This window comes from Equus caballus, chromosome 6, assembly GCF_041296265.1.
Source record: "Equus caballus isolate H_3958 breed thoroughbred chromosome 6, TB-T2T, whole genome shotgun sequence".
NCBI lineage: Eukaryota > Metazoa > Chordata > Mammalia > Perissodactyla > Equidae > Equus > Equus caballus.
The window spans coordinates 83840885-84120642 of NC_091689.1; the positions used below are offsets into that span (position 1 = coordinate 83840885).

At 51.1% G+C, this 279758-nt stretch overlaps 9 protein-coding genes, 9 long non-coding RNA genes and 1 other non-coding gene across 29 annotated transcripts; 11 read left to right on the top strand and 8 right to left on the bottom strand.

Moving 5' to 3' along the window:
• Nucleotides 1–58171: 58171 nt before the first annotated feature.
• HOXC13 (homeobox C13) lies at nucleotides 58172–70077 on the top strand. Its single transcript, XM_001916812.6, has 2 exons — nucleotides 58172–62674; nucleotides 68412–70077. Exons 1-2 carry the CDS (start codon nucleotides 61942–61944, stop codon nucleotides 68666–68668), a joined length of 990 nt encoding a protein of 329 aa, XP_001916847.3. The 5' UTR covers nucleotides 58172–61941; the 3' UTR covers nucleotides 68669–70077.
• LOC138924690 (uncharacterized) lies at nucleotides 64669–69138 on the bottom strand. Its single transcript, XR_011439769.1, has 3 exons — nucleotides 68227–69138; nucleotides 65660–65864; nucleotides 64669–65012 (listed from the first exon to the last, which is right to left on the bottom strand). It is a non-coding gene; the product is annotated as an uncharacterized lncRNA (long non-coding RNA).
• Nucleotides 70078–70529: 452 nt separating the features above from the next.
• Nucleotides 70530–72759, bottom strand: LOC138924691 (uncharacterized). Its single transcript, XR_011439770.1, has 3 exons — nucleotides 72624–72759; nucleotides 71497–71602; nucleotides 70530–70682 (listed from the first exon to the last, which is right to left on the bottom strand). It is a non-coding gene; the product is annotated as an uncharacterized lncRNA (long non-coding RNA).
• Nucleotides 72760–76407: 3648 nt separating this feature from the next.
• Nucleotides 76408–82173, top strand: HOXC12 (homeobox C12). 3 transcript variants are annotated; one of them, XR_011439766.1, is made up of 3 exons: nucleotides 76408–78800; nucleotides 79574–80471; nucleotides 80571–82173. XR_011439766.1 is itself a non-coding variant. In XM_070270264.1 (3 exons), the coding sequence occupies exons 1-3, from the start codon at nucleotides 78191–78193 to the stop codon at nucleotides 80643–80645; spliced, it is 846 nt and encodes a 281-aa protein (XP_070126365.1). In that variant the 5' UTR covers nucleotides 78084–78190; the 3' UTR covers nucleotides 80646–82173. The 3 variants fall into 3 exon arrangements, 2 of the variants coding, with proteins under 2 accessions (XP_070126365.1, XP_001916837.1); XM_070270264.1 differs by having other exon boundaries at nucleotides 78084–78800; nucleotides 79574–79734; XM_001916802.4 differs by having other exon boundaries at nucleotides 78084–78800; nucleotides 79574–82173.
• A 7490-nt stretch (nucleotides 82174–89663) lies between these two features.
• On the bottom strand, nucleotides 89664–96482 carry LOC138924689 (uncharacterized). 2 transcript variants are annotated; one of them, XR_011439768.1, is made up of 7 exons: nucleotides 96261–96482; nucleotides 95742–95891; nucleotides 94698–95124; nucleotides 91880–92024; nucleotides 91655–91781; nucleotides 90529–90661; nucleotides 89664–90208 (listed from the first exon to the last, which is right to left on the bottom strand). It is a non-coding gene; the product is annotated as an uncharacterized lncRNA (long non-coding RNA). The 2 variants fall into 2 exon arrangements; XR_011439767.1 differs by lacking the exon at nucleotides 90529–90661.
• Nucleotides 96324–99634, top strand: HOXC11 (homeobox C11). Its single transcript, XM_003365248.5, has 2 exons — nucleotides 96324–97133; nucleotides 98385–99634. The coding sequence occupies exons 1-2, from the start codon at nucleotides 96446–96448 to the stop codon at nucleotides 98615–98617; spliced, it is 921 nt and encodes a 306-aa protein (XP_003365296.3). The 5' UTR covers nucleotides 96324–96445; the 3' UTR covers nucleotides 98618–99634.
• Nucleotides 99635–108316: 8682 nt separating this feature from the next.
• On the top strand, nucleotides 108317–113559 carry HOXC10 (homeobox C10). The gene is made up of 2 exons (XM_005614754.4): nucleotides 108317–109254; nucleotides 112436–113559. Exons 1-2 carry the CDS (start codon nucleotides 108504–108506, stop codon nucleotides 112711–112713), a joined length of 1029 nt encoding a protein of 342 aa, XP_005614811.2. The 5' UTR covers nucleotides 108317–108503; the 3' UTR covers nucleotides 112714–113559.
• Nucleotides 113560–117152: 3593 nt separating this feature from the next.
• On the bottom strand, nucleotides 117153–119643 carry LOC138924692 (uncharacterized). Its single transcript, XR_011439772.1, has 2 exons — nucleotides 119176–119643; nucleotides 117153–118362 (listed from the first exon to the last, which is right to left on the bottom strand). It is a non-coding gene; the product is annotated as an uncharacterized lncRNA (long non-coding RNA).
• On the top strand, nucleotides 118199–178476 carry HOXC4 (homeobox C4). 6 transcript variants are annotated; one of them, XM_070270269.1, is made up of 4 exons: nucleotides 118199–118378; nucleotides 175605–175723; nucleotides 176367–176811; nucleotides 177305–178476. In XM_070270269.1, exons 3-4 carry the CDS (start codon nucleotides 176373–176375, stop codon nucleotides 177658–177660), a joined length of 795 nt encoding a protein of 264 aa, XP_070126370.1. In that variant the 5' UTR covers nucleotides 118199–118378; nucleotides 175605–175723; nucleotides 176367–176372; the 3' UTR covers nucleotides 177661–178476. The 6 variants fall into 6 exon arrangements, with proteins under 6 accessions (XP_070126370.1, XP_070126366.1, XP_070126367.1 ...); XM_070270265.1 differs by lacking the exon at nucleotides 118199–118378 and adding an exon at nucleotides 140036–140584 and having other exon boundaries at nucleotides 175868–176811; XM_070270266.1 differs by lacking the exon at nucleotides 118199–118378 and adding an exon at nucleotides 140227–140584.
• LOC106783334 (uncharacterized) lies at nucleotides 122374–123185 on the bottom strand. The gene is made up of 2 exons (XR_011439771.1): nucleotides 123046–123185; nucleotides 122374–122615 (listed from the first exon to the last, which is right to left on the bottom strand). It is a non-coding gene; the product is annotated as an uncharacterized lncRNA (long non-coding RNA).
• Nucleotides 122611–126720, top strand: HOXC9 (homeobox C9). Its single transcript, XM_014740788.3, has 2 exons — nucleotides 122611–124068; nucleotides 125810–126720. The coding sequence occupies exons 1-2, from the start codon at nucleotides 123531–123533 to the stop codon at nucleotides 126052–126054; spliced, it is 783 nt and encodes a 260-aa protein (XP_014596274.2). The 5' UTR covers nucleotides 122611–123530; the 3' UTR covers nucleotides 126055–126720.
• Nucleotides 132681–135734, top strand: HOXC8 (homeobox C8). Its single transcript, XM_023643709.2, has 2 exons — nucleotides 132681–133159; nucleotides 134523–135734. Exons 1-2 carry the CDS (start codon nucleotides 132724–132726, stop codon nucleotides 134813–134815), a joined length of 729 nt encoding a protein of 242 aa, XP_023499477.1. The 5' UTR covers nucleotides 132681–132723; the 3' UTR covers nucleotides 134816–135734.
• HOXC6 (homeobox C6) lies at nucleotides 148753–153834 on the top strand. The gene is made up of 2 exons (XM_003365250.5): nucleotides 148753–151941; nucleotides 152675–153834. The coding sequence occupies exons 1-2, from the start codon at nucleotides 151542–151544 to the stop codon at nucleotides 152980–152982; spliced, it is 708 nt and encodes a 235-aa protein (XP_003365298.1). The 5' UTR covers nucleotides 148753–151541; the 3' UTR covers nucleotides 152983–153834.
• Nucleotides 154103–158418, top strand: HOXC5 (homeobox C5). Its single transcript, XM_001504555.5, has 2 exons — nucleotides 154103–156614; nucleotides 157310–158418. Exons 1-2 carry the CDS (start codon nucleotides 156161–156163, stop codon nucleotides 157522–157524), a joined length of 669 nt encoding a protein of 222 aa, XP_001504605.1. The 5' UTR covers nucleotides 154103–156160; the 3' UTR covers nucleotides 157525–158418.
• On the top strand, nucleotides 156987–157083 carry MIR615 (microRNA mir-615). The gene has a single exon (NR_032858.1). It is a non-coding gene; the product is annotated as a microRNA mir-615 (primary transcript).
• A 20645-nt stretch (nucleotides 178477–199121) lies between the features above and the next one.
• On the bottom strand, nucleotides 199122–201417 carry LOC111773995 (uncharacterized). The gene is made up of 2 exons (XR_011439776.1): nucleotides 201332–201417; nucleotides 199122–199543 (listed from the first exon to the last, which is right to left on the bottom strand). It is a non-coding gene; the product is annotated as an uncharacterized lncRNA (long non-coding RNA).
• On the top strand, nucleotides 201162–215857 carry LOC102147488 (uncharacterized). Of its 3 annotated transcripts, XR_011439773.1 has the most exons (5): nucleotides 201162–201366; nucleotides 213246–213299; nucleotides 213810–213864; nucleotides 214919–214985; nucleotides 215108–215857. It is a non-coding gene; the product is annotated as an uncharacterized lncRNA (long non-coding RNA). The 3 variants fall into 3 exon arrangements; XR_011439774.1 differs by lacking the exon at nucleotides 213810–213864; XR_011439775.1 differs by lacking the exons at nucleotides 214919–214985; nucleotides 215108–215857 and adding an exon at nucleotides 214314–214419 and having other exon boundaries at nucleotides 201234–201366.
• Nucleotides 215858–237106: 21249 nt separating this feature from the next.
• On the bottom strand, nucleotides 237107–241770 carry LOC138924828 (uncharacterized). Its single transcript, XR_011440119.1, has 2 exons — nucleotides 241557–241770; nucleotides 237107–237422 (listed from the first exon to the last, which is right to left on the bottom strand). It is a non-coding gene; the product is annotated as an uncharacterized lncRNA (long non-coding RNA).
• Nucleotides 241771–267084: 25314 nt separating this feature from the next.
• Nucleotides 267085–270108, bottom strand: LOC106783308 (uncharacterized). The gene is made up of 5 exons (XR_011440120.1): nucleotides 269901–270108; nucleotides 269188–269314; nucleotides 268857–269081; nucleotides 267753–267956; nucleotides 267085–267437 (listed from the first exon to the last, which is right to left on the bottom strand). It is a non-coding gene; the product is annotated as an uncharacterized lncRNA (long non-coding RNA).
• Nucleotides 270109–279758: the final 9650 nt, after the last annotated feature.

A 279758-nucleotide genomic window follows, 5' to 3' on the forward strand; every position in this document is an offset into this window, starting at 1 on the left:
GAGAGGCAGCTGAATATTAGAAGAAACTGATTTCTGGGAATGGGATCAGTGTAAGGATTTTGTATGTCAGCAAAAAGGGCAGTGCATTTGCTCAGAGGTATTCATTTCACTCTTGGCACCAAGCTTGTTTCTTTATGCTACAATAATGTCGCTGACAGCACTTTTCCTGTCAGGTTCCTGAGGAAGGGCCGACAGCGCTGCTCCCATTTGCTTGCTGGTAGGAGGTGAAGAATGGCATGTTTTCTGGCTGCTTATGTTCAATATTCTTAAGAAAAGACAGATCTAAACCTCCCAGGTCAATTCCTCGCATCAACCACTCACTCCATCACCATCTCAGTTCTGACTTCCAACATGGCTTTCTTATTCTGAGATAAAGTGTTAAACTCTTTCTCTTGTTACCTTCTCTCATTTCTGATGGTCCACATGGGAAATTTCATCAGCCCTACTCATCTGTGCTCAATTCTGTAGCTTCCTTCTTGCCAAACTTTGGTTTATTATCTCCTCTTCCTTCTCCAGGAAGTCTTCTCTGACTATCTTCCAGGTATGTCTTTAACCTTTCCTCATCCTCCTTGGCATAGATGGCTAGACCTCAGCCCAGATCTTTTAGTGATGTTCCTGTTTCTCTGTATCTTGTTTTCTATCATACAGGAACTTCTCCATACTAATATCGCTTTTCTTATTAACACTGTACCCACCCCCATGGCCTCTAGCTTCTCTAGTCGGAGAAGTCATAGACTAGCTTCCTCTTGCTTAGAAAATCAACCCCCCTAACAGGTGGCAATAAAGAGAGATTTAGAACCTGTTGACGTTCTTGATCCCTTTCTTCCTCTCTCAGCCCTTCCTTTTCTTCCTCTCCTTCCTTCCACAAATGCTGACTGACCATCTCTATGTACTAGGCACTGTTTACATTACCTTGCGTCTCCCCTGTATATGCACCTTGTACTCAATGCTCTTTCTAAGTACGGGTTTAGATATTGGTCTGATATGGGAAATTACTTAATCAAATGTTCCCAAACAATGTTGAAAGTGTGGATGTCTCTGATGGAGTACAGAATTAGGATTTCTTTTCTTTGTTAGCCATTCTCCCCATCCTTGGTATTGCTATGCATCTCTCAGAACTTGATACAGAAAAGTTGTTTTGTGTCTCATTCTGTGACAAGCATTTAGTCCATATCAACCATAATTTTAACATTTACTGAAGAACTCTAAGGATTGGAGTGGGGAGATTAGATATTCCAGGAAATGGAAACCATAGTCCCTACCCCTAAGGAACTTACAATATAGCAAATGAGACAGAAAACATCATTTCTCCCACTATCCTATAAAAACACACACACATGCTGGTTTATGCAATTAAATACTGTTGAAACTAAATGGTTAGATGAAATTGGAGCAAAGAAGTTATCTCGATTAGTTGGAGTTAATGAAGAAAGTCTTTTTGGAGGACAAGGTTTCGAGCTGGGTTTTGGTGGGAGACTGGGAAGACAAGATTCTAGAGGCTAGAAGGCAATGTCCAATCACAGGCTTAGATGTGAGAATAATAGGGATGTGGAGGTTGATCATTAGGTTATCTTGGCTGAAGCATAGGGTCTCAGTAGGAAGAAAATCAAAAGAAATGAGTGCAGTGAGAGATTAAGGTGGAATTGGTAGAGGACCCAGATGATCAACCTAGGATAATGTGTCTTCCTAGCTGGAGGCAGGAGAATAAATAAAATAACTTTAGGAGAGGTAAAATTTTTATTCTTCTCCTTAGCTTTTGAGAGAAAGGGATTAAGGTTTTGGGGACTCTGACTACTATCTGACTAAGCTGCGCTACTAACACGTGGTAAAGAACAAAGACCAATTACAGTATAAGCCAAAGGTCTAGTTTTTTCAAAATATTGCTTACATTTCAGCTATATTTATCCAAATGAACTCTGTACTTTGTTTTGCTTGGTTCTATTCTAGAATCATAGAACGACCCTACAGAAGTTAATTTACCCTGGCACATTCTTCTTGCTTCTTTCAGTCTACCCATTTTCCTATATAACACAACTTCGTGATAAAGTAAAGAAACGTTCACCTGGTATCTGTCTAGTGACCTTCACCTTTCCAGATTGACCATGCTTATGGGGAGAAAATATGTTAAGAAACTGTCTCTGGATTTTCCCAGCCTATTAGAGGTCTTCCAAATCTGTGTTATACTAACTGACCACAGAGAAGGAGAATGCCAGCTCCAGCTTCCCAGACTTCTATGATATTTCCACTTTGGACCTCTGCTGGGAATTCTTCTGAAGCAGAAGGAAGGGGTGGTCACTTTCCATATGATGCTTAAATATGAATGAGGAGGAAAAGATATTGTAACATGTCCACCTCTTCCCTTTGGTATATTTAAATTTAAAAGACAAAAATACTAAGAAAGAAATTAAATTTTGTAGAGAAGGAAAGAATAGAATTAACAAAGAAAGAACTTCCCAAAAGAGTGGGTTATTGAGATGATTGAAGGAAATTGTGTAGTCCCTTTATCTGAGGAGCTAGAAGAATTGGGTCAACTACCAACTGTCTGCATGATTTTGGAGGCAATGGAATGGATGAGAAGACCTCCAAAGTTCTGTCTTCAGGCCTAAGACTCAGTGACTTCAGAGTAGGACATAGAGAGAGGAAGCTAGAGTGACCTGAACACATCTTTTCAGGCCTCTCTTCCTATGGCTGCATGCCCCTCTGGTTCCTCAAAATGTTTTTTTTGCCCTTCCACTTCAGAGATGGAAGTAGATATGGCATCAATTCTTTACTCCTGATTTGTGGATTATCCATTAAGTGGATTTTTGCAGACTCCATACTTCTACTGCCTTGGGTTTGGCAGAAACACTTTGTGAGAAAGAGCGTCAGGGATAGACACAGATGGCTTGTTTTCACGTGTGTGTGTATGAGTGACTTTGTGTAGGTAATGTGAATTTATTTCACTTTTATTTCCTTTTTTTGGTAACACTAATTACATCTTGAGCTTATACATTTATTTGTGAATCTGTTTAATGGTGGCCTCCACCTCTAGACAGTACGCTACATGCAAGGCTTAGTTCTACTTTGTGCACCATTGTGTACTCACCACTTAGTGTAAGACTTCACACCTGGTAGGCACTCAACAAATGAAAAAATTGTGTATGCTTCTGCTCTTGTCCACTGACTTGAATAATGAGAAGTGCCTACTTCCCAGAGACTGAGAGGGTTCTGTACTATGACAAGTGGAGGAATCAGAGATGAGCCACAGAGACTGTGATCAGATCTCTCCAGGGGAGGCTGGCAGCCCTGGGGTAGATCCCGTTTTGACTGGCCTCTGCCCATCACAGGCTGCATCTTATCATAATACCTGGGGCACAGGCCAGGGAGTGATCCAGGGCTAGGGATGGAAGGAGGGAAGTCCTGGCTATCAGAATAGACATCTTATTCCAGTTGCAGTTGTTCCAGATGTGGCAAGCCTCCCAGCCCACTGACCTGCAGGGCACAGTGGGGAGGGGCGTGGGTGGGGGGGTGGGGGTTGGTTGGCGGCATGAGTCAGAGAGGAATGTGGGGCTGGTTGTTCGGGAGTTTCACTGTGTGAGGAGAAGCCAGTTCCCCATGCCTGTCAGTTCTCTAATGGCATCTCCAGGGGCAGAACGTAGAAACAATTAGTTGAAGAAGACAGACTAAGCAGCCACATTCCTTTGAATCCCCCAGGATGTTGGCAGGAGAAGAATTAAATGAATTTTAATGGACAGAGGACAACGCATAGACCAGAAAGTGTCATAGAATGTTTCAATTGAAAGGAAGTTTGAGAGGTCATCTTATCCATACTTCTGCCTTCATTTCAGATAAGTAAAAATCTCTCCTCTTGAAGATTTTCTGGCCTATACCATGGAGGCCATACCAGGGCAGTGGAGGCTCAGCGTAAATTCCTCTTAAGCTCCCATTTCTTCATTCCCCTGGTGTGAGTGAGTGGATATCAGAGAGACCCTCACCTCAGCCTCCCTCAGTGCTCTGCTTCTTCACACGGAGCAGTGGTGGGCCGTGGCTGCAGGTGCAGAGAGGTGCTCATTCTTGGGGCTTACAGAAGAAGGGACCAATGATCTTGTAAATGTGATGACATCGGCAATGACAGACTCTTCAGCCGCCTGGTAGTCTGTAATTGAAGCCAGGAATTCAGCACACGCTCTGACACACCCAGCCTTCACTGTGGGTTCCCAGAAGCGGGTTCTTGCATTGCCACTAGGCTGGGAGGACCCTCACTTCACCAGCCCTCCCTGACAGGAGCCAAGGCCTCAGAGCTGAATCCTAAATTCCCAAACCAAGCAATAATTCTATCCCTCTCTCTGTTTCCATTCCCAATTGTGCCTAAACTGTTCTGGTAAGTTATTCCCAGTTGCTGAACTCCCCAGTAAGTGAGATCCAAGCTCCATGGCAATATCATGGGGGAATTCTTTCATTTTGGTTTAACCGAAGTCTTTTTTGTTATAATTGGAACCTAAAATTGATCAAGCCAGAAAGCTTCTACACTGCTTTGAAGCCCCAGGCAAATAGGTTGGGGATTTTTCATGCTGTTCTCCACCTCTCTCCATAATGAGATGCTTTGTTTCCATGAATCGGCCCTGATCCAGACTTCTAGACTCTGTGACAGGACGTTTCATCCCTCCTGTTGCCTCCAGGCAGGACTGAACTTAACTCATCCCAGACTGAAGGGTGTCTCCTCTAGACCTTGTTTTAAGATTTCCAAAGTCTTCAGCATCTTTCAATTAAACGTGCACAGGTGCTGGCATTTGTCTAATCTTAATTTCCTGTGGCAATTCCAGCACATTACTTCTTATTGTGGAAAGGAATATCCATTTCCCTCTTACATCTTTCCAACTAAAATTTTAATTTTTATAATTTTAATATTTTATAATTCTCAAATGTTACTTTGGTCTCATATCTTCCTTATGCCAGAAGAGGAAAGTTAGTGTTATAGAAATTTGCCTCATTATTTGAGCATTGTTGACCTGAGCTGGTATTCCATGTTTTTGTCACTATTGTTATTGTGCCACACCCCCAACATATCTCATCCTTTCTTTGGACCGAGACTTCAAATATCAGTTTTCTCCTCCTGGGATGCCTTTCCCTCTCTCATCAATCCTGACCTTCCATTACTTCAAAATCCTGTTCCATTCTCTCTCTCTAGACTACCTTTCCTAACTCTGAGTTCCCTCTATATTCTCAGTCCTTCCAATTCCCCTAGCACAATGTAAAGAACTTTACTCAGCTGGCCTCAAGGTCTGCCCTCACCTCACTGTCTCCATATATGAAGTCCAGATGAGGAAAACCCCCAGGCGCAAACAAGAAGCCTGTAGCATAGTGCAGAGGATGTGTAATAGTGTGGAAGTCAAGACCCCAAGGTTCTGGTGTGGGTCTGTAACCTTGGGCAGTTTGTAACCTCTCTGGCCTTTCAGTTTCATTATTTGAACAAGGAAGTATCGAATTAGGCCATCCCTAAGAATTCTTCAAACTTGAAAAATGTTATGAATTTGTGTTTTTCTCTCTTTCTTGATCTCTTCCAATATCATGAACAGAACTCTACAAGCGGGAAATCACAGAATAAGAGAAGAACAATGAATTAAGACATAATTGGAACTCACAGAGGAAGGAGCACGTGAAGACACAGGGAGAAGACGGCCATCTGCAAGCCAAGGACAGAGGCCTCGGGAGAAACCAGACCTGCCGACACCTTGTTCTTGGATTCGTAAGCCTCCAGAACTAGAGGAATAAATTTCTGTCTAAGCCAAAAAAAAAAAAAAAGAGAGACGTAATTGATAGGGAAAAAAAAGCCATTTTGATGTGTAGCTGGTGCTGGTGGTAACGATGGGGAGTCTGGGGTCGGGGAGGGCTTCTGCACATCTTTATCCTCTTGCAATCTTACAAAAATTGCTGTGATATATTTTAGAGGGTAGGGAAGTGGCTATGGCCTAAGCCTTCCATCCTCTACACAGTGGCCTGTATCCTTACACGTAGGCTCATTCTACTGTGGAAGGGCCGGCCCTCCCTCACTAGAGTCACCAAGGAAGACACTACATTAAGTTCTTACTCATTTCTTTCTCAGAAGAAGAAGACTATTTCTTAGACGACTATTTTTGTCTGGAAACAAAAAAAACCTTCATTTTGTAAATGAACTCAAGTTTCTTCTATAATATATTGGTCGTTATGCTTCATAACAATCCCTGTAAAATAAAAGGCCATAGCAACTAGTAATTTATAAGGTTATGTGGCTGTGTGCGTGTGTATGTGTATGTGAGTGATTCATGTGATTACAACTGTAGACTAGAAGAGACTTGGAGAAATGTCATGCTGACCGTGTCCCTTACCCTAAGCAGGGAGAGACTCACATTATTTTAAACAACTGGATCACTTAAAATTTTTAAAAAGAGGAGTCCCAGAAGAGCCACAGGAGAGAGAGGCAGAAAAGATTAATATTTGTTAAATACCTACTCTGTGCTAGATATCGTGATAGACTCTTTATATATCATATCTGCCTAAATATAAAATGAAGTTTTATCTTCCTCCAATAATTTCTTAGAAAAGAGGCAGTAGCTTTATACTTAAATCCTTACAAAGTCTTATATTATAGAATACATTCTCAAAATATTTTATTTTGAAAAATTATGTTCTTTTTGGGGAAGACACATTAGCTGGCAAAACAACAAACTAACAAACAACCCCCCCCCCCAAAAGCCCCAAATCAATGCTAGTTTTGGATTGCTTATAGAGGCTATTTGATGGAATCTGTTTTTTAAAAAAAAAAATGAAACACCACTTCAGTTTCTGGGAACATGACAGGCTAGGTTATTTGAATCAACTTTCCTGTTGAAAATGACTAAAAATGCTAAATAAAATATTTAAAGCATCTTAAAAGCATCAAAAGGCTGACAAGATAGCAAGGAAATACCAGTCCAAATCTAATGGAAAGTGAAAACTCAAAGTGGTAAGTGGAAAAAAGAGGCCTCTTTTGACCAGAAGGTATTTGCTGATCAAGGCAAACTTGAGCTCTGGTCTTAATGGCGGATTGTAGTAGTCAAAACTCAGAGCTGGCTCAAAGTGGTGAGTCTAATAGGAGACCCTCCCCACATTAAACTGAAGAGTCAAACGGTTATACCCTTAAGGTGGGGGTGAAACAGAAGTAAACTTAACTCTTCCACTACCTTCCCAAGGAGTACAAGAAAGTTTCCTTCAAGGAAAATGTTCAGGTTCTCAAGGAATTTTAGTTTAAAATGATGCCAGACAAGTATTTCCCCTAGGCACCTGGCAAAGGCAAATGCAAATCTTCTCTCAGTGAAAGCACCTTCATCCTAAGCTTCAAAAATTGCAAGTAATTCTTCAAAGGCAATGAATAAACAAGCACACAGGGAGAGAAGGCACCATGCATCGAGAATTAGCAAAAAATAGAGACAGCAGAAGTAGATTCACAAAGACTTTATACATCAGAATCGTCAGACGTATACTATAAAACAAGCTTGAAAATGTTGCAAGGAGCAAGAAAATATAAAAAGTGACCTAGTGGATTTGAAACAGAACCAAGTAGAATGAATCTAACAGCAGATTGGATCCAGCTAAAGAGAGAATTAGCAAACTAGAAGATAAGTCATAAGGAATCCAGAATGCAGCATAGAGAGACAAACATATGAAAACATGGAAGAAGGTTGAGAGATATAGAGGATAGAGTGAGAAGACCTATCACAAATTAATTAAAGTTCCAACCAAAAGGAGAGAAAGAATAAGGCAGAATTAACATCTGAAGAGATGATGACAGAATTTTCTAAAACTGATTAAAGTCACTAAGAAGACCAATGAACCCAAAGAAAAATAAATAAAAAGAAATCCACACATAACATGTGATACTGAGACTGCAAAACATTAAAAAAATGAAGAGAAAAAGAAAATCAGGAGCCAGGTAAGAGACTTATGCTTCTGGCCACAAAGAAGTAACTGATATGGAACTTGTCCTCCCACTATAAACAACTAGAAAACATATATGAAAAGCTGTTTTCAGACATTGAGAGTAGAGACAATGCAGGACTGTGATCCCTGAGAGAGGGGAAACAAACAAGATGAACCCTATAATTATCCTGGATTCCAACCTGGAGGCAATTTTCAAATAGCAGCAGCAAAGAAAGAGGCCATCAAGCAGAATATGGTGGTCATTCCAAGTTGAGGAGAAAGAAATTGGAGTCCAGGAAAGCTGAGGCAGCTAGAACTGGTGGGTCAGAATTCTTGAGAGGAGGGAGCTATGCAGAAAAAGAGCTCCAGAAGTCTGCCCACAGTCTCCTGAAATCTTTGGCTGAATACTAATCCGTGCGTGGGTAAGGTGAAACTCCATGATGGTGAGCAAATAAAACAGCAGTAAGTGTAAATTGAACAATTCCTAGAGTGTACACAGTGCTGGAAAACATTTAGATTTCACCCACCCAGAGTAGAGACATCATTGAACATCTGGTGTCATCAATAGAGACTCCAGATAGGTGATGCCTTAGTATTAAAGGCTAAACCAGCCCAGGCTCATCTCTAATGAAACTAAAAACAAGCTGCCAAAACATAAAGCTTGTCTGCAAGTAACTTAATGTTTGTCAAGACAAACCTCAACACTTTTTAAAGGAGGAAGCAAAATCGAAATATTCAGCAATGTAATATTCACAGATCAGAATCCAAAAAAATGTTACTAGACACACAAAAAAGACAGCAAATTTAAATCAAAAAGCAAAAGGAAAATCAGTCAACAGAAACAGACTTAGAAATGACAAAGATGATGGGATTAGTAGACAATGACCTTAAAACAGTGATTGTAAATACGCACAAGGGTTTAAAGGAAGACATGAACAAAAAGAAGACAGAAGTAGAAGATGTTTTTTGAAATGGAATTTCTCTTGCTGAAAATATAATATCTAAAATGGAAAGTTTACTGGATGGGTTTAACAGCAGATTAGACACAGCAGAAGAAAAGATCAGTGAGCCTTGAAAACATGGCAACCATAAAAACCAAAGCACAGAGGAAAAAAAATACTGAAAAACAAGAAGAAACAGCCTCAATGACCTCTGGGGCAATATAAAATAATTTAACATCCAAGTAATGGGACAGAAAAAAATATTTAAAGATATAATGGCCAATTTGCCCCCCCAATTTGATAAAAATTATAAACCTACACATTCAAGAAGATTGGTGAGCCTCAAGCTGGCTAAACATAAAGACAACCACACCAAGGCACATCCTTATCAAATTGCTGGAAATTTAAACATAGCCAGAGGAAAAAAGAAATCTTAAATATAAGGGAACAAAGATAAGAATTGTTAAAGGTATTTTTCCAGAAAAAAATGTAAGCCAGGAGACATCAGAAGAACATTTTGAAAATGTTGAAAGCAGAGTATGTGGCAACGTAGAGTTCTATATCCTGTGAAAATGTCTTTCAAAATGAAGGTGTAATAAAGACTTTTTCCCTCCCTGACAAATAGAAGCTGAGTGAATTCTGAGTGTTAAAGGAAGTTTTCCAGGCTGAAGGAAAATGATACTAGACAGAAACTTGGACCTACAAGAGTTTCAGAAGTGGTAAATATGTGAGTAAAGATGAAAAGACTTTTTCTTGTTTTAAAAATTTCTTTAAAAGGTAACTGGCTGTTTAGACCAAAAATAATAACAATGTATTGTGGAGCTTATAACATGCATAGAAGTAAAATGTATGACAGCAATCACACAAAGGAAATGGACATAAACTGTTGTAAAGTTCTTACATTATAAATGGTATATTATTTGAATATAGACTTTGACTGTTAAAGATGCATGTTGTAAACATTGAGTAACCAATAAAAAAATAAAATGAAAGAGTATAGCTGTTAAGCCAATAGTGAAGGTAAAAATGGAATCCTAAAACTTGCTTAATTCAAAAGAGGAAAGAGGAATCAAAGAACAGATGGGAAGAACAGAAAACTTCAATTACATCAATAGTTATATTAAATATAAATGGCCTAAATATTCTAATTAAAAGGTAGGAATTATCTGATGGAATTAAAAAAATGACCAAACAATATGCTGTCTACAGGAAATGCATTTTAAATATAGAGACAGAGATAGGTTAAAAGTAAAAAAGTGGGAGAAGATGTGGCATGCAAGTGCAAATCATAAGAAAGCTAAAGGTACTATATTTATCTCAGGCAAAGTAGACTTCATTATGTAGAATAGTACCAGAGAAAAAAAAGGGGATATTTCATAGTGATAAAAGGTTCAGGTCGTCAAAAGGACATAATAATAATAAATAGTTGGTTGGCAAATTACAGCATATCAAAATACATGAAGCAAAAACTACCATAACTGTAAGGAGAAGTAGACAAATCCACAATTATTTGAGGATTTTAACTCTCATCTTTTAGGAATCAACAGAACAAAGAATCAGAATATTAACAAGGATATAGAAAGCTTGAATAACATTACTAACCAATTTGACCTAGTTCTTTATAAAATATTACCTGCAGTGACAGCAGAATATATGTTATTATTAAGTACACATGGAATATTCACCAAGATAGAGCATTTGCTGGATCATAAGACAAGTCTTACTGGATTTAAAAGGATCTAAATCATGCAGAGTATACTCTCTGACCACAATCAAATCAGATTAAAAGCCTAACAAAAAGTACTTCTGGAAAATCCCTATATTTTAGAAAATTAAATATAATGTTTCTAAATAGTCTGGGAAGCAAAGAGAAACCACAAAGTAAAATAGATAATACTTTGACTGTAAGAAGGTGAAAACAAATATGTTAAAATTTGTGGGAGGTAGTTAACACAGTGCCTAAAGGGAAATTAATAACTGTAAATCTTTATATTAGAAATGAAGAAAAATCTCAAATCAATGATCTAAGATCTCATTTTAAGGAGCTATGAAAGAAGAGTAAAATAAACCTAAAGTAGAAGGATTAAATAATAGATTAGAGTGGAAATCAATGTAATAGAAAACAAATGATAGAGAAAATCAATGATACTAAAAGTAGATTCTTTGAACAAATTAATAAAATTGAGAAACCTCTAGTTAGATTGATTAAGAAAAACAGAGAGAAGACACAAATTACAAGTATCAAGAATAAAACAGGAGATATAACTACAGATTCAACAGTCTTTAAAAGGCTAATAATGAAAAATTATGAACAACTTTATATCAATGAATTTGACAACTTAGATGAAATGGACAAATTCCTGAAAGATGCAAGTTACCAAAACCAACACATGAGTAGAAAATATGAGTAACCCTCACTCAATTAAAGAAACAGAATTTATAATTAAAAACTTTCCCTTAAAGAGAACACCAAGCCCAGATAGCTTCGTTGGTGAATTCTATCAAACACTGAATGAAAAAGTTATACCAATCCTACAAATTTCAGAAAATAGAGGACGAGGAAATGCTTCCTAACTCATTTCATGAGGCCAGGTTTACCCTGACATCAAAACCATACAAGGACATTATAAGAAAAAAACAGACCAATATGCCTCGTAAACATAAATATAAAAATTCTTAACAAAATATTGACAAATTGAATCTACCAAAGTTGGTTTAGCATTTGAAAATCAATCAACATGTTTTATCACATAAGCAAAAATAAGTAGAAAAACTATTTGATCATCTCAGCAGATTCAGAATAAGCCTTTGACAAAATTCAACACCAATAATTCTCAACAAGCTAGAAATAGAAGGGAATTTTGTCCATCTGACGTAGAGCATCTATAGAAACCTACAGCTAACACCATATTTAATAGTGAATGCATTCCCTCTAAGATGAGGAACAGGCAAGTAGGTCTGCTTTTACCAGTTCTGTTCATCATATTGGAGATCCTAGCCTCTGCACCAAGGCAAGAAAAAGGAATAAAAAGCAAGCACACCAGAAAGTAAAAAGTAAAACTGTCTTTATTTGCAGACATGATTGTGTATATAGAAAATCCTAAGGAATCTAGAAAAACTATTAGAACTAATAAATGAATTTAGACATGTTGCAGGATATAAGGTCAATGTGTGAAAAAAATCAATTATACAATCCTATATATTAACTATGAATAATTAGAAAACAAAAAGTTTAAAAATACTATCTGTAATAGCATTAAAAAAAAACATGAAATACTTAAGGACAAATTTGACAAAATACATGCAGGACTTGAACCCTACAAAACATCACTGAAGAAATTAAAGAAGATCTAAATAAATGGAGAGATATAAAGTATTTATGAATTAGAAGATTCTGTGTTGTTAAAATGCTAATTCTCCCCAATTTGATTGCTAAAGAAACTGAATTCAGAAAATTCAGTGCAATCTCAATCAAAATCTCACCAGACTTTTTTTTGTAGAAATCTACAAAAAAGCTGATTCTAAAATTTATATGGAAATGCAAATGACCTAGAATAGCCAAAGAAAAATTTTGAAAAACAACAACTAGAGGACTTACCTGAATTTAAGGTTTATTCTAAAGCTGTAGTCATCAAAAAAGTGTAGTACTGATATAAGGATGGACAAAGGAACAGAGCAGAGAGCTCAGAAATAGACCTACACATTTGGTCAATTAATTTTTGATAAAGATGCCAAAGTGATTCAATGTGGGAAAGGATACTCTTCCAACCAGTTGTGCTGAAACAGCAGGATATCCATTGCGGAAAAAAGAACTTTGACCCTTACCTCACATCATATACAAAGATTAATTTGAGATGGAGTCAAGACTTTTTCAGAAGAAACCATAAGAAAATCTTCATAACATTGAGGTAGGTAAAAAATTTCTCAGGTAAGTTACAAAAAGCACAATCCATAAATTTTTTTTATTTTTGTTTTTTTGCTAAGGAAGATTTTGCACTGAACATGTATGTGCTCCACAAGGACTTGTACACAAATATTCATAGCAGCTTTATTCATAATAGCCCAAGAGTGGAAACAACCCAAATGTCCATCAGCTAGTGAATGGGTATACAAATTATAGCATGTACACACAATGCAATGCCTCTCAGTCACAAAAAGGAATGAACTACCAATACGTGCAACTTCAGAATACCGGGGAGCACGTATTCATATTTGAGTTTCCTCACATCCCCTATTAAAGTTATTATCTTTTTCTTATTTATTCAGAGTAGTCTCTTGCACAGTCTGGACATTTGCTACTCAACGTGTGGCTCAGGACCAGCAGTACCGGCATTACCGGGAGCTTGTACGAAATGCGGAATGTCAGTTCTGCCCCGGACCTACTGAATCAGGATCCACATTTTAACAAGATCCTCAAGTGTTTCTTCTTACATGTTTCAAAATGTGCCCCTCTTGACCCATTATTTCAGGATTAGACAAATATCGTATTCACCCACAATCATATCCTTCTTGACTTAGAAGGTTTTCATCATATCCTACCCTCCAGATTTTATCTTTGTGCATAAATATCACTATTGTCAAAGGCAGCCTCTCATCTCTTCCCTGAGTCTTCTCTAACTTCATTATGTCTTAAGGAGAAGCATCTAGGAGAGGGTTCTTCTCCTCTGTGTGGCCACACCGTTGTTTTATATAAAATCACTTCTGAGCGCTCTGTCAGCATTCTAGCATTCTTGTGCTCCCAGTGCCAAGGAGCAGAGCCCTGCCCTCTAATGACAGAAATATAAAAGAAATAAAAATCAGTCCCTGCCTTTTGGGATCTCCCAATCTAGAGCCTAGTTTGGGAAAGCTCAACCCCTCCCCGAAACAGCAACAACAGAAGACGGACGTAAGATCTCTTAATAAAATAATGTTTCAAAGTGTCAAAGCAGCACGACAAAACTACATTTGTAACTGCTGAGCAGTCGCAGAGCAATAGAGTTGTCACTAACGGGTTGAGTTAACAAGGGAAGTCTTCCTACAAATAGGGAGTTTTATGTGAGTTTAGACAAATGAAAGTTTAAGCCATTACTGTGCAATTTATTAGCTATATAATCTTGGGCAAAATGCCTAATCTTTCCAAATACCAGTTAACTCTTTCGTAAAACGTAGATAATAATAGTACTTACCTTAAAGATTTGTTTTAAATGTTAACTGAGATGATATGTGCAAAAGCTTTAGCATAATGCCTGGCATGTAATAAGTATTCGAGAAGTTTTAGCTATTATTATATTTATAAGGAGAGAAATTTGAGTTACTGGAGAGGAGAGCATTTTTTATATGAAAGCCTAAGGTTTTGCATGAGTATGTCATGTATGAAAGAGAAGAAGTGCACTTGAACCAGAGAAGACGTTCCATTTAGAAAGCCATTGGATGGGGGGGGGGGGGGGGGGGTGGGGGAAGCAGCACGACAGGTGAGATAAGGCCAAACTGAGGAGCTCGGATTTATGTGATGAACAACAGCAGCTATTGCATAACAAAGGGACCCTATGAAAACAGCCTTTAAGGGTTATTGATTTCTTACCAGTGACGGGTTAATTTAAAGAAGACTGGAGGCATGGAAGCTGGTTAGGTGTCTGTTGAGATGATCCGGACATAATCAATTTGGTTCTAGATGAGGTTTAGGACTATAAAAATGGTAAAGAAGGTATGCCAGATTCAGTTGCTGGGCCACGCCAGCCAGATCCATGTCTTCCCGTGCCTTCTGGCTGAAGTGCCCGTTGCTGGGACATCCCAGGAGCTCAGTTACAGCTGAACAAGATCCCGCCTGTGACTTGTGGGCACGCACAGACTGAGACCTCACCTCATACCTATGCTGTGCATCTTTTGTCCCCCAGCCTGGGGCTTCCCTGTTACCACTGATGCTTAAGGAGCTTGTGCACAGGATGTATGCACACAAGACCCAGAAGTACAGGGGAGTTAATACCTCAAGGGACAAAACTTAGCAGTGAAATCTTTTCCCTTCCTTCCCTTAGACAGACTGGGGATGCCATTGCTTCACACGGTCCCTTGGAAGACAGCCTTCTGTGTGACACAACTGACTCTTCAAGGAGCCATGGCCAGATATGTGACACATTCCTTTTGATTTGCTCTTTCTTTTTTCCCGCTTTGCTTTCCTTACCCTTCACCCTTGCCTCCACGGGATTGCACTCCTCAGTAAAGTAGCGTCACATAAACCTCTGCTTCAGGCTGTGATTTCTAGAGCCAAGAAATCAGAAGAGAGAAGAATAGAATCCGAGAGAAATAAGATGGAGGAATGAGAAGAACTTGGTAGTGGCTTGACTGTCTATGGCAAAGATTAGGGGGCGTCTAGAAATTAGCTCCAGGTTTGTAGACCTGAGGGCCTGGGGATGGAGCTGGATACTCTTCACAGCAGTGAGGAACTGGAGAAACAAGGGTCAACCCTGGTCCTTAACCGGGGGTGGGGGTGGGGGGGCTTAAGGGTCTGTGTCACAAACAGATGGTCCAAAAGTCTCTGCTCTCCTGAGTCAGAGTCCTCTCCCTGTGTCCTCTCATCACATTTTGATATGGATACATTTGCAATTGGGTTGGGAATAGTTAGGTTTGGCTCTCAATCCATTCTATGGCATAAAGTTTAATGAAAAGAATGCAGTCATGATGATAGACGTATGAAGTCATTTTCCCTAACTTTGGTTCAATATATAGTTTAACAACTTAAAAAAATGTAATGAATGAATAGGCACACCAGTACCATTTTAAAAAAGAAAAAAGGAGAGCAGACTGAAGCAGCAAAAGCTTTTGTCTCAACTGGGCTATACTGGGTCCAAAGAAACACGGTCCCCCTAAACAAACAAGAAAGGCGTGGGGCTGTCTGTGAGGGAGGAGGTTTCCCTTGAAGATCATTCAAATATCTTTTTCCCCAACCTATTAATCAAGAAGAAGTATTAGCTCGACTTGTGAGTGGATCCCATATGAAACCTTAGACATCAGACTTATCCTCCGAGGACATGAAATACAATAAGAGGTAAAGGCCACATGAGAATGAAATAAACCAGGGCACATACGCAGAGTGAGCAAGTCGAGTACAGACTGAAGTGTCCAGCTGCTGTCCAAGCCCAAGGAGCTCAAATTTATTATGCTCAAAAGAAGAACTCATCTACTTCCTCTGAACCTGGTCTTTCTCTTATAGTCTCTACTTTGGATGGGGGCATCCAATTTCCTGTACCAGAAGCCTGGTTGTCATTCTTGACTCCTTCCTCTCTTTGCTCTCCCTCTCCACCATTATTTAAATTACCAAATCCTCTCGGTTTTAACTCTTAAATATTTCTCAAATCTACCTCTAGGAGAGGCAGCCTGTATTGACAGGAGTCTAGACTAACAGTCTTCTGTGGTGAGGAGTCCTTTCAAACTCACCTTCCTTTTCTAGGTGAGCAACATACAGTGACTTCCAAACCTAACAGTAACAACAACAAAAACCAGGAGCTTGTCTGCACCCTTCCATCTACAGGCAATTGATGTAGGCTCCTGAAGACTGCTATGTATGTCAAACCAAATGGCAGAGAGAAAAGGTGGTTGAGGGACCCAAGGGACCCTAGCCAAGATTGACACAGCCACATTTTAGTGTGCATTAAGTTCTCCAAGAGTTGGTGCTGCTTGTACCCGTCCCAGGATGATCAGCCACCAGGACCTTGGGAAGCAGAAAATTGGATGGATGGGCTTGATTACTGAAATAAAGTAGTTTGACACCTAAGTTATCTGGATAATTACCTCTTTGTGGTCTAGGACAACCAGATAGGCTCTTCAGTAGCTATTTCCTCTTTTCCTTTCCTTTGCATTTTACAACTCTGTTCATTTGATATTGTCTCATAAAAATCTTCATGTAACTTCTTAATACCTTTATCCACACATTGCCCTCTTTCTGCTATTAACTACAAGTATGAAAGCTAGGCTACACGTGCAGTCAGGGTGTAGCACATGTGCTGTTAGGTTTTGGCTTTGCAGATGATCTGGTCTAAGACAACATCTCTAGGAAGTCTTTGCATCTAAAAGCTGGTCCCTTGTGCATCCTCTGTGTCATTGCCACCATGCACAATAAACTGAGCCCCTTTCTGTTGCCACAGAACAGCATGGACTTTGCCTACTCTGCTTGGAAACCCCTTTCCCCTTCTGTGCTTGGTAAGTGAGGAGGAACTCATGCTTCAAACCCCAGCTCATCTCCCACCCCGTCTGCCCCCTAGCACTTTTAGCAAACCTTTACACCCATGCCCATTTTATAATGATTGTCTGTTTTTATGTTGGTCTTTACCAAAATGCCTACCTCAAGACACAGCTTGTTCACCTTTATAACTACACTACCAAATACAGAATCCTCCACACAGTGGATACTCATAAATGTTAGGGAATAGAAGCTCAGTGGATAACTTCCTGCATAGAATGTTGACAGTTCTTTATTCTACATTTCTATCCTCCAAGGACATGCCTGGATTAATTCTTCCAGCTTCATTCTTCATATGCCTCCTCTTCCTCAAGTACCAGTGTCCATCTGGTCCTAGTCTGTCCTTGCCATCATCCCAACTACCCCATTAATTGGCAGGGCCAGAATGGGCCCAGCAGTGGTTTAAATAAATCACTTATTCATTTATGAGATATTTATTCTAATATTTATCTCGCGTCTACTATGTGCCAAGTAATTTTGTTCTAGGTGCTGAGGATACATCAGTGAACAAGACAGTCAAAATCCCTGCCCTCGTGATTTTAGTGGTTTAGTCTGAAGATTAGGCTGCGAGACAGATCAAGAAGGGAAAAGTGAGATTTTTGTCTAAATTGTCTAATAAATTCAATTCAAAGATACATATATGATATATATATATATATCTTTGTTTTTCTACTTTATTTTGGTAATTGAATTCTATCTGGATGTGGCTTTCTGTCATCATATTTCCCAGTAATGAACACCAGTGTACACAATACGCATGCTTGTCCCCAGCACCCATGCCATGCTAGATAGACACTGGCACCTGTATACATAACCCACACTTCAACAGTTACCCAGTGTATACACTCACTAATCATACCTTCACCCAAATATGAACCCTCCCAAAATATGGATCCGCCACCTTCCCCTCTGCTAATACATATCCATTCAGATGCATTTCCTAGTGTGTGCACACGTGGCTGCACATGGAACACACCTGCAAACCTTGGCTTTCCCTCCACTCTCCTTCCTTCTTTCCCTGGCGAGGAGTGGGTATGGAAACAAGCTCTGTTTGATCAGGAGCAGGATCTCTTTGAAAACTATCACGTACTTATATTGGACCAATTTTTGAAATGAGCTGGGCAAGCGCTGGGTGAAAGTAAGTTCTTTTAACTGGCAGTACTCTTTCCCCATTCTCCTGGACAAAGCAAGTCCTAGAGGCTAATTTGAGGCTGGAAACCATGTTATGGGGCACAGCCTCTTTATTAGGGGAAAAAATGAAGGTTCTCCATTGGGGAAGGACACAAAACAGAAGAACAGAGTAGGGAAAAGATGACCATTCTGTGCAAAGTGCACAGAGCTCTTGGGCGTTCTCTGTCATTCTCCCACTTCTTTAGACATTGCTCCAAATCCAAAACTTTTAGAGATCAATGTGTTCACTCTCCTGTCTCCAAGCAAAACCCTGACCTGTAATAGGATGCAGTGCATCTCCTGTGAGGCGGAAGGAGAAAGGAAACTCATACTTAAAGACCATCCACAATAGGCCAGGCCTTTCATATATTTTATTTTATTAAAACCTTAAAACCATCCAAGTGGTAGATAGAACTTGTCTCCACTTTGTGAATGTGAAAACCAAGGTTCAAAGATATTAAGTAACAGTCGTGTCAGGACACGAACTCAGGCCTGACTGACTCCCAGCTTATGATCTTCCTTCTCACATGCTAGGACTGACCCACCATCAGGGAAGTTTGAGTTTTTAGGGTTTTTTTTTTTCCAACAATGCAGGGAGTTTGTTCTGAGCTCGTGGCAAGGGTTATGGATATAGCCTACATTCATGAAACAGACGCTGACCTGTAATAAAAGGGGTTGCATATATTGGCACCTGGTGGAACACTTTTGCAGAGACTCTAATAATAGCATGTACCTTTGTCTGAGTGGTTTACAATTTCTAAATGTTTCCCATCCATTGAACCCCTTTCATCTTTACACTACACCCTCTGAAGGATGCGGTCCATATGATTTTATATTTAAGAAAACTGAGGGGGCGCAAAAAACAAGGATCAGTATTTACTGAGGAAATGATTACACACACACACACACACACACACACTACTACCTACTAGGGGCTTCTCATGGGGCTATGCATTTTCTCACATATCATCTCTGTGAAATATTATTATTTTACCCATTTTTACAGATGAGGAAGTCTTTGCACCGTATCACGAAACACTGCATTTAGCACTATTTTCTAACAAGCTCAACTAATTGGCATCTAAGTGATCCTGATGGATGGATATAGTAAAAACTGCCCTAAAGGCCACCAAAGAGAAGGGATTGTTTCACCCAGGAAATGTTTCCTCTACCTCAATCCCTACTTCCGCAGCTTCATTCTATTTCCTTGTGGTTTTTATTTCCTCAGAAAGAATGAGGAACAGCTGCCGGTGGTCCTGTGAATAATAACTCCTCAGAGAGTTGATGGCCATTATGCTGTTGAAGGCAGGGATCTCCCAGTCCCCATCATTTCACATTAGATTGGACTTAACCCTACGTGTCCCTCAGTAGAGGCTCAGAGCTGTCATGTGAGTCCATGCTTTTTCACACTCTGGACCCTGAAGACGTATTTCACATGGGTCAAATAGCTTTGCAAACAGCCACTGGCCTGCCCACCAGTGGTGAGTGTGGATTAAAATAGACAGTCAAGGAGACAGAAGGCTGTGACCTAGTTTTCACCATCCTTCATGACATGCCTCCCTGTCTTTCACCCCCTAGACATAAGACCCTTCCTTTCTTTTTCTCCGCAGATCTAAGTTCACTCCTATTTCACCACCCTTTCCTGCCAATCCCTGCAAAATACACATACTTAGATACACACATGGAATCTTGTGTATATCTCTTCATTTTAATCCTTTATTCCCTGACTTGGTTTCTCTGCATTTAGTTTCTTTACAACTTTCCAGCACTTACCTCTGGAGCTCTGTAAAGTGCCTCCTGGTCTGTCCTTGTCTTTCTTCAACTTAGTCCTTGTGCCTTGAGTGGCATCCCACCTCAGTCCACGGGACTAGACTCTCCCTGTGGGAAAGGACCATATCTCCTCCTGCTTCTGGATTTCCCTCTACTCCCTGAACACAAGGTAGTCACCTTGGAAGTGATGATGATCCTCCCAGTCAGTGAATTATTTCTTACATTCCCATTTAAGGTCTTGCTCTAACTTTGGAGATGAATCCAGCATTTGTTAAGAATAATTGTTCTTCCTTATGACATTAGCTCAGGGTGACAAGGGAAGTGTGAGAGAGAAAAAAATATGATTCTGGGGTGAACACAATTTCTTGAGCCAATTAACTGAGAGAGTGCACCTGTTTATTATGTTTAAACTACTGGGTGATTAATTTAGGGAGTTTTATAGACAGTTTAATAATCTACCAGCATAAAGAATAAACCAGTTTATATAAAAGAAGAGAGAAACAACCCTGAGATATATCTACATCTGATGATGAATACAACAAATGAAAGATAGGGATTTTAGAAAAATTTCCATAAATTATATAGTTCAGAATGTGGGTACAAATAGTCAACTCTTAAATACTGATATGTAAATTACCTTCAGGAAATTTAAAATCCTATCTTGACTGTTCCGTACTCATCAGCATGCCTCTTGGCTGTCCTACCTCAGTCATTCCCAAATTGGCATTGCAAACCCTATCCAATGAATGATTACATAAATCATAATTGCTAAGGTATAACTCCTTGTGCAAAACCAAATTTAGAAATCAATCTGACAAGCTCTAGTATTTCATTGTCTATGTCACTTTACTAGCACAGTTGATCAGGAGTTGCCTGAGGTTAAACCAAGACTGTTTATTGAGTGCCTGGGATAGGTATGGAAGGGTATGTCAAGGTGAGGTCAGTTCAAGGCCACAAAAGACCTAAATTGTGTTACTTGAAGTGGATATGGCTCTCTGGACGGATCCCAGACCTTCTCTATCTCCTGCCTGAAATGCCCATTCTGTCCCATACCCTTTTCTCTGACATGTAGTTGGGTCAGTCTTCTTGACTTCACCTTGCCAGTCTCTGCTTTTCCCATCTTGGCCTTTTTGGGACTGTTATACGTATGTACTCACACAGAAAAAGCTCCCGCCCTCCTCCCTTCTTTGTTCTTCTCCTTTAGTCCCTAGATGAGTGTGTATAATGCTAAAAGTGCCCTTCCAGTGTTGTCAACTCTGTCATGTAATCGGTGACTTAAGGGGTGTGGGGGGGGGGGGGGAGTTGGAACTGCTTTCTTGAAAAGGCCACTTGATTCAAGTAGCCCAACATAGATGTGCCGTCAGCCTGCCCTCTCTAGATGCCTTTGCCCCTATTGTTTTGTCTCTCTGTAATCTTCCATTTATTCAACAAATCTCTATTAGGTGCTTAATATGTGCCAAGAATTATACTATACTTGTGGTTCAACAGTGACATGATATTGCTGTTTCTCTCTAAGTACCAGATATTTTAAAAGCCTAATGAAGAAAGCCATGTTAGGAAAAGAGCTATAAGAGGAAGTCGATATTTTTTCCTTGTCCCTGGAGGCTTTACTATTTCGGGTGAAGGCGGTGGTGAGAGGGCCAATATCACCAGTCAGAAACTTCTTCCTCACCTTAGCTCCTCCCTGGGTAATGGGGGTGGAGGAGTACCTGCACTCATAGCCGCCCCCCAATACCTTCTCACCCTATTTTCTTGCCCCAGGCCCCCCCAGACAAGAGTGAGTCTGTCACTGTAATTAAGCAGTCTGTAATCAACGAAGTCCCATTAAGAAATAATGAGACCAGTAATGCAGTGGGTGCTATTGATGGAGGATTAGTGAAACTCATGTGGTTTCCTACAGCTCCCCCACTTTCTGAGGAAGTGGGGGTGGAGAAACTGTTGACTCATCTCTCTTAGCATTAATCCCCATGCTCCCCCTCACTCTCCCGAGTTAAACCCCTCGCTGAAGTCGGATGTGTTGGAGGGGACATGGATCCCCACTGTGTATGTGAGGGGTGTAGTGAGCGCCATGCTGGCAGGGTCATATCAGTCATCTCTGTATTCCCACTGCTTGCACAGCATAAGTGCCCAATGAATGTCCCATGAATGCTGGGAAAGGAGGCTAGAAGCACAAATTGAGCATAGGGCCTAAATGTTCTGCCTTCTTCCTCAAGACTTTCTTAAATAGATTGTGGCTCCATAGGCATCTGAATAAATATCATTGACTGAAGGGGCTGTTGGTACTAAGGACCATAGGCTCTTTTCGTACTCCTCTCATGTTGAATCCTGACTTTATCATAATTACTGTATATGATGGTCTAAGTTCTTGGAAGACAATGACCATTTTACATAGTTTTATATCCCGCAGAGTGTATGTCGATTGTTCCTTGGCCCCAGCAAAGCACTCACACTTCTCTTGTAGCAGCAAGGATTGAGGCTAGACATATAGGAGAACTGCTGTGCCAGAAGGTCAATGGAGAGATCCCCAGACAGTCCCTTTCTGTTAATTTCACTGAGTCCAGTGAAACGACGAAAGCTGCGTTGAGGTTTAATCCCTCTAAAGGTTCATGAAATGCTTTATGTGATCTTCTATGTCAAGGGGGCTTGCTCTGTATTAAGATGTATTTCATCCACTTTCCTAAAGTGAATTCCGTGGAGTCTAAAGAGCCTTCTATGTGGAAGCGGGAGAATGACCTCTCAAAGTGCGTTTGACCCAAGGCCCCTGGAAGCCAGTGCAACCTTAGCATCTCTTGAGCTTGTAGGGTTTTTTCGTTTGTTTGTTTTCCTCTCAGCCTGGGGATTAGAGCTGGGAGGGCCAGACAGGCAACTGAAGGATAGACGTTCACGTAATTCATTCTTCTACTTTCACAATACCGCCTCTAAATTATACAACCTCTTCTCAAACAAAGAGCAAGTTTATAACTTCTTTCGAAGTAGAAGGTCCTTCTGAAGAAGGAGGCAATATGGCGTAGTGGTTAAAGGCACAAGTTTCCAGTCACGTAGATCTGGGCTTCAATCCAGGAGAATTCCAATTTACCTTCCTGCCTCCTAGGGCAAAGGACTTAATCTTATCTCTGAAATAGGGGTAGCAGTACCTACCACAAATGTTTGTGAGGATTGAAAGAAAAGAAGGATGCAATGTACCTGCTAGCACTGGGCGTCGCTGACAGTGAATGCTCAAAAATGGAAGTTAAGAAGAATAGAGCTAAATCTAGCTTCAATTCCTCCTTTTTCAGTATGTGCTATGTACTTTTGCCTAGATTTATGTGAGCTTTGCAATTGTTCTCATGTGTCTTTGTGTTTTGTTTCCCCACTTAGACTGGAAGCTCCTCTGGGCAGGGCCTGGTATTCTTTGATATTGTTCTTTGGTATTATTGAATTCCACAGAAGGTTTGAGGGCAGGTATCAAACAATTATGATTGCCTCCTCTGCCATTTCAAGTTCATGAAAAGTATTATCTGGTCCTCTATGTTGGAGAAGCTTGCTCTGTGCTAAGATACAGTTCTTCTGCTTTCCTCAAGTGTATCCAGTGGAGTCCAAAAGGCCTTATATGCAGTTTGAAGAAAGGAGATCGGGAACATAGGTACACCCTGTAGGTGATGGGAAGAAGAGAAATCCTGCAGAGTAGAATAGGGCTAGATAAGAAAATTGGGCCTATGAGACCTGGCTGAACCCACATATTGAATGAAACCTTCTCCTCCAGGGCTGCAGGCATGAGCTTTGCAAGTTTGTGGATGCGAACCCCTGGCCTGACACCACAGCTTCAGGTTGGTCCTGGCACAAGGGCTCATCTCCATAATCTCCTTCCCTGCCCCAAATAGGGCTCCTTTTTCCTTGTTTCTTCTCTGATGAGCATATAATCCTGGCAAGAGGTGATCATTTCCCACTTATTATCTGTTCATTTGTCCCATTATCTGTGTGTGTTATCCATTTTTGGAATCATTTGCAGCAAATGTTTTGTCTTGGCCCGGCTCCTTCTTGTTGCCCTGCCTCCTTGGGCTTGGCCATCTTCTTACTCCATCATTTGGAGAGGGCTAGGATGAAACAAACCCCTCCTGAGATCCATTAGTCCTAGAGAAACCCTTCTTGTTAGATCAGACCCCTCAGAGAACACCTTCCCATGGTGCATTGCATTAGAAATCTCCTGTTTTGGCTATAAGTGTCATAGTTTGCGACCAGAAGTGTGGACAGTTGAGACAGCAGAGAGCTTTTCCTAAAGTTATGAAAGGCCTTGGGAGCCTTTGGCCTAAGGATGTGGAACTTACTCCACGAGCTTCAGATGACCTGCTTAAAAGCAGGCTATATTTAAAAGACACCAAAGACTGAGGCTTTTGTAACATAAGTGATGAGTATTAAAGCTGAAAGGCCCCTGCTTTCAAACAGAGAGGTTCCTAACCCTACCAAGCAAAGGAGAATCCACAACATCTCTTGTGGCAGGAAGTTCTTCTGAAGTTTACCTGTGAAGTTACCTCCAGTGCTGTTTTATTTGCCTGTATTAAGGTGCTACTTTGTAATTGTTCTTAGGTTGCTTTTACTGTGTGTGTTTTGCTTTCACAAGTAAACTTGGTGTTAAGGACCTGACTCTTCAGAAGAATTTTTCAAGCCCCCCCAAGAGGTGCCCACGTCAAGGCTGTGCTGGAGAGCAGAAGCTCAAGTGCAATAGTAACTAACCACAGTTGAAAGCCCAGAAAATACAACAATCAACATCCTGCATCTCAGGACTTTGCTCCAGACTAGGATATAATCCAACCACTTCCTTTTCACAAGACTAGTGTTATCTGAAGGGGTCTGCATGTGATTTTGAGGGGAAAAGGCAGACGGAGCTGCAGAACTCAGTTACCACTTTGCCTTGTATCTGAGCCTGTGAGGAGGGAAAGAAATGAACTCCTCTCTCAGATGGCTGAGCAAGCAGTGGAGAAAGGGCTTTAAGCTTTATAGTGGAAAGGGGCTTCTTGGAGCCTTCTATGGAGCAACTCAACTGTCCTGGTTTTAGCCTATTCCCGTTCCTTGCCATTCCCACCTGTAATTCCGTCGTGGCAAGAACCTCACAATGAACCTTCTCAAAGTACTTTGTAGACTTTAATTAGTTCCATGGGAAGTAAGGGCAAACTCAGCCTTCATTGCGCCAACAGAGACGATGGCGGTAGGGTTGGGGGTGGAGGGAAAGGCAAGGAGAAGAGGAGCAAGCAGAGCAGTTGTGCAACTTACTGAAGGCCGTGTGGTACAGGTGAAGTTGGGGTTAAAGCCCTTGAGTCCTGAGCCTTCAAAAATTTCTCAGACTCCCAGATTCTAGAACAGGTAGTGGGCCCATCCTACTAACCTACTTTGCTAGAGTGTTGTTGATGAATGCTTATAAACCCCATCCTAGATGATAGGTTTGGGAGATTGTTAAGGAAAGCATGTTATTAAGTCCCTACTCACCCCCTCCTCGACAAATAGCCCTGGAGGGAAGTGGGCGTTCGCCACAGCTGGAGGGCCTCCACTTCAGTGGGATGGACTGAGACTCAACAACACGAGGAATTTTCCAGCAGTGAGGGGAATCAAGGGCATGCGTTGTGCACGATGAGTGTCCAGAAAAGATCATCAAGAAGTTATTGAATCCCACTAAAATCATTGTGGATGGTTGCTTTCCTAAGATTCAGGACACAATTTTGGTAGAAGTTTCCTTTCCTTCCTTTCTAAGAGCAGGAAACCTCTCCAAGGTCTCTCATGAGGGAATTGGGTGTTTGCAAATTAGAGACACGGTTTGAACCTGGGATTTCTCTGTGCTTCTCCAAAAGAAGTAAAGAGTTTGAATTCTGAAGTCAGAAACCCAGGTTTGAATCCTTCTTTGCTACTTCCATCTGCCTGAACTTAAGTTACTTCATCTCCATAAGCCTTGATTTCCTCTTCTATAAAATGGAGCCAACAATAGTGCTTAACTCCAAGATTTGTTGTGAGGGGTAAATGTAACAATTCAGGCAGAGCCTTAGCACAGAGCCTGGCACGTAGTGAGCTTGGGATTCATTTTAGCGCCATCATTACCTCATTCTTTTCTCTGTTTGGCTTATCCACTTTAGAGTTTGTCCATGGTCATCTCTTTGGTCCATTCCTGATCTTCTCCCTGGCCTCTTTCTTGGCTGTCTTCTCCCACCCTTAATCAATGAGATGTCAAGGAACACTAATAGCAAATTCTTTTTCATGTCAGTTAGGACAAAGCAGAATTAGGAAGGTCAACCTGCTGCTGTAAAAAAATATTACATAGATTAACACAACTCTACACACTAGATATGTTCTCATAAAGGCTGTTAAGTGGCTATTTTTCTGTTGAGTAATTTTTGGATGACTTTCTTTACGATTCTGAAGTAATAATCTCATAGAAACAGAACCACTGTTAAGGGAAGAGGAACTAATATTTGAATGTGAGACACTTTCCATATTCAAGTCTAATTGAATCCTCCCAGTAACCCAATAAAGAAGTCTTTACTATTCCCATTTTATGGATTAAACAACTGAAACTCAGAGAGGTTAAATAATTCACTCAAAGTCACTCCTCTATGGATGGTGGAGCCTAAATGTGAATGTAGTTTCTGCTCCCAAACCTGTCCATTTCCTACTACATCACACTCAAGAGACTATTCTGCTTTTGTCAATGGTCCATCTATGTGCATCCAAATTTTCCACACAAATTCCAGAAGAACCTGGTCAATCAATTCACATAACCTTGAGTAATAATTTATTTTTTTAAAATTTCCTCTCATGAATTTTCTTTTTTTAAGTCCACTTTAAGAAATTATCCACATTTCCTTCCATTAGTATGGTCTGTCAAAAGATGACTGTTGCCAGATAATAAAGAGAACATATTGCATGATACTGTTTATATAAAACTCTAGAAAATGCAAGCTATTCTATAGTGAGAGAAGTCAGATCAATGGTTGCCTGGGCAGGGGTGAGGGCTAGAGAGAGAGATGGCAAAGAGGCAAGAAGAATCTTCTGTAGGTGATGAATATGTTTATTATCTTGAATGTAATGACGGTCTTACAAATGTATACTGATGTCAAAATTTATGAAATTTTTAAAATGCTGGCTGTATATTAATAATCTATACACAGAAGAAGTAATGCTGCATTAAAAGTAAAAACAGAGTACTAATTTCCCTAAATCTCATTATATATAAAAACATATTGTCTTCTACACACCAGAGAAAAGTGGTCCACGAGTCTGTGAGCTGTCCCAGGGTGAAAGCCATGTCTTATTGGTCCCTAATCCCTAGTGTCTAGTGCAGTGCCTGGACATAAGTTCTCAAAAAATGGTGAATGGAGCTTGGTATTGCTTTAGGAATTTACACTAATTCCGTAGAATTCAAATGCTTTAGCACCTTGCTAAATAATCATCAGATTGCCTGAACTGAAAAAGCCATGTCAAGAAGCTTTTACAAGATATTTCAGTTCTCAGTGGTCCCAGTTTTGCACTTGACCATAAACATAAGAAGTGACACTGATCTGCCAACTGAAGTTGTTCTGGCATCAGTCAACTTTGTGTGTCCATGTCTACTCGGAAGAAAGAGCTTCTAAGAGAACTGAGTACTGAGAAGAAGAACATTTGTGAGAACAGCAGGCGTTTACGTTTCTGATTATCTGAGGGCTTAAAATTGCAATCTCGTTAATATACACAGATGGGAAAGTACATGTAATACATGTGTTTTCTCACATCTCACATCTCACATCTCCTATTCATCCTCAGCAGATGAGCTTCCCCTCCAGCTGCACTCCTCCCCACAATTAAAACCATCTAATGCTAACTCTCATAACTTCTCTCCCCTCCGCCTCTAAACTTTATCATAACCACACAGCCTTTCCGCCAAGTCTCTTATATTAATTAGAGGAATATATGGCCTTACGACTTTTAGATCAACCTCTCCACTTCTGTTTTCCCTCTATCTCCTTCCTCTTTCACCTGTCCTTGACCTGTGTCCTCATCTTTCTCACCCAAATTAAACTTTTCCTTGAATCTCTTTCCCCTAAAATTTCTTCAATTCCATTTCACTCCTCAACCCATCATCTTTCCAAAGCTTCCTTCTCCAGTATTCCCTACCTCAGTTTATGGAGTCACCATTCACACGGGATCTCAAGCTAAAAACTTTGCAATTATCCTCAACTCTTTCTTCCGTATCACATTGATCCCCTAGGCTTGTGACCCAACTGAATTGCTTTCCAGAGCCATCTCTCGAATACATTTCTCTTCTTTGCCCTGTTTTGGCTCTGACTCTCATCACCACTACCCTGAACTATTGCAGCAGCCACCATGCACTTCTTTCTACCACGTATCTTCGTTTCTCCAGCCTACCACCATCGGAACTGTCTTTCTAAAATATGAATCTGACTGGGTCACTCTTCTCTTCAAACCTTGGCCTTGCATTGCCTGTGAGACAAAGGCCAAACGTTTAGGTGTAGCACTAATTGCCCATCAATCAAACCCCCCATCGTTCACCCTAGGCTGCTGCCACATTGAGCTTTCTATGCCCACTGCTCTTGAGGCCACATGCTTCTTTCATATGGAAAATTCCTACTTGTCTTTCAAGCTGCCTAAATATTACCACTTCTGAGAAGACTACATGGATACATTCCCCTCCCAAGAGTTAGATGCTCTCTCTGTACATCCATAGCATTTTGTTTATATTTCCATTTTAACATTTATAGTGTTGTTTTCAAGTTTCTTTTGAAAAGTATCTCTTTCTATACCACCTCTCTATAAGCAAAGCTCATTCAGGACAGGAATCAAATTTTACTTGTCTTTGTATCTTCTGAACCCACAGTAATAATTGACAACTAGTTAGTAGAGGCCAGTAAACATTTGTTGGGTGAGTGACTGAACCCGCAGCAGTTTTCTACTGGGCAGTCCTGGACAGTTGAGGTGAAGTTAACAACACTACTTTTTAAAATATGCGAGAGAAAAGCATGAAGTGCATATGCTACAGTTGTGGGTACTACACCCCAAAGACAAGTGTAAATGATATCTGCTCTCGTTTGATTATTTGGATTAACTGATGTTTTAGATTAGCTACTATTTCAGATGAACTCCTCTTCTACCTCCTCCCTGTAATATTGATCTAGCTGAGTATATAAATCCTTCTCTTAGATTATCCACATCATTGTACCCCCTGCCCAGTTTAAATAATTGGGAGTTAGTCATAAACGCTGCCTGCGGTATTGTGACCTATAAGAAATACATATGTGTGGTCATTCAGATGGATGAAATATATTTCTCAGACGTATTTGGTCTTTGTCCATGTTCCTGACTCACAGCTCTCAAAACTTTTGGAATTTCTTGAGCAATAAGAGCGATGGGAGCATCTTTTGTTGTAATATTTGTCTCTTTTTTTTTTTTTTTGTAATATTTGTCTCTTGTCCTTAGTTCCTGAAAGCACTTCAGGGCCATGAAGGTAAAATAGGCGTCTTGTTTACGTTAGTGAAGGTGACTTTTGGACCCCTTGCCAGGAGAACCAGCCATGAGATGAGAGGATTGGAACTTCAGTCCCAACTATGACTATGCAATGAAGCGTCCATAAAAACCCAAAAAAGACAGCTTGGTGATCTTCTTTTTCCCTAAGAGCGTCCATGTTGGGGAACCAGAGGCTTCCACGTGTCACTGTGCTGGGCCCCAAGCTTCACGAGGACGGATGTTCCTTTGTTCAAGACCGTGCCCTACATGTCTCCTCATCTGGCTGTTGATTCATGCCCTTTGTCGTTAATTGGTAATCTAGTGAGTGAACAGGTTTTCTTGAGTTCTGTGAGCTGTTCTAGTAAATTAATCGAATTCGAGAAGTGGGTAGTGGGAACCTTTGATTTATAGCCAGTCGGTCAGAAGCACAGGTAACAACCTGGGCTTGTGACTGGCCTCTGAACTGGAGGTGGTCTCGTGGGACCCAGCCCTTTACCTGTGGAATCTGATTCTTTCTCCGGGTAGATAGTGGCAGAACTGAGCTGAATGCTCAGACGCCCTGCTGGTATCGGAGAACTGCTTGTGGTGTGGGGAGGCCTCCACACACACACCTTGGAATTGGGGCCAGGAACCCTTTGCACTGCCTCACTCTGGGAGAGCAGACACAGAAACTCTCTCCTGGCCCATTGTCAGTCATAATTAACCGAATTTGGCATGGATTTTCTGAAGTTTTCCCTGGCTGAAAGACTTATTTTAAATGTTTGCTGTTTTCACCTTCTAACTTCAAAATCCTTTTTTTTCTTTTCTGTTTTGTTCACTCCTATATCTCAAGAACTTGGAACAGTGGCTGGCACATAGCAGATGTTTGATAAATATTTGTTGAATGAGTGAATGTATTTTTATTATTCTCAGACGTTTCATACACATAAAAGAATATATTTAACTTAAATATAACATTAAATAAGTAAAACAGATACCCTTGTGCCTCCCATCTAGCTAAGAAATAGATTCTTATTAAGAGTAGTGAAGCCTCATTCGTGTCTCTATCTAATTACATCCTTTTTCTCTCCCTCTGGAGGAAACCTCTATTCCAAATTTTGTGCTTATCATTCCTTGCATTTCATTATGTTTTACTACACGTAAATCTTTTGACAATATATTATTTAGATTTTAATGTGTTTGAACTTTTGTAAAAATTCTGTCATGATGTATGAATTCTTCGGTGACTTGCTTTTTTTCTTTCGACATGAGTTTGAGATTCATCGCCATTGCAGCATATAACTTTGGTTCATTTTAACTGCTGTATTACAGTTAAATAAATGAATATACCATAGTTTATTTAGCCATTCTCCTGTCAATAGATAGCTGAGTTGTTTTCAGGTCTTTGTTTTTTACAAACAATACTGTTATAAACATTGTGGTATACGTCTCCAGGAATGCATGTGGAGAATTTTCTCCAGGATATATATTTAAGAATAGAACTGCTGGTAACAGATAATATCATACTCAGTGGTAAAAAACTGAAAGCTTTCTCTCCAAGGTCAGGAAGAAGACAAGGATGCCCATCTTACAACTTCTCTTCAACACAGTCCTGGAAGTCCTAGCCAGAGCAATTAGACAAGAAAAAGACAGACAAAGTGATTCTCCAGTTCTCTGTGAACCTAAATATATCACTAACAGGCTGCAAGGCACAAACTAAAAATAAATGTGTACAGCTTTCTCTGTCTCTACTTCCATATTTACCTACTATCCTGCACCTGGAACTTTCTATCTAGCAGAAATAAAACAATCTCAAGAGAATACGCCAAAACCACAGTGGAAAGGATAAAAGGTAAAGTATTAAGAGTTAGAAATACTGTACTCGAGGACCCACAGTAGTGTGGACTCACCTTCCCTGGAGCCTTTGAAAGTCAGGCTGAAATGGCTTTGAGTGGAGGAAAGAGACCTCTGGGGTTGCTTGGATCTCTGCAGAGGACTTTTATGAGCCTCATGATTGGGTCAGCTGAAAAGTCCTTCTCATTCTACTTAATCCAGGGTGGCTGCACCAATGAGGAGGACATTTCAGAAGGAGTCAGTGGAAAAGATTTGGGGAAGAAGAGGAGAAAACTGTGGAGCAGAGCAGAAGGAGTGGAGTGAGAAGAAATGCTGTAGAGGGATAGACTGACAGAGTGGGGATGAACGACACTCGTGGCTCCTCCAAAGGGACATCACTATCAATCTTTAGTTTTTCATCCTAGGCAAGTGAAAGGGAGCAAGAGAGGAAGGACAATGCAGTGTAAATTATTACACAGCCCTTGGCTTTCAGAGTACAGCCAGTAAAAGAGATTTACGAAGTGAAACTTCAAGCATAGAGTCCTAGAAAATGCTCACACCACCTCAGGTACACTTAACTACATTTGTGTACTCGTGCATGGGCTCCGCTCCACCCTATGTGCATGCACCTACATTCACACCCATAGAAAGAGCATGCGTGCAATAGTGTGCAATGTAGTTTCACTACGCTTTTCAGAAATAACCCCGTCCATTCTTCTGTTTCCACACAGGCTCCGGGCTAGATCCAGTCACTGGTGTGGGTTTTGTTCAGGTTGACGTGGTATCAGAGGGGCACCTGTAAAAGTAACGAGGAGTTGCAGAAGTCCAGGCTAAGGATTTTGAAGTGAATATGGTAAATGATTGTTCTTGAGGAAGGATGTGAGGAAAGCAATGTTTCAGGCAGGTTATTCTGTTAACCATATATAAGGACTTAAGTTTTGATCACGGAGACAGACTCAGAAGGAGACTATGCCATTGAACAGATGCAAAAGATGACTCTTGGAAGCTTCAGCTGAAAAATTACAAGTGGAACTGAAAAGACTAGGCAGATTGAACCTGGGGTAATGTGTATCTGTCTCCCATCTCCTTTCTGTTTCCAGTTTCCTGGGAGTCGGGGTACAGACAGGAGCTGTGGGAGAGGGACCTTCGATCTCACGCTCTTGGGTGCTCTCACGAGGAAGACTGCCTCTCTGTCTGAGTTTCTCAGGAGCTCACTCAAAGGCTTGCAAACAAGGACTTCTGAGCCAAATCCATGGCTAAATCCTGGCTGGTTTGAAGCAGCCTCTCAGACACGCTGAGAGAGGCAAAGGGGAAGGGATACGGGCTACTAAGGGGCCGCTCAGCCGCCCCCGCCGAGGCTGCCTCTTACACCAGCATACACTGATCATGATCACTCTTTCCTAAAAAGCCTCTCTTTCTTCACTTGATGTCAATATTAACGGCTGGGAAGTTACTTTTGGCATTTAGCTTTACTCCCTCCGGTGTCAGTGGTAACAACATCTGAGACGTGTGCAGAAGACTTTAATGTGTTTAAAAGTAATCCCAGAGTCATCACAGAGCCCTGTGATATTATCATTTCAATGTTATTTCCTTTTATTGGCCATTTGTTAGGTTGAGCCGTATGTAATTCCTGACATATTTGATCATTTGGCCTCCTAAAATGAAAATCTTGTAAGTTTCAAAATAATAATATGAAGCTACTGTAGGCTTAATAAGATTATGAGGAAATTTTGGGTAATGGTTAAAAATCAGAGCCAAACTGCTTTTTCTCCCCCAAGATCACCTCCATCATCTAGTCCTGAGCAAGTTTGAGTTGAGTTGAGTAGTCTTGAGTAACTTTTCTACGTCTCTGTTTCCTCATCCTTAGAATGGAGATGATAATAGTACTTATCTCACAGGGTTGTTGTGAGCATTTAAATGAGCTTAGAACTTAGAACTTAGAACTTAGGACAGTGCCTAACCCAAACCAAGCTCTATATAAATATTGACCATTATTACATACTAACCACTATCTCATTTAATTTCATTATTAAATATTTCAAGCATACAAAAAGGTATAGATCATAAGAAAATTAGCATGCATGTGCCCACCTTTCAGCTTAGAAATAACACATCACAGATATAACGGAAACCCCACGGGTACCCCTCCCCTATCATTTTGCTGTCCCTCTGTTCTGAGAGGTAGCCTTTGTTCTGAATTTGATGCTTATCATTACCACCAAATTTTTATGCTTTTACTATGTATGTGTGTGAAATAAGCTATATACAGTAACGTTTTATACGTTTCTCCGTTTTTATAAGTGGTATCATACCACACTTATCCTTCAATTTGCCTTTGTTGTTCAGTATCATGTTTTTGATATTTATCTATATGGATACATGAAGCTCTCATTTATTCATTTTAACTGCTATATAGTATTCCATTGTAGAGAATGTGTCACACTTTATATAGCCATGCTCCTTTGGGAGAATATAAAGGTCGCTTCCAGATCTTTGCTATTACAAACTCATTATTGAATTTAGTCAATCAATTTTTATCGAGTGCCTACTACTTCCAGGTACTCTTTTAGGCACTGGGAATTCAGTGAACAAAAGACAAAAATCTATGTCCTCAGGGAACTTTCAGAGTAGTGGAGGGAAAATGGTTAATAAACATAATGAACATATTAAAAACTATATAGTATGTTGGAAGTGCTATGAGACAGAAGCAAGATAAAAGAGATGGGGAGTGCTTAGGTGGTTTGCAATTTTAACAGAGTGGTCAAGGAGGGCCTTCCTGGCAAGGTGACATTTTAGCAAAGACCTGAAGGCGGTCAGAGAGTGAGCCATGCAGGTATCTGGGAGGAGTTTCAGGCAGAAGGAATGGTTAGTGAAAGGTCCAGGGTTGGAGAAATGCTACAGTGAATATTCTAGTACATTTATCCTGTGACCATGAGCAAGCACTTCCCCAGGCTATACATTTGGGAGTGGAATTGCTGGGTTGTAGAGTATAGATATTTTCAACAATACTTGATATTGCCAAATTGCTCTCCAAAGAGGTTACACTAATTTGTGCCAGCACCACAAGTATGAAAGTTCCAATTGTTTCCGATGCTTGCCAACACCTGGTATTGTCAAACTTTTTCATTTTGCCACTGTGATGGTATGAAATGATTTCTCATTGTTGTTTTAATGTGTACTTTTCCTGATCACTAGAGAGCTGAACATCTTTTCATATTTTTATTGACCATTCAGGTTTCCTCTTCTGTGACTTTCCTGTTCATATCCTTTGCTAATTTTTCTATTGAGTGGTCTCTTTATTATTGGTTTTAAAGAGTCCTTTATATACCTGAATATTAATCCTCTGTTCACTGTCTGCATTGTAAATATCTTCTCCTAGCCTGCAGCTTATATATCCATGATATTTATGATGTTTTAAATATTGTAAATATCATGATATTTTTATGATGTTTTAAAATGCATTTACACAATACTTAATCTTAATTTCATCAAATATTTCCTTATGGTTTTGTGCTTTTTGTATCTCGTTTTAGAAATTCTTTCCTATTCTAAGGTCATAAAGAATTTTCATTCATTCACTCACATATTTATTTGACAAATATATTAAATGTTTACTATGTGCTAGGAACTGTTCTTGACTTGGGGAACACAATTGTGGATAAGACAGATAACTTTATGGGCTTAGGTTCTAGTGTGAGAGAGAGATAGTAAATAATAGATAAAATAAACCATGAGAAGAAATTAACCATGATGAGGAGATAAAGAGAAATCAACAGGCTGCTATTTTAGATCAAGTGGTCAGTCAACGCCTCCCTGAGAAAGTGACATTCAGCAGAGAACTGAAGATGGGAGAAAGAAAGAAATGATAATATCCAAGGAGAAGTGCATTCCAGGTAGGGGAAATAGCAAGTGCAAAGGCCCTGAGATACCCAACCTGCTTGATGGGTTACAGAATGGCTGAGAAAATGGCCAGAGTGGCTAAGTAGAATGAATGAGAGGAAGAGTGGTAAGTGGTTACTTCAGTGAAGTAGCCAAGGATTTTATTCTATCATGGCAAGCCACCGGGGGATGTTGAGCACTGGGAAGTGATTTATTTTTATTTTATTATTTTTTTTTTTGAGTAAGATTAGCCCTGAGCTAACATCTGCTGCCAATCCTCCTCTTTTTGCTGAGGAAGACTGGCCATGAGCTAACATCTGTGCCCATCTTCCTCTATTTTATATGTGGGACACCTGCCACAGCATGGCTTGGTAAGGGGTGCATATGTCTGCACCCAGGATCCAAACGGGCGAACCCCGGGCTGTCAAAGTGGAATGTGAGAACTTAACCAATGCGCCACCCAGCCAGCTCCATGATTTATTTTTTAAAAGATCGTCATGGTTACTATCATAATATCTAGGAGGTAAAAACGGAAGCAAGAAGACTGGTTGTGTCGTCTAAATGAGAGGTGGTGGTCACTTAAACCAGGGTAGTAGCTGAAACAATCATGAGAAGTGGTCAGAATCAGAACGCATTTTGAAGTTAGACCTAATAAGACTTTTCACTGGGTTTGATGAGGATCATATGAAAGAGAAGTCAAGGAGAACTCCAAGTTTTTTGCCTGAGAAAATGGATGAATGACGGTGCTATTTTCTTAAATGGCAAACCTTGCAGGAGGAAGAGGTTTGGGGGGAAATGAAAACTTTGGTTTTTTATTTTGTTTTTGTTTTTGTTTTCAGGGAAAGTTTCATCCTGAGGTAACATCTGTTGCCAATCTCCCTCTTTTTTTTTTTTTCCTCCCCAAAGCCCCAGTGCACGGTTGTATATCCCAGTTGTAAGTCCTTCTAGTCCTTCTATGTGAGCCACCACCACAGCATGGCAACTGACAGACAAACGGTGTGGTTCCGAGACTGGGAGAGGAACCTGGGCCACCAAAGCCGTGAGAGTGCCGAACTTTAACCACTAGGCCATCAGGGCTGGCTCAAAACTTTGTTTTCTGAACATGTTAATTTTGAGATGCCTATTAGACATGCAAGTGGGAATTTTGAATTGGAAGTTGGATATATGAATGTGGTGTTTGGGGGACAGATAAAAACCAGATATGTCAATTTAAAAGTTATTAGCATAATAATGCTTCTTGCCCTGAATTCTCTTATATTTTCCTCTAAAGGTGTTGTACTTTTGCTTTTCACATTTAAATCTTTAACCAGTTGAAATTAATTGTTTTGTGCAGTGGGAGCAAAGGATTTAATTTCCCTCCCCAAGGCTGGTGGCCCATTGTCTCCAGCAGCATTTATCACATAGTCCAGCCTTTTTTCCACTGGTTTGAAATGTCAGATATCAGATTTAAATAGCACAGGTCTGTTTCTGGGTTCTCTGTTCTTTTAAATTGGTCAGTTTGACTATCCCTATGCAAATACCACGCTACCTTAATTGTTATGTGATTTAATCAGGGCTTAGTGCAAGAATAGAAACAACTCTAGATATGCCAAACAGAAAGGAATTTACTACATTGAATTAGAGGCATTCGATGCTTACAACATTGTTGGAAGTTGCTGAAAGAACAGGAGTCAGGAGGCGCCACTAAACTCGTTAGCTGAAGAACATACCACTATGGTTGTGATCAAGAGGCCAGGAAGCTGGTGCTCTCACCCTCACAGGGGCCAGCACCGCCCATACATGCCCCAAAGCTTCTGAGAACAAGGCTGGAGTTGCTATTTATAACTTCCTTAGTCAACTATCCATTCCATGTTCCTTTCGTCCCCAGTCAGCGCCTAGCTGGTTCAGGGTCCTAGTGGAGAGACCCAAACCTTTACTCCTGAAGGAGCTAGACTTAGTGGTCCTGCCCACACTGGGGGGCTCTAATCTTCCATTAATGATACCCTGGTCATAGAGTTACTGTGAAGCACCCTAGACGGTCCTCTGAGTTTTAAGCATATTCCTCCCTGCTCTCATTGTGCGGCAACTACTCTGTTTCACCACAGCTGGTGCAGAAACACCTTTGCCTGTTGGTTCACTGGCATGAAGAATACGAAATGGCCAGAAGGCTGTAAATGTCTCCTGGGAATTAATAACTCTAAACCAGCAGAATCCAAAGTTAAAGGTATGGGAGGAAAGAAAAATGTTCAAGTAGGTCATCATGTGTAACAGTGAGAGAAATCCGCCCTACGTACACTCCTTGGTACCTAGATGCATATTTTCTGGCTATGGGAGAAATATCTTCAAATATGGCTCACCCAATCAGTCTTGTAAGATAGCACCCCAACCTCACAAGGTGTTGTCTCCTGGCTGGCTCTGAAATAGAGTCTTCATTACGCCATTCCACCATTCCGTAAAGTCATCCACCTGTGGAAGATGGGAGTGCGTGATAAGACTACTGAATCCTGGGAGCATGCGCCCACTGCCTTGCTCCTTTCTCTGTGAACCTCGGATTGAGAAGACATAGCATGGGATATCATGATGATGAATAAGGCGTTAGTAAGTTTATGAAAGATGGTGCTGACAGAAACACTGTGGGCAGAGAAGGAAATTCCATATCCAGAAAAAGTATCTATTCCACTGAGAACAAAACACTGCCTCTTCCGTGATGGAAGGGATCCACTACAATCAACCTGCTTTAGCTGATTCCCTTAGGTACAGAACCATGTGGCCCATTATTGGTCTGTGCCATTGGTAGATTATCCTTAGGAGATGTATAGTAGCCAGCTCTACCTTGGTGAGAGAAAATCTGTTTTGTTGCATAATTTCCAACCTTGTCCTTATAGGTACTGTATTAGTGAGCACTTTCAGCGAGCCCTCGGTGGCTCAGTAAAGAGGCTGACTGACATTTAGAGATCCAGGTCATCTGTCCACCTGATTATTGAGACCTGTCAGTGCCCTTTGCTGAGTAAGCACTTGCCAGTTTGTAGTTTTGTGATGATTCCTATTGTACCTTTGTTTTCCAATTTTTACTTGTACATTTATTATTTCTTTCCATCTGCTTTTGTTGGGGGGGACATTGTTTTGACTCTCTTTTTGTAACTTCTTGAGTTGGGAACTTAGCTCTTTGTTTTTCTTTTCTAATGTATTAAGGCTATAAATCTCTCCTTAATGCTACTTTAGCTGTATCTCACGTATTTTGATTGTTTATATTCTTTATTGTTCAGTCTAAACATTATCCTATTTCCATTATTAGTTATGCTTTGAAATTTGTTCTTAAATTTCCTACTATATGGGAATTTTATCTTTTTGTTATGGCTGTGTAAATTAATTGCTTGGGTTCAGAGAAAAGTGGTCTGTATAATACTAATTCTTTCTATTTGTTGAGATTTATTTTACGACCCAGTGTATATAGTCAATTTTTGAAATGTTCTGTATGCTCTTAAAACAAATGTATATTCCATAATTGTTGCATAAAGAGTTCTACTTATATCCATTAGGGTGTGCTTGTTAATTGTGTTATTCAAATCTCCTTTCTTTAAATCAAATCAAATCTCAATGTCTTTACTAATTTTTGCCTGCCAATTTATCAATTGCTAGAGAGTTATGACTTTTTAAATCTCCTACTATTGTGGTGAATTTATCAATTTCCTTTTCTTGCTTTGTTTTATGTATTTGAAGTGATTAAATGAAAGTAAAGAATTGCTATATCTTCCTGGTGAACTGTCACTTTTATGATTATGTAGTGACTACATCTTTTAATCTTAAATTATTCTTGTATTGTGGTACAATATACATAACATAAAATTTAACGTTTTAACCATTTTTAAGTGTATAGTTCAGTGGCATTTCGCACATTCACACTGTTGTACAATCATCATCACTATCCATCTCCAAAACTTTTTCATCACCCTAAACTGAAACTCTGTACCTATTAACCAATACCTCCCCATTATCTTCTCCCCCAGCCCTTATAACCCCTATCTTATGTATCTGAAAGTCTGTTTTGTCTCATATGAATATAGCAACACCAGCTTATTTGATTAATTTTTCTACTCTTTTACTCTCAAGCATTCTATGTCATTATGACATATAACAATACATAATTAAAATTTTAAATCCAGTTTAACAATCTCAATCTTTTTAGTGATGAGTTTAGTCCACTTACATTTCTTGTTTACTGACAATTTTTGTTTTATATGTACCATCTTATTTTGTGCTTATGTTTTTTTCCATGCATCTCTCTTCCTGCTTTCTATTACATTGAAGAAAATTGTTTTTAAATTCCTTTTCTGCTTTACTGATTTGGAAGGTCTATATTCTATTTCTATTCTTTTCATGATTACTCTAATTTAAAAAAAAATAACCTTACTGGCTAATCAATATCCCTACTATCCTCCCAAATAATGCAAGAGCCATAGAATACTTTAACTCTGACCATAGCTCTCTCAGTTTATATCTTACTGTTGTCCAGTACTATAACACCACCTTATTTTTATATCCCCAAATTAGTCAGTTGTTATTGCTTGCATAGTCAGTGCTTGTCTAGAAATACCCACATATTTCCAGTATCTTTATTCACCTTAACTATTCTCACAATTCTTATTTTTTTATTTTTATTTATTTTTGGCTGATGAAGATTAGCCCTGAGCTAACATCTGTCTACTTTATATGTGGGTCACCACCACAGCATGGCTGATGGGTGGTGTAGGTCCACACCCAGGATCTGAACCAGTGAACCTGGGCTGCAGAAGTGGAACATGCCAAGCTTAACCACTGTGCCATGGGCCAGCCCCCTCACAATTCTTATTTTAATCTTCCTCCTTCTGGGTTGAAATTTTTGGGAAGTTCCCTGAAGGAAATGTCTTTGGTGGGAGGCCTATTTGTGGTAAGAAACCTGTTTTTATTGGTCTGGAAATCTATTTCACCCTTATTCTGAAATGATAGTATAGCTGAGTAAAGAAATCTTGATGAAATCTTTTAAAACTCAGCACTTTGAATACATTATTCATTGTCATCTATTCTCTGTTGTTGCTTTCAGAAAGTCTGCTATGAATATAATTATTGTTACTTTGAAGGTAATGTGCTTTTCTTTCTATTTGCTTTTAAGCTTTTTGCATTGAACTTGAAATTGTTCAGTTCACAGCAATGTATATGGGTATGGATTTAGTTTAATTGATCCTGCTGAGGACTTGTGCAATCTAAATCTGAGGATTCATGTCTTCTATTAATTCTAGTAAATTCTCAGCGATGATCTCTTCAAATGTTGCCCCCTCCAATTCTCTTTATTCTCTCCCTGCAGAACAAGCAGTATATGTATGTTGGACCTTCTCATTCTCCAACACATCTTTTAGTCTCTAACATTTTCTCTTTAGCTTCTGAACAATTTCCTCACATCTCTCCTCTAGCTCTGTAATTCTGTCTTTACTTTGATTTCTTTTTATTTGTCCTTTTAGTTTCTTTTTAAACTTTTAAAAATTTGAAGTATAACACTCATATATTGAAGTACACAAAAAAGAAATATATTCTTGAATTAATTACTTTGACTACAGTTACAGATCAAGAAATAGAATGTAACCAGAGTCCAGATGCCTTCCATGTGCTCCTTCCTGATCACAACTGTCTTCCTCTCCCCTGGAGGTAACTACAATCCTGACTTTTATGGTAATCACTTCCCTGCTTTTTGAAAAAATAGTTCTACCACCTAAGTATGCAGTCTTAAACCATACAGGTTAGTTTCATCTGTTTTTGAACTTTATAAAATAAATACTGTAGGTAATTTTTTGTGTCCTGATCTTTAGACCAATATTATAAATATTTGCCTGTATTATTGTGTTTATCTATAGCTCATTCATTTTTGTGTGTGTGTTTACATAGTCCACTGTCTAACATGCCAAATATTTAGCCGTTCTACTGCTATGAACATGTTGTTCTTTCCAATTTAGTGTTGCTATGAATATTGTGGTACATGTATAATAGCACATACAGATATGCATTTTTGTAGGATATATATTTATAGAATTGTTGGGTCATAAGGTGTGCCTACATACAATCTTATCAGATAATGCCAAATTATTCTTCAAAATGTATGAAATTACACTCCTATCAGTGGTGTACAAGCATCCTCATTGGTCAACAACCTCATCAATACTTGGGATTATAAGAATAATTTTTTTTATTTGAGCCAATCTGATGGGTATATAATAGTATCTCATTGTGGCCTTAGTGTCTAACTAGTAATGTCACTAGTTACTAATTAACTGACATACTTCTATTCATTTGGTTTTTATATTTAGTGACCCTCCCAGATACGGTCTCTTGGCACTGAACATCCGTTCCTCTTCCTTTCTATTTACCTTTTCTTATAAGAGAATCCAGAAAGCAAAACAAATGAACACCTACCTACATTTCCCAGCTTCTGGATACAAATTAGTTTCCACCAAAAAGATGTACGTGTGAAAGATTTAAAAGGCAGAAGCAAGGTGGAGCCACCTTTCTGATACTTTAACTGCTGCATCTATCTTTGTCAGTCTGAAAGGCAAGTGTGATAAAGATGATGCATTGACTCTGACTTCCAATCCTCCAGCCCATTCATTGATTAGTAAACACCTAGTTCCTGATTTCTTCCTTTTAAAAATACCTAGAGAGATTCATTTTCAATCCTGAATGCTAACTGAAAACAATGGCTTTGTACTTCACATAATCTATCAAAGATAACAAGCACCATTATTTTACTGACACTAAGAAAACATTGCTGTAATTAAACTAAAGCAAGTGCGTTGTTGACACTTAGAATTTTTCCCTACTTTATTTAAAGAGCCACTTTAGACTTTGGACATAGGTTTTATAATTTATTACTCTTGTGTATCTATAAGAAAAGAAAACATAAGGGAAATAAGTGAGTTAGGGTACTCCTAAAACTTCTTCACATTCACATTCAGAATCCATCTCTTCTGAATGTCTTGCAAATTTTTCGCTTTTCTACACAATGGCATCCTCTGTGACATCAAGAGCATTACTGATGTAGCATTTCACAGCAGTGTTCCATATTGTCTCCAGGATTTGTTCAAAGTCACTGTCATCTATTCTGCAAATTCTGATGCATTTGAGCAGGCAGTGGTGACTACATCAAATCTGCCTGGCCAACAATTATTGTAGGAAATATCCTGATTTCAGAGATGCTAAAATGTGAACAAAGCACATCTTAAAATGGATGAAATATAGTATATTTTTCATATCTAAAAATTCTACTGGTTCTTCCTCAAATTTGTCTGATTTTTTTAATAGTATTTTACTTTAGAAATCTTCTTCCTTTGTACCTTTAATCATATAGGCATACTTATTTTATTATCTGGATTTACTAATGTATTATCTTAAGTTCTTGGAAGTCTAATCTCCTATTTGATGTGTCCACTGACATTTGTTCTTTTGGATGGCTTCTTTATACCTTTGTAATTTTGATTTATTAGCTTATCTTGAGGAAGACTTTATCAGTGGAGATACACTGTAGCCTGGTTGAAGACGTCTTCCTTCAGAGAGGTTTTATATGTTTGCTTCTGCCAGCCAATTGGGATTACTTTTAATATTAATTTCTCAGTTAAAGAATTCCTGTACCATGCAGATGCTATAAATTTGAACCCCAAACTGGCATGAAGGGAGACAAAAAAAATCTCATAGAAGAATGCATTTTGATATGTTGGAATTCTTTTCCAGAACCCAGATCAAGATAAACTTTTTTATCCTCTCTGTTTACTAGTGGGCAAATATTTTTCCTACACTTCCTGTATAGTTAGGCTGAATTTTTATTCCTATTTCTACATGACCACTAAAACTCAATCTCTACAAAATTAAAGGACATATTGACTGGAGACAGAATGGAATACAAATTACCTACTCTGGTTTAAATACATCAAATTGGAAGGAATAAATAAACCAATCTAAAATTTTTATTCATGAAATCGTAATATTTAAAAATAAATATTCTGATTAGTGTTTAACCTTGAAACAAAACAAAAAACTCAATCCCTTTGGTTACGAAGCAACTACCCCCAAACACACTGCAGGGAAGATCTAGGACAAGCTCTCCCATTTGCTACTCAGGTTTTCAGTTCTTTTCTTATTCTTGGTCCCTTCAGAGATTTTTCTTTCTTTCTAGCAAACTCAGCTATGCATTTAAAGGAATATTTTATATTTTATCCAGTATTTCTAGGTGCTTTATAGTAAAACATTCTTATTTGCTATAATGCTGGAAACAGAAGTCTATCTCATTAATATGTACTACAAAATTTCTGTTTAACGAATGAGAAAATTAAGGCTCAGAGGGGTTAAACCATTTTCCCAAGGTCACACAGGTATCAAGTGGTGGGTGGAAACAAGTTTCAAACTGAGGTCTCTTGTCTCTAAACCCTGTTGTTAGCCTTGGTCCACAGCTAGGCAGCCTTGCTGGTTTTTGTTTGTTTTTTTAAAGATTGGCACCTAAGCTATCAACTATTGCCAGTCTTCTTTTCTTCTTCTTCTTCTTCTTCGTCTTCTTCGTCTTCGTCTTCGTCTTCGTCTTCTGCTTCTGCTTCTCCTTCTCCTTCTTCTCCTCGCCCCCAACCCCCCCCCCAGCACATAGTTGTATATTCTAGTTGTGAGTGCCTCTGGTTGTGCTATATGGGACGGCGCCGTGTCCACATCCAGGACCCAAACGAGTGAAACACTGGGCCGGCGAAGCGGAGCGCACAAACTTAACCACTTGGCCACAGGGCAGGCCCCAGCCTTGCTGTTTTTAATTTCCTGATACTACAGTCATCATTTGCATATTTCCAGCTAATGGAATGATTGCATATCTATTATGACAGAGGATTTGAGTTAATTTTTACTTTATAAAAGTGCCACAATGAAATTTTGATGAATTTTGGGTTATTCTATTTTTCGAAATAGACTTCTGGGCTTGGAATCCACTTTAAAAGGGCATCTTGTCCATCCCTTTGCCTCCATACAGAACCACCCTCTAACCAATACTCACAATCTTTGCTAGATAATTTCCCTGGGATGTAAGGTGCTATAGAAGACAAACTATAAGTTCTTTTAGCCAAACTCTTACACTTAGTGAGTCTCACTGGCAGGGTTTTTCTTCCCTGTCTGAACTCATTCTCTCCTTCTGCACCTTCAGTCACTTCTGTTCACAGGAGAGAGACAAAAGAGCTTTCCTTGTGCTCTTTAAATAGCAACTTTGCCTTCTCCCCATTACTGAGTAACCACAAGCCCCTATGGAATCACTCAGATCCTTTAAGCTTTCCTTTCTTTCTTCCTTTTTGGTCATGAATTTTTTTCTTGGCTGTAACTCCTGGTGAGTTATCTCCCATTAATGATGCTGACACACAGGACCCAGATAAAGTGCTATATAAATGCTAAGTAATCACAGCCAGGCTTGGCTTTGTGATGCAGGTTATCTCAGGCTGTTGTGTTATGGGATCAGCCCCTGTTGACTTTCAGGATGAAGTTTATGAGCTGCAGACTTTTTTTTTCTTGCAGTGGAATACTGTGGCAAGTACCAGTGTTTTACTAGGAACCTTCAAAAGAGAGCATGCTATTTTTTGACGGTCTGTCTGTTCTTCAATATGCACACATATGTGGAGCTTTAAGGTGTATTCGTATACTGATAGGCTTTCGGAATGTGGCGGCTCCAGGAGACTGGAGCAAATCCTCTGTGGGAGGCATTGGGGGTGAGAGTAGGGAGAGATCCAGAGAAGAGGCCCCAAGCACTAATTTTGCTGTAGATGGGCACAGACCCATAACACAAACAAAGAATGGATCTGCTTAAAATGTCAAAAAAAATTATTTTGATTATCCAATGCCAAATGCCGAACGTAACTGATTTTTTTCACTGACTTATCTAAATCATCCCATTGTTTTGACATTGTGTAACTACCGTCATAATCAAAGGACTCATTTCCTACGTTTGTGTAGAACAGGTGACTATAGACGTGTTAATGTTCAGGTTCATTGTGTGCCACCAACTCAGGTCTTGAAAGATGAAACTCTGGAATTTTGTCATTAGAAAATGGAACTGGAAAGTTGTTTGGGCATTTTGTAGATGACTATGTTCATCTTCTAATTTTCTTTCCTATCAAACACCCCTGGGCACTTGGATAACATTGTGTGTGTATGTAATTATATATATATATATATATATATATATATATATATATATATATATAAATTCTAAGCCTATAGCCAGAAGGAAACAGATTTTTGTAAACAAGTTTCACGTATAATAGATGAAGAAACAGAGTCAGAGAGAAAATGACTTATCAAGGTTTACTCTGCTATTAGGTGACAGAGGTGGACTAATAACCCATAACTTGACTACTGTAGGATTCAGTGCACTTTCCTCGACAGCACACATATTAGTGGGGGTTAGAGATTGGACTAATTTCCTGTAGTTCTTTCAGAAAAATGACATTATGTTGTTTGAAGTAGTTAGTTAGCTGGTATTCTTTCTTATAGACAAAAGAATAGTTTAGATAGTGTAAACATCATTTTTTCTACTATTCTCTTAGTCTTTTCTATAGTATGTAAACCTGTGAAATGGATAACAGTTACTCGCTAGCACTCGTGTCTTTATCATATCTGAAATGGTGTATCTTTGTATATGTGCACTTCTAACATACACACAAATGTTATTGAACATCTGCGCATGTGTGTGTGTGTGTGGTGTAGAGGGGTTAGTATTATACTTTCCTCCATGGAGTGTATACTATTCAAACCCTGTCATCAACCTACCTACTAATTAAATGTACTAGTCTATTGTTGGTGCATCTTTTGCATACTTTCCTAAAATGTTCAAGAAGGAACACAACAAGAACATAAGAAGACATGTGTTTGCAGCCTTAAACACACACACACACATACACCAACACACAGAGGCATAGACAGGCACATGCTAGCACTGTGGTTCTGCCCTGGCTACCCCTACTATAGCTGGCTGATGTTATTGCCACTTCAGGCTGGAACTGATGAAGCAGCCTGTGTTTTCCATTTGTCGTATGTAAGTCACAAATTCCTTTACCCAGAAGTTCATGTTTGGTTCATCTTATCCTGACAGCTTTATAATTCATCAGCTTCCCAGCCTCTTCTGCCATGATCCCTGATGCAGAATTTCTGCTCAACCAGATTCCTGCGCTCTCTCCACCAACACTTACCTTGTCCTGTCCAGTCTATAAACTGCACAAGCCATTGTCCAACCTGGGGCTCGTGTCTTTTCCCTCTTCTGTCCTCAACCCCGTTTCAGCTCTTCTCCCCAACTCTGAGCCATCTCCCCTCCTTGGGGATCTCTCCCTTGTCTAATTCCTCCAGTCTCTCTGCAGCTCCCGATCCTCCTCCTCCCCCAGCACTGATGTCCCTCACCTCTCTTGTGCCTCAGCCTTCTCATCTTTCTTTCTGAGTCCTGGGTCTGTGCTCCATCACCCTGCACAGTTGAGATGAAGCTCCCCATGTACAGGGATTGGCTTCATCTCTTGTTTTGTGGCAGTCCCCTCCCCCAGTGCAAGCAGTGCCTTGTTCCTGATAAAGTGTTGATTGACAGACTCTCTGGAGTAGAAGCTCAGCCTTAATACTTCTCCTATCTCGTAATTAATTTGATGTGTTTGGCATCAGCTCTGCTGCTAAAGGGGTATTTTCTAGAAGGCAGAGGAGTGTCGGAGGCCTTGCTCCTTTTCTTTCCCTTCCCAAATAGACTAGTATTTCAACCTGACAGCTCCCAGCCGGTCCTCTGACTATGGAGCATTGAGTGTTTATTTCCCTGATGTTTTTATTCCAAAGTCTTTGCCGGGGTCATGTTGTTGAAGTCCGCCAAGTGACAGCAGCCCCTGACCCTGCTACTGAATCTGACGCATTTTACAGGTACAGCTGTTGTCAGAAAATTATAGAAGCCAAAGGCAAAGAAAAAGAGGCTTTGAGAGGTCATCTTGGACATGCCCCTGTCTCCAGTCTCATACCCATCCATTTCTGCTCAGGTGAATTAGAAAAGATCTAGTATTCAAAGTACTACACAAGGGGGACGGATGTCATACTCTTCAATTCCCATTCCTTTATCTAACGGCCTCCACTGCCAGAGCAATGTTTCATTATATGGACCCACAACCTTTTCTTTTCAATCTCAGGCCCTTTCTACTTTTATGGTTCTCAGAAAGTGGATGATGGTGCATATAACCTATTATACTCTTGAAAAAGTGAATTGGAAGATTGGACATAACCCAGAGAAAGTGGGCTAAGTGGTCATCTGTGATGGATAATTCAATCTGTGACCCAATCTGCATTCTTTCCAAAGACTAGAGTAATTTCCAAATTTATTAGCTGTTAACTGTGGACAATGAAAATCCCTCCTGGCTCACAATGGTAAGCAGGTTTGCAAGTTTAGATTGGTCTCACCTACAGATTTCAATTCTTTTTGTCTATCCGCACTCCCACTCTACAGCTCATCTCCCAGCTCAGGCTCAGAGAATGCTGGTGCCACTCAATAGCATGCACACTTAATAAGGATCTATGCAAAGCCAAGCAACTGGTTGTAAGCAGGAGGATAATGTCACCCAATTAATCCATCCACTCACTAGTATATTTCTAGATATAGCAGGAAATTGGAAATAACCCAATGAAAGATTAAAGTTTTCTTTGTCAGCACATAGACAGCCCTAAAAATCTTGTGGTCAAGCAGTGGCCATGGACAAATTTAACAGCATCATTCACTCTTCTTTTCTCCACTTTGCTTGCTGTGTCTGGCCATGCTTTCTCCCCACCTGATAACCACAAGTCCAGCATGAGTGGCTTGAAACTGGTTATAAAGAGAGATGCCAGTGTCTCAAAAGTGCCAAAGAGTCTGGTAGGCATCCTGACTATCAGACAGCTGCTTTGATTTCCGTGAGAAGAAGCAGAATGCAAAACAGAACTCCAGGAAGGAGACTGCTCAGTTCCCAGTGTTGGAAGGGGCCAAAAAATAGGAACTTCTTTCCTGAGAGTGAGTCTAGTTTATATATCCAGGGAAGACAATGGGGAAAATTTGGGTGAACCCAATTCAAAGCAATGTATCCTCATTATCTTTGGAGAAAATGCTTTCATACCAGCCACCTTTGCAAGGGACCAATTGGAGCTGTTCATACACACTTGAGTGAAATGAATGGTGACTCTTATATCTGAAAATACATAATTTGGAAAATCTACTTAAAATAAAAAATTGTCTGGATTTACACTCTCTTGTCTGTCAAATTAAGTAACCAATCACCAAAGTTCTGCTTCACTTGGTGATATGTATTTTCCGCTACAGTAGCTCTGATCTATTTGGCTTATCTTCACAACTCAAAATTACTAAAACGTTGTTTGACCTAATCCTCCACTCTCTACATCTCTTGAGCCACTAGTGGGACTGAAACTGTAGCTGAGGAGAGAGAGAGGAAGAGCAACACCAGGGTAAGAAATAAAGAAGCCAAAAGCACACCCTCTTTCCCTCTACAGGCATCTAGCTGAAGCAATCCTGAGCTGGGGAGGGGAGAAGATTTCACATTAAATCAAACTCAGAATCTTGAAGATATGTTGGACTGGACACTGTAACTACAGATAGGAATTTGTGTATATGACTTGAAGTTGTTACGGGACTGTTATCTAAGAGCAGGCAGAAGAGTCTTGGGGCCTCCTAGAGTTTTAATCCAAGCCCAAGAAGGATTACCTGACATCTATTGACATTTATAAGGGGCGATGGAAGACAAAAATCAAGTTGCATTTTGTCTGTTAAAGAATGTGTTAAGAATGGACTGGACAGCAATAATAAAATCCAAACGATAGAGTGGCCCAAACACAATAGAAGGTTATTTCTCCCTCAGATAAGGTCCTAGGCAAAGGATTATTATCAGTGAGTAGCTCTCCTCTATGCGTGATTTAGGGATCCAGGCTCTTCCATTTGATTCTCCACTATTCCATAAGGCCTCAAGGTCAGCATCCAAACAGGAAGGGAACATAAAGCATGGGAAAGGGGAATGGGGACACAGCTACTTGTTAAAAGCTTTGGCCAGGAAATGGCATATACATTCCATCCACTAAAACACATTCACTGGCTGCATCATACTGCAAAGGAAGCTGGGGAAGGTAGTCCGGCTTTGGGCCCAGGAGAAGAGCAAGCAGATTTGAGGAGCATTTGCTATGGAGACCAACCTGGAAGATCCTCACCCAGAACCGATGGTTCAACCACTATAGACAGCATACTTGTGAGAGTACTTCTTTCTTCAAAAGGAAGATCATCACTCTCCAAAGAGACTTCTCCAGAATGTGTGTGTTAAAGAATGGGGACAGTAAATATCGAACGGGGGAGAAAAGAGAGGATTCTTGTAAAAGAACAGAGGTGACCACAATCAAGTGGCCATGAAGATGGACAAGGCTCCTGTAGCTTGAGTACTGAGATCTTCCACCTGCAAGAGATTGGTTCCTTCCCCCACGGAACTCCTAGCCACTTGTGTAATGAAGATATACCTGAAACCCCTAGGTCTTGGGGAGCCCAGAAATGGACATGATCCTAAAAAACCTTTTCACTACTGAAAAGAATCTAGCAAAATTTGCCATTGGACACAGAAGCCAGTAAAATCCAGTCAAGGAGGAGAATTGCCTGGCCTTTCAACCCTCAACAAATCATATTTTACATTAGATCAGCTCCAAAACTGGATTTAATTTTTTTTAAGTGCCTCGTTCTTCTAGGATCAGAAGACACATCTGGCAGGGATGAGGTTATCACAAGAAGAGTTTGAATATTTACAATTAAAAACACCCGTCTCTCTTGGAATTTCACTCCTGGTGGTAACAAACAGCTTTTAAGGACCAGTGACCAAAGGCCAAGTGTCCGGTAACTCAGTCCCCACTGTTAGCTACATTCGGGGTCTCTGGCTCGATATTAAAAATAAGAATGTCTCCATTCCGCCCCAGATGTGCGGTTCCGCAGCGACACTCGCGATCTTATTCATTTACTTGTGAAGTGGGCATTTTCTTGTTCTCCTAGTTTCACTCGACTTTTGCATTAAGCTCCCTCCCCTGCTGATTTCTTGACGAGAGCTGGAACAAACGCTAGAGAAATGAAACGGGAAGGGGGAAGGTCTGTCAAATCCCAAAGCAGAGAGCAGCCAAGTCTTCCTAAGCAAATGAAGAGGACTCTGGGAAGAAATAATCCCAGAAAGAAAGTGGAAGAAATTAGTATAGACAGAGGTTGAAATTACTCCCTCTCCCTCCAATGCCATAATCAAGAAGGACCAGCAGGCGCCTTTTGGCTTGAGCAGCTCTGAGGGTTACAAAGCTGCAAAGTGCGGCTTTTGGAGGCTTCTGGATTGAGCAATCCCTCCATTCACTCCCGCCGCTCCTCGCCCATCCACGCGACAGCTGGGTCCGAAAGCTTCGAAGATCTGGGGGACCCGTGCGGCGCCCCGGCGGCGGGCGGCGGGAAATGAGCGGGCTCGGCTGCGGGGCCGCATCCCCTACTGCCACCCGCGGCGGCCGCATCTCCCGCGCTGCCTGGAGAGGGAGCCGCCCCTCTGGGAAAGCTGCTTTGGGGAGCGATTGGTCCCGGGAGGGCAAATGCGGGAAAATGAGTGGGTCCCCTAAAGCAGAGACTTTGCAGCGGGCCCAGCTCCTGGGAAAGGCGGGGAGGCGCTGGGAGAACGCCCGGCCCTAATGCGGCGCCAACCACACAAGTTCCGCTAGGAATGGTTGAAAATGCAAGTTTCTCCTTAATCGGCTTTAAAAGAAAAAAAAATCTATTCCCTTCAAGAAAACAAAGACGTGGACGAGCAAGCGCCACCCGGTCAGGGAACTGAGGTTCTGACTGGTGCAATTTCGTTCGGTTCAGGTAGAGAAAATAAGAGTCGCTGGGTCCCCGGCTGGGAGCTGGGACCCTCTGTCCTCAAACCGTGCACACCGTCTGGTTGCCTAGGGGATGGGCGCGCTCTCCCAGCTGCCCGAAGCCTCAGAAGGTTCCGTGGAGGCCGTGTCTGGCCCGCTGTATCCCAGATCACAGTGGGGCGGGACAGAAAAAAAGCACTGAGGCCGCAGTCCGCGCCTCTCGAAGTCGCGGCCCCGCCGCCCGAAAGTGCGGATCGAAAGCACACGGCCGCCAGGCGACAAGGAGCTGCCGCTCAGCTGCTCCACGCCCTCCGCCTAATTTCGGCCGGAGGAGGTCATCAGTTTTCGAGGGCAGAATCCGAAGCTGCTGCGTAATTAGATAGGAAGGCAATACTCCCGAGCTCTCTGGACGGCCCTTGGGAGAGAAGAAAAGTTAATAGTGGACAGATCTCTAAAATAAAGATCTGGAGCGAGATTATGGCCCCACTGGCTTTTCCGCTGAGGCTCCTCCGCGATGAGCATGCACCGTCTGTCCGAGCTGGCTCTGTCCCGGAGCGCGCTAAAAGGCGCCTTTTGGACCCTAAGAGGGGGGACTTCCCCCACCCCGACCCCCCAGCTTTAGATACTTACAACTGAAGCTGCCAAATAAAGGTGGACGAAATGGCAGTGCCCGGGGCGTTTCTTCACTGTCCCGGGTGTTTGTAACCAAGGCAGATTTTGAAGTTATTACAGGTATGCTCCCTGCTCGAATAGCGGGGACTTCATTCTCCAGGTCCGCTATGTGGGGCGGGTCACAGCGCGAGGTTCTCCACGGGAGTCGGGGCGCAATATTCCAACGTTCTAACAAACATCACAGCGAAATCGTCGGAAAATTCGGACTCTTCCTCTCACTCACGTTTTGATTATTTGAGTAATTCAGGAAAAGGAGAATTCTGATTGCTTGTGGAGACTCATCATCGCCGGAAGAAAAAAAAGAAAAAAAAGAAGAAGAAACTCTAATAGAGACGCGTGCAATGTGATCTGCGGTGGTGGTACGGGTCCTCTGAGCGTTTTTCCTGGTGTAAAAGGACAGATTCTGCCTTTCTGTGGCATTAGTCATGGAAGGATACTGCTTCTGCTGTGATAAAAGGCATAGAGCTGGATAAAGTTATCAAAATGCATGTAGACAGAGAGAGAAAGAAAGACAGAGACAGAGAGAGAGAGGGAAACATGGATTTTCTACTTAAGTCGATGGAAAACATATTTCCTGGTGGGCATAATACCTGGGATACAATTTTGCTCCAGGTGATTGAAGCCGGATGGGACCAGTCTCCTCCACATAATCCTCAGGCTGAGTATGCACTTGCAGAGTGAATTTGAGGTGTCACCCCACTCGACTTGAACCAGCAGATTCAGATGTATATTCCAAGCTGGATAGAGCATCCCAGAAATCCCTGCCAGTTCAGAACCTAAAGGGTGAGCCAAGAGACCAGCCTGAACACCAAGGGGTATCTCTGGACCTAGCAAGGAGCACCTCTCTAAGGGCTGCACCCAGAGGGCCAGAACCCCAAGGCCAAGTGAGCAGTCATCCTGGGGGGAGAAGTGTTGGGAATGGGCTTGCTTCTTTCCGGGATAAATTACACTTGGGAAACTTTTTTTCAGGGTTGGGGCTAAGCTGTGAAAGGCAGCCAGCCCCCTGTTCTTACTGGCAATGTTTGGAAAGAGAAATTCACCACCGTTTTTGATCCTGTCCCTACTATTTAAAGTATGAAGTATTCTAAAGAAAAGATGTAGTATAGGAAGTTTGTAGACCCACAGTGCACCAGGTTCAGAAGTACATTGGAAACGTGTTCAACTGTATGAGGAATCCTGTCATCAGGGATTTCTACACAAAACATGATGCGGCTGCTTCATATGTATTATATGCAGCAAATGGCAGCAAATATATAGACGCACAGAAATTAATACTGAGAGTCCTAACATCTGAATAATTTGCCTTCCTCCCTTACCCTGATGCCAGCTAAAATTTACCGGGTTTTGCAGAAGTCTGTTCTCAAGGCTTCTCCGCATTTGGCCTCCAGCCCTTCCTGCCCACCCACCCCCTCAGCTTCTCTTTTCTTTTCTTTTCTTTTCTTTCTTTCTTTCTTTTTTTTTTTTAGCCAAGGATTCTCTCAGCCTTTTTTGAGAAATCTTTGTAGGTGTATGATTTTCTTTCCCAAGACTGGGCATAAGGAATAGAAAATAGGGATTTTTTTTTTCTTTCCCCATTTGGGAGATGCCCTTTCCACAGGAACAGGCAGACAGACAGAGAAAAGGAAGGGGAAGCAGGCTGATTCGGTGGTTGCCAGCAGAATCTGCAGTCAGGGTGTGTCCCTGTAGATAAGCACAGGGACCTAACTCTCCAAACCCCACTGCTGTTCACACACGGTGCCAGGAATGCGCAGGCACTCGGGTAAGCCGGCGCCTCGCCCGCACACCCAGAGCTCTCAGGAATCTTGTTAGAGTCTGCTCGACCCCACAAATAAATGTGTCCACCAGTGTGTTCAGCTATAGGTGGCCATAGAATGCATGCAAGTGCGTCAGTCAGGACCACGGGTGTGACTGTGCCTGGCTGCCTGGCTCACTCGATCAGCTCTGGCGCCGTGGGGAGTGGAGCGGGCGCTTCCCAATATGGGCGTTCATCCCGCGGTCCGGTCCTCCCCTGTCGGTCATTTACTGTCCTGGGTGGAAGCGGCTTTCGTCCAGCTTAAGCTTGATCGGAGCTAGTGAAATCAAACACTAAGTAATTAGTACACGTAAAAACCAAAAAAAATAGCCTATTAAAATAAACGAATTCTCAAAGTCTTGGGAGAAACCCAAAGAGAAAAGAGAAAGGAATTAGATGCTGGCGCCCCGTTCCTAGCGGAGCCAGGTGGCGGTGACTGCCCTGGCTGAGGGGACTCGCCATCCAGGCTCCAGAAGTGACCCGAATCTCCTAAAATCCGTGCAGAGAAAAAAAACTGTGCTGAAAAGCAGTGCCAAAGCCAGGATTCTGCCAAGTTTGGTGAGAGGGTAACTTGGTTTCCGGGAGGCGCATAATTCCGCTAAGTGATGGCCGGGGCCAAATGGATCTGAGAATTACATTCTGCAATGTTGCTCTGGGATGTCCGAAGACCTGGTGTCTTTGTCCTCTCTTAAAAATAAAACTATAAAAAGCATTTCTGCCTTCAATATGCCTGAATGCCATTTCCACTTAAAATCTAACTGCATCAGAGAAAACAGTAGTGGAGGTGGATTAACAAACATAATTAATAAACATATCTGTACAAACATATACATAAACATGTATCTTTACCCATGAAACTATAAGTCCGCTAACCCTCCCCCCATACACACCCACATCTCAGCATGAGCAGAAAGACGATTAAAGGCTTTAAAATTTTAAATTAAACATGAGTGTGTTGTCATATTCAAGGGAAATATTTTTTTTTAATTTTTACAAAGATTACCTAATTATATGGATATGGGTATCTGAGGGCACATATCTTATGTTAAAATTTATCTAAAGTTCCCTTAACACCTAACAAAACATATATTATATACTTATTTGTCTAAAGATGATAGGTCTATAATAGATGAGAGAGAAATAAATCTGTATTACTTCTTTGGAAGGAAGTTCATTAATAAGCCAAGCACTGGAAAGAGAATTATAAGCGCTTTAAATCACAAATGCAGATTCTAGCAGAAAAGGATTTTCCTAAGGCCTCAGAGGAAAAGAGGAATTGCACAAAGTGCCCCCCCCAACAATGCCTTAAGAATAACATCTCTGTAGTACTTGAGGATGGTCTTTTCTCCCATCCACTTGCCAAAGGAGAGAAGGCTGCCTCTAGAGAGTGCTGGAGTTGGTGGATTCACCAGGTCTTCTTCAAGCTTACATTTCAACAATGTTTCCTTTCACCCCTACCCCATCAGCTTGCCCCAATCAGCACTGCTGTCACAGCCGACTTGAAAATATCTCCATGCTATACAAGCACAATGCACACCCATCACAACACACGTTCTCCAGCATATGCACTATCCAGTTGTGTCCAAAAACCAAGACTCAACAATCATGCCACCCAGAAATGCTGAAGGCCATGGAGAGTGAGGATCCTGGGGTGATATCTATGCCTTGAAAGCTATCTCAGTTAAATTTTCTGTGACTATGCAAGTGAGTGCGGTAATCTTTGGGGAGAGAGAAAATGACTTTCTAGTACTTTAGATTTCATCAACTTTGCTGCATACACAAAGCAATGTCACAGCTAAGAGAAAAAATTATGTCTAAATACTCCCGAGAGAAGGTGAAATTTGGTGAGAGGGAGGAGGCAGTGAAGAAAGGAAAGTCTAACAGTCCCTTCCCCAAGAATATCATAGGAATAGTTTCCTTCCAGTCACTACAACTGCACCAAATTAAACCTTTTAAGAGATATTGAATTAATCACCACCAGCTGGAATCCTGTCCCAAGTCCCCAGACACACAAGCTCCCTCCTGCCTTTTTGCTCCTTAGATCTCAAGCAAGGTTGGCCATTTAAGCAAAGAGAGATTTCTTTTTCCTTCTTTATTTGGGTCTTCTGTTTTCATTTCCCTCTTTTTGGAGATGAAGAAATTAAATTTTCTTTCTTTTGATAAGGCATCTTCTGAAGGCCCTTTAATTTCTTGTGTTCTGCTCAATGATTTTCAAATTAGAATGATTAGAGTATATTTTCTGCTGTGACTTCTGAGAGTGTCTGCTGATGGGGAGAACTAGGCTTTGATCCATTTAGAGTGTAAGTTTCCCTCTTCCCCATGAGGAAATATGCATACTTCCTCCACCATCAGCCTCTTAGGACCCCACCAAACTCCGGTTCCCAGCATCATGGTGGCATTAAGGGGTCTTTCACCTAGTTAGAGATGAAACGTCCAGCCCTTCAGCTATGAACAGTCCACTTTGACCCAGAAAAATGCAATGTTAGAGTCCACACCCCGCCTTGCCCTGAGGAAAATGTTATTTTCTACATCTTTTTGAAAAGCAACTGCAAATCTTAAAGGGGGGTGGGGGCTGGTCTCCCTCCTTTCTAGGAAAAGCTTAGATCTAAACTTTAAAAGATGGAGGAAATGATCAAAAGCGATAAATACCTTTTCCAAGCATTCAGTTTGCTGGCTTTCTGACCAAAAGGGGCCTTTGTTAGATCTCTGCGAAGAAGCCAAATCCAGACCCCAGCGAACCCTCCTCCACCTCTTCCCCAACCCCCCTCAGCTCCCTTGTCTAACTTGAAAATGAACTTGGACTTCCCTCTCAGACAGGCCCTAAAACCAGGAGAGATTTTATTTGTCTGTTTCTGAAGGGCTTCCTAAAAGGGGGAGGTATTTTGGGAGGAGAGGAGGGGGCCAGAGGACCCTCTCCCATAGCAGAGGATGGGGTGGGGCTAGGGGCTCTGAGAGGCAAGAAGGGGGAGGAGATACTTTGCTAATTTCTTAGCTCTGTGTTTATTCCCTGAACTTCTTTTGTCAATGGGAGTGAGAGGAAGGCAAGTGACAGGCTGAGCTGCTCCTCCAAAAGAAAAGGGAGTATAAGAGATGAGGATTAGGAAAGGTATGGGGCTGTGGGAGGAGAGGATGAGGAGGGTTGGGACGGGGCTTGTGTTGAGCTTGGTGGGGCTGGGAGGGCAGAGTGGGAAGCCTTGGAAGAAAGAGGGCTGGAGTAGGGACCCTGGAGGCCGCTGGAGGAGACTTCCTGAGAGTTCCCCACAGAAGAGGCCACCTAGTCTCCCTGCCTAAACCAAGGGCACCACCAGGCAGGGTCTGCAATTGGGGGCAGGCTGGAGGAGGATCCAGGAAAAGACCGGTGATAACACCCTAAACCCAGAGCCCCATGCATGGAGCCCTTCAGAACCAGAGAGGAAAGCCTGGGGCGGCTCCCCAAACCCTCAGCCAGCACTGCAAATTGGCAGCAGAAGGGAGTGGATATCTCTGATGTCTAAAAGAGGGAAGTGAATTGGGCCTGGCCGATGGCAAGTTTCGGTTTGAGAGTGGAAAACTCTGAAACTAGGAGCAAAGTGATGCCTCAGCCATCTTGGTCCCATCTTTCCTCAAGTTGGGGGCCCAGGGAAGGAGAACAATAAAGGTTGAAGATGCCAGGTTGGCAGCTGCTGTCCAGGAGGTGAGTTCTCAGGCTGAGAGGAGAGGCTCTCCTCTGAGGTCAGGCTGTGGGGGTGGAGAGATTAAGGTAGAGCATGTTCCAGACGGATCCAGGAGCCTGGGAGGTGGTACTTGAATCTGCATGCTCCTTGGGCTGCCCTCCTGAGCTTCCAGAGCCCAGAGAGGAAGAGGGAAAGAGGCGAGGAGGGGACTGAGCAGGGCCAGGGAACCCCAGGATCAGCCACTGTTCTTTCCCTCCCCACTATATCACCCTTTGCAACCCACCAGGAATTTCTTCGGAGAGTGTGGGAGGCTCACCCCATGCAGGCACACTCTCAGGGGAGCCCTCCCATAGGCTCTCCCTGAACCCCAACCCCTTCCTGTAAGTGGCGTCTGCATCTCAAACATCCCTTTCTTTCCTGGGTAGTTCAAGTCCTATGTCCTCTGGCCCCCACAAATCTCCTCTTCCACCCTGTATCCCAGATCCTGGACAGGAGAGGGCCCCCCAAACTTTATGCCTGCCCACCAAGGCCCCAAGTCAGGGCCAGAATCCAGCCCCCATGGTGGTGAGGCTCTTTGTTCTCCTGCAGCCTCAACACACCCCCCTCCCTTTTTTAAACTGGAATTTCCCCCATAAAAAAAGGAGGCTGGAGCTTCAGAGCTTCAAGCTCTTTTTTTTCTGGACAACAAGGGGTAAAGGGGGGGGGGTGGGGATCCACGAATGCTTAATTTCCAGAAAAGGCAATCTGGGCATCAAATAAGGGCAATCACATTTCTGTCATCCTTGTCCCTAGTCTGGCATTGAAGCTACCCCCAGCCCTCAAGTGTGTGCATCAGGCTCTCACCCTCCTGCTGCCAAAGGTGCTACCTTACACCTCTGACTCGGTCTTTAACACAGTGGGCCGGGAATTCCATCCCTCAGCTTCAGATGGACACAGACATCTGCCTCTTCGTTTTCCTGGGGGATGTCTAAGGAGAGAGCAGAATGAGCATGTAAAGTAAATGTATACACACGGAGAGAAATAGGCCAGTAGACATCTTTATTTGCATATAAAGGATTTACGCGGAGGGCTGGGTATCTTCATGAACACGTTTGTGTTGAGTCCACCAAGGCATCTGCTGGAACAGTGCATGGAACCTGCACACAGTCCCAAATCCACAGGTTAGGCATGCATACGTACACCACACACACACACACATACACTCACACTTTCAGTGAGAAGGCACACTGAAAATCTCCTTTATATGTTGGAGCCTTTGAAAAGCAGGATTTCACAGTTGAACTTAGCCTGGAACTCAGTCCGTAGAGGAAGCTGAAGGCAGAGTGGCTCTGGGAGTCTCGCCATTACAACCGTCCCTTTGAAAACAGAGTCCCAAGCGGAGCCCTGGCTTCCGACCGGGCTGAGGGGCCATTTTCCATTTTCCTTTGGTATAATGAAGTGCTCCGTCTTTTTCCCCACATCAGCGGCACAGCTAGAGACCGAGGAGCCATAGTCCTTTTCATTTCTCTTGATTTTCTCTAAACTTCATCCGTAGTCAAGCCCCATCGCCGCATCAGCGAAGCCCGGTGGGGCGAGGTGTGGCCGTGTGGCGGGGAGGGAGCGCGAAGCCGAGGGTTTCAGCGCCTGGTTTTCTGGGGCGGCATCACCTCGGAGATGTAATTACCACGTTTCTGGTGGCGCGTATTCTCCTGGAGTGTTTAATTTGGTTTTATTTGTGTCTCAGTGAGAACCACATTTTTTTCGGGGGAGGAGGGAGAAGCGACCCCAGGCTTAAAGTTAATTAACCGACAAGGCTTTACTTTCCGCCTCCTGCCCGCAGGCTCTTGCTTGGCCGCCTCCCTCCCTGCTCCGGGCGCGCCCCAGTCGGAAAGCCAGCAGTTTCAGGCGAGGCAGGTCTTGGGGAAGCCAGCGAAAGAGTGGGGAATCGTCAGAGGATGTCCAGCCGCTTTTAACGCCCTTAGCCCTGAACTTTCCCCTCCAGCCTTCTCACTTCTGGAGTCTCTTAGGGGGGCCTACATCTTCTTCGGCTGGTCTTGACGAAGGGGACTTTGGTTTCCTCTCGTCGCTAAATTTTGGCTGCAGAATGCCCCCAGTAAACAGAATTGTAAAATTGCCTGGTTAATTAAATCTATATCTCATTGCAATAGGAAAAGTTATTGTCCTTATATAAACCTGGAAAAGAACATACTATTAATTTTATTTATTGCTGGGCTGCCTTGCACCCAGATCCTTCCCGACGTTCTGCCCCCTCCTCCCAAAAGCTGGAGGACGTGTCTTTGGGTTCTGGCCCGCGGAAAACGCGTCCGGCGTCGGGCTAGAGTGTTCCCGGACCCGGAAAGGAGCCCCAGGAACGGCGCGGGCGTTTCAGGTCCTTTGTTTTTCCTGCCGGCCCCACGGAACCGGATGCACTCCGCCCGGGGTTCGCCACGCGGACCCCACGTCACAGGAGGGCAAGCTGGGGCCTTCGCGCCGTGTCTACACCTGTGACTGGAAAACGGCAGGCCTCTCCACCCACCTTCCCTCACCAGCCAGGCTACAGGCAGACGTGGGGGCCAAGGTCACACGACCCCAGTCTAGACTGGCCAGGCCGTGTTTACTCTCCTCTTTTTACCTTGACCTTGGACTCCGGAAGGAGGGAAGCCAGTTTCCCAGCCAAGAGCTGGCTGCCAGCAAGACCCCACCTTCCCCTCCGCTCATCTCTCCACCCTCCACCGTTCCCCTCAACACACACTCCAGCTAGCCTGCTTACGTTTCAAACATTTCTGTTGTATTTTGCGTCCTACTGCCAGGCCAACCTGAAGTTTGCTTTACCCCAACTCTGAGGTGACTCTTCCGGATGCAGACAGACCACACGGATAAAGATTATGTTTCTTATCCTAATTTACCGACGCCAGGGCACTCTCCATCGTCAAACGCCACCTCCCCACTACAGGGAAAAAGTACCGGCTGGTGGACCAGAGCCCAGTACAGACCTGGCCGTTTGCTCTCGGGTTCGAGGGGTCCAGTGGGTCCGGCTTAGTCCGAGGCTACTGCGTGGCCATGGCCTGTGCGCTGCCTGGACAGAAGCACCCAGCATTTAAAATCCGTGACAGAGGCAGGGAAGAGGGACACGCTGCAGCCCCTCGCCCCTCTTCTTTCTCTCTCTTTATTGCCTCTTCTCCTCAGGGAGGCCCTGTGCTGAAAGGGAATTTGGTTCAATTCCGCGGAGATGCGCCCTGGAAAGGGATGATTCTACTGAGGTGCCAAATCCGACATAGGAAGCCCCACAAGTAGGGAGATTGGGAGGGAAGAAGAGCGGGACTTTTTGAAAAAGTTGATGTTAATTTTTTCTTGGAAATATGGGGCAATTTTGAAGCATGAAAATACTCCACACTAAAAGGGACTGACTCCAAGAAAGCCGCGCAAATGAAAACTGGGGTTGTCCTGATAGATACTGCTAGATCCTGCCCCGGCTCTGCCGGCCCCTCGGACCTCATCAGGCTCAGCCCAGGCAGCCAAGGGCGGAGGCGGGCCTCGCCGCCGGGGTGAGGTCGCGCCTGCTGGGATCTCCTAGAGCCGTGCCTGGGACAGGGCTTTCCAAAGGGGCAACGCCACCGGCTCTCCCTCTTTCCACGTTTCCTTTTGTACACGGATCTGAGACCGCGTACTCTTGTTCGCGTCTAGGGCTTTTTATCTTTCCTGGACCGAATCCTCTCCCCCTTTTCTTTGAAAAATCTCGCTGCAAGGCTTATTTCTATTGTATATTGAAGTACCAGCCTACTCTATTGCCCGTATCTCCCTGCTTGTATTCTTCTCCATTTTTCACTGAGCACATCCCCTTCTGTGTGATGGTGTGTTTGTTGGGGCTATCACATCCTCCCAGCTCTCTCTGTTTCGCTGGAGGAAGACCTGCGGGGGCGAGGAGCCCAGAGGGTCCCTCTTAGACAACTGGGGCTTTGGGAAGAGTGAAAAGTCTGAAATGGAAACACAATCCCAGGCATCAAAGTCTCTCTCGCTGCGGGGTGTCGGGTTTTCAGCGGTGAGCTCCAGGAGAGTCTGCCAGGGCCAGAGCCACGCTCCCCACGCTCTGCCGCGCGCTTCCGCCTGCTATCCAGTTTATTTATCAAGACGAAAACGTTTTCTCCCCCACCCTTTGCTGCAAGCCCCAATCCAGTCACAGCGATTGTTTTGGGGTACTGATCTGTCTCCCCCATACACATCCTAAGCCTAGGGGTAGGCGCCCAGGAACTGTCTTGGTCTCTCCAGACCCCTTTGCGTCGGCGAAATTCAGCCACCCCCTCCCCAGTCTCCCCCTGCCCCTCCCCGGGCCCGCCAGGGGGCGTTGCCCTGTCCCTTTAAATCTCCCAGCTCCCTCCTCATTGCCCCTCCTGAGAGCCAATCAGCAGAGACCTCTTCCCTTTCGCCCCGCCCCACCTTGAGGGGTGGCAACCCCCGGAGACCCGGCCTGGGCATCACGTGCGGGCGGGCGGTGTCACGTGGGCGCCAGAGGGGTGCCGTGGGGAGGAGGGCGGGAGCTGGCGGATTTCTTAATGAAGTGTCCCGCATGCGTAGAGGGGAGATGGGGAGGGAGGTGGAGGCATCAGGAGGAGAAGGGGAGGGGAGCGATGAGGAGGGGAGGAGTGAGGAGGGGAGGAGTGAGGAGGGGAGGGAGGAGGGATGGAGAGGGAGGAGGGATGGAGAGGGAGGAGGGATGGAGAGGGAGGAGGGATGGGGAGGGGAGAAGGGAGCGAGGTGTCTCCTTAGCTCGCTGCCTGTGGCAAGTGGAGTTTTTAAAAAGCTCCAGCAGATCATGTCATGACGACTTCGCTGCTCCTGCATCCGCGCTGGCCGGAGAGCCTTATGTACGTCTATGAGGACAGCGCGGCGGAGAGCGGCAGCGGCGGCGTCGGCGGGGGAGGCGGCGGCGCGGGCGGAGCTGGGGGCGGCTGCAGCGGAGCGAGCCCCGGCAAAGCCCCGAGCATGGACGGGCTGGGCAGCAGCTGCCCGGCCAGCCACTGCCGCGACCTGCTTCCGCACCCCGTGCTGGGCCGCCCGCCGGCTCCCCTGGGCGCCCCTCAAGGCTCCGTCTACACGGACATCCCAACCCCGGAGGCAGCACGCCAGTGCGCCCCGCCGCCGGCTCCCCCCACCTCGTCCAGCGCCACCCTGGGCTATGGCTATCCGTTCGGTGGCAGCTATTACGGCTGCCGCCTGTCGCACAACGTGAACCTGCAGCAAAAGCCTTGCGCCTACCACCCCGGCGATAAGTACCCGGAGCCGTCTGGCGCCCTGCCAGGTGACGACCTGTCTTCCAGGGCCAAGGAGTTCGCCTTCTATCCCAGCTTCGCCAGCTCCTACCAGGCGATGCCCGGCTACCTGGACGTGTCGGTGGTGCCTGGGATCAGCGGGCACCCAGAGCCGCGTCACGACGCGCTCATCCCCGTCGAAGGCTACCAGCACTGGGCTCTCTCCAACGGCTGGGACAGTCAGGTGTACTGCTCCAAGGAGCAGTCGCAGTCCGCCCACCTCTGGAAGTCTCCCTTTCCAGGTAAGGAAGAGACCGAGCGCCGCCGCCGCCGCCGCCGGGGACCCCTCCCCGCCCTGCCTGCCCCGGGGCTCCGCGCCCCAGCCACCCCCGCCGTCTGGCCCCGGCGCGCCGGCTCTGCTGGGCTGCCGATGGAGCCGGCCGGGCGAGCTGCGCTGAGGAATGCGCCGGGGAAGAAATCTGCTCCGACACGTTCCCCGGAGCTGCCGGCCGAAAATGAAGCAATCACAGGCGCCCGAACGCCGGGGGCCGCTGGCTTGGAGCTCGCCTCCTCCTTCCCCAGCGGCTCCAATGTCCCGCGCGGCGCTTGGCCCCCCGAAGCCCGCTTCCGGCCAGGAGTGGGGGTGGGGTGGGCCTCGGGTGCCTTGGAATCCACAACCACCAGGACGGAAACCCTCAACCCACAGAATAACTAGAGGGAAAAATAAGAACCCCTAAACATTTTCTTTGCCTGGATTTCCAAAGTTGTTGAGTCACTAAACAGTTTTTTAAAAAAAATAGAGATCTAATTTGGCGGCGTCTACAGAAATGTAGGATGTTTCTTTCCTTGGTTTATTTTAAAAATTCGGCGACAAATTTCCTGATTATTAGAACTAAAGTCTCTCCAGAGGGTGTGGAAGGAAGGGAGTTTGCACCCCTCTCCTGGGATATAAAATTATCTTTGCCTCTGGTATACTGAGCTCAAAGACTAAGGATGTTTCCACTGCCAAATTCCCCAAATGTGTGTGTGTGTGGGGGGGGCAATTATCTGTGCCTGACACAGAAAAAGGGGGGTGAGGGTGAGAGGCAAGGGGAGGAAGACCTGTTCTGGAGGGATCTGGGGTCCAGGCCCAGGCTGGGGACCCCTTGGTGCGATCCGGCTGTGTATGGGGGCGGAATTCACTGATTCCTGCTCCCTCTCCAGTTGAGGCTATCTTTGAACAGGAGGGGACCCTGCAACCTGCCACTCTCCAGGGTGGGGGAAGACCAGCCCCTGGTTTCTCAAAACCCCACCAGAAGCTTTGGATTCATCACTGTGCTGAGAAATCAGGATTCTGGGTCTAGCGAATGTGGAGCTTGAGTCTGCTCTGACTGAAAGCACAGCTCAGTGGGAGAGGGCTGACTGGCTCCCTTCTGTTGCCTACAGGGATCCTGGGGGGCCCAGAGCAGCCATAGATGTCTCCCTATACTGCCCAGAGGTTCCCCAAGCTCTACATGAGGGCCCAAGGACGTGTTCATTGGGAAGTACAGGCCTGAAGACCTCCCAAGGATGGGCCTGAAATTCCTCTGCATCCGGGATTGGGACAAGGGAGGATGGAGAAAAATCACTGAATGATGTTAGAAGGTGTAGCAAATACCATTCTTGTGATTATTCTGAGATTACTTCCTATAACACAACTGAATACCAGGGTGGGATCCACACTAGGCACCCCATTTCTGACTGACGGAAGACTTAAGGATGATAGAATTTTAGTGCTTGGCATCATGCATTACCTATTCTGCTGGCTTTCATATTTTTATATAATATTATTTCTCTTATTAACTAACTAATATGAAACATATAATACTGCATTTCTAGAAGACAGGCAATTCACATGTAGGTATACAATAATGTACTGTAGAGAGATGGCCCTTTGATTGTCGATCTCAGCCAAATGGAAAGCTCCTTAGGAGATGCGGGACCAGCAGGAATTCCGGGAGCAGAGGGAGCCTGATAAGCCATGCCAAGGGGCCAAAGAGCAGGGGGGCAGATGCTCACCAGGCCCACTGTGGGCAAGGGCACAGGTCTAGAGCAATGGGCAACGGGTTTAGTGTGAAAAAAGGAAGACAGGGAGCTACTCTGGCATCGGTGTGTATGCATGTGGAGTAGGTGGGGGGGAGAGATTGGCTAGCGAGAAGCTCAGCAAGATCTTTGAGCAAAATAAACATCTTAAAGATTTCCAGAAAAAAACTAGCTAAAAATAAACACTTTTTGATCATAGCCTCCTAGAGAAAAATACCTTTGAAATAAAAAAAAGTACAGTCCAACAGAGATTTAATACATTTGCAAATTACAGCATGGAAATGGATATAAATCCAGTGTGTCTCAGCAGCTATGTGCTCACACACTCCTGGCATGGAAATAGAATCGGGCTGGTGTATCTCAGTGAGTGCAGAAGTCCAGGCAAAAGGCAGAAGAAAAAGAAATTATCTTCAGACAGCCTTCATCTTTCTACCCACACTGAGATCTTTTAGAAGCAGTGAGATTTCCAGATAACTCTGTCTATGCAATTGTGGTTTGTTCAGCAGCATCTAGGCATAAACACCACTGTCTCTCTTCAGTGCCTCTGGCTCTGAGAAACCTCATCTGTGGTAGTCTGGGCTGGTGTGAGAGATGGAGGCAATTGTTCAGAAAGATCCAGATAATTAGGACCAAGGTGTGCTGTGGCTTCTTCCTTCCCCTAATTATACAGACCCTTGGTTCGTTGCTCTGTTTTGTTTTTTTTTTCTTCCTATGGTGAATGTAGACACATTTTTTTTTGACAGAGAGAGGCAGAAATTCCAAGAGAGAATCAGAGAGACCGTAGAGGGGTGTGGAGACAGAGAGAGACAGAGAGAAACAGAGATAGACAGACAGAGACAGATAGGATTGGAGGAAAGAGCAATAGAGAGAAAGAAATAGTAGATTCTTTGGGCCAAACTGGAAGTCCCTAGTAACAAGCCTTTGGATTGTTTTCGAGAAGAGCAACTAGAATTTCTAGCTGGCTGAGGTCCTCTTCAGGGCCCAGCGCCTTGTTGTGGCAGTAGGTGGTCAAGAGCAAGTGGGTAGTAGGAACCTGTACACAGAACCCCAGGAGAAAGCTATGGCGGAGCATTCATCTGACGTGTATCTGCTCCTCAAAGGTGTCTACTAGGTTCCCAGGTATGAAGTGGTTTGTGTGTGTGTGCACACCGGTGTGTGTGTGCATGCGTGGGAGGGAAATTAGGGAAGGGCTGACTGTAAAATTAATAGCCAAGTCCCTTACTTACTTTAAGGGGTATAGACACAACTCATGGTCTATGCTTCCAGATGTTTCCACATCAGTAGATCCCACTTCCTTTCCAGATGAGACAGCAGACAATGAAAGGGATCTTCTTTAAAAAGGCGAGACTAAAGGCATTTCCTCAGGAGGCCGAAGCAACGAACAGTTTGGTCTGATCCATGAAAAACTTGGCCAAATCAATCCGTGGCATCCTATAGAGAAAAATTACCAGTTTAGACCAGTTATCTTTTTTTTAACCAATTTTTTAGGGTTGTGTTGATTAAACCTCATTGGAAATTTAGACTTGGGGTCTAGGGGACACAAACTTGGGTAGATGATTGTGAGCATTTCCAGAAAATGAGGTAAAAATCAGGGACAATTATCTGGTTGATTCAGGAACCAAAACCTAATTTTATCGCATCCCACTCTCCAGAAGAAAGGAGAGATTTTAAAGCTGGATTGTACCAGGTGGCCTATTTCCATTTTAGAACTTACTGTGTCATTATGTTGAGTCAGAAAATCTAGGTTTAAAATGTGGCTGTGTTGCTTAAGTTATTTTACCCATTCTGAGCCTCCGATTCCTCGTCTTGTGAAGTCAGTTTACTAAAATAAGCCTGAAAAAATGTTCTGAGCATTAAAAAAAAAAAAAGTCTCACAGTATCCAAAAAAACCCCTCTCTGTTTCACTCTTGTGCCAGAATCATCAATTTCCCAAATCCTAGTTACATCTTTTTTTTTTTTTTAAACAAGATTTTATTTTTCCTTTTTCTCCCAAGGCCCCCCCCCCCCCCCCGTACATAGCTGTGTATTTTTAGTTGTGAGTCCCTCCAGCTGTGGCATGTGGGACGCCGCCCCAGCGTGGCCTGATGAGCGGTGTCATGTCCGCATCCAGGATTCGAACTGGTGAAACCCTGGGCTACCGAAGCGGAGCACACGAACTTAACCATTCAGCCATGGGGCCGGCCCCCCTAGTTACATCTTTAAGAATAAAACAAATTCGAGAACTGAAAGATTTTTTAAAAATTATCTTGTACAAACAAATCCTTTTTAACCTAAAGGATCTGCTGTGTTAAAGTGAAGTTGTTTTGTTTTTCAGATTTTTAAAAACCTTGGCCTACTCCTACATAGGCAGAGAAAAGTGACAAATGCAACAATTTTGCCGAGAAATTGTCCTCATGAAGACAGCCAAACCAGGCTTTTGGAATCCTGTCTCTCCCATGTTGCTCCCGAACACATTATTTCCCTCCGCACTTGGTTGTGCCCATGTCTCCCCACCCTGTGTGGGCAAGGGACCCTGGGAGAGAGCAGACTCATGGGGATGGGTGTATGGAAGGTTTTATGATGGTGGCATGAGAACAAGCATTTCAGGACAAGCTTTGTGTCTTCATTCCTCACTGTGTCTACACTTCCAAAGGACAGTAAGCGCGAACAGGAAACCCCAAATATTCAGTCCTCCTCCTTGGCTTCTGCCTGAAAAAGTCGAGCAGTTACATTTAAAAAATTGAGAGGTGAATTATTATTCAGATGATCTTCCCTGTCCCCCACTCCCACTTGAAAGCGTTGCAATGAGCTTTTTATTGACAGAGGTGAGGATGGAGTAGAAAGGGGGACATAAGTGAAATATATTGTTTTTAGTTCCTGTGACATTCTCAGAGTGTAAAGAAATGGAACTAGTGGTGGTGGGGATGACAAGGTATTTTAAGGGTTTAGGATTAGGGTTCCTGCATGGAATGGGGACAGTTTCCTTCAGCCTTGGAGGAATGGAGAGGAGAGGATCCTGGAGCAGAATTTGCTCTGTTTTGGTGAGTGAACATTTGTGGGAGCCAGGGGTGGGTATCGAGTTCTTTTTATAGAAGACTTATGTGTACAGCTGGTTTTAACCCAGGAAGGGCTCTTCTGGTGACTTCTCTCGGCAGACCCTGGGGCACGGACCCTCTACTTCCAGGGACCAATTGTCTGTATCTCAGGGCCAGGACCTCCCATCTTGGATGTAGTTAAGCGGCTCACAACATCGGACTCCTAGAGTGATTGGCTCCCAAGCAGGCTGGCTTCACCTGGACCCTTTTCTTCTTTCTGTTGGTGCATGCCTCAGATTCCTAGTGCAGAGCAGGTCACCAAAGGCACTTGGTGGTCTGCACCCACCAAAGCTGTCTCCTTGCCTGCCATCCCCTCCCTCAAACGTACAAAAGAACAGCTTCCTCTGATAATGGGGACAAAGTAAAGCTGATGGTTGCTCAAATGATCCAGCGGCAGGAAGGAGGGATTTTCCCGAATGCCTGCAATCCTGCAGGCCCACAGACCAGAGTGAAATTTGGAGGGACCCTTCTAAGGGTACAAGAATTCTAATAAGGAGTGCTGGGCAGAGCCGTATGGGAGCCTGTGCAAAAGGAAAAATCAGTAATACTGGTCCCATCGTTCATCTTTATTTATGTTTTTGATATTTTGTTCATCGTGGCTTTTTTGCACTCATTTTGATTTTTTTTAAGTTGCATTAAAATATTATTTATCTTAATTCCTGAGTTTTGGCGCCCCCTCCTTCAAAGTCTGCGCCAGAGGCAATACACCATGGCCTCACCTTAGCCGTGGCCTCGTTAATAACAGAGGTGCAAGGGACTTGGGGCCTATCCGCCCCGCCGCCTTTGAGACTCTGCCGGAACCTGGCGCCTCCGCAGCAGCCGCGTAGCCTCGGGCCCGCCAGCCCAGTCCAGGGTCCAGCCGCTCGACTCACTTGCTCCCGTCTTGCCTTTTCTCTTCCCCTAGACGTGGTTCCCCTCCAGCCCGAGGTGAGCAGCTACCGGCGCGGGCGCAAGAAACGCGTGCCCTACACCAAGGTGCAGCTGAAGGAGCTAGAGAAGGAGTACGCGGCCAGCAAGTTCATCACCAAAGAGAAGCGCCGGCGCATCTCGGCCACCACGAACCTCTCGGAGCGCCAGGTCACCATCTGGTTCCAGAACCGGCGGGTCAAAGAGAAGAAGGTGGTCAGCAAATCGAAAGCTCCCCATCTCCACTCCACCTGACCGCTTACTCGGCCACCCGCCCCGTCTATTTATGTTGCCGCTTTGTACCATAACCGAACCCACTGAAGGACGCTTCGCCGGTGCAGACGAATATTTAAAGTTAACAAGAGAAAGGAACCGCGCAGCCGCCGGGAGGCAGAGAGGATCCGAGAGCGCGCTCTGCCTCCCCTACTCCCCACCGCATCTTCACTCCCGCTCCCATGCAGATGGGACCTACCCGGCCTCAAGGACTTTGGAAATGCGTCCGGGTGGGCTGCGCGGGAGGAAGGCTGCCGGCCTCCACTCCCCCTCGCCGTCACCCCTCACCTTGCCAGGAAGCCGAGTGGCAACGAAGAGCCCAGTCATTCCGACAGAAGCAGGGTTGGGGAACCCCAGATGACCCCATACTTGCCTCTTCCTTTGCCCAGGCAGGTTGACGACCCTCCTGAGGGTGCGGCCTCAGCGCAGGACCTGGCTAGCTCAGACTTTCCTTCCAGTTCCTCCTCCTGTTCCCTTTCCCTCCCGCACTCCTTTGTTAGGCAAAATTTCCCAGTTAAGATTTTCTGTGCATATTTTAAAAGTCGCATTAATATTAATGATAATTATTAGGGATCTGGCATCTTGACTGGAGTACAGACAGCGCAAAGGTCTTCTTTTTTTCCTATCTGTTTCAACAAAAGCTGGAATTGGCCCAGGAGCCATCTACCCCCCACCACTTAACGAAGAAACTAAATTTCTTGGGAGCCGTCTTTGCCCCCACTGCCTCCTCTGTCCTGCTCTCTAAGTCAACATGTGGAAATCCAAGGAGGATGCAAACTCCAACCCAACGCCTCTCCTAAATATGTCCTCTCTCTCTCTCTCTCTCAATCCCTCTGCCCCCCCCCCCCCAGTCTGTCTGTCTGTCTGTCTGTCTCTGTTTCTGTCTCTCTCTCTCTGTCTGCGGTAAGGTTGGAGATCAGGCCAGGTACAGAAGCAGAACTTTTTTCTAAGAAGACAAACTTCTCTTCAACGGGATGGAGAGTGGGACACCCCCAGAGTCCCTCTCCAGGCGCTTCTCCGTGGCGGCAATAGTGAAGGAGAGAGACCTCAAGCTCTCGCTTTTAGCTTTTACTGAATGTCCAGAGGAAAGCAGTTTTCCTCCAGGAGGCCAACAGAACCGCCCCCAATTAGCCAGCTCATGTAGGTGCTGCCTACCACTTCCTCCGAGGCCCACTTGGTGCTGGGGCAGGTGGGCTCACCTTCTCCCCTCTCACAGGCGCATTACAAAACAGTGTTCTTTTGAAATGTTCATCAGAAATAGGCTTTTTAAAAATGTTGTGTATCTGTATATAGTATTGTGATGTCTGAATGACAATGTACTGAATGCAAAAAGAAAAAAATCTCATAAATCTGTTTTTAAAATAAAGTCTTTTTTTTTTTTTTTGCCTTGATTTTCTTGTTCAGTTTCCTTCTGAAATCCCTTCTGCCCTCTGGCTCTTCAGGGCAGTCTGACGCCCTGATTCAGCCAGAATAGCCTGGTTGAAAAGTATAAATAACGCCCCCAGCTGGGTAGACCCCAAACTAATATTTTGCTCCACTTAAGTTTTTTAAAGTGTTGTTTGGGTTGTTGATACTATCTAGACAAGAGAAAACTCCTTCCCATCCTGATGCCCAAAATAGATGAGTGTATGTTGGGGAGAGAAGGATGTAATCAGTGACTGGAAAGGCCTAGGAGCAGGTGAGTGAGAAAAATACATTGCTGTTCCCTTCAGTTAATATTTGGGGCTCAGATCTGGATCTGAGTGCTCAGAAGGCAGCATCCCGCCTGGGAGCTGGATGTGGTGGTGATATGGTGGTGTGGTGGTGGCAGTGGTGGTGGCGGCAGCAGCAGTGGGGAACTAACCTTAGGCTCCTGGGGCCCTACTGCCCCCAGAGGGTCCCAAGTCCCTCCAGCCAGTTCAGGGCTGGGCCCAGGGAGGGGTCCGCACAGGCTCCCATGCTGGGGAGCAGCTGCAAGCTTAGCATCCCAGGCTGTACTCTTTTCTTCTCCATCAACCTACACAGAGAAATTGGGCTGCTGGGGACCGTTGGCCCCAGTTCATGAAGCCAATCCCACTTTCATTCTCCAGCATTCCCAGGAACCCATCTTCCAGGCAAGCAAGAGCCATGTAGACTCTGCTCCTGATTTGTTTTCTCATCGCTTCCGTCTGTGCCTATCTCCCTATCTGGCGGAGTTAATGAGATCGTTAAGTTGTCAGGTTAAGAGACTTTTAAAAAGCAATATAGTCTAAAACAATGTTATCTCCGATAAAATCTTTACTGCAGCAATTTTTATTTATATATAATATTTTTCCTCTCCTGAGACACAGAAAGACTGGAGGCACTAGGTTGGAAATCAGAGCTCTCCAATCTCTCTTTGCCCGATGGCTGAAGTTCTGAAAGTTTTATTTAAATAAATGTTTCTGGGAGTGAAACACACACACACAGACACACACACACACACACACACACACACACACACACACAGAGTCTGAGAGACAAAGAGCCCGCAGAGTTCACCCTCTGTGGAGGCTCTGCTGAGGTGGCTGCCGTCCTGTTCTGCTCCATTTCAGTTCTGGGTTAACTACCAAAGAGTCACACGGTGGGCAGTGGGATTTAGGAGGGAATAGGTGAATCTCTCAGGAATAAGGCTCATTCTTAATCCCCATCTCCCCTTTCTCTCCCCACCCACCACCCTAACCTCTCTCCACAACTCGAGTCTTTCCTGAGATGGAAAGAGTTGAAGATGAAACGCGTATTTGGCCAGAAAAAGGAACTGGGTAGAAAAGAGGCCTGGGGATCCCTGGATATGGACCCCCACCCCTCCTGACCTGAGGGTGCATTGGGTAGTCCCATGACATGGCTGTAGACACAGTAGAAGTTGGAGACTCAGTGGGGAAAGAGAAGTCTCAAGTTCTCCAAGGGATCCGTCCACTTCTGCAGGCAAACCCACACATAACCAAATGAGTGAGTCTTCCCACACGGAGGGACCCATCCTACGGCTCCAGAAGGGGGCGATGGAAAAGAGAAGAAAGCTTGTGCAGGCTTGTTGGGGCTGCACTGGGGCACGAGTAACCCAGGCAAGGACTGTAGTCCCTCTGAGTCCCTGTGAGCCCTGGTGTACCAGGGTGTTTAGGACCCTCTAATGAACTGGATTAAATATGCCTGGAGGGCTTTCATGCCTGGACCGACTTTGGAGATGCCTCTCCCATGAGAGTCAGCAAGCATGAGAATGGAAACCCCCGTGTGGGACAGGGGTTGTGTGAGTGTGTGCTCTGGGGAGACAAAGTTGGGAAAACCTATGATTCTTTCCCTGATTGTGTTGGTCCTTATCTTGTCTTCCTCTAGGAGCTGGCCTTCTCACTGAGGATTCTGTGAGATATTCCTGTGAGGGTGTGTGTGTGGGTATGCACATGCGTGTGTGCATGTGTAGAGTCTTTGACCAGTGGAGAATTTCCAGTCTGTGTGTGTGAAAGTGTTTAAGTAAGAGTGTTGTCAGCCGTCACTCATCTCAGGGGGTAGAGTGTGCTTTTTCTTCTTTATTTATATCTGTAAAAAGCCTGTCTTTCCAAGGCCTGCCTCCCAGTGTTTGTGTGAGAGTGAGGCTGTGGTGGATAGGGGGCTGCAGGGGATAGAAGAGGTCTGAAGGGCTGTGCCCACAGAGGCTTCCCCTGGAAACACCGCCCTTCTCCTCTGGGACTGCCACTCCTGTTATCTCTCATAATGCAGTGGCACTCTCCACTCGCCACACTCCCCCCCAGGCCAGGACTGGGGGACCTGTCTGGGATGGAGCCCCATTACACTCTCCATCTAGAGGTCACTCTACCAGGCTGCCAGGGTGGGCTCAGTTAGATCCTTTCCTGAGCTTGGGGGAAAAACCCTTCCCCACCCATATCTTCGTCCCCAGACCTGGGGCCAAAAGACCTTTCCGCCTTTAGTCTCATGGCCAGGAACCCACCTGAGGGAGCAAGGCCAGCAGTTCTCAGTAGATCCCTCCACGACTGTCTCCACACCATCTGTTCCTGAGGCTGATTCACAGGCGGCTGGGTCAGCGGGCCACTGTGGGTGTAAGACAGGGGCAGCCCCTGGGACATTCTCTGTCTCTCTGAGAATTGGAGCTGGGGACCCTGCTGCAGCCCCCTCTGTTCAAAACAGAACTCCCCACCCTAGGATCCACCTGAGTCCAACTTGGATGGTGTCGGGAGCCCAGCCCTCAAAAAACTCCAAGTGCTGGTTCAGGCACATGTCTATCCAGACCTGCGCTGGTGGAGGATTGAGGGGCCCTGGGGAGCGAGAGGCTTCTGGGAGGAGGAGGGGGCCAGAGCCTTTTCGCAACCAACCAGGCTCTTCCTCTTTTAGCCTTGACCGTGACTAGGTCTTTCTGACCTTGACATCACAGGGAGCACAGGGAATCGGGGAGGGTGGAAAAGGCCTTGATCTTCCGGTGGCCAGAGTAGGGGAGGGCTGCTGGCCCACTTGACGCGCCATCCCCCTTCCCGCCAGAGCCCGCCGCTTCTGTTTACACACAGAGGAGGTGTCGTCTCCAGTCTAGACAGGGGCGCTAATAACGCCCATAAAAGGCGGCCTCTCCAGAGATGCTCTCCAACTCGGCTCCCGCGCGCCTACCGCTGGCTGCTCCCTCCGCCTCCTCCGCCCCGCCCTCCTCAGATACCTTCGCTTGGCCTGCGGGCGGCCGTGGGAGGGGGGACCCAGAGGGTTTCTAGAGGCTGAGAACCCCTGCCCCGCATCCTTCTGAACCTCTTCTGCCTCCAAAGGTAAGTGGACCCCCGTTCTCCCAGCCCAGCAAGCCCCGGGGTTAGCAGCATATCCTCCCACCCTAACCAGCCTCCTGGGCGGGTAGCCTCCATTCCAATCGCCGCCGCACCTCCCCCACCCCCCAACTCCCCCGGACTAGGGGCTTGGATTTGGGAAGCAGTTGTGTATCTGGACAAAGCAGACCCAAAGCAGATCTCAGCCCCTCCCCAAAGCTAGGCCTGGCCAGAGGCCATGGTCACAGCCAGCCTCTGGCTGTGGGGCGGAAGCCACCGGAGTAGTCCTCACCCCATACCGAGCATTGAGGTCCTCGGAGACCAAACGCCCCGGCTCCCGGATACTTTGCAGGCGGCTGTGGGTGTGGCCTTTGGTGAAAGTGGTTTGTGTTTTTTTTTGACTTGGCCCCCACACCTTTCCTGACACTAAGTAATTCACTAGGCGGAGGAGATCCTCTGCTGGCAGAAGGGGAAAATGTCAGAACTGCGAAACTATTTAACTATTAGCGCGCCGAAAGCACAGAGAAAAAGGAGGAAGATGGCCCATTTAGGGATGCTCTGGTGAGAAGTGGAGAGGTGGCGTATCAGATATTCCCACTTGGAATTTCCAACCCCTTCCCCATTTCCCGAATGGCAAACAGGCGGGGGTCTTGTGGTGGGAGGGGGCCCATTGGAGCCCCAGAAAGATTGGAGGAGGTAAGGACACTGCTGACCCCAGGCCGCTTGTGTGAGCCTGAAAGCTTGATTGGGCCCGCTCACCCAACGTTCCTCTAACCCCTCGCCTCCAGGCTGCAGATCCCTGGAAGGCAACACCTGGGGAAGTGGTCTCCCAATCTTCTCCTTAAGTCCTGGGCACCCTAGAGAGACCTGGGAGCCAGGAGGGCACTGACTCCTGGAGAAGCTAGTGAAGAGAAGAAAGAGGAGACTGAGCCCCCCGCCTCCACCTCTCAGCCTTGTCTGAACCCGACAAAAACCTGTCCCAAGACTAAAGCGAAATGAGGGGTGGGGGGGCAGGCTTTCCCCATTTGCCACTTTTCATCTCCCCTCCACCGCCAGCCCAGCTCCCACTCACCTCCCTTCAGGGGTCCCGGCCCTGCCTTATTTGCATACACGGCAGAACCTCTTTCTACAAGCTAGACAGTGACCTTGAACCAAGCCACCGCGGCCTCTCCACTGACCAGGGCGAGGGCAGAATCGTGCCGAATAATCCTGACCTCGGGTTAGCCGGGTAAACCGAACCCGCCGCACACAGCCGCGCCGCGGTGACCTAAGCCTCCCGCAGCGGCTTTGCCCCTGCCACCGGAGCCGCGTGGATTTGATAATTAACTCTTTTCTCCTGGCTCGGCGGTGGCGGGGCCTCAAGGCCAAGCGGAGGGGCCGCGGTGATGAGGAAGGGATGGAGGTTCAGTCAGACAAGGAGCGGGAGAGGCGGCCGGGTATCCAGCTGGCGGATGCGCGGAAGCACGAGAGCTGCCCGGTCTTCAAGGAAAGCCTTAACCACATCCTTGCCTTCAATTTTAATTAGCCCCCAAGTTAATGAGCGGGACATGGTTGAGCCAGGCCAGCTGCAGCAGGAGGCCACCTTTTCTAATCTTGTGATTTGACGAAGGTGCTGCAGAGGGGAGTAACAGATGGCTCCGCCGTTCCAGGGCCTGGGTCTGGCCGGTACAGTTTTGCATGCGGGCTGTGAAGCGCCGGCGGGTTAAACCCCCTAGACGCGGCTGCCCAGCACCTTGGGCTGCGAGTCAATCCCGGTCTCCTCACCCAGCCCCAGTAGACTACTGGCGAGCTGAGCAGCTCTGGTCCAGGCTGGATTTAGATTTGAAGCTTTACACCCGAGCCTCCCGCCGGCCCCGGGGACCCAGGCTGGTAGCGGCGCTCGGGGAGAGGGTGGCTGTTTGTCCTGACCCGGGTAACGAAGGAGTTCCTGAGCTGCGTGTGCGGCGGGGTGCCTTAAAGGCAGACAGAACGGCGGTGGTGCGCGGGGAGGCTGGGCACTTAGATTGTCTGGATCCTCGCGGGGGACCTGAAAACCCCAAGGTTCACAGTGGACCTCGAGGAACAGGACGCTGGGGATGCGAATTTTGCTGATGGTTCTAGGCAGCTCTCCCTGAGAGGAATCAGAGTCGGCTGCACGGAAGGAAGAGGGGTTTGTGCTTGTGCGTGTGCCAGTGCCTGCTGCAGGGTACAAAACCTGGGGCAAACGGTCTTTTTTTGATGGGGCCAAAGCGACTGGGAGAAACTGCACGAATGAAAGAAGGAAGCCCTCCTCCATCCTCATTTGCCCGGCGTTGCATCCGCCGCCCTGTGGCCGCTGCTCTGCGTGCTCAGCGGCCTGGCTGCGAGGGCAGCAAGCAGAGCTCTGGGCCTGAGATTTTCGAGCTAGAAAATGATGGGTAGAGACTGAGACCGTCCTCCTGGGGTCCACCTTCTAGGAAATTGGAGTCATCTGGGAGGGAAAAAGAATGGGGAGAAGCCTAAACCCCACAAGAACCAGTGATTACTCGACAAAGCTCAGCTGGCCATCTCTCACACCAACAATAGCGCTGAGGCCTGGAGGCCTGGAGACCTGGCCGCCGGCTCAGTGTTCCGATTGAAAACAGCAACCATATTAACGTCACACCTTGTTTATCCACATGACAAAAATAATCCCGAATAAATTTTTTAAAAATTAAGTTTTCAGTGACGCTCATTAATACATCTTGAAAAGGGGGCAAAAATAAGATGTTGGAGGTGCTGCGACACGGAATTTGCAGCTGAGGGATGCTCCCTTCTGCAGCCGCGCAGCCCTTTAATCAATTAGGCACAAAAAGTCCAATCCAGAAGGTCTCCTGCCTGCTCCTTGGCGCCTGGGCTCTCGCGGTTCCAACTGGAGGTGATTGCGTGGGCCTGGCATCCTACCGCTTGGCCTCGGTTCCAGTTCCAGCAAGTGAGCCCAGTGGGCGTGGGGCGGGCTCCTGGGGCTGGAGGGACAGGCCAGGCAGCCTGGCAGGCCAGGGCGGAGAAGGGGAAGCGGAGCAAGGGGCGGGCGCCGCCGATCTGTGAGCTGTGGCCCCGCGCGGACACATTTCTGTCCGAGCGAGCAGCTGTGGTTTGGGATATGAAATCGCCCCGCGAGCTGTGGAATTAGAAGAATCTACGTTTTTCTCTCTTGCGTCCCGCAGAAGAGAGAGAAAAAGAGAGAGAGGAGAACCTTCTGCTTCGGTCTGCTTTTGTAGCCTCAGCTCATTCTCAGATATTTAACTTTCACCTACATGGGTTTCTTTTTCCCGTATTCTCTCGGACTCTCTCGGTCTCTCTAATTTTCTCTAAATCTTCTGGTGTTTTCTTGTGTTTAGATGTTTGCTAACCTATTTATCTCACCTTGTATTACTTAAAGCCGTGCTTTGGATAGGAGGCCGAAATAATCACATAGAAATCTGAGTATTTTGTCTACTAGGCCCCAATAGAATACATCTAGTTTTGAAGGTTTTTGTTTTGTTTTTCATTTTAATCCGCTTGACTGTGTTCTGTGGACTTGGTTGAGAGAGGATTGTGGTTTCCAGATGTCGATTAATCTCGCCAGTGGGCAGCGTTGGGTTCTTACCCTTCTGTGGAAGGAGCTGTTGAGGTTAGCACCATAAATATAATTTTAAACCCCCAACAAGAGAATTCTCCGGAGTTCTTTCCCTCACTCCCAGCACACCTACTGGCCTCGGCGCTGCTATCTGCTGGTCCCAGCAGCAGGCTGGGCCGGTTCTGGAGCGAGCTCGGTGTCTGCTCCGCTGCAGTGTGAACCAGGAGCCTCTCCCGACAGCCAGGCGAATCTGGGCCTCTCTGCGATGGGCCCAGAGTCTCCTGCTGCAAAAACTTTGGGAGACCCTCAGAAGCCCCTCTGATCCACGGGAGTCAGAGGGAAGAGTAGGGCGAGCCCCCAGCTTTTCAAGAGCCGGAAGGCAACTCCACATCCAGCTGGAAGCCTCCTTTTTCTGCTTTTTCTGCCTGCCCCCTGCATCCCATCTCAAAAGGTGAGTGGAGGTGTGAGGTCGGGGTGGCTACCAACGGGGCGGGGGGAGACCCTGCATTAACAATTCTCCCTGTGTCCTTCCTGGTGGAGAGGACCCCAAATATCTCCCCCAAATTTCTGAGGAGAAAGAGCTGAGGAAGAGGAGGCAATGGCCGCAGGGCTGGAAGGGGTAGAGCAAGGAAACTTGTCCTTACCCCCGCTTCGCCTCTACTGTAAATAAACCCCGAGCCAAAGGGCTCATCCGTCTCCTTAAACAGCCAGTAAACTTTATATGACACAATATCTAATAGTAATTTATTGGGGAGATATTGTAAATTCCAACGGTTTTAGTTAATAAAGGAGCTAATTAAAGAGGGACGAGCTATGCTTGGCCAGCTGTTGGTGAGACGATAATACATCTGGGTGGGGGGTGCAGGGTGCAGAAGTGTGTGTGTGTGGGTATTTTTGGTGTGGCTTTTTTCCTTTTGCCCCGTGTCGGGCGATTGCCTCGTTCTCTGCGCAGGTTTTATATGATTTTTAAAAAAATCAGAATGCAGTGAATAAATCTGCCCCCGCGTTTCGCCCCCCCCCCAAGATTGGGGAAGGGGGAAGTTGGAGTTAGTGCATGGTGGGGGGATTCGCTGTCCCCACCCATCCCCTTGGCGGCAGCGCCCACGTGAGCTGGACGGCCAATGGGTGGCCGGTGCAGGTTTAACTATGTTTAATGTCAGATAGCAATAAAGTAGAAGCTGCCGGTCGGGCCCCGCGGAAATGGGCGAGCATAATCTCCTGAATCCCGGGTTTGTGGGGCCGCTGGTGAACATCCACACGGGAGACACCTTCTACTTCCCCAACTTCCGTGCGTCCGGGGCGCAGCTGCCCGGGCTGCCTTCGCTGTCCTACCCGCGTCGCGACAACGTGTGCTCGCTGCCCTGGCCGTCGGCGGAGCCGTGCAATGGCTACCCGCAGCCCTATCTCGGCAGCCCAGTGTCGCTCAACCCACCCTTTGGGCGCACGTGCGAGCTGGCGCGTGTGGAGGACAGCAAGGGTTACTACCGTGAGCCCTGCGCCGAGAGCGGCGGCGGGGGTCTGAAGCGTGAGGAGCGGGGGCGAGACCCTGGCGCGGGAGTCGGACCAGGGGCAGCGTTGCTGCCGCTGGAGCCGTCGGGGCCGCCCGCGCTCGGTTTCAAGTACGACTACGCGGCAGGCGGCGGCGGTAGCGACGGTGGCGCGGGACCCCCGCATGACCCGCCCTCGTGCCAGTCGCTGGAATCCGACTCCAGTTCGTCCCTTCTCAACGAAGGCAACAAGGGCGCCGGCGGGGGCGACCCTGGCAGCTTGGTATCGCCTTTGAACCCCGGCGGCGGGCTCTCCGCCAGCGGTAAGGACCCCAGTCCGCTCGTGAGGCGGACTCAGGACGGGACATCTTACCAGCGCGGGGAGTGTAGGACCGAGCTAGGGCCGCCTGGGGTGACAATGTACGTTGAGGAAGCGCTTCTTTTAAAAAGAAGTGCGGGGTGGGGGTAGGGGAGCACTATAAACATGTAAATAATGCCATGAAAGAACTGGAGAGATTCTCATTTTCCACTGCCTGAGGCTGGAGGGGTGGGGAGCACCAGAGAGGGGGGATTCTGACAGAGGCTTCCCCTGGCCTGGGGCGTGGGGGATGAGGACGGAGATCCTGGTCCCTGCTTTCCCAGGGCCTCTCCCTCCGCCTTGCCGCAAGCCCCATTACCTACATTTTTTTCTTTTAAGAATTGCCAGTGGTTAAGGCTTACTCTCACCACTTGCTCATGTCTGTTCTAACTGATCAGGGACCAATCCTGGAGGATGTGAGTGGAAGGGGCCAGGATACCCAGGAGAAGGAGAGGTTTGGGGAGAAGTGAGGAGTAGAAACATAGAAGGGTCAGGGATACTGCATACATAGTGGGAGGTAGGGTTGGGGAGGTAAGGGGAAGGAGTGAAGGGGAAAAAGAGAATGATGCAGGTGGAGGGGTGGGGATGGGGCTCTGGGTAGGAGAGAGGAGGTGGGAGAGGAAGAGCTGGGGTCTGCCTTTAGGCCAAGGTGAAGGGCTGGGGAAGGACCTGGCTGAGGGCAATGGGCTTGTCACCTCTTGGTCCTCTGGCCAACCCTACTGGTTCATCTCCACCCAGGCGCGCCCTGGTACCCGATCCACAGCCGTTCACGGAAGAAGCGCAAGCCCTATTCGAAGTTGCAGCTGGCGGAGCTGGAGGGCGAGTTTCTGGTGAACGAGTTCATCACAAGGCAGCGCCGGAGGGAACTCTCAGACCGCTTGAATCTTAGTGACCAGCAGGTCAAGATCTGGTTTCAGAACCGGAGAATGAAAAAGAAAAGACTTCTGTTGAGGGAGCAAGCTCTCTCCTTCTTTTAGGGGGCAAGACATGGGCGCCAGCCCCAGACTGAGCCTGTCTCTGGCAGAGAGGGAGAGGATGCACTGCCTAGGACACAGTCCCCGCTTAGAACGCCAGGCATCTCTGGCAGGCCCTCCCTGGGCATCTTCTTGTCTGTTTTGTCTGTGGTTCCCTCCCACACACCCCCAGCAGGCCCTGCCAGGTCCCAGAGAGAAGGGAAGAACCCAGCCAGTGAGAGAGGAAGCCAACAGCTGCAGGCAGGGAGTAGGGGCATGGAAGGCTGCAGCGCTGGGAGGGGCTGGTTTGAGACAGGACTAAGGCATTGGGCCTCCAGCTGAGGATCTGGTGGAGAGGTGACCCAGGCACCACCTCCCACCACTTTCCTTCTGTAGTCCTAAGTTTGTCTGCCTGCAGGAGTAGGTGCGGGTGGGGACAATGGAGCCAAGCTCCCAAAACTCGAAGTTGTTAGTGTTAGGAGAGGCTGAGATGGGGGAGCAAGAGTGGAGGATCCAAAGAGAGAGTAGAGGGGGTCAGGGTAGCTCCAGGAGGGCGGGAGGAAGCGTGGTTCCAGAGAACAGAATGATCAGCAGTGCCCAAGTCCGCTGGTGTCTGGGTCCTCTAGGCCTGCACGCAGAGCAGGCTGAGGCATAGACGTTTGGCAGACCCGGCTGCAGACAAGGTGATCATCAGTTTCATGTCCCCTCTAGGGCAAGCAACCCGAATGATCTCCTGGTCCCCAGCCCTCTCCTGAGCCCCCTCCCCTCCCATTCGCTCACAGGTGTGCTGCCATCCACTCTTCCAGCCACCTAGGCGGCTGTGGACCGGAAGCTACAAGCGGGTAATTGAGAGCTGAGCAGACGCAGCCTCAGGTTCAGTAGCCACCCTAGGGACGACCATCTTGCCCTCCGGGAAGCCCAAGAGGCTGTGAAAGGGGCTGCAGAGCGCGGCGTCTATTGACCAGGAGAGTTTCTGTCAGCTGCGACGGCCCGATCCTCCCTTCCCCGCTGGCGTTCACGGTCACGGCCGGCCGGAGGCTGGACCGGCGTAATTTACGAGGCGGGAGGAGAATCCGCCCCTAAAGGGGCTACCGGCGCGGAGGCCTCGCTCAGCCTGGGTTTCCCAGGCTGGTGACAATGAAGGAGGGGGTCGCTGCAGCCCCCTACCCAACTCCTTTCTCTCCTTTACCCACTCCCACTCCACCCGCCCCCCAACGTTGCCCTTTGTCTCAGGATCCTCTGCCTCCGCCTCATCAGGCGGAGAGCCCCTGAGTACAAGGACCAGAGCAGAGGGAGGGAGGGGCACATCCCCAGAACCGGTTGGAGGCCAGATAGTGGCTTCATTCATAGACCTCTTCAGGCCCCAGTCCCAGCCCCAGAGATCCTAGGCTGGCTTAGGAGAGAGAAGAAGTGAAGGAGCCTGCCTCCCTTCCTGTGCTCTGTTTTTATCCTTCTCTGTGAGAGCTCCCCAACCTCCCATCTGCTGACCCACCCTTGCCAGGAACAAGAGGATGAGAAGCAGGGGACTGATGGGAGTTGAGCCCAGCCTGGACAGTGGGAAACTGGCCTGCCAGTTTGAAGTTCTTCCTGCCTGGGGAGTCTCCCCCTAAAACATCCTCAAAAGGCAATCCACAGAGCCCCCCCACTCTCCCACCAGCACAAGGCTTCAAGCCTCTGTACAGGCTTGTGCAGAGGCATGGGCAAACACAGGCACAGCTGAGCCCAGCACACCACTGGGCCCACCCCACTCTCTGGACTGTACTTGCAAGCTGCCAGCCTCATATCTCCAAAAGCAACCTTGGAGAACGGCTGTTCTCCACACACCCCATCCCCCACTGGGCACCTGACTCGTGACACACTTCCTCCCCCGTATAAATTTGCTTCACCTAGGTGAAAGTTCCCGGAGATCACCGCCATTCTGGCTGTCTGCATATTCCCCTGTGGGCAGCCCTAAGTATGAGGCACTCCCCCTTTTGCCTGGTCACCCATGTACCCCTTCATGCAGCCCCTCCTGTGACCTCATGGGCTGGAGGGTGCTGGATTCAAGCTCTATCACTCCAGCTTAACTCCCACAGCATAATAAAGAAGAGAGACCAGAATATTCCAAAAGGGGTGGAGAGACAAAGATATGCAATATTCTATTCCCGTTGCTTTAAACTTGACTTCTGTGAGCTTCTCTGTCAACTTATGTCCTGTCCTCTGTGTCTATAGCTAGTACCTAGTGTAGCCCCTGTAGGTAGATACCCTCCCCCTCCTCCCTCCCCAGCTCTGAATGTGCCCTCCTAGTCAACTGTCTGTCTTTGGCACGTTTTCCCTTTATATAGTCCTTGTACAGAGTTGCTTCATCATATTAATATTAATAATAATAATTAAAACATGACTGTATGATGATGTGATGTTTTTTGAGAAAAAATTTAAAACTGGTTCCCCACACATTGTGTCCTCTGCCCAGAAAGAATGGGATCCCCAGCCTCCTAGCTGCTCCCCACTTTATTTTCTCCAGCTCAAGTGAATAATAAAAATAATACACATATAATAATAAAGGAAGAGCAGTTTCAGGGATGACAAAAATATATGAGCAACCAAGACCTGCTGACAAGCTGCCTTCTCCAGTCCCAAGAAATTACTAGCAAAGAGAAAACTAGGGGACGGTAGATTGGGGGGAAAGAGAGGGAGATCTGAGGAGTCATGGGGCCATAAAAATAATGTGGACAGCCCTGAGGGGGCTGAAACCACCTTCAGGGCCAGAAAAAGGAAGTCTGAGCTGCAGGAACTCCAGGGCACAAGCAGGTTGGAGCCTGGGTGGCGAGAGTGCCCTGGCATTTAGGGCAAGAGTTGGTGGGTCCACACTTCAACTCCATGGTCCTAACCCCATGGCTTCTCTCTGAGAGCACATTTTGTGCACTGCCAGACCCCTTGAAGCTGGGGAAACAGTCTCCATTACTCTCAGCCAGCGAACCCCTCCAGACCATGCCAGAAAGAGGCCAGGTCCAGGCCAGAGTCTAGGTCTCAGCTGCATCCATGAGCCCTCTGCACCTCCACTTCACCGCTTCCTTCTGAGTGGGACACCCTCCCTCTGCCTCCCCCCTTGAGCCTGGGGTCCCTGAGTGTCCCTTTCTCACATCCTGGCCCCAACTGTGGAGTCTTCTCCAAATTCCACCTCCACCCTTCCGAGGCTGCTCTGGAATAGCAGGGACCCCCACTGAGCCCAGCATCCTAGCCAAGCCTCCTGCCCTGAAATCTTTCTTTCTCTCCCTCCCTTCCTTTCCTTACTCCTGCGGCTAGAAAAACTAGCAAATTTAGACCAAATCCCATCCTTCCTTTGCCCCTAATCCCCAGCTGTCTTGTACAGCTGACGGGTTCAGGCAGGAAGGAGATCTCAAGCTTTGTGGGTACTCATACAAAGGCCCCACAGAGTGCAGGCGAGGCTGGGGACCAGACAGCTTCTGGCAGCCATAAGCTGGGGGAGGGACTGGGTGGCTGCACCTGGGTCTGAATAAGGGGGTGGGGGATTGAATCCCAGTGAATCCAGGTCAGAGACTACCCTCTTCTTAAAATACATCTATACAGGGACAGTTAACAGTGAAGGCATTTCTGGTTAAAAAGGCAAGAGAGAATTTCAGGAGATCAGGAATAACTGGCCCTTAATTTATTCCTTTGATTTATTCCCAGAGACACTGCAGATCTGAGAGAGAAGGTACTTTGTTGGGTCCTGTCTATGCAGGACCCAAAACTCAATAACTGGGGAAGTTGTCAGAGAAGAAACTACACTATAACCTCCTCCCATTGGCTGAAAATCAAGTCCTTGGGTCTCCTCCCCAAAGAGAAGGTCATGGTTGGAGCAGCCATCCAAATGCTCAGGGCACAGCCGAACTCTAGATGGGGCAAAGGTTGCATCTATTTTGCAGCTATTTGTGTGGTTTAAGCCCTCAAATTACAGTTTACTCCAGTGACTTTAAGAGAGAGCACTCTGTCTCTAAGTGGGTCTTGAGGAGCAAGAAAAGGGGAGAATTATCTGGATAATTCAGGTAGAAAATATTTCAGCTGTTGTGTGTTTGTAAGCTTATACCATCCAAATGAGTTGTGTATTTGGCCCTATCCTCACCCAGTTCTACTCCATTCTGACCCTTATAGATGCAGCTAGGGTATCTAAAGCCACCATCTGTCGAGCGGGCGGGAGATGGCCCGGCAGCCCAGGTTCTGTGGATGCTAATGCAGCCGGAAACTTGGCGCGATCGATGGTTCAGACCCAGAGCAAAGCAGGGACCGCCGCCCGGATCTGAGAACAAAGCAAACCCCGGGGACCTTGGGTTCCAGACAGGCCGGAGCCCCCGCCCATCCTCCCCGCCATTACCAGGAAAATACGAGCGGTTTTTAGGCCCCGGGCCCGCGCGGAAAACGCACCCAGGAGCCCCCAGCCCTCTGCGCTGCGGGCGCATGGAGGCGCCGCAGGTTCCGGTGCAACTCTGCGCAAGGTGGGCTGCAGGCCCCGGCTGCTGCGGCCGCGCGTATGCCGAGCCTTAGGCCCCAGAGGCCGCCTTCCCGCGTCTGGCTCGGTGCAGGCCGAGCTGCCGGTTTTCCGTGGAGAAGCGAGTGGCCGGCGCCCACCGCTGCAGCCGGCGCCGGCTCTCGGTCGCCGCTCAAGGGGAGGCCCCGAGACAAAGGCGCCTCGGCCGCTGAGGGATGACGCGGACGCCTGGGCCGCGCGCTCCCCGACCCACGCCTGTAGCTCTCGGTGCCCTGGCCCGGGAGAGAGGGCTCTGCGGCCTCGGTCCAACTCCCCGCCCACCCGGCCCCGGCCCCGGGACGCTCCAGGGGAAAGGAGCCCGGCACACCCCACAGCCTCGGCTGATCCGCGTAGCTCCCGGCCCGAGAGCGCCGGCAGCGCCGGTCGCCGCCCGAGGGCCGCCGGGGCCCCGCGAAGGAGGGGATGACCCCTGCTGGCCGGAGCCGTGGAGGCGGCCGAGACCCAGACCCGCCTGGGCGCTCGGCCCTGAGCACCCCGGGCCTGGGGGACGCCCCATGAGTTCTTGGGAGCCCTCGAAGAACAGCCTGAGTCCGAGGCGCTGCCGGGCTGCAGGAACGGGCCTTTCTCCTCAGTGCCCTCCCTGTGCCGGGTACGCGGCATCCCCGCAGCGGCGGCCGCCCTCCCGCCGGGCTGCCCACCGCAAGCGGCTCTGCCCCGGAGGCTCCTAAAGCCTGCGCTGCCCGAAGGAGCGTGGCACAGGAGCCGAGAAGCTGGGCTGAACGAGACCAGACACAGCCGGACCTTTAGTCAGCGTGACCCAGCCGGTTGCCCGTGGGTGATTTCTCCTGGCCTAGCCGGAGCCACTTCCTGGGGACTCAGAAACCAGCCTTGCAGTTGTCAGTTTCCCGGACCCGGAGTGAAGAACTTCCTTCAAGGCTAGGTCTGCGCGGATGGAACTCACCTGCAGTTCTCGCCAAGAAAGCTCCCCGTGAAAGACGCTGGTCCACATGCAGAGCATGGCAAAGATGGTCCATAAAATGCACACTCGGCCATACTGCTGACATAACCAATATAGGGAAACAGTCTAAAATGCACAGATATCTATATTACACATACATTCTGGACATGGAAAATACACTTCTCTAGAAAATATGCACACAGAGGCACTTTTATCTATTGTATGGGAAGCAACCTCCTGAGAAAAGATTACATACAGCATGAATATCCACCACACGTAAAAGTAAAAATTTATTTACATATATAAACAGTACACTGGCACATGTCTACACAGTGAATGTACAGTCCTGCGTCTATTTAGCTACATGGGTGTATACATTCCATAGGACATATAAAATCAGTGCATGGAAAATGCATCCAGATATCAATATATCCACATTAAACATTACATGGAAAATACATCATATTATTACATATATACAAAATGCATATCTACCCAGTGTATGAAAAATATCTTCCTTAAATTACGTTTGCATATGTGGTGTGCATGTCCCAAACACACTGAAGTACATTCTTTGGGTTCACATATTATGGCACTTGTAATACACATTTCTCTGGAGATCTTAAAAACAGTAGCAGGAGGAAGCTCAGGCACTGGCATGACAATCTCCATCGGCTGAGCCTCTTTTCTGTTCTTCTGTGTTTCTGTCTTTTAAAAACTCCTTCTGCGTCTACATGGATTGTTTTCATAAGTGGTCCCCCATCTCTATTTCCCTATTGTATCTCTTGTCTGAAGTCAGAGTCTACATTTAGAGCGCTAAGTCCCATTTGCAGCAGGGTCTGACTGCATAATCACGCCTATATAGAATTAGCATTATATAATTAGGTTACCCCCCCCCCAACCCTGTGTCTCAGGACATGTTCTTCTAGACCTAATATAAATATATTATAGAGTTGCTCTGGGCTGCCAGTTAGGAAAGGAGACAAGGGGGGAGCGCTGCGGCCCAGTGAGGTGTGAACCCTGCAGGTTGAGGTAACAGGCAGGTTCTGGGTTTGTGCTGAGCACTCAAGGGCTCCTGGAAGCTAAGGTTTGTCTAAATTTTTTAAAATTTATTTTTAAATCTCGAGTCTAGGGAGCAGCGTGACGCAAAGGCTGGACCTCCTCTCTAGTGCCCCTCTCAAATCCCAGAGCAGCCCCACTCCGTCCCAGCCAGCCAGGGAGAAGATTCTGCCCCACCCAGCCCCCTGCTCTAAGGCCCATCCTTAAACTCAGCCAGGTCTACACAAGCAGCAGGGAAAGGTTATCCCATAATCCACGCTATTCTCAACAAAACCCGTTCCCAATGCCTTTCGAGAGGCAGTAAAGCATTTTCTGGCACCGAGCGAACTCTGTCTTGGCCCCCTAAAAATTAGTCCCACTTAGCTCTTTCTTCAGCAGCTGAAAATGCGGGACTACCTGACACAAGCCTATGGAAAAATCTTTTGAGAGACAGTGCACTTACACCGAGCAGAGATAATGTTTATGAGTAGTTGGGTTCCGTGTAGACGCGGCCATATTTTACTGTTCAAAGGAATCAATTAATTACTGCCTCGCCAGTCCCCCCAGCCTGCCGCTGCTTGGCTAAGTGTGAGCGGCTGAGATAGATGTGCGTGGCCAGCTCGCTGGTCTTGTTAACAAGCCTCGTCATAAAGATGGAGATGATAAGGAGAGAGGGGAAGCCCTGGCGGCCGCGAGGGGGGGCCTCGAGGGCCCAGCCCAGCAGTCTGTGGGGCAGCGGCTGACTGAGCCGAGGAAGTGGGTGCGCCCCGGTGCCCGCTCGGGTTCATCCAGCGTTCTCCCCTTCTGGGGCGTTCGTGCTGGATAATTCCCTCTCCTCTCCCCTTCTCTGAATTTTCCCTTTTCTTCGTTGAGTCCTAAATTTTGAAGAACATTTTTTTAAAAAATAAAAATACATAAACCTTGGTCCGTGAGTGCCTGTCTCTCCCTCTGCCACATTTGTTGGGGACCTGCTGCTGCCTCCTGTCTCTGCATGGTTCCGTTTCATCTCTGTCTGGTGCTCTCTTCCCTCCTTTCGCTCTCCCTCTGGCTTCACTGTTGCTTTTTCTACCAGGTTGGTGCTGGCTCAGGCCCCAATGAGCTTGTAAAAAATAATAATATAAATACCCCCTGGTTATCTCGCAGCAGAGTGAACACCCCCAGATAAGCCAGACTCAATGGAAAAAAAGAACAACTAAAACCTTGGATGTAATTGCTGGTTTGGGCTGCAGCACTTAATTCTGTTTATTCTCACCAATGTGCACACTTAACAGAGAGATATTGATATTAAAAGGCAGAGGGGAATTAATTTTACTTTTATAGTTATCTATTAAGAGCAGAAGATGATCTGAGTCTGCTTTAAAGGGACCAAAAAAGGGGGGAGGGAGAGAGAGAAAGGGAGGGGGAAGGGAGAAATATGACTGAGGGTGAACAAAGATCTTTGCCTGAAGAAACAATGTAACACTAGACAGAACTATAAAGTCTGGGAATGTACCAAGGCAGGACTCTCTCAGCTGCCCCCATTTGCAATCCGGTCCCCTGCACTTCCTGCTGAAATCCCAACCCTGACTACACAGCAGTATTCCAGGAAGAATCCATGCAATTATCCGAATAATTGTTGGGGGAGAGAGAGAAAGCATTTCCCTTTTATTATCTGATCCTCTCTGGTGTCTGTGTGGAGGAGGAGGGGGTCGAGTATGGGATACAGAGGAAAAAAAGGTGGTTGGGTCTCCCAATAGCAGCCTAGCCCCTACAGGATGGCTACTCCTAAACCAAGGAGGCCCTAGGCAGGAGCGGACAGATTCTGGAACATACTCAAGAAAGGACAAGAGATTTTGAAGGCCTCAGTGATTCACTTTCATTTTCCAGGATATTTGCTAGGCTTTGCTTTGTCTGCATAGACCTGCCTCATCTAGTATTGTAATTATCACAAGTAAGTGAATAATAGATAATTATAGGGGTGTCAATAATATCATTTATTTTATAGCTGCACAAGATATGATTAGAGTTAATGTTGGAGGCTCTGTTGGAGCCTGGGAGGCAGCAAGAGGCAAGGTAGAGAGGTCCCGAAAGTCTTTTTCTTTCCTATTTTTGTATGTGAATCTCCAGAAATCCCTAATTCTATAAATTCCCTCCCCAAATGTCTTAAGGGAAATCTCTAGGATTTTAGGGGCTGAGAGCTTACAAAAGGGGAAACAACAATTTGGTAGTTAAATCTCTCCCTTCATCTCAGGAGCAGTGGTCTCTGCTCTCCTCATGCCCCCCACAAACAAGGGCTTCATCTCAGTTCAAGACTACTAGGGTCACAGAGACTTAGCAGGTGAGGCCAGTGAGAGGAAAACCAAGGTGAGGGTCTTACCAAAACCAAGTTCATTGCCATCCCCAAGTGGGCACTGGGCCCAGAGTGAAGCCCCCTTGATCCCAAATTGGCCTTCTTTCCTGGACCCTCTTCCTCAGGGACACCTGGATGGGTCAGAAGCCAGGCTAGGGCTGTGGAAGTCAGCTGGGGTAGTAATGGGGAGAATATTAAAAATACTTTTTCTTGTTCCTGGGATTCAAAAAACCAGAAGGCTGCAGGAGAGAGAGAGAAAGAGATTGCGATAGAGTCACCCCAGTGAGACAGACCCAGGGAAACCATGAAACCGGCAGGCCAGAATAAAAGGAATGAGTGAAAGAAAAGGGGCAGAAAGAGGAACAGCAGGGGAAAAAGACGGAAATAAACAGGAGAAGGTAGGAAAAAGGAAGAAAAAGAAGGAAAAAGGAGAGAAATGGAAAAAAGGAAAGAAGAAAGAGATTTGACAGAGAAAGAGAGGAAGAAGGGAGGCAGAAGCCGGGTCGCTCTGCCTAGCGGCCTCTAGCAGTCTGGGTGGGCGGGGGGCGCCATGACAAAGTGAAGGTCAAGTTAGCAACGTACCTTATAAGGAAGACGTCGGGTCCTCCATTTCAGCCTTTCTTTCTGCCAGGACGCGGCCGTGGCATTTCTGGTCTTGTAAACACTGGACTCTTCGGGGCCTTAAAAATAAAAGACCCCTCTCTTCCTTTATTAGGAGTGAGCTCGACTGACTGGGGGAAGAAGCATCGGACAGAGAAGTCAACTAATGAAGACTCCCGGAAACTTTTCTCTCCTTTTCTCTCTCTCTGGCTCCGCTCCCGCCAGCTGGGGCCCCCTCCCTTCCTCCCACCTTCCTTCTCTCTCCCTCCCTCCCTCTCTCTCCCTCCTCTCTCTCCTCTCCCCTTGCCGACGCCTCTTTTCTCTCTCTATCTCTCGATCTTGCGTCTCTCTCGCCACTGCCTGTAACCCTGAGCTCCCCACTCCCCTCCTCCTCTACAGCAGACTTCTAACTCCCTGCTATTTCACCACGAAACGGAGCAGGGTGTAAATTTGAGAGAAAATTAGCCGTCACAAAGAAAAAGTTCATTTACAGCTTAAATGTCTATTAAGATTTCCTTCTGAAAACAAGGCGGTACATTCGGTAAGGAGGACAAGTGAGGCAGCACGAGTGGGGAGGGTTGATGGGGTAGGAGGCTTGGATTAATTTATTTCTCACATCCAGAGGCGGAAAGAAAGGGGGAGAGGCAGGAAAGCGAGAGAGAAGCATTTTAACCCGGCAACGAGTAAAGGAAGAGCCTGCCGCCGGCAGGAGTGGGAGCGAAGGGCGCCCGCGCAAGGACCCGGGGATCCGGCAGCGATCCCAGAGCGCTGAGCCGGCTCAGCCGAGGCCTTGGGTGCGGAGAAACAAGTATACTAGATATTTGTTGGTCTGAGAGCTGGGGCAGCGGTAGGATGGAGGGAGGCAGGGAGACGGCGAGAGTGAGGCGGCGCGCTGGAGGGAAAGGGAGTTCCGGAGCAGCGGCGGCGGCGGCCTGGGCTCTGGGCAGCCGGCAGGCTCGCCAAACCAAAGACGCCCGGAGAGAGGAGCCTGAAGTGGAATCCTTGATCCTTTTCCTCCAGGGTAGCACTAGGGATGAGAGAGAGAGAGAGAGAGAGAGAGAGAGAGAGAGAGAGAGTGAATATTGTGTCGGGGTGTCTGCAAAGGGCTCACCTCTTTTTTCCCCTGGACCTCACAGCTTGTTTTTGCCTGCTCTGCGCCATGGAGCCTTTTTTAGTCCTAATCATCGCTTTTAAAATGGGAAGTCTATGGCAAGGAAAAGGACTGATGCTCAGAAAGCAACGATGGGGGCTTCTGGTTAAAGCTGATTCTGCCTAGTTTGTTTTCACCTCCACCTTTCTCGACTGGAAAACCAGCCTCTGGGGTCAGTCCCCTCCCCCTTTTCCTACCTGGCTGAGGGTGCCTAAGGGCTCTCGGGGACCTGAAGTGGCGCCTGGGGCCCAGAGGGGATCAGTCAGGAGCAGTAGGGGTGGTCAGTGGAGCTCCCAGGCCTCTTTGCCGGGAGCCCTCCCAGCCTGTGTTCTGATAATGAAAAACAAAGGGGGAGGATTTGATTCTTCCTGCTGGTGTCTAAGGACCCTGGCTTTCAAAACCAGCATGTGCCCCCCGAGATCTAAGGTGATAAGCGTCTCTCCCACAGACATTTAATCTGGGCAAATGACCTACTGCCTGGGCTCAAGGGCTGAGAGGGTGGTCAGGGTGAGGACATGTCCTGCCAGGAAGCCCCAGAGAGAGAGCAGCAGGCCCTCTTTGGCGTTTTCTAGAGTTCTGTGGAGAGCATTTCTAAAGGTCAGATGGACTGGGGAGGCCCTTTCTGATGTCCCCTTCAGCTCTTGGAAGGGGGAGCCCCGGGATGTGAGGACGTTTGCGAGCTGGGACATTTCCCCCTAGTGTGGGAAGGACAGAGATAGCCAGACCTCATCCTGCAAAAATGTGTTTTGTGTCTGCGACAGAAAATTGGGAGCCACTTGGGAGATTTGGAGACTTGCAGGGAGTGGAGCAGGGCCAGATGCTCTGGAGAGGGCAGAGGTTGAGGTTGACTGCAGGTGGGTGGAGGAATCTGAGGGAGCAGGACTGGAAAGGTATGGCCCAAGCCCACGTCTTCAGAGAAGCCAAACACACACACAATGGGCCCCAATATTGAAAAACACCAGATGATCTTCTTCGGAGGGACATAAACAGGCCAAGCGGATGCAGGTTAATAAAACCCGCAAAAGCCCAGACAGGAACACTTAAAATGCCCCAGAAACAAAGCATACCGTGACAAATTCTCACCCAATGCACAAGTACATGCACCAGAATGTTCCCAGGCACAGAGGGACCTTCGTATCCCGAGCCTCCACCCGTGGACACTCAGGTGTACCTGCCCAGCACCAGGAGCACACACACATTGCTGTGCCCTCCTAGACCTACCCACAGAAACCCTCGGGGGAGGGGGACCAAGCACTTGGCTGTGCACACACCCCACAGAGCCAGGCCCGTGTCTCCTGAGCCTCAGTAATGCACGATCCATACCCGGAGATAAAAGTCTAGACAATAGACGGCTGTTTATGACAACGAGGCTCTCCAAGTTTGGGGCCAGGCGATAAATCTCTGGTGAATCTTCCTATAACTCAACTTCTGGCTGTAGTGACCAGAGAGCCTGCAGACAGGAAAGCAGCAAAATGGGAGAGACTTTTAAATCCTGAGCAGAAGGCGACTTCCCCAATGGGGCAAGGGAATGCAGGCGGCCACACTCACCCCATGTACAGTGTCACACTGTGGAAGGTTTTGGATCAAGCTTCAGAACACAGGCGAGTCAGGTTCCTGGCTCCGGGAAATTGTGGGAAATGTGCAGGCAGACGGCAGGGCCTGGAGGCTGGGACAGACCTACAAACCATTCTTGCTGCAGGCAAAGGATCTTTTTTGTTAGTGACCAGAATCTTGCTATGTGTCACCTGAATTTTTTCACTCCACATCTCTCTCTTTCTCTCTCTCTCTCTCCTTTTCCTTTTTGGATTGATGGGCTGTTCCCTTTTGCATTTTCGACCCAGGCGTCTGATTACAAGTAAAGAGGCACTGAAGTTGATCTCATAAAAATGCCACGAGCTCACTTTGATCTGCACGGACTGGGTCCGAGCCTAAGTAGGCGCTAAAGCCAGGGAATGGCGGCTTCAGCCAACCCAGCATCCTCCCGGCGGCCAGGCCAGAGATCCGGGTGGCCCAGGAGGGCCATCTTGCCCAGAAAAGGCATTTTCTATGCTGCTGCAACTGAGTTTGGAAAACAAGGTCCAATGGTAGCGGCTCCATTTCCAGACTGCTTTTAAGACATTTCCTTCATTTTAGAGCATTTGTGAGGGGGCCAGTGAAACTGGCTCGTAAAATGGGACTTTTATGGGGAGAAATGGGGTCGACTCGCTAGCCTCCTGGGACAATCCCTCTACAGAGGAAAGTGGGTGGGGCTGCGGGGGCGGAAGAGCTGCCCTTCTCCCTCCCCCCATCCAGTCCGGGGGCCTGGGGAACCACGGAGCAGCGTCCACCAGCTTGCGTGGCCTGACTTGGGGCCTTGGGCTTGAGGTGATGGCCGGGGCTAAGGAGAAATGGGGGCCGAGAACTGGCAGTCCTACCGCCTCTTAGTTCCCTGGCTGGGGGTGGGAGGTGTACCTGGTGCAGTATAAACCGCTGGCCTGAAAATCCCCAAGCACACTAGAGGGATTATTAAACGCAGCGGTATTACTCTAAGGGAGAGAAATGTGCAAAATGTGCAAGCCGACTTCTCAGGAGGGCTCACCGTTGCCTGCTCAGCCTCGGAACCGATGAGGGTGTCCACGCGCTTGTTGCTTATCGTTTTAGGGACTCCACTCGCAACTGAACTTCCAGTCCAAGTCCACCAGAATTCTAAAGGCCCCCTTCCTCCTCCCTGGCTTTGCCTCCCAGTTCAAGGTCTGTAGGGTGGGCTCCTTTCCCCACCACACACAATCTGCTCTCTAGAGTCCAGAGCAGCTGCAGAAGGTGGACCCGCGGCAAGGTGGCCCAGGGCTGTGTTGGGGTGCTGCACTGGAGTCTCCTGAGCCACATTCAGGAGTTACTGACCCCTTCTGGAGCTGCCTGTGGTGTCCCAGTGGGGACGGGAAGGGTGCTGTAGTCTGTCGTGGCCCTGGCCAGAGTACGTGGCAGCTGCTCAGACCCCAGCTGCCTGCTAGCAGCTAGGCAGGCAGGCGATGCTGACTGAAGTCACCAAGAGCCAGTGGGACAGGCAGGATAGCCGCGCGGGGCAGAGAATTCCGGGTGAAAGCTGAGACTCCAGGACAGCAGAGGGGCCACAGGCACCCAGGAGACAAGAGAAAAAAGCCGCCTCCACCCCAGGGAGTGCAGCATGCCAGGGTTCTTGGGAACCAATCTGGGGCCATGATGAATTTTATGTCTAGGGAGGCACTGATGCCCTGGGGGGCAGCCTGGAGCAGGCAGCTCAGTCTATACTGCAGAGCCCCTTGAATCTAGAGTCAGGCAGGGGCCACTAGCCCATCCCATGCACATTTTTTTTTGCCAATCAATGCTTCGCTGACCTCAACGGCTGGGGCCTTCTCTCCCTGACCCCAGTAGCAATCTCCAGTTGCTGGGATTTTTAAAAGTTGTTGAAAAGTTCAAAGTCAGACCAAAACTAGAAAAAAAAAAAATTGAACTTTGTGCCTTGCTTTCAGGGGGAAGAATATTAATTCTCAGAAGCCTCTGTTGGGTGACCCTAGTGTTGCCTGGACATCAACTCCTTTGACATTCTTTCTTACCTTTCTTTTTTGTTTCAAGGAAATAGAGCCGCCAGCAGCTTCTTGCAGCCGCCTGGCTCACTTTTATGGTGGCCCTGGAATAAACTTTGGTGGTCAAATTCAAGTGCTTAGGCCCACAGCTGTCTCCTCACAGGAAGCGCACCCCCTCCCCACTGGCAGCCCTGGCGGTACAGAATTCGCCTTGGGGGCTTGGGCCCCACATCGCCCTAGAGGCCAGGATCGGGAAGGAGGCTGGGCCCTGAAGGGAAGTGGGGAAAGCCACAGCTGAGATTCAGCCCCTCCACACATCTGCAAGGGATGTGGGTGCCTCTTGCTGGTTCCTATCACTGTTTGGGGAGCATTTTGCCTCCAATAAACTCAAGCTTAATGATGTCAGCACGAACCCCATAAAAGCCATAGTCCATAGTTCCCCATCATTATAATTAAAAATTCTGGCCCCAGCTCACTCTATAAAAAGGGGTAAAGGAAGGAGGAAAAGCAACAGATTTTTCTTCTTGCAACCCCTTACCGACAGAGAAGTCTCACACTTTAGCGAAGCCCCAATCTAGTTCTTCTCTGCCCTCAGTTAAGATCTGACTAGGACTAAGGAAGGGCTCAGGAAGCAGTGCCCAGCAAAGAATGGGTAGGGGGTGCCAGCGGCCTGTCCCTGGGTATTCCAGAGCCACCCGAAGACTGGGATGCATGGCCGAGGTGGCTTCACCTCAGGTGTTGCTCTAAAGCCTGAGGTAATTTGGGGGGAACCCAGAGGGTTGTGAAGAAATGGATTTGGGGGGCTGTATTTAGGGACAAGTTACCATTTTTTGTGGCTTCCCCATCTGGTTTTTTGGGGTCTCAGTACCTCATCAAGTTCAGCAAGGAAAATCAAATTCAAATAATATTTTTAAAGTGGAAACCAACTTTAACCAAGAGTTATGGATGTAAAGAGGTTTTGGGCCATTTCTGGCTTTCCCTGAGAGCACAATGGACTGAATCCTTGAGGGCTTCAGTTCCTCCCCTCCTACCCAAACAAATCAAACAAATGGTGCCCTGGCAGCTCCTCCTTGGATCCAAGGTTGCTTTCTGCTCCTGGCGGTTGCTCTGGCACCGAGTCCAGAACCTTTCAATAGAGTGATTTTCAGCTGGCCAGATGTGTCCTGCGGCATCTGGAGGGATGTGAGGCAAGCGAGGGCAGAACCACTGAGTCCACTCCTTGGGCTGCAGCCATCCAGGAGGCTGGCAGACCTGAGGGAGGGCAGGGGAGGGCTGAGAAACAGGAAAGAGGCACCAGGCCTGGCTGCAGCCCCTGGAAGCAGGGCCAGTGGGGACTTCCCCTAGGGAGTGGGGAAGGTTCCTCAGCTCCCTTCCATTGCCCTCCTGGTCTGTCCTGAAGAGTCATACCTGGCCCCACCACCCTCCTCACAGCCCCCAAATCATTCAAGGATAGGAGCCTCAAACTCAGACCCCTCACTGTATCCTTCCGTGACCCTGACACCGGGCTTCTTTTTAGCCCCCAAGCTGAGGCTGACCCCCCAACCCAAAGGGCCCCAATAGAGCAGATACATGGCTCTCATTCCAACCTTTTTCTTTGGAGTTTGAGACTTAAAAATCCACAGTGAATGTAGCTTTCTGTGCATTGATTGACAATAAAGGCAGGCATGAAATATTCACCCAGGGCCACTCTCTCATACTAAATATTTAACACAACATTAGAGAAGGTTTTTCCCAGACTTCACCAGGCACCGGCTGGGCGGCTGGCTCACTGCTTACCACTGGTTTATGACTAATCTGAGTCCCTAGCCGCCGGCAGCACAGCGAGCCAGACAAAGTTGGGACACTAGCTTGCTGCTGGGCTGCCTCACCTTTGGGAAACTTCAGTTGCTCTTCTGGGGAGTCTCTCCAAAGGGAAAAGGGAGTCTCGATGACACCCAGCCTTGGTCAGGAAGAGAAGCCACTTCTTCAAACTCTTCTATACTGGCGCTGGCCCTCTGCGGGTTGGCGGGTAAGAGTTCCTGAGAGGTGGGGGTAGGATTCACATCTCTGTCGGAATCAGGCAGTGGGGGAAGAGTCCTCATCCCCACCCTAGTCTCAGGCTGATCACGGGGAGGAGGCAAGACCCCCCATACGTGAGAGCCCTCCTCCTTCCCCCAATCCTGGGGAAAAGAGAGCAGCAGCTAGAAAAAAATACAATTACCCCCTCCCAGCCACCGCCCCCGCCCATCCCACCGCCCACCCCACCCCAACTCTCTCTCCTCCTTTGCTCGCTCTGTGGAATGGAGAGGAGGGGAGTGAGGAGAGAAAAACGAATACAAATCTGCAATTGATTTTCATAATGTTTCTGCGGTGTTTGCAAACCAATCGCCTGAAGGTCCCCATCTTACCTAAGAGAGAACCCCTCCTACGTCTGCGAAGTGCTCGGAACTGATATATGACAATATCTACTTTGGATCACGTGCTCCAGGAGAGAGACTAAGACGGATAACGCGTCATCTCGCCTTCCCAAATTTTCCCCCCTCGCTAGACTGGGTCCAAAACCTCCATCTGGAGCCGGCAGGAGAAGAGAACGATGTTTAACTCGGTCAACCTGGGCAACTTCTGCTCGCCGTCGCGCAAGGAGAGGGGCGCTGATTTCGGCGAGCGAGGCAGCTGCGCCTCCAACCTCTATCTCCCCAGTTGCACTTACTACGTGCCCGAGTTCTCCACGGTCTCCTCCTTCCTGCCCCAGGCCCCCTCTCGTCAGATCTCCTATCCCTACTCGGCCCAAGTGCCCCCGGTCCGGGAGGTCTCCTACGGCCTGGAGCCATCCGGCAAGTGGCATCACCGGAACAGCTACTCCTCCTGCTATGCGGCGGCCGACGAGCTTATGCACCGGGAGTGCCTGCCTCCTTCCACCGTCACCGAGATCCTCATGAAAAACGAAGGCTCCTACGGCGGCCACCACCACCCCAGCGCCCCGCACGCAGCCCCCGCCGGCTTCTACTCCTCAGTCAACAAGAACAGCGTCCTGCCTCAAGCCTTCGACCGCTTCTTCGACAACGCCTACTGCGGCGGCGGCGGCGGCGACGCGCCTGCCGAGCCCCCCTGCCCGGGCAAGGGCGAGGCCAAGGGGGAGCCCGAGGCGCCCCCGGCCTCGGGACTGGCGTCCCGGGCTGAGGCCGGTGCAGAGGCCGAGGCCGAGGAGGAAAACACGAATCCCAGCTCGTCTGGTTCAGCCCACTCGGCGGCCAAGGAGCCGGCCAAGGGAGCCGCCCCCAGTAGGTAGCAGCGGCCGGGCGGACAGGCGGGCAGCGAGGGAGGGAGCGCGAGAGGGAGGGCGAGGGTAGGGGGGAGGCGAGGGGAGCGGGGACGGCCTCGTGTTTTGGGTCAGTCCGATTTTATGTGGAGTTTTATAAGCATTCAAAGGATTTTATTATAACCTACAAAGCCCTCTCTCCCAACGACTCGACTTTTTACGATGGAGAAGGGGTGGGGAGGGAGGGAAAAGGGCTCTTTGGAAAAGCCGGGTGAACCCCTCTCCCGGTTATCTCCCTCGGTCTGTGAAATTTTTAAAAGCGCCACCATCGCGGGCGATATTAACTTTGATCGTGAACTTAGAGGAGCATTTAAGGAAGGATGGGGAGCCGGGCCGCCGGGGGGTGGGAGGGAGGGGAGGGGTGGAGGGGGAGAAAGGGGAGGGCGAGGGAAAGACAGGGAGAAACTCAGAGAGGGGGAGAGGTGGGGGAGAGAGGCGACGGAGCAGAACCTCAGTCCGGAGAGGCCAGCCAGGGCTGCTCTGCTTCTTTTAAAAACTATTTTTGAAATGTTCAAACTATGTGTTGGCGGGTCCTCGAGCAGAACCGCGAGCAGCCCGGGGTCAGCGGCGACAGGGGGTTGAGGAGAGGCAGCTCGGGGCTCCCCTCCGCTCCAGGCCGGGGTCTCAGCGTTTCTGTGCGGTCCGCGGCCTCAGCGCCGGCCTAGCGGGGATGGCGCGGCCCGCCGCGCGTCCCGGGGCGCCAGGGCCCCCGGAAGCGGTCTGGGCTCTCCGGTGTCCCTGGTGCCTGCTCGCTCGCTTCCTCCCCGCCTCCCCACTGCTCCCGCCTGATCTCACTTCTTGGCGCCTGTTCTCCGCGGTTGCCCTAGATTTCTGAGGGAGGGGTGGTGGGCTCGCAGAGCCACCGGGAGGCAGCGCAGGAAGGGGCAGAGGACCGCGGCTGAGCAGGCGGGGGCCACCAGGACGCACTTGGGCCCGACCGCCTCCCTTCTCCCCCAGACTCCGTCCGCCCCGGCGCTCGCCCGAAGGGAGGGGGCGCGGGCCCCGCGGTGGCCCGCGATCGGGTCGAGCTGGACCTGGCAGGGGGGTCGCGGCTCCCCCAGTGCTGCCCCGCGGAGAGCCGGCGGCCTGGCGGGAGGGCGGCTGGCGGTGGGGCTGGGAGAAGGGCCGCCGAGAGCTCAGCGGGCTGGGGTCGCCTGGGTCTCACGTGTCTCTCTCCCCCCTCCTCGCACTTGCCCCCTCCCCTCCCCTCCAGACGCCCCCCGCACCCGCAAGAAGCGCTGCCCTTATTCGAAATTCCAGATCCGGGAACTGGAGCGAGAGTTTTTCTTCAACGTGTATATCAACAAAGAGAAGCGGCTGCAGCTGTCGCGGATGCTGAACCTGACGGACCGACAAGTGAAAATTTGGTTTCAGAACAGAAGGATGAAAGAAAAAAAACTAAGCAGAGACCGGCTGCAGTATTTCTCGGGAAATCCTCTGCTGTAACCGCAGACCGGGCCCTTTTGGGGGAGGGAGGGGAAAGGGGGAAATTATTTTATTTTATTTTTATTTTTTATTTTCTAAATCGCCTTCTTTCTGCGGGTGGAAAACTGGACTGTGGCCAGGGCTGGCCCCCACTGCCGTTGCCCGCACTTCTTTCCGGAACCTCCTTCACCTTCGGGCTGACTCTCGCTAGGGGACAGGACGGGCCTGAAAGGGGGTGAAGGGAAGTGTCTGACCCCTGGCGAGTGGACTCCGTTGGCGCCGAAGCCAAAACGCTTTATTTAAAAGAAAACACACCTCGCGACGCTGTCTTGCCGCTCGGATTGGGTGGGGGAGGGGCGAGAGGAGTGGGCGCTTGAGCGAACAATCCTCGAACTGAAAGCCTTCTTTGCCCAAGTGTAAAGATCTGCTAAGACGCCGTGTCCGCGAGGGGAGGCCTCGCGGGCTTCCCGCCCCTACCCCACCTGGCCCCACTGCTAGGGGGCAGCTAAATGTGGTCCCGCCTTGCTGTGAAATTTCTGTACCTTCGACCTGGTGTTAGGTGTGCAAAGTCCGTGTCCTACCTCCGTCTGCGCCCAGGCCCCGCCCGAGCCTAGCTGTTCTCCCTGTGAACGTGTAGAGACCTTCCTTTGAAATTTCTTAACTGGTGCATTGAGGTTTCCTAACCTTTTTCCAAGCTGTGCCCCACTCCATGGATTTATAGCTATAGTCGATGCAGTTGTTACCTCCTTTTTTTCTTATGAGACAAAAAAAAAAAAGGTGGAGGTAGACAGGCAGGAGGGAGATTGTATTGGGCGCCTCCTCCATGCTGGAGCCTGAATTTTTGTAAATACATTTCACAAGCGTTTCTTTCTACCCAGAGGGGGTGGGGGGAGGACCCGCCTGGAATGAGATTCGAATCACCCATCTCTCTCCATGTGCGTGTGTGCGTCTGTACATGTGCAATCCCCACCCTGCTCCCATCCCAGAGGGATTGCTGTGAATTTTTTTGTGTGGCAAATAAAGATACTTCATTCTGTTCAATATTATGATTTTATTTGACCCTTTTATTAGCCTCTCTCCTCTTAAAACGCTCAATGCTCCCAAGGCGGGGGAGGAGGCAGGCGGGCAGAGCCCGGCCATGAGGACAGGCACGTGAAGGCGAGGTAGGCCGAGCTGGCGAGCCTGCACCCTCTTCTCCACTGGCAGGGGCAGAGCGTGGCGGTAGCTTCCTCCCGCCCTCAAGCTGAGGACATTCCCTGGCTACTCTTATAGCCTTTCTTTCTCACGTGCAGCTGGAGCTGCGTCCAAACGCCCAGAAACGCTTTCCGTTTAAGTACACATTTGTTGTTGAGTTAATTGTAACCATCATCGAATTTAAATTTATAGGAATTTTCTTGGCTCCACCAAGAGCCCTCCCGCCAGATGTCTCCGTCTGTCACAGTTAAATATGTAGGGTTGGTGGTAGGGCTTTCCTTTTTTTTTTTTTTCTCCATGAGAAGACTGTATTGGAATTTTTATATACAGTTTTGAAGGAAGGAGGGGAGGGGAGGAGAAACAAGCCCCCTCCCTTTCCTCACTGCGGGTGCCCCTGAGGGTGGGAAGGTGGGACTGGGCCCCTTCCTCTCAAGCACAAATGGCCAGGCTCCTCCAGACACAACAAGATGACAGGCTGGGGCCACCCTGATGTCTATACATTGGGTCTCCCAGAGTAGAAAGCCCTAGAGATTTGTTTCGTAAGAGGTTGGCATGGGTGGGGCACTAGAGAAGGAGATGACCGTGGGGACAGTCGCCACACCCATCTATGTTTGATGCGTATTTCTGCTGTATAAAGATAACCGTGGTCCCTCCAGTGCTTTCAGTGAGGACAAATCTGGCAGTCTCTGATCCAAATTCGTTATTGAGGGGCAGAGATTTGGAACCAATTCTCTCATCTTTCCCCTCTCTTTGGAACTGTTCTTGTGTAATTCAAAGAAAATGTTTGTGTCAATACAATTCTGTTGAATGAAAGAAAAAGGCAGCATGACTACTGACTGTGCGTCTAGATTCTGTCACTGTTTTCCATGACAGGGATCCTTGCAGCTTAGGTGTCTGGATCTCTAATGTATAAATGTGAGTCTTGAGACAAAACTTGCAAACTGGTGTATATATGCGGCCCCACAATTTCCTCATGTGCCTGCACACGAATATTTTATTTGTCGGTGTGCCTATGGGTGCACGAGAAAGAATATTATCTGTACGCTTTTGCCTGTAGTATGGAGTAAACCTAAGGACATGGACATCTAGGGCTTGTGTCCTCTGTGGTGTGGAACCACAGGCAGTGTTAGTGAGTGTCGGCAGGGATGCAACTGAGCATCCTCTGTGTGTGTGTGCATGTGTGCCTATGAGAAACTTCTGTAGGTATGGTGTTTATCCACTCACATCAAGGAATATTGGGCCGCCAGACATATTTCCAATAAAATAAGATGGAGATAACTCTATAGAAAAGACCTGTTTATAAAGCAAAATATGAATCTCCAAAATCGCTCCTGATTTTGGAGAAAAATATTTAAATCCCGCAGCTACCACTTTCTCTGAAATGTGCAGCCCAGAAAAGGTCCCCAGTTGCAGAAGGGTTTTCTGAAGGGGGGCGGGGGTCATAGTGAAAGAAAAACAAAGGCTTCTGTGACCCAGGCCCAGGAAACTGCCAGTCCTTGGTGACTCTCTGAAAGTGAGGAAAAAGGGGTCTCTGTCCCCCAAACAGACCCACCTTGGGCCCGGGATGTCCAGCCCCCCTAGCCGGTCGGGGGCACTCTAGGCTTAACCTCTCGGGGTAATCCCCTCCAGCCACCGCGCTGCTCGGGAACAAAAGATCCTCGTCTAGACGCCGCCATAAAGCGACCCCCCCGCGCCTCCAAACCCAGTTTCATTTTGGCCTTAACGACCCAGTCTGGCCTGTGTTAGAAAACGCTTCCGCCCTAAATAGTAAACAAATCCGCAGTGGAAGGTCTTGGCACCCCCAACACACCCCAGGCCCCGCTCCATTACCCCCTTGCCCCATGTTTTCCCCCTCTTCTCCTCCAACCTTTCTCAGCTCCCGGCTCCCCAGCCCCCTTGCCCCCCTCCCCCAGTAAATAAACCCGAGGCCGAGTTCAAAGTTTCCTGGAGCTAAGGAGGAATGTTGGTTGTAAAAATCCAAGTTTATAGCGCACGTGGGAGTTTACAAGGGTATTAAGTGGTGTGGGCTGAGAGAGAGAGCACTCTGGGCCCTTCCCCATCCCACCATGGGCTTTGGGGGTGCTGGGGGACTTGAAAGGAGAAATGGATTGGGGCCAGCCTTGGGTTGGGGTTTCTTTGTCCCTCAGACCCCTAGGTTGTTGGGGAAGGTCGATGCTAGGGCCTCTTGGAAGAGGGCTCACACAATCCCCACCAAGCGGGGCTGAGAGAGAGCCCAAGGGTCCTAGGTGTCCCGGATGGAGAGGATGGGGAGCTCCGCCTTGGGGGAGCAAGAAGTTGTAGACCTGGCATCTGAAAGGTGAACAGAGTTGGGGGTACCTGGAGCCAGTTCTCAACCAGAGGGAAACTAGCTGGGGCTAATTTCTCGAGTGGGCTGAAGGCAAGAGGGCTTTTCTCACCAGGGCAAAGAAGAACTTTGAACTTCAAGGGAGTCAAGGGCACCCCCCCTTCCCTCTCCCCGCCCCTCTCAGGAATCTGTAGGGCAATTCTTTCTGGGCCAATATTCCCTCAAGGGGGAAGCCCCTGGGGTTTCCTGGTGCCCCAGGGCTGGATAATGCTGTTTACTGAACCCTTCCTGCTCAGATCTCTGCCAGAACTGTGTGCACGCGACTACACTCTTTATTATTCATATAAACCTTTGGAAAAGGCAACGCCTGGGAAGTTTTTATAACTTTGTTTGGCATAAAAGTTTTACAAGATTTCTCCTCCCTTTTTGAAAAAACTTAAAGTTTTGTTCTTTCCATAGAATGAAATCTCAGGATCTTTGGGAGCTTGGGGAGAGAGAGGCTCTGGGGCCCGGTATGTGTGACAGGAATGTCTGGGGCTGCTTCTTTCCGCCTAAGGCAAAATAAGGCTCAAAGGTTGGGGTCAATCCTTCCTGAGGCCCACTTTGGACTCAGCTTTGGGGAGTCCTTCCAGGCCTCCAGGAGGGTCCTGTCCACTCTGCTCTGGAGACTCACCCTTACAGACCCCGAAAGTCAGTGGGACCAGACCCTCCCCATCACACCCTCTTGTTCTCCTGCAAGCATCATTCTCTCTCTCTCTCTCTCTCTCAAACACACACACACACACACATAGCCCCTCACACACCCTCAACCCACTGCACAAAGTGGAGACCCATAACCTTGACTCAGACCACCGATTTGGGATTTGGGAGGATCTCTGCGCACACAGCCCTGCATCCCTGACTCCTGCAAAGTCCACAATGGGTTTGAAGAAAGACAGATTCAAAACACCAAGGAATTCCTGCCCAGAGGTTGCAGCGGTTGCAGGACTGAAGGAGGGCCGGCTGGGCTGCAGTCTGAGAGCTCAGAGAACAAAGGTGCCCGTGCGTGCACGGGGACATGGCCTTGAGCTGCTAAGCCCACGGTGACCCCTTGGATCTGCCCCCCTCCTGGGACTGACAGATCCCCACTCTTTCATTTCCCCTGACTCCAGCCTTGGGGACACCAATTGAGCTCAAATTGGGGCTATTTTAACGTCCATCTCTGGAGCTCAGGACAGCGATGGTGCGACTCCTCCAAAGACAGGCCTGGTGGACAAGGCTCCTGTGGGGCGGTGGAACTTAAGATACCTGAGCCCTGGAACCGGCACTTCAGGGAGCTATCTGAGTCCGTAGGAACGTCCCAGCGCCCGCTTCTCCTTCCCTCTAATGGCGACTGCCGAGGCCTGGCCGCCGGCTGCTGGCAGCCCTATACTTCGCCTTGTGAGGAACCGAGTTAAGACTGAAGGCAGGAGAAGATCAACTCCAAGCCTGAGCTGCGGGGCTGGGGAGGGGTGCGGCCGAGCCTGGGGCTCTCTCCCCACTGAGCCCAGCGCAAGAGAGAAAAACAAAAAAGGCTTGGGGAAAAGTCAACGGGAAGGAAAGCATTGAGGAGGAAAGAAAAGAGCAAAGAGTAAATTGCATAATAAAGAGAGAAAGAAGGAAAAGGGGAAACGAGGAAGACAACGAATTAAGGAAGAAAGAAAAGATCTGAAAAAGAGAAGGAAAAAATGAATTGAAGAAAAAAAGAGAAAGAAAGAAAAATACAAAGAGAAAGAAGCAAATAAAGAGAAATGAGGAGGACAAAGAAAGAGGAAAAAAGATGGAAAACAGATCTTCGAGAAGAAATTTAGCTGGTAAGGGAGAAGCGGGGCGGGGGGGGGCGGGGGGGGGTTTCTCCGCAGTAAGCCGGCCCAACCACAGCCCTGGTTCCGGCCGGAAACCCGACCTACTGGAGCAACTTGGAAACAAATCATTAAAGTGGGGAGCAAGGCTTTCCCCCCAAGACATCCTCCCATCCTTCTCTTCCTCCCAAAGGTTCTCTCGGACATGTTTGCTGTCTGGTTTCGATTCAGGAGGCAAAGCTAAATAACTGGCCAGCTTAGGCAGGGCAAGAAAGCAGTTGGGCTGGCTCAGGTTAGCAGACTTGGGGAGGCACAGAGGATGTTTCGGGGTAAAATAAATATTTGGGGCTGTGTACACACAACCAAGCTCAATTTAGACACAGGTATAGACAGCAAACTTCATAGCATCTGAGTGCAAATGTGTACAATGTCCAGATGTGAGACTCTGATGGCTGGGCTGCCGGGGTGGCTGTGAGATCTGGCGTAGACCAAAGGCCCCTCCAAGCATCCTTGGCCTCCCATCTCCCTCTTGTACCTGTCTGAAAATATCTTTTTTGGGCTTCTGAGCATTCTGCATTTTTCCTGGGCTTTGCCTGCTCCCAGTTCAGCGGGAACAGAGCCCGGTGTTGGCGAAGAAGAAAAGCAAATGTTTCCTTCAAATTTTGGGAAGAGAGTGATTTATCTGGGCCTCCAAAATGAGAGGAAAAACCCCTGCAATTTTCACTACTGGTGTGATTTTGTTTTCCATTTCCATTGAAGACACTTCAATACACACACTTTATTATTATTACATTTTATTTTACCCCAAAGGGAGAGACAATCCTCCTTTTTCTCTTCACCTTTGGAAATTCTCAGATGACTTTCTTAACCTTTTGAGGAAAGCCCAATAATTTTCCTTGAAGAAATCAGGGTGCTTCTGAGGTGCTTTGAGGGCTAAAGCCCAGGAAACATCCGAGGGCCCTTCCTGTTCATTGAGCACCACACTTTCCTTCTGTTTTCACACGGGGACTCCTGGTGCCCCAGCCCTCCGCCTGCCCTCTGGAACCCGCCGATAGTCCCAGCGTTCGCACAGAGCACCCGCCTCCTCTCCTTCCCTCACAGTCCCACAGGCGGCAGGAAGCCCAGCCCCCCATCAGTGCGGCCCTTCCAGGGTTCGGGCCGGGGAGGAAGGGCATGAGGTGCCAGGGCTCTTGGGCTGGGTGGGATTTGTCAAGATGTAGGCGCAGCCTGAGCCGGGCTCTGGCCTGCAACCCCTGGATTTTCACATCCCCAAGTTGAGGCAAGAGGGAGCCTCCGACTCAGGCAGAGGCACAGGTCTCTCGGCACTCCAGGAAAGTTGGGGAAATGGCTTAACAGGGTGATTCTACCAACGCAGACTTTTCCTGGACCCCAATGCAGTTCCCCAGGGGCGCAGGCTTGAGGGTCTTGGCCCTGTGGGGCCGGGCTGGTGGGCGCCTGGCAGCGGCGGCAGGCGGGATGGCCGTGGCAGCCCGAGTGCCTTTGAACGCCAGGCCCGGACAATAGGACGGAAGCGGCCTTTGCTCGTGGCCTCGGGAAAGACCGAGCCCAAGGGGGCAGGGCTGGGACCCACATCCGACTGAACTTTCCGGGACCCGCACAAATGCTCCCCTCACCCTGTCCTCACTCTCACATCTTCCTTCCTTTCGCCTCCCCTGGGGCAGAATCCCAAAGTCTGCAAAAACCCAACTAGTTATTCCTGTCTGCGTCGGCGCGGGCTCTGGTTTAACAGCCCCGGGTTTGCGTTTATCCTGCGTAATTAGAAGCAAACATTTGTCCCACCGGGGGTCCCACTTAAGCTGATGAATTTGATTTCTTTTTTCATTAATGGGCCGTGTTTATCATACTTCTAATTATTTCAACTTTAAACACTATTCGTTCTTGTGAGGAGGTGGGAGTCGAGGCGGGAGGCTCCTGCTCCCGGGGGGGATTACTTTCCTTAATAATGGCAAGGATTCTGAAGCGACTCCATCCCCTCCCTTGGCCGAGGTAAGGAGTGAGTTTGGGATGGGAGTCGGGCTGGTAGGGGGAGACAGGTCGTGAAGCCGAGCGACTCTGCTCCTCTCCCGCTGGCTCCCCAGGTTAAGCCATGGGGCTTGCTGGTTTTAAGAGGTAATCTGGAATTTGTCTCCTTCACCCTCCGCCGCTGCCTCCCTCGCCCCCTCCCAGGCGGGGCTGAGACCCTTCCTCTGCGAGGCTCCTCGCAACCTTCCGCCGCCCCAGCCGGATCCCCGCCGGGCCTGGGCAGAGGCTCCGGTGGCGGAGTCCCGGCCCCGAGCCACTAACACCGAGAGAAACACTAGGAAAGGCTGAGGTGGCCAGGCCGCACCTGGGCGTGGGGGAGAGGGCCCAGCAGACCCCTAAACGGGAGCGGGGGCAAGGGCAGGGGCCTGTGATGCCAAACTCCAGGGACAGGCACACCAGGCAGGAAAATAAAGGAGATGTGAAAGAGGGGGGAGGGAACCCCCAAAGCCATATAATTCTCAATTGCTTTGGTCTTTAATTTCATCGCCCCATAAATGAGGAAATATCAGTTCCCATACTAAATTTTTATCCCCGGCTGATAAATATGACGGGGAATTTTCGTTGGGTCCTCGTAAAAGCGAACAGTTTCGATCAAACTGGTGGGGAAAGACTTATGCAGATAATACAAACAGAGTGGCCATAAAGTCTCGCCGTTTCCCGCGGGGTGGGCGGTGGGACAAATGGCTCCCTGGATTGACTGCCGCCCGGGCTGTCCCAAGTCTCGTCTGGGGCCTAAACAGCCTAACCTTGCCCGGGCCAACCCCTGTGCCGAGCCCCCGGCCACCCCTGCAAAGAAAACACAAACCATCTCAAACCTCCCCTGGCTGGCCCTGCGAGCAAGTCACACGTTACACGTTTCCTTCCAGTTTTCCCGGGGTTCGGGGACCCCTGCGCCTGCTCTCTCGCCCCCTGGATGAGAGAATTAGGCGGATTTCTTTCCGAAGTCCCCCTCCAGCAGCCGCAGGCTTAGGCCTCCCTAGAAGCGATCCAGCCTCCTCACCCCACCAGCCAGGGCGCCCGGAGCTCCGGCCCCTTCCCAGCTAGGCTCCGGCCCTTCGGAAAGTCGAAACCCGAGGCTTCCTCCAGGGAAAAATGCGGGGCGACCGGAAAGACAAGTTATTCTCCAGATTCCGTTTCCTGAGGAAGGGGTGGGGAGTTTAGTTCGCTTTGGGAGAAAGACGATGGAGAAACGGAAGGAATTATTTGAAACATACCTGTCCTTTATTTCTTGTTTCCCTTTATTAAAAAATAACGACAACAAAAATAGACCGGTCCCTCTTCTCCTCTCAAAAATGTCCCCCGCTCATTCGCTCTGTAAATGTCACTTCTCTGGGTCGGATTTTGTCGCTGTTAGTGTCCTGGTTTCCCGCGTGGTACGCGACTCCCCCAAACCGGCCGAGGTCCCGCGGGTTCCCTCTTTCTCTCTGGGAGTATCCCCTGGTTTAGTGGGGGCAAGGTCAACTGGAAAGCAAGGGCCGCGAGGGCCTGGAGCAAAGCGGCCGAACCCACCGCCTCCAAGGCCAAAGGCTTCCAGCCGCTGAGACGCTGTACCAGGAGCCGCCCACCCAGCCAGGCCCAGGCCGCGCTCCCCGGTGCCTCTGGTGGCCGGCTTCCTCCTCCCCTGACCCCTAGGTCCCCTCGGAACCTTCTTTCCCGGAGCAGCCCTGAAGTGATCGCGACCCCCTCCCTGACCCACTTCGGACACTGCGATTCCCCGTCAACCCCCCCCAGAAAACTTGCAAGTCAACCAACTTCCGTGACGGGGCGGTCCCCGAACTGAACTCCCAGCCCCAAGGGCCAAGCCCGACCAACGACGAACGAGGACGCAGGACAGCAGAAACTTTAGTCCTGTTTGGGATTCCCTAACTTTTTCTCCCTTTCTCTGCCCACTGGAGCCTTCCACCCCAAGCCTCAACCCTACTCCCATTCCATGGGGAGAAGCGCGGGCGGGAGCCGAGGAGAGGAAAGGGGGAGGTGAGGAGAGGGGAAGAAGTACCTGAATCCTGTCTTGACCTTTTAATTTGAATTTGACTGTTTTGAGCCCCGAGTTGCCTCTCTCTCTCCCTCTCTCCCGTGTTTACCCCCCGCCTCCGCCCCCCTCTCCCCAGGAGGTACAGGCTGGCTCCCGAATAAACAAACCGCATCTTCCCTTGGAATGGGAGAACCCCCCCCATTCCCCTCCACCCCCTCCTGCCCCTGCCGCCCCGGGGGCGCTTCCTTTGTTCGCGGGGAAGGGCTCCGGCGCCCCTACCCCGAGGCGGCTGCTAGGTGGCGCTGTTACTCCACGCTGAGCGCTCCGCCTGCCGACAACTTGACCCCGCTGACGTCACGGCCGTCTGAATCATCAAGGCCATTTTCAAATCCCATTGGTCTAGCCGTCACATGGTGAGGACCGAATGCGCGGATAATTATGGAGCTGATATTTCCCCCCCTCCCCTTCTTTTCCCTCCCGCCCCTCCAAGCGCCCCCCCTCCCGGATGGGGAAAAAAAAAGATGTCAGCTCCTCCGCTGTAGTATTGCTCCTTAAAAACCCCTCTCTCTGAAAATGACATGCCCTCGCAATGTAACTCCGAACTCGTACGCGGAGCCCTTGGCTGCGCCCGGCGGAGGAGAGCGCTATAGCCGGAGCGCAGGCATGTATATGCAAGCTGGGAGTGACTTCAACTGCGGGGTGATGAGGGGCTGCGGGCTCGCGCCCTCGCTCTCCAAGAGGGACGAGGGCAGCAGCCCCAACCTCGCCCTCAACACCTACCCGTCCTACCTCTCGCAGCTGGACTCCTGGGGCGACCCCAAAGCCTCCTACCGTCTGGAACAACCTGTTGGCAGGCCGCTGTCCTCCTGCTCCTACCCACCTAGTGTCAAGGAGGAGAATGTCTGCTGCATGTACAGCGCAGAGAAGCGGGCGAAAAGTGGCCCCGAGGCAGCTCTCTACTCCCACCCCCTGCAGGAGTCCTGCCTCGGGGAGCACGAGGTGCCCGTGCCCAGCTACTACCGCGCCAGCCCGAGCTACTCCGCGCTGGACAAGCCGCCCCACTGCGCCGGGGCCAACGACTTCGAAGCCCCTTTCGAGCAGCGGGCCACTCTCAACCCGCGCGCCGAACATCTGGAGTCACCCCAGCTCGGGGGCAAAGTGAGTTTCCCTGAGACTCCCAAGTCCGACAGCCAGGCCCCCAGCCCCAGTGAGATCAAGACCGAGCAGAGCCTGGCGGGCCCAAAAGGCAGCCCCTTGGAGAGCGAAAAGGAGCGGGCCAAAACCGCCGACTCCAGCCCAGACACCTCGGATAACGAAGCGAAAGGTAAGGCCGTCCGGTCCGCGGCCCAGCTGGGAAGCTCGGGCACTTGGTCTTCGGGGCCGGGTCTGGGGCGGGGGCAGGGGGAGGGTTGGGCCGAGGAGGCCCTGGAAGGTCCCGGGAATGCGACTCCGGCTTGCGACTCGTGCCTCCTGAGCGCCAGACTGGTGGCGCGTCATTTGGCAAGGGAAGGTAAGCGGCGAAGTGGAGGTGCCGGGCCGGCAGCGGCTGTGGGCGCCGAGACCGGGGGTGGCGCGCACCGCGGGCAGCCTGCAGGCGCCCGGTGCTGCCCAGGGCGAGTGACTGCTCCCGAGCGCGTGCTGGCTTTGGTTTGCTTGCTCTACGCTGGTGTCCTGGGGGGGCTCATGTCGCCCCCCGCGCCCCCCCTGCTCAGGTCAGAAGCTTGCAAAAAGCTTAAAATGGCGATCTTGGGCCAGGGACTAGGGAAAACGTGGGAGAAGGGGGATTTCGCTTTACTGCGTTTTCCCAGTTGAAAATTGTTTCCTGCGAAGCGCGATTTGTTGTTTGTGGGTCTGGTGGTGTGCCTGTGGTTTGCGCTCCTGCGGTTTTTGGCTCGGCCGGGGGCCTCGGGCAGCGGGGCTGGGGCCGGAAGAGGTGGAGGTGAAGGGCTGTCCGCCACGTTCCTCCCGCCCCAGATGCCTAGCTTGGGGATGGCGTTGGAACAGGGCATTTGGAATGATGTAAGTTTTTTGTCTCCCCTTCTAAATTTTTTCTTTTCCTTTTTTCTAGTTAAATTAAGAAAAAAATCTTTTCGTTGCTTTCCAAAAGCAGCTTACAAATGAATGGTTGGAAAATTTCTGTGTGCGTGGCATGCGATCTTCTGGAAGGGAGTGTGCCTCTAGTTGAATTTCATTGTGATTTTGGTTGGAGAGAGAAAGCCTAGCCAGAGTTCAAGCTCAGGGTTCAAGATTCATTTCTGCTGCAGGAACTGGGGGCCTCCAGGACCTTTCTCTGACATCTGGAGGAAGAATGTGGAGGAAACGGGAGCAGTGAAGGGGGGCTGAGAGGACCGACTTTCCCTAAAAAGTTGGAGCAAAGAGCATCAGAAAAGGCCCAACTGGGAGCGGAGAAATAAACCTGCTCCCCATGGCACTGGCTACTGGAAGCTGTATATAAGAAGGGCGGCTCGCTGAGCACAGAGGCAGATGAAATAGTGAGAGCTGAGCAGGTTGGGGGCAGCCTGGATCTTGTGGCGCTTTGTATATGGATGCGGTGCACACGCATGCCTGGCTGCAACCCGTGTCACACTTATACACACCCCTCTCGCGTGCTCTGCGCACACTCATGGATGCCTGCTCCCACACACACACATATGCATGCACTCTTGGGGCGGGCAAGGGCAGAGCCTTGCCCTCTGGGGTCTCCTCTGCAAAGGTGGCCTTGGCAGATCAGTCCATGGAGACCCTGGCCAGAAGATGAGCATGGGTGTGTTCATGGGGGTGAGGGGAGGGTGAAGCACATGTACCCAGGAAGCCTTCGTTGGGGCACATGAGTAGCATGAAAGTTTAATTTTATACCCTCTCCCCAGACCCTGGGCTTGGTTGGGGTGTAGCTTTAGGGTAGGAAAAGCTGCATTCTAGCCCCATCAAAAGCAAAGTCAAGGTTAGCAAGTCCACCTCCAACCTGGAACTGCCCCCATTCCAGCAGGCTCCCCTTCTCTCCTGCCCTCCCCACAACAACCTAAGCCCTCCCACCCCAGCTAAGCCCTCTCAGTCTGCCCTGTGCCTGTGCCCTTCTTGCCTCCCCCGCTCCCATTTTGGTGTCTCCATCAGGCTAGAGGCAAGAGGGCTTTCAGCCAGACTTCATCATTTATAATTTCCCCCCTACCCTCCCCCAACCCAACAACCCCAATAAGAAAATAAACAGGACATAGTTGGACATGGAGAGCCTTTAAACAATTTGGCAGGAGGTTGCAGGTGCAGAGGTGGGAGCAGAATTAATGACATTTGGATGTTTTAAACTACTGCCTCAAGTTTGCATTTTTCTGGTCCTTCCTGGTTCTGCTAGGGCCCCCACCCCACTCCCCATCAAGGTGAGATCCAGGAACCTGGCAGTTTCACTTGGCATACAGGGGAGATAGAGTGTAGAGTCCTGTGCTGGGTGCCCCTCTCGGGTCTCTGGACTCTGAGTCTTTCCCTAGAAAAGATGGCCAAGGTCTCTTCTGCTGCTTAAGGAGCAAGGCTGGTCTATTTCAGCAAGAATGTGTGCCAGGGAGAGAAGCTATCAATAAGATAAAGGGAAATACAAACTATTCTTATAGTATCTCCTTATATAAAGAGACACATGTGTACATGCCTATGTGTCTGTATATCTGTGTAGGAGTGTGTATGTGCAGGAATACACATGTATGTGCAGGCATACATACCTGCATAGTCTAGGCAGGAGATTTCCAGGAGGCTGCATTTCCTCAGGATATCTCTCTCCCTTGACCTTAGGTCCTACGGCCAGGGCAGTTGTCTGAGGACCCTCAGCATGCCCAGAGCTGTTGCCCCTGACCTCTGCTGCCTGCACAAGCCCCCTGCCTCAGCTACTCACACCTGGGGGAAATGGCCAGGAGAGGAAGAGCTGGCCATGGGAGATCGAATGGAGCAGAGTTGCTCTGTGGCACTTCAGGTGGGAGCAAGGGCTGGGGGTCTGGTGCAGGGACAGCTGCAATGGCCTCTGGCCGCAGAGACTGGGGCGATGTTCCTCCGCTTAGTTGGAAGGGGTCAAAGCTCTCTGGGAATTGCTCTAGGCAGCATGGTGGACTCTGCAACCTGGTGTGGGGCCTGGAAAATGCTTATCCTTCTGGTTGCAGCTTTCCAGAGCTGGAAGGGAACAGAGAGGAGGGAAGGCCTGGTGAGCTTCAGAGCACCCACGAGGGTCAGCAAGCTGAGGGAGAGTGGGAGTACTCAGAATCTGCTAGGTCAAGGTGGATTTGGGTAATTTACATTTAATAAGCACTTTGGAGGCAAGAACCTTCTGTCTTTCTCCCCTGTAAGTCTAGACCCCAAAGACATTCTGAGAGCCCTGAGCCCCAGAGGACTGCACCAGCCGGGCCTGTGGGGCAGAGCAGCTCCCCAGTGCTCCCTCAGCCGCCCCCACAGCAGGCTGGCAAAGGCTGCAGCATGCTGCGAGGGCTTGCCTCTTCGAGGGTTACTTATGTAAATAATGTTATTTTTAACAGAGGAGATAAAGGCAGAAAACACCACAGGAAATTGGCTGACAGCAAAGAGCGGAAGGAAGAAGAGGTGCCCCTATACTAAACACCAGACGCTGGAATTGGAGAAAGAATTTCTGTTCAATATGTATTTGACGCGAGAGCGCCGCCTGGAGATTAGCAAGACCATTAACCTTACAGACAGACAAGTCAAAATCTGGTTTCAAAATCGCAGAATGAAACTCAAGAAAATGAACCGAGAGAATCGGATCCGGGAACTGACCTCCAATTTTAATTTCACCTGAGCGCGCGGCCTCCCCTCCCCCTCCCCTCTCCCCCCCCCCCTTCCTTTCCCCGCCCCTCCTCCCTTTGTGCCTGGTGGTATATTTTTTTTTTCTCCCTGAGTATAAATGCAACGCGCCTGCAAAAAAGGCAAAGACCTCAGACTCTCCTTCCAAGGGACCTATGGTTCGTGCTGCGAAGATGCACCGTCCTAAAGCATGAGAAATGGCGTGCCGGGTGTGGGCTGTGGGGTGCCCGCATAGCCGAGGGTGGGAGTGTGGCTGGTGTGTGTGTCAACCCCTCACTCACCCACGCACTCACGCACAGCATCCTGTTCTCCCTGCAAAGTTAAGGTTGAATCCACCCGATTATAGGGGAAAAAAAGAGGACAAAAATCAACCAGAGAAGGTCTGTAATCTCGCAGAGCACAGTCAGAATTGCTCCTTCCTTGCTGCATTTCCTTCTTAGAATAATAGACGTTTTGGAAAGTTCGGCTAGTGTTTGTGTGTTTGTTGTAGCGCCCAGCGCCTCCGCCAAACCCCTCTCCGTGTCTTTACCTCCCAGTCGCTCTGGAAATCTGCTTGAAGTCTCGTATTTGTACTGCTTTCTGCTTTTCTCCCATCCTCCCAGCACCCCCACATTCCCCATCCACTGACATCTCAGAAATTCCATCCAGAGGAACAAAAAAAATTAAAAATTAAAAATAGAACATAGTGAAGCAAAGACAGAATGTCCCCCCCTCCAATATCCTCCTGTCCCTGTCTGGGAGTTGTGTTATTTAAAGATATTCTGTATGTTGTATCTTTTGCATGTAGCTTCCTTAATGGAGAAAAAAATCCTAATAAATTTCCAGAATCGTAATCCTCAAATGGGTGGTTTTTTGTTTTTAGTGTTTTTCAGTGACACCCCCCCCCCTCCCAAAAGAGGCTGAGTGTGTGGATGTGTGTGTTTTGTGTTTGACTCATCTCCTAGAGCCTTTCTAGAATGTCTCTTGGTGGGTTTAATGTAAGTGAGAGACCATAACGTTGATTTAAATATTATCCAGGTGACCACAATAAGTCAAGGTCATAAAACAGTAATGTCAGGACGGTCTTGGTGCGCGCGAGAGGTGGATTTTATGATCTGCAAATATAATGTGGTGCTGCAGTAAAAGATGCATTTAAAGGTGACTGGAGGAGGGAAAGAGGCAGAGAGCAAACTGCAATCTTGAGGAGCAGACGGATCTGATTGCCTGGGGTGCTGGGCCAGGCGAACCCCACCGCTGCTGGGGGGAACCCCAAGAGCCCCCCACCTATCCAAGGAGAGGAATAAACTTAACCGCCGGAGGGGGACGAGGAGCTCAGCCACCCCCCCTCGACAGCAGCAGTAGAAGCGCGGGCAGCGGCAGGAGGAGGAGGCAGCAGCGACAAGGTAAGAGAAGCGGTTTCTTGTTCTTCTCTTGGCGGCGGAATGGGGACTAGCGGCGTCCCCAGGTGCCCGGCGCGCAGCGGGCAGAGCTGGGAGGAAGGTGTTTCGGGCATCCGTGCTTGCTGAGAGCCCAGGCTTGCCTTGTGGCTGCTCGCAGCGGAGGGCAGTGGCCGTGAGCTCCCTTTCCTCCCCTCCCCGGCCCATTGCTGTGGGGTTCGGCGGTTAAAGGGGTAGATTGGTGGTTTTTGGCTTTTTTCTCTACACGGGCACTTAGGGTCGCCTTGAGGTCGACACATGGGTCTTGATGTCGCTCAGTCTGGTTGTCTGCTGGGGGTAGCAGAGAGGGTGGGCTAGAGAGGGTTGGAGCTTGAAGCTTAGGTTTTCCTGCTTTCTGCTGGCTTGGATGTGAGCCTTGTCCAGGCTCTTGGTCCCCACTCTCCCTGGCTGTGGGGCTTTACGAGGCAAATGGCCTGATTGGAAGAGGCTCTGGAGCACAGGCACCGTGGTTTGGCCACCCATAGACGCAAGGAAGCTGGAGTCTAGCAGAGAGAGGGAGAGGATCAGAGGAAATCTAGAAGGAGAGCTCAGGAGAGGCAGATGGACAAGACAGGGGACCCAGCTCAAGAGTGGAAGGGCACTCCAGCTTCCCCCAGGGCCAGGGCCAGAGCCAGGGGAATAGCTCCACTGCGGTGCTGGGGGCGGGGCGGGGGTTTGGCGGCTGGAGGTCCCATTTCACCAGAGTTTCCCTGAGCAATTTGCTTAGACCAGAAGCTGATGAGGCAGTCAGATCCCCTACCCACTCAGCCACCCAAAGTCTACTCTCTAGTCCTTAGGGAGGTTGTGGGGGCGGAAAGGGGGACGGGGCTGAATTTCTTCCTTCCCCAACCCCCTTCCCTTCTCCTCCCGGTAGATGCAAAGCCGAATCTCCCGCCCTGCTCGCTCAGCTGATCTGTGGCTTAGGTAGTTTCATGTTGTTGGGATTGAGTTTTGAACTCGGCAACAAGAAACTGCCTGAGTTACATCAGTCGGTTTTCGTCGAGGGCCCCAACCCACCTATCCCACTTCTCCCTTCCCCGGTGGGACTGCCCCACAGCCCCCTCCCAGATAGGGTACAGTGGGTACAGACTGAGGAGGGCAAGTTGTGATTGGGGCCACAGGACAGGTCTGGAGAAGCCTGCTTTGTACTGTCCCCCCTCAGCCTGTCCCAATGCCTGTGACTGAGGGAGAGGAGTTTCTCCTGCAGCTATTGTTTCCTGGGCCAAGCTGATGGAGACAGACAAAGAAGGTCTAGCCAATTCCAAGGAAATTCAGGAATTTGAGTAAGAGGTGGCCTGATGGGCCAGCTCAGTTGGGCAGCAGGGTGAGGCAGGAGTGCTAGGAGACTGAGGAACACAGAAAGGCAAAGCAGTCTCTGGAAGGGTTAGCTTCTCTCACCAGCCACCTCCAAGGAAAAAATACGCCTCCAGTCAGCTGGAGCTGGAACTTCCCCTTAGAAAAGTGGGGTGCCTACGGGGGGGGGGGGTGGTGGATCCCAAGAGTTGGAGAACTCTGAGCACCAGCTCAGCCACCTCCCCTTCCCCTTCTACAGCTCTGTTCCCAGGAGAAGAGAATATTTGGGGTGTTAGTTAGTGAGAGGAAAGCCATCAAGTCCAAGTAGAAACCCCTCACACACACCCTAGTGGGGAACGTCAGGGCAGGAACCTGGCTCTGGTCTCTGTCTAGCTGTCTGTGGCCCATAGGCCTTGGTCTGTTGTGTCTGTGGCTGTCAGGCAGCTGCTTGTCCTTGCGCTGTGTGGAAATGTCTGGGTGAGCGGAGGCTGCCAGCGCCCACCATTACCATATTGTTGGGAAGGTTGTTGGCTGATGCCAGGGGGAGGAGGGGTGGATAATGGGGTCAGGGAGAATCTGAGAAATGTGAAACTTTGCAAAGCTTCTTCTCCTCCTTTTCCCTCCTGGTCCCTCAATTCTGGTCCTGGTTGCTAGAGAAAAGGCTCTCAAAAAAGGTTTCTCTGCCTGCAGAGAAAAATGGGGGGGGGGGGGTCAGGAAAATGGGGAGATTTACCCCTGTTCTCAGAGAGACTAGAAAAGAGAAAGCCAAAAGGAGAAGGACAGGTTCTTGGTGTTCTTACTTTGGAATTATTATGATTATTAAAACATTATAAACTTTCAGACAGGGGAACAAAATCATGTCCCGATGTCAAAATATATACATGGAGTTCCATATTCTGGCAATTGTCTGTGTGTGGGGGGATATTTGTAACATTGTATAAGTGTGGGTCTCTGCTTCTGTATCTCTTTCTCCTCCAGGTCTCTCAGATCCCCAGTACGTAGTTACCAGCATACCCATGTATCTTTCTCTCTCTCTGTACAAAGAGATTTCTTTTGACCCCAAGGAGGCTGGAGGAAAAAATGGTAACAGAGTCTTTCTTCTCCCCAGCTGAATTTGTCAGTCTGTCTTTCTGTCTGTCCCTCAGCCCTTTGTAGGGGAAAAAAATCTCTTCCTTTGGAGGCAAGTGCTCAAATCTCTCTATGGCTCCCGGGAACATAGGTTTTCAGAGAGGAAGACCAGCTGGGTCGAGGCAGGCAGGGGCTCCCCTAGTTTGGGAGCCCCCAGCAGTCTCTGAGTTTTCAGGCTGTCAGAGGCACAGGGCCAGTTGGAGTGAGGGGAGTCCCAGGCAGGGGCGGGGGCTCCCGAGTGCCTGGCTTGGAGACAGCATCCCTGATGGGCCGAAATTCACCAATGAACGACTTCTGCGCTTTGGGTCTTTCTACCCCCCCACCCCCACCCCCGTTTCCGTTTCAGAGCCGCTGGGCTTATGGAGGGGGGGTGGCCACAGAGCCATGGGTCTGGGTGTGTCCCCCCCCTCAAATCCTGAGGAATGGGACAAGTTTTCATAGGGCCAAGGTGAGGGCCAGTCTGGTGGCCAGAGTCCACCCCAGGGCCCTGGGGCCGTGGATCATGGCTAAGGCAGTGGTGATTATTTATTCGCTTCGCTGGAAGGGAGTCTTCAGAAGAAACAGCGTGAAGAGGAGGGAAAAAATTATCTCTCTCGTCTGCGGATATTAAGATGGATTTTTATTTCTTAAAGGACCCTCCCCGCCGAGAGCGCATAAGCGTAAACTTAATATATGCTCCGCAGCCCAACTCCAGAAATCGCAATAAAAGTTAAAACCTCCCCTACTGGTTTTTTTTAATTATGATATGGGAAAGAGGAGCAGGATTTATAGAGCTGAACTCTCGGCGTGTGAGTGTTTAAGACTTGCGGGAGAAGGAGGAAAAGGCAAGAGCTTGCCAAGGAGAGCTTTGGTCTCTGAGACACCTCGCCGGCTGCCGCTCGGCTCAGCCTGGCCGATCCCCTGTGGCCTCCCTGGGACCTCGGCTCCCCAGCACACTCTGCCCGGGCCCACGGCCTTGCCTCGCTCGGAGATGCAGCCCTTCCCGAGAACAGGTGAAGGGCAGCGGCGGCCGGGGACGGGGGCTGAGGGTGGGAGCGTCAGGGCACGGGCTTTGTGTGGGTCCCATGGAGGGGAGGATGTTTGCAGTCCGGGGAAGGGCCGCAGCCCGAGTGGCCAGGCGGGTGCCTTGGCTAGGAGGGGTGTCCGGGCCGGGCGCGAAAGCACGGACAAGGTGGATTGTGTGTGGACTTTGGCCGCAGACGGAGCGGAGCGGGCTCCCAGGCAGAGGCCAGCGGCAAGGCAGGCAACCGGATGTTGAGTCTGTAGGAAGGACCTTGAGGTCTGTTTGGTGTTTGGGCTGCCGGGGGGCGGCGGCCGGGAGTGCGGAGCGCGCAGTGCGCGGGGCGCGGCGGTCAGCGTGGGCGAGGCAGCAGGCCCGGCACACCTCTGCAGCTGCAGGGCCGGGTCCAGGGCGGCTGAACTGAGGCCGACCACTGGTCAGGGCATGACAAATAAATGCAGTGAGGGGTCTTTCTTTCTTTCTTTTCCACGTGAGCGGTCCTTTCTTTTTTCTCTTTCGGAGATACCTGGATTTGGTCCAGAACAGGTTGCCCGCGGGAGGGCCCCGCGAGCGGCAGCGCGCAAGGGAGGGAGAGAGGGAGGGAGGGCGAGACAGAGGGAGGGAGGGAAGGAGGGCGGGCAGCGGCGGCTGCGGTGGCCGGGGCTTCCCTCCCCCGGCGGGAGGCGGCTGCCCTGCATCTGTGGCCGTGGGGAGCCGAGGAGCAGGTAACGAAGGCGCTTCCCGAGGCGGGATTGGACCAAGCCAGAGGGACCGAGGGACGGAGTCTTCCGGGTCTCTGCCCAACGCCCTGGAGGGGAGAGAAGGTAGGGAGATCGGCGCCCGCCGGCCTGGCAGAGAGGCCCTGGGCAATGTTGAACCTGTATTTGATTTCAGGCTCACACTCATGTTGTGAGTCTGTCTGCCTCCGGAGATGCGGTTTGCCTGTCTGTCTGTCTGTCTGAGAGGTCCCAAAACCTAGGCTCTCCTTCCAAAGGCTGAAAAAATCGGGAAAATTCGTCGGAGTGTGCACTTTCATTCATTGGATTCTCTGTAACTCAGCCGGGCTGGTTGCTGCGCCCCCAAGTTGGAAGGGAGCTTGCGGGATGCCGGATCCCCTGGTTCCCTCCGCCACGGGCTGAGTTTCCGGCTCCAGGTTCGCGGGTTGCCCTGAGGTTTGAGGCCAGACAGCTCCTAGTCTGGCAGGGAGGGCGGGGGAGAGACTAGCAGCTCTGGCCCCTTAATTGTACTTCGGACCCGTATTGTCTCTCCTTTCGCCACCTCGGCTTCCTCAGTCTGGGCTCCAAAGTCACTGCAAATTTTCTTGCGACACACACGCACCACACCAAGATCAGGTAACAAGGCGCCCAGGGCCATGGGGGCTCCAGGCAGAGAGCACCCCTAGCTCTGAGGCTGCTCCCCCTCCAGCCACTTCCCAGGCTGGGAAACTAGACCGGGTTGGGGGCGCCGGAAATAGCCCCGTTTGCTGCGGGGCGGCAGGGCAGGGGGCCGGCGGGAAGGCAGGCCGTGGCGTTGAGAGGGCCACGTTCACAGGCCCTAGGGGTTTCACTCCTGCTGGGCTTGGGGACCTGACTCCTGGTGTGTAGGGATCCCGGATACCCACCTGGGGTGGGGGCAGGACGCGGGTCTCCTCGCGGCAGGCCAGAAGAATTCAGTCTCTGCTTCCAGCGCAGGCCTTAGCTAGGAGGAGTTGTGTGTGGGTGTGTTTTTCCCAACAAAGAGGGATCAGGAGAGAGAAGGGGGGAAAGTAGAGGGGAACCAGGGAGGGGGCGGGGAGGGGGAGAGGGCAGCGGAGAGGTGAAATGAGCCCATTTCAGGGGGAGAAGGAAAATGAAAGCAAATGGAGCAGGGCCTCCTCCGCGCGCGCAGGCAGACGGGCGGGTGCTGACGAGCCGGGAGCGGGCTCCCTGCCTGCAGAGGCCGGGATGGCCCGCTGGGGGACGGGGAAAAGCCTGTTTTAAATTTAATCCGAACTTGACGGTGTGGATTGAACCGGAGGGAATTTAAATCACTAAAAGGGAGGTGCAGGGCAGGGGGAGGGGATGACTCTAACCTGTCTTTCTGTCTGTTTGTCCTTCCCACGGTGGTGCTAGCTTGGTTGTGGTGGCAGCTGTCCAGGTCTGAGGTGATGGAGTAGGGTGCCCCTCCCCCTTAGGGGGCTCTCCTGTGCCCTGTGAAACCTTTTGGGGTCGAGGAGGCACTCTAAGAACCAGAGTGGATGCAGAGCTGCCAGCTAAACCTGGGGTTCCCCAACCCCCTCCCCAACAGAGACTCCCAGTGGCCTCCAGTCCCTTGGTTTTGCCCCAGCAGTGCTGAGGAAAATTGAAGGGAGAGGTGGGGGTGAGAGGGAGTCTGGGAGTCTGGCAGGAGATTCAGCTGGAGTCACTGAACCTGGGAAGACAAGCCCCTCCTTCTTGGTGCCCCTACACTCTTTGTGCCTCCACACCTACAGGCCTGGATTAGGGGGAGCCTGAATGTCTGCTTCAGAGCCCTGAGCTACCACCCCACCTCCAAATGCAGAGAATGGGGCTACAACCCACGTGCAGTTGTGCAGTTGTGGAACCTGAGGGCCCTCGGCCTGGCCTGGTGAACTCAGGGACTCCCAGCCTCTTCCAGCCCCCTCCTCAAGCCTGCCTCTCTCAGCAAGGCCTAGGCAAAATGGGGCATTGGTGGGGAGGGGGCTGTGGGCGAGGCCTGCTTCCTGATCCACAGCTGTGTCTGTGCCTGAGTGGGGAAGGTCTGAGTTCACGGTCTAAAACGAAGGTGACAATCTCCCCTCAGTTTCTCGGGGAATTTGATGGCAGCAGGGAGCGTGGGCCGAGTGATCCTGGGTGATCCCGCTGCCCTGCTGCTGCTGCCTCTGCTGGGTGGGCAGGCAGGGTGGGCAGGCAGCTCCAGAGTTGAAAAGAAGGCAGTGGCCAAAGTGGGGTAAGAGAGAAAGGGGCATCTGTTTACAGCCACTGTGTCTGAGGGGCTCTCCCAAATAAAAGAGGCCCATAAGAGAGGATCTTTAGGGGCATCTTTCTTCTAGGAAAACCGAGGTTGGGGCGGATGGGCCTGTCGCCTGGCAAAGATGCAAAGGAGGAGCCAGCGTGAAAGCTCCTTCGTCCTGTCTTCTTCGCTCCTGGGTGGATGCCTGGGCCGAGATGGGGTTCTCCATCCCAGAGGCCTAGTGTACCCACCCCAGCAGGTCGCCTGGGAGGGGCAGGAGAGGAGGCCTCTTCCTCCTTTGTGTCCGGACAGAAGTGGCCGCTGCGCCCCGGAGCTGGTCCCGCGGCAAAGGCCCGGCAAGCTAGCGGACTGCACAATGCCACGGCTGCTCCGCCAGCCCGCGCCCTGCCCCGTCCTGCCTGCCTGTCGCCGCCCTTCCTCCGGCTCACTTTCTGCATGCCTTCCTTTCCCTACTCTCCTGTCTCCTTTCATCTTGCCTCCCCTCTTTTCTTTAATTCTCCCCTCTCTCCTTCTTTTTATCCAAATTCTCCGTTTTCTTCTTTCCTTCCCTCCTCCCTTCCTTCCTTCCTCTCCATGGGCCTGGCGCCGTGTTTCAGATGTTCTTTCTCAGGCTGTCTCAGGCTCAGTCTCTCACAGGCTCTGTCCCCTGATGTCCTCTTGGTCGCAGTCTGGCCCCGGGCCTGCTGAAGGCTACATGTCTCTGCTCATCGCTGCCAGCAGCCTCCCAAGAGCTGGGCAGTGTCCCCCAGCCACCCTGGCTGGAGGAGGTGCTGCCGGTGCTGGGGATTTGGAGAAAACCTCGGCAGGGGGAGAGGAACCTCCTGTCTTTTCCTTGAACTAGTGAGGGAGAATTTTTGATTGACAGCTAACCCGACTCCTTCAAGGCCAAAGAGATATTGTGTTTCTTGCTGTAATTTAGATTTCCCAGGCCAGTCCAGTCCGGGGGAGGGGAAGACAACCGGAGCCGAGGGTGAGGAGGCTGAGGCCCCGGGGTCGCCTCTCCCCAGCCAGGCACTTCTCACATCCCCCCCGTGCGTCGAAATCCCAGCCCCGCTTGACCGAAAAGGAAAGAACCAGAGAGGGGGAGGAGCAGGGACTGGGGAGGGGGCCTGGCAAGCTGGGGTCAGTGCTGCAGGCTGCAGATCTACCCTTCCCCCCTCAACTTCCCTCCCCCCCAACACACACACTACACTCTCTGGGACACCTCTTTCTGGCCTTCTCCACCCCAGAGGAGACAGGTCAACAGAGATGCAGGAGAAAACTAGCCTCCGCCCCCACCCCTGGCATTTGGTGCCCTCCTGGGGACAGGAGTGGGAAAGAAGGGCAGGCATCTTGGGTCTGGGAATCCTTGTCCTTCCCTGCTGCCTCAGAGCCTGCAGCTCAGCCTCAGCTCCTGCCTATTTCCGTTAGCGCAAACTGGGGCTCTTCCCTTCTGACTCTGAAATTGCACCCCTCCTCCAAACTCACTGTGCCATGCCTAGGATGCATCTGTCTCTGGGGACCCCACCTGCCCTTCTGCCCCCCAGCCAACCTCCCTGCCCCTCTCTTGCACCCATTCTGAGAATTCCTGCTTGCCTAAAGCCCACCTTTACGAAACCATCATGGGACAGTCTGATGGAAAGCAGAGGGCTGGGCAACGAACCCCAAATTCAAGGAGGAGGGTAGCAGCCAACTTACTGGGGGGAGGAATCGAAGTTGTCTGATCTTTCCTACTATCACACTGCCCCCTCCAGAATTTCTGCATCAGACCCCAAAGAAACCGCTCTCTCCCATCCCTCCGTTGCTTTTTTCCCGTTCCAAAACAGCCTACAATTTTATTTAATGAAAGACACATTTATGAACAATCAAATGATCCTCATAAAAATTTTATTGAAGGACGTAAAAACAAGCTACTTGCCCACGACCGAGGTCGCTCTCTTGCCTTGCCCGCTCTCACCCTGGCTCTCTGCAGACAGAGCCTGGGACTGACTTCTTTGGGGGAGGGGGGCAGGGTGTCGCAGAGACGGAGCTGGGGACAAAGTAGGGCGAGCAGGAAGACGGGATGGGGACGCCTCACTTAAGTTGTGTAGATCTCTCCTCCACTTCTTCAAGCTGGCAAAGAAAGATAAATAGACATAGACAAATTTAAAATAAAGGCGCTTGCACATCTGTGTCAAAGCAAACAGAGGACTTCTGATGATAAAGGTGTATGAGGTCCCGAGGTCCTACCCCTCCCACCCGCGGACCACCTTCCCCAAGCTTCCTCTACCCAAGATTTGGGGGGCTGAGTTGGCCAGTGGCAGAAGGACGTTCCCCTTTCCTTCCTTCCCTCCCTCCACCCCAGCTTCCCCAGTCCCCTCCCACCCTCCCTCCCTCGCTGCTGCTGCTCCTGAAAGAAATACATACATACACACCATTTAAAAACGCATTTTTAAAAGCCACGTTCCGAACTGACAATCGCTGATCTCGGCTCGCGCAGAGACTGCGGGAGCGTCGGGGCCGACAGAGACGGATTACGTCAAGAAATAGTTCCTCCACCTACCTCGGCGGCCTCTCCGCCCCTGCGGGGCTCCCGCGCCCAGCTCGGCCCGGGGGTCCGGGGACCCTGGCTTCGGGGACTGGCATTTTCACCCCATTAAGAAATCCGCCTGGGGGAGGGGCGGGAGGCCATCTGCTTATGGGTGGACATGGGCCAGGGGGCTCCCTGATGAGATACGACTTGTCCTGAGGGGGTGGCCGACGCCTCGGGTCCAGAGTCCCGGACCCCCAGGAAAACGCAGGTCGCGGGGATCAGCAGAGAGAAGGGGGTGGGAGAAGAAAAAAAAAAAAAAGCAAGGAAAAAAAAAGCCCCTGCGCATTGATCCGCGCCGTATTTTTGGGTAAATACGATCACGTGGGGGCCGGGGAACCAATGAGCTGCGGGGAAAAGGCTGGAAAAATAATTACCTGCCTTGATTGTTCTGTGAGCAGATAAAAAGTACATATACAGTTCATACAATAATCTTATGTATGTAAAACCCCGTTACGATGTCGGCGACGGGGCCCATCAGTAACTATTACGTGGACTCGCTCATCTCCCACGACAATGAAGACCTCCTAGCGTCCAGGTTTCCGGCCACGGGGGCTCACCCCGCCGCCGCCAGACCCAGCGGGCTGGTGCCGGACTGTAGCGATTTTCCGTCCTGTAGCTTCGCGCCCAAGCCGGCCGTGTTCAGCACGTCGTGGGCGCCCGTGCCCTCGCAGTCGTCCGTGGTGTACCACCCGTACGGCCCCCAGCCCCACCTCGGCGCCGACACGCGCTACATGCGGACTTGGCTCGAGCCGCTGTCCGGCGCCGTCTCCTTCCCCAGCTTCCCGGCCGGGGGCCGTCACTACGCCCTCAAGCCGGACGCCTACCCCGGGCGCCGCGCCGACTGCGGCCCGGGCGACGGCCGCAGCTACCCGGACTACATGTACGGCTCGCCCGGGGAGCTGCGCGACCGCGCCCCGCAGACACTGCCCTCGCCCGAGGCGGACGCCCTCGCCGGCAGCAAGCACAAAGAGGAGAAGGCCGACCTGGACCCCAGTAAGTTGGGAGCAATTTTCCTTTACAACCAGCGCAGGAGGGGAGGGGAGGCCGGGCGGGGGGAGCCGGATTACAGCCCCTCGGAGCGGCGCAGGGAGCGCGGGAGAGGGGCGAGGGCGAGGGGGCGAGGACTCAATAAAAGCGAATTACCTTGCGGAGCTTTCAGGGGCAGGAAGGTCTGAGAAGGGGGCCCAGGGAGCCAGGTTGGGAGAGGGCTGAGGGGGGCTCCTCTCCCAGGAGCTGGCTTTGATGAGAGACCCCCGCCCCCAACACCCCCAGCCCAGGCTTTTTGGCTCAGTCGCTACTTTCGAAGAAATGCACACAGGGCCAGGGGATGGGGTGGGGGCGAGGTTCATTTTATGGTTGGAAGTGGGATGGGAGAGAGATGAACAGGACACTGGGGGCAAAGAGGAAGTACCCCAGGGAGAGAAATCACCCCTACCTCCCAGCCAGCCTGTGTGGGGGGTCCTCACCCCACTAGAGATTTGTAAGACAGAAGGTCCATGCACTTCTCCCCCAGGAGCATTGGGTGAAGGATCTGGGGGATTTCACAGCCTGGGAACTTGGAGAGATCAGGACTTCCAGAGTTGGGGGAGAGAAGTGGGGTCCCAGTCTCCTTAAACTTGAGAGCCCTCTTCTGAAGGTCTGTAGGAGAGAGGGCTGAGAATGAGGGTCAGGGACGAGGAGTGGGGAGAGGCAGCTCCCCAGATTAGAGAATTATACACATACACACACACACACACACACACACACACACACACACTCCAGTCAGGGAGACAGGAGCCTTCTGAGTATTGCAAAGAAGTGTGTGTGTTGGGGGGGGGGGGGGGCAGGTGGGAGCTGCAGGGCCAGAGAAAGGGGAAAGAAGGGGAAACAGCAGGGGAGGGGGTGCAGCCCCCTGGGTGTGAGGAAGTGTCTGGGGGAGTCCCAGGAGGGGGCTACAGGAAATCCTTTCCTCCAGCCCCATAAGGGGCCAGGGCCTAATTATACCCCTCTGAAGGCTTTCCTCCTTGCCCTCAGCTACTCCCATAAACCTGAAATTGGAGGCTTGGCTCCTGCAGAGCCTGTCCTGAGGCTGGCAGGAGGGGGGCACTGGAAGCCAAAGAGGGAAGCTGAGATATAGGGGAGCCTGTCCTCCAAGGCCAGCAGCTCTCCAGGGAGAGGAGAAAGGCTTTTCCCATCCCAGCATCACCCTGAGAATTCGCCTCAGCAGGGTTGAACTCCGAGAGCGAAGACAGCGGAGACGGGCGCTGGAGAGAGTCATGAGGGGCTTAGGGACTCTCAGGGTCAGGAAGCAGAACTGCTGAAATTTCAGGACTTGGTCGTGGGCTGGGAGGATGGGAGGGGGCAGAGGAGGAGGGAAGTGGGGAGGAGAGAGACCTCGCTATAAAAATAAAAAACAAGAGAGAGAAGCGTTTATGGGCCTATGAAACGGTTGGGAATTTGGACTTTTTATGAGGATATTCTCGAATTACTACTCTTGAAGCTGAGGAGCAGACTGTAGGGGCTTTGATAGCTTCGATTTCCTATAGTTTTAGGTGCTGGAAACTGAGGAGCGGGGAGATGAGGAGGGGGCAGAAGGCAAAAGGAGTAAGGGGGGAAATTCCTAAAAACAAAACGTGTCCAAATTCAGGTTCAATTGATGGGTTTGGGGAGCCTGGTGAAGCCTGGGGGTGGGGGTGGCAGGGGTCCTGGGCTGGAAAGGGGCTCCACTGACCCCTGCCTGTGTTTGCCCCTCCAGGCAACCCTGTGGCCAACTGGATCCACGCCCGCTCCACGAGGAAGAAGCGCTGCCCCTATACCAAGTACCAGACGCTGGAACTGGAGAAAGAGTTTCTCTTCAATATGTATTTAACCAGGGACCGTCGGTATGAGGTGGCCCGGGTTCTCAACCTCACCGAGCGGCAGGTCAAAATCTGGTTTCAGAACCGGAGGATGAAGATGAAAAAGATGAATAAAGAGAAAACCGACAAGGAGCAATCCTAAACCCTGCCCCGGCCTGCTGCCTCGGCACAGCCAAGGGAAAAACAAAAAAAACCCCACAAAAATACCCCAAACCAGGCGGGAGAGAGGATGAAAAAGAAAAGGAAAGAGCAAGATAGAGAAAAGCCAATCAGCTTAAAAAGGAAAAAAAAAAGGAAAGGGAAAAGGAAAACTCTTGCGATTTGGGAGGGTTCAATGTTGAGAAATTGGTGTTTTAGAGTTAGTTCTACCCAGCGAGGAGGAGGAGGCGGGGAGAGAAACCGCGTTCTCTTCTCCCAGCGCAACTGAAATAAATGACACACTCAAATGTGATTTTTTTCTCCTTTCTTCAGAGAAGCCAGTACTTGAATCGCTATATTTCTATTTTTTTTCCTGTATTGTATTTGGTCCGGGTCATCCCTCCCCAGGCCTGGGGTGCTCTGCGTGCAGATTTTGTACAAAAAAGACACACATACATATACAATAACGATTCCCAGCCCAGGCGCTGAGGGTTGAGGGCCGGGGACCGTGCCGCAGGCTGGGTCCGGCGGCTCAGGCCGGCGCCTCGGGCATGTGCATAGCAGTGTCTCCTCTCATTCCCAGCGTCCGTCCTGTAATGTGCTTCTGTTTGTTATGGTAGAACAGCTCTGTGTTAATATATCGAAGTCACTTAAAAACCCAGAAATCCAACTGCATCCAGTTCTCGTTATTTCTCCTCCCTGTGGCTCCCAGGCTGCTGTCCTGGAGGAGGCAAGTGCTCAGATCCTTTGGGGGAGATGGGAGGCAGCAAAGGAGCTCCCTCTACCTTGGAAGGACAAGTGCCTGCCGCTTCTCTCCAGGCAGGGTGGGGTGGGGGTGGGGGCTCCAGAGGTGGTGTGGAGGCTGCTGAGGCCACAGCCCAGCTTGTGTCTGCCCCGGCTGGCTGCCTTCGAGTTTCCTGGTAGCTCAATGGAGTCATGGGTGGGTGGATGGGGGCACGGCTTGAATGGTTTTCCCTAGCTGTAATTAATTGTAATAATTTATGAGTACATGAGATCGGAGGGAAGAGATAGGTGAAGATGAAAGTTGGGTGCTGGGTGAGGGCCCAGGTTGGATTCTTGCCTGCCTGTTTTGGTGCTTCGAGCAATGGCTGCAGGGGGGAGGGAGGGTGTGCGGTGATCGGTGAGGAAAAAGGCTGAGCAGGCCTCAGGGAGCAGAATAGACGCTGAGGATTGTGCTGAGAGTAAAAGAAGGAAGATGCAGAGAGCGAGAGGAAGTAGGGAAGGAAGAAAGAAAGATGGAAAAGGAAGGAAGGAAGGGAGAGAGAGGGGGAGGAAGGGCAGGAGGGAGGAAGAAGGAAGGAAGGAAGATAGGAGGAAAGGAAGGAAGGGAGGGAGGGAGACGGCAAAGTCAATACAATCAGAACTAGATTTAGTTTCTACTTCTCAGTGCATTCTCAGCTTCTCTCTCTCCCCATCTCCTAGTTCTCTCTTTTCTTGTCTATCTCTCTCTGGTGTTTAGTTTGAATGTTGGTTTGGGGGTGACCTGGTTTTGCTGAGCGGCTGCAGCATTTCTGGAGGATGGTGTGGCCAGGGCCCAAGGATTAGCCAGGAGTGGAGTGTGCCCTGGTGGCTGTGGGACCCCAGGTGCAAGAGTGTGGGGATGTGTGTGTAGCAGCCCGATGGGGCTAGTCAGCTGCACCGCACCCCATAGTGCCTCCCCAGAACCGGCAGTTTTCATCTGCTAATCAGAAGCAGACACAAGCTGCTGGGTCTGCTTCGGCCCGGCGCCCCCTTTCTCGGAAATCCCCCAATCTGGAAACTATTAAACTCAGACTGCTTGAAATATAGCCCTTTAATATCTCAGGCTGCCCATTCTGGCGAGGGTACAGGGCGTTGCTCCGAATACTTGGGGAATACCACCATAAAAGAAAATAATTGGGGACCCCAGTCCGTGTGCAGCTCCCCCCATCTGTCACCTTACAGGATTGGTGAGGCACTTACAGGGACCAGCCCCTTCCCCATCATTTGAATCTCCTACCCGCTCCTCCCATTGAACACTCCAATTTCGGGGGCTGGAGGAAGGTGGGAAGGGGTGAACATTTTGTTTCGATCATATTTCGAGGGGGTCCATCAAAAGTCGCAGGAACCGTTTGGTTTTCCTAGTCACTGAAGCACCCTCTCCTCTTTCCCCGTAAGAGACCTCCTCCCCAATTGCAGAAGCGATTGTTTTCTCGGTCATTTTGAAAGGTGCTTTGCCCGTATTTTTCTCTCTGCTCTCGGCCTCACTCCTCCCCTTGGCCATTTTGTCGTCTGGGACCCTGGCCTCAAGTCTGCACCGGCAGAGGCCCAGGCATCCATCTCCCTTGGTCCTGACCACGGGACTCAGGCTTCTCTCCCAGCCCGGGCTCGGCGGCCTTCCGTGCTCCCACCCCGCCCCTGCTCCAAGGCCCTGTCGCCTCCCCTCATCCGTCAGCACGGCCTGCTTCCTGCAGCCCGCCCAGGCCGGCCTTACTCCGGCAGGAAGGAGGGCCACAGGGCTCGGAGGGCCCTGGCGAGAGCGTGGGATCCAGAGCAGACCCACCCGGCCCAGCCCACTGTTCGGAACCAGCTCAGCCTCCAGCCTGCAGGTCAGGATTGGATTCGATTTTTATTTATGACAGTTTGTGAATTTAAACAGCAACACAACACACATCTGGGGAAAGAAACGAAAGCTGGGGGGAAAGAGGGGCTAGCAACCGCCCTCCTGCCCTAATCTTCCCCTCCCACCTCTCCTCTGCTCCTTTGTCAGATTCACAAAACCCTAAAGGTTGTTCCACTTGGGAAGGCAGCGGATAGGTACATTTCCGCAGCCCCGAAATGCCACTTTTATGGCGCTGTTTGTCTCCCCGCGCTGGATTCTGAATGGGGTCGAACAAAACAGCAGCGCGGAGCTGGCTAGACGTCTGGGCTTAATTGTTTTATGGTTTAAATAAGGTGGACACTCTTTCCTTTGAAATCGGATTATAGGAATGTTTTGTCTATGGCCCACGGAGAACAGGACCTCACTGGCTGGGAGGGAGAGGTGGAGAGAGAGCGCGCGTGAGAGAGAGAGGGATGAGCCACAAACCGGGGGGCAAACAGCCGGAGAAGTCAGAGTCCCACCGCAAAGTCCTGCAGGCGGCGGCGGCATAGGCGGTGCGGAGCCAGCAGCAGGGTAAGAGGAGCGAGGAGCTGCGGGTGCGCGCCGTGGGCAGGCGGTAGCGGGAGCTGCTGAGCGTGCATCTGCGTGCGCGGAGGTGTTCCGAGTCCAGAAATGCGCGTGAATGGGGAGAGATCGCTGCAGTTCCTTTGCACAGGGTCTCAGTGCGGGAATGGAGGGTGACAAAAAGAGAAAATAGTGTGAAAGCTTTGACAAGGTTTATTTCGAGAACTTAGAAAACAAAAGGACAGCGGCCCCTGGGGCACTCCCTTCCGGGGACCTCTCTCTCTCTCTGTCTCTCTCTCGCACCCATTTGGAAACTCCTTCCTCCCACTTCAAACCTTTGGGCCAAGCCTGGGACCAGCTTGTTCTCTCTGTTGGCTTTTTCCCGGCCGGACTGCATTGGAGCAAGTGGACGCGAGGTGGCGCTGTTGCTCAATGTTAGAGGCGGCGGCTGTGCCCCGGCCGGCCTGGCCGCACTGACATTTGAGGCCCGGCCCCCGAGGAGCAGCGGCGAGCAGGCCTCGCACCCGGCCCAGCCCGGCCCCACTGGCTGTGAGCGAATCAATCCTCTCACCTGCGAGGTGTAAATAAATCGCGAGTGGCGGAGGGAGATGGGCCCTCGCTCTGGTAGCAGACTCGGGAGGCTCAGGAGGGCGGGCGTCGAAAATAATCGCTTTGCGGAGGAGATAAGCACGAAACGGGCAGCGCGTAATTAACACAAAAAGGCAGCATGACCCGGACAAACGAACATAAATCCGTGGTACCTAGGAGGGCGGTGCAGGCCTCGGGGCGAGGGACAGAGACGCCTCAGCGAGGACGGCTGCTTGCGGTTCCTTTATTTCCAGGCTCCGGGAGCGAGATCAAGCAGATACGTGTAAAAGAAAAAAAAAAAATCAAATGAAAGAAAAAAAAGAAAAGGTGAGGGACCCCCAAAAGGGGAAACCAAGTCCAGCGAGGGATTTGGGGACTGGTGGGCCCTCCGAGCAGGCGGTGATGGCGGCACACTCGGGACAGTCGCATTCCAAGACACAAAGACCGGGAAGAATAGCTCTGTGGCAGGGTTTTCGCTGGACCATAAAATGTCGAGATATTCCCCCCACCTCCTAAAAGATAAGGCGCAGGCCCCAGAGCGGATCCGGCCTGCCGAGCCTCCTCTTTCCAGGTCGGGAAAGGAAAGTATTTATGACGGTCCCCAGTGACCCAGATGCTGGGAGCCTGGAGTCCATCTCGTTCGTTCAGCTCGGTACCCGCAGAGCGGGCTCCGAGAAGGCAGGACTGAACCAAGGCTGGAGCATGCTCTGGTAGTGGAGGAGACCTGTGGTGCCCCCCACTTTCCTGGACCCTAGGGAGGCCTGCAGCCCTGGCATAGTCCTTCTCTGACCCTCCCTCTTGCCACTCTAGGGCCAGAGTTGGGGTATTGCAGAGTTTCAGCAGTCCCTAACTCAGATGGGGGCAGGTTCCTCCAAATTCGGGGGATCATGGAAGCTCTCTTGCTAGGGCACCCATGAATCTCCTTTGGGAATTTGGCTGAGAGTCCTGTTTCCCCAGCAATAATAGAGAGACTGGGGGGGGGGGTGCTCATTCTCTCTATCCCATCCTCCCCTGCACTGCCATTCCTTCCTCCATCACCAGAGCTGGGCTCCGGATGGGGAAGAAAAAGATCTGGTTTTCTAACTGCTTCCTTCCTCATCCAACCCTGAAACCCCAGGATGTGGAAGGAAAATAGCAAATTTTTTCATGATGCAAAGAGCTAAAGATGCCTGTGTGCTTGTCAGATGTTATTTTCATATGTCCCCGGGTGTGCATGTGTGTGCAGGGTCTGTAAGGTGACAGGGTACTTCCAGGCATGCATGACAGTTTAGTGAGCAGCATTTGATGTTTCAGGAGCGAAGGTAGCACATACAGTATGTGTGTATCCTGAGTGTGCCCCAGTGTTGCCCTGTGTGTCACAACCTCACAAACCATGGAGAGGGAGGACAGGGAAAAATCATTCTTATTCCTGTTCATTCCTATGCACACAGCACACACATCCACAGCTCTCTCACTTTCTCCCTTTTCTCTCTGTCTGTGTTAAGCCCACATAACTGTACACACTCATGGCCAAAGAAGCGTGCTGATGGACTAAGGTTCTTTCATCTATTAGAATTAACTTGAATTTACCCAGTCTTGGGAATGGGGGGAACCCCCCAGAGAAAACGTGAGTAAATATTTAAAGAGTGTCTGTTGACAGTTCCCATCCACATCCAGGCCTGGGCAGCCTGCCTGGGAAAGGGGGGTTGCGGTGAAGCCAGAGGGCTCCTCCAGGCTGAGCTGGCATTTCCTATGGGGTTAGGGTATGTGGGGACAAGTGAGGGGCCTGCTCCAATCTCCTCCAACCAAGACACAAGTAGTTTCTCAAGAAGAAACATCCTGGATCAGCCCAGCCAGAAGCCGGGGACCCACCAGCTGCTCTCTCCTTCTCTGTCCCCACAAACAGCTTTGCTCTCAGTGCTCCCAGCCAAGCTCGTGGCCATTGCCTGGGCTTCCTGCCTCAGGCAGGAGCTGGTGTCTGAAGAGGCAATGCAGCCCTGACTGGGTATATGGAGTGCCCCCCACCTCTGGCCCTCTTGTCCCCACAGAAGGCAAGCAAGAGAATCTTAAGGATCTAGGGAAGACAGGCCTGCTTCCCACCTGGGAGGGGCAAGAGACATGGAGGGTTCTGATGCCTGAAATATTGGGGGGTGCCAGGGTGCTTACTCCTCCTCGGAGCCCCCAGACTTAAGGACGCCCCTGGGGAGCCCATCTTTTGGGTTAGAGGACCTGTTCTCTTGCTGCCATTCAACCCCCTGGAGGGTCTTATACCTGTTGAGGTAACCTGAGTTGACCTGCTGGCTCAGGTACCTCTCTCTGAGAGGAAGGAAAAGAGAAGGGGGGGAGAGGCACCTTCAAATCTGAATGCGCACCTTGGAAAAACTGGCCCTAGCCATTAGCTGGGGCTGGCTCACCACCCCCCCACACACATATACACACCACACCCCCATCCCTCCCCCTGCCTCCCCTCCCCTTCCTCCAGGTCCCCCTAGCCCTGAACCCCTCAACCCCCCGCCATCTCTTCCTTCTCTCTCTCCCTCTCTCTCCCTCTCTCTCTCTCTCTCTCTCTCTCTCTCTCTCTCTCTCTCTCTCGCCTGTCTTCATGTCGTGGATTGATGAACGCGAATCGCGTGTAAGCGCCGCCACCGCCGGGAGTCTGAGGAATTCGCCTGGGCTGTTAAAGGAAAGAGCTAAGTGCGGGAGCGCGAGCTCTACCTACCGACAGTGAAGAGCGCCGCCGCCGCCGCCGCCGCCGCCCGCCCGCCGCCCGCGCCCAGCCCGGAGCTGCGCTGAGCCGGCGGCTCGGCACCCAGGCGCCCCCCACCCGCCCACCCAGCCCCAGCCCAGCCCCGGGGAGCCGGCCGGCCCGGGGTTCGCTCCGGGGGGAGGGGAGTTTCGGGGTCCTGGGCGGGGGAGCCGTGAGCCAGCGGGGAGGGGGCCGCGGGTTTTCATGTGCCCAGCATGAGCTCCTACTTCGTCAACCCCCTGTTCTCCAAATACAAAGGCGGCGAGTCCCTGGAGCCGGCCTATTACGACTGCCGGTTCCCCCAGAGCGTGGGCAGGAGCCATGCGCTGGTGTACGGGCCCGGCGGCTCGGCGCCCGGCTTCCAGCACGCCTCGCACCACGTCCAAGACTTCTTCCACCACGGCACCTCGGGCATCTCCAACTCGGGCTACCAGCAGAACCCGTGCTCGCTGAGCTGCCACGGAGACGCCTCCAAATTCTATGGCTACGAGGCGCTCCCCAGACAGTCCCTTTATGGGGCTCAGCAAGAAGCGAGCGTGGTGCAATATCCCGACTGTAAATCCTCCGCCAACACTAACAGTAGCGAAGGACAAGGCCACTTAAATCAAAACTCGTCTCCCAGCCTCATGTTTCCATGGATGAGACCCCACGGTGAGAAGCCTTTTCTCTTTCCCCCTCGGTCTCCCGCGCTCCGGGGTCTCCCCCCTCCCTTGCCTCCTTTTTGTCTGCCCTGGCTTTCCCTCCTGGCTTTGGGGTCTCTCCAGCCCCACCCCCGTGCCTGAGTGGGTTTCTCGAGGTTGGGAGGTTCAGCTGGGGGTGGGGCGCGGGGCTTGCCTGGGTTATTTGGGGGATTAGGGTGAAGGTGGGGGGAAAGGTGGTGGCTGGGTGCAAAGGGTTAAAAATCCTTTTCTCCACCTCTGTCTGTCTGTCTGTCTCTCTGTCTCTCCCCCTCGCTATCTCTAAAGTCAAAGTTGGGGAGGTGGCTGGGAAGGGGCCCGAGGACCCTGAGGTTTCCAGCCTTTGGAGCAAAACGGTTTCTCTATAAGGCAGAGAGCTTCAGTCCAGGACAGTGTCCAGGCTGTCTTGGGGCGAAGGGAGACCCCTGTTTCCCTCCCCTAGCTGGGTCAGAGAGTGGCAAGACCCCAAGGACAGGTGCTCTGACTCTCTGGGGTACCCACTGCCTCCTCCCAGAAAACTAGCCTTAGGGCCACAACCCCAACTTTGCTTTACTTCCCTCAATTGGAGAGAAGAGAGGGAGCCAGAGAGGAGAAAAAAGAGTGCTTGAAAGGAGAGAGGCCGTGCAGATTGGGGGGCTCTGAGGTCCTGGGGACCCTAGCCAAGCTGCCCCCAATCAAAGGCTTGTGGGGTTTCCCTGAGACCCTCAGAGTGGCTCAGGTCATGAGCCCCTCCAAGGGTGGCCCCTCATGGCCCAATTTCGAAGTAAAAGGGGAAGCGAGAAAGCGACAAGTTCCAGCGGAGATGGCCCGTGATTTATTTGCTGGTCTCCAGTTAGCAATCAGGCCAAGCCGTGATACATTCCAGATCAATTATTTTTCTTCCTGGCAAAGCACTAGGCAGAGAGATTCGAGGAGTGGGCAGTGAGCAATGCCCCTCTTCTTTGCCCCCAGACCATTTTTCTCTCTTTTGGAAACAGCCTCTGTCCCAAGCCCTGCTCACCAAATGCCACTCTGCACTTGTAAACAAAGCTGTAAGGGCCAGTTTCCTGGGGCTGCAGGCCTGGGGGGACTCTGCAGTGCTCCCCTGGCCCCTGCCACCCCCTAGTTCTCAGACAGACCCCAGTCCCTGCCCCCACCCCCACTCCACCTCCCAAGGTGAAGCCAAACCCAAGCAGGCCCCCAAACTTTCCTGCCCTTGCCTGCTTCCGCTCTGGCCTTTTCCTCAGGAGGGAGGGGAGCTGGGGAGACCAGAGCGGGGACTTGGGGGGAGGAAGAGTGGCAGGGGAAAGCCGAGCCCCCACCCACACATAACGAGCCTGGGGTTCTGTTCTGTCCAGCTCCGGGGCGGCGCAGCGGAAGGCAGACTTACAGCCGGTATCAGACCTTGGAACTAGAAAAGGAGTTTCTCTTTAATCCTTATTTGACACGAAAGCGCCGGATTGAAGTCTCTCACGCCCTGGGACTGACTGAGAGACAAGTGAAGATCTGGTTCCAGAACCGAAGGATGAAGTGGAAAAAGGAAAACAACAAGGATAAACTGCCCGGAGCCCGAGATGAGGAGAAGGTGGAGGAAGAAGGAAATGAGGAAGAGGAGAAAGAAGAGGAGGAAAAGGAAGAAAACAAGGACTAAGCAAAAAAGAGAGCCCCCCCCCCCCTTTAGCAACTCCCTTGAAGTTTCGTTTTATGGTAGCGGATAAATTGAGAAGTTTACGACTGTCATTTGCTTTTATAGAGAATAGAATGACGCTCACAACTCTACCTACCTGTCAGATACTGCAGCTCTGGTTTTATTACCTTTGGACTTCCCCCATCTTTATTTGTTTGGGGGCTGGAGGGGGGAGACCGAGACGCAGCGGAAAGTTCGGAGTCTCTGTCTCAGTCGTTGCCCCACCACACACACTTGTCCCTACCCCCACCCTCAAAGTCCTGCCTGGATTTTAAGGGCCGAAACCTGGCCTGTTTGCCCCTCTCTCTGCCCCTTCTTGCCACACTCCCACCTCCCTGCCTGTCTGGTATTTATTTTAGAGGGGAGCCCCCTCAACATGCGGAAGAAGACTCATGGCTTTGTTTTTATGCTAGGGTTAGTGTATGAGATTGACTATTTTTCAAAAGAAAGGGAAGAAAAAGTGAAGAAAGGAAGGAAATGAAAGGGAAAATGTTTAAAGAAATTAAAAAATGGTAGCAAGGAATATTCCATCTCCCTGCCTGGGGCTCCCCCCTTAGACAGACTCCCTTGACTTCCTCTAGAAACCTGATGGAAACCTGAAGGGGTTGTGGGTCTCTCCCCTCCCTGTGTTCCATGAGGTAGATGGGAGCCTGCAGTTGCCGAGAAAATGCTACCTAGCCATCCCCTGGTCACTGGGGCCCATGCCTTCCTCCCCTTTGCTGTCTGATTTCTGTCGTTGGGCCCAGCTTCCTCTGAGCTGCATCAGTGCTGTCGCTCAGAACTCACCATAATCATGAAAATAATAATAATAATAATAATAATAATAATAAATCTTTAACATACTACCTAAAGGGAACCTGCAATAATCTTGAAAAAAAATAAAGAAGAGAGAAATTTTTAAAAATCCTAATATGGGAGAAAAAAAGAGAAAAAGCTTAAAATAAAAAAAAAAGAAAGAAACCTCCAACGTATTTTATCACTACCTATAGAAAGAAATCCTGCTTTGAGAGTATTCGTAATGCGGTTTTGTTGTCGTTTGTTGCTGCTTATTTCACTAAGAAAAACCCAACAACTGAGACTGCCTAGCCCGCCGGTCCTGTGCGCTTTTATTGTGCTTCTAACCCCAGTAGAGTAGAACTAAATTGCACTGAATGTATAGTTAACTCTGTCTTGAATTCTCTGTTTATGCAATGTGCTCGAAAGAAAAAAACGTTAAAATATATCTATAATAATAATTTTTGGTCATTTGTCTTTATGTCCAGCTATGAATGTAGATTTTGTGTCCCGGCAGCCCTGTTCCTGGTCCAAGTACTTTGTATTGTATACGTGAGTCATAATAAAAAAGAAAGGAGAAAAAATATTTGAAGCTGGAATGACTTGCTCTTTCTCCAATGCCCTCCCCCCATACTCCTTATCCTTCCCTCCCAACACTCTGGAAAAGGTCTTCTCCTCTGATACCACTTTGGAGTGGGGGGAACTTGTGTAGAGAGGAGCTAGGCTTGAGAGGGCAGGCTGGGCTGGGAGGGCAGGTGAAAGGGAGAGAGGTGAAGAGAAGGAGGAGGAAGAGCAGGATACTCTTGGGAGAATCTTGGCTCCAAACAAAGTGGGTTTCTGGATGCCAGGAATCTCCCACTTATCCACCTTCCTCCTCCTCAGCCCTGGGCTGGGCCCAGAGAGAGACTCTGCCCCCATGCCCCTCCCGCAGCTAGGCCTTTTCCTTCCAGGGCCTGGGGCTGCAGATGAGGCAGTGGGGTTCTTTCTGCTCTCCACATGCCCCTCGTGGCCAACTCTTGGCCCCCAGTGCCCAACACTAGAACAAGCAGCCTGGAGGACTTGGCTGGAAGATGCCTAAGGGTGGGGCCTGAGGAAGCTTAAGCCTGGGAGAAAGGAGCAAAGAGGAAGGTGAGTGAGGTGGTCCACCAAGAGGCCTGGGTCCACATTCTGAAATTCTAATTCGGCCAGCACAGAGCCATCACTGTCACCCAGCCCACTTGCATCTGCTCCAACCTCTCTTCTGGCTGTTTCAAGCTCACTCCTGGCTTCACCTTGGCAATTTGGCAGCCTGCCCTGGCCTCATAGTGCTGGCCATTGACCTGCTGAGTGGACTTGTCCCCACCCCAGCCACAGTAGGGTAAGGAGAGTCTTCACAGGACTCCTCATTCCCCAAAATAAAGGGTGGAAGGCTAAGGGACTCGGGGGCAAAGGGGTCTCTTATTCCCCCCGTAGAGGGTCCTACATTGTTTATGCCAGTAAGATTCTGGTCAAATAATACCAAATTCCAGAGATACAAGTCATCTGACTCAGTCAGGAGAAGGGGAAAGGGGAGGGGAGGAGATCCTCTGGTCTTAGAAACCAGACCAGACCCCCAAAGACTGAAATGTTTTTGAGGCCAGATCTTTCTCTCTCTCCTGGTCACTGATTTTTCCAGACTTAGGCCCAGGCCGACTCTTGTGTAATTTCCTCGGGGCCTGGGTCCCTGGCTCCGACGTAAAGTGGTCCTGAACACAGGACCGGGTCAGGTATCATTGATCGGGGACTCCTGCAGCCCGCGGGAGGCTGCCGATTGGAAGCACAGGCTGCGGGCAGCCGGGAACAGCTTTGAGCAGCTTTGGGGGAAATCTCTCCGAACCTGGGGTCCCTGCTGCGAGCCGAGGCGCCAGCCAGGTAACTCCATCTGCTGCTGGAGACACTGGCTAGCCACCGGGGAGGCCCGAAAAGAGAGAATTTCGCTCCGACCTCAGGCCTTCCCACGGGCGTGCCCTCCAGACTCCGAGGGCCGGCTAAGGGCCGTTTCATTTTTAAACGGAGAATTATGATTGCTATTAATAAGAATCGCTGGCCCAACAGTCGAGTGGGTTGAACCCTACATTAAGTGGCTCCGTAGGACCTCGCTAAATTTTCCCCACATCAAATGTGCCCTTCATCCCTGGCCCTGCTCAGCAATGCCCGTGGCCCCAAGCCCGGCGTCGGAGGGCGGGGTGCGTCTGGCGCCCTGCATGGCTTGAGATGCGAGGCAGCATCGGGTGGGCCAGAGCAAGGGAGCTCCAGCCGCCCCTTCTTGCAGCACCCGCTCCCCCACCCCTTCTGCCCACCGCCTCTGTTTTCTCGTTTGGAGAGAAAAGGAGGTAAAACTCGTTTTATGGGGGAACTTAATTGCGAGCGGGATGCGCTGCCTTCAGAAACGCGTCCTCCCAAATGCTCCTGCCGTCCCATTAGCGGAATGGGGACCATTCGGCTGCGGCAGATAGGACTTTCTCTCATTCTTTACTTTTTTATTAGCCAATCAAAGGGGCTTCCGAAAGCTATTTGTGATTTGTGAAAAATAGTATCTTTCAAAATGCTGAGTTGAAGCATCTCGCTCATTTCGCCTTGAATTTATTATTCTAATCTCAACCGTAGAGACGGGATAATGCAGCTATTAAGTTGGGGGGCAAATTCGTTTCCTGGATTTTTTTTTTTAATCCTCGGCGTCTTCTCTCCCTCCCCACGTCATTGCAGAGGCCAAGGGAGGAGCGGGCCTGCGGGGGCTCCCGGGGTGGAGGAGGTAGTGAGAGCCCTAAAGGGCTCCTTGGGGGGACCCTAGGATGGGAGAGTGGATTGGCGTCCCCAGCCTCACCTTCCCCAAATGAGATGCCCCAGGGCTTCATGATGCTGGAGAAAGTTACCCCACCCCAATTAGAGCGAACTCCGGACAGGTTGTGCCACAGACTAGAAGTAAAATTTCCGGTGAGCTGCCTGCAGCGCTGTCCCATTCTCCCCGAGGCCCATTGTGAAAAGCTGGGCCAGCGTTTCCTTGTCGTAATTTTTAACTACCTGTTATAAAATTTATGGGTGGGTTTGTAAAAGAAACGAGGTCCCTGCATCCGGCTGAGAGAGCTGCTTTGCTTACTGTGGAGGAAGTCTGGGGAGGGGATGAGGGACCCCCTGTTGGTTGGGGTGGGGTACCCAAGCATGGAAGACCCCATGCCAGCTCTGTGTGGGACTTAGGGGAGAGTTTTGGCCCTTCACATCTCCAGTTGGCGGGGAGAGTACCTGAGCTTCGACTGGTTGGCAAAGAGTCTCTATGAGGGAACCTATTCTGGTTTTCCCCACACTGGACTCATCACTAAAATTAGGGGTCTGGAGAAAGGAGGGGGGCGCCTCAGGGACTCGGAACTCAGCACGGAAGGAGGGCTTTAGGGAGGGATAATGTTCTTTTTTCAGGGCCTCCAGGGTGTGTCCCAGCTGCCAGGACACTGGAATTTTTCTGAAAAAGGCAGGCGGGTGTGGGCCACCTGACAAGACAGAAAAGGCTTCAAGGCGCCTTGCACCTAAAAGAAAAAGAAATGGGAACCAAGATCCTGACCTTTAAGTTTATTTTCAATTCTAAAAAGATTGGGAGCCAGCTGCCGTTTGAACCTAGCAGTTGAGGAGAGCTGACACTAGGGATGGTCTTGGGGGAAAGTGTCATTTTCTCTGAGAAAGGAGCTAGGGCGCTTCGAGGGTTCTGGAGCCTGCTCTCTAGTCCCACCCATCCTGCTCCCTCCGCAGCACTGCCCAGGGCCGGGGCAAGCGCTCTCTGCTCTTCAGACCACGGCCAGGTCAGCTTGCTTGAGGCTTCCAGCGGCCTGCCCCTCCCGTTCTGTCTGGGGTGGAGTGGGGGGCTGCTGGGGGCACCCCATTGGGAAAGATGTTCTCTTCCCAGAAAAATAGGTAGGGGTAGGAAGCGCACCCCTTCTCAGTCCCTCCACCCCGCCAGCCGTCACTGCCCCAATGTCACAAACCTTTGCAATGCTTCGTTCCCCCAGATCCAACCTTAATACCCCATTTATTAAGGAAAATATTTAAAATTCGGCATGGCAAAGGGAGGCAGCCGACTCAGCGCCAGAATCCTTCCTTCTCTCTTCTCGCGTCCTCCCTTTGCCCTTTCCGCGCTAGCCTGGAGCTGTCCGGCCCCGTGGGGAGTGGGCGGTGGGTGGGGGTGGGGTGGGGGTCGGGGGATGCTCCCTTTTCGAGAGAATTGGGTAAACATGGCGACCGCGGCGCCCATTTGCACACGCTACACAAATGCATCGCATTCCCGGTTGTTTGCAGAAAATTTACAGCTGAGTAATAAAAGTTTACGATCGACTCACAAGTTGGATTGGCCACAAGAAGTCATGTGGATTCCATCCATGAACGTGAACTTTTTATTGTGGTTTGTCCGTTCGGAGCGCTCCGCAGAACAGTCCTCCCTGTAAGAGCCTAACCATTGCCAGGGAAACCTGCGCTGGGCGCTCCCTTCATTCCCAGTATTTTTTTTTAATTAATCAGATTAATAATTATTTTCTTCCCCTATTTAATTTTTTTCCTCCCAGGTGGAGTTGCCGGAAGCTGGGGGCCACCTGGGGAGGGGGGAGGCGGGGAGAGGCAGGAGTTGAGGGCACCTCTCTCTCCCTTCCCAACCCTTGAGCCCCCCAAGGGGCAGGAGGACAGAGGGAGCAGGAGTTGCGATAGGGAGCCGCAGATGCCTCCGCCCCTCACCTCTCCCAGGCTTTCCCTCCTGCCCCCTTCTTGCAACTCCCCTTAATTTTGTTTGGCTTTTTGATTATTGGGACTATTCTTTTTTATTTTTAAATTTATCTAAAGTATATGTATGTGTGTGGAGCTGAGACAGGCTCGGCAGCGGCACAGAATGAGGGAAGACGAGAAAGAGAGAGAGTGGGAGAGAGAGAGGCAGAGAGAGAGGGAGAGGGCGAGTGACAGCAGCGCCCGGTAAGTGTTTCCTTATTGGTTCAAATATGTAACTAATGGTCCGTAGCTGGGTGGCGGTTTCAAGATAAGAACAGCAGCGGCTTGTCTTGGTTAGAGAGGAGAGGGGGCTGGCGAGAGGGTGGGCGCGTGGGCAATTATGGGGAGGAAAAGTGGGTGGGGGGGCGAAATTGGGTTAAACTGGAATATGGTAGTGGGGGAAGTGTGTTTTCCTGATGTCACTGTACGCCGAAGTTGGGGGTTGGCGGGCAAGAGGACTGCGCCTGTGGGGCTCGAGGCCGGGGTCCAGTGCGCCGATCCGCTGCCTGACGCCCACCGTGTCCTTACCTGTTATAGATCTGCGGCCTCTTGGCTAATGGGACTGGGATCGAGGAGGCCCTGAAGCTCAAACTGCAGGGCAGGAGAGAGAGAACCTGTAGGCTATAACCATTGCCCCTTGAGCAAAGTCAGCCCCCCAACCCCCAAACAAACTTTCCAGCGCCCCCTCCCTGCTCCGCAGCCCACTCCCTCGCGGACTGCGCGACTGCTAGAGCTCACACATGCGCAGTGCCAGCCCAGGGCCGGGCCGCGGAGCAGGAAGAGAGCGCAGCTAGGCGGGCGGCGGGGCCTGTTAATTGGCAATTAGGGGGGAGGCTGGTGGCTGGTGCCAGTCAGCTGAGGGGAGAGCGTCTGCCCACCCCCGGCTCCCGCCCCCACTCGAGCGGATGGGAAGATGGGAGGTGCGCTGCACTGCCGGTGGATGAGTGGGGGTGAGAGTGGGGGTGGGGGACGCGGTACTCAAAAGCCAGCTTGTGCTTGAGGAAAGGGGCCAGTCGCTGTCTCTCCCCTGGCCCGGTGTCCCCACCTCCAACCGCAGCCACGCCACCCAGGATACCCACTGGGCTGCTTCACCCGCCTCGCCTGGCTGCTCTGGGCTAGAATCTGCTGTGTCTGGGGCGGAGGTGGGAATTGGGGAGGCCCCAGGCTGGGTGGAGACAGGCCCAGGCCTCGCTGGCGAGGCCTCCTGCGTGAGTGGAGGCAGTGAAGACTTAAGGCGCGGCTGGCTCCTGGGGTAGGGACATCAGAATTAGGCGGCCCGGAGGGTCCTGGGAGCTCGAGATCTTCCTAATAATTGGTGCTAATGGCGTGTTGTATAGTCTTAACCCGACACATATGGTTTCATAACACAGTGGCTTAATTTCTTCCAAATGTACGTGGCCCTGAATGTGTTGCAGTTTGATATATGACCCCGCCCTGCTCCCTGGCCTGGGTCCGAGGCGGCCCCATACGTGTGAGCTGCTGTTTATAAAGGGCAACGCACACACAAGCGCTTACACACCCAGGTAGACACACCCCAGAGCCGGGGTGGGGGGCGGAGCGCATATTCCTGGAAAGGCCTGAGAGTCTGGGGGCCAGACTCACCTTCAATCCGAGCCCAGAGCCACCCCCCCCCGCCCCATCCTCTCCCACCAGCGCGACTGGGCTTCTCCTCCAAGCCCGAGTGGGGGAGGGGATCGCTCCTTGATTTCCTGTTTAAACCCTGACCCGTCTCCTGGGGGCGTGGGGGGGGGACCTGTTTTTATCAAATTCTTAAAAATATAGTTCGACTGCATTCAAATCACACCCCTTGAGCCCGAGTACACGGTGAATCTTCCCTCCCCTCCCCCTACAACCCCCGTCGCATCCTCTCCTGCCCCCCCCAAAATTCCCCTTTCGCAGCCGACATAAAGGCCTCTGAGGTATTCTCCCGGGGGAAGAAATGGCATTTTCTCTCCCCCTCCCCCCCCCCCCCAACTAGGACTGGTGTGTCGGCAGAGGCGTCTGCCGAGGGGCTAATTTCGCTTTCCTTGTTTACGATCGAGAAAAGCGCTTGGCTCTCCCCAAATGGGCCCAGCCCGCCGCGGCTCCGGCTGCCTCGCGCTCGCCCGCCGCTCCGCGCGGCCCAGGCGCTGACGCCCCGGGGATCCCGGCCGCGGCCGCCGAGCCCGGCCTGCGAAGGGCCAGGGGCATCCGGTGGGCCGGTGGAGGGGCCCCGGAGGCCTGAAAATAGGAGCCTTTCTCCTGGCGTAATGTGGGAACCGCCGACCGGTGAGGCCTCTATTTCTGTCTTTCGCCTGTTGTATTTTGTTTGCCCCCGCTGGCTGCCCTCGCCCCTGCAGATGGCTGCACTGACTTGGGGGGGGGGGGGCACGAGAGTCTCCTTTGTTTGCCCCCAGGAAAACAGTCTCCGGAGAAGGCCAGTGGGGATTCACCTGGGACATCGGAGGGGCCCCCTCCCTTCGGAGAGGTGGGCCCGGCTAGGCTGGGGTGTTTCTCTCGGCCTACGGGGATCTAACCGAATGCGCTGTTGGTGAGATTTCAGGGTGCTGGGGTTCGTGGTGGACGGGTTAACAGAACCATCCTGAGATGTCCTTATATAATATTTTTATCAATTGATTTTCTATCCCTTCCTGGCTAGGGTCCTGCAGACCCCCACACCCTTCACCCCTACACTGCTCCTCGTAGACTGAGAGATGCAGAGAGCATAGCAGCAGTGACCGGCCTCGGTTTCCAGTTTTCTAGTCTGGCCGGGAATAAACCTGGCCCCAGCCGCCAGCCTCCTCCTTCCCTCCTTACTTTCGATTTTCTTTCCCGTCTTTCTCTCCCTCTCTGGGCTCAAACAGAAGCACAAGAGGGGCCGTCAGTGGCAACCCCCAGCCTCCTTGCAGGCCAAGCTCCCTGCTGACGTGGTCCTTCGTGCAGGAGGGCACTGCTGTGATTATCTAATAATAGCCAGAGCGGCTGAGAATAGAATCTGGCTCAAGGACTCTGCACACCCAGGGCTGAGGCTAGGAGGCACTGAATCTGTGGGTCAGGGTCTGGCAACACTCCCTGGAGCCTCTGGCCCCCAGAGTTCCCCTCTGAGTCCACTCTTTGAGCACCTCAGGCCTGCCCCTTATGGGCTTTGTCAACCTAGCCATCAGCTGTATTTCATGTGCCAGTTCCTGGTTAAGGAGAAATTGGCAAAGCAAGCCCTTTCTCTCTCTTGTCTGACAGTTGTGATCCCCAGGAAGAATTCGACCTTGTTTGGAGAAGGCGGTCTTGTTGGGTTGCCTGTTGTGTTCCAAAACCAGGCTTGGTAGCTTAATACATTTATTATATACAGGCTCAAATGTACAGACTCGGACTTATGCATGAATATATACAGACTCATATTTCCCCGGTAGTTAGTTGTGTGTTACCATGCCTTTATTCGCTCGAACACCGTTTTATGTGCATGCAAAATTTTGTTAGCCCTCACTGGATGCGAGTGGGCTCAAGGAGGCACTGGGTGCACCAAGAAGGCCTTCTGTGCGTGCTCTGCTGGAAATGTGTGCGCGTGCTGGAATCGGAGTATGCGGGTTCCAGTAACCAACGGATGCCACAAAGCCTTTCTCAGACCTTATTGCCTTTGCAGTCCAAGCAGCTGGGCTGGGAAAATACTGAATCCCCTCTAGGTTCTCTCTATACCTCCCTGCGAACTTCCCCAACTCAGAGACTGTTTTACCAGGGGGATCCAGTTGTGTTGAAAGTGATCTCTGTGGGAAACTTTGATGGGTGCAGTCGGCCTATGAGCAATTCTGAGCGGTCGCTTGGGCCCTGGTGCCGTAACACCAGGGGCGTGGAGGGAATTGGTCAATAAGGTGGCCTCTGGGCAGTGATCTGGGGCTGCTGCCTGACAGGGTGCTTGAAGGGGCTGGTGGAGAAGGCCAGCCAGAATGGGTAGGGGTGCAGTGAACATCTGTCCCCCACCAATGCTCGTCCTGGCTGCTCACTGGACCCCAGATTTGCCTGCATTTGTGAGGCAGTTTGGGGGCTAAATTCTCCAAACACTCAGATCTGGTTACTGGTGGGACTGCATTTTAATCCTCTCAGCTACCTAAGCCAGGGAGAAGGCTGACGGGCAGTGCCAGAGAAGACGCTCGGTCTAGCCGCCTGTGGGCCTGGAGCACTGAATGTGGGCTGAGGCTGGGAATTAACCAGCGTCCTTTTCTAGCCTTTCTCCCTTCTGGGGCCAGGGAAAGACAGAGCAGGGGGAGATATAAATGTCTGTGAAAAACCCCATGAAAGAAAGGACAGGAGGAGCTGGCGGGTTTTCCTCCACTCCCTAGGCGATCCGGTTCCTCCCAGGACTCTCCTGTCCGGACATGCTGCGGTGCTGAGGCGCACAGCTTTCTTCCACCTTTTCCCTGCCAGCATCAAGCCTCCGGCTTTTGGGCCTCAGCCACCCCGAGGTGCTAGCGTGACATTACCCCCAAATTGCGCCCCTCACCCAGCCCACGGCCTCTGCCACGGCCCCGCAGCCGCCCCTGTTTATTGTGTCTATGAGTTGTTTACTTGTTTTGTCTGCTGCCACCCTGCGTCAGAAACCCGCCAAACCAGCAAACTCACCCCGGAGAACAAAGTGCAGCGCTATCCCGAACTCCCTCCCCTTTCCGGCACCCCGCTCCCGCCATTACCTCCGCCCTCGTTGTCCCTTTCCGAGCGGAGGAAGCAGAAATCGCCTAAAATAGGGCAGCTGTTTATAGGGTTGGGGGAATTATGGGGACACCATAAACCTCCGGGTGTCCTGGTGGTGGAGAGACAGAACAGCCCTCCCCTTGCCTCCGGCTTTTCTTCCTTCCGCCCGGCAACTGCTTGGTTAAGGGGGCCTCAGTCATTGAGAAAGTCGAGCCCCCTCACCCCACTCCCCACTCCTTTCTGCAGGAGTTTTCCCTGAGACACAGGTTGTTGGGTTTAAATCAGGGTAATGTTGGTGGATTCATGAAGCTAGATAAAGCATGTCGCTCTCCCCTCACCCTCCCTTCTCCTCAGCCCCCCAAAATAGCAGTGAATTTAAGCAAATCCTACAAAATTAAATTGCCCCTTCGCTAAAGATCCTATAAATCTGCAGTCCCGCCAGGTGTAGAGTCGGAGAGGCTGGTGTTCGCCTCTAATTTTGCTCCTGGCTATCAAATCTAAAAGAGTATCATCGAAATAAGTAATATTCTCGTTTCTGAAATTAATTCCCCCCTCCCCATCTCTCTCCCTTTTTTCACCAGCGCAGATGAAATGGTTCTTTTAGATCTGCAAACAATAAAGGATAAAATTATTTATAGGGAAATGAGGACGATGTTTCATTGTTGGCTTACTGTTCCAGAACATAATAACAATTTTATTTTCAAGTGGGAGAACTTAGACCAGGAGAAGGGGAAGAGGAAAAAAAGTGAGGGGAGGCAGGGCACCCACGCACAAAACTCCTGCTGTATATAACTTTTGTGACACTTACAGTTTCCTCATGACAATTCACTGTGACGTCATAAATGCCATGTTCTTGAATTTTACAATTCTCATAAACCTCCAAAATGGGTCCAAGAAGTGCTCTGTGTGCAGGGGCATAAGAGAAGCCAGGAAGCTGGGTATCCTTTGGCCCAGCCCAGGGCAGCACACTCACTACTGCCCCTCCTTCCTCATCTGACACCCTCTTGAGGCCTCATTCTGGAGACCAAAAACATTCTGAATATTCTGGATTTTAATTTTTTCTCCTCGGCCAAGGAGGGGCACTTGGTTTGCCTCTCTGAAATGTCACTCAGCATCTGGGTTCCCTCCTCATTCCCCATGGGCTGAGATACTGTGTCTGAAGGTTCTCTGCATGCCCCCTCCTCAGTTGATACTCAGCTGCTTTGGATAGAGGTAGGAGGCCTGGGGGCAAGGCCCCAAAAAGCCAGAAATGATTTCTTCCAGAGGGAGCCACAAGGGGCTCAGGGCTGGGACAGAGGTGCTTGGGACCTATTTTACTTTGACTCTTCAGCCAGAGAAGTGAATTGAGAAGCCAAACAAACGCAGATGTGGGAGTCTGTGTCCGCTGATGGTAGCAGCATTACGTGGCGTGTTGGTAAGGAAGGGTCAGGCAGAAATCTGGAAGGAGAGAGAGAAGGAGGAGAGAAAATATGACAAGAGTTAGCTGAGCCCCTCCATCTACTTTTCTTCTCTGTTTAATTGCAAATAAAGCAAAAGCAGCTCTGGCAGCATCTCAACCTCTTAGCTCAAAAGAGGAGTCGCCAGCCCAGGCCTTGGAGGTGTTTGGGGCAGTTCTCAGGCGCTTGACATGCCCCATCTGGCCTCTTCCTCCTTCCCCCCTCCCTGCTGATCCCCAACTCCATTCAGCTGACCAGCCTGGGCCCTGTCCCCAGAATATCAGCACCCCCAAATGGGATTCATTTCCGGGTTAGGTGTGTCAAATTTCACTTTTATCCAAGTGTCTCCATGCCTGAACTTTGAAAGGAGAGGAGCGTTCTTTTTTGGAATGCAATGTGTGTGTGTGGGGGGGGGGGGGTATGTGCTCAGACAACTTCCCCACCATATCTGTGAGAAACTGGGGGCTCCTTGGGGGAGCTGTGCTTTGGTGTCCCCAGGCAGACCCAGCTCCCCGTGGCCAGGTTCTCTGGCGGTCTGGGAGACTCTCTCTGCAGTCCTTTTACTCCACATTCTCTGGAGATCAAAGGAGCTCGGACACAAAACACTAGGCATTTGAAGCAGGATTCATTTTTGTAATTTTTAAATTAAAAAATCTAATCATAAGCCAGTCAGGGCAACTGAGCCGTTGCTCTAGAGCAGCAAAGCCTTAACCAAACAGTGCAATTGTGAGGTGAGGTGAGCTGAGCAATTATTGAAACTCGGCTTTCTCTGCAAGAGGGATTTCAGCCCTCACCCAGTGGCACAAAAGGGGCTGGTGGGGCAACTGCTCCCCTCTCACTCTGGAAATAGAGAATTGGAGGGTGAGTCGGGGAGCTGCAGTGGCTTCCAGGCAGCCAAGCGCCCAAGCCAAGCGCTGCTGAGTCCTGCGGCTCCAGTTCCGGGGTCCCTGACCAGCCTCCAGAGGCGCCGAGCTGTAGTTGGTGGCGCCGGCAGCCAGCAATAGAGTGTGTGTATCTGTGTGTGAGGCTGGGCAAGTCACAGACATCTGCACAGAGTTGGGGGACCTGGGGAGAGAAGACTGGAAGAGCACAAACTAAGCAGAAGCTCTAAAAAAGACTGTCCCCAAATAAAAATTCCAAATCTTATCCCTCTCACTTCAGATACCCTTCCCCAAGAAACTAATATGTTTTCCAGAGCAGAGTGGAAAGTAAAGGCAGGCAAGGTGAGGCCTGCCCAGGAACCCCTTCAGGGCCAGAGTCTCGTCCCACCCACCCTATCCCCAGTTCAGAGCTGCCCAGGCCACAGCCCCTGGCCTGGAGCGGGCAAAGCTGGCGTAGGAGCGCTTGACTCGCCCTGGGAAACCCCCCAGTGCCCACCCTCCAGTGCAACCCTTAGCCTTGGGGACTCCAGGCCAGTGACTGGCCCCCACTCAGGCCCATAGTGCCTGCAGTAAGTTCCTCTCCTATAATTAGCGCTCATGAAAAGCATGTGTTTTGGGTTGGGGGGACTGGAGCAGGGAGCAGCAACTTTCCTCCCTTTATTCCTTTTCTGTGTTTTTTGCATTCTGTCTTTGAATCCACTAATTACAGCTCTGAAAGCAAAAATCTGCTCTCGCACAGCCAAACCCCCTCGGAATGCCCGATGCCGGAGGCAGGCTGAAGGGGCAGAGCCACTCGGAGACCTGCGGGCCTGATGGGGTGTACTCTGATTTCTCTGGGCTTGTTTTATAGAAACAAAGAACAAGTTCTCCCCCCCTTCCCAGGACTTGTGCATATTTACAGAGCTCAACTGCAGTTTTCATAAAACATCTGTTCTTGCTTCTGCTGATGAGTTCCCATAATTGTTTTCAGACAAATTTAACAGGAAAATAGAAATATATTTAGAAAAACCCAAGTCCCAGCTTTTCCCCTATAGACAGTCATTCTTTCGCCAAAAAAATAAAATTAACATGAAATGAGAAAAGGAAAATATAATCCAATGGAGGGAAGATTGGGCTCATCTGACCAGCTCTCCCCCCTTAGAGCGAATCCTTCCAGCAAATTTCAGCTGCATAATTAAAGATCTAACTGAAGGAAGGCGCTTCTTTCCTCAGGAACGGAAGGTGACGGGGGAGAGTGTGTTGGAAATTAATTTTACCAAAAATCCTTATGCTGTGGGGGAATTTATTTGTATTTCTGCTTCTCTTTCTCTCCCCCCGCCAGCATTTCTGCCTTTCTCCCCCAGCAGCTGGTTTCTGTTCATTATAAATCGGCGAGACCTTTCAGTCTCTGCCCTCTGTTTAGGGACGTAATAAAACACTTAACTTTCCGGGGCTGAGACTTACATTCTGCTCTTCAGGTCACCCACCCCCGTGCCCACCGCCTTTAGGCCCCCAAGGAGTCTCTCCCCAACTTTGGGGCCCCTCTCCCCTCCAGACGTGGTTTAGGAGAGGCTCAGGGAAACCCAGGCATCCTTGCTAGGGGGCTGCAGCACATGGTGCCCCAGAAGCCCCTTCTTTCTTCCAAGTTCCTTCCTTCCCCCACCCACCCATAAAAGAAATTTTAAAATACGTAGAAAATCAACACTCATTGAAAGCGAAACCTCATTAAGACATCCTATCTTCCATCATTCAATTTGTTGTACATTGCAACAATTTAATATCTTGAAGGAAATATCACTGACATGATTTATCCCTCTAGCAATCTCTCTCTGAAATGGGGGGAGGGAATTTACTCTCTCTTCCGGCCTGTGCTGCGTGTTACACCACTACCCTTAGGGCAGGAGGGAGGCTGGGACACTGAGAGTAGCTACTTGTGTCCAGGGGTGCACTGACTTGTTCCTCTGCTCATTCCCCTGGGTCTCCCCACCCCCAGTTCCCTCTCCCTCTCCCCCTCCAGGGGGCCTGGAGCCCCAGCCAGCTGTTGGAAACCTCTGTCCAGGCATGCCATGAATTTGAGGACAGCTGGATTCTAGAGCGGAATGCAATTCACACTGGTGTCTGTGTACCTGCCATATTACCCCAAAATGAGACAAGTCGTCTCAATTTTTTTTTTTCTTAAGAACCCTCTATTCTTCTCCTTCAACTCCTTGGGGAGAAGAAAGTATGGTCCAAGAGGAGGAATCTTTATAATTATAGGGGGCTTTCTCCTACCCTTCTAAATACCAACAAACTTCCCTCCTTTTTGAAGGATTGAGGCTGTATTTTTAAAACCCAACACACACGTTGTCTGGCAGGAAGACTCTTCAATCCCGTAACGAGGTTCATGTATTAACTAATACGTCTCTACCAGCTCCTACACACTGTCTGCTTTTGGGTTCGAAACTTTATTTTTCCCCCCTAGCGACACTCCAGGGAAACCTTAACGCTACAGAAGATGAATAAACGAGTTTTTTCCCAGCGTAGTCCCGTTTATGGCTTTATTGCTACCCATTGATTACTCCGCTTTGTTACACAGAAGGAAAAGATCATAAAATCCGGCGACATCCGGGTTCTTGTTATAGCCGTCCCCCCCCCCCCAAAAAATGGTGAAGGGAAAATAGGAGCCTCCCCTGCTCCCTCTGCTTGCCCCACCGCCCCCTCTTTGTCAACTCAAAGTGTTTTCACCCTATGTCACGATATCAAATTAAGTTTGGATTAATCAGGAGAAAAACCCCGTCTGCACACCTTCCGCTGTTTCCGTTCGCCCACTGCGGCTCGCTTAGGAGCTTCCGACTCAGCTGCCTTTTCCTAACCTTCTCTTCCTTTTCCTTAGCCCCAAGGTGGAAAGAAAATGGAGGTAGAGGCTGCTGAGAGGCCTGGCCCCACCAGGTGTGGCTGGCCCCTGGGCTAGAGCTCTCCAGAAGCCCTTTGCTGGAATCTCCAAGCCCCAGAGCTCAGGTCCAGGGGCGCCTCCCTTGGCAGGGCAGAGAGTCTGGAGGGGGCAGGGGGCTTGTGACCTGGGCAGGGGCTTGAGCCTGCGGGACACTAACTGTCCATCAGAGCCCCACCAGCCTTCTCTTTCTGGCTGGATCCTATGTGAATTGCCCCACCGGCCCTCGCTGGCTCCAAATCATAAATTCTCACCAACATAAACAGGAGTTGATGTGTCTAGAAAGACTCTCAGAGTTCTTTCTTCTTCCTTTCTTCCTTCCTTTCCCCTCCCCTCCCACCTTTTACTTCTTTCTTGCTCTTTTCTATTGTATTTTCATACATTTTCCCTTTTAGGCAAAAATGCTGCAAGAGTTTCCCCAAAAAGGGGGTCCTGAGGAGGAGGCAGAGGGGGGCTGGGAGGAAGAGGGAAGCAGACGCCTGGCCCTTTGCCCCCTTCTGCTCTGCCACTGGACCCTTAAGTCTCACCCTTAGCCCTTTAGACGTAGTGGCTCCCCACATGCCTCCTACACCCCAGACTCTCAACCTCACTCCCCTTCCTCTGAGCACCGTGTTTTATGCAATTTATTTCTACTTTTGATTTTTTTAAAATTACTGGGGATAAAATATGCTGGTTTAGTGATGAGAACTCACTCCATGGAGTGTCAAACCAGGATTTCCTGTAGGATTTCTGGGGCTCCCCTTGAGCTGGGAGGGAACTCCTCCCATGGAGAAATCAGGACGTAATTTTAGAAGGGGGCAGATATAAAAGACGAAATCAGATTGAAAGTACACGGATTTCTCCAGCCCTGGCACTGACCACAGCACAGCAAAGTTAGCTGGGGCTGAGAGATTTTCTGGGAGTGCAACTCTGCCTGGAGTGCAAGGCCTTGCTTGTGGACATTCACCCTTTCTCCACCTCCAAATCAGTCGGCCCCTCCTCATATGTATATACACACATATATATATGTATATATATATGTATATATATTTTAAAAATCCAAGTCTTACTTTCAAAGCACACACTTAGTCTCAACTAGGGAATCAACAGAAGCAGAAGCGATTTTTTTCCCCCTTCTTGACATCTGGCTTGCGATTGGCTGGAAGGGGGTCAGCTGACTTTGTCATTTTGTCTGTCCTGGATTGGAGCCGTCCCTATAACCATCTAGTTCCGAGTACAAACTGGAGACAGAAATAAATATTAAAGAAATCATAGCCCGACCAGGTAAAGGCAAAGGGATGAATTCCTACTTCACTAACCCTTCCTTATCCTGCCACCTCGCCGGGGGCCAGGACGTCCTCCCCAACGTCGCCCTCAATTCCACCGCCTACGATCCAGTGAGGCATTTCTCGACCTATGGAGCGGCCGTTGCCCAGAACCGGATCTACTCGACTCCCTTTTATTCGCCACAGGAGAATGTCGTGTTCAGTTCCAGCCGGGGGCCGTATGACTATGGATCTAATTCCTTTTACCAGGAGAAAGACATGCTCTCAAACTGCAGACAAAACACCTTAGGACATAACACACAGACCTCAATCGCTCAGGATTTTAGTTCTGAGCAGGGCAGGACTGCGCCCCAGGACCAGAAAGCCAGTATCCAGATTTACCCCTGGATGCAGCGAATGAATTCGCACAGTGGTGAGTTTTACAGCTCCGAGATATAAATTAAATAAACTGAACTGGCTTTATGACCGGCTTCCCTAGAAGAACGGGCGGAGAGAGTTTTTTATGGCCCCATAAAAACAATCACGCTCGTCTCCTCGCCGACGCCGAGACAGGGCCCCCTCTTCTGCCCCCTCTGCTCGCCTCCCGCTTGCTCACAGGGGCCTGGCCCCCTCGGCCCCTGACGGATTGGAGGGCTCCTAGGCTCCAAGGCGAGCTGAGGGGGCAGGAACAGGGCAGGGGAGGAGGGGAGGGGTATGGGGTGGAGGAGCCCCCCAAAGTCGAGGAGTCAGTCTGAGGAGAAGGGAGGGGGAGAGGAGGGGGCAGAGAAGTGGGGAGAAGTTTCCAAGGAGCTAGGATGCTTGGGGAGGTGGGGGAGCCCAGTCGTTGAGAAATGGGGCCCTCATCCCCAGTGTTTGGCATTTTTCAAAAACCAGCTTTTAGACTTACAGCTTTCTGCTTGGTTCTCGCCCCCTATCCCCTTTTCTTTGTGACACATACCTACCAACCTATGGAGGAGACTGAAGGAAGTTGGGATCCTGGCTGTACCCCCAGTGGGGGTGGGGCAGGGCAAAGGGGAGAAGGCTGGAGCCCGAGGGGGCCGTGAGCTGCTTGGCCAAGTTGGGAGGGTCAGGACTTTGCTAGGCTAAATGTCTGTGGAGGATGCCTTGCTGATTGTTTTTAGTGTGTTTTGTGCCCGGATCTCTAGGGGTCGGCTACGGAGCGGACCGGAGGCGCGGCCGCCAGATCTACTCGCGGTACCAGACCCTGGAACTGGAGAAGGAATTTCACTTCAACCGCTACCTAACGCGGCGCCGGCGCATCGAGATCGCCAATGCGCTCTGCCTGACCGAGCGACAGATCAAAATCTGGTTCCAGAATCGCCGGATGAAGTGGAAAAAAGAATCTAATCTCACGTCCACGCTCTCGGGGGGCGGCGGAGGGGCCGCGGCCGACAGCCTGGGCGGAAAAGAGGAAAAGCGGGAAGAGACAGAAGAGGAGAAGCAGAAAGAGTGACCAGGACTGTCCCTGCCACCCCTCTCTCTCCTTCTCCCTCGCTCCCCGCAACTCCCTCCTAATCACACACTCTGTATTTATCACTGGCACAATTGATGTGTTTTGACTCCCTAAAACAAAATTAGGAGTCAGATATGGACCTGCAAGTCAACTCTGGACCCTCTCCCTGACCGCACAAACTCTCTCACCACGCGTCTTCTCCTCCCTGCTCCCTGCTAGCTCCTTCTCGGCTCGTCTACAGGCCCCTTCCCCCGCCCAGGCCTTGGGGGCTCCGTCCCTGAACCTCGCTTCAGACTCCAGGGATCTCCCTCCAAATGAGGACTTGGCCCCCCACCCTCTCGGCGCCCCCACCCCGCCCCCGCGCAGAGAGCCGGCTCGGGCCGGGCCTTGGCTCCGGGGCCTCAGGGCCCGACCTGGCAGCGGGGAGGGCGGGAGGCCCAAGGAGGGCGCGTCGTGGCCCCGCAGCAACCCCCAGGGCCTCCCCGCAGCCCCTGCCCGGCCCCTCTGCCCCAGCAAATGCCCAGCCCAGGCGAATTGTATTTAAAGAATCCTGGGGGTCATTATGGCATATTACAAACTGTGACCGTTTCTGTGTGAATATTTTTAGCTGTATTTGTGGTCTCTGTATTTATATTTATGTTTAGCAGCGTCCGTGTTCCAATCCCATCTTAAAAAGGAAAAAAAAAAGAGGGAAAATTACAAAAAGAGAGAAAAAAAGTGAATGACGTTTGTTTAGCCAGTAGGAGAAAAAAAATAAATTAAAAAAATCCCCTCGTGTTACCCTCCTGTATAAATCCGACCTCTGGATCCGTTCTCGAATATTTAATAAAACTGATATTATTTTTAAAAGTTTATCTTGGGGTTTCTGTCAATTCGCTCGCCCGCCGGCCTGGGCTGGCAGCTGGAGCCGGCTCCGCGCTCCGCGCCGCCCGCCGCCTGCCAGCCCCCGGCCCCCGCTCGCCTGCCCCTTCCCGGGAGCCGGCCGAGCCGGCCTCCCCATCCTGCGGGGCGCGCGCTGGGGGCTGGGAGGCCTCTCGGGGCTCCCTACGCGGAGCAACACACTCACCCCGCAAAAAAGGCCGCCAAGGATTTCGGTGGGGGTGGGGAGAGGAGCCCGGGTGAGCGGGTCGGTCTCCACCCCACACAGGCCTTTCTTCCTGCCTGTGGCAGTCTGGGGGCCTCGGCTTCTGAACCCCAGCCCCCAAAGGCCAGGACGGCAGCACCAGCCAGGCCCCAGGGTCGCCCCCGCGCCCGCCCGGAGTGAGGAGGGGGCCCCGCGTGAGCCGCCCAGGCCGCGCCAGGCCGACTCTTGCGAAACGTGGCGGAGGCGGCGCGCCGAGGGGAGAGCAGCCCGGCGGCCGGAGCCCTTCGGGAGGGCCCGAGCGATTCAAGGACATCGCGGGAAGCAAGCCTGGAAACTGAGCTCTCGCCTGCTCTGGGACTCCTGACGTGGCTGGGACAACATTCCTTCTTCCTCTCAGCCCCAGCCCCTGTCTGGTTCCTGACTCTTTCTTCTCCCCTCAAACTCGGCGGGTGAGGAGCACAGCCAGACCCTAAGCCTTCCCCAGCTCAGGCCTTCTCTCCTAAGCCCAGCCAGGGAAACCTGAGTGGACCTAGGAGTGAGGTAGTGAGGGGGTCTCCCGGAGGGAAAAAATCCGCCAGAGTTTTCCAGACCTTCCAGATCCCCGCCAGCGCCCCCTCCAGCGCCTCCGCCTGCGGGGGGTGGGGGTGCAGGAGGGGGGCCTCTCCTGGCAGGGGCGGAGATTTCCTGGGGAGAGGCAGGCAGGAAAGAATAAGACTTGGGGCTAGGGGAGGGGGGTGGGAAAGGGCCTAATGGCTGCGGAGCCCCTGGCCACAGGCTGTGAAGGTTGCCCCGGCGCCTGCCCGGCCCACCTCCTCCATTCCCCAACTCCCAGCCAGGTCCTTTCCGCGCCTCCACATAGCTCAAAAATTGCTCTCCTGTGGACTTTCTGGATCCAGGTCCCTGGAAAGCCCGATCCAGAGAAGCTTTTTCCCCAAAGGGCACAAAACAGGCCTTTTTCTCTGCCCTGCTCATATAATATTTGTAGAGGCTTGAATCTTGCTTCTCTGTGCCGTCAATTGACATGTATTTTCTACCCAAAATATCTGACATAGGTACCACATGAGGGCCATGCACAGGATGCAGAGCAGTCCTCCAGCCCATTGTGTCTGGTTCTTCTCACACACTCGCAGGCACACACACAAAATTGCCTTGTGGCCATTCCGGGGTCCGTGGCATGGTGAGGTGGTCTACTTAACTCCACCTGGCTCCTCCCCTCCAGGCTCATCCCAGAGTTCCCAGCACTCCAAACCTCATGACACCCCCCCCCCCCCAACTAGTTCTGTCCACCCAGGACCCATCCTTCTGGGCATCCTGTCTACCTCTCCAGAGGTTGGGTTCACTTTGCCATGCTGACAGGCACCTCCTCAGCAGTAGCAGGCCCTTGGGGCCTCCGAGGAGAGGGACGTCGTACCTTAGTTTAGAGAACCTGAGATAAGCCCCCTGAGATCTCCAACCTGGGCAGGGGCCCCCCCTGCCTTCCACCGTTTTCGAAGATTGGAAAGCCCTTGGGGTGAGGAAGACAGGACTAGCCGTTACAAAAAAACCCACTCTGTGCATCTTAAATGAGGCCTCCTCTTTCCTTAAAGTTAAACACAATTTCAAAGGCCATTTCGGGAGTTTGTTGCAGCAACAACCAGCTTCTCCTCTACGCGGTGGAAAATCCAGCAGCCTAAAGGCAAACCGGCGCGCCAGGCTGCAATTCCTAAAAGTAGACACCAGGTGTCGCTGTGGGCTCGTTGTCCCGGCTACCCCCCAATTCCAAGAACCTTTTTTTTTTTTCTCCCCCTTCTCTCTCTTTCTCTCTCTCGCTCCCTCTCCCCCTTGGTTGGGCTTTGCCAACATATCAAGATGCGTTTCGCCGGCTTCCATCACTAACCTCCCGGAGGTCATCAAGCCAAATTTATGAGTGGCCGCTGGAGTCACGTGACTCTATTTAAGGCTCCCTTATTTGGGAAGAGCGCATAGGATAAAGAAAGAGATATCTCCACCTATAAATTGTGCACTTTGGAGAACAAAAAACCCCTCAACTTCAAAGAGTCACAAATCACCCTTAATCAAAAAGGGTGCAGAAATTTTTTTTGGGCCCTCCCCGCCATGAGCTCCTACGTAGCCAATTCATTCTATAAGCAGAGCCCCAATATCCCTGCCTATAACATGCAAACTTGTGGGAACTATGGATCGGCCTCAGAGGTGCAGGCATCCAGGTACTGCTACGGTGGATTGGACTTAAGCATCACTTTCCCACCGCCTGCGCCTTCCAACTCTCTCCACGGGGTAGACATGGCTGCCAACCCCCGGGCTCACCCCGACCGCCCCGCCTGCAGCGCCGCAGCCGCTCCGGGACACGCTCTGGGCAGAGATGAAGCGGCTCCTCTGAACCCCGGGATGTACAGTCAGAAGGCGGCTCGCCCAGCGCTGGAGGAGCGAGCTAAGAGCAGTGGGGAGATCAAAGAGGAGCAGGCGCAGACAGGGCAGCCCGCCGGACTGAGCCAGCCACCGGCTCCGCCACAGATTTACCCGTGGATGACCAAACTGCACATGAGCCACGGTAAACTTTAGGACTTCATTTTGCGCGCTCGGGTCCGCCTGGGTTTTATAGGCCATGCGGGGCAAATAAAGAAAAAAAACCTGCGGCCATAAATTTTACGATCCAGGCATCAATGGCTCGTAAAACTGTCCACTAAAAGGCTTAGAGGCTGTGTGCGCCCAAATTTACGACGACATAATTGGATCATAGGAACAAAACGTGTATAAAAGGCAATATTCAATTTTTGGGGGAGAGGGAGGGAGTTAAAAAAATAGAGGGATCTGAAGGGTGAGGAGCGCGGGGCTCCAGAGCGGGGATCCCCCCGCGGCTCCCTCCCTCCCTCCCCTGTGGAGCCGGCTCGGCCGGCGCTCGCTGCTCCGGAGGATTCCAGCGACGCGGGAGGGGCGGGAGGGGGGTCCCCGGTGCTCGGATCTCGAGGGTGCTTATTGTTCGGTCCGAGCCTGGGTCTCCCTCTCCCCCCCTCCTCAGCCCCTCCGGCTGCTGAGTGAAGGCTGCTCCGGAAAGTTTCCTGCCTGGGCGGAGGCGCCTCTCCCGCGGCTGGGCTGGGCCGGGCCCGCCTGCGGCCCGCCGGGCCCGTCCTGCCCTGCTCGCCTCCTCTCCGTCCGGCTGCGGGTGGGGGCCTGGGGCTGGGGTGTGGACGCTGGGGCGCTGCACGCTATTCACCCCTTCCTGGCTTGGGGGGGCTTATATTCCAGAGACGGACGGCAAGCGGTCCCGAACCAGTTACACGCGCTACCAGACTCTGGAACTGGAAAAAGAATTCCACTTTAACCGCTACCTCACTCGCCGCAGGCGCATAGAGATTGCCAACAACTTGTGTCTCAACGAGAGACAGATCAAGATCTGGTTCCAGAACCGCAGGATGAAGTGGAAGAAAGATTCCAAAATGAAAAGCAAAGAGGCTCTTTAGAGGCAGCGAGAGGCCCGCAGAGAGCACCCGAGCCCGCTCTGGTCCTGCGCCTTTCCTTTTCCGTTTTCCTCTCTCTGTATTTTGGGGCAAGGGCGGGGCTGGAGCACAGGCTCCCGGGCCGCACAGACAAAAGCGCTTTCCCTTGACATTCCGCATCTCCCCGACCCCGTCACCCCCAGGTTCCCGCAGGGCTGCGCGCGCTGCCCCGACGCTCCTCAGTTCTGCTCAGCACCCGGGGCCCAGGGCAGGCTCCGCAGGGGCTCCCCAGAGGGCTGTGGCCTACGGGCTGGTGCTGAACGAACCTGGCGTGGGCTGCCTCTCAGGCTCCCAGCCCCAGCGTGGCAGCCAGAATGAAGGTGGGCCCTGCGGGTGCCGCAGGCCCCGCGCCCCGACCCTCCGGCCTCGCCCTCTCCTTTGTTCCCGGGCTGAGGCCGGCCAGGCGGCTGCGGGCTGGCAGAGAGAGAGAAAGTGGGTGCTTGGCGGAGTCCCGGCCAGACTCGGGGTGCTTCGTTGTAGTGACTAAACTCGATGTTCATTTTTAATGATTTGCATATGAAAGGGGGGATGACCGAACGTCGGCCTAGGGCCCCCTCGGTTGCCCTAGCTTTCCAAGCCTTCCCCCTCCACCCCAAAGCCCGCGAACCTCTCCAGCCTGCACCCTCTGCATGCCTGCTCAGGCCCCCGGCCTCAGAACACTAACTAGCTCATCTATTAGGGTTCCCTGCCACTGGACCCCAGCAAATAGTACTAGAGGCTCCCAGCTGCCCAATAGTTCCTGCCACGACTTTCTGTGCCCTCCTGCCCCATCGCTGTTATCCAACTATTTATTACCTCCAGGTCTTTCCTGAAACTATATTTTGTCATATCAAATAAAGACAGAGAACAAGACTAACATACGATGCAGCAGCTCCTCTCTGTTTGGGGCATATATTGGGTTAAAGCGTCTATGTGGGCTTGGGGGGGGCAGGTTGTAGGGGGAGACCTGCAGTCTTTCAGCCTTTCCTTTAAAAGAATTTTTAGGAGCTTCTAAGAGTATTGAGAAGCGGGAGGTGAAACTGAGCTCCTTTCCTGATCCCTGGCTCCAAGAAGGGGCTCTGAGGGAAGGGCAGGGCACGCGGCAGTCTGTACTGGCTTTCCCATGCAGTAGCTGCCCAGGGAATTCAGGCCTCTGCACCCCATTCCCACCTTGGCTGGGCAGGTCTGAGGCTGGCAGCGGCCCCCACTGTGTGTCAGAGCTAATCTGCAGGGACCCGTGGCTCCACGGTGCTCAGACTTAGGCCCTCTGGGCCTCTAAAGATCTCTCCCAGGGCTAGGTGGTCCCTAAGGGGCCTCACTGGACATGGAGGGAGGGCTGAGCCCTCAGCCGAGGGACCCATTTGGTCCTGGAAGTTTCCTCTGAAAGAGTTGGTCCTGCTTGATTGAAGGGGTGCTGGGAAAGTTGGAGGAGGTGTGTGTCTGCTTTCTAAGATATTGGGGGAGGGGGAGCAGGGAGGGCAGTCTGCAGTGTGTACCTGCTTGGCAGGAAAGGTTCAGACTGTCTCCCCCAGCTCCTAGGGCGTAGGGCTATGCAGGACAATTAGCTGGGAAAGGAGCTGCATAGACCAGTGCCTGAGTTGTGTGTCTGTTTGCCATCATTTATCTCAGTCTTGGGGATTTTGTGTGGAGGGGGAGGGTGGGCTAAAGGGAAGGAGAAAAGGCAGATAATTCAGGTGGTGCCTGAGGCTGGCTTGGGCCCACGCTCTGCTCTGCTCCAGGCTCCTGGGATGAGATGGGGGAGGAAGTACTTTCTAGGAGAAACAAATGTGGGAAGGGTCCATAAAACTTTACTGCATTTCCTCTCCCGCCTCCCACCACGGGGTGATTTCCTGGAGCCAAGCCTAGGCCCCCCACACTGGGGGGCGGGGTGGTTCAGGAGCTGGGCTAGAAGGCTGCTCCAGCAGCTATGAGGGAAAGGGAACAGAAAGGCTCTGGGGAGGGGCAAGGGGGATATTTATGATTATTAATGCTGATGCTCCTTGGATTTATTATAAGGACTGACTTCTCTGCATCCCACTGCCTAAGCTACCCGTCTGTCATTTTTTAAAAGATCCAAGAGCCTTTCCTCACCCCATGCCTAGCATGTAGGAGGTCTCAAGAAATGTGTATTGAACTGCCCCCAGCCCATTGATACATCCTTCCCCTTCACCCTGCGCTCGCTCTGGCCAGGTTAGGGCGTAATGCCTCTCCTCCTTGACTCGAGGCAGAGTCAGCCCGCCCTGCACTGACTCATCTCCTCTCTCACACCTCCCCCCCTCAAATAAAATGTGTAGTATTCTTCAGGGAGTTATTTTAATTTTTTCTCCATGCTGAGTAAAACTATTGGGCGAGCGGTGAAGCGTGGAGAAACACTGGCGTCTCCAGTGGGTAACAGTTAACTAAGAAAGAGGCCGTGGTGCCCGTCATCACCGCCCCAGCCTCCCTGGCTGCCAAGTCCCCGCACTTCTTCCCCAGGGGATGCACCACACCCGGAGGAGAACCAAGGGCTTTGCCGGGGTGGGGCAGTGTTGCTCAGACCCACGGGGCAGGGCACACCAGCCCCACCCACTGCCTGCCTCCTCCCTAAAGGGTCTGGGCCTCTCTTTCCCTGGAGGAGCTGGAGACTGACTCAAGTTGGCCAGGTCTGGGTAGACACAGCCATGCCTGCCTGTTTTCCCTGCTCTTGTCACAGTCTGCAGGCTGCACCTAGGCCCCAGCCTCTGTTTCAGTGGCATCGGAGGTGGCCACAACCTAGCCAGAGGCCTACGACCTACTCCCCTGCAGGAGTAGGTACACCCCGACCCTTGCTTTCTTCCTGAGCAGAGGCTTATGCTTTGGAGTCTGGGGTGGTTCCCCCACTGGCCAGTCTCCTCCAACAATCTCCAAGAAGCAGGGTTTGGTATTGCTCTGGGGGAGTTAGTGGGGGGCTTCTGGGTCACAAACAGAGACCACGGAGCCTGCCTCTCCACTTTGCCCTGAGACCCACCCCCTCTGGCATCGAGAAAGAAGGGGAAGAAGAGTGACTTACCTTCCCTTCCCGGGAGATTGGGAAGAGGGGGACACGGCCCACTCTGAGCAATTAGAGGAGAGAGGAGGAAAAAAAATAGGAGGAAAAAAATATCAACACGACCTCGAAGGCGACAAGTCCTTCTGGAAATACTAAGTAAGTAAATAAATAAATAAATGAGGATCCACCCTCTCCCCCCTCCCCACCCTGCAAGGGGAGTGTGGGGGTGGGGCAAAGGAGCAGCACAAGGGCTTTTTAGTGTAACTGAGCATTAGAGAAATACGCACGGCTTCTATGTGAATTTAGGAGTTTGAAACTTTTGGAGGTTATTTATGTGAATGGCCCGAAGGCAAGCCCGTGAGTGGCTCTTGGGGGACCACGTGATGTCATTAAACCAAGTTTTATGGTGTAGGGAGAGCTGACAAACCCACAATATATTTACATCATATATAATCTTAACTGTCCAGCCACGCAGCTGCTGGTGAGGTTTAATGCTAGGACAGAGGGCCTGGCAGTTAGAGGGGATTACGGCGCTGGGGACGATGGTGAGAGAGGTTACATCTTCGCAAATGAATCCCAGGCGGACACTGTAAGTTAATTTTCTCTCTCTCTGACCCCTTCTCCCGTTTACCTAATCCCCCCCTCCATGACAGAAGGCAGTTCCCACTCATTAAAGCGGTGGGGGAGGCCTTCCCAGGCAACCCCAGGCTGGAGTGGGAGAAGAGGAGAAGGAGCCGCTGGGAGGTAGGAGGATGGGGGAGCTTGTCTCCCCAGACCAGCCCTCCCCTCCCTGCCCCTCATTCCCTCCAGCTGCAAGTCAAGTGGGATAGAGAGAGGCCTGGGTTCTTCTTTGCCAGGTCTCCCTGGCCCCTTCTCCCTCCTCAGTTGGGAAGAAAGACAGCGGCAGACACACGGGTGTTTGGTGCTTGCAGGAGTGTGTAGTGTGTAAACTCTAGGCGCAAGCGCAAAGCGCCTCTGGGGCCCCCTGGTCCAGGGAGGGCTCAGTTCAGTCCTTGGCCAGTGAGCCAGAGTCCAGGCAGGGCAGGCAGCTGGGGAGGGAGGAGGGAAGCAAGGCTTTGGGACTTCTGAGCCCACAGGCTGAGACCTGAAATGTCGGAAACATCTTAAAGGTGGACGGTTGAACCCAGGGGGCCCCAAAGCATTCTCTTTCTCCTCATCATCAGGCCTCCACAGTCTGGGGGGTCTTAGTCTCTGTGGGCCAGTATGGTTTCATGCCTCCCTCTCCCTCTAGCTGTTGGGGTCTTTCTTGGCATCTCTAGCCCTTGCCTGAGGTAAAACTAGGCCCAGGAGGCCTAGAGGTTCCTGCTGTGAGTGGCGTGTACGTGGGTGGGAGAGTGGAGGCAACGTCTTCACTAGGCTGGCCAGGAAAGCCCCCCAGCCCTGAGGAGAGAGTGGCCTCTGGGGGATGGAGCCATCAGGGCCCAATATGGGCATGGTACCCGGGGCCAATATCAGGCTAGGGCTCCCTTCAGGTTTCTAGGAAGGAGCAACAGAGGCCTCAGGCAGGTATAGGAGGCAGGTGTCCGCTACACCTGCCAGTGTGTGCCCTTCCCACGGTGTCACCCAGAGCTAAGCCAGGAAAGCGACATCACATGAACTCAAGCTCTTTGAAGGGGCCACCGGATTCCTGAGGGATTCCGAAGCAGGGTGGAAGGCGGTGGTCGTGAAGGGCGACTCTTCTAGGCCACGGGGGGAAGGGGAGGGAGCCGAGGGGCGAGTCAGGTCTGTGCCTTCCTGGAGGGGGAGGGACTGTGTCGGCGCGAGGGGGTCTGGGCATCCGCATTGTGGAGAGGTGCGGTTAGGGGACGGGGAGGGGACGCAGTTAGCTTGCCCCTGCCGCCCAAGGAACGAGGAAGAAGCAGGAATCAAGCAGAGATGGAGAGCCTAGGCAGACTGGGAGGGTGAAAGGGGACAGAGACCCAAAGACACAGGGCGGGTGTCTGAGCCGAGCGCACCCCGCGCTCTAGGTCTGCCGCCTGAGGGAGGAGCGGGACGCAGAGAACCCTCAGATTTCCCTCAGCCCCGCGCCAAGATTCGGCCTCGCCCACCTTCCTCCTCCTCTGCACCAGCGCCCCCCCTCCCCCCATCCTCTCCACTCCTTTCTTTCCCGGGGAAGCCTTAGGATCCCAGAGGATGCTCCCCACAGCCCTTGGAAAAGTTAACTCTCAGTTAACCTCCCTCCCTCATTACCGGCCCTCTTCCACTCTCCCCTCCCCACCAGTCTGCGATTTTGAGGGTTTCTGGAAACTTCCCATCCAAGCAGCAGGGAAATGGGAGTCTCCCTTGGTCTCTAACTTGACTCTTGGCCTCCCCAGGGCCTTAGGGAGCGAGTCTAACAGTTTTTAACCGAGAATTTAGCCCGGCCAAAGTTCCGCACCCAGGCAGGACTCGCTGCCTCCCGGACTCCCGGCCACATCTCAGTCCTATTTCCTTCCGCTCCGTGAAGCCGGGTCTATGAGGCTGTTTCTGCTTTACAGATTGACACAGTGTCTCTTGAGGGTTCTATGTCTTCCTCGTCCCCTCTTCTGTTTCTTACGCTCAAAAGTTCCATTTAATTTTCACCCCCTCTTCCCACCGCAGTAATAATAGGTTATCATCCTATCAAGTAATTTACCCCAGCCAGTTTTTTATTGGGTGTTTTTTGGGGACAAATACAAAGGGAAGTAGAACAAATACAAACGAGGCCCGAGATTGTTGGTTTTCCCACCCCCTCCCCCGCACCCCAATTTGGGGGTCTCGCTGGGGCGGGGGATGGGCTGTCAATCAGGTGCCAAGGTGCCCCAGCCAACCCGGAAAGCTTTTAATTTTGTTCCTAGGTGTTTAACCCTAGAAGAGGTCAAGCAACCAATCAGGAACGCGCTAAGCAGGGTCACATGGCCGCGAGCAACCAATCAGCCAAAAAGTTCTTGAGTCTCTATCTCGTCCTTCCCCTCGACTCCGCTTCGTCCCTCCCTCCCCACCTCCCCCTTTAGCTACTGGGTCCGCCCTATCTCAGTTGTGAAGGGGAGGAGTGATGCTGAGAATATTCTGGCCCCCTCCTTCTGTCCCTGCACCAGCTCTGGGGAGCCTTTGGCTTGTGTCTTCTAGTTCTAACAGAGTTGTACCTCCAGGTCAATCTCAATTGTCCAGGGATCTGAAGTCGTGGGGGCGTCCTCTGGATTATTCTAATTTTTGCTTGTGTGATCCTATCCAATTCTCTGGGCTTTATAGATGCGGACTGTAGACTAGGCTGTCCCGCAGGTGTGGCCGTGAACTCCAACCCTGAATTCAAATTCTGCCTGTGATGATTCCCTATGCACTTACCTCCTAAAGGTTTCCATTCTCTTCTGATCCTTCTGGGCGCAGGTGGGGTGATTAGAAAAGACTTTGATTTATCTTTCTGGAAATGCTCCAGGAGCCATTAGCTTTATCAGACTCCCTTAGGCATGGTTGGGGAAGGCAACAAAAGTGGAAACTTTTTGAAATTTGTGTTTGGTACTTTAGTTTGTTGAATAACTTTGGGCCAGTTTAAAGAAGAGTTCTGGAAAAGGGTGTGAGCACAGAAAAGCAGGACCTCACCCCCAGATTAAGGAGTTGAGGGATTTAAGTCCTTTTCCTTTCTATTTTTTAACAAGATATGATAATGATAATAGTAGTAATAAGTGATGATCCTCTGTCCTGGCCAATTGCTGTCAAAGGACACAGCTGGTGAAGGTGTGGATTTCAGTGTTTGTGTTTACTTGGGTCAGGTCAGAACAAGCAATGGGTGAGAAACTGTTTCTGAGCGAGAGCACCTGATGTCACAGAGTGTGCATGTGTGGTGGAAGTGCTTATGTTTTTTGAACACTTGGGCTGGGCCCTGAGCCGACCCACTGGTAGGTCCAGACTCAGGCATTTCTCCCCCCACCCGCCAGTCTCCAGGGCTTTGTTCCAGGGTTAATTTTCTGGTTGAGTTCTCCTTCCCTTCCCTTCTCCTCCTGATCTCCTGCCCTCCTTGTGCTGACTGAGGGGCAGGAGTTCTGATGGGCTGTACCACCCAGACCTCTAAGCCCTCCTCTGGGGGCATCTAGGGTGCAGGAGTGGGAGGGATAGCCCAGTTTGAGCTGAGCTTTGTCAGCACTCCCTGCTTGTTTGTCTTCTGGGTGGGACTGATTTGGGGACAATTCCACAGGCCAGGTGGGAAGGATTAGGAAGAGAAGCAAGAGGGAGACCGGCTTTTCTCAGAAACTGTTGAGTCCCCACTTCTCAAGTCATCTTCAATCACACTGCTCCATTTACCTCTTTCATGAGTTAGGATTAAAGCACGTACACTTATTTTTCCCTGGTAGATGGTGTGGTACTCTTCTCTGAGACCAACCCCCACCTCCAGCATAGAATTCTCACACCAGAGATTCCAGATCCCACGAAAGGTAGAGAAAGAAAGACAGGGGAGATTGGCTCTGTCTAAGCAGACACTGGGAAGAGAGACCTTATCACCTCAAAAATCTCTCCTAAAATCCACATAAACTTTATCTATCTCTTTGACTTTCCCTCTTTGTGTGTAATTGCTTTGGGCTAAGATTTTGAGCCGAACTATCATCCTGGGCTTCAATTCTGTGTTTTCTTTTGCCCGGGAGACAAGCACCACTGTCAGCCTCCTCCTTGGTGGGACCTGGAGACCCTGGAGCCCTTTGAGGTATAGAAGGGAGGGAGATAATCTGTATTCAGGACCCCAAACTAGGTCTTTTGGGATTAGAGATTCAATTTAAGGAAGAGACCAGTCTGCTAGAAGGCCAAGAAAATCACATCCCCTTTTATTGGATCCTTGTAACTCAGAATGGTATGTCTTTTCTGATAACATCTCCTTTGGCCGCTTTGATGGGGCCCCAGGAGCCCAAGGAGTCTGGACTGAGGAATTGGGGTGATAGAGATCTCTCTGCCTTTGAGTCCTACAGAACTCTGGGATCCTTCTCCCTCTCCCATTCCTAAGGCTCACTGAAGGGCAAAAGGGGAACAGAGCCGCCCAGGAGGACTCACTGTGTGTTGTGTGGTGGTGGTGGTAGGGTGCAGCTTGGGACTTGGGAAAGTTGGGCTACCTTATCCAGGACCTTATTCAGCCTCTGATGGCCAGGCCTTAGAAGCTACAATGAGAGGCTGAATAGAAGGCTCTGGGCATGCTGGGCAGCCAGTGCTGGGAAGAGGCTACTTCTCTACAACTGACATACATACAGAGAAAGTTCCACCATGATCTGCAGCCCCACATGGACTGGGTGGAGTGTGTGGGCTCAATTACCTGCTATCCCTTTGGTACAGAAGGGGCTGCAGCTCCCAGAGGGGTCTAGCAGGCTGGGTTCTGCCCTTGAAGGATCCCTACTTCTCCTAGATCCTAGCCCTGAACATGCAGAAGTATGTATATGTGCCCAAGTGTAGTATGAAAGAGCTCAGAAGCCCAGGTTGGACACAGCAAACCAGGCTTGAACCAACTTCCCAGTCCTTATCCTGCCCTATTTTTCCAGTCCAGCCTGGAGACCATTTGTCCTCCTCTCCCTACCCCTGCCCTCAAGCTCTGGGCCACTGTTGAGTTTCCTCTCTTCTGCCTCCCTGGAAAACCAAAACCCTGGAGCAGCCCCCCCCCCCCCCCCCCCAGATGGTGGCAGTCAGGCTCTTGGTGACTTTTATTGGCCTGTTGGCCTGTTGGGTTGTGGGGGGTTGGAAAGCCATGCAGGACTATGGGGCCAGACCCTTATCTGATCAAATTCCCCTTTACCCGCTATTCCAGACTCAAACTCCAAATCTCTCAGGGCTGCTTCTTTGCCCAGACAGTAGTGAAAAATCTTGTGTAGTAAATACTTCTTTAAAAAGTCAACTTTCTGCCTGGAAAACTCTGTGTGTGTGTGTGTGTGTGTGTGTGTGTGTGTGTGTGTGAATGAAGAGAGTAAGGGTCAGGTCTCTCATTTTAGATGGTGTCTCTCCCCCTCCTCTGGGTGGAGGATGGGGGCGTGGGCCGAGATTTTATTGAGGGTGCCTTTCCTGTTGGGAGTAGAGACAGGTCATAAAAGCCTCGAGGAGGCTGTTTTGATCTGGAGGCTTCTCAGGAAGTAGCATCTAAGGTTTTGCTTTGTAAATCACTCTCTCCCAAGTTGGCCAGCTAGATTGGATTGCACTTTCCTGAGCCCACCTGGGGCCCCTCCTTACCTCCTTTTCCCCAGTAAACCAAAGGAGAAAAATAAAAGGGAGTCCGGGGCTCCCCAAATCTTCTACCTCCTATAAGAAAAGGGCTCATTGGTGATTTTTCCCCCTCTCAAAATCCCAGATTTAAAAATCATGCAAGCTCTCATTTTCTTTTGCCCACACAGACCTTGGTCCCCCAACCCCTCAATTAAACAAGAACTAACACTGAAGGCAATCAGCTTCTGAGCCTGGCAGTGGATACCATGACTCCTGGGGGCTCTATTCTCTTCTGGGGCTGCTGTCTCCCTGTGACCCCTTTCCTGACCCCAAGCCCCTCTTGACAAAGTGGGACTTGAGGTGTATAAGAGAGAGCTCATGAAAAAGGGATGGGAGAGAGGCATATAGAAGACCCCATCTAGGACCGAGTGAATGGAAGACATGCTCTCTGCAACCTGTGCTTGGGTTTTATGTAATTAAGATGGGTACAGGGTGTGTGTGAAAGCCCACAGGCTTCTCACATCTCTCTCTAACCAAGCTGTCTCCAAACAAAATCATATTTTACCTAAATGGCTCCATTTTGTAGTGTTAATGAGCCTTTCCTTCCTAAAGACACCCCAACATCCCAAGGGTCCCTCCCCTGAGCCTTGGGCTAGGGAGTTGAAGAGAAAAGAACTAAAGAGCCCTCTACCTCCGTCTCAGTTCAGGCTACATCAAGTAAGGATGCTCTCAGGCCCAGGCATCTCGGCTCCTATCCATCTATCCATTGCTAGAGAAATGCCCATGTGCTGGAAGTAAGGCCATAGATTATGTGAGTTCCTGGGCCCTCTTAGCACTTGCGCAGGCTCTAGTTTACCCTCATTTATTTCTCAGAGAAGTCTGGGATGGGGCATCCTGAACCCACAAGCACTCAAGAATCTCCCTCATTCCTAGGACTCCATGCAAATATGCATATCTTTATAGAGAGCTGAGCAATCCTATAGTTGTATACGTGAAAATATATTTACAGATGGCTCTATGTCTATACAACAGGATGTATGTTTCATGCCCCTCTCTTCCCCATATTTAAATGCAGATTTATAGATCTTCAGATTTATAGATCCACAGTGAACATAGCATTCCTCTGTCAAATTCCTGTGTGCACATTACCAATCTTTCTATAGTGGTGGGTATATACATTGCGATGCATTGGTACAGCTCTGTCTGAAGATCTAGATGAATATTTGGTGAGGTTTTTTTCTCGGTGGGAAGAAACTGCATGTGTTGCTCAGTCTCTATTTTGAAAATTTTATCCAGATTTATGCAATGGTCCCAACTCATAAAATAGCTACATGTTGAAGCTACACGTTTGGAGATCTTTATAGTCTTTGCAGTTTTGCTGCAAACTTAAATATGTTTAGAGATGGTTCCATAATGTATGTATCTATATGTAGGGGCACAGATCACCCTCTAGAAAGATTTAAATTTACTGCATCCCTCTCTCTCTCTCTCTCTCTCTCTCTCTCTGTGATCAATAAAGACATCAGGTGAGTAAGGATGGGAAACAAATACCTTTTGGATGTTTTGCTAATTAAAGCCAGTGATGCCGTTGCTACCTCCAAGGCTGTCTCTAAATCTAGTCCAACCGAGTTATCTGCCCCCTCAAAGCCCACTCCAGGGACCACAGCCTCTCTCCAGGTTGTCCTTGTCACCTGAAGTTCCAGCCCAGGCTCCCCAACCTGCAGAACCTCCCAAGACAGCTACTAAGAAAGGAGAGTGAAGAAAGGGAGCAGTCCTCCAGACCAGCTCCTCTGGGTTTCCAGGGTGGAGAGGCTGACAGAGGCACGAGAGTCCTCTACCCCAGCTGGGCCTTTGAAATTTAGGGAAAAGGGTGTTCAAGTCTCTGGACTATTTTTGTAGGGTGCCCAAATGGTGCCAGGGTCACTGCCCGCCCCATAGGTGCTCCCTCCGCGACTGTTCTCGGTGCTCAGGGCCCAATTAAGCGGCAGCCTCGCTCCCGGCAGCCGCGCTCTTATCGGCGGCGATTGATGCCTCCGCGGCTCCTGTATATCATTTCCAAGATTTTTTCTGTCCAACTCCTCGGCTCCTTTGGCTTCCGCGGCTTTGACTAATGATTGCTACAGATGCCAACGTCTCCAGAATCCTAATAGCCAGGCAGGCGGACTCTTATTTACCCGGCAACATCGCTGCGGGCGAAGGGGGTTGGGGAAGTAGAGTTTGGGGTGCCGTAGGTTGGGGTACAGGGAGAAGGTTGTGACCAACTCAAGTTTCAGTGAACTTCTTTCCCGGTGAGAAAGACATTCCCAGCTCCCTCCAACCCCTGAGGGAAAAAATAGAATAATAAAATCCTGCTAATGGTAACTCATTGCTTGCCTCATTGGAAAGGATCAAAGAATGAACAGGACTTGGGAGAATAATCAGAGAAGTGTTTATTAGTTGTAAATAGATGAGAGATTAAGCGGAAAACCAGAGGTTTGGGGAGGAATGAGTTTTTTCTTCTGGAGGAGAGAAAGGGAAAGAGATGGGCCCAGGCCACGGTGAGAGAAGGGGCTCCTTTTCCTTATTTCATGTATTCCCCTTCCTCACCCCACCCCAGGTCTACTCTTCTCATAAATTAAAATTCCGCCCTTCTTTCCCTTCCTTGCCTCACCTTCAGTCACTCCGGAGTAGGGCAGCGCTGACCAGCGTGGTCCTGGACGAAGGTGGCCGCAGCACCTCCAGGAGGCTGCTGCCGCGCCTGCCGGGGCTGCCAAGGTGCGGGGCCGCGGAGTAAAAATCACCCCCAATTGCCCACCGCGGGATGGGGCCGCGGCCAGGCCATGGGTCCTGTCGTCCCACTCGCGCTTGGCGGCGGAAAGTTGTGGCCGAATTTGCCTCTTCAAGCGCTTGTGGGCCGCAGGCGCGGGGCCCGGGTCCTGGAGGAAGCGGCTCGAGCTCCCCGCCGAGCTTGGACCAGGCATCGTGCTTCCTCGGGTCTCAGTCCAGACCTAACACACACTTCATTCGAATGAAGAGAAAATACGGAAACGCGGAGCGGTCAGCTCCGAGCCCAGGCGTGGAGTGATAACTCAAACTTGGAACATTTCTCTATCAGAGAATAATGGAGCACAAAATAATTCAGAAAGGCGAATGGGCAGGACCACAGTGTCAGAGCCGGCGCTGCTGCAGCCCGGCAGCGCTGACAGCCGCAGGAGGACCATTTCGTTGGAGTGTAGGACGAGGCAGCAGCCCCGCACCGGACCGAGGCCGCCGAGGGGCGATCTCTAAATTACAGCCCGTCAGGAGGACTCGGAAATACAAAAAGGGAGCCGAAAGATTTAAACAGTCGGAGGCAGAGGCGTCCCGACGCGGCCAAAGCGAAAATCAATCACGTAATTAAAACGGGGAGAGGGCGAGGCCCGAGGCTGGGGGTCCCGGGTTCGGAGGAGGCGGCCAAGGTGCGGGCCCAGGCGGCAAGCAGCCCGGGGATGGGGCCCTCCCGCCGCGGCCAAGCGCGGAGGGGCTGCGGGGCAGTTTACTGCGGATCGCTATTGATTCCCGCTGTCCGGGAAGGGCAGGCTGTGCGTCCTCTCCCAGGCCGGATCCTGGAGCCGTCAACGGCCCCTTCTCGGACTCTCTTATTTCCATGGGGTTGTGGCACGCAGTTAAGGGCTGCTCCCCAGGTCCCAGTGAGACCACAGATGTCTAAACAAATTTGTCTGAGAGCCCAGGTGGCACCAAGAGGTTGCCCCTGGGTTTGAGGGGTCAGAGGGAGGTGGCACCCTAGTTTCAGGCACTTACATATTGCCCTCGGCCTTGATTTCCCCAACCCAGGAATCAAGGCATGTCTTTGGAATGACTCCCACCTATGGGCCGAGGCTTGGAAGAGGAGAAGGAGGCCAGTGAGCTTATTAAATGGGAAACTTGGGGCTGAGCAAACTGGACCCCTTTGGGCCAGGAAGGAGAAGGAATAGTTCCTCAAAGAAGAAAATACGGCACACAGGGAGCTCTGTTTTGTGAGGGGACGATGTTCTTGTTATTATTGAGGTTAATAATGGTAATGATCTGGTATAGCTGGGTCAGCCCCAGGAGACCGAGCTCTACCTGGTCCTTTATCGCAGAGGTTTCTCTGGTGAAGTAAAGGACTCCCCAACTTTGTCTGTGGTTGGGGAGAATGAAATAAAAGTCTTCTCTCCTTTCCTCGGCCCTTTTTTCTCCCGCTCCTTGAGAACTCCAGAAAAAGGGAACCTTGTAAATTCTCCGTCACCCCCATCATTTCCCTCTGCTCTCTCCAGTCCACAAAAATGCAAATCTTTGGGCACTGGGCTTTTGAGGGGTGCCCTGATGAAGTTCAGCACGCTGATCAAGTCTCCGTGAATTCTGTCTCTGACCTTGGAGGAGACCCAGGATTTTCTTGCTTGCTGCATGGAATTCTCCCTCTATCCTTAGCCTTTCCTAGTCTCTGCTTTCCTTGGTCCTGGGTGTCTGATCCTATGGGTCTCTGGCAGCTCAGAGGCCAAAAACAGATTAGGGCATCTTGAGATGCCCTCATCAACCCCCCAAAGGGTTCTCGGCTTCCTACGTCTCTTTAGTTCTGGGAGCATGAGTTCAGGGAGCCGTCTATAAACCACCTTAAAGTCAGCCTAATTCCTGAATCTCTCGAAATCGCATTTAGGCTCCTTTAAAAGTAAAAGTCCTTTCCCTTCAAACAAGAAAAGTTCAGATTACAAATCTCCAGCAGAGCAAACTTCCTGCAGCCGGGAGTCAGAATTTTCAACAACAACAACAACAATATTCATAATAAGAAGAATTAAAGCTTTCATCACAGAGAGAAAGGGACGCCCCGGTCCAAATTTTAAAGGGGATATAATCCAGCAGCCTTGGATGGGAGTGGGGGTCAGTGAGCCCAGGATGAGCAAGGAAGAGGGTGGGGAACCCAACCTCTAACTAACAATTTCTCCAGCATAAAAATGAAACATCAAATTCGTTAGCCCAGGGCCCTCATTTTTCCCCTTCCACATTATAACTAGTTATTGAACTCGCTGGAAGATCTAAAGGCCATTTGCGAAGAGACAAATTTCAATGGAGTTTCCCCATCAATAACCCCATGGCAGTGACCTATTGGAACAAGTCAAACACCCGAGGTGAAATGCAGGTCACTCTGTCTAACCAATATTAAAATGCGGCCACTTTTTAAAAAGCCACTTTAAACGAGATTTGAGGAAAATTGAATTCCAAGGAAGGCAAGGCAAGGAGGGGGAAATCCACAAGAAGACCTTGCCTATGGTCTCGGAACAAACAAGAGAAATTCATCTTTAATATTTTAAAGGGGGGCAAATTAACATTCTATGATTGCTTTTTTTTTTTTTTTTTGAGACTATAAGCGATTCCAGGAGGAAAAAAAAAGGTTGAGTATTTTCTGGTGACACGTCTGGGTTATTAAAATCATTTTAGACCAATTCATTACTTTTACTGACAAGAGATTTAAGAAAAAATCAATTAAGCATTTGCATATTCTTTTGCATACATTAGCCCTGCCTGCTGGCATTAGAAAGGGACAAAAACACACATATATACATACACATACAGGGGAAAAAAAGGGATAAGAGTCTTGCTTTAGTTTGGGGTTTTCAAGTTGCTTGGAGAAAAAATAAAAATGAAATGAATTACTTGATTGTATACCATCTAAAAGTCAATTTATTTAAGGAAGAGGAAAGAGACGTTGCCATTTTTAATCTCTAAAACAACATCAACAAAACCACATACAAAAAAAATCCTGCACTTCTGAGAGTAGGGAAAGACATGACCCTCATATTCCTTCCCTTTGCCCTTCAGATCCTGAGTTGGTTCTCCCATTTATTTTTCTCCTTAGGAAAATCCAGGGAGTCTGAGAAGCGAGATTCTAATGCAGCACAGAATCTGTGGAGCCGCTGAGGTCTCCCAGCCGGCAGCTTGTTACCGGGGAGGGGGGGTATGGGTTAGCCACCGGTCAGTATGGTAATCTGGGCACAATAAGGCCTTGCACACAATGGACACATATTTTTCTTCAGCAGTGTCAGAAGGGAAGCGCTTTGTACTGAAACATGTTTCCGAAAGAGAAACCAGATCCAGATTCAGATTAGAAAGGAGATGGGGAGGGGGCGTTTGGAAGCTGGCGAAAGGTGGTCAGGAAAAATAAAATCGGGGCAGCGAGAGGCAGAGGCAGAGCGGGGATGGAGATCCTTGGGCTGGCAAGGCAGGAGGGCGAAGGACAAAAGGAGAACCTTTTACAGGACCAGATACAAGGATTCATCACAGGCAAGCGCCACGTTAGTGCCGCCCCCCCCCCCCCCATTAAGCCAGTGCAGTGGCCCTCTGAAGGGAGTTTATTTCTGTGCTCACAATAATATCCAAGTGAAAATGTTTGTGTGTATGTGCGTGGTGGAGTCTGGCTTACTATTTTCCCCATGTGATAGGCGACTTCTTTCTATTAAGCTATAGGAGCCCAAAGACAGTTTTTTGGGTAAATGATGTAGATGAGTGTGGGCATATTTGGGAGACTCTCCCAGATTTCACTTTCTGGATGTGCATGTTGAATTAGCTGTGCAAACCTGGAAGGAGAACCCCACATATTTATGGCTGCATAAGGAGGCATCTAATATATCAATAACTATTAATAGTATGTATGCATATATATTTGTTAGCCATAATAACTGAAGACAGACTTGGCATTCATCTCAACTCTCTCTATCTACTTACACATACTGGCCCGAAGTGGGATTCCTGCTCCTGCTCTCTCGACCCACCTGCAGCAGCTCAGAATCCGGAGGAGCAGGGGTTTAGGATGGGCAATGCCTTGGGAAGGACTCCCTAACAAGCCCAAGAGGGTGAAGAGATTGAAGAGAGTTGAAGCAGGGGCAGAGCTGGTAGAAGGAGAGTGTGAGGGCTGGGAGGATGGGAGCCAGGCCGAGACCTCACCTCACCAGGTGGGGAAGAAAATATTCTGGGCCAGGATGGGGTGGGGCAGCCTGATCCCTGTGCAGGCCTGGGGGTGGGGCAGGAAGGCTCTCCCCCTCAGCAACCCTCCCCTCACCCTACCTGAGCTCTCAGGAGCTTTGGCTCTTCCCATGGGGCAGCGTGGGGCTGCGGTTCAGACTTTTTATGTAGGTCAGCATTCAACATTGGTTTTCCTTTGCTCTCTTCCAGCAGCTTATAATTAACTCACCCCTACTACCAATAATGACAAAAAATAAAACCCTCACATACTCCAAACCACTATCAACCTTACAGTCTCAAGTTCCTCTTCCGGCCAGACCAGTCAGTCCTCACAGGAGAGGGTGCTGGACAGGGGTGGGCAGGGGTTTTCAACCAACTTTGGAAATTTTGGAATCTCCTCCAGGAGATGGTCGACTTCCAGGGAATTCCTGTTCCCTCACCCACCTGGTGGCAAGGGGGGCAGGAGGCACTATCCTCATGGAGACAGGGTATCCAGGGAGCCCCAAGCACTGGCTCCTCCCTGGTGAGCCTGGGGAGAGGGTGGGAGCCTGAGCATCTGAGGAGGGAAGGTGGCCAGGGGCCCAGGCAGACCTTCAGCCCCTTTGGGCATCGCTATGGCCCACCGCCTCTCTCCTTCCAGCCCTTAGGGTGAGCCCTCATTTGGAAGGGGGGCCCCCTCTCCTGCATCCCAAAGGTGGTGAGAGATATGTTGGGAATCTCCCGCCTTCAGTCGCTCTCTCACAAGGGCTTTATTTTTTTTCTTTCCCCTCCTCATTCCCTTAATTGCAGATGTTCTAATTAAACCCTCAAATAGTTGTTATGCCGTTTTAAAAGGTACTTATTCAAGTGTCAACCAGGCTGGGCTGGGAGGAGGCAGCGTAGGGCGGCGAATTAAAGGTAGATTGACTAATCACGGCGGCGATCATAATAATAAAATCAGAGGGAAAAAAATCACATTACGACTTTTCGTGGAAAGGAGGGAGCAGGCAGCCAGCGGCCGCCAGCCCTGCCGCCGCCGACACAAAGAGTGCGGGCGATTCCGCGAGACTGATTTATGACGTTTTACAGCCCTATAAAAGCTGTAGCGACGAGGCAAGCGCTCCTACCACCGCTGGCAGATTTAGTCTAATAAATAAAACATAAACAGTTAACTTTATGTGTCACTTTTATTGTTATCAAGTAAAATATAGCTGAGCCCCGGCAAGCTATGATTTTAAACTATAATTGTTATCAAGTACAACAAGGGGACCTGGCTCCCTCCCTGGGCTCTCCCTTCTGCCACCCCCCCCCCCAACTCTGAGTAATGGGATCAGTTAATTGGAATTGGTGGCATGATGTGGCCACACCAGCTTGGGGGGGGGGGCAGTCAGAAAGCAGCCGTTCCTCGCCCCCTCCCTCCTCCATGGCCCTGCCACCCCACCATCAGGGTATTCCTGTGGGTGGGTGGCAGAAAGAGGGGAGGGGGCAGGAATGGACTGGAGATCCCCAAGGCCCGCCCAGCCTCCCCAGTTTGGTAAGCTCACCCCTCAGCCTTTGGAAGGCAGCCTGGAGCTGGCCCTGGGGAATGTGTGTTTACATGTAAACACATGTGTTACATGGATACAATCCCAGGCCGGAAGCAGGCTCTAGCCAGACAGGCCTCCCTCTTAGCTAGGTCTGCCCTCTGTGGGGATGGAGAAAGAAGAACTCCCAGGGCCGTGGCTGGGCCCCATCACTGGGCGCTGACTCCTCGCGGATCGCTCTCCTCCTTGCCCCAGCTACTTAGGAACCAGCCTTAGAGGTAGCAGGAGGTAGCAGTCAGAAAGCAGCAGGCCAGATGAAATGGAGAGTGGAAACAGCAGCCAGCGGTAGAAGAGATCCTCTCCTCTGGGGCTGGAGCAGGGAGGGTCAGTGGGTACTAGGGGAGGGCAAGACTTTTGAACTCTGCTTTTGCCAACCACTTCCTGTCTCTCCTCAGCCGGGGGGCTCAACCCCCAGACCTCCAGAAATGACGCCAGAATCATTTGCATCCCGCTGCCTCTACCTGCCCTGTCCAGCTGGGACCCTGCCTCGCCAGCCCCCTGGCCAGAGGGTTGGGTGAGTGTGTGGGGGGAAGGGGGCTGGACTCTGGTATCCTTGGATGGGGGGCACCCCAGGCACTCCAGTCTCCTGGGCTCAGCCTGGGCCCCTCCCATCCAACCTCCACTCCAGTCCTCATTCAACTTCCTCTTCCTGCGAAAGAGGGGCGCTGCCCGGTGACCTACACAGACTGAGACAGGATCGCCATGAATGGAGACCTCTGGAAAAGCTCAGGAGCCCAGGCCCAAGGGGCCCACCGGAGGCCCAAGCGGAGACCTCGGGAGGGAGCTGAATCACAGCCTCCCGACGGCCCCCCAATGCCCAGGCTTTGGAGGGGAGCTGGGGGCTTCCCATCTCCTCTTGCAGGGGAGGGTTGTCAGTCAGCGGGGTGTGCACTCGGGGCACCCCAACCCCTGCCAGCTAACCCCACATCACCACCACCACCACCACCCCCAACACCAACACCACCACCACCACACACAAAAAAAATTGGATACATTTTGAATAAAGCGATTCGGTTCCTTATCCGGGGACTGGGTTGCTCCGTGTGATTGGCCGGCGGAGTCACATGGTGAAAGTAACTTTACAGGGTCGCTAGCTAGTAGGAGGGCTTTATGGAGCAGAAAAACGACAAAGCGAGAAAAATTATTTTCCACTCCAGAAATTAATGATCATGAGCTCGTATTTGATGGACTCTAACTACATCGATCCGAAATTTCCTCCATGCGAAGAATATTCGCAAAATAGCTACATCCCTGAACACAGTCCGGAATATTACGGCCGGACCAGGGAATCGGGATTCCAGCATCACCACCAGGAGCTGTACCCACCACCGCCTCCGCGCCCTAGCTATCCTGAGCGCCAGTATAGCTGCACCAGTCTCCAGGGGCCGGGCAATTCGCGAGGCCACGGGCCGGCCCAGGCGGGCCACCACCACCCCGAGAAATCACAGCCGCTCTGCGAGCCGGCGCCTCTCTCAGGCGCCTCCGCCTCCCCGTCCCCAGCCCCGCCAGCCTGCAGCCAGCCAGCCCCTGACCATCCCTCCAGCGCCGCCAGCAAGCAACCCATAGTCTACCCATGGATGAAAAAAATCCACGTTAGCACGGGTAGGCAACTTTGCTTTTTGCTCTCCCCCTCCCTCCCCTCTTCCCCTGCGCTCCCCACCCTCCCCGGCCCCCTCCGGCCCCCGTCCTCCTTTCTCTCCTTCCCCCTCTCTCTCCAGGAGCGACTCTGGGTTAGCACAATTGAACTGGATTTACGAGCGAGAATGGGTAATTACATCCCCCATAAATTTTATGGCTTAGCTACTCTGGGCAGTCCGAGCCATGTGCTACGATCTGTTATGTATGTGTGAAAACTATGCTCGCTTTCTAAGGGCGCATAAATAATTCAGTGTCGTTACAATGAGGATTCCCCTCTTATTACACTACAAAGTCTCCAGCTTCCTTCAACTTCTTTATAACCCATTTAGCTTGATGACTTTATTTCCACCACCCCCTCCTCCAGTTCCACAGAGCTGAGGATGGGGTGAGGGTTGGGGGCGGGGAGCCTGCTGCCTCTGAACCCCACTATTTGCTTTTCCCCTCCCCCTCCCCCCAGTGAACCCCAATTATAACGGAGGGGAACCCAAGCGCTCGAGGACAGCCTACACCCGTCAGCAAGTCCTGGAATTAGAGAAAGAGTTTCATTACAATCGCTACCTGACCCGAAGGAGAAGGATCGAGATCGCCCACTCGCTGTGCCTCTCTGAGAGGCAGATCAAAATCTGGTTCCAAAACCGTCGCATGAAATGGAAGAAGGACCACCGACTCCCCAACACCAAAGTCAGGTCAGCGCCCCCGGCCGGCGCTGCGCCCAGCACCCTCTCCGCAGCCACCCCGGGCACTTCTGAAGACCACTCCCAGAGCGCCACGCCGCCGGAGCAGCAGCGGGCAGAGGACATTACCAGGTTATAAAACATAACTCACACCCTGCCCCCACCCCATGCCCCCATCCTCCCCTCACACACAAATTGACTCTTATTTATAGAATTTAATATATATATATTTTTTGGTTCTTTTCTCTCTTCCTCCCACCTTACCCTTGTCAATTCCAAACAGACAAAATGGATAAACAAACAAGCCCCCTGCCCTTCTCTCCCTTCCACTGTTAAGGACCCTTTTAAGCATGTGATGTTGTCTTAGCATGGTACCTGCTGGGGTTTTTTTTTTCAAAGCCATTTTGGGGGGTTATTTATTTTTTAAGGAAAAAAAGCTGCAAAAATTATATATTGCAAGGTGCGACGGTCTGGTTTGGGTGAATTTCAGGGGAAATGAGGAAAAGAAAAAAGGAAAGAGAGATTTTTAAGCCAATTCTCCTCCTTCTTCTCCTCCTCCTCCTTCCCCCCTCTTTCCTTAGGCCTTTTGCATTGAAAATGCACCAGGGGAGGTTAGTGAGGGGGAAGTCATTTTAAGGAGAACAAAGCTATGAAGTTCTTTTGTATTATTGTTGGGGGGGGTGCTGGGAGGAGAGGGAGGAAGACAGCAGACAAAGCTAGATGCATCTGGAGAGCCTCTCAGAGCTGTTCAGTTTGAGGAGCCAAAAGAAAATAGAAATAAACTTTCAGTTCAGAGAGGCAGTGTATAGGTAGACTCTCCCCACCCCCTCATCGTGGTTATTGTGTTTTTGGACTGAATTTACTTGATTATTGTAAAACTTGCAATAAAGAATTTTAGTGTTGATGTGAAATGCCCCGTGATCAATAATAAACCAGTGGATGTGAATTAGTTTTACGTCAATGTCTGATGGTTTCTTTTTATCCCCCTCCTCCTTCTGGCCTGATAACATCCTGCCTTCTCCATAGTTGCCTAAGTTTACTCAAAGCAAACACACAAACCTTAACTCTCCACTCCAGTTTTCCAATGTCCTTAGAGAATCAGCAACGGGGTTGGGGCAGGGGTCCCTCAGAAGAGGGGAAGTGGAAGGTTAGGGCTGACTTCTGTCCCTTCCTTGAGTCTGTGGAGGAGCCAGGCTCTCCTGGGGGCGCTTACAGTGGAGCTGGTGGGGGGGGGGGGGGCGGGAGGTCTCACTTTTCTGTAGTTAGGCACAGTGCTGTCTATTTCTCTATTTCCCTCACCTCTCTTCTCTCTGTTGAGTAGGCCTGTCTAATTTGCAGACAAGAAGGCAAGTTTAGGGAGTGGGAGAGAAGGAGTTTTCATCTTTCAGGGCTCTCTTGGGAGGAGGGATTAAAGAAGATGCCCCCTCAACACGCATGTTCTCCTTAAAAGAAGAAAGAGTTTGAACCGGTGATTTTGAAGCAGCAAAGTGACCTGTCAGGATGGCTTCTCTGTTTGTTTAGACTTGGAAAGAAGGGTGAAGTGGAGGCCAGAGGCCTGGGAGGCCCCCTTGCATGGGTAGGCCTCAAAGCCTGATGCCTGGAGATAAGGAAGAACTTTTATTTTTTTCCGTAACTTTTATCATGGACCTGCCAGGTGTTGAGAAAAGACACTGGGAGAGGCAGGGACCACCCCTCTTCCTACAACCTCCCAGGTCCCAGCAGGGCTTGGGGATAGCCTGGGGATAGCCAGAACAAGGCTCTCTGGCTGTAAAAAAAAAAAAAAAAAAAAAAAAAAAAATTTAATTGTTTCCTTGGGACTAAAAAAAGAAACAACAACAAAAAGAATCCTGGCCTGGATTTGCTTAATAATTAAGCTAAAGGCTCCCAAATAATTCTGGTCCTGAAGACCAGGCCCTACACAAGTCCTGCTCAAATTTTGGCTTTTTTGTCAGGAGAAGCGGGGATTGGGAGCAGTTGGTGAGCTTCAGGGGCAATTTATCCAAATTTCAGCATGGAGGGCTATCAGAAGTAGAAGAGAGAGGGAGAAGGGATCTGGAGTGTGTAGGACAGCCCGGGATTCCCCTTTTCTCTCTCCCCAGATTCCAGCATGAAAGGCCACAACAGGGCCAAGTAGTGAAAATCTGTTGGCTGTGCTTCGGATTTATTTCCTCTTGAACTACTTGCTGGCTGGTACTTGGAGTGGCGTGTGTGTGGGGGGTGTGTGTGTGTGTTGGGGGAATGACTTGTCCTGTAGGTCTACTTTCTCCTCCCTCAATGGTACCCTGGAGACAGAAAAACGCGCTGCCTACAGTGTGAGGAAGCAGGACCAACAATTATCTGGAGTTATTTTATGTAATCGAGTGAATTAGGGGCCAAATCTGACAAAATGATAGCTCCTATCATTTTGGGGCTATTGACTTTGGGGCAGGAAAAGGGGGTCTAGCTGTGCTTGGGAAAAGGGAAGGAAGGTCTGAGGGGTGGACTTGGGTGTCTTTCCAAGCCTGTGAGCAAGCTAAGATGGAAAGAGAGGGGACAGAGAGGGAAATTAAGATTCCTAACTTTGCGCGTTTGGTTTTAGGGGCATTCCTCCCCTCTCCTGCAGAAAGTAGAAGAGATAAGAGCAAGAGGGGAAAAATCACTCTCTTTTATTTCTTAAGCTCCTCCTGGAACTTGCTGAAGGGACACTCTTTAGCTCAGGAAAAGCAGCATAAAGGATCGGCAGTTCCTTCATTTCCCCATCTTTAGGGGCTTCGGGGGAGTTTCTCCATCCTCCTCTCATACATACACACATAGTCCTTCTCTGTGTGTCTCTTTCTGTTCCTTTTGGTCTGAAAAGGGAAAACATCAGAAATCCATAATTCTTGACAACTAAATCCCCTTATATTTGAGTTTTTGAAGATTTTGGCCTCTGGCCTTCCCTCCAGTGGGCTCCATTCTCTCCTCTTTCCCCAGACCTCTTCTTTGCCTTGGACCTGACCATCCAGAATGGGATCCACTGCTGAGAAGGGCTGTGGTGTGGGCAGTGGGGCGTGGGGGGCCCACTTCGGCCAGGGCCCCTACTCCTGCAGTCTTGGTCCCCCGCTGCCGCTGCTCCACCCCTTACTGCTCCAGCCTCCCTGGGAAGCCTAGGCCAGGGCTTTTATTGAAGTTGGGTTGAGCAGTGGGGAAGGCTGGGGGGGCGGGGAGGACGCAGCCCAGGTTCACGGGGAGGACACAGCATTTTCTCTCTCATCGCCTTTATATTGGGCAGCGCCTCTGACCTCTCCCCCACCCCCATCTCCGACCCTCCCAAGCCAGCCCTGGCTCAGCCCCTGGTCTCCAGATAGGATGCCACACTGCTTTTGTAGGGCTGGGGATTTCTTGCCCAGAGTAATGGGAGAGACAAGGCGCTTGAATGCCTGCTAGCGCATTGTATGTCTCTCTCCAATGGCTAAGTAAAAAGAAGACGGGTGAAAACGGCGACACCAATCTTCCAAGGTCCTCCTCTCCAAGCACCAGGAGATCCCCACAGGTCAAAAATCCCCTTGACATGTAAGTAGTTAGCACTCGATCTGCCGGGGGCGAGGAGCACAGCAGTCTCAACTCTATCTCTGTTGCCATTCAATTTTTATCTCACCTCCCGCTCTTGGGGAGAGAAGGCGGGAAATCCGATCAGGAACGGAGAGTTCTGCTTGGGGAAAATGGAGTTTCTGTGCGGACTCGCGTACCTGAGGAGTGAAGCAACTTGGCTCCCAAAGGAGAGAGAGAGAGCCAAGAAAGTGAGCCCTGGGTGGGGGCGGGGGGGGGGGGGAGGGGGAAGGACTGGAGAACTTTGTTTCTCTGAGGGCCTCTGGCTGCTGCTTGTAGGAAGCTTGTTAACAGAGTTTTCTCTGCAATCTGTGCATCAGTTTTTTTCATGTGTGGACTTGGCGGATTGCAATCCAGAGACATCTTCCTGCTGTTAGATGTACGTGTGTGTGTCTTTCAGGGGGTGGTAGGGAAGATAAAACAAAGAGTTCTCTGGAGCGTGGAGCCAGGGTACCCTCTGCTAGGCACGGCTTGTCTGCTCTCCTAAGATGAGGGGAGACTGATTCCACAGGGGGCCTTTGAGACGGAGGGGGCTAGGACAGGGAGGAGCAGCATTCTGGGCAATTCCACCATCTTTTTTCTCTGCTTTTTGCCTAGTCCTGAAGGAGAGTGCCCTCACAAAGCCACTTCTCATGGTTTTCCATAGCTGCTATCAGGCACCTCATCTTTAGAAAGCTAATTCTAATTAAAATATTACCCTTTCAAGAGACCCTTCCCAGGCTTGGGAAAGGGGAAGGAGGCTCCTCCAACTCCAGCGGCCACCAGAGCAGAGGGAATATTTATTACCTTTCTGGATATCATTACCTAAGAATACAATTTTATGAACTTCCTAATCTGTTAGCTTGATTTATCTGGATGGGCAGGGACCCAAAATAAACATTTGGGGTATTTGGTAGAAAAAAAAGTCTTTGCCTCTGACCAGTCTTCCTGATAGAACTGACCACCCCTTTGGCCTGCTTTCAGTGCACCCTGTATCACTTAGCCCCGTTTTAATTTTTCTCCTGCAGCGTGTGGCTGCTTTGGGTATCCGAGTTTTAGCTGCCTCTTGACAGTTAAAAATGGTAGAGTGCCCTGTTTGAACCTGCAAGGATCCCTCAGCCACCGCAAAATCTGTGCAGCTGGAGGAGCTTGGGTCCCCTTTGGATTTGGGGTGCAGAGAGAAACCAAGGTTTGCTCCTTGCCCTCCGGGTCCAGGAGCCCCTTCTCAGACCTGGCTCCCCCTCCACTCAGGATTTTTCTGTTCTTCTCTCTGGTATCAGCTCTGGAGCTTCTCTGAACATAGGGTCCATCCAGAAGCCAAGCCCACATCCATGGAGCAGGGGTGAGGGCCTCTGTGGCTCCGTCTTCCTGTTTGCCAGTCCCTGCAGGCCCAGCTAGCTGATAAATCAGGAGACAGGCAAGACAAGGATGGGTGGAGAGGGTCTCCCAGAATGTTTGAGGATGAACAGGGTTACAGAGCCTAATAATGGAAAAGGAACTATTTTAAATTTCCAGTCACCATCAGCAATTGCCAGATTCCCTAAGATGTAGGGTCCTCCAAGGTCTGCTTTGCCAGCCATTTTAGCAGTGTGGGTCAAGCCCAAAGAAGTGTCACCTCTCCTCACTCCTCCTTTCTGACCCTCTCTTCCCAGCATCACAGATTGGGAGAGAGAAGTATATTTGAACTTCCAGGCGGAGAAACCCTAAAACTGAGCGTGTAGGAGGCACTGCGAAATAGCCCAACCCTAGGTTCCCGCTCTTGGACTCTGGTTTCCCGGGAAGCCAGGCGCCAGAGAATGGGCACAAAGCCGCTGCCTCATGGGCGGTCCCAGGTGCCCTTCTCGGAGCAGCCAGGGTCTTGAGGATCGCGAAATGGGGCCCAACTGGGGAAAGACGAGATGCGAGGGGCCAGCAGCTGCCCGGCTCCTCCTCCGGGTTCCATCCACGCCGCCGCGTCAGCTCCAGGCGCAATGCCGCCTTCAGCTGGGTCACGACCCCGGCTCGGCTCGGACTGCGGACAATAGGGTGCGGGGCGGGGGCCGCGGCTGCGTGGCCGGCCGAGCGGGTTCACAGCGCGGTGAACTCCGCTCCACCTCCCTGCCGGGTCTCGCCCTTTAGAGCCCAAGATCCCTTTTCCTGCTCCTATTCCACCTTCCATTTTTTCGCGGAAAATTGAACAGACTCTCAATTGCCTCTCGACCTACCAGGACCCCACCGGTACCACCACCAAAGAAGGAGATTTCACTTTCTTTAGAAATGAAAGGACAGTTTTCTCCGAGTTACAAGAGTAGGAAATGGGACCCTCTCGAGACTTTGGTGGGGACGGAGAGGGCAGATCTAGTTAGCAGCACAGCATCCCAAAGCCGGACTTGGCGGCTCTGAAGAGTCCCAGGCCATCAAACCAGCAGCCTCCTCCACCCGAGGAATCCGGGCCAAGAACTGGTCCTCCCCCCACCTCCACCCCAAGTCATAAGAAGAATTGCCTCCCTCTTCCCCTGGCCTTTGTCTCTGGATGCCAAGTTAGGATTAGGGCTCTTATAAAAGGGGAAACACGTTCTCAGATCTGATGGGCAGGGACAGGGCTGGGCTATCCGTGGGGGTAGGGGGTGAGTCACCTGGGAGATGTCCCCCAACCAGTTTGTTCTTGTTGGATCTCTGTCCCCACACCAATGATGACCTGGCTCTTGTTTGTGACTCTGTCCCTTTGGGCGGTAGCACAGTGTTTGTAACTTCGTACATGTGGAGTCTTTCCACTTAGCTGGAACAGACTTTGGAAAATAAAGTTACAGAATAGGAGCTGAGTTCTAGCTGGTGGAAAAAAAGGCAGGCAGTCTGGGGAGAGGAGAAAATGGGGGGAGGTATGGGATATTCGCCCTGCACAGTTGCTCCTGCCTTTAGCTGCCTTTCTCCAGCCCCCCACTTCACCCCTATCCTGCCTGACAGGCACAAAGGCATGATGGGGAGATATGGGCCTCCCAGCTGGAAACCTCTCCTCTTGGACTCAGTCTCTCTGATGATTTTGAACCATTTTGGAATGTGACTGCCTCCAGCTCTGTCTGTCTGTCTTTGCTCGGCTGTTTCAAGGTCTCTGCCTAGCATTTCTGCTGCTTTCTGTGCTCCCTGTTTGCTCACATCCTTGCTCCTCGGCCCCTCTCATCCTGCAGTAATCCTCTGGGACAATCCCCAGCCCCAGTGCTCCTCCTTGAACTCCCTCCAACTGAGAAAGCAGAGGAAGAGGAACCAAAAGGTGGGGGCGCCAATCTGGGAGCGACAGCTGAGGTTCAAAGGTTCCTGGCTGAGCCTCTAGTCCAGACAACCTCAGGGGCCCATCTGACTGCTCCAGAGTGGCCCCTGGGCCAGGCGAAAATAGAACAAGGTTTTATAGCCCAGGGCAGATGTTGGCTTAGCTGTCTCACCCAGATTCCCCTTTATCTCTCCTCCACCAAAGAGGGTCCCCACTACACCTTTGTTCTCTTTCCGTTTTCCCCTCCTCCCCCTCCTCTTCCTCTGTTTGATCCTTCCTTTCCCCCTCAAATTATTTCTTTAGATCTGGAAGCATCTGTTCCTTCCTGCCCCTTCTCCTCACACCCTCCTTCCCTCCTTTCCCCCCCTTCCTCTACCTCTAGCAGTCAAAGAAGCCCCCAAATTGAGGGCCTCTGGCCTCTAGCCTGTCTGCTATCCCAGGGCCCAGAGGTCTTTGAGGCCAAATCTTGAGACCCCTCCCCAACCCCCAGTCACTTTTGTTTCATTCTCCCAGCTAGAGAGGGTCCTCGAATTACATGATTTGAGTCTTGGCCCCAGAGGCCAGTCTTTTCTCTCACTGGGACAGTTACCTGTTAAATTCAGGTAAAAGCTAGCACTCTGAGGTGGACGGGTTCAGGGTCGGTGCTAAATTATTTACATAATTTCGCCAGTTCTCTGCTGGGCTCTTTTAGGCTCCAGATTTGGAACGTATCTTCCTGTTCTGACCATAGAGGGGAGGTGGCTTTTTCTAACCTCTCTACCTGGTGGTTCTTTATCACCCTCTCCTGCCCCTTCTCTTGCTTGCAAAGTCATGTTCTGAGCAATTAGAAAGTCCCTCAATCCCTCCCCAAATTCCCAGCCCTAAACTGAGGAGACCAAGGCGATGTCTGCACCGGGCACGTGGGACGGCTGCTCTTCTTTGTCTTCCAAAAAACAAAAAGAAACAAAAAAAAGACTCCCTCACATCCTCCTTCCTCCAGGCATATCTAGGAATATGTGGTCTCCAGAGTTTGAGGGAGAGGGTGGTAAACTCAATCAGGGTAGACAATAGCCTGTCTTTTCCTCTCTTGGCCAATCTCGTTGGGTCTGAGTCCAGATAATTCAGGCCCAAGACTCCTGAACTCTGCCTGGTAGACCTGTCTCTGGCAAGAACCCACCTTACATGCCAGAGTCCCAGACTGGAATAATCCCAAGGTCCTTGCCCTAGTGCCCACAGCTGAAAACTGATAGAAAAGAGTAAATCCTCCTGCCTCCCTCCCCTCCAGCTTCATCCTGAGCTTCAGGCCTGCCTGAGATTCTGCCCCCTCTTCTCTCCTTGAGGACTGGTGGTTGGCCAAGAGCCCCAGATTCACATTTCCCAAGGCTCTGCCACTCAGTTTCCATGGTGATGAGAGGCAACTGAACTACCCCCTCCTTCACCCTCCTTCCCCTGACTGGTTGGACAGACCTAGACCAGCCAGGATGTTCTCTGGGGGAACTTGATCTAAGAAAGATACAGGAGACAGGAGCCTGTATTTTGTTAAAGCATCTCTGTGAATTAGTCAGGATGGAAGAGGGAAGACTGGGGAAAGAGTTCATCCCTCCAATCTACAATTTCATAGTTCTTTCTCTCTGCACACATGTTTACCTAGAGGCACACCCTCAAAACACACATGATACATACTTGCAAGGACCTCAACACATTCATTTCTTTTGTTCATGTATGCATAGGTGGGTGACTTTGCTGAAACCGTGTGTGTGTATGTGTGTGTGTGTAGAGGCAATGAGTGACGTAGAATAACATCTCAACTAGAGTGCCTATGAAGTCGGTTCTTTGACTTACCACTGATGTCACTACTGACAGAGGCTTTTGCTGTCCCTGCTTCTCCATACACTGCTCTAAAAGGCCTGCCCATTTGCTGAAGACCATGTGGCCTGAGGACTCATCCTTGATCCTGCACTTGGTTCCTAGGCCTGGGGTGGTTAAAGAAGGAAGTGCGAGTCAGAGGCCTCTGGAAGATCCGATTCCTCACTTAATACTCTCATTTCTATGTCAAAGTAAATCAAAACCACACATATTTCTCTAACCCTCCAATCCACACCATTGTGCCCATAGGCAGTTCCTAGGAAACCACCACCACCACAACAGCAGCAGCACCTGCAGAGTAACGACCCCCTAGGGTTGTTGACTGCCTTACAGTGCGATTGGAGGATTCACTGGACTGATGTATGGAAAGTGCTTAGATGAGTGCTTGGCATCCAGTAAACTTTTGTAAGTGCTATGTATTGTTATTATTAACAATAGTAAGCATTTTCTTAAGTGCTTACTATGTCCCAGGTACTGTGCTAAATTCATTATCTCATTTGGTCTTTACAATAACACCATAAAGAAGTTGTCATATCCCCATTTTAGACAAGGGCAAGCTGAGTGAGGCCCGGGGACTTAATGACATGCTGCACTGGTAGAGTCAGGACTCCAATCAGACTTGCCTGACCCCAGAGTGAGTGTTCTGAACCACTCCAGTTCTTTGCTCATGATGGACATGGGCACCGGCTGTTAGGATGCGACTGAGTTTGGCAGGAAGCACTGATGAGGATGTGGGGCAGGGCCAGCCTGAGGGCAAGCAGGACTTAAAGGAACCTGCATTTTGGTACTTGGCTTGGTCTTGTTTTGGCAGCTTCTCGTCCTCATCAACAACAAGCTCTGACCCAGTGCTGCTCAAACGTTTTGGTCTCAGGACCCCTTTACACTCTTAAAAATTACTAGAATCTCAAAGAGCTTTATCAATATTCACCTTATTAGATATTAAAACTGAAACCTTTTAAAATCTTTTTAAATAATAATAAATCTATTACATGTTAACATGACTAACATTTTATGGAAAATAACTATATTTTCCAAAACAATTTAGTGAGAAGAATGCCATTGTTCTATATTTAGGCAAATCTCTTTAACGTCTAGCTCAATAGAAGATGAATGGATTCTCATATCTGTTTCTGCATTCAATTTGTTGTGATGTGTTGTTTTGGTTGAAGTATATGAGTACATTGCCTTATGCAGGTATGTAGTTGGGAAAGGAAGGACCTCGAAGAGCTCCTGAAAGGGTTTCAAGGACCCCCAGGGATCCTTGGACCACACTTTGAGAACCACTGATCTAACCAATTGAGATAACCAGCAGAAGGCACTCCACAAAAATTATGTTGGACAACATTTTAGCTCTCTCATGGTGCTTCTAACTCCGAAACCCATCATCACTTCACTATTCCATGATGTATTTGGATTGTGTTATCTTAGGCTAGTTATTCAGTTTTTTAATCCCATAGATAGATAGATATACATACACAAACACATGCTGTACATGTCATAGGTGCATGTTCATTATTTTTAGTATGACTACATAGAGTAAAATATAGATTTATAGATCAAACAGCTTTCCTATGTTTAGCATTATTTGAGATGGGCAACTTAGCCATTAATATCAATCTTGTTTTTCAGAAGGGGAAACTGAGCCAAAGAGGGGTAATGAGACTTGGTGAAGATGATATGCTCAGCAAGTGGTGGACAGTAGACTAGAATTCCTGTCCTCTAACTCCTAGACCTGTGCTCACCCACTCAGAATCTCTCTTTCTAGAGACATGGCTGCATAACATGCATCTGGAAGGTGTGTGTGTGCCTTGCACAAACTGTTTATGAAAGTATATATGATGGTTGCATTTATCTGAACATATCTATGTATGAGAGGAAAAGCCTATCTTGTACCTGCGTGCAAAGTCACAGTTTTGTTGAGAGGCACAAGGTACCACCCTGCCAGTGTTTCTCCTTCCTCACCAAACTCTCTATGCATCTGTGATCTTGGGTTGGTCTGTCCGTTGTCAGGGACATTTCTTCCATCCAGGTCACCCATTGGTACATTCTCACCAAGCGTATGTAAATTGCCCAGATCTTTACTTCTAGCACACAGATCAGGCACACCTGGGGGTAACAATCCGATCCTCCTCTTCTTCTTTTTTTTCTGTACTTCACATCTAACATACCTTTTCAAGACAAGTGATCTACAAGTGTACAACCAAGAAACACATGGCCGTGTGAACGGAGGTGTATATGTGTCTCTGCAGATGCAAATGTGGAACCCTTCGGCGTCTGTATACTTGTCTAGAGAAGCCCAATGCAAATGTATGAGCAACTGGGGTCTCAGTTCTTTCATTAGTGTGATAGGTATTTATTCATAAATTCTATATTTTACGGCTGTCTGAGGCTCATGTTTATGCACCATCCAATGAGAAGAACCATCAGAAGGAAGTCAGGCTGCCTGAATTCTAGTCCGAGCTTTCTGCCCCCAGTTGCCTTAAGCAAATCACTTACCCAGTGAAAGCCTCCACTTCCTCATCCACATAACGGGGGGAAAGAATTACAGTGTCAGCCACGTCTCTGGATGCAGAGTGTAGAGGGAAACAGTAGGAGATGCCTAAGTGAACATGATTCTTTTTCTACTATGAAACAGTGCGAACAAAATAGTAGAGAGAATAATATCAAATGCTCATATACCCATTACCTCACTTTAACAATGGTCAACCCATGGCCAATCTAGTTTCACCCAGATGAACCCAACACTACTCATATATTTTGAAGCAAATCCCAGACATCATAGCATTTCTTCTGTGAACAATTCAATGAATATCTCTAAAAGATATAAACATTTTTTACAACATAACCACAATATGATTATCAAACCTACTTAAAAAAAAGTTAGCAAAATTTTTTAGCTTTTAAGGAGTGGAAAACATCTTAAAAAACACAGAATGGCTGACCCCTGTGTGTCTCACGCACAGTTTGATGAATATCAGTAAGGGAAAATAAGAATGGTGAAGAAAGGATGGAGTTTCCTTTTTTATTTCCATCTTAAAATCCCAGTTCACCTCCAGAAATTCCCCTTTATTCATTAGGTCCATTAAAAATGGGCTGGGAGGGGACCCTGGAGGTCTAAATATGGTGGGGGCAGCCAGGAGGGACCTTTGGAAGATACTGCAGATCTCATCATGGAAGAAAATAGCTGTCGAGCCAGAGGGAATCTGAGCAAAGGGTCTGTCAAACCATTCTTCCGCATCAGATTTCATCCTTGGCTTGCCAGGCACTTGAGAGATATTGGAAGTCTCATTGGAGTTATAGATCTCCAAAGACATGCAGATACATGTAATAGCATCTTCATACACACATCCAAAAGGTGATGTGCACAGAGGCACAGGCAAATCCATCTGCTCATACACAGGTCAGGTACAAACACATGCAAACATTCAGAGGCAGATGCAAATGTACGAGTACACATTAGCAAACTCAGGCATGTGGGAAAACACAGAGACACAAATCCAAACACTCAGACATATGTTAATATGCAGGGATACAAACATGCAAGTCCTGGAACAAAAATATGAAAAGCCAAATACAAAAGCCCAGAGGCCTGCAAATACATGTTGCACCATTTTTACTCATGACCGGTTACTATGGCCAAGCCCCATTCTAGCTGGCTCCTTTCTTATCCCATCACATGGAGTAAGTACCAGCCAATGCTACCATCCGTGTCACATTCATGCAAATGCACCCCTGAGATAAGTCATCTCAAGGTCTTCCTGCTGCCTCTGCCAGCACAAGTTCTCTATCTTCCAGTCCCCTCTCTCCCCAAAAGAGAAGACTGAGAGTAGTGTGGCATGGTACGTATGTGTGCGTGTGTCCACATGAACACATATTTCTTTGTCTTAACAAGTCAGCTTGGTGAGAAGGGGGAAGGACACTGGCCATGTATGGACTTCAAGTCCCCTCAAGCTGACAAGGGAACATTGCTTTGCCTATGCTGTGCTATAGCTGTAGGTTGGACTGACTTTTCACTGAATCGATTGACCCAAGTGAGTGTTTTGGCATCTTATAGACATGACCAGAGAGCTTTCTCTGGACCTGAGTGAGGCTGTCTCATTTGTCTGGGTTTGATTTCTTGAGTAAACTTACCAATCAATTCAAAGAATAAAGGCGATGGAACTGAGTGGGTGAGGGGTGGACTAGGCTTTGCACAGCCACAGAGTGAATCTGAGTCAAAAGGGAGGGACAGAATCTGACAGTTTCCAAACAAGATCCATCAATTAACTGGAGGTAAACGAGTGGGGTTATTTGGCACTATGTTCACCAAAACTAGTCAACTGACTAAAATGTTCTCATTTCAACCAATTTTTGTGAGATGCAGCAACAGCAACAGCATCTGAGTCAGGAGACCCAAGTGTGTTTGCATTGAAAGCTGGGTCTACACTGGCATTTAGAGTAGGGAAAGTGTTGTGTGACTGTATATTTGGAGGGATAAAGTAGTGAGGCATGGCTGTGTATGTGATTACATGAGTACCTAGATCTGGAACTTACAATTAAATCTTTGGCAAGAGAGTAAAAGTTGTGTAGTATAACTGGGTCTTTTCCTTTAATATGAAATCAGAGAATGTTAGATATTGAAGGGACCGTAGAGCACTTGTGGAAACTGAGGCTTGGAGAGTTTTAAATGACTTGTCCAAGGTCACACAGCAAGGAAATGGCAGATACACATTTAGACACCATATTAGTTTGCTAGGGCTGCCATAACAAAGTACCACAGACTAGGCAGCTTAAACAACAGAAATTTATTTTTTCCCAGTTCTGGAGGCTACTGGTCCAAGTCAAGGTGTTGTCAGGGTTGATTTCTTTTGAGGCCTCTCTCTCTGGCCTGTAGATGGTCCTCTTCACATGGCCTTGGCTTCACATGGTCTTCCCTCCGTGTGTGTCTGTGTCCTGATCTCCTCTTCTTATAAGGACACCCTTCCTATTGGATTAGGGCCGCCCATTGACCTCTTTTTACCTTAATTACCTCTTTAAAGACCCTATTTCTAAACACAGTCACAGTCTGCAGTACTGGGGGTTATGACTTTAGCATATGAATTTTAGGAGGAACATACATAATTCAGCCTGTAAGAGACACCAAGGCTCTGGACCCCCAGTCTATTGTGCCCACATCAGCCTGATGAGAGATCTGGTGGATTCTGTTCTTGAACAGGTTCAATTTTGTTTTGTTTCTTAGGGATGGAGAAGTTGTTATTTAGTGCCAACGTAAGATTTAAAAATATTTTCTGGAGTCAAAGTCCAATGGGAAACTGAGTGACTCCTGCCCAAGGAATCTGGGATTAGACAGACCACCAAAGATAGGGTAAAGGAAGTTCCTACCCAGAACCTTTGGAAGCTACCCTGAAAGGTTAACTCGATCGCCTCAGGGGGATGAGAACCTACCTGGTGTTTTCAGAGAACACAGGTGTCCGACTTTCATGGCTGGCAAGTTCTTTCTTATGTATAATCAGCATTTCTCATACTAAGCTCAACCTCCTTCCCTGGCCTTCAGTCCTCAGAATTGGACAATAGCAAGTTTTTTCCTTTGAAGCTTGAAGAAGGCTTGACAACATATTAAGGAAAATTTTCTATTCCAGACAGCCTCTTTCTCGCCTCTTCTGAGGCTGGAGGTGGGGAAGTCAGAGGCAAAAAAGCTATGCTTACCACTCTGCTCTCTGCCCTGAGACCTTCGGCCCCTCTCCAGGCCCTGGCCCGATCTAGGGGGTGGCACAGATACAGGGAGCAGGGAGAGGCTGACTAATTTCACAGAAATCACAGATGGGCTCCAGTGGGGTTATGGAGCATGGCGTGGGTATGATGACACATGTGCCAAAAAGTGGCCACAACCAGGCAGGAAGGCTCACATTATTATGATGGTTGGCGCCTACATTCTCTGCCATGGAAAGCAAGCTTGGATCCTGGGGTTTGGAGGAGCAATTCCAGAAGTATCCAGCTGAAATGCAAAGAGAGCCAGATGCAGCATGGTGTTGGGAAGAGTACTGGTTTGGGGATCCCAACAGCTGGGTTCTGGTCTCTGTCTGAGCCTCAGTTTCCCTTTGTTCACAATGAGGTGGTTCAATTAGGTTATCACTAAGATCCTTCCAGCTCTGAGACTCTAAGCAAAAACTAGAGGATGCTGGGGGGCAGGGAAGGAATACTCTTTGTAGCAAATCAAATGATGGACTATGTGTCTCTGTGAACCAAACCAGGCACAGAAAACTCTCCATCTTCATTCCAGAGTTGGTGGGGGGCGGGAGAGAGGGGGTGTTAGCTGTGGTGTCTCTTCATTTGACAACTCAACCTTTTCCACAGGGTCCCTGCAGACACACCATGGGGAGCTTTTTCCCTTAGGGACCCTGCCCCTGAGGGGAGGGAGACAAAGATAAGATGGGGCAGGATGATGGGAGGGTGTCTGCATGATGCCAGCAGCCAGGTAAAAACAGAGAAATCAGCTCACTATCTGCTTAGTTTCAAATATCAGAATAAAGGGCTACAGTTTTCATCTGAAGTTAATGGATAATGAGATGCAGGATCAGCCTTATGTAGTGATGCAGTTTAAAGCCCCTGGGAAGGCTCTGTTTCCCCCTCCCCAATTATCCTGCCACTGAAATGCCTTAAGTTCCACCATTAGAGCACAAGGTGTTAAGTGTAGTCCTCTGCAGATCGCATCCTTTAAAATACAAAAGCACCACTGGGATACTTTATCAAACAAGGATAGAAACAGAAAAGTAGTGCTTAAGGCGGATGCTCAGGGAGATGAGGGGCTCTAAAGATTAATCTCTAGATACTTCTCAGTCTCACATTGGCTGACCCTGGTGAGAAAGCTAGACTCTGCCTGGGGGAGGGAGTGGGAACTCAATGACTCCTCTATAAACCAGGTACCCTAACTAGAGGTATATTTCTAGTCTTGGGAAAGGGGTGAACTCTAAATGGTATGGGTAGTCATCATGCTGAAAAAATCACAGGGGCTGCCAGTAAAACTGAATTCAGAGAGATGAAAATGCCGATAGTGTACATGCATTTGGATGGGCCACTGTAGAAGCCAGTGTAGAAGTGCCTCATGGAGCCCCCTCCCTATGGGCAGAGGATGTAAAACTATTTCAGAAAAAAAAAACTCAGTTTCATTTCCATGATTATCTGCTGTTTAACCCAGGAGGCATGATTTGGAAGTGTTAAAACCTAGCAGATGGGGAAACACACAGCCAGGGTTCAAACCTGGCTATGTGACCTTGAGCAGGTGACTTAACCTTTCTGAGATTACACTTCCTCATCAAATTCAGTATAAAGCACCTGGCATATAGTAACCCTCTATAAATGGAAGCTATTATAGTTATGGGTATTGACGGGGCTTCAAGACACTATCCATGAATTGGAACTAAGTCATGGAATGAATGACCACTATGTTCAGAACAAATCAGAAGCCCAGACCCTAATAATTCATGAATAATCTTCTTCTTACCTGGATGAATCCAGTTTCTTACTAACTTAATTTTACCTCTCAAGATCTGGTGATAAAAGAAGCAGAAAGAATTCTGGACTGCTCTAAGCAGCCTGGAAACCCTAGGTTTGGGGCAAGGATGGCCTTACCCACGGAAAGGATGGATGTCTGCCTCTATGATATGGTTTAAGAAAAATCAACAGCCACTCTTACACAAATTTATACAGTGCCATCTGCCATGGGTCTGAACTCCCATCATTATAGCTATTTCCTTCCATCTGGGCAATGGCTCCTGAAGACCCCTACCAAAAAGCACACAGTCTCCTGGGAGAATGTACATGTCAAGACACTGGTGGCTTCCTAATATGGTGATGTGGCTGTTACCTAGTAGAGATTGGGCTAGGACTCAGGACAGTGAGCTTTGATAGGACTGGGGATACGAAAGGGCCAGAGGCAGACAGTGGGAAATCTAGTCAGCAGAAAGACATGAGGACTACAGAAAGAGGAAAAGACACGAAATGGGCCATGGGACCCACCAAAATATCAACTATGCCATCTATGGTTTAGAGAGCTTAGAACGGTATTCAATTCTCTTTTCCAGTTCTTCTTGATATTGACTCTACCTAGCTCTTACACCTGCAGTCCAGACTTACTTCTTCCCAGGAGCAGTTGTGTACTTGGGCAGAGAGGTGAAGAGCTGACCTCAGTGTCTGGGTAGTCGAAGCAGCAACACCCAGGATCTCGATGGCAGGCCAGGCAGCTCAGTCTCTGACCAAGACTATCACAACCCCGGCTACAGTTCTCCACCTGGGGCAGGGGCAAGGAAATGAGTAGCTAAGAGTGTGCTCTGCAGATCACTGGGACTCCGGGGGCCTTTTAGGTGGTCCAAGAGTCCACCCAGAATCTGTCACCCAGAAACATGTCTCTGGCTTGTGTTTTAAGAATAATCTCTGAGAAGATAGAATTTCTATTTAAAAGTGCAAAGAAATGAATATTTTAAGAAGTATAACCATTGTCATGGTTATTCACTCAAGAAAAATATGGGTGTGAATATGCATGTATATATAAATTTATATATATACACGCATACACTCATATGTCCTCCTTCCTGCTTTCCTCCCTCCCTCCCTCCCTCCCTTCCTTCCTTCTTCCCTCCCTCCCTCCCTCCTCTCCTTCTCTTTCCCTTGCCAAAGAGGCCAATGAGACATGTGGGGCCTGGCATCTCTGAGGTCTGGACTGAACAATCTGAAGGCCACTGGTGTGGATGCTACCTTTGCAGGACTGGCCATACTCCTCCAGTTGACTCAGATGTCTTGGCATCGTGGTGGCACAAGTCCTCTCTCCAACCTGATCTGCCTCTAAATGCTGTGCAGCAGTTTCTGCCCCACAAAGAGCAATCAGAGAAGGAGGCATTTGTTTCCTACCACACATCCTAAATATTGCTGTGATATCAGGGAAATAATATTAATAGCTACAGATCTCTGGGCCCCAACTACTCTCCTCCCTAACCTTTCCTCTTCTAAATTGTGGGGAAATTTCCTTAACAGGGATGGAAAAAACTGGGAATGAGACAGGAGAATTGGGAGTGGGGAGACTGTGCTAAGCAGGTGTAAACATAGGGAGGGGTTCTGTAAGCCTCCATCTCTGAGAAGGCGACTTCGTGGATGGGAGGAGGAGAAGGAGCTGAAGGGTGGTAATTAGCTTATTATTGTTTCCCCTGGGTGTTGTGAGAATTCCTTAAGAGACACTTGTGGAAAAACAGAGGGAAGACAGTAAATACACATCTAATGATATGCTAAATAAATTATTATTGTTATTATTATGACTATTATAGCAATTGCAACTTGCTCCTTGCATCCAAGTTTCCGCTAGAGATGGGAATTGGTCCCCTTTCAGCCAGGCCTCCACTGCTGCCAATGTGCCCCCAGACTCCCCCACCCTCAGGAATGAGTGGAGTAATTGTGCAGTGTGGACCAGGCTTCAGCTAACAGCCAGTCTCCTGGTTTCCGCTGGAGAGCAGATCGGGAGCTGAGCATCAGCACGCAGGGCCTCTGCCTGGTGCCTGCTCTAGCAAGGGAAAGAAAGAAGAGAGCTTTGCCAGGGCTGGCAGGGCTTATCCCTGGGGAGGAACTTCCTGACTCCCAAGCAAGGAGACTCAGGGAGGGCAAAGGCAAAGGCAGACAACTGGGGACGGGTCACAGAAAGAAAGGGAAAATATACAAATTAGGGATACTCAACCCAGAGAGCCTGGGCTTCTGGGCCCGTGGAATGCCAGGAACTGTCAACAACACTGTCTGTGCATTTTGCTGGGGAGAGGGCAGATTGTTTTTATCGGCTTCTCAAAGGGGTCTGGGACTCAGAAACAGCTAAGAGCCATTCCAGCCCAGGTAAAAGGGCTCAGGACACTCTAGGCTCCACAGTGTATGGCCAGTGTCTCTTCATTTTCTGCCCTATAGCTGCGGACAGGCGTTATCTGAACCCCACAGGTTCGGAGGTTTACAGCCACTGTCCCCTCTACGTCCCGGCCTGAGCCCAGACACCTGCCCTGAGTCCCGCTTAGGCAAACATATGTAAATGCAGGCCCCTGCCTGCCCCCTCCCTGCATTTCTTTAGGGAAAGCATCCACCAGCCCTGTAGGCATTAGGTGTTGGGGGAGGGGAGGGATGGGGGTTTGAGGAGGAAATTCTCAAAAGCTGGGCGACTAGAAATGAGATTCCAGGTTTAACTTAGCCCCTCTCTGGACCTCAGTCCCTCACCCAGACACAGGGCAGACTGCCTCTAAAGATCCTTAGCAGAACAAGGAACCAAATGTGGGGGAGTTCTCCCGGATCCGTCTTGATGGGAGAGGGGAAGGCCGTCCCTTCTCTATAGAACAGGATCCTCACCGGACAGGAAAACTCCGAACCTGCCTGTCTCGCCCTATTCACTGACAGTGACCCGCCTGTCCCCAAGCTCCCGGAAGGAACTATTCTACAGGGACCGAATTGGGGGAACAACGACAACAAAAAAAATAACTATTTGAAATAACCCGATTAGGGGGTGTGACTGGATCAGAAAATTTGGGAGCTTTTTAAAGTTAAAAAAATTTTCTTAAACATTAATTCTGATCCGTTTGGTAGCATCCCTGGGGCAGGGCTGAAGGTTGAAGAGAGGCCTGTCCTTTGGCTGGGTTGGCTGTCTCTCGTTGATTTATTTTTGTTTTATTTGTGTATTTCTTTCTCCTTTTTCTGGTGAGGAAGATTGTCGCTGAGCTAACATCTATGCCAATCTACCTCTATTTTGTACCTGGGACACTGCCACAGCATGGCTTGATGAGTGGTGTGTAGGTCCACTCCAGGGATCCGGACCCGCAAACCCCGGCGCGAGGCAGAGCGATGGAACTTCACCATCACGCCACTGGCTGGCTCCATTTGTGTATTTCTCAATGGACCACCAAGTGGTGGTTCCTCCTCGGGCCCCTCAGGTGGACAGGCAGCTCCTTCCCAGCCCTGGTCTCGGCTCCGGTTTAGTTTTCGTATACTTAGAGGTCTGGCAAGCCAGGGGGCTGAGGTGAGGGGAAGAGGCACAGGGGGAGGCAGAGCCTGCCTTGCCCCCTCCCCCATTTCCTGGCTCCAGATGCCTCATCCCACCCCTCACCTGCCCCCATCCTGGTCTCGAGCTGCTCTACCAGAGCCCGCTGCCATGTGATCTCTCACCTGGCTCCAGCCCGGGTATCCAGGTGCCTGCTAGCCAGTGGTGCCCGAGGAAGGTAAGATTCCCTCTGCCAAAAGCTTTTGGATTGATTGCCATTCAGTTACCTCAACAAGTAGGTATTGGGGCCACCCCTCTGTGCCAGGCAGCAGATAGAGTTCCTGCCCTGGAGAAGCTCCAATCTCATGGGCAGGGGTGGGTGGTGAGTGGCACTGGGCATTTAACCCCAGCCCAGGGGTCTCCACTTCTTTCCAGCATCCTAGAGATCGTGGAAGCTGGGCTGGCTGCTGTGACAGTGCAGGGAAACTTCCTCACACAAACCATTCAGCAAAGATGTCTGTGACTCCCTGATTTAAAACAAACAACAACAAAAAAGGAACTTGGCTTGGGGGTGTCTTTTTCTCCTGGGATGGTTGGTGGCAGGGGAAGAATTGTGGAGCCTGGGCCCAGGGGCTCCGGGTAGGGACTGGTGGGAGAGCCGTGTAGATGTGAGTGGAGAAGTGAGATCTAGACGATCAGATCCATATTCCCTGCTCGTTAAAGTTAAATTCTCCCCGTAAAGGCCCAGGGCAGGGCTGTTCGGGAGCTGGAGGGGCCCCTGTGTACCCAGAGAAGAAGGAACCCCAATTTGGGAAGCAACAGACAAGGAGTGGCCCAAGGGAGCAGAATTAGGTCCCTGAGGCCCAGGCCTCCCAGAAAGATGGCGGGAAAATGTTCCTGAAGCCCCCATCAGAATAGGCCCAACAGTCTAAAATTCACCCCTCAACCCACCAGGCTCCCAGTCCCAACCAAATGGCCCCCCAAGGGCACAGGTGAAAGCAAGCTTTATCTGGCCACATTACCTCGCTTTCCTGGCCATATTACAACAGAGCAGCGCCAGTGAAAGTGTACCCCACTCCCCGCTCTGTCCCTCCTAAATCTCTTCACCTCTGAAGTCCACTCTTTGAGACCCCAAAAGTAGGGTTTAAGAAATGCGCTAGGAATGCGGAAGGGGCTGGGCAGTAGCCGACCTGTCTTGCAGTGCAGAGCACCTCTGGGTTGCAGGACTGTTCTCTGACTCCTCTTCCGAAAGACCCACGCCCCGTCTGCAGCAGCCCCTCACAAAACCAGTTCCCGCCTTTGGGTGGGCACTGGGGGTCCTCCTTTCCTCCCTATCTGCTCCTGAGAACCCTAGTCACCTCCGTGTGCCTCCTCTCCTCAAGGCTTCCTGTGTTCTGTTTACCCTTTAGGTAACTCCATCCCTCCATAAATAAAGAACTCTGCTAGCTGGTTTCCTAGATAGCCAGACACAGCTTTTCAGTGGGCCCTCGACATATTTCCGTGAACAAGTCTCTCTCGGCCCCCACATATAAATAAATATGTCTGTAAAGAGATAGACTGGCCTAAGCCCCAATACACACACATCACGAGATAATTACACCCTTATATACATACAGATATCTCTATAGAGTTATATTCACAAGTGTCCATAACTCTAGAGAGAGCGCACAGCATGTACATATAGGACTATAATTACTTTCGTCTATTTTTATAACTATGTAGTTATAAATAGATATGCCTATATATAGTGATAATAATATAGAAATATCTCCAAAGCCATATATGGCTCTAAGTGAATGCCCTAACTACCCTATATCACAATCAATAAGTGTATATCTCCTGATACATAATTCCAACGATATACATTTATCTATATAGCTGCTAAGAGACATAAATCTGTCAGGATATCAAATGTCCATAAAGCTGGATGGCTATAAGAGAGCCGTATATTTTCCCATATATAAATCTGCTCCTATAACTATTGTATACACACAAATACAATGGAAATAATTATATTTTCCTGAAGCATAAATCTGTGAACACAACCACAGCACATTTAGGTACGGTCAGAGCCAGAGCAATATTTTCTAGACATCAGTCTGTCAATAGACACCAGTGCCTCCAAACAGAGAGAGTTATAGTGGGAGTTATAAATAAACTCTCCAGATGCGAAGGGATCACTAGAACTGGATGGAAACGGCTCTAAGCCGGCTTTTCTTCTTCTTCGTAAGATATTCTTGAAGCGAGCACGGTCACATATGTGAGGACGCAGAGGTGGCTGTGCACTGATATTTTCCCCTAAGGAGGACTGGAGGTCGCTGGACTTTGGGGAACCATGTGGGAGCGGGTGGCGGGCCGCCCAGCAGCCCCTTGCGTGGCGGGCTCCCGGTAGCTGAGAGCTCCCGCGAGCGGAGAGGCCTAGGGAGAAAAATGAAGCGGAGTCGGGCTTGAGTCACTTTGCCCCCTCGGAGGCCCCAGATTCGCGCACCAGGGAAACCCCGACCGACTGGGCATCCGAGCCGAAAGCAGGAGGGGCGCGGAGGCCGGGGAGAAGGGGTCTACAGGCCGGGCTGGGGAGGCCGAGACCGAGCGGCTCGCCAGCCGGTGCCCGGTGGCCCGGCGCCCCATCGCCGGGGGCCGCTGCCTCGCCCGGCGGCCGCCTGGAACGCCGGCCCCGGGCCCTCTCGGCGCGTCCTGCCCTCTGCGCTGCCGCCGGTGTTATTTTATTGTTATTTTATTGTTATTTTGTCCGATTCGTTATCGTGGCGTCCTCCGCCCCGTGTGGTTTTCAAAGGCGAGGGCGCCTGCGGTTCTCTTTCGCCGTGTGCGCTGGTCTTGACGAAGTGACTCAGTGGAGAGTGTCTTTCTCCGTCTCTTTTCAGACCAGATGGGTCACCGGCTGTTGAAAAAGAATCCAAACCTCTGAAAAGGTTTGTGATTTAAATCTTTTAAAAGTTCTCACGCTCATTTGTTAGGGCCATTTTCTTTTAAAAAGTTGGCTAATTTATGTTTTTATATTTCCTCTTTGCTTTTTTTTAGAATACAATTGTTTTGGAAGTGGGGGGGGGGGGAAGGATTTCGTTAGACCCGAAACTGTGGGGCGCCTTCGTCTCCAGCGAGCGTCTTGTCTCTACACCTCTGAGTCCACCTCCCCCAAAGAAATAAATTAAGACGATTCTCAGAAAATTGTACCTGGAGAGAATGAGGCGGACGTGGAAGGATCCGGGACCGTGGTCTTCTCTTCCTTTATGGAAATCCGCTCCGCTCCAAGCCCGCGAAGGAAAATTCTACGTGCCTCGACTCAACCCCTCCCTTCTGTCTTTTTTTTTTTAGAAAAGACCCCAGGAAGGGAACTTTCCCTGGGCCTCCCGGAGCCCCGGCCTCACTCGCCCCTCGTTCGGGCGGCCATAAACGTTTTTTTCTGCTCGCGTCTCTGCCCCGCAGCTCGTCCTCCGGGGCATCTCTGCCGCCAGGCCGGCCGGGCCCGGCTGTGGTCATCGCCTCATTCATCTCTGCCCCTCGGCCTGACTCTGCACGCTTGGCCTCCCCTTTAAAACAGGGGCTCCAGAGCGTCCCCAAAGCTCCTAACTACCTCCGTATGCGGGGTCCTTCCCCTGATCGCACAAAGCAAAAGCAGAAGAAACAGAAGCAGGACCGAGCGGCCTGCTGGCTCTCCCTCTCGTCCTCTGGCCGGAGGACCCTATCTGGGGAGGGGTTCCCAAACTCAGCCCCCAAGGGCATATGAAGAAGCTAACTTCCTTCCTTCCTTTCTTGTCTTCCCCTCAGATGCTGTGATCCTGACTCCTTCCGTGTCCCCGCATCAAAATACCTCCTCCTGCATTTTATTGTTACCCTGCTAGGGAGGGACTGTTAACTACTGTTTTTATTGTTATTTATTTTTTATTGTTATTATGATTGTTGTCAGAGATTTGTTCACCGGGTTCAGGGGACAGCAGCCAGGCCCAGAGGGAGGCCTGCCTGTCACACGTGCACGCACACACTCCCAGGTATATGCCCACAAACGCCTGTTATGTTCAGGCCCCTGCGCAGCAGCTCACAGGAGGCAGGCCTGCGTGCGGCCTCCTGCCCCAGCACCAAACACCACACTGCCAACGCACGCCAGCGTTCAGGCGCAAACACCACCCCCGCACGATACCAAAACCCACGCACACGAGCGTGTAAGGAAAGGAAAACATAAGGACCCACTTGCAGAGATTTCTTCTCTCCCACAACCTGGAGGGGTGAGTCAGGCCTGTGTCTTTTTCCCCGAGTCTCTCTCTTTCTCTTTTTTTTCTCCTTGTTTACAGCTTCAGAGAGCTCAAGGCCCATAAATCTTGAGGGGCCTACAGAGCGCAGAGCACATTTGTATGCATCGTTAGGACTCGCTAATACCTAAGCCCATTAACGAGCGTGTATGCGCGTGGTTTCCGGTGTGTATTAACTTATAGTTAAATTCTGGAGGAAAGGGCATTGTGAATTAACATAGACCAAATCCATCACGCGCTTCTGTCATATCAGATTAGTCAGCCATGGGTTTGGGGGAGCGGGTTACCTGAGTCGGGGTGTACCCACCCTCCAAACTTTCTGGAACAAGCCTGGGGGTCTAGGGGAAGACAGGACACTCGTACCCCAGCCCCGCGTTCAGCTCTCCCAGGCCAGCAGCTGCACACCTGCAGGATGCTGGAGGGGCAGGGGCTCCGGGCCGGGAGGCCCCTCCGGCGGAGGGAGGCGGCGCGGGGAGGCCCCGCGGGCGGCAGGCCGGCGTTGTGCTGGAGCCGCTAGGCCCGTGGCCGCTGGGCCGTCTGGTTTCCGCTTTCCGAGAGAACCGAGAGGAGAGGAAGGGCAAGTGGAGTCGCTGAACTTTAATTAAACCGAAGAGAAGACGGTGGGGGGAGGAATAAACGATCGGAGGAGGAGGAGGCCGCGAGGCCGAGGAAAGGAAGCGAGTCCGGCTCGGGCGGGCGCGGGAAGCCTGGAGATCAGCCCGCGGGCGCGGAGGCCGGCCTGGCGGGAAGGTTTTCCTCTCCGCCCCAGGCGAGGAGGCTATTTCTAGCCTTAAAAATAAATAAATTTTTTTTTAAAAGAAAGAAAAAAAGGAAAAGAAACAAGAGGTAAAGAAAAGCAAAATTCTTTCTAATTATATAGCATGTTTCAGCCAGGTGTTCGTAGTTCCGATGACTCAGGTCCTATTGGAACCCCAAGGATCTGTGTAATTGGGCCTGGACAGACAGAGATGAAGGGGGCCAGTTTTAGAGGAGGAACGGGGGTGGAAGGTCCATCGCTTGGGGTTCCTGTAGAAAATGCCAAAGACAAAACAAGTTAATTATTGTGTCCGTGTAGATCTAGTTGCCTATTTAAACACAGCGGTGGGGGCGAGGGGGGAGAGGACGGACAGGGAATAACCGGGCCTGGTGGGGCGGTGGAGCGGGCCGCTGGGAGAGAAGATGCCCCTCTTCCCTTGCGAGAGCAGCTTCGGGGCCCCTCGGCGAGGCTCGGCGGCCGCGCGGCGGGCCGGGGCCGGGCTGGAGCGGGGGCCGGGCCGGGGGCCGGGCTGGGCCGGGCCGGGGAGGGGGGCGGGGGCGGGGGCGGGGCGGGGCGGGCCCTCCCCGGGCGCTGTGAACTTTAGCTGGGCCGCCGCCTGTCAGCCGCAGAAAGCGTTAAAGGTGCAGCAGCCCGCGCCAGCCTCCGCAGCCGCCTTTGTACGCGTGATTTATGACTTCAATCTTGGTTCACCGAGAGTTCACACGGCTTTCGCTGCTGTTGAAGGTTAAAAGATGGTCTTCGCTTGACAAGTGGGACTATTGAAAATTCCTTCTTCTTCGTTTTTTTTTTTTTTAAGAAGCGATGAGCAGAGGCTCAGGAGAGAGAAAAAAATTGGGGGGGGAGGGGTTGCAGGTGGGGGAAAATAGTAGATCAGGAAAGTTTGCCCCCCTACATTTAGGATTTTTTGTAACTAGGATTTGGGAGTGTATGTTGGGGAGGCGAGTGGAGAATAGGAGGAGCTAGGGAAGGATTTAAAGATTTCATCTTTGGAGGCCGAAGGAGTGGCGCTTTTAAAAACACAACTCGTGCTTAATTATCTGGATAACTTGGATCACACTCAACTGATCTTCCTTTGGAGACCAAAAGTAGGGCCAGGGAAGGAGAGAGCTAGGGGTGAAGGGGCAGGCATGTGGTCCCCATGGCAGGAGGTGCCCACCCCGGGTTCTTGGCTGATCATCCACCTTGCCTGGTAGTGGCTTTTCAAGTGTGCTCTTGTATCCACAGATTTGGAAAAGGGCTTTTAGGTCCCAGTGTTTCAACTCCCTTCATCCTGTAGATTTAGCCTGACATGCATATTTGATGCAAATGACAAGGCTAATGGGAAAGCTGTAGAACTGGAATTAGAAATCCTTTCTAATGCCAGATCCCCTTGGCCCATGATCTGCTCACTCCACCTTCTAGCATATTTTTAAATTTAAAAAAAAAAAAATTTTTTTTTTTTGAGGAAGATTAGCCCTGAGCTGACATCTGCTGCCAATCCTCCTCTTTTTGCTGAGGAAGACTGGCCCTGAGCTAACATCTGTGCCCATCTTCCCCTACTTTATATGTGGGGCACCTACCACAGCATGGCTTGCCAAGTGGTGCCGTGTCCGCACCCAGGATCCAAACCAGGGAAACCTGGGCCGCCAAAGCGGACATGCACACTTATCCACTGCGCCACCATGCCAGCCCCCCTTCTAGCATTTTGAGGAAGGTGGTTCCATAGCAGAGATGGTGGTCAATGATCTCCTAATGGCCAGAAGGTAAGACCTCTTTGTGGTCTAAGGCATCGAGTATTTGGAAGAACAAGAATCTCTCCTTTTATGATTCCCTGGGAGAGAGGAGATCCCCTGGAGCTGTGAGGGTCTGAGCAGCAATTTGAGCTTCCTTTAAGATATCTTTAAATCCCCTAAGTGGGAATTTAGGATTCTGGCTTTTAGGGAGGGGAGCAGCGGAGAGCTGGGCCTGGCGTTGGGCATGCCTCCCTAGCCCTCTTTAGGTCCTTCCTCCATTACTGATGCCATGTAGATGTCTTCTCAGGAGGTCAGAGTCCGTCCCTCGAACCCAGATCCTGGAACCAGCTGCATCCACACTAGATGGGGTGCTCCCTGTTTCTCCTCCCGCAGAGAGTTGTAGAGGCCTTCCCCCAAAACACAGGGCTCCTGGGCAGTCCCGGTGACAAGGGAGGAGGGAAAGGGAAGAGTCAGAAAGATGGCCACACCTCCCTGGGACACCGAGCACCAGCCCCTCCTCTGGGTACCCATATATAAAGAGCAGGACAGACAGCAGGGAACACACAGACCCCAGAAAGCCAGAGTCCAGGTCCTGACATCACTTTGGCAGGTGTAGCCCTCTGACCTCAGGAAGGACAGACGCAGTGTGGCACTGTGTTTAGAAGCTTATGGGGAGGACTCAGCCAAGGGAGCCAAGAAATCTCTTCCAGGTTCTGGCTGGGAAGCAGAGGCCTCTGGAAGTAACGGCTGCACTGAAGTTCCCTTCTTACCTCCCCCGACTGTGTTCCTCCCTGGGAGATAATTTCAGTGGGCTTGTGCTTATCTGCAAGTCTGAAATAATATGAATTATTAATTCATAATTAAGACTGTTGATTGTGACCATTGCTCTCGGGTGGGCTCGTTTATTTCCTTCTCCTCCGGGAAGCAGAGGGTAGCCTCTGTAACCCCCTGCCCTCAGGACAAACTGAGGCCAGGACCCTTTTGATGGCAGCACTTGAACTTGGCCCCTTTGTGAAATGGTTTCCTCATTACTAGTCAAGTCGTGTTGCGCCTCACAGAGTATTTGCACTCAATGACCCACCTCCCATGAACTTCAGATTTCAAAGTGCTTTATAGGCTTGGCTCTGCAAAGATTTAATTGGGACTGAGAGTGAGACTCCAACAAGGGAAGCAGCTTGGCCAAGCTCTGTGTGGAGACAGGAATTAAGGCCTGGTGGCGGGGCTCCCAGTCTGGGCTCGCAGTCACAATACCCAAGTGATGGGCAATCAGGGATGGGCATTCTGCCTCCCCTGCCCTGAGGAGCTGCTAGTCTCCCTTGGCCCTCTGGGGACCCCTGAATACACACTTGGCTCCTTTTCCTGACTGTCCTTTCCCCGCTCCCCGCTCCCCTGTAGGAGGCAAAGGCTTGAAGATACACCATGCTCCCGGATGGCTGGGGGAGGGGAAGTGGGATCTGCCAGTTGTTTCACATCTGTAACAGCCTAGAGAGGGAGAAAATTCTATCCCATGAGATCATTTCCATCTAAATCCCCGCCTGCAGCTCACCTCCCCTGTACTGAGACAGTTCTCTTTATCCCCTCGCCCTCCTTTCCTGCCCTCGGAAAAGGCTGGTAGAGAGGTCGAGGCAGCTCCCACGGCTGGGGGGGAGACACAAGTAGAAAATGAGGGAGGGGGCCTCAAACCTGCTACTTCCCAGGAGTTTCACCCCAGTTCCTCAGACCCAACTCAACACCCTGGTACCAGGGGCCTCCCTCCTCCTTCCCCCAACCCTCCCTCCCTGAGGCCATGGCTGCTCGAAGAACACCACCTCTTTCCATAGGACATTTGGGCACCCAACCCCATGTGTCGCTCAGTGCCTGTCTGGTCCAGAGGGAAGCTGGTGGTTGAGCCAGCACATCACCACTTCGTGCCCCAGTGGAGCGGCCCATGGAGTCACCTCAACCATGATCCCATACCTCACTAGCTCTTCCCCCGAGCTACCCCAGGTCCCTGGGTCTCCCCCAAGCCAGAGGCAGGTAGGAAGCCCATCCGGAGTGTCCCTTGGAGCTGGCGAGTATATTTTAATTTACTGTTTGATGGCAAATAAAGAGACCTTGGGAAAAAAGGAAAGGAGCCACTGCGCCCGCATCCTCCCCACCGGCCCCTCCTCTGGACATTGGCTTTCTCCAGGAAACAGTGCACTGTTGTTCTTGGACGACCATTCCCCACCATCTCTGTTCGGAGGGTTTGAGTTTCACCCTCCGTTCACCCCCATTAATCACCCCAGCAGCTAAACATCACCCAGCCCCCTCTGGCCCTTTCTCTTCTTCTTGCCCTTAGTATTCATGGCGGGCATTCCTCACCGCTGCGGGCCCACACAAAGACCCCTCCTCCCACACAGGGTCCCTCCCCCACCCCAGCTACCCTGTCCCCATGGGCACTCCTCACCCTTCCTCCTTCCTGCTGTCTGACCGCCAGCTCCCACTCTTGGACCTCATTCCCCAGCTTTCTCCACAGCCACTCCCCCTCCAGTGTGGAGTCCTCACCACACCCTCCTTCAGGTGCCCCATCTCATCCCCACAGCTCCTCCCCACTCTCTCCCCTGCTTCCTCCATGTCCCATCCACGGTAGCCCCTACCTGCCTTTCTACCCTTCTCCTTGCTTCTCTTTCCCTTCCCCTCCCCAGAGGTGCCCTGGGTCCTTCAGGTACTAGCTTTGCAGCACTTCCTTCCAGCCTTGAGAAACTGAGAGGCAGCGTGGCTCAGTGGTGAAAAGCACTGGTTTGGGATTCAAATCCCACATCTGTCACGTGCTGGTTGTACAACCTGAGGCAAATTACTTAACCTCTCTGAGCCATCCATAAAATGGACAGACCCCTTGACTTTAGAGAGTTGTTGTGTAGATCAGATTAAATTTTATTTGCATAGATCCAAGCATTCAGCAGGGGCTTGATAAATGGTAGCTAATATTAGAAGCTTCTTGTGAGGAGAGAAAAGGATGCTCTTCAGATTCCAATAAAAGTGAAGGAGTTGCCTCCTCCAGCACCTGAAAGGGAGGGATAAAAACGACCTTGTCTTGCAGAAAATCAGGGCCCCTTTACCAGGCAGCCATACTCCGCTGTTCGCCCCAGAGGGTCTCACTTTTTCCTGCACACTGGAACTCCCTGAGGAGCTTTAAAAAATGCGGATGCCTGGCTTCCCCTCCAGTGTCTAATTTGGTTGGTCTAGAGTAGTGGCCAGGCATCCGGAGTTTTAAGAACTCCTCAGGTGATGCTAATATGCAGCCAGGGGTTGAGGTATGGGTCCTAGGAGGTGATGCAGGAGGTGAGAGGAGCTGCCACTTTGCCCTCCTCCTGTGCATGAGAAAAAAGCAGGGAGAGGAAGGATTCTCAGCAGAGAGCTTCTTGCCAATGTGGGGCACCCCCTCAGCAGCCGCGTTGCTTCAGTGCAGGAGGGTATCACTTAGCACTGGCTTCTCTTCAGATCTCTGGATCTCAGAGATTCTCGTCCTTTTCATTTCCTACAACTATTAGGATTTAGAAAGGGGCCACCCCAAGAGGAAACAGGGGAATGGACATATTGACTTCCTAGAGGCCCCTCTTTCAATAGAAAATGTATGGTCCCCAGACCACCAGCGACAGAGGCAGAGGTAGCTAGTGGGAAAATTTGTAGTTACATAGTAAATGGAGTTTCTACCTGGTTGCTACAATAATAGGCCAAGCAATTAGGATACAAGTTTCCAGGATCTTTTCCTATATTTCCAAAAAGATAAATCACCCCCAGGAACAGAATCTGCATATTGTAATTAACTGATAAATATTTCATGCCTGGTTCAAACTTTCTCCTCTTCTATTTAATGGCCACAAACTTGAGCACAGAGGAAACGGGAGGGAGGGGAGGGAGGCTCCACATTGGCTTGAGGGGAGGGAGAAACTGTCTCAGCTGCTTCTGTCCTTGCTTTCCTCCTGTTCCTTTAAGAAAGCATTGCTCACCTGGAGAACATCAGATCCCAGGTGGTAGAGGGTGTGACTTGGGCTTGTTGGCCTCAGCCCTGACCTCTTCCAGGAGAGGCCAGTCTCTGGTGACCCTGAGGGCACTGGGAGCAGCAGGCTTTGGAGTCCAAGGGCTCAGTGTTTGAATATAAGCTCTGTTCTGGTGTTTATTAACTGGTTGGCTTGAGGCAATTTCCTTAATTTATCTGAAGCTCAGTTTCTTCATCTGTAAAATAGGCATAGCAATCTTTTCTTCGTAGGACTGCCTGTGCCCACTAGGCTCTCCAATGCGTGATTATTATTATCAACAGTAACAATTTCTAATGAACAGTCACCCCATTGCATTGCCTTCCACCCTCCTTTGTCCCCCACCCCCCCAGGTTTAGGACACTTAAACAATTGAACGTTTACTGGCAGCAGGGCGAATGCCTTATCTCATTTAGTCAACACAACAACTCTATAAAGGGAGTATATTATTATCCCTATTTATTATCTGTTATGCAAATAAGGGAACTGGGGCATGTAGCATTAAGTGTCTTGCCCAGGGTCACACAGTTAAGTGTGGTTAAGAGCACAGGCTGGGTAGTCTGACTGTGTAGGTTCAAATTTGGGCTCTGCCGTTGGATTAATAGCAGTAGGATGCAGCATAAGCTACTTCACCTCTCTAAGTCTCAGTGTCTTCATCTATTTGTTGTTAGTGGCGTCGAGTGGTTTCCGACTCCTAGTGACCCCATGTACAGCAGAGCGGAACCCTGCTCTGTCTTTTTGTGCCATCCTCTCACCTTCCAGCGCTGTATCAGCCAATGCTCCACTGCTATTCATGGGGTTTTCATGGCCAGTTTTTTGGAAGTGGGTGGCCAGGTCCTTTTTCCTAGTCTGTCTTAGTCTGGAAGCTCCGCTGAAACCTATCCACCATGGGTGACCCTGCTGGTATTTGAAATACCGGTGGTATAGCTGTCAGCATCACCGCACCATGCAGCCACCACAGTATGACAACCCGCAGATGGCGGTGAGGTTCCCTGATGGGGAAACTAACCCAGGCTGTGGCAGTGAGAGCGCTGAATCTTGACAGCTAGACCACCAGGCCTAGGGAATATTAATGGTACCCAGAAGGTAATGGTGAGACTTAGGTGAGAAATGCACATACAGTGCCTACCTCAGTAACGGCACATAGTAGGAGCCCAATAAATATTAGTCATCGTCATCATCGTCATCACCATCATCACCATCATCACCATCATCACCATCATACCACCAGTGGCACTCAGGGCCATGGTGTCTCCTGCTCTTTGGTGTTGTTTGGACGTTAAGTGTGTGTGAGGGTGCTCCACAAGCCCCAGAGCTGCTCTCTCATTAACTCCCCCCACCCCACATTTCAGTACCCAGGACTTGGGAAAAAAGACACTAAACAGATTATGACTCCATTTCGGGAATTAAATCAAAACTCAAGACTAACTCAATTTGGCTTCTGAGGAGAGGGAAAGGTTAAAAGGGAGCGAGGAGGCGTCTGGGTGTGCTCTCAGAATTGTAATTGGTTCTGGATCCTGGCCCCCAGCCCACGGGGATCCCCTGAGATGGGGGAGTGGAGGAGCCCTGGAACTCTGTGTCACCTGGAGGTGGGTGCAGGGGTGGGAAATTGTCCAGGAACATTTCCCCAAGGGGGAGCCTCTCTTCACAGCCCTTACTCAGCCCAGCCCTGGATTAAAGGGGATCCCAAGACTGGATGGGGGCGGGGGCTTAGACGCGTAGTTGGACCTCAGGAGAGTGGAAGGGGTCCTGCTTGGGGCAGTCTCCTCCCTGGAGAAATACCTGTGCTGACCTGCTCCTCTTTAAAGACATCTAAGTGATACTGATATTGCCATCTCTTATGTTCACATGTGTGTATTAGACAGCCCCAAACATGACGCGCGTACGTGTATAACCGTGTATTCTGTGTGTGGATATCCACCCAGCGCTCCTTCAGCGTTATACCTTGGCCCATGTTATTCTGAGCACTGTGAACTAAAAGTAAACATCAACTTCTGCTTAAGGGAGAGTGATAACTTTCCTCAATATTTTCTTACTGCTATCACTCTCCATCCAGGCTTAGAAAGACCATTACTTCCCATTATACGGAAGGGGAAACGGAGGCTCAAGGAGATGAGTAGCTTATTCAGAATCCTACACACAGTGTAGGATCCAAGGATGATTCCAAAACAGAAACCAGTATCCTGGGGGAGACAGAGAGGGAAAGCCCCCACCTTGGCCCTGATCTGGAGGCCTCAGGCCTCCCCCAAAGCCGAGTGGTTTGGAGACAGCGCCCGGGAGGCAGGTGCTGTGGAGGGAGGGACTCCCCGGCTCGCCAAACAGCGGGGCCTCGGGCGAGAGCGTCGCCAGCGCGTCCTCATTCTGCGATTACTGTCAGGGGACCATCCATCAGCACCGCCCCGGACGCTCGGCCCAGACTACCCGCCGCCCGCCCGGGTCTCTCCAGATCGCATTAGCGTGGGGCGAGGGCGCGGCGGCACCGGCTGCTGGGAGCCTCCGGCAGCCACGCTGGGGGCGGGGACCTGGGGTGCCGCGCTGGGTCCATGGCAGGGGCGAGGCAGAGGCTGCTTTAGGACCTCTCCCCTTCTTCCAGTCTCCCTCTCTGGCGTCTAAGGGCGATGGAGGGGGCGCTAGAACCAGGGAAGGGGTGGGGGAACCCAGAACACAGAAGGTTCCAGGCAGGAGCCAGGGTATTGGGGGAGGAATCACCGGAAGCAGAAAGAGAGTGAGAAACACCTGTAAAGGGGAAACAGGAGAAAGGTGGCTGGGGAGGGAGAGGCGGAGAAGGGGAGGCAGAGAGTGTGGGCTAAAGGGAGAGAAGGATTTAAAGGGAGAGGAAAGAGAGGATGCAGAGGGAGAGAGAATGGGCAAGAACAGATGAGAGACCCGGGAAACAGGGTGGAAAAATCCTTAGAGAGAATCTAGTGCAAGCCCCTCATTTTACAGATGGAGAAACTGAGGCCCGGAGAGGGGAATACCTTATCCAAAGACCCACTCCAGCTGCTGCTGGGCTAGCTCTTGGCCCCCAGGCTCATTTATTCATTCAACCCATGTGTTTGGAGCATCTGCTCTGCTGGGCACTGGGGCTGCCAAAATGATGCAGGATCAATTCCTGCCCTTGGGATACTGCAGGCCTTCCTCAGGGGGCGGAGGGGCTGAGCATCCAGGGGAGCTCCCTCACCCCAGCCAAGAGGCATTCCCTCAACCCCACCTCTTCTGGACACTCAAACCGTGCCCCCCCCCCCGCCCCCCCCCAAGCCCTGTGCCCTCTACTGTTCTGCTTATGTCCTCGTGGAGTGTGGCATTTCCATGGAAAAACCGCCTCCTCCACTTTCCGCAGGACTGCCCAGGAGCTGAGACAGGTGCTTGAGAGTTTGGCCAACTTGTGCTGCCTCCCATGGCCAACGGGCTGGGCCTGAAAGCAAGGCCCTTCCTCCCTGCTCAGTTGGTCCTCGGGGCACGGGCAAACCCCACAGGTTGCAGTGAGATCAAAGCAAGCTGTGGTAAGCAGGATTCAGGTTGGACACGAGGAAGTACTTCCAAGCCCCACAGTCTGGAACCATTTTTTGCTGGGACTCTAAAGCAATTGTCTTTCCCTGAGGATGGAGTTGGCACCATCTTGCCCTCTTCAGATTCTCCAGTCTGCCCAGTGTGAGGCTTTGTGCTGGGCTGTGGGGGGTTCTGGAGAGGCTGGTCCCTGTGCCTGGCTTTGTGCGCTAGACAAGGATGTGCTAATGTCTCCCTGGCTGCCTCTGCAGTCACTGCCAGGCCTGCAACATCATGTAATCCCTGGATCCTTTGCAACCCCCAGATCATCTCATCCTTCTTCCTGCCTCGGGGAGAACTGTGTTGGAGTGGTTCCATCAACCCCTCCACAACCTCTCTCCTTAAAGCCTGTTCCCTGACAATCAGGAAGTGCCTCCTTATGTCTAAACTTGGTCCCACCTTCCCCACGGTCCATCGTCATCACTTGACTTGGGATTTCGTCATGACCAGGCTGAAGCCATTTCTACAAACACCCCTCCCTGCCAGTGATACTTCCTCAGTCCTCAATGCCAAGGCAGGGAGTAGGGACAGCCTCCCTCCAAGAGCTCTGAAAACTTCTCTTTGTCTGAAACAAGCTCCTAGGTGCTGAGGTGGTGGTTGCTTTAAAGAAGGGGGCCTCTTTCCTCCACAGTGCATTTAGAGGGAGGCAAACGTGAGAGAGTTTCCAATCCCAGAATCTGAGTCTCTGCTCCGGTCTTCAAAGAGTCATGGGGCTCAGGAAAGGAAAGAAATGAGCAGAGCGGGGACATGAGCAGCGTCTCAGGGATGGGGCCCCCAGAGGGCAAGAGAGGTGGATGCTCCTGAAGTTCCAGACTAAAGACCCACAGCGAATTTCGCTTCATTCCTTCTTGCAGGAAAAGCGATACCCTCAGGATCTAGCCAATGAAACAGCCTGGGAAAGAGGGTATTTCTGCAGCCCTGACACTTTATCCAGGGGAGGGTGTCAGCTTCACCCCAGGAGCAGTGCCAGAAGCTGAGAGCTTGGGAGCAGACAGTGAAGCCATTCCTCCAAGGGCGGGCTAGATGAGGGGTTGGAGCACCAGCCCTGAAAAGCATCCAGGGAAGCAGGCCTTGGCAGTAACTCTCTGTACCTCTGTGCTGACTCCACATGCATCGTCTCGTGTAAGCCCCAGTGCCGGGCTCAGTGCCTGGCACAGGCTTGTTGTACACGTGGATGGATGAGGAGCCGCGGGAGGAAGGTCACGGTCCTCCATTATAGATGAAGAAACAGAGGCACAGAAAGGTTAAATATCTTGCTCGAGGTCACCTGTCTCATCAGGGCCAGGGCCAAGTGGCAGTGGAGAGCCACTTTGGTGGTTGAGGGTGGTGGAGGGGAGGGAGGCAGCAAGGAAGGGACTAAACTATCAGTCACCACACCAGGGGACAGAAGAGAGTTCTGTAAAGAGATGACTCTCTGGGAAAGATGGGATTTAAGACCATGCACGTTTTAAAATCCCTCTTTGAAAGCTGCTTTGTGACAAATACACAGCCCTGCAAATAACATGGAGAGGTCAAGGGGAAGACCTGGCCGTTGAAGACCAGGAGAGAAAGCCGATGCTGAGAGGCTGAACACCTGACCCCAAGACCTTTGCTGAGAGTCACACAGCTCCTAAATGCTGTGTGACATTAGACCAGCCACACCCCTCTCTGAGCCGCTGAAGAGTGGGGATACCAGATGAGGAGGAGGGTGCACGTGGGCCAGAAGGGCCCGTCACTGTCCTCAGGGGAGCAATTGTAGGCATCAATTTCCCGCTTCCTTGGATCTATTCTTTGTTGTTGTCATTTTTGTCTGATTTTAATTATTTTATTTTTTTCAAATAGGAAATATGTATATGGTTGAAAACTGAAAAAGCACCAAAAGTTACACAGTGACAAGTAAGTCTCCCTGCCCACCCTCAGGACGACCAGGCCACCCGGGGCCTCTCCCCACTGTAACCACAGTAACCACCGTCTTGTATCACCCTCCGAACATATTCTCCCTTCCTCCTGGCTTGCGCCTTGAAGTCGCAATGAAGCTGAGTTGAGCACTGAGTTCTGGGGAGAGGTGGGGGGGACACCCCCGGACCGCTGGGGCCTTGGAGCCCCGAATACTCAGTTTCCCCTCCCGCCCTGCTAAGATGGCTGCACGCCTCAGGAGCACAGAAGCCTAGAAGCCTGGCAGGTGAGAGGGAGGGGTCGGGGGCCAGGCAGAGGCAGGAACCCTCTCCAGGGCTCCAGTCCACCACGCTGCCCCCACGGGGCTCTCAGTGTTGGCCTGGCAGAGGGCTCACCCCGTTGGGTCCACTCAGGTTCTCCAGAGAACAAGGCTCCACACCTTCCCTCTACTACCTGTTGCACTGTTGGGAAGTCTTTCATGATGTCTAATTCGGACTCCCTCTACTTTAGGTGCAGCCCATGGCTTTTTATTCTGCCCCAATGGAGACAGAGCATCCTCTTTGAGGTGATGACTCGGTTCCCTCCCCCCACTTACATACACCAGCAGCCACACTCCCCTCACCTTGAAGGCCTCTGAATTCCTAGTCCGCCCCTCATGTCCCACCACTCCATCCTTGCCTGGTACATCCCTTTGGTATTATTATCCCAAAGAACACTTTGGTCATGGGGGTGATGAAATCCCAACCTACAGTCAAGTGTTCCACCAGAGTCAGGGGGTAAATCCACGCTAGTCCCCTTGCCAGCTGAATCTCCCCATTTCTGGTGATGCCCCAGCTCTTGCACTTGTGCCCATCACCTTGACCCCCAGATCCTCAAGCATGGCCTGCAGTGAGAGAAGGTACAAGTTAACCTCCAGCCTGGGATGGCCTCCCCCTGCACGCCCCTCCAAACCCTGTCCTGGTTAACCTCAGCCTTTGCGTCTACTCACTGAGCAATTATTATTGATTCTTCCAGGTTCTTGGGATGCATCAATGAACGAAACAGAGACAGACCCCTGCCCATGTGGGGTTTACGCTTTAGCAGGGAGAGATAGACAATAAACAATACATTTATTAAATAAGTAAATTATATTTTATATTAGAAGGTGATAAGGGTTACAAAAAAAACGTAGATCGGGGAAAAGGGATCAGGATGGAGGGGAAGTCTATAATTTTAATTTTATTATATTATATTTAATTATAATTTTAAATATGGTATCAAGGAGGTCTCATTGAGAATACAGTATTTGAACCAAGACCTAGAGACGAGCGGGCAAGTAAGCCCCACAGACTTCTTGGGGAAGAGTATTCTAAGCAGAGGGAATAGCTGGTGCAAAAGCCCTGGGGCAGGCACTTACCTGGCAAGTTTGTGGAACCTGGAGGCCAGCATGGCTGGTGTGGAGTGAGCAAGGAGATGTGTATGGGATGGCGTGACATCAGAGAGGTAACGAGGGGCCAGATAATCTAGGGCCATGTAGGCTGTCTTAAGGACTTCTACCTTTACTCTGAGTGAAATAGGGAGGAAAGACATGAATGGACTTAAGTTTTTAGATGGTCCTTCTGTCTTTTGTGTTGTGATAGATTGCAGGGGGCAAGAGAAGACACAAGGAGACTTGTTGAAAGGTTATTGCACTAATCCAAGTGAGAGGTGAGCGGCTTGGACCAGGGTGGCAGCAGTGGACGTGGGGCGAAGGGCCCGGATTTTGGATTTGGTGACAGTTTTCTCTTCCTTGGCTCCCATCCCTTTGCTCTCTTCACTCTCTTCTCTAGGTTGTGTGCTTTCTCTTTCTTGAACACTGAGAGCTCTGTGAGGGGGGCTCAATTCCTGTCCCTGGGATCTGCCCCAGCCTCCGGGGCAGGGCCCGAGCCAAGGGCACCAGGTCCCGGTGCTGCCACGGAGCGACTGACAGGCAGGGCGGCCCGGGTGGGCAGAGAAGGCTGCTGTCTCTACGGAGGACGTGATGGACAGTTACTGAAGGCGCTCCTCTGGGGGCTCCGCTCCGGTCTTCATCTGAGTCGCCCTCAAGGAAATCGTAACCAGCTCTTAAAAACATGTTAAGACCAAAGCCGTGTGTGTGTCTGAGCGGAGCTTCGACAGCTACTTAACACGGGGGCCTCTGGGCCTTTGAGTCCACTCCCTCTCGCCTGGCCCTCTCCCCCCCGTCTGGCTGGTGTTTATCGGCCAAGACGTTGTTTAAATCACACTCGTTTCCTGTAAACATTTCACTTGAAATGCCATCCGCTGCTCCAGAAATGCATCTGTCACAGCTCAGGGGCGTGCTTGAGGAGCCTCGTGGGATGGCGCCCCGTCTCTCTCTCCTCTCCCACCGTCCCCCCTCCTCCCCGACCCATCTTCTCCGGTTTCACGCCATGAGAACTACTTCCCCTCAGTGTAACAGGGCACTTAGTGCCAGGATTATTTATAACAGTTGAGATGGCAACAGGCTATGGGGAGCAGCCCAGCCCGTGCACACTTTCTCTTACAAAGCTCAATAAATGGACCTGGATCACTGTTTACCACCTGCTGTCTCGGTCTCCTCTGTTTCCTGCTGGCTTCAAGGGGCTGTGGGGGATGGGGGAACAGGGGTCTGGACCAGGCCAAGGCTGTCCTCAGAGGGTAAGGCGCTTACAGACCAGGCCCTGAATAAAGAGACCCCCTCACTCTATTTCCTCTCACCTCCGGACAGGCACTTCCCTGCCTCAGGCGAGCTCTCCTCTTGGAAATGAGCTGCTCTTGGGGTCCATTCTCCAGCAGGGAGCCCGCTGCCCCCCGAGGAAAGCTGGCATCATTCTGCTACTGCAGTGGCAGACCTGGGAGTCAAGCTGAGGAAGGCGTCTGACCTGGACTGGAATGGGAGTGCAGGAGGTTCTGGGGGTTCTTCCAAAGAAATATTTCGATTGGCTCACTTCAGGCTGGAGTGAGGCAGGGGGATGGAGGAAGTCACTTCCGGAGGACTGAGAGCTTTCTGACCATCCTCCTCCTCCCCACAATTCCCTAGTTGTCCTGATTTGAAGGCTCTGGGGTGTTGGGGCCTGGAGGATGGTAACCCAGTTAATGGCTCCTCTCCCAATCTCATTTATTTGGCCGGAGTCACATTAAGGAAAGGCATCGTCAGACCTCCTCATCCTTCCCAGAGGCCTGATCCAACCCCTCCCCAGACACCGGGGCCCCTCCACCTCCTTCCCTCCACACCTCTGCCCACCCACCGCACCGATGAGGCTCCTAGGTGAGTTCCAGGGAGACCCCAGGTGAGAGACTTCTAGAAGACAGAGAGGGATCAGGGTCAAACCCAAGGTGGGACAGGCAGGAGAGGCAGCCCTGGTCTTTGGGGTCAAGCATGCCCCTTTACAAGCCAAATGAAGAAAAAAAGTTCTAAGGGGAGCATATGACTCCATAAAATAAAGGGACATAATTGGAAGCGATATCTAATTTATCTATTGAATGCCTCCTACGTACTCTTTTATCACTTAGATGGACAGAATATAATTGGTGTGCTGAACGCCATCAATCTCAGGGCCTGGGCTTCCTGTGCTGGCTACACCTATTACTGTCAGATTATGACACTGTAATACCAAGATCAATGACATTTTAAATGTGCTCCAGTTATGGGCAATTGCTGACAATAAAAACAGTGACAAATTGATGAAACTTGGGCAGCGATGATCTGGTGTCAAAAATAAACCATAAATAATCTGCTTTCCAAACTGGGAGAGGTGCCTGGGACACTAGCTTAGGGGAAAAGGCCCCGGGAGAGGAGACCCATCCCTCACACAGCATCTTGGCCACTCAGCAAGCCCCACCTGCTTTGGAAAATTCCCTCCAGGCTGGCCTGCAAGGCCCCAGTGGGGAGACGGAGAGGCAGTCTGTGGGGAGGCCCGGAGCCCCTCCAGAGAGTCCCCATCACTGGGACTTTGGGAAGTGCCCCTGTGTGGCTACCAAGGCGGAGGCTACACACATTCACCGAGACACTGGTGGGGGGTCTTTTGGGGTCCTGCCCACGCTGAGGAATTAGGGCTGACCAGCCGAGTCACCGAATCAGACTGAACCAACCTTAAAACTGGGAGAGACCTTGAATCTCTCTTCCTGGAGGGACCGGCTCTGTCCTCCAAACTGGCTGGCAGAGGGACCTGGGTGCTCCCTACCCCACCTGCACCTGCCCCAGGCATCCTTTCTCCAGGCCACACCTGTGTCCCTCTCCAGGAGATGATGGCAAGACTTAACACAGATGCTTTCTGGGTGCCCGGCACCAATGCAGGTGGGGATGGGTTGGAGGAGTGTTCATATCGGGATCATGGAGAAGAGATGAAAAAAAGAACATTAAAAAACGAACAAACAAAAGGTGAATGGGGGCTGCTTCTCTGGTCTTGACTTATGTCACGGGTCTCTCCACGGAAGGGGGCTCCAGCGCTTCAGCCAGCAGAACTCTTTCGGGGAGCATTAAGGTAGACCCTTCTCTAGTTTCTTGTTTTTAAGGGATTGCCTTACTTTGCAGTGTTGCCCTCACTTTAATAGTCACATTTCTTCATATGGATGCCACCGCCCCGACTCCAGCAACAGGGACCCCCGCTAGCGGGAACCCTTCGCAGAGCAGCTGCTCCAGCTGAGCTCCATCCAGGTGTTTCACGCATCTCACCGTTAATCCCCCAGCAGCCCCGAGAGGCAGGTGATCTTCTCCACGTCTCAGAAGGGAGGAGACAGATGCTCTGAGATTTGGTGACTGGCCTGAGATGGCACAGCCGGTGAGCAGCAGAGCAAGAAAGGAATCTAAGATGTCTCCTCTAGGCTCGTCCTTTTCCCTCTGGCCCTTTCACAGACCTTTTTCACCCCATTTTACAGAGCAGGACCTGGAGGCTGAGGGGCTCCCTAGAGAACCTATAGCTAGTCAGGTCAGAGCTAGACCTAAACCTAGCTTTTCTGAATCTTCCTGTATTACATCTGTGCTCTTTCTGGATGTGCCGTGACAGTCTCCTGCCCTGGGAGGCCACCGTGCTCCAACTTTGGCCGCTGACAGGCAACAGGGGCCACAGTCTGCTTGGAGTCAGGCAGAATGGTGCACTCTGCCACTTGACAGCTGTGTGACCTTAGGCAACCTACCTCACCTCTCTGAGTTTCAGGTGAGAACTGAAAGGACATAGTACATGATAAGCATTTGGCATGGAGCCTGGCCTTCATAGGCGCTTCCTAAACGGTAGTCATAAGAGAGAGAACCGGGACAGTGGAGGGAAGTTTGACAAACTAAAAAATCAAACAGAAAAGGGAGTTACTTAGGGGGCCACACACTGAAGCCCATCTCACCTGGAGTGCCAGTGCCGAGGGCCACCCCACAGTGGCCGAGTGGTGGGACTGTCACAGGATATTTAAGAAGCCTTTCTCAGTACCACAGAGGTTTTTTTTTTTTTTTAGGACAAACAGTTTAAAACATTGTTTTTATATTAAGACACATAAAACATACTATGTAATAAAATGCCAGGTTTGCATAATTTTAAAGGTGAACTTAAGGCCTCAGAAGAATTTGGTCCTCTGTGAGGGCCCTTCACGCTGAGCCCCGAGACCACTGGGTCCAAGTCACCCTCCTCTCTCTATCGTCAAAGGGACTTTGGCAGAAGTTTGAGAATCCTTGTGTCGGGGACAGAGCCTGGGCAAGAGGCACAGTCTCTGACTTTGTCACTCTTTAAATGAGCAAAACAAACAACACCACTGTCCCCACCTTCCCACTGTGTAACCTTCAAGTTTAGCCTTCAGAACGTGAAGTACTCGGTTTAAATTATGACAACTTGTTTCTGATCCCTTCCTATCTAATCATTGCTAACCAAACCACCCATCATCAACCGGCTGAGTAGTGGCACTTTGTAGGAGGCTGGAAAGCAGGACGCTTAAAGCTGACTGGATTCTTAAGGAACAGCCCGAAGGCGGACCGTCACTTAGGTGCGCTCACCCTTTACGAGCGAGGAAGGAATTCGCGCCCCAAGGTCTGGCTGACCCGTCCCTCTCTGCCCGGACACTAGGCCTCCCAAGTGCCCTCTGTTGGCCCAGCCTTGGGGCTGCCCAGGGCTCAAGGCTTCTGTGTCCTCAAAGGGCCCTGGAGTGGCCCTTGACGGTTTAGGACCCCGCAGGTCATACTCCTGAGGAGGGCTCAGCAGCAGTCACCACCACGGCCGTCTACAGCTATGCTCCCAACTCCCGGTCTTTCTAGGGTTTTATTTTCTTCTTAATAGTACAAGTAATATATATTGATTGTGGAGAAATTTAACAGTCCAGATAGGTGAAAACGAGAAGGAAAAAAGTCCCAGTAGTTTCCCCACCCAGGAAGAACCTTGGTTAGCTGGGCGAGTCACACGACTGGGGCTGTGCTGACTTCCACCTGTTTAATGCAAAGCCTGCAGAGTGTGATCGCTGCTGAGGGTGGGGGTCGGGGAGGTGGCGTTCCGCAGGGCGTGTTGCTCTGAGAAATCCCAGAAGCCCGTCCTAGTTCCAGGCTAGGGAACTGGGCACAGCCTGCCTTGAGGATCATTAGGTTGGTCTTTTGGTGACTCTAGAGGTTGGATCCAGAGGACAGGGGGCCTGCTAATGGATCCACCAGCTGTTCAAATGGCAGGCTCATGGAGAATTGGGCTGACCAGACCCCTGCCAGCCCTTCCACGGTTTTCCCCTACACGTACACCACTACTTCATGATATGAAAAATTTCTGGAATAAAAAACGTCTAGGGACCGGCCTCATGGCCTAATGGTTAGGTTCAGCACGCTCTGTTTCAGTGGCTCAGTTTCAGTTTCTGGGCACGAACCTCCACCACTCATCAGTGGCCATGCTGTGGCAGCAACCCACATACAAAATAGAGGAAGATTGGCACAGATGTTAGCTCAGGGTGAGTTTTCCTCAAGCAAAAAGAGGAAGATTGGCAACAGATATTAGCTCACAGTGAGTCTTCCTCAGCAAAAAAAAAAAAAAAAAAAACTAAATTGCAAGTACTCCAAAGAAGGGTAGTTGAGCGACTTAGATCCATGACAGATCCATTTCTAAAAGAAGGAAGTGCCTTGCTTTGCCAGATCAAACAAAACTAAAGTGACCCTCTGGTCCCTGCAAAAGAGGGGCCCTGGGGATGGTAAAAGCATTCTTGCCCCGGAACCCAAGGACGATGGTGGGAAACGCCACTTAACAACACCCAGGACCCAAAGAAGTCTGAGGCCAAGCTCTCGAAGGCTCAGGTGAGGGGCTGGAGAGATGAGAATGAACTGTGAGCTGCCAGACTTGGCTCAGGGAATCAGTGCTGGGGGCGAGGAGAAGGGCGGGGCCAGGAAGGTTTCCAGGGGAGGGGAGTGTCAAAGAAGAACAGACTGAGTGGAAACAAAAAGCAGGGGACCAGTTAAAGGGGAATTGGCAGCAGAGGTGGGTGATGGCGGGCCCTGGGGCAAGAGTGGTGGGGAGAGGAAGGGAGGGGTGCAGTGGCTGTGAGGGAGCTCTTTGCAGAGGGCAGCCTTTCGAGGTGATGGACAGAACTCTGGGTCTTAAGAGCAGGAAAGCAGGTTATATTTCACTCCTTCCCTGAACAGAGAGATTGGATTTGGTCAAGAATAAGTCCCTAGGAAGCAATTGTGAGCACCCCGCCCGTCCATCTTGTTGATGAATACAGAGTCAGAGCAAAGTTGGGAATGTGGGCGTCTGACGAGGTCTCTGATTCTACAATCACTTATGACACCTTCTTCCTCCTCCTCTGCCTGGTTAATGGGCTATGGGTACCCACCGCACAAAGGGCAACCAGACACCCATGGTGGGTGATGCAGAAGTGAGGCCCTGTGCATCTACTCTTCAGAGGAAACTGGGTTTTGAATTTGGTTTGTTTTTCAACCATCCTTTTGGCCGTAACAGGACCAAACCTTTCCTTCCTCCAATCCACGAGTCCCTTCAAATCCTTCATAGACTTCAATCCTGAGAACTGGAAGCTGGGCTGCTCGCTGACATCAGCCCATTCTGGGCAACGCAGCCTCATTGCCTCTGGCCTGGAAAAACGGCTTCTGGATTCATCTTTGCCTGCACTCCAGCTTCTCCTCCTGGGACCCTCATCTTGGAGACTGGCACCATCATTCACTCAGTCACATTGGGCTGGAATGTGGGAGTCATCCTGGATTCCTCCACCCCGTCAACTTCTCTCAGTCAGCAAATACTGAGCATCTTCAATGAGCCAGGCCCTGTTCACGGTGCTGAAGAACCACATGTACGAAACAAACCCCCGCCTCAGGGGCTTGCCCTCAGTGACCTAGGGTGTGGATTCTCCCTTCTGAACTTCTGTTACCCTCTTTCCCGCGGTCACCATCCTCGCTCCTCCCTGTCACCTGGCATCCTCTGCTTGGTCACCTAGAGTCATCTTACAAACCCAGACCTGCCCTCATCAATGCTTTGCCAAGAACCTCAAACGAAGACTTTTTAAAAATTCAGAGTGAAAAAAAATCAAGCAGTAAATTCTATCATAACAGTTGGACAGCTTTAAAAAAGTGCTGAAGCAATATAATATGTTATTCAGGGATATAGTCTGTGGCAAAAATATAAAAACATGGGCTGGAAGAACCACCCCAAATTCCTGATGGTGGTGCCTCTGGGAGGGACGAGGCCGGCACAGGGGAGGGGGGAAAGGGAGCTTCAATTTTATCTGTAATGACCCGTTTATTTTATTTTTAAAAACTCCAGAGCAAAGTTGACAAAATGTTAATAGTAATTTAATAAAACCCTAACCCTGGATAGGGGCTACCAGAGTGTGACATTCTATTTTCTGTGTTATAGAAAAACCTGTCAAAATGTCAACCATGACCCACTCAGGAGTCCCCCACTCTCCCTGCCCCCTTACCTGGCACGTTGGCCCTTCACGTCCTTGTACCTCCTCTCTCTACACTGAAGGACTTTCAGCTCCCCAAAGATGCCACCGGTACTCTGCCTCGGGGCCTTTGCTCAGGCTGTTCTCTTGGCCTGAACGCCCTTTCCTGCTTTGCTACCTCGCTCCTCCCCGATGGCTGGCACAGGGAACTGGTTAGGACGGGGGAGGTAGAAACGTCCCGGGGAGGACAATTCTTCCTTGTCCTGGTTTGTATTCAGCTGCAGCTAGAGAGACGGATCACCTGTTTCTTTTTATTTAAAATCTGGTTTGTTTCAAAACTGTTATCAGTGACAGGGAGGTGGAAAGAGTACGACCCTCCGCAGAGCCTGCCCACCCCCCGCCCTCCCCAGCAGCCTGGCCCTGAGGCAGAAGACTCCCAGCAGAATCAGGAAGACTGATAACCTCATTCTGGCTCGGTTAGGACCATTGTCTGGCTTTCTCTGCTGCTGTTGGAAGAGCTGCTTCTGGGCAGGCCAGGGCCACCCTGTGCCTCGACGGAGGAAACATGGCCTGGGCCTGATCTGACCACGGCTCCTGGTGGCATGCTGAACAGGCACGCAAACTCTGGGCCCCGAACACCCTCCCCACGCCGCTCTGGCCCTGGTCCCTGTGCATCCTCTGAGGTAGACGTGGTGCTGCCTCTCCCACATCATCCTTGCTTCCCCTTTCTCAGACTAGGGTCAATGTCCCTCATCCACCCGCTGCCCGTGGCACATTTCCGCTTCAGAACACATCACCCTGAACTTGAACTGCCTGTCACACACCTGTCTTCTGCCCTGGGCGGCGCTCTCCTTACGGAGGGCAGGGGCAGAGGCGGCCTGGTTTGCAGATGTATCTCCAGCACCTGTGACTCTGCCAGGCTCATAGTAAGTGCTTGTTACATTTTTTGAATGAGTGAACTGTCTCCCCCACTGGACTGCGAGCACTGTGTTGACAAGGGCTATTCCTTGATCATCTCTGGAGCCTCAGTGCCTTGCTAGTGCTCGGCATACAGTAGATGCTCAATAAATACTTAACCATTTGCATGACCCGACCTCTGTTCTTCCCCTGACAATCTGGGTAAAGGGAGAGCATCTTCACTTCTCTCCCCCTCCTCCCCCAACCGTGTCAGGGCTGGTGGCTGAAGCTGAGGGACCCTCCCTGCCTTCGATGACCAGATGTCCAAACTTTCTAATGGTAAATAGAAAGCGGTGGCCGAGTCCTGGGTCCAGGCATCTCTGCCGTAGCCTATCCCAAGTAGGGAGGACTCCTTTGGAGATGAGGTGCTTCAGGGCCCCTCCCTGCTCACTTCAACCTCCAGCATCATCAGAGATCCCGCTGTCTGCCCTGAATTCTTCCTGCTAGCACACAAGTCTTGTTTCATCTCGCTCTGTTCTCAGAGAAGTTGTACTATAGCCAAGTGTATCTGCTCCTCAACCCAAAATAAAATAGAGAATCTGTCCTACTTTAAGACCAGTGTTTCCCCCACTGGAACTTTCTTTTCAAGTTCACTATCACCTTTCTATTTCCAAATCCAGTCTCCTCCAGGAAGTCTTCCTTGATTAAGCTAGACACATTTTAATTTTCACCCCTTTCACTCATCACTCTATATGCCGACAGCACTGACAGTGTGTACTTGTTCCCTCGGCCATTTAAGTGTGAGTTCTGCCTTCCTAATCATACTGCATAAGCATGCACTATTTTAAGCAGGCATGATAGATGATTATCACAAATTGACAAGAAGAAAATAATACACACCAAAAAGAAAGCAGAGGAGAGTTTTTTCTTTCTTTGCTTTAATGTATAATTTGTCATCTTGGTGCTTATAAGCTCTTTAGCACAATGAGAAGAGAATTCAATTTTTGCAAAACATTTCAGGGCACAGAAAGTACCTGTAAATGTCCAGGAATAAAGACTATGTCTTTTATTTGTATTATTTCTCTAACCCCTCCACTCTATAGAGTTTGTCCAAAGTCCTTGGTTTAGACCCTGAGTGTTAATCGGTTGACTTAGCTTTGGACCGTGATCCACTGAGATCCCTGGATCCTTTTAAGCCAAAGAGTTATGCCATGCCATGGATGGCAGTAGGGGAATGACCTTTAAGTGGGCCCCATGAGAGGAGCTGGTTCTCCTGAGCCTCAAGCTCCAGGCTGTGTGTGTATGGGGGTTGGAGCTTGGGAATTGGGGTGGAGTGGGGTGGGGTGGGAGGGGAAAAGTAGAGACAGACACAAATACTGAGCTGGCAGTTGGGGCAGGGTTGAGGAGTGGAGAGAGGGGAAGAAAGGAGTCTGGGCCAAGGCCAGAGGTGGCTCCCAGGGGAGTCCTCAGAGTGGGCAGCCGGACGTCGCTCCATCCTTCCCGCCTGACGGATGGGTCTGCTGCTCAGGCACAAGCTGTCAGGCCAGCCCGCTGCCAAGACAGAACAGTGGCGCTTCTGTGCGCGCTGCTCTGCGCGCCTGCCGGGGAGGCCGATGGAGTGATGGAGAAAGCAGACATCCCCAGGCATGAGCTGTGAGGGGCGGGGACCTGGAGCTGCTGGGTTACAAGAAGCATGTTGGCCTCCCCAAAACGAGGGCCACTAGATGCCAGCAGAGGGGAGTTGGTGAAGATGGGGGTAGGGGGAGGCGATTGGAATCGCGAGTGGGAGCACTTGGGGGGAACTGTTGGCCGGGAGAAGAGAGGCTGAAGGAGGGTTGGGGTGAAGAGCTCAGTCGTTTGGCCAAACGCCCCGTCCCCTTTAATAACGAGACCCATTTGCCTTTAGTTACACGATGTTGGGTTACACGATGTTTGGTTACATGATGTTTGTTTCATTGTCAGACGCTCAGAAACCTTCCAACCTCTTCCCCTGCCTCTGCCTTCGCCATCCCTCCCGGATCTTCCGCAGCCTCACCCGGCCCTCCGCGCACCCCTGCGGCTCAGGCTCGGGACTTGGGGATCCACGAGGCTCGAGGCTCGCGATCCGCCCCTGGCCAGGCTCCGACCCCGCCCGGCAGCCGCCTCCCCCTCAGCGTTAATTAAAACTTGTGAGATGGAGAGGCTGGCGCGGGCGGCTCCGTTTTATTTGCAGCATCTTTCATGCTGCTGACGATCGTAAAGGGCTTTAATATTGAAATATGGGCCATTTTCCCAGCTCCAGCCCTCGCCGCGCGCTCCCCACACCCCCACACCCGGCTACCCCGCGCTTGATGAAAGAGCCCCTGCAAATCCATTAAGAAGAGATAATTGAAAACTCCGGGGTAATATTTAAGGCCGTGCGCAGACGCAGCCTGGAGGGCCCGACTGCGCCTGCGGTGCCCATCAGCGACGCCGCGTGCCTCTCCCCGAGCTCCAGCTCGAGGCCCGCCAAGGTCCGCGGCCTTCAAGGGGCCTCCTGGCTATACGCGCCTGCCTCCCAGCTCTCAAAGGGCCTGCTCTCCTTTTCCTTGGCTCTGAGGATGACTCGCCTCTAGAGACTCCTAGTTCCATAAAGAGTGACAAGTCACACTGTGTGAAAGGTGGCCCAGGGGCCAACAAGCATCTTGTCCCAGTGGTCCAGCTCAGATTTGCTGCATCGGCATGAGGCACCAACTGGGGCCTTTGGACGTTGTGTTCCTCTCCCTCTGCAATATCCCTCTAGCGCTTGCCCACACAGGGAGTTGCTGTTCCTCCATCAAAACCAGCCCAGCTCCATCCAAAATAATGGAGCGGTGTGGAGTGGGTGGGAGCACAGTCACACCAAGACGACCATGAGGTGATCATTGCTATAGCTGATAATGAGGACCCAAGGGTTTATCATACTGTTCTACTCTTGAATTTGTTCCATCTTCCACAACAATTTTTAGAAAGCAGCTCAAGTATCTTCCTTCTGCCTTCCTCTCCTTAAAGATGGGCTACCTGTTGCCTTAGACATTACTGTCCCTCAGCACATTGTGTCATCATTACTGTTTAAAGCTTGTCCCCCTACGAGGCTATGACATCTTGAGGGCTGGTTTCAGGTCTACTTTCCCTCCTGAGCCCTTGCTCCTGGCTCAGTGCCGGGCACATACCACGTGCTCAGGAAGCATTATTGAATTGGCTGCTATCTGGGTTCCTGCGGGTCTTCAGGGTTTCAAGATTAGGATGCTAGCACGTGGTGGGAGGGTGGGGCAGAGCGTGGAAGAGGGACAGGATCTGTGAGGCTGGGTTGGGGTTAATGTCTGTTTCCCAGTGACTGGCTCCAGAATGTTCCCAGAATGGTGTTGGGGGTGGGGAAGGGGCTGAGGACCTTGTTCTGCCCTGTCGTGTAGGAATCCTGAAGGCTCTGTCTGGGTCCTTTGGGGGTTTCTCTACTCCATTTGGCTCACTCCCCTTGCCAGTTCAGCCTGGTTCTTCTGGAAGTGTGGTGTGCACCCGTGTGTGTCTGGGGGCAGGGGGCGGGGGATGGGGAAAAGGGAGGAAGGGAGGAGGTTACTTGGAGACCTACCTGTAGAAAGGGCGTGAGTACTTCAGGCCTTTCCATCAACACCCAGCTGACCCTACCCCCCTGCCGGCCCTGCAGAGCCTCTCACCTCTCTCGCCCTGGACTTCCCCAGCATGGTGCCAGCAGCCTGCCAGGGCTCGTACTGCCAGGAGGGCACCTTTGAGGGAGGGGCTGTTCTGGCTCAGCTCCCCTCCACCCCCTGCCGCCACATTGGTCCCTGAGGCCACAGTAGCAGGGATACCCTCTGTGTGACCAGGAGGAGGCCCATGCCCTTCTGACCGTCCATTTCCGACTCCAGGACTCCTTGGTAGAAACACAAAACATCAGAGCTGGAAGCCGCCAACAGAACATTGGGTCTGGCCTTCTCTTAATGTCTGTGGGGCAGCTGAGGCCCCCAAAGGTATGAATGTGAGGCCCTTGGTGACAGAGCCAATCCTGGAATCCCAGCAAGTTCGTGGCAGAGTTGGAATTAGAATCCCAATCTCTCGACTTAAATACACAAGATTAGAATTTGAAGTGCCTTTTGCAAACATTCAATTCTCACAAACCTGTGAGATTGTATACAATTCCCATCTACAGACGAGGAAAATGAGACCCGGGAGATCGGTGATTTCTCCAAAGTCACACACTGGTAAACGACAGACCCGGGATTTGAACCCAAGCTGGACTGGCTGCAATTCCAGCGCTCGCTTCTCCAGTGTCCACTCCCCCACCCCCAACACGCACACACACACATGCACGCACACATACACACGCACGCACATGCAGCACGCACACACACAGCCAAGCTGGGCCAGTTTCCCAGACTCTCTCTCTTCATCCCTGAGGCATCTGCAATCTGAGATCTTTGCTCTCCTCAGCCCACCTCCCCCTGCCCAGGGCGGTGCTCTCTGCCCCAAACAAAGGGGGTAGCGGTGTCTCCACTCTGATCCTGGGCACCAGACTCCATGAACTGAAGCCGTGCAGAGCCGGGTCTCCTCACACAGCCCTGCTCCTGTCTGTGGCCACCAAGGCCTCAGCCATAAATCCCCAGGTCTCAGCTCATAACCATTAGCAAGCGATTGGGCTCATCAGGACGCGTTTATGAGACTCAGGTCAGATAAATGGATTGCCCGAGGTCAGGAACAAGGGATCTCCTCACCTTGTCTTGCTTTGGAGGTGTCCCCTCCGCCCAGCAGCTGGCAGATTCCATTTGACTTGCAGCTGCAGGTAGAAGTGGGGGTGTTGTCACAGTGGGGTAAAGATGTTTCTGCAGGTAATCCACACTCACGGAAGGAAAATGGCCTGGATACGTGAGGCCTCAGATAGCTCACAGTCATTGGGGCTGGAGAAACACACACACACACACACACAGAGGCACATACACAAACATATATACACTCACACTCCATCTCCGATTCAAATCCAAATTCTTCAGCAATCACCCCCAAGCCCGCCCACCTCAGTGATATCCTCACACTGTTGCACCTTCAAGATTTTATCTAGATCAGTGCTTCCCAAACATCACTGTGCATACAAATGACGGGGGATCTCGTTAAAATGCAGATTCTACATTTTAGAGTGGAGCCCGAAATTGTTTTTCTAACCAGCTCCCAGGTAAGGCCGACACTGCTTCTCCAAGGATTTTAAACAATGGCCTCCTGGTACTGAAAGGGGTAGGAGTGGAAGGGATGGGAACATGCAGTTTGAAAAAGCCCCTCTGCCCTGGAGATTCTGCTGTGCACACCCAGGTGACTGAGCCTGGAATGCTGTCCCCCTGCCCCCATCACATGGCTCCTTCTCGCCCGTCAAATCTCGGCCCAAATTCTCTGCTTCCTCAGAGAAAACTTCTCTGGCCACCCAATTTAATGTGTTCCCACTCCACCCCATCTGGGATCACCTTTGCCCTCTCCATAGGAGATAGCACAACTTGCATTTGTGTATTTGCTTACTTATTTTTTGGTTTGTCTCACCCCCTGAAATGTAGGGTTCCTGAGTTCAGGGATCACGCCTGCCCTGGAATTCATCCATTCATGAATTCTCAGTTCTTAGTGCCTAGCAGGTAGTAGATACTCAGCAAATACTGCTGAATGAATGAAGCACTTCCATGCTGAGCAGTGGGGGGCAGTCTCTGAACCAGGGGCTGAGGCCATAGGCAATTGGAGAAAGCTTCTTGGAGGAAGGGAAAGGGGAGGGAAAGGACATTGAGTGGAGGACTTCGGAGAGATGACCCCAGGAAAGGGAAGGGACAATGCCTCTGAGTGGCAGATTGGTCCCCGTAGACAAGACAGGATGGGAAAGTGTCCTGGAGGGAGAGATCCTGGGGGAGGGACAGCTTCTGCAGGGTTCTGAAAACCGTGGCAGGCCACAGGAAGGCACATGGTCATCCCTCGGCCTCATGGGCAAGGACCTTCATTTATTTCTTCTTTCCTACACTTGACAAATTCTTACTGAGGCTCCAAGACGTGTCAGGTGCTGTGCTGAGTGCTGCATATGCAGGGATGAACACAACTGCTCTAACTCCTGCCCTCATGGAGTTTACAGTCTCTCAGGAGAGACTGACAAACAAATTAGTCACAGGTGGGCTAAGTCTAAAAAGGAGAAGTGCAAGACAAAGGGGTATGATGGATAGTGGAGAAGCTTCCCTAGGGAATGACTGTCACCCAGAGTCCTGAGGGCTGGGGCTCTCCCTCGCCAGCCCCCTGATCACCTCCTGTGCATCCTGGACTTTGCCGCATTCCTCTGCACTGCCCCTTTAAGAGGCGCGCCTCTTTCCTGAGCAGGGAGGTTCCGGGCGCACAGCCGAGCCTGCCAAGGTTGTGGGCTATAAATCAAGGCTGGCACTCCCTTGGCAGTGGGCTCTCCTCTGAGCTGCCCAGATGGCGGGCAGGCCTGGGGCTCCGGGGGCAGCCAGGCACATGGGATGGGGGAGGTGGGCAAGGTGGGGACACAGCTGGGCCCTGGGCCCTGATGGCAGCTGCCCACCTCTGTCTGAGGGCCTTGGGCCAGAGAATATGCCAAGGTCCTTCTATGCCAGTCACAGGGACCTTCTGACTCTTGAGTCACAGGCTGGCACGGGCCTTTGGGGTCATTGCCCTCACCCCTGCCAGTGACCCAGATCTCACAGACGTCCTCTGAGACCAAGGGCCAAGGGTTTTCCATCTTGGATGACCTCTTGGGGTCGCAGTCTGCTCTAGCTTGCAACCTGAAAGTTCTGCCTGTGGCTTGACCCTCTCCGCTCCTGCTGTAGCCGAGGTGTGCTCCTTTACACTCTATGAAGGACACAGCTTCCCCTTGGTGGGGCTTTGGGGCTGTGATGACATGTCCCCTCCGCCTTCACTTGAATCCTCCCGGCAAAGCAGGCTAAGATTTCTCAAGGTCAGCTGGAGAGGGTGGAACTCCGCCCTCTTGGGGGTTGTCATCCCTCAGCCACCCTCACAGGTGCTGTGACAGAGGGAACATATGTTGCTCCCACCCCAGAGAACGGTGACAACATCTCAGCAGCCACAGCCCCACACAGCTGGGCTCAGCAGGCCTTGACAGAATTGGAAAGGCAGCCTCTCGCCTGGGCCTGGGCCTGGGCCTGGGGTGTTTGTGGAGGGGTGGAAGCAAAGCCTGGAGCCCCCTCCCACAAAGGAATAGTGGGCTTGACTGCTGCACCTCTCCCCCAGAATAGCCAACAATGTTTCTAGGACAGTGGAAAATTCCTGGGTTCAAGAACACTAGAGATTTCCTGGCATACTCTCGTCCTTAAGTTCTCCTGTGTGGAGTTAGAGCTCACAGGGGCTTAGAGGTTCTCTTACACACTCATTGTGCAGATGAGCACACCGAGGCCCAGGGAAGTCAACCCAGGTCTCTTAGCACTCAGATTGTTCCCACTATGCCACATTCGCCTCCTGGACAGAAACCCCTGGGCCAGCACTACGCAGGATCTATCAGGCTCCACCTGTGATAGAGTAGTAGATGGAGGTTAGATAGCAAGCAGAACTTCCTCAGAGTAGATTACAAAAGAGGCAAAGTAAAGGAATTGAGTTCTCCCACAGAGTGGGGTGGGGACAGGGAGGGACGGAATCAGGAGATAAATTGGAATTTTGCAAAAAAGGAATATAGAGAATGGAGAAGGGGGCTGGCACGGAGCCCAGAGCAGGGCAGCTGGGGTGTGGGGCTTCTGGGGTTCTTCATCCAGGCCCTCCAGACCTCACCTGTTCCAGACTTCTGGATACCTCAGGTAGTTTAAGTTCAGGCTTCACCTCGGCTGATTCTCTTGGCTTACTCCTTGCTCCCCCGGAATGGCTTATCTGGCTGCCAGAGTCATTTGCTGTCTCTAATTTGTGTTTAAATTAAAGTTACCACAAACAGTAATGTGCTGTTACCAAGAGCTCCGGGGCCCCCTGCAGCTCCAAGAAGTAGAGTGGGCTGGGGGCAGAGGCCATTTTGCCCACACTGCATTGAGGCTGATCCCAAAGGCGTAGGATGTGGCTCCAGTGGTCCACTGGGCCCCTCTGATCCTTGCTGCTCTCTCCAAAATGGCGGTGCCTGGGGGCAGGGCAGGGCGAACCAGGCTCACAAAGGGCTGGGAGAGCAACAGACTTGTCAAGGGGCTCCCCACAGTTTTTAGGACCTTAGGAAGAAGGCGGGGGAGGTGCACAGTAAGAAAAGGGCAGGGGCACTGTGTGCTGGCACTGTTCCTAAGGACCTGCAAACTCGCTTAAATGTCTCCTCAACCCTAGGAGGCAGGCGTTGTTATTATCATCAGCCCCGTTTTTATTGATGGAGAAACTGAGGCACAGAGAGGTCAAGGAACATGCCCGAGATCACACAGTTAGTAAGAGGTGGATCCAGGATTCAAATTCCTCAGATCTGCCTCCAGATTCTCAGAGCTATGCTGCCGTTTAAGGCAAAATTTGTCTGTCACCTTTTCAACCCCTTGATCACAAAGTGGGGCTTCTCTTTGACTGCAGAGCAACTGAGGCAGAGTGGAGCTCCTGTCCCGCTCTCTCTGCCCCTCCCTGAGTCTCATCTTACCTGTGAAGTGAGGATAAGGCACCTGGAGGGACCGAGGGGCTAGGAAGGCTGAAGGAGGTAAAGCTATCTCCATCAGAGTGGCCAGCGCTGGGTGGGCTGCGGGCAGCGGTCGGTCCCCTCCCTGTGGCCTAAACACAGCCTTCCTGCTGCATCCTCCTGCTCCACCTCTGGACTCTGTCTTCCAGGGAGCTGGAGGCAGTGGTTCCTCGTCCCTCAGTGGGAACCCTCAGTAGAGTGTTGTCCCCCATTCGTTGGTCCAAACCTGCTCTCTTCCTCTGGGGAGCCCCTGGAGAAGAGGGGTCATAAAGCTGATGTGGAGCCCCCAACTGCCCGTCCCCCCTCCTGTGCCCCAAAGTGAGCCAGTCAGGGTTCCAACAGGAGACAAATGACACATTCAAAAGGGCTTCACATAAGAGAGCTTAGTGCCATGACAGTTTTCAAAGCATAGACAGAATTGAGGGAACAATTCTGGGCTGATGACTCACCAGGAAGCCCCAAAGAAATGAAATGGTACCACCAAAGCCTGATGAGCGCTGGGGTCAGGGGAGAAGAGCTACCTGGCAAAGGTGTGGCCATGGGGGAGCCACACCCCCTGCCAGGACTTCAGCCAGGCCCAAGGGAGGTGGCAGGGGATGGGAAACCACGCCCTGCTCCTCTCCCCCTTCCCTGCCAGGACCCCTGCTGGCCAAGCCTGACTAGAAACAGAGGTCAAGGGGCCAGGTGATGCAGCCTGCATAGGGCAGTCCCCCAGGGCCCAGGGCAGCCCCGAGAATGCAGGAGACAAACAGAAAATAACCCCACCCATTGCACCTAGGATCCCCTTCTGACACTGAAGCTTGCTCTCCGCTGCTTGTGGCCACCTCTGTCGCTGCCTGCAGCCCAACAGGGACTGACAGGGAAGGAGAGTCAAGATGCCTTCTTTGACATAAACTGTCCAGCTTACAAGGAGCATGGGACCCAGGCAGAAAGAAGCTGGAGGGAAGGGGGCTGCCCTGGCTACCCGTGAAGGACACCTGAGCCCGGGGAGAGGAAAGCGAAGGACAGCACTGGGGGGTAGTGATGGGAAACGGCGATGCTACATGACCCTCCCAGCTCAGCATTTGGTACAAATCATGGTGATCTTGCTCCCGCCTCCCCTCTCCAGACTGTGAGCCCTGTGGGGCAGGGATTTTGTCTTGTTCCTCCTCGACACCTGGCTCGGCGCCTCTGAGGTGCACAATCAGAATGTATTGAATGAATAAGTGGACAACAAGTGAATAAATGAACAAGTCTGTTCGCAGCCCATGTGCACAACTCTAGGCCCACATCAGGGAGCACTGGGGAATGAATAACGCACAGCGCTCCTACGGGGGTTTTATTTCAGTCACCCACCTTCTCAGATTTTCCATGCCGCCGTGCAGTCACTGGCCACCCAAGCCCATGTATGTCTCCAAACTGGCCAGAGGCTGCGCTTTGATAGCACCCGTTCAAACGGGCAGTGACTTCATTTGGCTCCTCTGGATGAGGGAACAGGCGAAACAGCGAGTTACTTCATTTCTCACAGCAGCCTTCCTGTGAGCTCTTTCTCTGAAGAAATCTTGATCCGTGGCAAACCGTCTGTGGTGTTCCCGCCTGGAGCCTTTGGCAAGAGATGGGAGGCGAGAGTGACAGTGCCAAGGAGGCAGCTGAAGGATCGTCACCCTGGGAGCCACAGCTCTGGCTCGCTTTTTCCAATGGGCCATAAAGACTGAGGGAGGCAGGGGGAAGGGGAGGGGGCTCACCAGGAAAACGAACTAGAGTTCCCAGGAGTAGTCACGGTGCCAAGCCCACCTGGCGTGGAGATCACGTGTGGACTCAGCGGCCGGCAGCGGGCTTCATGATCCCTGCTCCACCACTTGTGGGCTGCACGACCTTGGGCAAGATGCTTCATTACTATACCTCGGTTTCTTCATCTTAAAAAAATGTGATAATACTGACATGACTTCATGTGGTGGAAAAGAGTAGACGAATTAATAGTTGTGAAATATTTAACGGAGTAGATGGTCCATAGTAAGCTCTACATATATTTCCTTACGTAAAATGGAGCAGAACACTTGGGTTCTAGCCACACAAACTTTCTTTTTCTGTACTAAGGCCAGCCTTGATAGCTCTTGTGTTTGCTGTGAGAAATGAACTAATGAATCTGCAAATTACAACGTGTTAAGTTTGATTTGTCATCAAGACCACGTAAGAGGTCTGATCAGCGAGGCAGGGTGGGGCGGGGGTGGGGGGTGCCGGGACGCTGAAGGGCTGTCAATCGTCAGCTTCTGATTATCTGCCTTGTTGAGGTCCCCTTCTTGTCAACATCATCAGCTCTTTGGCTCGTTCAAGTCTTTGGTTGACAACATCCAGGCCTCTCATGGTCCCTCCCACACAGGAAGGGCTGGAGGGAAAAGGCTTTTGAGAGTAAAACTGGTCTTTCTCTTCCTACCCACAGGCAGGTATAGCCGGTGGCCACAAGCTGCGAGAGAGGGGCTGGCACCTCCCGCTCAGCCCGCTTTGCCTTTGGGTGGGAGGGGAGGGGTCGAGCAGGGGTAGGACAGGGGAGGGTGGCCAGTTTGTGCTGGGGCCTCAGAAGGAGATGTATTTGTCTTTGTCATGGAGAGCTGGGCATGAAAACAAATACACATCCCAGAGTCCAGTACAAATGTGCTGCCACGTCCTGCTACTTCTGTGATTTCAAATAGGTACGCAACCTCTTTGAGTCTCAGTTTTTCTCATCTTCAAAATGGGGATAATTATACTTAATTAAAAGAGTGACAATCAGTGAGATATATAAATCCCTTGGTATATGACTAGTTCAATAAATGGTAGTTTTATTAGCTAATATTTTGCATTATCTGCATACCATCCCCTCCGAGGGACAGAGAAGTGCATGCTGACACCCAAACTAGAAAATGTGGTGGCAGCAGAAAATGACTTATAACTCAGATTTGCTCCCATTTTCTTTCCAGAGCACATAGTAAGTACTCATATGTTCATTCATTCATTCATTCAACCAATGTTTACATGGCACATACAATGTGCTATTATTTTGCTCACTTGTATTGTCTTACTCTCACCACTGGAACTGCCAGGTTCATGAGGGGAGGGGCAGTATCTGTTGGGTTCTCAAGATGCTTAACAAATGCTTGGTAGGTGAAGGAATGGATGGAGCTCAAGCACGTCTGCAAGACTGGAATGAGTCAGGCAAGGAGGTGGGGACAGGGCCGGCATTCTGGGCTCGGTTGCGCCTCCAAGAACAAAACTTTCCTTTGACCTGGAGCCTCCACAGACCCTCCTTCAGTGTAAGATCCTGGAAGATCACTGGACACCAGACTTGGGGAACTTCTTCCCTAGTGGGAAGACATCCATTCATCCACTTGGGTGTCTCTGAAACCCCCCGGAGAAGGGCCTGGTCCCCGAGTCTGAGTAGTACAGCAAGTGGTCAAAATAACAATGATAAAAAGAGAGAATCGATAGAGAATGGAAGGAGTAGCCTGCCCTCAGTAATTTAACAGAGGGAGGAAAATTCCAGCTTAGGGTATGTAACTAACACAGGAAAAGACCTGACCTAAGACCGTGCTTTCATGGATACTGGGTGCCCCACATGTAAGACACACTCATTCCTGCCCCCAGACCCCATTCGATGTGACTGAGGCTATCTAGAGACACAAGCGGAGAGGGAGAATCATAATCTCCCAAAGGTGGACACAACCCAAATATCCATCAACTGACGAATGGACACACAAAATGCGGCACGTACACACAGCAGAATATGATTCCGCCATGAAAAGGAATGAGGGACTGACACAGGCTCAACATGGGTGAACCTTGAAAACATTAAGCTGAGTGAAAGAAGCCTGTCACCAAAGACCACACATTCTACGATTCCCTTCATATGCAAGTCCAGAACCGGAAAATTCTCGGGACAGAAAGCAGATCAGTGGTTGCTTAGGGCTGGAAGGGGTACGGGGGCAGGAGGGGGTGATAACTAAAGGATACGAGGTTTCTTGTTGAGGTGATGAAAATTCTAAAATTGACTGTGGTGATAGTTGCACACATGTGTGAATATACTAAAGCCACTGAATCACACACTTTAATGGTGAATTGTATGGTATGTGACTTTATCTTTAAAAACTTGTTTAAAAGAAAAGAGAGAGAAAAGGGAAGGAGGCAGTTGAGATGGTGCAGGAAGGCCCTGATCACAAAGCGCAGGCGCTGTCCGTCCTGGCTGTCCCCCAAGCAAAGCCTGCACGTCCCCCAGGCCGTGTTATGGGAGCCCCTGAGCCATGACTCGGGAAGATAAACTGGCCCCAGAAGGTGTAGGGCTGGGTCCCTTCTCCCCTGACAGCTCCCTCTCTGTGTTTTTTCTGGCACAAGAAACACTCTGTCTTCTTGTATAAATAGGGGAAATTTATGATAGTTTTCCCCCTTCTCCTCCCTGGTGGGCTACCAGGAAGGGGCCCAGCAGTGGGGGGGGGGGGGGGGGTGGGGGGGTGGGGGGCGGGATATAAATGTGCAAAGACTGGAGGGAGTCAGGGATCTCAGCCCTGGCCCCGGCTCTCCCTTCCCTCTGTGGGTTTGACCATCTGGGTGAGGAGGCGGCAGAAGAGGCGGGGGCCCAGGGAGGCAGGGGAAGCGGGTCTCCGGGCAGATGTCCAAAAGGAGGCACGCAGGGGGATTTAGGGAAACATGGCTTGGCTATCCCAGATCATGATCAGAGGAGACACAGGCCCCCTGCCTGGTCTGGGTTATTTTTGTCCTTGTGTCTTATTGAGGCAGCTGATATGGTGGGAAGAGAACTTGTCTTGGATTCAGAAAATTGACAGAAAAACTAAGTGTATGACCTTAAGCAAGTCACTTCCTCTCTCTGGGTCTCATCTGTAACTAAAAAAAAAGCGGGCAGAGGGAGATTGAACATATCAGGGGTTTTCCAACTGGTTTCAGCTGTGGGCTCCTTTCTTCAAATAAAACATTATGTAGCAACCCACTCTCTAATGTGGGTGTCTGGCCAAGCTTCCCGGGCTGAAGGAAGGGTGGGGGTGCAAGATGCCCAGGCCCCTGTGGGGATTGTGAGGGGGCTTGGCCAAGCACAGAGTGACCTCCATGGTCCCCTTCATCTCTGGCCTCAGGAGGGCGTTTGCCCATATGAAGAGTTTAAGCTCTGCTCACCCTGGGAAGGAATCCCAGCTCTTCAACTTACCATCCATCCGTAGGGACATCACTTATTGCCTTGGGCCTCAGTTTCCTTATCTGTAAACTAGAATAACAGCAATGCCCATCTCAGAGGACTGTCATGAGGATTATATCACACAGTGAGCATAGTCTCTGGTACTCAATAAATGTTAGTATTATAATTATTCCATGATCAGATGGAATCCTGCAGGTGGGTTTGAACTGACAATCTGGTGTGGGGAGGTACACTATGAAGGGCAATGGCAAAACCACTATAACAAAAAGGACCCCAAACACAGTCACATACAGAAAACAAGTTTATTTCTCCTGGCACAGGCTGGGAGGGAGCAGTCCCGCACAGCAGGCGGCTCCGCCTCACCTGGGCCGTCAGGGGCTCGGGCTCTTTGCGTGTTGTTGCTTTGCCTTCTCGGGGATCTCTCCTTAACTGCAGGGTCGAACTCAGTGCCAGGCTCATCTGGTCCAGCTCACGAAGAGGAGAACTTACCCAATGTCTTAAGGCTCTGATGATGGACGTTACTCAGCGCATATTCCCTTCTCGCCACACCTGGCAGCAAGGGCAGCTGCGAAGTGAAGCATCCAGCTGAGTGGCTCTCTACCCTCTGCAACAAGGAGAGAAGGGACTTTAGTGGCCAGTTGGCTGTCTTAATCTAGGGCTCAAAGCCACCCTCTTCCTCTTCCCCTCCCAGAGAAGAAAGAGTCCACAGCCCAGAAAACAGTGTGATCCCCAGTGAGGTCCCACCATCCATGCCAAGGTCAGCAGCCCCAGGAAGTGACTTGGACGCCTCGCTCCAGAGAGAATACCCTTCTATTCATCTTTTTTAGGAGGATGTGAGAAAAGTTTCTGGCCCCACTGCCTGCCTGCCACTCCCTTTCTCAGTCTCATCTCACTCTCTAAACTCTGTTCCCAGTCACTAGACATGACTACAAATGTGGGGGTACAGGATGACCTGAACCAGGAATGGAAGACGGGACCAGGGCACGGAGGCCACGCTCTTCAGGGAGCACAGGCATGGGTTTTGGTACCAGGCAAACCCAGCTACCCAATGTGTGATCCTAAGTGGAGATTAAGCTCTCTGAATCTCAACTGGCTCTTTTGGACATAGGAACAAGAAACCCACTCGTCAGAGCTGTTGTGAGCATTAAATGGGATAACCTATATACCTGGCACACAGTAGGCCGTCAAGAAATGGTAACTGATTTTACTTGGTGCCAGCAAGACAAATCTGATTCATGTCCCCTGGGCTGACCCAGCCTTGCGTGGACCTCTTGTTCTCTCTTTCCTGGCCAGTGCATCACTCCCGCCCTCTTTACTTTCTATCCTCATTCCCTTCCCATCTGAACCCTGATCTATACTTTCCTCCTCCAGGAAGTCTTCCCTGACTGAAACATTCCCAACTGGCCTCTTCCCACCCCCACTCCCACCCATCTTCCAGCTGCCCCATGGTCCTGGTCTCATCCTTGTCCCAACTTTACATGTGTGTCCTGCCTCTCTCCCCTCAGAAAGTTCCACCTCCCCTTTCAGAAAGTGGGTAGGGCAAGGGGTTAAGGTTTGTTATCAGGCAGATCAGAGTTCAAATCCCAGCTTCGTCACTTTCTAGCTTTATGATTCTGGCATGTCACTTCATCTCTTTGGATCTCTGTTTCTCCCACCTCTGGAAGGAGGTCAGGTATGTGGGGGCTGGAATAGAGTTAGAGGGTATTTCATAAACGGCAGTCCCCTCTGCTCTATCCCCACCCCCACTCCGGGGACCAACACTCTACCAAAGGGAGATATCAGACTGGAAAGTAATTCCCCTAACACAGCCCTCCCAGGGGAAAAAGAAGTGACTGCCCCTTGAAGTCTGTGGGCACTGGGAGGGGACCAGCAACCCAAGAGCCAGAACAGAGGCTGGGGAAGAACTCAGGTGTCCCAGCTGCCCTTGCCGCATGCACCCCAGTTGTTAGACCAGACTCAGGGATAGGGTGAGAGGTTGATCTGATCAGTCTTCGAGAGTCTGCTAAACTCGTAACCTCTGAGAGGCTCCATGCCCCTGTCTCCAACTTCCAGGACCAGAAAAGCAACACTGCCAATAACCAGTGCTAACACAGTGCTTCCTTCACAACTCTGGCTGTTCTAGGCACTTCACATACATTAACTCATTTAATCCTCCCAACAGCCAGGAGCTAGCTCTATTAACTCCATTTTACTGACAGGAAACTGAAGTACAGAGAGGTTAAGTAACTTGCCCAATGTCATTCAGCTAGTATACGGCTGGGCTGAGATCCAAAACCTGGCAGTCTGGCTCCAGAATCCACGCTCTTAACCACTATGCTATCCTAGGAGCTAACACGTACTGCTAGTTGGTGTGCCAAGCACGAGGGAAAACACATCACATATATTTCACCTAATCCTAAACAACCCCTGAGACACACACTATTATTATTATCCCAGTTTTTCGGGTCAAGAAACTTAAGGCAGAGAGAAAAGTTAAGCAACTCTTCTGAAGTCACACAGCTGGACAGCTTCAGCACCCCTCACAGCTTTGCCTCACATCCCCCACTCCCACCCCCAGCTCCTTCTACTCTAGGTGGGTTTTTGAACTTCTAGCACCTTCCTTCACAAATCTTCCCACAACCTGTTCTCCAGCTACTCCCATTCACTTTTGTCTCGTTCCTTCCCACTTTTGCCCAGTCCCTCCTGTCCCGCAGGACATCCCCTCAAACCTTTCTGCCCCTCTCCCTCTGTTCCCTCTGCCCTCCCCACCCAGCTCCAGCTGAATCTGATGAATTTCACCAAAAGAGACCATCAGATGGTCCCCCATCAAGCCCCCACTGCGCCTCGATCTCACGCCCCCAGGGGAGGCACTGCGGTAGCTAAGCCTGAGAGTCCGAAAGAAGATCATCATGCTACTCCCCGCCCCCACTTCTCATCACTCATCTGGGATTCCAGGGCGAAGAAGGGCGTTAAAGTGCAGAGTGTTCATTTAATATTAACAAATTGAAATGAATTCTTTTAATGCCAATTAACTTGGAGCGGCCCCTTATTAATAGTAATTTAGATTCATACTTGGGAGAAGCGGGGACAGGGGGCTGCGCCGAATGCGCCCAGAATGTCAATGTGACAACAGAGCTGGAGAACGGAGGAGGGAGGAGCAGTGGCAGTTTTACTTGTGCCGAGTTGGGTTCTGTTTCCCCCAGAGGAACAAAGTCACCGGAGGCAGACCCTCAGGAAACACATTACTCCCCTAATTTGATTTTTGTTATCTGCAATGAATCTGAATAGGCTGAAACCATATCAAACCATTTTGATGGCTTACCACACAATAAAGCTAAAAAGAATGTCCTCAGAGCCAGGATTTACCCCGAACTCTCCTAAACCAAAGCTCCCTGACCAGAAGCGATGAGTCCCCAGCCAGCTTTCTCTCTTCCTTTGTGTCCGTGCAAAACCAAAGCCAGAAACCAAAATGGGGTCCCCCATCTCTGCCAGCTCCACCTGAAAGTAAAGGGAAGACTAAACCTTGTGTGTCTCTCCTGGGAACCCTCCCCCCGGGAGGTCAGAGACCCAGTGGGCTCACCCTGAGCTAACAGCTTACATTTAGAGGAGAAAAAAAATATCTGCTTGTACTTTTCTTAGAATTTAGGGAAAAGATGCAAATTAAAATTCAACTTTGTATACCAAAGAGTTGCCCAGAATAGAGCCAAGGAGAAAGAGCTTAGTCCAGACTAAAAGGTGGAACAGAAATTCTGCTCTTCCTGATTTTGCAGACTTGGGGGGTTGGACTGGAGGTGCCCGGAACTACATCCTGGAGTGCAGGCTCTGACCTGAATAGAACATTTTCTTCTTCCCAGGTGTCCCTCCTTGGCTGGGAGGGTAAGGCAAATTTGAAGCTGGGAATTGTGGAAGTTGGGGGTGGGGGTTCTGAGATAGAGGAGACAGGAGTGCAAAGGGGGCTGGGGAAGGCTAAGGAAATGTACCAAATGGTGAAGTTTATAAAAGAAAAGCTTTTAAAATGGTTTAACATAAAAAGATTAAAGAACAGGTCAAGTTTTAAAAGGAGGTAAAATACATCAAAATTGAGACACAATAAACAAAATGAGGACAATGCAAAAAACACTCCAAGTAAATTGTTCTTCCAAAGAAAAGGGGTTGGAACGAATCAAAAGAGACCTTGTTCACGCCCCCATGGAGTTTCCCAAACAATAAATTCATTTACAAAACAAAAAGAGAAATCAACACAAAACTAACCCTCTGTCCACACGTCGAGAAAAAAATCCGCGGAGATTCAGCAACAGCTGAAAAACTAGTGAGGGAGGAGAAAAACAAATGAATAAACTTGAAATCTGTTGTGATTATTTGTAAATATTTAAATTGGAGGATGAGATGGAGAAAGGTGAACTTGACATCATTAAAAAAGTGAAACTTGCAAAACCATAAGGTGTAACTCATCAACACAGAGAGGTAAACTCTCTGTCAGTGGACTGCTCCTCTCCAAAAGAAAGAAATATAAAATTTATCGAAAAGTACCACTCACCCCCTCCAAGAAAAGTATATTGACCTGAATTCAAATCCTTCCCCAAATCCAAAATGAATTATACAAAAAAAAAAAATCCAAAAGGATTTCCTTTCAACTAAGTGAAAAACAAAATCGGATTTAAATTGTCTAATGGAGCAGGAAGGGGGATGTTGTTTGCAGGTGCCAGAAAGGACCCGGGTGTTTGAAAGAGGGTGTTTGAGGCGTGGAGGACCCGCTTACCTTGCTCGGAGCGGCAGCCGCCGGACAGAAGTGGGCCAGAGACCCTGCGAGTGGCTGCGTGTTGGGGAAAAGAGGATTGGGGTTCTGGGTGCCCCTAGACGAATGAGGAGGGTGGAAGGACTGGGGGTACCCATGTCCCCACCTCCGCCCGCCTCCTTCCCTCTTGTACCCAGGCCTAGAGAGCTACTGAAAGTTACAAATTGCTTCCATTATTAGCTCATCCCGGGCGGCCTGGTCATTGGCCAACCCCAGACCACGTGGTCCCTCGTACCAATCGATCGAATTTCTAGTTGCAATTCTCCGTCTGTCCCTTGGCTCTGGGCAGCGAACAGGGGGAGCGGTGGCGCGGGGGCTGGGGAGGGGCTAAAGAGAAGGGGGGTCTCTTCGCCCCATCCCCTCCCTCTCTGACTGTCCGAGCCCTGAGTGCCTCCCCAGAAGGGGTCGAGGGAATGTTGTGGGCTGGGACACACTGGGGAGGTCACAAACTGGAGCAAGCGCCAGACGTCGCCGGGGACCCAGGGCCCTCTCCTTCCAGTTCCCCAGGCCCAGCGGCCCCGCTGGCCACTCCCTCTATAGCGCCCACTCTGCCCCGGGCGTCCCTGGGCTAGCAGCCTGGCCCTTTGACCCGGGCACTTGGAAGTCCTCTCTCCGGATCACTGCTTCGGCCGGCACTTTGGGGAGGGTGCTCCCGAGTCCTGCTTCCCGGGCGCTCGCTCTGGATCAGGCGCCTGCGCCCTCAGGGGGCGCCCCCCACACCCCGACTGCGGAGTTTGCGCCTCTCCTAGGACCGCTTGAGAGAAGGACAAACTTTTAAGTGGATCAAAATCAAGAGGAGCCCGTCCAGAGCAGGTGAGCGGGGCCCGGGAGGGGCGCGCTTGAGCCTGGAAATAATGTCTCTGCCCGTCTCTGTGTCTCTCGCTCTCCTTCTCACTCCATCCAGTTCCCCCCGCAGGCAGACGCGGGTCTGCCCACCCTCGGGGGAATCTGACTGGGGGTGGCCGTCTGTCGGAGGCGTGGGGCCAGAGCAGCTGTCCTGCCCTGAGTGTGGGGACTACGGTGGCAGCTGGCAGGGTCAGGAGAAGCGTTACTTCTGAAACTGTGAGGACAGGAGAAATGGGGGGCCTAGAGACCCTGAGAGGCTAAGGGTGATTACTTCTTTCCCCAAACGCAACTTGCGGGAACTTCAGAAAAGTTGTTGGAAGGAGGATGGAGAAGGGAGCACTCAGAGTTGGGTTTTGAGGTTTCAGCGGCGGGAGGGGCGCTCAGCTCGCTACACTGAAGGAAGGCTGATTTCCCACCGGGGCTGATTACCCAGGAGAAAACCCCGCCTGTCCCCAACCTGCTCGCTCCAGCGAGCGCTTAGAGACGCTTGGAGATCCCGAAAGGGGTTGCTGCGGAAAGGGAGAGAAGTGCTAGCCGAAAATGGCAGTTTCCGACTCCTCCAGGGGCGGGGGGCGGGGTACTGCCTCAGACTCTCAGCCCGGGAAAGCCTGATTTTGGCTGACTTTAAGTTAGGAGTGACAGGAGAGAGGGAAAACTCCCAAATTTCTTCTTTTAAATCAAATTTGACTCAGAGACCCATTACTCTACGATGGAATCAGGGAGTGCCCTCCCCCGCCCCAGCACGACCTTCCTACTTTCTCCAGCTCCTACAGGAGGACAAGGAAAAGAGCCCCCTAGCCCGTCCCAGGGCTGAGATTGTCCCCTCCCAAGAGGAGTCCCGGGAGGAACAGCTAGAGGAGCCTCCTTGAAGGGGAGTCAAGGGCAGGGCGCGGCTGAACTTGGAGGCCCCTGGAGAGAGTGGGCAGGCCAGGGCGGGTGCTGGGGGCCCTGGGGAAGAGGATGAGGGCGGAGGCCGTTGCAGGTGCACTGGCGGGCCCGGGGGAACTCTTGAGCCCCGTGGGGTCCCCGGAAGGGGAGGTCGAGCCTGGGCCGAGGGTCTCCGCTGCGCCTGAGGTTTGCGGTCCGGACCCGCGGAGCCGGGCGGGCGCGGCCGGCGCGTTTGGACCGCCTTGTGGAAAGGGCCCGGTGTGGCTGTGGATCCCAGGAGAGAATATTCCCGCGCCGAGCGCGTGGTGTCTGGTCCCTACCCGGCCCGCACCTCCAGAGGCCTCTCGGCCCTGCTGGGTCAGGAGCGGCAAAACCGCCCAGGGCTTTGTTTTCGCTGCGCCCGAGGGTTCTCCGCCGGTAACCCAGCGACTGCCCCCGCACCTGCTCCTCCGGGAGGCCGGAATTGGGCCGCCGAGCTCAGAGGTTTAGGAGGCCCGCGGCTCGCACTGCCTAGAGGCGGACGTGAAGGCGACTGATACTCAAGTTTAAGCCCTTTTCTCTACTAGCATCCCTTGGCCTTGCCCACCTCTCCAGCCCAGAGCAGTTGGATAGAAGGTCTCACCCCACCCCAATCCCGGAGTTAACCTGGGAGCCAACTGGGGCTTCTTTGCCGAGGCTCTGTGTGCGCTGAGCGAAGGTGCTTGGTTCTGGGCTCTGTCCCCTCCCTGTTGGGTGAATCCAGCCCTTTCTGCCCCTGGCTCCCCAAAACTCCTCCCCCCACATCTGTGGGGCTGTCTCTCTTTTACTCTTTCCTTTTTTCTCTTCCTCCTCTCTCTTTTTTATTAGGATTGATGGAGTTAACAGTCAGCAGCTTGGCAAGGCTCCCCTAAGCGTGTAGGGGGAGCTGTGGACCCAGCCCCGACTTCTCAAGCTGGGGGAACAGCCCCATTTCTGGGTCCTTGAAATTGACCCCCAAGTTGAGGGCAGTTGAGAGAGGACAGCTGTGCTGCCACAGGAAAGAAGTCCCCACTTGGGGAGGGGGCAGTCTTATGCCACATGCCTTTTGCAGAGAGAGGCTTTAGAAACAAAGGAAGCTAGAAAGAAGGTCGAGGAAACAGCACAAAGGACTGGAAAAGTTGAGAACCACAAAGAGAAAAGACTGATGAAGAAAAGATTTGAGAAAGCCCCAATGCTTGGGGCAGAGGCAGCAGCTCCAGCAGGGCAGGAGGAGAGAGATGAATGTGGAGGAATACTGATAAAGGACAGAACCAAGAAGCAGGATTAGTTTGTTTTCTGAGAGAAAAAAGCAGAAAGGAAGAAAAGAGAAAGAAAGAAAGAAAAATAGAGAAAAGCGAAATAGGGAAAATAGAGAAAGCAAATGAATGAAAGGAGGGAGCTAGAAATGAAAAGAAAAAAGAAATGCAAGAGAGAAAGAGAAAGAGAGCTGGGTAGGAAAGAGGAAGAATAGGAAAAAAAGAAGGAAGGGAATATGAAGGAAGACTATAGAGAGAAAAAAGTGAAGGGAGAGGAGAAAGAACACAAAATAAGGAAGGAAAAATGAGAAATAAAGATAGAGAGAAAGCGGAAACAAAGAAAAGGAGAGAGAAAAAATTTGGGTTAATAGAACGGGGTCGGATTGGGGAGGAGCGGTGGGAGGAACGAGTAGGGTGGAGGATGAGCAGGGAGAGGCCGGAGAGTGCAGGGTCTCCCAGGTACCCCGGCTGTTGCCTTCCTGACCCGCCGCCACCACCACTGCCCCAGCCCCAGCGCCCACCCAGGCGTCTGCAGCCGGCGCCACCAGGGAGGTGCAGGCGGAGGCCGGCCTCCTGCAACCAGCTTCTCCGAGAAGCAGCTGATGGCGCTGGAGAAGGAGTTCCTCCCGCGGCCCCACCTGCCTGGGGCGGCAGCCTCGAGGCTCCGCAGGTCAAGATCGGGTTCCAAAACCAGCGCATGAAGCAGAAGAGGTGGCTTAGAGAGGCGGCAGTGGGGAACTCGCCCTTGCTCAGGCTCCTCACCCCCAGCCACAGCGCCTCTACTCTGACCCTGCGGGCAAAGGCTGTCTGGAGCCTGGGCCGCTTTGTTCTGCAATGCTCTGGCTCTGTGACCTCGGACCTCAGTTTGGTCATAGGTCAAATGAGCCCTTTCCACTGGAGGGCTCTTCTGTAATTTTGGAGAGCCTGCCTCTAAGCGCAGGAGAGAGGGGAGTGAAGATAAGGCCTGGTCCCCTCTGGGGAGGGCCACTTAATTTTCTTCCTTGGTGAGAAGAAAAATCTTCCTCCTTTGCCATCCTTATCTCCATCCCTGCCCAGTAAACTACCTCCCAGGGCCAGGAGTTGCCCCACGCAGAGAGGGTAGGATTAATCCATAAAGAGCCTGGAGTGAGGTTTACGAGTACCAGAGGTGCCAGAGAAAGAATCTCATTCTTGAACAAGAATGAGGACGTTCCCTCCTCGGTCAAGTGGACTTCAGCTTTGTAGTGTGTTTCACTGAACTCATACTCACAAAGAGGTTAATTGGCAAAATGGCTTTAGATTAAGCCTGGAGAGATCAGCGTGGGGGTGCGTGTGTCTATAGCCTGTTGGGCCTGCGCTCCCACGCCCTGTCCACGTGCTGGGCAGCTGCCCAGTGAAAGCCAATTAGATAACTCCTTTGTTCCCCAAAAATGAGATGGGGCAGGCCACTGAGGTCAGCCAGGTCTCCCAAGGGCAGTGGAAGCCTTGAGGATGGGCTGGAGGACCCTCAGACCACCAGCTGGAAAGCCGTGTCCTAGGGAGGCCTCGGCCCGCACTTCCCACCTCAGCCCTCCTCCTCTCTCTCAGCTTCTCCTTTCCTTCATTTCTCTCTCCCTGCCTTCCTTCTTCCTTCTGTTTTTCCTCTCTTTCCCTTTTCATCCAGTCCACACCGAGGCTTGGTACTGTCTTTGTAACCCGGATGCTGTCCTCAGAAACCTTTAGGCCGGCTAACAAGCACCTGCTCTCGGGAGTTCATTATGTGGATGCAAATATTGAGATTGGAAGATGAGGGGCAAAATGGGAGTAAGCTTTGCTAATCAGGTGTGGAATGAATCAACTTGTTTTCTGTGTCAGTCATTATTGCCATCACATCCCCGTGGCTCACCCGGGAAAACCCTTCCCGCCTCCACCCATCTGCAGCCCTGCCTCCTCCTTGGGGGTGGCGTTGCTGGAGCCCCGAGGCTCGTTGCTTCCCTAGGGTTAGTGGGGCCTGCAGGAACTCACCTTGGTGCAGGCGAGGCAAGGTCAGTGATGCCAGGTAAGAGCCTCAGACCACTGAAGAAGCCCAGCCTACTTCCCTATTCCCAGAGCATTCAGGGCTCCTCTTTCCCTTGGATAGGGAAGCTTGTCCATTCTGGCTCCCGGCTGTCTCCAAGAACACCCCTGATTAGCTGGGCCCACCGCCATCCATCTCTATTCAGCAGGGAAGGGAGGCCATTCATTCTAGGCCTTGATGGAAGGGATGCAGACTTATCTTCCCAGAACAGCCTTCCTTGCCCCAACCTGGCCCCTCGGGGAAGGAGGGAACCCAATCCACTTCGCAGGACCCGGACTCTCAGCTGGCAGAGCCGACAGCTGCATCCTGGAGCCTGACGCTGGAAGCAGCTTCTGCCTTTGGACTCTCCTTGTTGCCTGGGCCCCTGCTGTTCAGTTTGCTGCTGTGTTTTTCTCCCTCATTTGGGGGTGGTGGGGCACAGGGAAATGAAATGTTTCTCCCCAAGCCCCTAATCCTCCCCCTTGCCCATGCCAAACCTTAAAGCTGCTGATGGTAATGAACCGCAGCTTCCAGCCCTGCTCATAAGCTGCTCAAAGCAAATTCAAATTCTCCTCTGGGTGGGAGGAAGGGCAGGTGCTCCTTCCTCAGTCCTCCTTTGCTAATTGATCCATTTTGAGGGCATTTGGGGGTCAAAATTGAGACCAGATTGCTTCAGCTGGTATAAAATTAGCATTTCCCATCACACCAAAGATCCAGACTTCTTGCACCCAGGAAGAGGAGGTCTTCGTGCACCCGCACGCCCGTTCTCTGGCCTCTCAAACCCGTGATGATATAAAGGTTTGTTGAGGTGGAGGAAGAGAAGGGAAACATGCAATTTGCTCCCTCTAGAAGTCAGTAGCTTCAGCTGTTCATTCTGCTAACATTTATTTACTACCTACTATGTGCAAAGCATTGGCTCTACCTCAGTTTGTCACGACTGTCAAAAACAGTTCTTGCCACTGCGAAGCCTCGGCGCGTGTGGACAAATATATAAATAAACAGATTGATGGAAAAGAAAGTTTGGATTCAGCTGATTTTGGTTGCAGCCTTCCGTGTGTCCAGTCTCAGAGCCCCTGTCTTCCAAGCTCCAGCTACCCAGACCCAATCAATTGAAAACCAGGACCGTCCTGGGGCTCATTTGTTTCCCCACCGCCCAGGGAAAATATGAGAATGGGAACAAGAGACTGCACTGGGACCAGCAGACGTGAAAGCCCTGAGATAAAAGGTTTGGGATGGTCAGCAGAGGGGCCCTTGGAAGGACCTCCTCATCTTTGAGGTGTGCATTGTCTGTGTGTGGGGTGGTATGTTTCTCTGGGTTTCTGAGCAGGCTGCAGGTTTGCCTTGGTGTAATTGCATGCCTGAAGGTGACAGCAAGGGTGTGCGTGTGTAAGTGAGCTGAAGGGGGTGGACAAGTGTTCCTGCCCCAGGCTTGTGTGCACTGGGCCCAGACGCCTGCACAGGAGCAGGTGTGTGTGTGTGTGTATTGGAGGGGTGCTGTTCACGCGGATCTGAACACATATCTGCATACATGACCCTCTGTGTATGCAGGAGTGTGTGTACTCGCTGAATTATTATAAAATTACACTGACCCTTACAGAAAATCCATACTGGCCTCGGCCTCTCTCCCCCGACCTCTCGACCTCTGGGGTGCCTGAGGAAAGAGCTGACCGGGTCACCACCTCCCCCTAGTCAATGAGTCTCTCTCCATTAGCATAAAACATGAATCTGCTGGCAGCTTGACAAATTATAACTAGCAGCCAGAGTTTTGCCAACTGGCTGGCTTGGGCGCTGTCTATTTATCATTGAAAATGGTAAATCATAAGAATCCAGATGACTTAATTATTCAAATCCACCCAGGACCCAGAGAAGCTGCAGGCCTGTCAATCTCAGTCGGGGCTCCAGGAGAGGGCAGGGGGAGAAGGCTGAGAGCTTGGGAGTCAGGAGATGCAGGTTCCATCCCTACCCCTCTCTCTGCCCGGCAAGCGGGGGCTGTCTCTGCAGCCCCTTCCCCTCCCTGCCTTCCTGCCCACCTTCCAGGGCAGAAGCCTGGCCGGTTGTTTCGGTTGCCAACCTTCCTGAGGCCCTCCCTGTGCCGCCGCCTGCTGCCCACCACACGCTCCCACGCTCCCAAGCTCGTGTGGTGTTTCTCTGCCTCTTTGTGTGGGTCTCTGTCAGCTTGTTCTCTCTGTTTCAACGCCTTCATTTTTATTTCTCCTCTTTCTTCTATTCTTCCTTCCTCTCCCCTCTCCCTACAGTTGGACACTGGCCCCCCCACCCCCACGACCTCTCTGATGGAGGCTTGCCCGCGCTCCTGGCCCCTTTGTTCTCCCTGTCCATGAGGTGCCCAGCGCAGGATCCCCCCCACACACACTCCACCACCCTCATCCCACCCCTGGAGCCCTAGAAGGTCTGAATTCTCTCCGCCTTGGAGCCACATGGAAGCCCGAATGTCAATGGATGATCTTGCGCTTGCTCTGCCTTTCAGCCGCCCCCCGGTACGAACACCCTCTGTCTGTCTCTTCTCTGGATTTCTGAACGCCGTTCTGCACACCTCGGGAGGCAGCAGACAGGCTGTCAGAGATGTGCCCCGGCAGGAGGCAGGACTGTGTCCCAAGAAGGCCCGTCCCAGGGCTGTCCCCTCGCTCCCATCATGGAACCACCTCAAGCCCTAGCAGAGGGGTCACTCACTGTGAGTTCTCCCAGAAGGAGCAGAAAATCTGTTTACAGAACAAATCCTCTATCCAGAGGTCTGCACACTGAGCTTCTGGAGCCCTTTTATCTTTGTTTCACTTGCAGCCCAGTATAAATATGTGCTACTACTTCTTCCAGCCCTGGGTCCCAAGAGAAGTGGATGCTGTCCCCGGCCTCCCAGTGGGGATGGTGCCGGGTGGCTCCACACAGTCACCGACGCTGGTGTTGCGTTCCCACCAGAGGAGAACGCGGGCAGCAAGGAGGGTCACCAGAGCCCCTCTCTTTGAATGGTACTCTGGCTTCTTCTTTTGGGGGACTTATTCTACCTCTGAGGGCCTCAGAGCCCTGTCCCCAGAGGCTCCTCAGAGCCCACTCCTGTGTCTGCAGATACTTGTTAGTTGGTTCTGAGTGGCTGCGTGTGTGTGATCAAATACTTTCAGGAGTCCTTGTACTATAACAACAAGTGACAATGTCCCCACCAACAGGACACGTGAGGAAACAGTCCTGTCCCCACAATTCCATTTTAAGGTCTCTGAGCAGCATTGCTCTCCGTAAAATATTGGCCTTACTGTATCATAAGACTCTAAAGAAGGAGCTACTTGTTTCTCCTTCTGAAAATAAGTTCTTCCTTAAGTCTAGCCTTCTCTTTCTTCCAGGGTGGAGTATGGGAATGGTCAGGAATCTTGGGAGAGGACGTCTCCCTCCTCCAAGAGAACATACATGACCTATCTGGGACCCTTCCGCACCTGGGCCCGTGCGCCCTGATGAAACAGAGCATCCACTCCCTCTGTCCTTCCCCCTCACCTTTCTGGGCCAGGTTGCTATTTGACCACAAGGGCCGTGGTGAGGGGTGAAGCAGGAGTGGAGAGGATCGAGATTCAAAAGCAGGCCGCAGCTGGATGGCAGGGAGATCAATAAGGGAGATAGATTGGAGACAGGTTTCTCTCACTTTTTTCTGCTGGCTCAGTGCCTCCACCCCAGCTCCTAAAAGCAGGTGGGGGACGGAGCCAAGCCCTGGCCTCTCTCTGCCCTTCTAAGTCAAACAGGTTCCTAATCTCTGGGTAGAGGGTAAACAGCCTCCAAGCACGGCCAGGATTAACCACAGAAATGCCGCTAATGTATTTCCGGCGCTGCTCCCTGCCCCCACTCCCATCCCGCGTTACTCATCAGCCCCACAGCTTGGGAGGAGCAGCTGAGAATGCCTTTGTGCGGCCCTGCGAGCCCAGGTCCAGCTCTGGATAGCGTCTCTGGTGATATGCCAGCTGAGGGTGGCCGAGGGATTCCTGCCCCCTCTCCGCTCACCGACTCCTAAATCAGCTCAAAGACAGACAGGGCTTTTTCTTCTGCACCCTCGCTGAGTCCCTGTGTCTCCCCTTGGCTGTTCACAGCTGGGAGGCAGGTGGGGACAAGAGGGAGTGTGGAATCGGCTCCGGAAATCAAACGACCCAATAAAAAATTAATTGTCTAATTAAAACCATGAGGAAGCCCCTTGCCAGAGTTTGGCTCTGAGTCTTCAGGGCTATAAAGGGTGGGAAAATGAGTCTCGGCTCCTAATAAATTCCTGATTTGCAGCTTGGTCTATGAGCAAAGGAGAGCTGAGCTATCCGCCTGGCTAGGCGTCCTGGAGGTCATTCCATCCCCCGCTCTGCCCCCAGCCCAGGCCGTCACCCCCACCCCCACCCCCCCACACCCACCTCCAGCCCAGACACAGGAGTCTCTCCAAAATGAACAGAGAAGCCACTGCTGGAGGTAGGCAAGCATTCCTGGGGCTGACCCTCAGCTCCCCCGTTGCTTCCTGGTCTTTCCTCAGGAAAGGAAATTTCCTGGGAACTTCTTCATCTGGAGGGTTCTTCATTTACTTTAACTAATAATTGTTATAAGCGGCTTTGCTGTGTAGGTTCATTTTGACCTCACCCCCTCCATTTTTGTGAAAAATACATTTTAACATAATCCACAAACCAACAGCGTCCCTCTCTCAGACTTTAGTGCTGATGTTTGCAGGGAGCCAAGCTAAGAAATGAATCTTCCCCCTAAATACAGGCTGTGCACCCTCGGCCCAGTTGACCAAATCCTCTGGAAGAATGAACACAGAGCCAGTCAAGAGGAGCTCAGAGTCAAGCAACTCTCGGGTGTAGATGGGGATTCAAACCTTCTCCCTGGATGATTGTACCAATTCTTTACTTGGGTCTGCCCCCTGCCTCCATTTCCTTCCTTCCTTGGCAAAAGCACATGCATTGTACACGATGCGAGACATTCACACATAACAGCAGGGGAGGACGAAGTGCTCAGCATACAGCCTGTGACATGGTAACATTATTTTATTATGTAGAATACAATATGGATATAACTGTGAGTAGATTCTTTAAACAAACATGGGAGAAGAAACTATGGTTGTCCTTCAAAACAGTCACCTTAGGAGGACATATACTCATTTCATATGTCCCTCTATTGATTAAAACATTTCTGCAAAGTCTTGTTTAAAAATGGACTTTATAGCCATTTTACAAAATACTCAATACAACCATTATTAACCATAAGTTATTTTTTGACCAATCCCAAAAAAGTAAAAGATAAAGATTTGTCACCAGTAAGGACATTCATAAAACTGAGTCACACTCTCTGAAGACAATTCCAAAAGAGGAGCTGGAAGAGCGTGTGTCACCGTGGCCCTGCTGGACTAAGGGACTCTCCCCGCAAGGTGGCTAGCTGGAGGCGGCGCTCCCTCAGATGAGTTCTCCATCACCACATCTGGAGAGTATTATTTATCATTTCTGATGATCCTGCTTTCGTTCATATGGTTGTTATTTTTCATCCTAAACAGTGAACTAAGCTTTCCCTAAGAAGGAGAAAAAAGAAAGGAAACAAATTCTTGGCCCCCATCTGGGTCAGGATTCATTTCAGATTTCAGCAAATCCCCATACACAAGCATAACCAGGGCGGTGAGGCCCTTCTGCTTCCAAGAACCCCAAACCTAGAGCCTGGAATGTAGACACTGGTTCTGATTCGCTTCCTGTTAACTGCGTACCTACTAAGAGCCGGGCCCCACTGGGTGCTCACACATGGGTTGTCCTTTTCAATCTGGGGATTTAAGGCAGTTTTCCTTCCCTGATGGATGGAAGTTATCATTTCTTTTCCTGGCTACCCACTCTATGACCACATACTGCTCCACGGTCCTGTCATTCCGGGAGACAGCTCCGGTTTCCTGGTGCCCACTGCCCATGAAGAGTTAACCGTGGAGATCATTCTGTCCGTCTCGCTGTCTCCACACAAAGCCTCACTTGAATATTGCTGGTTCATAGGTTGAGCAGCTGGGCTGGTAAACAGAACCCTGACCCAAAAAGGGCATGGTGGTGGCCCACGGTCACACAACTTGGGGAGTGCTCCACCCCACACACCCCGCCATGCACAACTGAATTCTATGTGAATGGCACCACCTAGAGTTGTGCTCCAGGAGTGCAGTGCACAGTGGTCCCTGGAGCTGAGCAATGCTGTGACCCTGTAGCCCAGAGATGCCTGGCAATTCAGTCAGCCTCATCCAGCATTCAAGGATGAAAAACCGAAGCTCTGACAACTCAAGTGTCAACACTTCAGCCCTCGAAAAAGGGCTCAAAGTGGAGCTCCTCCCCTCCTCATCACGGCTAGGAGATCCAGGCTCAGCATGCAGCTCACCAATCTTCTCTCCATCAACTTCAAAGGCAGCTGCAGCCTCAGGGAAGACGTCTAGGGTATGGAACAAAGCTGATCAGACCCAAGCTTGCTGTTGGGCGATGTTGCCCAAGCACGGGTCAGGCCGCGCCTAGAAATCACAGTGAGATTTAAGATCCCACCTGGCCTAGAGTTTGGGGAGGGATGGGAATAGATAATGGAGGGGTGGGAACAATCCTCAGGGTGCAGAGTGAATGTTTACAACTGCCCGGACCCCTCTTAGACCCAAGGCCTGCCAGGCTCACCCCGGGCCCTCACCAGCAGGCCAAGCTGCTTTAGCCTCTTCATCCTCCGTAAGCCTCTCCCACCCGGGTATCCTCTTTGATCCTCTGCCCAGCCCTTCTCTTCTCTCCTTTCAGCCTCTTCATACTTTCCTCTCCCAAAGAGTCTTTCTGGGTAAAACCCTCTGACGTCTGTCATTTCCACAACATCCCCCTCAAGTATTCTCTCAGCCTGCAGAGTCACCCAGGCCCCGTGTCCTCACCCCACGGGGACAGGGGCTCCTTCATGGGTCCTATTCACCCCATTACGCCGGGACATCCCCCACTCGGCAGCACCAGACGCTCAGCCATCAGAGCCCCCAGACAAGCCACCACATCAAAGACTGAGACACCAGCACCTGGAGGAGAGGGTCAGCCAGTCAACGGCGTGGCTACGTTGACTGAGCTCCTTCACGCCAGTGCTGTGGGCCACATTGCCAGCAGGGGCAAAATCTGGTCCTGGGGGGGTGGGGGAGTGGGTGAAATGGGCGAGGGGTCAAGAGGTTCAAACTTCCAGTTATAAAATAAATGTCATGGGGATGTAATGTACAGCATGGTGACTGTAGTTAATACTGAATTGTATATTGGAAAGTTGCTAAGAGGGTAGATTTTTAAAGTTCTCATCACAAGAAAAAAAAATCTGCAACTATGTGGTGACGGATGTTAACTGGACTTATGGTTATCACTTCACAGTATATACAGATATTGAATCATTATGTGGTATACCTGAAACTAATACAATATTATACGTCAATTATACCTCAATAAAAAAATAAAATTAAAAAAGAGAGTCTGGTCCCAAAGAGAATTGGATCTCAGGTGACAAAAAAAGACACAGCCATCCCAAATTTTAAAATAATAATAATAAACCTGACCATGGAGGTGAACCTTATGGATAATAAATTTCAGAGGTGGGAGAAAGCGCTGTCAACCAGGGTCCTCCCAAAAGACTCCCAGAGGAGGTCAGATAGGAGCTGCCCTTGGAGCCCCTCAGAGGCCTCCAGGAGGCTGAAGAATCGTCACATGGGTCGTACTTGTTTCCCCAGAACTTTGGCCATGGGGGAATGGGCTCTAGCTGGGAGCGGGAGCAGGGAGCATCACTGAGCACCTGCTGTCTGCCAGGCACTGTGCCAAGCACTAGGAACACAGAGAGAGGACGGGAGGCTGGGCCCTCAAGGCTCCAACAGTCTAGATGGGTAAAAAGTCATCAGAGATCCTTATAAACCAGCGTGGGAAGGCCCAACAGTGGAGGTACACCCAGGCATCATGGGGCACCACACACACCTGAACCTCTCTGGGGAAAGGGGAGAGGAGAGGACAGGGAAGACGTCCTGAAAGGGGGGCAAATGTAAACTGTAAGCCAGTGGTACCCCTTCTCCCCACATCCCTCCCAACTGAAGGTCACCTTCCACCCCAAGAATAAACCAGTGACTTCTTAAACCAAGGTCACAGTGGGGTGTCCCAGCACACTCTCTCACCCATCTTTCAGGCAGATGATTCAAGTGCGAACTGGGATTCCAGCTGACTCGGGGGTGCCTCCCTGACCCATCTGCCCCACAGTCCATCCCATGCCAGCGTGGCCACTGCTCTGACTCCTGGGACTGGAGGAGCCTGGGGAGCAGGGAGGGAGGGGCTCCGGTCTCCTAGAATTTCCTGCCCTGCAGCCATCCTCATTCCCGCCTTTGGGGAAGATGCCCCTGCTTCCCCCTCATCCTGCCCCCACAGCAGCTGCTCCCTCCTCCCCACCTTGGAAGAATATGCACCGCTCCCTCAAGCTCTCCCTCCACAGGCACCCGAGTGGGAGGGAGGCAGCACATGGCCCCATTTTCCTGGGCCTGGGCAGGCTATTTTGGAAACGAGAAACCCCCCCTTGCCCTTTCCTCTCCTCTGGAGAGCACCCTCCCTCCCCTCTCCACATTCCCCAGAAGTTCTCAGACTGGGATCCAGTCCTAGTCCTATGTGCTGTTATGTGGTGAAATCACCCTTTCCTGCCCTGGAGGCGCAGAAGCCTAGAAGGGAGCCTACTCAACCTTTGATGTAGGCACGTTTTCAAAGAGCCACCTGTCCCCTCTCGCTCCCCATCTCCCAGCCTGAACTGCTGGAGCCCCTTGTCCCACTTTAAATGCCAGGCTACCTGCACATGGCCAGGCTCAGGTCACACCCCCTCCCGCTGGGGGCCAGCGGACCCAGCCACGCTCACGCAGGACGTCTGTCTCTGGTGAGTAGGAAGTGATCCCCAACTGGAGGGGTTCTGTGACACTTAAAAGCTTCGAGCGGGAAGATCTGCAGTCTCTCTTGGAGCAGGGCCCGTGGGGAGGGTGGCTCGGAAGCCCTCGTTTGATGTTGAGCTTTCATGGCTGTGGTTTGATCCAGATGTTCCCCACTTGTGGGATTTTCTCCCTGGGAGGGAGGGGCCCTTCGCTGTGAAGACATTTCCATCATGTGCACATTTGGACCGAGGCCGGCTGGGCAGGGGCTCCCTTCTAGCTGATACCACACCCTGCTCTCGCCAACCCTGCCCTTTCCCCCAGGATCACATCCTTTTCCTTCAGATCCAAAGAAGAGAAGACATTCCCATTAAGGGGGCATTCCCAACTCCTTGTAGGTTTGCTGTGTCCCTGTCCAGAAATGGCTCTACCTCTCTGTGCTTCTGGCTCCATAAAATGGAGCTGGAGTCAGTTCCCAAAGATGGTTCCCAGATCAGGGGGAGACTAGGAGAGGGAGTTCAAGAACCAGATTTCTGGCCAAGGAACAAACGATTATCAAAGGAATTGTGAATGGGGTTGCACTGAGAGAGAATGGGGAAGCTCTTGAAAGAGGAAGTAGCAGTCCCTCTTTTGGGTCATTGCTATAAGGATGGATGTAAATCTTTCCAGACTCACAGGCCCCTCTGCTCCCAGAGAGCTTGAAACGTTTAAGGTCATCCCTCTCCAAAGGCTTCACTGAAACCCTGGAAATCTCTCCTTCAACCTTAAAAGTCTTGAGACGTTCTTCCTGTTGTCCAGCCTCAGTCACTACTTGCAGTAGCAGGAGGTGGCTCCCCCAGGGGGAAGTGCATCAGTCACACTCAGCAGCCCTCTAAGTCCCCTCAGCCTCCTTCTAGACACTTCTGCCTCACGGAATCAAAAGAAAGGCTGTCAGATCTATCAGAAATCAGATTGCTCCTAGAGCTGTGCTGGTGACCGTGTAAACGCTTGGATCCTTGCCTGCATTGTGGAGTTCACAGCCTACACTGGACATGTGGATGTTGAGTGATAGAGGATGGACAGCAAAAAAAACTCCAAACCCGCTGGACCAAGGCACCTGCCCACGAGTGGATCCTAAAGGACTTGCATCAGCCGTGAGTTTGGGTGAGCAGACTTTTTTAGGGGGAGGGGCGCGCGTGGGGAGAGCCTGGAGGCTTCTTGCAGGAAGGTGAGTTTCAGAGGAGGCAAGAGAGGGTGGGAGCCACTGAGCAGACAAGGAGGGCCCAGTGCTGGGGAGAACCATGAGAGGCAGGCCAGTGGGAGAAGACCGCGCGCGCTGGTTCCCCATTGGACTAGAGAGAGGGGAGGGTTGGAGAGAGGGGAGGGCTGGAGAGAGGGGAGGGCTGGAGAGAGGGCAGGGTCAGGGAAGGAAGGAGGAAGATGAGACAGCACCGTACCACCTGGAGAATTTGAGCGCCATTCCCAGCTCCCTTTGCTCCGTGTGACTTGGGGGAAATGCACGTTTTGGGGATCAGCTTTTCCCCTGGAGGCCCTGAGGGTCAGTTCTCAGGCTTCCCCCTCCCCTTGGACTTTAATCAGTCAAGCACAGATGGGTCAGGTTGCCATGGTGATGGGATGGTGGCGTTGGGTCTCCCTGGCTTGGAATTTTTTCTTATTCCCCCACATCCTCTCTCTTTGAGGCAATAATTTCTCATTTTGCTTGGTATTATATACCCCATATGTCTCTAGCTCAGAGAACTAAGAAGCACTCCATCATTCTTAAGCTGGGCCTTGCCACCTGCGGGCCCCTCCCCTCCCACACATATGTTCACACAACTGGGGCAAGTGGTTAGCTTCCCCAGGGCCCCTCCGGCCCCTCTCCCTCACCCACCCACCCTTCTCATCTTTCCGACTAGCATTAGAGCCTTCTCTCCTGCAGGGGGTGGGAGAGTCATGGTCAGGGATCCTCACAGCTGGATAGCAGCTGGAAGAGCCCCACCTGTTCTATGTACTCACAGTGGCTCTCTGGAGGGGACCAATGACAAGGGGAAAAGGCCCTGGGAAATTGTGCGGGGAGTAGGGAGAATGAGGGGAAGGCTGGGGCTCATGCAGTGGGATTCTCTACCTGGTCTGGGGGAGATCAGATGCTCAACAATGTGTCCTGCATCTCGGGCAGGGGCTGGCAGTGGTGGGGCACCAGGCTGCTCAGGGCATCTGAAGACCCATCTTCCTTACCTCCCTCTCCCCTGCCTCTCCCACTCACCATTACTGCAGAGTCCAAGTGAGGGGACACGCCTGTCACAAAAGTGCTGCCCTCATTGGTCCTTGTGACTCCACTTCTACCACCCTAAACCTTTTCACCCAAATCACCCCCCTGCAGGCTTACTAGAGTCTGACCGAAACTCTCTGCTCTGGAGACAGACCTGTCCCCCCGCTCCCACTGGCGTTGTGGATGGAGAAACTGAGATGGGACTAAGAGAAGGAGACCCCAGTCCTTTCCCAGACCGCCACTCCCAGGCTGAGAGGAAGACCTGAGAGGGGCAGCAAAACCCCCCACTCTCCTTATTAGTGCCCATAAACATAGGCCTTCCCCCAAACGTTCGGGTTCTGCTGCGGGGCCATGGAAGGACCCGCAGCCCCTGCTGCTCACCCTCCTCCTCAGCAGCCCCATCATTGCTGAGACAGAGTTGTGTGGGCAAGCTCTTCCCCATGCCTGGGCTGAGAAGTTTGGTGGGAGGGCAGAAGTGAGTTTAGTGTCCTCAGTGTTTCCTGCAAACCCTGCCTGGCTAGAGGTGCCGTGATCTGGGCCGTGTCGCAGACCCACTGGTCACTCCACTAAAAACCTCCCCGAATGGATGTGAGGCCACTGCACTCATTGGAGCTGATAAATAAGATCATGGCCAGTGAGCAACCATCACAGAACACCCACTATGTGCTTGGCTGGACTCGGCTGGGGGAGACAGGGCCGGAAGGGCCGTTTTACTAGCCTTGCTCTCCGTAGACCATACTAACACACAGAGGTACATATTAAAACATGAAGACCCTCATGCTTGTACAGAACCCCATAGTCTTACTCTCACCCTGTTCAGACATGTGACCATATGTGGATCTCAGACCTGCAAGCTAGACAGAAGAAAGAACTTCCCCGGGTGTGGTTGTCAATGCAGTACCGTAAAAGTATCAGAAGGCCTCTCTTCCTGGAAGGCGGTGAACCAGGAGGGGCCCCGTCTTGCAGCGCCAGGCATGAGGTGAGGCTCCTGTCTGCAGGCAGGGGGGTGGCTGAGATGATCCCTCAAGATCCTACCCGGGACAAGGCAGAGAGAGGGAGGTTCTCCTAGAGGGACGTGAGAAGGGGACACACAGACAGATAGACAAAACGGATGGAGGGACTGGAAGAGCTGGGGAGCAGGGTTGGAGATGAATTATCTCAGCCAGACTGATGGACGACGCCAGGATGGATGGACGGCGGCTGAGGTTTGCTTACTGGCAGCCGCCAGGCCGCCATGGCCGGGAGAGAGGGATGGCGGCCGGCACCTCAGAGGGCTCTTAGGGAAGCTCACGGAGATGATTTAGATGGGAATGAATCAGCTCCATATGGATTAAGTGTCCCTGCAAATCCCAGGATCTTACAGATGAGGGGACGGGGCAAGGGCACTGAGGGGTGGGGTGGGGACCAGTGTGGAGCTGTGCAGGAAGCAGGCCTGGAGCCAGTTGGAGGCACCCTCAGAGGGCACAGGGCCGGCAAGCTGGGCACAGACGCCGTCCTCTCTTAGTCTGTCCATACCACCGGCCCTCTGGCTTGGTACCAGGCTTGAGGAAAAGACGCTGTCTGTTGGAGTGTCCTTTCTGGGTAAGTTTCTGTCTGTCTCCCCTTGCCTCTGTCTCTTTTTCTCTCTGAGTCTTCATGTATCTTTCCATCTTCACCTTTCTGTCCCTCTCCTGCCCTCTGCATTGTTCCTGTCTCCCTCCTTCCACACTGCCCCCACCCCTGTTTCTGTCTCTTTCCCTAGAGGTGTAACTGGCACAGAGTGACACGCAGTTCCTGTTTCCCACAGCCCTTAGCAACGCCCTCCCTGTGGCTGCACGCACCGTGTCTATTCTCTCACAGGCCCTCATTTTTCGAGCTGTTCGGGGAACTAGGAAGGTGGTTTGAAAAGTGACTGTTTGGCTACAGAAAGTTCTTTCTCTTCCTCTCTGCCCACCCTGGCCTCAGACCAGTGCCAGAGGAAGCTGGGATGGGGATGCCCACACTCTGAGGACTGGGCAGGTTGAGCAGACCGTTCATTCCCAGGCCACGGGAGGCAGTGGGTCATCTGCTGGCTGTGGGGTTACGGGAGGCCCCATCTCCCCATTGCCCCTGCCATGCCCCGTGTAGAGGCCCTGGACCTGACTGTGGTTATGAAGCTGGCTGCCATGTGGACGCCCTGGATCAGAGCACGGGGTAGTCATATATGACAATGGGTTGAAATATCACAGCCGCTCTCCCCCCACCCCCACTGGTGATCTATGGGCTGCGTGCCCTGTAAAAATTATTTATCGGGGCCTCAGAGTGTCCTGATTTAGTGCTGCTGCCTCTGGGGCCGAGGGGCCTGCCTGTCTGCTGGAGCCTAAGCGTTAAACGACGCTAAAAAGTTAAACGGCCAACGTTGGGGGCTCACTTGAGGAGGTGCCATAAAGCTGTCGGAGCTGCTTAAATCAGGAGCAAGGATTCCCCGGGACATCTTCTCACCATATGCCGCAAGCCGAGAAGGCTCTCCTCACCCCTGTACGCTCACCCAAACCCAGCGTCCACATGGGCCACGTGGGCTGGGACCTGGGGTGTAGTGGCAGAGAGGTCAAAGATGCCCTCCTCTGCAGGCATTCCACCAGCATCGCCTGGGCCAGGGCCCAAGAGCCTAAGAGGCCATGATGTCCAGCCCTCTGCCTCTGGTCAGGGGTCTCCTTTGTCAGAGCCAATTTTTAAAGACTTCCAGTGACAGGTGATGCAGCAGTCTCTTCCAGGCCCCGTGTGGGGCAGTGCTTCCCTGGTGTCTCATTTCAATCCGTGTTTCTGGACCAAATCCACAGGAACTCAGTGTCTTCCTGCTCAGGTTTGAGGAGGGTGTTCTGTGCAAGTCAGCCTGTGACTTCTCGTCTCCTTTGCACCCCACACACCCACTTGCTCGGCTTTCTGAAGAACAGAGCCCCATCCTGTGATCACCACCCTCCACCAGGCACTCTGGGAGCCAGCATGATCCTCAGGCTTCACACGCAGTTTTCCCGGCTGAACCCCAGTCCATGCTGCCACCGCCCGGCCGCCGAGCAAGAGGGAGGTGGGTCTCGGCAGGCTGTCTATCACGCCTTCTTTCAGCAGCAGTAAAACTCGCCTCTTAAAACCTCCGCTTGGGTCCCTAATATTTGCCTGGCTATATATCTCCGGTGATATATGGACAGAAATTGCTCGTAAACGGCTATAAAACCTCGTAGTTGAGCTGGGGAGGAGGCGCGTGAAGGTAGGCATGGCCCAGGCTGCAGGAGGATTGGAAGCTGAGCCATTCCAGTGAGCGCCCCCAAACCTGTCCCCAGGTCCCAGGGATGAGGGCCTGGGTGAGGGGCCCTCAGGGGAAGGATGGAGGAAGGGGACCCACGGGAGGCTCTTCAAGCCCTCAGGTGGTATTATGGGGCTGTCTCACCTACCTGCCCCAGTGATGTGCTGTGTGGCCTCCGGCAAGTCACTCAGAGGCTCTGTACCACGGTTCCCATGGCTAGTGAGGATATGACACGCACCCAGGCTCAGTGAGGAAACACACAGAGAACCAATCAGTGCTTTGTAAACAAAACAGGTTGCATGTATCAGGCCAAACCCTCAGATGGGCATGGTGTCTTCTGAAGGCCTGCTACATGCTGGATACTTTACCTAATTATCGCTAATCCTGACAAGCCCCTGCCATGCAGATATTATGTCACCGTGTTACAGATGCAAAACCTGAGGTTCACAGAGGTGCACAGAGGGGGTCAGTGCCAGGAAGTGATTCCAGACCTGGTGCCATTTCCACACAACAGAATGAAATCCTGGCAACAGGAGGGATGACAGGAAAGATAATAGAGGGACTTCCGTCAAAGATGTGGGGGGGCACTAGAGCAGGCAGCTTCTCTCTGGGTCTCTTCCCTTCCCCAGAGGGCAGACCTCTCCCCCGCGACACTTCTGTTCCAGTCCCTGAAGGGCCTGAGAGTCAAGGGGTTCCTGCGGTCACTACACCCCATTGCCCAGAGGAACAGCTCCCGAAGTGGAAGGGGAGAGCCTGGGCCTTTGCCAGAGGCCAGCACCCTCACCCCGGAGACGGGAGGCGCCTTGGGAGGGAGAAGCCTTCCTGAGGGCAGGTCAGCAGGTACAGACTGAGACAGCCAGAGTCCTGGAGTCCTTGGCCCAACCGCCGCAAGCCCCAGCCCCTGGCTATCCCTTATGGCTATCCCCCGCCCTCTCCCAGCCCCGGCTGCCTCCAGGACTCCCGGCTTCCCCTGCTTCCCACCCTGTGACCCCTCTGGTTACCCCATAGCATCCCTCTGAGAGCCCCTGGCGCCCCTTCTGGCTATTCCTCCCTCCCCTCCCCCTCCAGCCCCTCGCTGCCCTTCCCTCCACCAGGAGCTCTGATTCCCTTCTGCCTCTCTCCCCAACACCTTTCATCCCCTGGTTGTCTCCTGTGGTTGCCCACCCCTTCCCTCCCTCCTGGTGTCTCCCCAGCCCCAGATGCCCCTTCCTTCCATGACCCCCAGCCCTCCCCTTCCCCTAGTGTCCCTCTAGTCTCTTCTCACCTGCTCTCTAGGACCCCAGCCCCAGTCCTGCCCTTTGTCTCCTTCTTGTGACAAAACAGGACAAATTGTAGGAAGGCCACCCTTCTGCCCCACATCTCCCCTTCCCTGGTGGCTCCCACCCCCCACCCCACTTTTCTTTAAGTTTCCAAATCAACCTTCCTCCAATAATAATGATAAAGCAGGAAGCCGGGCCTGAGGACAGAGCAGATTTTTCTTCTTGACACGGAGTTTCCGATTAAAGGCAAAGGGACATAAATCCTCCTGCGTAATTGCTGTGCTCCAGCTCGGAGCCACTCGGAGGGAGGCTCCCGCCCCCTCTGTCCGGCCCCTGGGAGCCCCACCCCCATCCTGAGCAGGGCTTGGTCCCCAGAGCCCGGGGCTGGGCTGGGAAGAGGGAAGGGCTGGTGTCCCCATGGCTGTGGGGAGGGGGCCTGAACCTGAGCCGGGCTCCCTGCATTTCCCCTGCAGGGCTCGCAGCCCAGGTGCGGCCCACGGCCCAGCTCAACACACCTTTGCCTCCCCAGGCAGCCCCTCCACTCCTCACACTATGAGCTGCTTTATATTCTGACAAAGCTTCTTGGCATTCGTGATCTCATTTGATTCTTGTAAGGACCTTGAAAATTAGGGAACAAATATCAGATGGAGGGAGGGGCTGACACTGTTTCAACCTATTAAACCGGGGGGGGGCCCAGCTAGCCTCCTGCCAGGTGTCTTTCCACCCACCAGAAAAGCTTTATAAAAAATCAAGAAAGCTCAATGTTCTGATCCCCTCTTTACAGACTAGAGAAAGAAGACACTACAAGTATGTGAATTGCTCAAGGTCAAGGGTTAAGGGCAGAGCCTGGAGTCCCCAAGTCTCCTGACTCCACCGGCACACTCTACACTCTTTCATTCTCCTCAGAATTTTACACCCGACCTCTGGTGGCTGCAGGTTGGACTCTCAGTCTAGCAAGGAAACCTGCCTCGCAGCCTTAGAAGTAGCTCTCGCGAGGGCCAGAGTCCCCCCAGAACCCTCCCCAACTCTGTTCCTCCCTTCTTTTCTGATCCTGCTGCCCATTCTCCTCCTCCACAAAGCCCTCCTGAGTTGAAACCCTTGATTCCTCCTTCCTCTGTTTCTCCCTGCACTGAAGGACCCCCTCCAGCTATTCCTAAATGGGCTTCTGAGTGTGAGTCTCTTCCCTCTCAGAGACCAGAGAACGGGCCTGTGTGTCCTCCCTCTGGGGGGGCCATTTCCCAACCCTCCATCATCTTCCCCTCCCAGACCTACCCCTGATGCAGGCCCAAAACAGAGGTGCACCATAGACGTGTGTATGTACCTACAGCATACGGTTTCCATGGTCCTGGGACCCCAGCAGTCCTGTCTCCTCTTCATTTCTGTGGAAATTTCCACCGACGCCCCAGGATTCCCACATCAGGTGTAAATTCTCAAGGCTCTGGGTTTACCTGGCTCTCTAGGGGACATGATGTCTGCTGTCCTCTCAGACCCCTTCCCCAGCATCTCACGTGACGGGGGGACTTCAGCTGGGACCGAGTGAAAAAAGCTACATCCTCATTCAGCTTACCCATCTCGGAATAAAACTGGACCAACCGATTCAGGCAGGGCCTCCCAAGGTCTAACTTCTAGGTCTTCTGCTTGAGCTCCTTGGACATGCTGACAAGGTGGCAGACAACTGGGTCCCTCTACTGGACCCTGACTGACCCATGCTCCACCCAACCCACATCCTCCCCTGTGTACCGCCCTTCCCTCCACCTTGGCGAAACCGAGCTGGGAGCAAGGTCCAGGGAGGGCTTGGAGTCCTGAAGAAACTTTTCCCGGGCCAGGAAAGAAAGCTGCTGGCAGAGCAGGAAGGCCAGCTTGGAAGGCACAGGTGCTCCTGCAGGGAGCCTGAGGAGGCCCCTGTGCCGTGCCTGGGGTGGCACTGTAGCACTGCCTGAGCCGGGTGGTTCTGGGTGTCACTACAGGGTTTTGGGGTGTTACTGTAGATTCGGGACGTTGATGTAGGGTTTGGGGTATTACTGTGGCATGGCCCTGGAGACCATGGTGGGGTTTTCTGGGCTTTATGGGGTTACTCTAAGACCACAGGCCTGTGCTTCTGCCTGTGCCCAGAGAGGGGAGGGAGCTTTCTGTGAAAGAAAGCATGGGGGCGGGGAGGACAGAGGTGGCCCAGGTGCCCAGAAGTGGGGGTAATCTGAGGCTGCAGGGCAGAAAGGCCCTGCTCCACCCCATCTTGGTATTCAGGTCCCAATCCCTGGCCAACAGCCTTGTTTGTTGATGGCAAAGGGCTGGGAGTGGAGAAGGATCCTGGCAGTGGTTGCAGGCCAGAAACTGCGCATGCCACCAGCTTTCTGGAGAGAGGAAGGACCAGAGAGAGGGCCCAGGCAACAGGATGGTCCTCCAAGGTGTGTGTCCCCAACAACAACCAAGCTCTGAGATCCAAGGTCAATCTTGGAGCCCCGCCTGGGTGTTGCTGAGGCAGGGGACCAACTGGAGGGAAAAGATATAGATGCTTCCCCCTGGAGACCCCAGTCTTCCAGGGATGACAGACCCTCATCTTGGACCCAGGAAAAAAAATGGAGAATTGTTCTTGCAGCTTAACAATGGAAAACTGCCAGAGAGCTGGGAGTGTGGGGTGAGGACTGTGCAGAGGGGGCAAAGGGAGCGGTCCTGAGCAGGAACAGGCTGAGGACTGTTTCTGAAGCAAGGATGAGGATGAGTTCTAGCCCTGGAGACTTGAGGTAGAGAAAGAAGAGTCATTCACTCTTGTATCCATCATTCACTCAGCAAACGTTTGTGAGGGCAACCATGGATCAGGCCTGGCACCAGGAGACACGGAGATGAATCGGAGAGGCAGGGACAACTGGGGAGGCTCCCAGAAACTCAGTTCCTCCCCGAAAACTTGCAAAGTCCTTCAGGTGCACACTAGCTAAGCTTCTACCCCCATGCCTCTCCAATCCAAAAGAAGGCCATTGTCCATAATTCCAGCTTCCTTCTTCCCCAGGGACCTACCCCCCTGCTCCAGCCCTAGCCCTTGTCCCCACCACTCAAATATACCATGCTCTTTCCCTCTGGGCAGACACTGGAGCATCTTTGGGGCCACAGCTACAGCAGGAAGGGCTGGGGCTAGACATTCGGAGCGCCTTCCAAGCGTGAGGGAGGAGGAGTGCTGCGGAGTGGAGCAGGAGGCCGAGGAAGAGATGTGCGAGCCTACGTGCTGGGAGAGGCATCATTCATCCGCCCAGGGGTGGAGATGGGGCAGGGGGAGGGGAATGAAAAACACCCACAGCCCATTAACCTACTTTTGCAACTTCATTAAAACAGAGTCTCCGACATGTCGCCATAAATTGTCTTCTAAAGAAGAAGCCAGATCTAACATCCAGTTCTAGTGATGAAGCATCTGAGAAGAGACTGGAATCATGGGTGGAAGGGACACTGTGTACGGAGGGGCGGGCGCTGAGTGGCTTACAGGCTAGGCCAGTCTGGCTGCCTGTTGCAGGAACTCCTGGGTGGGCAGGCCACTGCGTGAGGGGCAAGGAGGGGATTTTCCATAATATCCTATAGTTGCTGCCCTGATCAAGAACCCTATAGCTTCCCGGAGTCCCTCATAACAAACCTAAAGGCTCCTCTCACTCTTTCAAAGGCTCCTTTAAGAAGCCCTGTTCTGCCTGGAAGCCCCCTTCTCCAAGGTGTGCGCTGATCATTATGCTGACAGCTCTGAGTCCAGTGGACCCCAGCAGCCTCCAGACAGCCCGAGGCCTGCCCTGCCCTGGCCGAACAGGCAGCCTGGGCCCGTGGAAGGAGCACTGGCCCGGAGGTCAGGCAGCTGGCTCCCACTCGCCCCTGGCTGATCTGGATCCAGTCCTCACGTGGGGAGAGACTGAGGGCCCAGGCCCTGGAGAGGGACTGCCGGGGTTCAGATTCTGCCTTTGCGATCGAAGGACCTCGGCCAAGTTGTTTAACCTCTCTGTGCCTTAGTGATCTCATGGAATTAATGATACCTCATCAAGTTATTGAGTCTTAAAGAGGGATGACTTATGGAAAATGCATAGCCCCTAGGACGTGGCACATTCTAGGGGTCCATAAACATGGGCTGTGGTTGTCACTATTATGTACTTAGTTACCTAGTTTCATAGGCCTGAAAAGGACCTTGGAGTTCGTGGAATCTGATCATCTGGTTTTAAAGATGAAGAAACTGAGGCCCAGAGAGGGGTAGTGACTTGGGTCAGAATCAGAGCCCAGATTTCCTTTCACCCAATCCAAGGATGTTCCTCAGTTTCTTCGTTTGTGCAGTAAGGGATTAGAGTAGACCAGTGATTTCCTTCATCGTCCCTGCTACCATCAGCATCATCGCCTTAAAACCTCTTTTCAAACCATCGTCACTCAGAATCCTAATACATACAGGTGGACCAGCTCTGGAGAAAATACTGCAAGGGGGCTGGTCTGGAGCTGAGCAGCGCTCCCTCACTCTGTCCTAGCAGCAACCCCAGAGGCTGACCAGAGAAACCGGGGGTGTCACAGACCCCAGGCCAAGCCCCTGGTCGGGATGATCCCCACGCTTCCACCACTGCCACTCCCGCAGGCTGGAGCCCCGGAAAGAGCGAGAACTCTCCAAAGCCCCACCGGGAGTGGAGGAAGGGCCTGCAGACGGGCTTTCTGGGGACAGGGTTGTTTCCACATCATTTCTGCCCAGAAAAGGGGAAGGGGGGGATGCAGGGAGGGGACCAGAGGGCCTCCATGCAGCACTAGCGGCCACCGCCTGCCCCCGTATCCACCACCCAGAATGCCTCCACCCTCTGCGCAGTCCGTGCTCTGAGCCGCCCGCACTTCCGCCATAGCTGCAGCCCAAGAAAACATGGCCATAAAACAGACATTTGCTTTAATTTTCACTTGAAGGGGCAATTTAGCACAGGCTGTTTGCAAGCTGTTGGAGTTCTTTATGAGGCTCTATCATGTTTTCCCAAAATGCTCCCCCCAAGCGGATTCCCGGGGTCAAAGTTCATACATAATTATTTAGGGGGGAGAATGGTTGGAGAAAGCAGGAGAGATGGTGGAGAGTAGAGAATGTATATTTTTAAAAATCAGATCAAAAGTGGCTGGGAAACTACGAGCAAGAGAAAGCCAGGCCAGGACAGCCCCTGGTGAGAGGCAAGTGCTGTGTGACTTCGCCGAGCCCTCCTCCGTCTCTGGGCCTCCCGAAAGCAGAGGCCAGGTCCTGTTATAAAAAGGGAACATTGTGACTCAGCCCCAGCCTCTAGGGCCCTCTCACACTCACTATGACCCGGCTACTCCGACACTTGTATTCACAGCCACAGCCCTCTCACTGAGTCCCAACTAGCCTTCTCTGCTCTCAGCTCTCTCTAGCTCTCATACCCAGCAACTTCAGCCCCCCACAAACTGCTCCTTTCTCTGTCCTCAGTTTCCCCCTCTTGACCCCTCGACTTGTTTTCTAGGGTCCTTCTTCCCTAGGCAAAGTGCTAGACTTCACCAGGTCCTCCCAGCTGCTCCAAGGGGAAAGTCACCAACCCACCTCCTTCCAAAGCCGGGCTTGGTTCCTCTCCTTCCACTTTCCCACGGTCCGACGCCCCTTCCCTCCAGAGCCCTGGGCTAAGAGGCGTCAGTTGGAACAAACCTCCCACACTGTAAACAGAGCGGCCACTCCGCCGGAGTCTGGATGCACCATGGCCCTTGGAGATCAGAGTGGGAAGCAGGACCCTGGGGTACCCTCAGCTCCCTGCAAAGAAAGTTCCCTGCCTCTAAGATCTTGTGGAGGCTGAGGCAAAGGAATTTGGGGGTGCACTCTGCTGCCTGCTTCCACCCCTCTCCCAGGGGTGACGTGGGAAGCAAAGGGGAGCCAGGGGCCGGAATGTATAGGATGGGGCTCCCCTCACTCAAGCTCCCTTCCCCTCCCTCACATTTCTGAGGAATCTTCCAGGCTGCTACGGACAATTCCAGCCTCAGTATTCCCAGGGAAGGGTGATGAGGCAAGGGGGACATGTCTCGGGCTGGGAGAGATCCCAGAGGTCAGATGGGGGCAGGATGTCCTGGAGGCAGGGGAGCTGGGGATATGGGAACCAGAGTGGTGGGAAATCTCAGGACGCCTGCATAGCAGCGTTTGCACAGGAGACTCCACCCGAGGCGCTAACTGGAAGCTCACTGGGGAGTTCTGCAACCCAGACCCTCCCAGCAGGCCGCGGACCAGGGACCCCACCAAGGCCTGATGCCAAGCCCCTGGCTGACTAGAGGAGAGGTGAGTATGGGTTCTCCCGGGCAATAATCAAGGAGAGCAAAAACAGAACAGAGCCTGCACCAGGAGAAATGGGAAGGGAAGGGGACCCAGACACACAGCTCCCCAATAACTGAGTCCTATACGTACTGTGCGCATGAATTCAGCTTCCACCTACTTCCTCTCCTCTAATGCCCCAAAGGAGCCTGGAACACGGACCTATTTTTCATATGAATAAACCGAGAGCACAAGAAGAAAAAGTAGTCCAAGACCTCATGGATCTGTCTCGACCTGACATCAGTCTGCTTTCTCCTGGGTCAAGAACTCTTGAGTTTAATTTCTGTTGATCTAGTGACCGCCCCCAGCCTTCCTGCCCTCCATGTTGAAAGAGGCTATCTGTGGATCTACCTGAGCCTGTCTGTCTCCATCCTCATCCCCACAGAAACACAGAATCTTAGAGTAGTGAAGCCAAAACTCCTCACGATAGCATTGGGAAACTGATGCCCAGAGAAGGTGAGCTGCTTGCTCAGAGTCACACAGCCAGGAAGAGCCAGAGGAGGGACTTGATCCAATTCAGATGAATGCTCTTCCCCTGAGAACAGCCAGATTCTCAGCTATTCACACACACCGATGCTGTGTTGGCACAGGGAAAACAAAGATGAATAAATAGGGGCCCCACCTTGAGAGACTCAGAAGTGGGGGGATAGGCCTTCCCATCCCAACCTGTAGAAAGACTTACACGTGTCGAGGTCCGAGCTAAGGAGGAAGTTGCTGTAAGCTGAGGCAGTCAAAAGGGCCTCCTGGAGGAGGCGGGCCTAACTCAGTAGAGATGTGAGGGGGAGCTGGCACATCCCCGGGTGACCCTGCTGGGAAGGAAATGTCAGTGCACACAATCTGTCTTCTTTAGGAAGACACTCCTGTGGGAGGATCACAGGAGACCAGGCTGGGAAGTCACATTGGGACCAGGTCAGAGAAGGCCTTGGATGCTAGGCTAGGGGGTCTGAGCCCCACCCCACGGGCACCGGGGACTCATGGAAGGTTTGCACCCAGGGTAGGAGGGGGACCTGTGCTAAAAGGTCTATTAGGAAATTTACCCTGGAAGCAGCTCCCAGGGCGGACTGTCTGGGAGAAAACCCGCGGTACCAAGCATGTCAGTGTGAGTCTCAGTGTGCTGTCTCTAGGGGGGGTGCATTTGTGCATGTGTGCACACATAAGTGTGATGCTAAGATCAGGAAAGCCTGGTTTCACAAAACCACCCTGGTCTGCTCCAGGGGCGGATGATGGATGGCCAGCTGCCCACCCCTTCTGTCTCCCTCTTATTACCAACCAGAATGGGCAGGAGCGTGGCCACCTCCCCCAGACAGTCTGCGGGCCTGCACCCCAGCAGGCACATGAAGACATTCTCCCAGAAGCAGAGATGTTCACCCGGGAGCAGAGTGGGCACCTCCTCACCTGACACTTCCCCCAAATCTCATGCCAGCAGTGACGGACACTCAGGCGTCATGAAACGGGGAGCGGGGCAAGGAGAGGGCTGACCACCCAGCAGCCCAGGAGCTCAGAAGGGCAGTGAGAGGCAGCTGGGAGGACAGGGTGACGCTGCTGGTGAGGACAGTTCAACCAACAGGGACCCATGTAAACTCAGAGAGGAGGGGAAAATGCCCTGGAGAGAGAGAAGTAGAGAGAGGGGAGCCACTCAGAAGAGGGGGCACTGGGGGCATTAGGAGCCCGCCTGCCCCTCGCCTTCCTGCTCACCACAGCACTGCCCGAGGTGAGGGGAGACCTGCCTTACCTGGACCGCTGTCTCATTTTGTCCTCCTTTGGGACCCGGGGTGCCAAGGGGCTTAGGCCACCCCTCCCTGTCTTCCCTCAGCAGAGAAACCTCAAAGATGGGGGGACTGTGACTATGAATCCTGGTGGGGCTGTCATTACTGTGACCTCCAGTATCAATTAATAGTGATTAGCAATTATCACAGCCACTCCATCACACCCACCGACCCAGGGAAAGGGGCCTAGTGGCCAGGAGTCCTGGGGCAATTCACCAGCTCTCTGCTCACTCCTCGCTGGTTTCCCTTCTTGAAACCCATGGAGAATCCTAACTTGGGGATTTATAGGACCTCGGAGTCAGAACAAATCTCGTAGAGGTCCATTCCCTCCATAGCCCCCATTTGCCCCCCTCCAGCCTGGGCACTCAGCCACCAGGCATCTACTGCACTGGCGAATCATTGAGGCGTGTGTCTGCCCCCTAAGACTCTGGGGCCCCTGTGGAGAAGCCTGGAGGATTCTGACATCTTAACGGTCCTGAGGTCTTCCGGTCCCTCCCCAAGCCAGCCCAGATGTAGAGCCTCCCATGCTGAGCTCTGACAACCTACTAGAACATCCAGTCCAGGTCCCCCAGCGCCACCCCTCCGAGAAGCCATTGCAAGTCCTCCCTCAGGTCCTGCTGCCCTAACTCCAGCCTACTTCTTCTGCGGCTGTCTGCTGTGAGCCTCCCACCGGGCAGGAAAGGGATGATCCGATTCGGCTTCGGAGAAGTCTTCCAAACCTCTGCCTCCGCACTGCTGTCTTTTGCTCAAGTGTATCTCGTCCCTGCTGCCAGGAAGCTCTCCTCCACATTTAACCTGAATCTCACGCCCAGTGGGAAGGACTTGGAGAAAGGTCATTTATTCAAGGTCCTATCCAGCTCCCCAGGCCCCTGATGTAGTAGCTGTGATGTGCTTCCGTTCCCTCTACCAGCCTTCCAGAAGCGCTCCCCCCATCTACACCCCAGGCCGGTGCCCCCACATCCCCATCACCCCAGAGGAGTCCAAGGAATGCCTTCCTCTAGGCCTGGCCCCAGCTCAGGATGCCAGCCTCAGCCCCCGTGGAGCAAGGCCGGAGCCATCGTCCAGCCCAGCCCCCAGCCCCGGCTGGAGAAGGAGGTAATTAGGATCTGTGCAGTCCCTGTCCCCCAACAGGTACAGCTGAGCCGCCGCATCCATCATCAGGGGCAGCTGTCAGAGAGGGAGAGGGTCACGTGACTCAGCCGGACCAACAGGAGGGCGGGGGGAGGCCGTGGGGTTGGGCATTGGCTGGTCTGCAGTCGGGGAGAGTCGGAGAGGGCTGGAGGGGATAACCTGAGAAGGACCTTGTAGACACTTTAGCCCTGTCTCTGCTCCTCCCTAGACACCCTCCACCTTCCCCTAGTTCCCAGCCCGCAGCCCTACCAGCCACCCTGGCTGTGGCATTTTCTCTCCCCCTTCAATGCCACTTATCTAGGGTACAAGGGCTCCTCTTACTCATTTTTTTTTTTTTTTTAAAGAATATGGCCTCTTGTGTGCTTAATGGGTCTGAATAAGTGTGTGGGGCTGAGGGAGTCATTTTCCAGCCTGAATAGGGACTGGTGACTCCATGAGAAACACTGTGGTCAGGGTTGATGGGAGAAAGGAGAGGAGGGAGGGAGGGAGGGGCTCTGTTTGGAGAGAGGAAGTGTCGGTGCAGGTGCATTTTTCTCTAATTGCCTGCGCTGGTGCCAGGGCGTGAGTGTGAAGGAGCATGTGCTGGCAGTGCGTGCATGGCACAGAGTGTGGGTGCAGCCTGGGACGTGTTTTGCATACTCACACTGACCTGCGTACGTTACCAGGAGCTGCAGAGCACTTGGGCAGGGACGGCATGTTGACCTTGACCTTCTTTCTGTGCTTGTGCACAGGCTGATGTTCACACACGTACACGTATAGTTGGGTCTGTCCCAGCACACTGACACAATGGGCTTTCACCTTGCCTGTTTCCGACCCAGGGGCAGGAACCACCGCAACTTCCTGCACCCAGGACTCCTCAGCACATCTCCCAGCTGAGTGGGCAGGGATCCCACACCCCCAAAGCCACAGGTCAGGGTGGCAGCTGGCAGGAGAGGAGAGGGAAATGAGAGGAGGAGCTGTTTCTCCAACACCTGTGAAGGTTCTTCGTTATATATGCAAATGTCCTCATCAGAGATGCAGAGCTAATAGCTGCAGCCGGTTGTGTGTGGAAGTGCTGAGCAGAAGGAGACGGGGCTGGGGGAGAGGGAGGAAGCAGGACCACTGCCCTCTGGCTGAGCACTGCCAGGGCTCTTATTCCCCAAGACTGGTCCTGGGCTGTCCTGGGGGTGGTGTGGAGCCCATGGTAGGGCGAAGGGCAGGCACAGCAGAATCAGCAGGCCACAGCTCTGACTCTTGGCTTTGACTGGGCAGGTAGGCCGGAGCGGCCCCCCACCCCAACCTGGGTCAGGCCTTGCCAGCAGGGTCCTTTGAGGAGGGTTGCAGCCAAGCACACACTCCCCTGCTCCCCAACCTCTCCATCCACCAACCCCAAAAGTCAGAGTCCCTCTGGATCTTGGAGCAGATGACCCTGGCGTCTGCTCCATAGGATGCTAGGAGCCTCCCCACTCCCACTGGCCCAGCCTGACCCAGAGACAGACTTACACACAGCCTGCTTCCTAAGCCTCACTTCTTCCTCCTTCACCTCTGCCATGGAACCCAGGAAAAACAGTCTCGCAGTCTTTTTCGGTCAACCCATCCATAGAGGAATAGAGCCTGATTCCAGTCACTGCTGCCTCTCAGCCCCACTGGACGTCCATTTATAGGCCAGCCATTCCTTGGGGCCGGCTGCCTTATGCTTTTTCAACCTCACTGCCACCAACATGGCACCAGAGACAAACACAAACACACACACACAGTCAAGTCACATACACCCTCGGATACAGGCAAACACTCCCTCGTCACAGGGGCACACTGTCCCGTGTGTATTAACTTGCCCTGAGACACACATCCACACTTAAACAGTCCTGCCATCCTCTGCTGTCCTCGAGCACACACGTCACCCCATTTTTGGGACAGAGTCCACAGAGACCTCCCCTGTCCTAGCCCCCACCTCCCCTTTCTTCTCTTCTCCCTCCCCCTCCCACCCTCCTCCCTGGGCACCCGTTTGCCAGGGTTATTTATAGAAGCAAGCGATAAATTCAGTGTGTTTCTCGGCGCGCAAAGCTATAAATAATGGCACAGATCATTAAACCCCGAGAGCAGGCCCAGCCGCCCCGCAAACAAGATGAAGTACAAACCACCACGTGAGAGGGAGAGAGGGAGGCACAAGGCAGAGCCCCGGACCCGGGGCCAGGGGCCCAGCCTGCACCTCGCAGCCTGGTCCCAATGAACTTGGGCCTCCCCAGGGCCTGCCTGGGCACCGGGGGAGGTGAGAGAGCAGAGCTGGGCCCCGGCTTACAGGCTGGTGAACAGCCCCTCACCCGATTTCCACACCCTCCCCCCACCCCCCGCACCCTTTCCCATCTGCCCACCCTCTGCTGCTTGCTCCCTGTCCCTCACTGTTCTTTCATCTTTCCTATATTTTCTTCTTCCAAATTTCTCCTCTTTTCCACCTCCCTCCATCTCTCCATTCTCCTCCCTCTCTCCTTTACCTTCTGCCCTTCCCCTCTCCCTCTCCAGCCACCTGCTCTCCGCCCACCCTTCCTTCCCCCCACTCTGAATCCCCAGGCCCCAGGAGGGTCCCTGATCCCACCAAGGAGCCCTCAGAGGCAGAAAGTCCCCCGTCAGCAGAATGCGGGAGCCGGCTGCTGATTCAGTGTCTGTAATCTCCCAGGCGGAGGCGGCCGTGGCGGGTGTAGGGCGGGGGACGGGGAAGATGGATGAGGAGTGTGCACGAAATGTACGGACACCGGGGACAGGCTCCAGGCTGAGCAAGGTTCCGAGGAGTGGAACCAGAGCCCGGAGCTTCAGCCCAACCCCACCAGCGCTGACTGGTCAGCAGAGCGAGAGAAGAGCCTTTTGGGGACAAAGAGACAGAGAGACAGGACCAGGGGAAAGAATAAGGTGAACAGGGGAAAGTGGCTGAGGGGAAGAGGTAGGGCGGCAGAGAGAAGATGCTGGAGGGATCAGAGGAAGGATGGCAGAAGGGAGCCAGGAAGACAAGGGGCACTGACAGAGGATGACCCTACCCACACTGGTCCCCTGAGCCAGCGTAGACCCCAAGCCACCATGTTGTGCTCCTGAGTCTGGACCACAGCGTGGAAGGTTTTGGAGTCCAGGCCACGGCTACAACCACCCTCCCTCCTTCACTTTTAGGAAGTAACTCTAATCTTTGGGGTTCAACCAAGCCAACTCTGGCCTGCTTTCTGGAGGTTTCCCTCAGCCCCTACTCGGGGTTACCTACATTCTGGGGTCTTTCACCCCTTCCTGCTGGGAAGTTCTTACCACCTCTTGCTTCAGTTTGAGCCTCTCTCGGAGGGCAGAACTTATGTCCATTATGTGCTGTACGGGGCCCCAGAAAACCAAGCAATGCTCCACTCTTTGAAGCATAATCAAACCCAGGGGTGGCAGTCAGCACTCTCCTTCTCCAGCGACGCCAGGCAAATAGACTTCAGATGGGGCAGCGGGATAGGACTCAACATCACCCAGAACCTGCTGGTGCTGAGGGTTCGTAGACGCCAGGAGGGGGCAGGCAGCTAAGTCCTCTGAAAGTTGAGGGGGGACCCGGTGGGCCTGAACGAGGCGCAGCCTGGCCCCGTGGCCAGGGGTGGACAAGAAAGCCGTGGAGCCTTCCCTGGCTGCCCCTACCCTCCACAGCCCATGGCCAAAGCGGCCATCTGCTCCCGCTCGCACCCCTGTCGGCCACTTTGATGCAGAGCTCAGTTATTTGCCCCAGGATTTATAGTAGGAGCCGGGACAGCAGCTAAATCCCCCAGCCACAGAGGTAAATCAGCCGCCGCGATGGGCCGGAACGCGGGAGCTGTCGGGCTGGAGGTGGCACAGCAGGGCTGGAGAGGAAAACACTTGTCCCTGCTCCCTGGGGGTGGCAGCCAATAAATCCCCTCAGGCACAGATTAGGGCTGGCAGCCTGACCAGACCTCGAGAGCTGTCAGCGCTGGTGGCAGAGATGACACCACAGCGGGCAGTGCCCACAGAAACAAGCTGCAGCAAAGGGATGGGATGGCCCACGAGGACTTCTCAAAGCAGGTGGGCTAGTAACGATGGTTGGGAGACCCCAACCTGTGGTCCCAGGAGCCGGATGAAGCAGCGTCACCGTTAGGAGGGCAGGTTCTCTAGACCCACAAGGCCCGGGCTCAAATCCTGGCTCTGCCACTTATTAACTGTGCGACTGTGGGCAAGTTACTCCCCCGTGCCTCTACTTCATCTGTAAAATGGGGATGAGAACACTAGCTAGTTCGCACAGTTATTGTGATGGTTACAGGAGATGGTGTGCATGAATTGCTTAGGTCAGGGCCTGGCAGTGTGCCCTTAGTGGCACTGTCATACAGAATAAGCTCATGAGGCTGTGTTAGATCTGTGTACAGAGAAAGGAGAAGGCACCAAGTGACCTGGGAGGGCTCTGGGGGCGCCAAGGTCATGTATAAAGAAAGAGGGCTCTCTTAACCTCACTGGGAGAGGAGGTGGGGACAGTCTCCCAGGGCCAGTGTTGATTCCTTAGTCAGACAGGCTAAGTGTCTGCATCCACGTCCCAACAGTCACTCACTGTGACCTTCTCAGGTTAACTTCTCTACGCCTACTGTCCTCATCTGCAGAATGGGGACGATAATACTCTGACCTCACAGGGCTGCTGAGAGGATTACAGGAGATCATATGTCAATGCAGTGTTAGTGGAGCCTTCTCCATAGTAAGTGCTCATTAAATTTTAGTCTCGTTATTACTAGTATTTCATCGAGCAAACAAGGGCTATGCAGTGGACCCTAAATCCAAGCAGAGAAGCTGACAGGGGAGTGCTCTTGCTGAGGGCCAGAGAAAGGGAGGGAGCAGGGGAGTGAAGTTGTGGGAGAGGAGCACAGGGGTCAACAAGGAGAAAAGGAGCCAGAAAATGGAGGAGGAAGATAGAAGCTGGCAGGTAGAGAAAAGATGGGAGACGGAGAGCCAGAAAGAGAGGAAAGAGAATGGCACAGGGATGAGGCAAAGGGAGCACTGCGGGGAGATGGAGGAGATCCCCCCAAAGGCAGAGGAATGGGTGGCAGAGTGGGGGACACGACAGGAGATGGGGAGGAAAAATGAACAGAGCCTCAGAGCAGGAGTCAGGGAAGTAGCGGGGAGGGGGAGCCGGGGGCTGTGGGGAGGAGTGAGGGGCAATGAAAACCAGGCGAAGTGGCTAGGCGAAGTAGCTAGACCAGAACCACCAACCACCAGCTGAGAGACAAAGGAGGAAGAGGCTCCCTGGAAAGACAGCCAGGGCTGGGGCAGCTCCTCACGCAAACGATTCCAGACAGGCACTGCTGGCGCCCCCTCCCAGGCTTTCATTTTCAGCACAGCTTCCCCTGGCTCCGCTCCTGCACCCCTCCTGCCAGCCTCTACCTTCTCAGCACGGCGGCCCAGGGCAGACAAGGCAGCGGGAACGTGAGGGGCTTGGACTCTGCTCACCCGGCAGTGAGAAACTGTCCCCAAAGCAGAACAGAACCCAGGGGTCCACGCCTCCTTCTGGCAGCTGCCCCTTCATCAGCACGAAGACAGGACAGTGGCTGAAAGAACTGGAAGAGTGGAATAATAAATAGCAGCTAAAACATTCGCATTCTGAGTCTCATGACAACCCTGTGATGTAGGCAATATTACCCCCATTTATTATCACTACCATCAAGCAATTATATATAATGCTTACTACCTGCTAAGCACTTCACACGTGTTAACACTCTTACTCCTGACAGCAACCCTATTATCCCCATTTTACAGATGACAAGCTGAGGCCTACATCCTATGCCCCTCCCCCTTCGCCTCTTCTCTGCTCTCTCATCTTTGCTTGACCCGCTTTCTAGTCTCTCATCTTCATCGTCGCTTGGCCCCTTAATTCTCCTCTTCCAGTCATGCCGCCCACCAAACTCCCAACTGGCTTTTGTTCGCCCTCCAGGCACTGCCCACGTGACCAGCAGCACCTGGTGTGACTACAAGTGATGGGCAGCCCCTTCATGTGGGGGCCAACTGGCCGGTGGCAACCGAAAAGGCATCATCCAGGGGCTGAAGTGAAACATGACAGTATCTCCAGAGATGCTGTTTTTCCCCTACTTTCCTCCCTAAAAGATCTGAGATGATGTACCACATCAGGCACAGACAGAGTGAGAACAGCTAAGTGGAGGTGAGCAAGTGTGCCTGGAAAGGAAACCTAAGAATGCATAGTTACTGTGGGAGAACCCCAAACCCCACCCTCAGCTTCCTAACACTGAAAATAAACGAAACCGGATCTGGTTAACACTCAGCATTAACCAGAGTTAATACATGAAACTCTCTCATGTGTTAAGAGAGCTAATACATGAGGAGCTAAAAAAGCTTCCCACTCACACCAGTTCCTTCCTTGGTTATCAACCGTGTACTGAGTACCTACCATGTGCCACGTATCAAAGACGTAAGCAACTCCAAGGACACAGACTTTTCTCTTCACCCCACGAGTTCGAGGAGATCTGCCTGAGATGTGCTGGGCACGTTTGCTGTAGAAGAACTGAAGGGCCCTGGGCTGAAAGAGCTTAAGAGCGGTGAGGATGTAAAAGTCGGAGGCCATGGGCCCGGGGAGAGGAAAGGCCCACACAAAGTTGCCCCAGAGCTGAGAAAGGGAGGCTGCGGCGTGTCAGGGTTAGCCCTCGGACCAGACCGGTTTCCTGCCCCCAAGCCCTGTCAGCCCCGGTTCCACTCCAGAATGGCCTATTTGGGACAAAGTCCCTGCTTGCCCATCCATCTATCCACCTTCCAGGCAAGGCTGGTGATGGTTGCTCCTTGCCCATCCATCTATCCACCTTCCAGGCAAAGCTGGTGACGACTGCTCCTGGCTGCTTCCGCTCGTTAGCACATCAGCATGGGGATCATCAGGAACCAAAATAAATCAGATGAAAATAACATCCCACACTTCCCCACAGAAAAAGAACCTGCCCTCTCTGTTGGCACGATTTCCAGCCCACAAGAGGAGTGAGAACAAGGAAGAGCGACAGAGGACAGGGACATACAGGAAGGACGGACGTGGATCCTGGTCAGGGAAAAATCTCAGATTTGAAGGGGGGCTCCCTCTCACAATCACAAAAATGCTGCCCCTTCCTCAGCAGCCAGCAAAAAAGGGTCTACACCCATGTATGCCTGTGTGTGAAATACGTACGTATTAAACTTAAAAGTGGTTCTCAGGAAGGCTGACGCCTGGCCTGGCCAGCACTGGAGACATCTCAGCAGGACAGCCTCCGAGGACACGGCACTGGTGAAAGGCCCAGGGGCACCCACCCCAAGGTCTTGAAACGCTTTGAGGGGAGTTAGAGTGGTTGGTGGGATTGGGGACTGAAATACAATCCTGGGCAGGTAGGTGGGGCCAAGCGTTCACCAGCATGGACCGGTCACGCTCCTACCTGCTCACCTACCAGGAAAAACTGACCTCCTTATTTCTTCCCTCCCTCTCCCTTTCCTCAAGCGGTTTACTTCATCAGGGCCCCTGGGTGAAAGAATCTGAGTGAAGGCAGAAGTTCATAAAACTTCCCACATAACAAAATCAGCTCTATCCCACACTGGGGGAAAGCACCCCTCCCAGCTCCTCCCAAACCCAGGCACCACCCTCTGACTGTCAAAGCCTGACCAGGCCTCCAGTGAGTACAGACAGACTGACGCGACAACTCAGAAGGGTCCCTTCCCCATAGGTCAGCTAAACCGCTAGATGGCAAAGCGTTTCCTGGAAGCACCTCTTCCAAATACCCACATTTCCTCGTGGACCTCCCGTCCATGGCTCCTTAACGCATGGAGAATACACTCCTTCCTCCATCACTCCCCCTCACCCCGGCCTCTGGTCCCCTTATGGTTCAAGGAGCGTGCCCTGAGCCATCCTGCTTCCAGCCCACTCTTCCTGGAACGCCCTCTCCACGAGCTCTCGGGGCTCCCATAGGCTATCCGAAGCTCTCTCCATCCTCCAAGGCCCAGTTCAAATGCCGACACCTGTTCCACTCAGGCCAGTCATCTCTCTCCCCGCTGGACGGGCCTCCTGGCCCTTGTTCACCTACGTGCCTGGTGCTGAGAGGCGGTCTGGGTCATGTTGCTGGAATTGAAGGAAAATTCCAAACTTGTTCTCTGCCAAGCTTTTCTCGTGTGACTTATAGGATTTCCAGAAGGAGGCCAATCAAGAACACTGAGGTGGCAGACGTCTCCAGAGCCCCACTCGCCCGAGTCAGAGGGGGCGCCTGGAGGAGCAGGGGCCGCTGCAGTAGATGCCGCAGGTCCTCTAGGCTTCCTGAGACCCTGGCTCGGTACTTCTGAGGGGCTCTGGGGGACGCTAAGCCAGTGGAGGTGGGCTTCCTCTCTTCCTCTGAGAGGCTCCTCTCTCTCTCACTAT

Coding starts and splice junctions, on each gene's coding strand:
- HOXC13 (XM_001916812.6), top strand. CDS start 61,942: ATGACGACTTCGCTGCTCCTGCATCCGCGCTGGCCGGAGAGCCTTATG. Junction 62,675..68,411: donor CTGGAAGTCTCCCTTTCCAG/GTAAGGAAGAGA, acceptor CTCTTCCCCTAG/ACGTGGTTCCCCTCCAGCCC.
- HOXC12 (XM_001916802.4), top strand. CDS start 78,191: ATGGGCGAGCATAATCTCCTGAATCCCGGGTTTGTGGGGCCGCTGGTG. Junction 78,801..79,573: donor CGGCGGGCTCTCCGCCAGCG/GTAAGGACCCCA, acceptor ATCTCCACCCAG/GCGCGCCCTGGTACCCGATC.
- HOXC11 (XM_003365248.5), top strand. CDS start 96,446: ATGTTTAACTCGGTCAACCTGGGCAACTTCTGCTCGCCGTCGCGCAAG. Junction 97,134..98,384: donor GGCCAAGGGAGCCGCCCCCA/GTAGGTAGCAGC, acceptor CCTCCCCTCCAG/ACGCCCCCCGCACCCGCAAG.
- HOXC10 (XM_005614754.4), top strand. CDS start 108,504: ATGACATGCCCTCGCAATGTAACTCCGAACTCGTACGCGGAGCCCTTG. Junction 109,255..112,435: donor CTCGGATAACGAAGCGAAAG/GTAAGGCCGTCC, acceptor TATTTTTAACAG/AGGAGATAAAGGCAGAAAAC.
- HOXC9 (XM_014740788.3), top strand. CDS start 123,531: ATGTCGGCGACGGGGCCCATCAGTAACTATTACGTGGACTCGCTCATC. Junction 124,069..125,809: donor GAAGGCCGACCTGGACCCCA/GTAAGTTGGGAG, acceptor TTGCCCCTCCAG/GCAACCCTGTGGCCAACTGG.
- HOXC8 (XM_023643709.2), top strand. CDS start 132,724: ATGAGCTCCTACTTCGTCAACCCCCTGTTCTCCAAATACAAAGGCGGC. Junction 133,160..134,522: donor TCCATGGATGAGACCCCACG/GTGAGAAGCCTT, acceptor TGTTCTGTCCAG/CTCCGGGGCGGCGCAGCGGA.
- HOXC6 (XM_003365250.5), top strand. CDS start 151,542: ATGAATTCCTACTTCACTAACCCTTCCTTATCCTGCCACCTCGCCGGG. Junction 151,942..152,674: donor GCGAATGAATTCGCACAGTG/GTGAGTTTTACA, acceptor CCGGATCTCTAG/GGGTCGGCTACGGAGCGGAC.
- HOXC5 (XM_001504555.5), top strand. CDS start 156,161: ATGAGCTCCTACGTAGCCAATTCATTCTATAAGCAGAGCCCCAATATC. Junction 156,615..157,309: donor CAAACTGCACATGAGCCACG/GTAAACTTTAGG, acceptor CTTATATTCCAG/AGACGGACGGCAAGCGGTCC.
- HOXC4 (XM_023643711.2), top strand. CDS start 175,464: ATGAAATGGAGAGTGGAAACAGCAGCCAGCG. Junction 175,495..175,604: donor AGTGGAAACAGCAGCCAGCG/GTAGAAGAGATC, acceptor GTCTCTCCTCAG/CCGGGGGGCTCAACCCCCAG. Junction 175,724..176,366: donor CCCCCTGGCCAGAGGGTTGG/GTGAGTGTGTGG, acceptor TTTCCACTCCAG/AAATTAATGATCATGAGCTC.